Source organism: Dipodomys merriami, unplaced genomic scaffold (genome assembly GCF_024711535.1).
Source record: "Dipodomys merriami isolate MVZ:Mamm:240054 unplaced genomic scaffold, mDipMer1.0.p SCAF_15, whole genome shotgun sequence".
NCBI classification, from domain to species: Eukaryota; Metazoa; Chordata; class Mammalia; order Rodentia; family Heteromyidae; genus Dipodomys; species Dipodomys merriami.
In genome coordinates, this window is record NW_027202826.1 from 10,870,148 (window position 1) to 11,158,505 (window position 288,358).

Genomic DNA, 288,358 nt, shown 5'->3' on the forward strand with positions numbered 1-288,358 from the left:
TTTGGGCATAAATATCTGAGAACCAATGCAGACCATAAGTTGATTATGAGTATGTAAAATAACAATTAAAACAAAGAGCCATGTTAGAAGGTGCTAATGACATGACTGATGATCTGGTGAAGTTGAATACCATGAAGATGGTCTTTTGTCAGAGCTTTAGGCAGTGTTGGGAGAGTAGTGGTTTCATACAACCAAATAGTTGGATCTTCCATTGAATAGAGAGACCTCCCTGGCTTGGAACTCTGCCTTTAAAATTAAAGGAGCTCAAAAAGGCAGGATTAGGGGGTTCTGTCATGCATTAAGGCAGCCTTTCAAACACAAATCCAACAGCAAAAGTTTGGTTAACCTCATCTCCCCTTAGTTTATATGTGGTTAGCAAAATAAATAAAAGTTCTCTCTCTCTCTCTCTCTCTCTCTCTCTCTCTCTCTCTCTCTCTCTCTCTCTCTCTCTCTCTCTCTCTCTCTCTCTCTCTCTCTCTCTCTCTCTCTCCCTCCCTCCCCCCCCCCTCTCTCTCTCTCTAGGTTCCTTTCCTGGAACACAATATCAAGCATCAGAGGAGAACCAGGGACTCTCAATTTACTAGATTGTTTTTAAAAGGTCAGAACTTGAAAACTGAGGCTTAAATGGAGTTCTGAACATAGGTGATTTGGGGGTGGGGTGGGGGGTTCACAGCCCTTCTGCATTGTGGGTCATTGCTTTCAATACAAGGATGGCAACAAAGTATCACACAGAATGTCATCTGAGATGGACTGAGGGGACCCTGGTGTGCCAGGCTGAGGACAGGAGACTTGTTCCAGAGTGGCAGGAAAGAATGCAGAGCACACGAGTGACACCTGCCACAGATTATGGCCCATTCTAATCCTGTGTCTTTCAAACGACCTTCAAGATCTCTGAGAGGCAGCAAGGGTGACAAATGCCCCAACTGCACATCACAGGCCAGGGAGGTATAATGAGCTGCAGGGCATGGGACAAGTGACAGGATGTAGCCAAGAAGGAAAATGCTGGTTCTTTCTTTAAAGATTCCTAGCTCCTTCAGGAAGAACCCAAAGGGAGACTGGGGTGGGACCAAGTTCAGGTCTCTAAATCATCCAGCCATATCTTCTCCGGACTGAGTACTCTCCCCCGCTTTTGTCTTCTTGGTAGAAGAAGGGACTTAGGACGCCACTAGGATGGTAATAGACATTGCAATGTTTGCTTTGTTCAGTGTCTTTTCCGTAACTTTCCCAGTCTACAGGAAAGTTCCCGCTGAAGGAACTGAGCCATCAGAGGGCTTGTATGATGAGAGGAAATTACCCAAAGCGGGTTAGGTAATGAACTAACCCAGGCGACCATAGGGGAAACCGTGTCCTGATGTGAATCCCGAAAACAAAGCAGAAAGGGACTGGGGACTTCGGGTGGCCAGAGTGAGTGAGGTCAGATGTGAGTTGGTTGAGGTGGGAACCCCCACTGGTCAGCAGCCAGCGGCTCCCCTGATTCCTTTTCCACCTTTGGAGTCTAGGCTGGTTGCCAAGCCTTTCCAAGTACTTCTCAATCGCTCATTCTTCCAAATACAGGTGATGGCATCGGGGCAGGCGTGGGCGTTGGAAGAAACAGGGAAAGGTTCTGTGTCTCTGTTGATTTGAAATTAATTAAATTCATATCCCCTCCATTCTCTGTTGGCAAGCCCCGCGGCTCCCTCAGGGTTGCTTCTTTTGGAAAACATCAGCAACACACACAGTGTTAGGATTCAGGGTCACTGCAACATTAAAAAGAAAAGAAAAGAACAATAGTGAATTTCCAAGAAGCAATGCAGAGGTGGCCACTCCAGGCAGAGGTGACTCTGGGGAGCGCGAAAGGTCAGAACACGAACGCTGTCCAGCTTCCAATTTCTGAGACAAAGGTCAGTTTGAATTTCATATTCCATCCTTGAGGAGGAAAATCCACAGATGCCAAGCAGTAATCCCCAGCTCTCGTTCGAATGCCTCTCCCCAGAGAACCAGATGGATCGGGGGTTCCCTCCTTTAATTAAATCTAATCCGATTCTTTATGAATAGATGCCAATATGTTTTTGATTATTACTCTGTGTGTTTTCCTTCCAGAGTTTGTGATTCGTGTGTGTGTGTGTGTGTGTGTGTGTGTGTGTGTGTGATGTGTGTGTTTCAAAAGCCCATGTTGTGCATATCCACAGAGGATCAAGGGGTACCTTTTCCATGTCATTTTGAATTCATAGAATTGAGATTCAGTCATGTGAGTTGACAAAAATTACAGACGCAGTATTTGACTATGGCTGTGCTGTTAGCTAAGTTGGGCTTTTGTTTGAGCTCAGCTAGCTTTGCCACATACCTTGTTTCACAGCTTTCTCCCCCCCCCCACCCCAGTGGACCTGCCCCTCCACCCCCTTTATCCAGTTGGCTACAGGCTGCAGGCCCATCCTTACTTGTTTTAATTTTATATTCCTTCACCCAAATTCTAGGACATCTCTACTTCAGTGAATTCTGTCTCTAAGAAGTACTTGAATGATTAGCTCATAGGTGTGCGTAGAGCACGTAGTCTTCTAACTCCTACTTCAATAAGACATCCTGGGGCTGGGACAGTGGCTCAGTGGTAGAGCGCTTGCCTTGCATGCCTGAGGCCCTGGGTTTGATTCCTCAGCACCACATAAGCAGAAAGAAAAAAGCTGGAAGTGGCGCTGTGGCTCAAGTGGTAGAGCGCTAGCTTTGAGCTGAAGAGCTGAGGGACAGCGCCCAGGCCCAGAGTTCAGGCCCCACGACTGGACCCAAAAATAAAAAAAAAATAAAAAAAAGACATCCTATCTTAGCCAGGAGTAGTGGTGCAGGCCTTAATCCCTGCTGCCCTAGAGATGGGAGTCAGGAAGATTGCTTGACTGGTTTTCCTGGAGGTCACCTTGGACAGCATAGAGAGACCCTGTCTCAAAAGAATAAAGAAACAAACAAAAAAAATCCTGGATGTTTCCACAAAGACCTGATTTAGGCCTATAGATAGATTTGTCTATGACAGGGGAGAAGTTGTGTGTATGTCTGTGTGTGGTACTGGTTGGGGTACAGTTGTGAAGACAGAGGAGGAACCACTGAATAGGAGGAGGAAGAGAGGGAGGAGGAGGAGGAGGAGGGTGAGAGGAGGAGGAGGGGAAAGAGAGGAGGAGTAGTGGGAGAGGGAGGGGGAGAGGGAGGAGGAGGGGGAGAGGAGGAGGAGGGGGGCAGAACTTCATGTGCAGCTGGGAAGTGAACAAAATAACTTCTATAGCAAACTGTACTTAGTGTGGGTATCTGATTGCAAATGAAGAAATTCGGAGGACTGGGATGTGGCTCAGTGGTAGACTGCTGACCTACCCAAAGGGTTCCACATTTCATACTTCACACCCTACTCCCAGCACAAAGAAATGTTTGATCTGAAGAGCAGGTGTTACCACACCCTTCCATTGTGGCACCCTGGGGAAAGAAGTTTCATTTCTTGGAAACTGGGTGGCAGAGAGAGAACCTTTCTAAGATCCATCTCTACAGAGCCGAAGGCTCCAGACTGCACACTTTCATTTGTGTGGCCTATTCTTCACATTACAGCCACTCATGGTTCGAAGCCAGCCCAGGCAGGAAAGTCTGTTGAGACTCATATCTCCAATTAAGCAGCAAAAAAAAAAAAAAAGCTGGAAGTGGAGGTGTGGCATTGGGTTCAAGCTCCAGTACCAACACCAAACAACAACAAAAAGGTTAGCGATTACTGACCTATATATTTTTTGTATTTTTCCTTTTACCATTTAAACTTGCCTGGAATTTCAGCATGAAATCTGATGGGGATTCCCCCCAGGATAACTTCTTTCAAGACCATTGAATTATTTACTTACTTCAAAATGTAACTTTAATGATATATAAAAGGTTTACCTACACTTGAAAACTGCTTGGGAATTTTCTATTCTGCTCCTTTAATTTAGGAGACTGGTTTGAATATCAACATGGTCATTTTCACATTGTTGTTTTCATTCAGGGACTCTCCATTTGTTCAGATCTTTTATGTCCTCAATGAAAATCCGAGGGTGAAGGGCATAGCTCAGTAGCAGAATACATGCTTAGCATGTGTGAGGTGCTATGTTCCATACCCATTAACAAGTAAAATATTTGAACCTTTAAATGGATCATCCCATGCATCTAGTTTTTGTTAGTATCTCTGGGTATTTCTAATTTGCTGTGGTGATAATCATAATGGTGGATATCTTCACAAGTGGTTTTTCTAGCACAGTATTAGAGCACAGATAGGGTTCGAATCAGAGCTCAGTCAGCTCTTTGCTGTGTGACCTTAGGCAAGATAACCTTTCTTAGCCTTAGTGTTCTCCCTCCCTCCCTCCCTCCCTCTGTCTCTGTCTTTCTGTCTGTCTTTGTCTCTGTCTCTGTCTGTCTGTCTCTGTCTCTGTCTCTGTCTGTCTGTCTGTCTGTTTCTCTCTCTCTCCCTCTCCCTCCCTCTCTCCCTCTCTCTCTCTTCCTCCCTCTCTTCCTCCCTCCCTCTCCCTCCCTCTCCCTCCCTCTCCCTCCCTCTCCCTCTCTCTCCCTCTCTCTCTCTCTCTCTCTCTCTCTCTCTCTCTCTCTCTCTCTCTCTCTCTCTCTCTCTCTCTCTCTCTCTCTCTCTCTCTCTCTCTCTCTCTCTCTCCTGGGGTCAGGGTCGGTCAGGGTCTGGGTTCTGTCCCTGATCTATTCTGCTCAAAGTTAGTGCTCCACCACTTGAACTACAGCTCCTCTTCCTGCTTTTGGGTAGTTAATTGGAAATAAGAGTCTCACAGACTTTCCTGCCAGGGCTGGCTTCCAACCCAGATCCTCAGATCTCAGCCTCTTGTGTAGCTAGGATTACAGGTGTGAGCCACCCGTGACCAGCAGCCTTAGTGCTCTTGTGTCACCTCATCTACAAAGCATACCTAGTAATACCATGTGCTTTTCAGGGTTGTTGTAAAAGAAAAACAAGGAGTGGGGTGTAGCTTAGCGGGAAAGGCCTTTCCTAGTATGAATCAACCCTAGGTTCCACCCTTAGTACCTACACACATATAGAATAAAGGAGAAAACATAGATAGAACCCAATGCTACAGACTGGACAGAGAGACACATGAGAGTTAGTGATTTTTACTTTGCAGACTTTAGCAAATATTTGTGAGCAAAACACTAGCTTGAACACTGTTTCAGATATTCAAAGGCTTTAAGAAATTATATTCCAGGGAGGGTTTTCTGGGTGGTAAAGCACTTGTGTATGTTAATACACAAGGCCAAGGAAGGAAGGAAGGGAGGGAGGGAGGGAGGGAGGGAGGGAGGGAGGGAGGGAGGGGAGGGAGGGAAGGAGGGAGGGAAGGGAAGGCAAGGCAAGGGAAAGGAAGGGAAGGGAAGGGAAGGGAAGGGAAAGGAAAGGGAAGGCAAGGGAAGGCAAGAGAAGGAGAGAGAGGGAGGGAGGGTGGGAGAGGAAGGAAGAAGTAGAAGGAGGGAAGGAAAGAAGCAGGGAGGGAAGGAGGGAGGCAGGCAGGCAGGCAGGCAAGCAGGACCATTTGAGGACAATGACACTGTCCTTCTTTGGATCCAAGTTCCCTCAGCATTGGTGGGACATTAGGTCACCCCCAAGGGTAGTTGTCCCCAGGGACTGCCAGGCTGGAGAGTCAGCAGCCTGGGATGTGGCCCACCACCTGAGCCTGGAGGCATTTTCTCTCATTCTTTTGTTTCATGAGATGTGTTCTCTGCTGTCTGCGGTTGTGTATCATCTCTGTGAAATGATCAAAAAAGCCCAGACAATTCTAACTCTAGCAAATCCTAGAGTTCCCATTTCAAAAAAAAAAAAACAACCTTGGCAAACTGCCACTGAATTGCAACAAATAAAATGAAGGGCTCTTCCCTTCAAACCTCTAAGGTTTGTCTCCATGTGAACGAGTGTAGTTTTAGCAACTTATCTATGACAGAGGCATTAATGAGTAATTTGTCTAGAAGTGTTGCAGGGATCCATTAAGACCGTGGAACACCTTTCCCTAAACCCTATACATTATCAACAGGCTGACTAATCATAAAAACAAATTGCACTGACTAAAAAGCATCACCATAGGAGCCTTAAGAAGACACTTAATTGGCTTGCTCCCCACTGAATCAGAACAGATTCCACTCCAAGCCCTTGTGTCATGACTGTGTCTTTGTTGCACAGGGATCAGATATGTCATCTGCTCTCCTGGCCAGTCTATCTTGCAACAATCCCTCTTTATGTGACCGTAGCTAATGCAGCCTGCCTCCAAAGAAGACAATAAGCCTGCGCTAAACCTTTCTCATGTCATGATGTTCTCAAACTCAGTGTTGGGGCACGAAGTCACGAAACAATTAAGTCATCATTATACTGTCCCTTCTCCTACCTACCCACAAGAGGACTGGCCTGGGTGGAGTTCTAGAGATCACGTATCTGGCAAACAACAGAGCCAGGCTTACTAGTTAGTCCAAAGCACATACATCATGCCCATAGTGAAGACATGATCTGGACCACTTTTCAAGCAATGCTGTGTCTTTTTTTACAGTAAAGCACACCTTCCCTCACTCCTGGCATGGGCATATACCCACAGAGGCACAAATACAAGTGCCCACATACCTACATTTAACAATGTTATTCGAGGTTATCATTCTGTGGGATTATAAAGTGTTACTTTGTATCTCTCATGAAACAAGTCTAGATTTTTTTTGGGGGGGGGCGGTAAGGGGAAGGAAAGATTGTCACTTAATATTTGTTGATTTCAAGTATACTTGACTTTTGAGGGACCAGGAAGGGAACAAGGGAAAAAGAAACTAAAAACAAACAAACAAACAAACAAAGGGGGGTGGATGTGGCCACAGAGATTTGCCTGAACAGAAAGTCCAAACAACGACAGCCAATTTAGACAAAATTGCTGTTTTCTTGTCAGTGATGGCACTGGGTAGGAGACACTTCAGTCATTCACCAAATTCTGTCATGTGTCTACCACCTGGTGGTTCACTTCCTTGATACTACGTGTTAGGGTTTTTAATCTAGAATTTTTCCTTAGTGTATGCAATATCTCTTTTGCTTTAACTAAGTAAGGAAAAGAAAATTTAATTTTATAAGACACTCTAGATTGGAGCTATTACAAATCTGCCATGCCGACTCAAACCAGTCACTTAATGTCTCTTTTCAGGTGGATTATTTCTCTTATAATGGTTGTTTTGACAGGGTCAGGCACCTAGTAGGTGTTCAATAATACCTTTTGAAAAACTATATCAGATATAACTTTTGACACACACACATCTACACACATAAAAGAAGACAAAAATAGGGAAGAAATTGCTTCTAAATGCTCTATTAAACTAGCTTGGAGTTTTCTGGAGAAATATTAAAGAAACCCATTTATAAAATGCTGTTGAGCTAAGAAACATAAATGACAGGACAAATAATATAATTACTGTCCTTTAAAAATAAGTATGGTCTTTCATACCTTCTCTGACTTAATTTCTTAGGTACATGGGCATCTAGACTATAGAGAACATTATGTGAATGACTTATTGTTGTTGTTAGTATTATTATTACTAATATCGTACTGTACAGAATCATAAAACCACCAGAATATCATATAATATAATCAAACTCCTTCTTTCCCAACATTATTCCTCACTGTAAACCATCAATGTGGCCAAGAAATAGAAAGGGGAAGAAGATGAAAGCTTGCTAGTCATCACGACTGTTTGTCTGTGCTTATTTATCTAGAATGTAGAGAGAAATACCAAGTGTCCCAGAAAGTTTCTAACTAGAAATGCTTCAAGAGAAAAGGAAGAGGCCGCCTGGCCTGCGGAGAGCCTGGATAAAAGGCAGCTCTCTCTCTCTTCCTTGTTTGTGCCATATCGAGTGACATTTAGGAGGGTGTTGGAGGGCGGAGTGAGACAATAAAGTTTCTATGGAGAACTTAAACAATCAATCATAAACCAAACTAAATGGATTTTCTTTTTTGGTTCTCATCATCTGTTGGCAATGTCAGTGATGAAATTCTCTTCAACGCTAGGACAGATTTCTCCCACTGTTCTCCTCCCACCCCTGAGAATACTATTCCTTTGTCCCATGCCGGCCGCCTAACAGGGATGTGGGAAAAAAACATGCTAAGGTGAAAAATAAGAATAGAGAATTGTCTCCTCCCCCACAATCCTTTGCTATCTTGTCCTATTGTTTTCATCTGGTCCTTATTGAAGTGTTGTGCTAGTGGAGGGTGTGTTCAATGATAGGCCCTGACTTCTAGCCCCAGGACCAATGAAGAAATCTTGTGTTGGATTTTAGAGTCTATAACTTAAGAAAAATGTCCATTCAAGAGGAAGGGGGCATAAGAGAGTAATAGGAGAGGTAGTATGATCAAAGAAAATTATTCTATGTGCATGTATGGAAATGTCACAATGGAACCTATTATATTGTACAATTAATATATGATAGTAAAACATAATTTTAAAATGTCAAAAAACCATGGATGGTGGTAGATACCTGTAATCCCAGTATACTGGAGGCTGAGGTAGGAGAATCTCAAATACAAGACCAGCCAGGGTTACATAGTAAGATCCTGATTCAAAACAGCCACCAAACCAAAAGAATAGCAACAACCTTCTGTTCAATGAGACAGGGAGAACTGATAGAATATACACAAGAAGTTCTGAAAGACTGGACATCTGTAACAAAGGAATGGTGTGGAGATCAAGTCTGCACACACTGCGTCTTATGTATGGCATGATCATCAGACCCTCTCTCTTTCCCATGGTGAAGGGGACTTACTGTCAGCCAGAGGTTTCCTGATAGATACCCAAAAGAGATGAACCCTGTAAATGGATTCTGGAAGTCTGTGTTTATCAGGAGGATGGCTAAGTATGTTGTCACTAAATTCAATCTTCAGTGACCGTTACCTACTTTCTGAAGCATTAAATTCACCTGCACACTGCTGAAGCGATAGAGGACAGATGAGTCTCCGAGGTGAATACCAGTGGGAGTCTGGGTACTAATGACACATCAATGCAGGTTTATTGATTGTAAAAAGGTGACACTGTGGTAGGGGATGCCGATAACAGGGGAGACTATGCATGTGCGGGGCTGGAGGATATAGAGAACTCTTTGTACTCACTTAAATGGGATCAAATCTTTTCTGCACTAGTGTTAGATCTTAACATTAAAAAAAAAAACCAGAGATGCTGGGTGCTGGTGGCTCATGCCTGTAATCCTAGCTACTCAGGAGGCTGAGATCTGAGAATTTTGGTTCAAAGCCAGCCAGGGCAGGAAAGCCTGTGAAACTCTTATCTCCAACTAACCACCAGCCCGAAAAAACAGAAGTAGAGCTGTGGCTTAAAGTGGTAGAGCTAGTACTAACCTGAATGAAGAAGCTCAGGGACAGCACTCAGGCCCTGAGTTCAAGCCCCTCTGCCGACAAACCAAAAACGAAACAAAATGAAACAAAAAACCAGAGGACCAACACTGATTTAAGTCTTCAATGAGATAGAGGCTTCTCATCAAAATTAGGCTTGCCTGAGTTGCTGTGTATGATGTTGTTATACAGAGAGAAGGGTAGGGTGGGGTGTCAGCTCTTCCGTGAGGCTCAGGAACGAGGCAGACAAAGGGTCCAAGGGTGAGCATCTGACTGCTCCATTCCGCTGTCTCATAACCAGTCTTTGAGGCAGCAATGGGTCTCAGGGGCTGCCTGATGACCGTACTGCATTCTGGGAACCTTTAAGATGACTGACACATAACTCTCATGATCACAGAAGAGGAGGTGGAGGATGTTTTTCCTGCTTGCAAACCCTCCTCTATCTGTACTCACAGCAGTGTAGGATTCCCATCACAGGTTCAGGCTCTCTGCTCCTCAATGTCACATCCCTGCCAGTACCTTGGTGCACCTCTCTCCTCTCTCACCGTGCTGCTTGGCAAAGCAGATCCTCAACTTGTTAAATCATCTTTCCTGTTTCCTTCAGGCTTGCGACCAAACAATTCTGACCAAACAAAACCCCCTAAACATGGCCATTCCTATCCTCACAAAAGATAATAGAAGTGAAACAAGATTATGGAGTGCTAATAAATTACAGCCAAGCCCCAATGCACTGAAATTTTCTATCAAGCAGAGCCACCTAGTGGTAGAATGGAAAATGTAGTTTGGATTTCATTTAATTTTTTTCCCCTATAATAATTCCATCCAGGTGGGTTACAGTTTTGATGATTATTTTTGTTCTTTTAACATTTACTTTTTATTCTTATTTACAATTGAAACCATCATTTCCATCTGTTTCCTTACCAAACATCCATCTATCCAAGGCAAACAAATCGTTTGTTATCATTGAAAAGTCTATGACTAAAACAAGCCAACTTGTCTCTTTGAAAGAGACAAGGAAATACCAATATTAATTTACTTCTAAATACAAAGAGCAGCTAGGATGCTTATTTTGCACTTACAATGCACACTTACTCTTCTCCAGCCGATACAAACATACCTCCATGTAAATTGCTGTATTAAATTGACGTGGAAAAATGGGCAGAGTGATTTCCATAATGATTTCCAGCCCCTTCCCACCATCCTCAGAGAATCTGTGGCAGAAATTAAAAGTACCTGGGGTTGTGGTTTGATTCCTTTTCTTCCTTCAGAGTAGGTAAATATTCACAGTCAGCTAGGACAGAATAAAAGCAAACTTACTATTAGTCACTGAAATTCTCTTTTCTATCCACAAAACAGACATTATTGAGCATTGACTTTCTCTGGCCTCTGGTGACCTGCACAGAAAGAGCCTCACTGGAGATTTCTAGAGGTTAAAAGATTCATAACGGCAAGGTTCTGGAAATGGAGCGAGCACTAGCAATGCAGGTACAAGACTTCAGCTTGCCTATGTTTACCCCCCACGCCCCCTGGGAAGGGCACAATTTATCACTGCATGCTGGTCCAGTCCCCCTGGAAGCCCAGCATCGCTTTGAAAACAGAATCAGGCCAGATGCTGGGAGAAATATGTCTGCCTCTGAGGTCCTGGAGTGTCAGGCCACACAAAGAGAAATGGGAAGCTGGGAGCAACCATCTTACAGGAAGCTGTGTTCTCCTCTCTCACACCACCTGTTGTTTTTAAGGAATGAAAAGTTCTATTTGGTCTATCCTCTAGATGTCAAAGCAGCTCTCTGCATTCCTTGTCAAATAGAAATGGCTTCTGTGATTTTTCTGGCTTTGGTGAGCATGACAAGATCGTGGATTTGTGTTACACAAAATCTCAGGCTCTAAAGGAAATATATCAAAAGATTGTCTTTGGATGAATTTGTCTCTTCTTACTACTTTTTATCATTCTCTGATTTCTACTATGCATGAATATGACAACTAGAAATAATAACATGCAACTCTAAGCCCTAACTCAGTGACCTACCTTATCTTTAAATGCATTTTCCCTCACTATGAAAAATAAATAGGAGATTGCACAAATTCATTGTGAGGTTCTAATCTTTAGGAAAGTGCATCTTGACAAGTGCATAGTACCATTCTTCTAATACAAAAATGTGAATCTGAGAAAGTTGCACTTGAGAGTTTTGAGCCTAAATGTTTCTTAGACTATCTAAGATAAATGTGAAAAATACAAATATATTCACATGAAAAACAATTTATTAATTTTTAAAGAAAACACAGATGTCATTATTTTAAAGACCAACCATTGATTTAATGGAAAGTAGTGAGATATATACTACTATTACTGCCAGCTATCAATTGGAAATCATTATGTGAGAATACTTATATTTCTATCTACATCAGTCCTGCCCAACAGAACTTCCTACAGTGATGAAAATGTCTAATATAGTAACCATTGAATAGAAGCCCTAAACACACAGCTAAATCTAAATTCTATTTTCATTTGATTAATTTAAATAGCCATACAGGGTTAGTATCTATCTATTATATTATATCTATATACATATATTATATTGGATAGCATAAATCCTTATGCAGACAATAGATCCCTAAATTCTATAATATATATGGTAATGCCAGATGTTTTATCCAGAAAATTTGGCCTCAGATTTCCTTGCAAAGAAAAAACTAAAAGATCCAGGCTAGGAATGAAGTTCAGAAGTAGAGCTCTTGGCTAGCATGCGAAAAGTGCTGAGCCTGAGCCCTAGAACAATGTAGAAAAGGAAGAAAGGGAAGGAAGGGAGGGGAAAGGGAAGCAGAAGGGAAGGAAAGGAAAAAGGAAGGAAGAGTAAAAGAAACCACTTTTTGCTTTTTTTAAAAAAAATAAAATGGTCATTTCAACAACTGTACAAAAAAAGAAATGGCAACGCCTAACGTGGATATATAAGGACCAGGCAGGCCTAAGGTTATTGTCAGTACGCACTAAGTGGAATGTGAACTGGGCTCCGTCCAGTAAATTCCTTTATTGAGGAATTTACTTACAGCATTGTTGCAGCCTTGGATTACTATGGAGGAAAGCAAAATGCTTTCAGTTTCCACTCACCACTTCTATTCATGGTGTGCATCCACTTATCGAGCTCTTCCATCTCGATTTCCATGACCGAGGGTGTATCCTCCTCAAAAATAGGTCTACACAAAGGACAAAAAGGCTTGTTTTTTGCTTTGTTTTTGTTTCCTTTTTTTTTTAAGTGCAGTGTGCTGAACTTCACTTGGGGACTCTAGAATGTTGACTAGGAGGAAATTGAGCTTGACTTAGTATCTGACAAAACAGGCTAGCCTGTAAGGGAAGGGGGGAGTTGCCCTACTCAGAAGAGTATCAGCCTCTAATAGGAGGCAAAATAGACACTACCACAAACCCACCTCTATTGTTAATTCCAAACTAGTCCCCGAGCCAGCCATATGGGTGAAAAGGGACCCCAAGACATGCAGCCCTAGAAGTATGAAGTGAAGACTGCTAGGCCACTCAGGGGAGTTGCCACACTTAGCATTTTAGCCTTGCTTAATTTCACTTCTCTTTCCTTGGGGTTTTTGATCAGTGCCCCAGATCAAGAGGCCACGGTCAAAAGGCAACCTTGGTCACATCTTCTTTCCATTCACAGGTTTTTCTAAGTAGAGGGCACAGAGCTGTTGCTTTCAGAAAACCCCTCCCTCAACCTCCCTCAGCCTCAGTCCTCCAGGGCTCTGGGTTTCCAGGCAGCAGACAGAGGGAGTTAGTGACAATGGGGTAGGAGAGGAATGACCATCCACTGTGAACACAGCCCAGGAGGTTCACTGGGGAAAGGATGTGGGCAGTTTCTAAACCTGAGGCTATTGGGAGGGCAAGGGTGGCATTACCCCAGAACATATCGGGTGGAGTCTTCCATGAATCTCAACTCCTCCCCACTTCCTCCTCCCCCTCCTCTCTTCTGTCCCTCCCTTTCTGTCTCTCCCTTATTCTCTTTTCTCTTGCTGGTTCACACAGTGCAATCTTTCTACAACAGCTCAAGTATCTTTCCTGTTTATCAAAGTTCTAACCATTATATAGAAACCAACTTTACACACACACACACACACACACACACACACACACACACACAGGGACAGAATATTTAACTACTTTTAACTACTATGCACTAGGCATTGGTAACAGACAGAAAAAGACTGGAGGACCCTAACTATGCTTTTGGAGGACCCTAACTATGCTTTTCCATCACTCAGCTAGCCAGTGACCCCAGCGACTCAGAGTCCCAGGAACCCAGGAAACAGGGAGCAGGGTGGGAGGTGGGAGGTAGGACTTACACTTTCAGGGTTTCACTTCCCAGTTCATCTAAAAAGGAATCAATGCAAAGGTCATGTTAGCTGTGTTCCTCTGCAACTTGAAGCCTCCTTTGCAAAGAGAATGCAATAGCTTAAGTGAATCACATTTTGAGTAAGAATTAAGGCCAGGTACACACTGCCATATTGAAACGTCTGTGTAGACTTGGGTGGAGTGGTCTCCTGAGAGCACCGCACATCCGCAGGAGGAGGTAAGGCATGAAAAGATTACACCAGAGAACTTTGGCTTTGGCTCCAACACATAGTTCTAAAATGGTTGGACAGCAGTGACTCGCGCTATAATCCTAGCTACTCAGGAGGCTGAGATCCAAGGACTGCGGTTCAAAGCCAGCTTGGGCAGGCAAGTCTGTGAGATTTTTATCTCCAACTAACTACCAAAATGCTGGAAGTGGAGCTATGGCTCAGGTGATAGAACTAGTCTTGAGCACAAAAGCTAAGAGACAGTATCCAGGCTTTGAGTTCAAGCTCCAGGACCAGCAGAAACAATCCCTGGGTCTCGACTTCAATTCTCCACCCTCCATTCAAGGAAGATTTCTTTTCCATTGTTCCCCAGCTTGCTTGCTTCCTTCAGAGTATTGGCCACGATTTCTCACTGATCAGCCCAGGTGTGATGGTGTTCATTTGGTGGCTCCCACTGGTCCATATTTCCCAGAGGTCAGGGACCATGTCTGTGCTGGCTGCTGTGCCCTACCCAACCCCCTTCCTTACTAACACCATCCCTGGCAAATGCCTTGTAAATATTTATTAAATAAATGAGCTGGTATTCATCTCAATGGTCCAGCCCTGGGGTTAAATGCAGTCTTTTGGGGATCAGTGTTATTGTTATTTTAATAATGAAATCTTCCAACAGCCTGCTGTTGTTGGCTGGAGAATGAGTCAGGTAGCCGTTGACAAAATAACTCGCCTGTAAATCAGACTCATGTGGAAAGAATGAGAGCCTGGTGCCCTGGCTCCAGCTGTTCCATTTGCTGGGAGGGCACACATACCTGGGGAAGTGGCACAGTGGACATCTAGTGAGCGAATACCACAGGACTCCTGAACCCTTTATGACGTGACAGCTATTGACATCTGAGCATCGCTGCTAGTCCAGGAGAGCTGGGCACAACTTCCTGCCATCACTGCTCTCCTTGGGGGGATGGGGGGAGGGCTATAAACAGCACCTTCTTCCCCTACCTGAGGGGAATCCAGCAATTTCTGAAGCTGCTTGAATCCTCACCAACTTAGACTGAAGGTAGAAGCCCGAGGGAGGTCTATTTTATTTATATTTATATATATATATATTACATACATATATAATATATACACATGTATATATAATATATATTATATACATATATATACACACACATATGTGTATATGTATTATAGCTTTAATCTAAAACTTATAGGCTATGTCCTTAAGGAATTTTACTATAAGCAAAGCCCCTACACAATTAGACCTCCCTACAGGTGACTCATAAAGTTCCTCCTGTTGTCGTTCTCTCCTCCTTGCCCTCCCCACCCCTGATTTCCCAGAGAGCAAGCGGCTGTACAACCCCACTGCAGTGAGCATGGATTTATCTCTATAATCTGAGTCTCCGCAGGCTTGGAGGTGAGCGGGAGCTAGCTCGCATGCAGATGATGGAAGTTTAAAAGCCCATTACCAAAGTGCTCCAGATGTACCAAATGGGAGCTCCTGTAATCAGTATTAAAAAAGAGCAAAAAGCCTTCTGTGGCCTCGTCTTCCCTGCTCCAAGGCCATTACCCCCTGGCCCAGCCACCATGGCAACAGAAAAACATCTGGGAGAGCGCACAGAGCAGAGCATTAAGCCAGGAGGGAGACCAATTACTTGTCCTCAGCAATCAGGCCCCACCACTCCGCTCCACCTGGCCCACATGGTTTTAACTGCCACCTACTCCCTTGGCAACTTGGGGCAAACGCAGCTCTATGCAGCCCCCTCCCGACCTGATTCCATTTGCCTCTTCCAGTTCTTCTGTTTCATAGCCTCTCATCCTTCTCCTTTGCCTGATGACACTGTCACCCAGCTCCTGGCCAGGATTGTTGGGCTGGGCTGGGGTTGGAGCTGGGGCAGGAGGCTCTGGCTCTCTGCTGGCAAGTGCACATACGCTGTCTCCCCAGACATGTACTAAGCATAGCGTCGTGCAGCCAGCCTGTTCTGAGCAATGATTTCCTGCCAACTGTTTTCTCTGCAGTTCTTTCAGACACCCAGCACATGAAAACACTTAGGAAATGTTAAATAGCACCAACTGCAAGTTTCATGTCTGCAGTTCCAGTAAGGAGGAGAGCAGAATGTTCAACTACACAAGGTTTTGGGTTTTTTCCCCCTTTTCCTGAACATGGAAAGACTAAAGATAATTTAGAGGATACAGGTGGTTAGCTCAGTGGCCAATACACAAGATTAATTTGAGGACCCATGTTCCAGCCCAAGCACCAAAATAATAATAATAATAATAATTTCCAATCCATTTTCTATGTTGTATTTTCTTAAAATGTAGCAAGGATAATGTATAAATGTGTTTGTACCTCTGAGAGTAAAAGGTGTTCTTTAAATAAATAAATAAATAAACAAGCTGGGCGTTGGTGGCTCACCCCTATAATCTTACCTATTCAGGAAGCTGAGATGTGAGGATTGTGGTTCAAAGCCAACCCAAGCAGGAAAGTCCATGAAACTCTCATCTCCAATAAACTACTCAGAAAGGGCCGGAAGTGGTGCTGTGGCTCAAGTGGAAGGGCACTAGCCTTAAGCAGAAGCAGCTCAGAGACAGCGCCCAGGCCTTGAGTTCAAACCCCAGGACCAGCATCAATCAATCAATCAACCAATCATTCTGTTATTACCTCGTTGAGTTCAAGGTTGCCCTAGGCAACACACTGAGACTCTCAACAGGAAAATAGAAAGGACAAAAGGAGTCTAGGCAATTCAGTTGACTCTTGTTTTTATCTTTAGCTTACAAGGGAGCTCCCATGTGACTTCTGTTCCTAGGTCACCCTGAAATTTTGAGCAGTACAGAAACAAGTATTTCCTACTTGTTCCGTGTCAATTCTGCTAGCCATGGTGAAAAGGAGGCCCACGGCTGCCCCCGCTGCTGGCTGTGTAAGCAGCCTTTACCACTCCTGCTGAGGACTGGAAGGCTGGCCTGGTGTGGGGACAAGGGACAAGGCTTGCTGGGCAAGGCCACCTCAAAGCCACAGGTACCTGTGAGCAGGTGTAAAGGACACTGAGCCAAGTCTCTTGTGAGAGACTTGATAGTGAGTCTCTTATTAACTTCTGGGAAATGTTCCTTGACATATATTACAAGTTGCTATCTACGTTAAGCCAACCATGTTGCTTAATTTTAAAACATTTCAGCCCTTCAATCTCATCCCCAGCTACTCCACAAACAGATGTCAAGATAACACTCACATGTCTGCAAAGCACTTTGAGATCCTTGGCTGGAAGGTTCTGTGAAAAATAAAAAGTATTTGTGATTGTTTCTGAACGTGTGTGGACATTTACCCAAAAAACAAGAATAGGAGGAACACTTACCTTGCTTTGTTCTCTTTCTTTTAAAATACATTGCAAGGAGGACCACGGATACAAGGAGAAGGACCAACAAAATCAAGGGAATCAACACCATCAATAGAAACTCTAACTGATTTTCACCATCAGGCGGGTATGTGGAGTTTGTCTCTTCAGTTAACAGGTCTGTGGTCACTGTGGTGAAGGTAGTTAATACGGTCTCTTGGCTGGTTGTTTTTTCTTCTGGAAGTGTGTCTCCCAACTGCTCTGACTCCTCTTTAGTACCTGTGGAATCACCCACGAAGTTGTCATCGCCATGGAGACAAAGCTTGTGTGTTATGGTTCCAGTGATTTTTAAATTTATCCTAGATGCATTCAGTGATAAACTTGATCCAGGGCACTTGGCCTTTTAGCTCAGTGTGACACCTAGTATTGATTTAACATAAATGGAGCTCAAGCTGACAGTATATTATTGAACACAGAGTCAGAGCCCAGAAATAAAATTCCCAAAAAGGCAGGTGGTCTGGCCTTGACCAGACATTTTGGACCTGCTTAAGCAGAGAACACTGGAAACACTGTCACATGAAAAGTGATTTCCCAAGTTGTGGAATATTCCATGTTATCGCTTGTAGGGTACTGGAGTTTTTCTTTTTTTTAAATAAAGTTTCTGAATAAGTTTAAATCTATACATACTGAAAGCATAGTTCTTGCCACGTGATACATTTAAATATAAAAGCAACAGGGTGGAAAGAAAGCTCACTGAGTTCAATGCCAGCATAAACAAGGAAATAAAAATAAATGTACAGGAATGAACTGTGTGTCCTACTTTTTTTTGTAGGTTTGGTGTTTGAACTCAGCCTCTCTCTTGCTAGGTAGGTACTATCACTTGATTCAGGTCTCCTAGTCTTTTTTACTGGAGTTATTTTTCAGATATGATCTTGTATGTTTGCCTGGGCTGGGGTGAACCTCTGTCCTCCTGATCTTTGCCTTTGAAATGGCTGGGATTGCAGATATGAGCCAAAATGCCTGGCCTGTATGTCCTATTTTAATTTTAATTGTTCATCATTATTATAAAGGTGATGCACAGAGGAGTTCAATTACATAACTCAGGTGATGAGTACATTTCTTTTTGGACAATGTCACCCCTTCCCTCACCTTCTCCCAGTTTTTCCCTTCCCATCCCCACATCCAAGTGTATGGTTCATTTTCAACATAGGGTCTATGAGTACCACTGCTGCATTTGGTCGTCCTTTGTCCCTCCATTTCTGTGCCCCCTCCTTACCTTCCTGTGTCCTCATGAATGGAAAAGAATGCTTTGATGTTGGTGTGATGGCATGAGTTTGATGTTTGGTTTCTCTCCACTGTGCACAGCACTGTCTGCCCCTGGAGTTACCTGACAACCCCTCCTGGTTCTAAATAAAAATACCACTGGAGAATGAAAAAAATTCCACCAGTATTTACAGTGACTTAATGAAATGCATCTGTGGAACGGTCCCTATTTCAACTGTCTTGCATAAACAAGATTATTCCATTTTAACTTCAGATGGCATTTTTTAAAAAGAAAAACACCACAGGATAGAGGGGGTAAATCTGATCAAAGTACATGTATGGAAACATCACCACGAAACCCCTTTGTACAATTAAAACATATGCCAAAAGTTGGTGCTGGTGGCTCATGCCTTTAATCCTAGCTACTCAAGAGGCTGAGGTATGAGGATCACGGTTCAAAGCAAGCCCAGGCAGGAAAATCCCATGAGACTCTTACCTTCAATTAACCACCAAAAAACAAAAAGTGGAACTGTGACTCAAAGTGGTAGAGCACTAGCTTTGAGCAAAAAGAGCTCAGGGACAGCGCCCAGGCCCATATGTATGTGTATGTGTGTGTATGGGGTATATTTACATATATACGCACATATATACATATATGTGTGTATATGTATATAGCCCATATATGCATATATGTATTCATAGATGTATACATCTATGTATACATGTTACATATATATATTTATACATATAGAGAGAAAAAATAAATAGGGAAGGACCACTGTTTAGCTGACTATTGGAAAACACCTGTGATCACCTGGCCAGATAGTGGCTATGGTAATGTGGTTGAGGGTCCCTCCTTACTGAGGAAAAGATCACATCTATTCAGGCAACAGAAGTCATACCAAATAAGGTAAGGAACATAGAAGTTCCTCCTAAGGTGAACAGTGTGAAGCAAATGGAGGAGTCAGCTGTTTTAAACCATACTCCCCTCTGTCAGTACTGATTAAGCCATATCTCCCTAGAATGACTAGACTGGGCACTGCAGACCTACCTCTGCATTTTATCTGTCTTTGTGATTATGTAATAACAAATCCCCTAGATTCAGGTTAAAGCAATAAAAAAAAAATGGTCATTGTTTTTTCCGGCTCTGTTCCTGTGTTGAGCCCTATTCTCTGATGTGACAGAACTGAAAGATAAGGTCCCTTGATGAGGTTGGCGGCCTTCTAAGGGGTCAAAACCAAGTTCCCCTCTCTATTCTAATTAAGGATGCAGAACGATGGCCAGAAAGAGAGCCCTCACTGTATTCAAGTCTGAAGAGCACCTAGATTTTTTAACTTCTAGAAGTGTCTGTTGCTTAAACCTCCCAGACTGTGGTATCTTGTGGCCACTGAACTGACTGAGACAGTCACAGCCTCGTGATTTTGGTTATATAGATGAACATTTCAGTCTCCCACAGGACCAGGGAATCTATTTGATAATCATTTTGGTGAATGGAATTGATTCTCTATCAGAATCTGTTGCCAATTACAAAACCATGATTAAAAGCCAAACTTGTGATCAAAGCAAACATATCTACCATTTATTGATCAATCCTTTTCAATTGACAGACTTTGTCCCATACCTCCTTATTTTTAAGGCCTTGAAATAAGTCAATAATGTAGTCACATGAGTATAAAACCTTCACTAGATCACCAATCATCCTGGACAGGGAAAGACATTTGCCCACTAGGACAACCTTGTTAAAGTCATCCTGCTTGCAGAACTACTGAGAGCAGACCAAAACTCCCCTCCTGTGAATGAGGAGGTGGCTGGGTAGAAGCGCACAATGTCTTTGGTGGTGGTGACCTTTGTTTCTGGAGGTCAGTGCACAAGAGTTCCTGGAACACTCAGATTCCTCTTTTATTATTTATCCTGGTTTTTTGGATGCTAGGGATTAACGCAGGGCCTCATACATTCTCAGCTTACCCTCTATTAGAGAGCTCTGCCTTTGCCCCTGCTTTTCTGCCTCGTTCTGCTGTGGAGGATGCTGTTAGTAAATTCTCAAAAAGATGAACCTGCAGTACTAAGATCTCAACCTCATGCAGTGTTTGTCTGTATTTTCCCACTTTGTTCCCTGTGTGTTTTTGGATAGACGAAGAGAAGTTTCTCGAGATCACAGAACTAAAATCCGGACCTTGAGAGCTGTTATGGGATCCCAAGCTATTACCCTCACCTTCTACTTTCCTGCCAAACTGAAAGGTATATTATACTTTATAAAGCATAGCCAGAATGTGGTTAGCAAGAGAGAGGAGCCCATGGTCTTGAACCCTCAGCCACGTTGGTACAAGAGGTAGCTTCTGGATTGAAGCCAAGGGTGGGAATGGTTCCCAGAAAACCTGGCATTGCTCAGGCTTTTGCTCAGGCTCTTCACCCCAGATGCACTGCAAGCAAAGCTGCCATAAACCCAGGAGCCTTCACAGCATCTCTCCAAGGGAGGCGGGTGAAATTCCTGGTAGAACATTTATTACTGAGTCCTTGCTCCACCGACAGCCCCAGAGAAGAGAAAATAGAGGACACAAGCTAGCAAGAATAATGAAGACTTCAACAATCAGGAATGAAAGAGAAAGGGAAAGAAGGGTCCTTTCGGGGGAGGGGAGGGTATTCATTTTCATTATGAGACAAGGCTGGTCACAGGTTGTGGCGTGAAGATAGAGGGGCTGGGAGTTCTTTCTACCAACTCCCATTTCCACACATGTTCTGTATTAAGCATCATTTGCACTGGTTTTCTAGGAACTATTTAAATTCTTTCATTTTCTTTTTCTTTATCCCTTAATGAGACTCCCATGGCACCCATGGAGGTTGAAATCACTGGGGGTCAGCCCCAAGAGTCTGTGCAGGAAGAAATTAAACGTTCTAGAAAGGAGGGCTGGCAAACGAGGATGGGCTGAGAATTCAAGTTAGAAGCAGGAGTGGGTCACCTAGGCAACACAAGTGAGACTGAGGAAGGAAGTCACAGGTAGACAAAAACCCAGGTGGAACCAGAGAGGATGCGAAGGTCACAAAAGGAGAGCTGTGGGTGGAGTCAGCAGAAGGCAGCTTGGAGAGCCTATCCCCAGATACAGCAGCAGCCCTTCCCACAGCTTAGCTAACAGCACTTTTTAACCCTACGTACACGGCCTTAAAACCACTGTGTTCGCCTCATGTAACCCTCCTGGGCTCTAGCCTTTCCTAAGAAATGCTTGCTAAGGGCCGTCATAGTCCACGATGGTATCTGTGGTAAACCTGGAATGCATTCTGAGTAAAGACAACATCTCAAATCTCGAGATCAACGCCAGTGATGATGTCTAAGGTTCAGGTTCATTTTCTCCACCAATTAAAGAATTAAAGGACCATAAAGTCGCTGAAGCAGACAGACTTGAAAGCAAAAAAGCAGCAAAACTGACCCGGCGCTGAAGACCACAGTCCCCAGCAGGGCCTGTTCTCTATATAGCCCTCCCCCCCACCTCAACCCCCTTGACCGGGTCCTTTTCCCCAAGGTTATGCTTCTGATTGGTCAAGGGATAGCTATGTGCCACAAGGAGTCTCATGATTGGTTCTCCTGCTTGGGGGGGGCCACAAGCACAGAAGCAGCCCTATGATTGGATCCCCCATCTGCACAGGCATGGAAAAGACTCCTGATTGGTTGGAGGCTGGAGGCGGGGCGAGGTCACCAAGGTGGGATCTAGAGCCACAAAGAGCGTATGCGCTCTTGATGGGAGCGGGACTGGTTGTTTGTTTGTTGTCTTTTTTGTTTTGTGTTTTTTAAGCTGAGTCACTTTTCCTCCATGTTGGAGCTGGTCCTGGTCTAACTGTGTAGCCAGAGGAACCTAATTTCTCCTCACTGCCATGTGGGAGCACCCGACTCGTTCAGAAGTGAACACGGATAGGAGTCGGTAAGAACACGCAGGGGTATCGCCTGTGCTGGCCTCTGGGACTCTGGACAGAAAGAACCCTGGTAGGACAGACGGAATAAAGGGGTTCGGAAGACCTGCTGCTGCTGCTGCCTTCCCTCACGCCGGGGCCTGGAAGAGCACTTTCCCTTCCAGAACCTTCTGTTTCCTAAAAGACTGAAAGGTAGGCCTTAAAAGGTAGGCCTTCTGATCTGCCGCTCCTATAGTGTTAGTGTGCAAACAAGTGCCTTGTGAAGGTGCTTTCTGAGCCCTGGAGGGCCTGCACTTGCCAGGTGTGTGGTGTTTTCTGTACTCCACCCTCTGTCTCTAGACCATCTGTTTCTTTGCTGTCCCCCAGGAAGGTCATCTGCGAGGCACAACTTACCCATTTGTGGCTGTTATCTTCGAATCAAAATTTGGACATGCTCAAGGCATGAAGGGTGGGGCTGGGGACCAAACTAGCATAGGTGGGGTGGGGGGCGGGGACCAGGGAGGGGGAGAGGAAAGGAGAGGCATTAGCAAGCAAAGAGCAGGCTAGAAGAAATCCTGAAGACAATGACTAGGAGTCGAAAAAGGCCCTGCAGAGTCAGCCTCACACCTGCCTGTGACATGCACCTGGTGAATGTCACAGGCTGCAGGTGTAACAGAAGCTGACTTTCCTAGCCCAGCCAAGGTTATCTCAAGTGACCCCACCATAGATTCCCTCCAGGAATTCTCCATTTTATCATCTCCCCTGTCTGCTCAGCTTTTCAGCATTAGTGAGAGAGGTCGTGATGACACTAACTCTAATACCTCACCTGACAAGCCCCAAATCACCAGATACTGGGTACTACAGATAACACAATGACATGCTTATCAAAAAGCTACAAAGGATTTTGAACGCTATCTTCATAAGGAAAGGATAACATTTGAGGAGAAAGTTATGGTTAGCCTGATTGAAACACTGCACAATATATACATATATTGAAACATCACATTGGTTTCCATACATAGGTATTGTTTTTATGTTTTCATGGCAAAAGCAAATTAAAAATTATAAAGAAAAAATTAAAATTGCCGGCTAGGAAGCTGCCACGGTGTGCAGTCCCTTATAAATGTTTGTTGACAATATTTGTGCAAACACGTGTGGCTTTCTAGTTTTCACACCTGGTGTGGGGGAAGGGTACCCTCCTAAATGGGGAAGATGTGGTGAGGCTGGGTAGTTCCACAGCGGAGCCACTTGTAGCCACTTTATCACTGCGCTGCACATCATCACAGACTGGAAATGACTTTGCTTTTCAGTGAAGCAAGCAAGCGAACTTCTCTTTTCTGAAGGTGGAGCAAATGTATGCCTGAACTAGAAGCTTGGCTTGGCTTGGTTTTTGTGCCAAGGCCTAGGAAGGAATAATGTGTTTGTTCATTTGTTTGTTTTTCTGATGCTGGGGAGGGAACAAAGGGCTTTATGTGTGCTAGATCCATGCTCTACCACTGGGCTATAAAATTGGGTGGGAAAATAATTTATGCTGATGGACAGACTGTTTCGCTACTAATACTATGTGAGATCAGACGGTAAGAGAATGTGAACAGACTCAGAATATCATGATGTGTGTTACTTCTCCATCAGACCTCCTGCTTTTGTATCTGCAGGCTCCATGCCCATGTTATATCAGACGGTAAGAGAATGTGAACAGACTCAGAATATCATGATGTGTGTTACTTCTCCATCAGACCTCCTGCTTTTGTATCTGCAGGCTCCATGCCCATGTTATGTAAAGTCTTGAAATTCAGAGAGTAACACAAAATACATCTCTCCTGTTCTGTGGATTTCAGGGTGGTCAAGAAGCCAAACCCTAGCAGGAGGCCTACTTTTCTTTCTCCCACATGAGTGTGTGGCAAAGAGCATGGCTAATGTTTGCTGGAGAAGAGAAGCAAGCCAGAGAGCAGAGGTCCTGTGCCTTACTGCACCTCTATATTATCTGGGCACCCTCTCACACTCCTGATGCTCAGACCACGCCTCAAAAGAGTCACATCACTAAGTGGCGCAGGGCCCAGGCTTCAACACCTTTCTCACTCAGCTCTTCAGATGACTGCAGGGCACAGCCAAGGTTGAATCCCTCATACCCTTCCACTTCTGGCCCTCTCCTGGGATGCCCCAATTCATCTTCTGTTCTTGTTCTCTGTATGTCTTCTCAGAGAACTTGAGAAGAATCAGAGATCAGCCAAAGGCTTGCCTAGAGGCCGAATCCAATGGCCAGAGCCCCTGGAAGATTCTATCTAGGATGTATTAAGAAAGGACAGTGGCAGTTGCACCTTTCTTCATAAGTCTGTGTGAGAGACATGCACACTGAGGCTTACAGCCTGCATCTGCAAATGATGTTCCACTGATAGAGCAGCTTGAAGGTTTAAGCCTGTTGTCTTCAAACATAGGAACCACCTTCAGAAGCACAGGCCCCAAAAGACTCACAGAGCTTCTTACATAGCATGTCTAAGGAGGGCCCAAGAGCTGGCATTTCTAAAGTTCTCACATTGTGCTGATGCTGCTGGTCCTGGTGTAAATTGTACCAACTTAGCTATGGTTGATGGTTAGTCACATCTGTTGTCTGCATGTTTTCCACATACTGTGCATTAGTGATTTGAAGATAATCTGGGGGTGTGGCCTCTAACAATTTTGTTGTTATTTTGATGGGGGGGGGAGTAGGGGGGTGGAACCCAGGGCCCTGCTCATACTAAACACACAATCTGTCTCTGAGCTACAGGCCCCAGGCTCAGAAGAATGTTTTTAAAGCTTCTCAAATGAAACTCTAGTAAATATATATGTTGGTTGAGAAATAAATGATAGCCAAGTGGACATTATTTTAATTTCCATTCATTATAACACTCCTTACTGATTTTATTTATTTAGCAGTACTGGGGTTTGAATTTGGGGCTTTTAGCACTTGTTGGGCAAGCACTTGAGCTACAACTGTAGGCTTTTTTGCTTTTTTAGGTTATTTTTTTCAGATAAACATTCACATTTTTGCCTATGCTGGCTTTGGACTGTGGTTCTTTTTATCTTCCACTCCTGAACTGGGATTACAGACACAACTCATCATACCTTTTTTGTTTGTTGAGATGATTTTTTTGTCTGGACCAGCTTTAGGCCTTGATCCTTCTACCTTTACTTCCTAAGTAGCTTACTCTTATCTGTGTTTTTGGCTATCTGACAACCTTCTGTGTACTGGTATCCCATTTTAGCCTAGCATTAGCAAAGAGAAATATAGTTGAATCCCCCATCAAACCCCTTTGTCTTTCTCCTTTACTCTTTTTTGTTTGTTTATTTGGGGGGGGGGGTCCAGTCATGGGGCCTGAACTCTGGGACTGGGCGCTGTCCCTCAGCTCTTCAGCTCAAGGCTAGAGCTCTACCACTTGAGCCACAGCACCACTCTGGCTTTTTTCTTTTTGCTTATGTGGTGTTGAGGAATTGAACCCAGGGCCTTGTGCATGCAAGGCAAGCGCTCTACCACTGAGCCACCTTCCCAACCCCTCTCCTTTACTCTTTGTTTTTTTTTTTTTTTTTTGGTCCGGTTGTGGGGCCTTAACTCTGGGCCTGAGCACTGTCCCTCAGCTCTTCAGCTCAAGACTAGTGCCCACTTGAGCCACAGCGCCACTTCCGGCTTTTTTCTTTTTTTTTTGCTTATGTGGTACTGAGGAATCGAACCCAGGGCCTCAGGCATGCAAGGCAAGTGCTCTACCACTGAGCCAACTTCCCAGCCCCTCCTTTACTCTTAATATGTATCCTGTCCTACTTTTCACAAGTCTGTGTCCCATAGCATAGTTTAGATGTTTTTAAAACTTTAAATGCAGTTATTCTTCACATAGTCTTGCTTTGGGTATTTTGTCGGGGGGGGGGGGGTGAATAGTTTGAAATGAAGATCTTGATATGTGGCTCAGACTGGCCCCAAATTCCTGGGCTCAAGTGAACCTCTTGCCTCAGCCCCCTGAGTAGCTTGGAACACCCAACTTGTGCATCATTAATCTTTAGCTGGCTCTTTGGTCCGACATTACTTTTGAGAGGCACACCTTTGGATACATGTAGCTCTAGTTAATTCATTTGAACTGCCATGTATAATCTTATTGCTGCATGAGTTTTCTTCTTCTGTTAATGAATATTTAACTTGCTTCGTTTGTTTCTCCATTTTTTCCAAACATTTCTGCAATTAACATTATTTGCTGTGTCTCTTTGCTGCACATTTGTGAGTGTACTTGGAGTAAGGTGTTAGAATTATACACTTAGAACATTATCTGTGTACTAAATATTTCCAAATTACTCTCCAGAATGGTAGGGAGAAAAAAAATCAACATTTCCAGTAATCTGATATACTTGGGAACTTGAAAATTCTCCTAATGCAGAACCATTAGAAACACTGGGTGAAATACAAGAAATCAACCTGTTAAGTAATGAAGAAATCTCAAGAATTCAAGGAAATCCCGAGGGCCCAGAAAATTTGTTTTTAAATTGTAGAAGAATGGAAGTCCAAAGCCATGTCTGCCAATGGGATTTCCTAATGCAGGCTTTTCCTATTAGGCAGGGATTTCCTATCAGGCTTTTGGGGGGCTCCTGTCCAGCCATTGGGTTGGAAGTTGAAGCTAAAACAGAACACAAAAAGTTTCAATAAGGTGAGCTAGTCCTGCCATCCCTGGAACCTGGCGGTTCTCTGACTTTTAATAATGCCCCATCCACTCGCCTGTTCTTTCTCACTAACGATCACTTCTGCCCTTCGGTTGTCTTTTCCTAGTTACTGGCGTGGCCTGGCTGGTTTGCTGGCTTACACCCTTCCTGAGGTTTTGGTGCCTCCTCATGCAATTCTTGGAAGCTGATCCCTGATGCCAGGCTTTCCCCATCCCCAGCTGGTGGTCACCCTGAGGTTGTCATGAGCTCTCCTCCCTGCTCCCTCTGCTCCCAAAGCCTAGTTTGTGATGTTAAGACAGGTTGTACTGGCAAAGTACTGGACACTGGAGCACGCGATTGTAACTCGGCAGTGGGATTGGCCATGCCACGTTCTTCCCTTAGTGCCCACGAGACTTCCTTCAGGAATGGGAGTCAACAGACACAGGGAGCAGCCAGATTAGGGCCTTACAAACCTTACGCAAAAGCACATAGGTAATAATAGGCTTAAAGTAGACATAACAAAGAAATAACCAAGCCAAAGTAAAAAGGCCCAAGACATTGCAGATATTAAAACATGATATAGGTTCTAGAAACGCCAGCTGTAATCACTCAAATCCAAAGCCCAGTGGGCAGCCTAGGCGTTGGGATTGTGCAGATCCACCCAAACAACAGCCCCACACCTTTCCTGTTTCTCCACATCTCTGCCAACCGCTGAGGGAGGTGCAAGCTGCAAGCCACATTGTTTCTTTATGGGACTGAGCTCATCCCAGCCAATGCCTTCCCTCTTCTGCCTTCTTGGGGTTTGGAATGGTAGAAAGAAAGCATGTTCCATTTACCCACTCTCTGCCTGTTTGGATTTTTGTTCCTGTATTTTTTGGAGAATGTATGTGGGTTTTTTTTTTTTTGGTATGTGTTTGAATGTGTGCATGCATGAATACACTCGAAGGTGTGTGTATGTATGTGTCTCTGTGTCTGGTCGGTCTGTGGTCTGTCTGTGTGTCTGAGTCCCCCTGAGGTCATTTGGTCCTTGGGATTCATGCTTAGCCGGGCTTGCCCTCAAGCGGCTCCACCTGACCCAAGCCATTCTGTCTCCCTCCCTGGTTCCCACACCTGAAGCCACTCACCACATCCCTTGGCCTCACACTCTGCTTTTCCTGCTTCTTGTCTTAACTGCGCTAATCCCCAGAGCCCCACAAAGCTCCCTGCTCCCTTTCAGCTCCTCCTTCCCCCAAGGCAGCGGCTCAGCAGCTCTCAGGTTTTAACCCTACCCTCACCATGCCTTCTCTCTGGGCATGTTTCAGCACAACACAAACAAATACAGCTCTGTGTTTAACATGCAGCAACCTTAAAGAGTTAGATGATAGGCCTGGAGCAACGCAGCAACCAGAGCCATAGCTTTCCAAATCAGGACCCTGGCAGAGCCTGACCCTAGGCACTATGGTGTCTTGGAATTCTAAGGAGAAATCCCATTAACATCTACTATTTAGCTATGCAACCCCTAGCAACTCCCTTAGCTTCTCCAGGCCTCAGATTTCCTCATATGCAAAACAGGGGTAATAGTCTTTACCTAATAGGTTGTTCTGAGGAATGAATGAGGTGGGATCTGTGTTTAGAACAGTGCCTGACATACACTGAGCAGTGTATCTGGTGGCTAGCATCATTCTCAGTACTGAAAGGTTGCACTGTCACAGGAACTAGCAGATGGAAGTCATCACTGAGACAAGCGGTGCCAGAAAATTTAATTTCACTTATGCAAGTAGCAGCTTCTTCTTTCCATCTCAAGGTTTGTCCAATAATTACATGGGTCTTATTCTTCTAAGGCATCCCAGAAAATTTCCTAATCCTCTCTATTAAACCCAGAGTTTGATTACCAAAGCAGGGGCTAGCTCCTCGTTTCTCTCTGCTGTCTTTTCTGCACTCACCCCCTGCCCCCATGTCCTGCTCTTTGGACAGCACAAAGCTGACCCTGACAGTTCTCTGGGTAAAGAGAAAAGCTAGAGTGCCTCCCTTCCTGCCATCTCAGAATGTTGCCTTGAATGTGAACTTTCTGAAGATCCTATATTGGGCTGATATTTGACAGTCCAAAACTTTTTAAAAACATGATCCTCTATTTGGTCAAAATCCTGCTGTATTTGCATTTGTCTCCTGGAGACTTCCAAGCAGATTGTTTCACTTGGTATTCTGCTCCTTCTTGTTTTAGGCTCAGGGTATGATGAGGTGCTGACTCAGAGGGAAAGATGCCAACCTCCTGCAACTCTAGGTATCATAAAATATTGACTTTTGCTGTTTGTAAATGCTCAGTTTGAGACAGACTTCAGCATATGCTTTCAAGGAAGAGATTGGATGTTTCCACCAAACATCCTCAGCTTCATTGTGGGGGAAGTCCAGGGGATAAAGTGTGACACCAGTAATCTAACTCATATCCTGAAGTCATAAGCCCCACTAGCTCCAAAGGATAGACATTAATTTAAAAGTGAAGACTTGATTTGGAATAGCCTTTTCCATGAGAAATATCAAAGTAATCATATTTTATTGAGTGGCGTTTTAAAAGTGGACAATTTTGTATCTTTCACACATGGAAAATCCAGGCTGGGCTCAGCACAGATGCAGGGACCGTCCATGCCCACTGCAGGACTTCTGGCATTCCAACACGACCTGTTTGCAAGAGCACCTCAGTCTTTAGAGTTCAGTCTCATCTCCATGCTAGGAATGATTCTGATATTTGCTAGCAATTACTAAGCTCCACTTTATGCTCAGCTCCTACAGGACCTGAGGAAGTTAGAGGATTTCCCCTGGGGCTCGTAGCCCCTCCAGATTTGCAGCTCAGAACCATTGTGCCAAAACATTACCTTGATGCTCAGACTCATTTTCAACACTCATCTCAGTTCCAGCCAATCATCTTTCACTTTCTCCTTTCTGATACACACACACACACACACACTCACACTCCAGATGCCAGGGGATACCACCTGGAGGGCACCTGGAGGCGGGGAGGGGGGGGGAACGGACAGTGGTGGCTGGGGAGGATGGGGCAGATGACTTCCAGGAAGCGGCCACCTCTGATATTTAAAGAACTGTTTCAAATTCTGCCCTACAGTGGAAGCAGGCGACAGTACTCACTGACAGAAACCATGCTGGCAAGTCTGTTTACCCAGGGTAAGTCAACAAACCTTAAGAGGCAATGGAGGGTGATTTTGCTTGTTGTAGCAACTGTCAAGAGAAGAACTCAATAGCTGTTGTTAGTCTAAAAGACTAATTTGTTTTTATGCCAGTCCTGCCTGGGGTTTGAACAGAAGGCCTGAGCACTATCCTTTAGCTTTTTTGAGTGTAAGAATAGTACCCTACACTTGAGCCATAGCTCCACTTCCAGATTTTTGGTAGTTACTTGGAGATCATAGTCTCATGGACTTTCCTGCCTGAGCTGGCTTCAAACTGTGATCTTCAGATCTCGGCCTCCTGAGTAGCATAAGCTACTGGTACCCGGAGCTTTTCCATTGTTTTAAATGAACTACATTCAAATTCATTTTTCAAACAAACTTACATCAGTAAAATGCAAAGAAAGTATCCCCCAAAGTTAAAACCAAAGGAAAGCAGATGAAAGTACTTTATGGATGTTAAAGAGCAAATGTCTGGTAACTCCTCCAATAATTTCCTGTTTACATTTTTTCAAACTTAGCCCTTTAGTTATGCTTTCCAGTAGTAGATTTCCATGCCCCCCCCCGTTTTTCCAAGAATTTTTTGGAACCAGCAGACCAGCAGACGTCTCAGCCCACGCAATTTGAAAGGGAATTCAGGATTTCTGTTTCCACTGATTGAAACAGATCTCTTCCACAACCTACCAAAAAGTTAAGTTTATGGTTTTCTTAATGTGCCCATTAAAGCGGGTAAATTACAGGGATCCTCACGTCTTAGAAAGCAGATTGAAGGAGGCTCGGGAGAGTTGGAGTGAAAGCAAAGTCCACCCTCCACCCCAGCCTGCAAAAAGACAGTTAATTTTTTCCAGTTCTTTCTCCCAGGAAGGATTAGACTTTCTGGGTGTGACATATTCTCTCCCTCTCGCTCCCTCCTCCCTTCACCCTCTCCCCCTCTCTCCCCTCTCTCCCCCCCTCTCCCTTTACCTCCTTCTCTTTTTGCCTCCCTCTCTCCCTCTTTCCCTCTCCTTCCCTCTCCCTCCCTCCCTCCCTCTCTCCCTTTCCCTCTGCCTCCCTCCCTTCCTCTCTTCCTCCCCCTCCCTCCCTCTCTCTCTTTCTCCCTCTCCTCTGGCAGAGTCCTGTAGCCCTGAGCACCCACAAGCCTTTGAGAGCCTCCTTCCCAGCCGGAGGTTGCTTACCCTGGCCAGAGTGAAGGAGCGCAAGTCCTAGGGCCCAGACCAGGGCAGCACGCAGAGAGGTCATGTCAGCCCGGGCGCTCGCTCAGGATGCTGCCTGTGCTGAGCTACACTCTAGCCTGCCTCAAACACTCACATTTCCTGTTTCCTGCTTGTTTGGGTCGGTGCTCACTTGAAGGAGAGGTGTTTGCGTTTTTTAGGAAGTGATGTAACTGCAGGAGCCTGTCAGACCAGCAAGGATTGCAACAGAGAAGTTGTTCTCCTAATACTGATTCAGTTAGCATGCCTTCCCAGCCCTTGCAAGGCCCAGCCTCTACCTTTGAAATACTCTCCGTTGCTCACATGGCAATTGGGATCTGGGGTTAGAGGTGCCTAGACCACAAGCATTTGGGCTCTGTGATTATGTGCATTCCCCAGGTGGGTGTCTGGGGCTACTGGGGCTGTCCAGGAGAACTCAGAGCTGATGGTAATGTGCTTCACCTGTGCTGTCCAATCAAGTAGCTCGTAGCCACATTGGCTAATGCACCCTTGAAATGAGCCTAGTGCCAAAACAACCTTTTGTCTTATTCTTTATTAACTCTAAACAGTTCTGTGAGATTAGTGGCTGTGGTGTTGGATAGATGGAGCTCAGGAAATAGAGGAAAACTACTAGTAGAAACCCAGACTCTCCATAATGACAAGCCCAAAGATCCATCCCCAAAGCAGGCTATTGCCAAGTTGGGTCTGGCCTTTCTTTCTTGTGTGACAATAAGTTAGCCTGGAGCATGATAGCCCTAGACAGAATTCTGAGTGTGGGTGAAAAGAATGGGGAGAATGCAAGTAGGAGCTCAGTGCGGATGGTTCATGCCTGTACTCATAGTTACCCAAGAGGCTGAGATCTGAGGATCACAATTTGAAGCCAACCCGGGCAGGAAAATCCATGAGACCCTTATCTCCAGTTAACCACTAAAAAGTAAAGTGGAACTGTGGCTCAAATGGTAGGGCACCAACCTTGATCAAGAATGCTGAGGGCTGGGCCAGGCCCTGAATTCAAGCCCCCAGGACACACACACACGCACGCGCTCGCTCTCTCTTTCTCTTCATGGAAGAGGAAAGTCTAGACAGTTGAGCACACTGGAGTGTTCTTAAGGTTGGGTTCTGAATGCTATTTGAAGCCCTTTCTTTGGGTCAAGTTCAGGTTTAAGCACTCCTGCTGGCATTTCTTAGACATGGTTGCTGTGGTGTCAAGAGGCAGGGAGAGGACAGGGTCAACACATCAGACACGTCTTGCTCTAAGCCCTTGACTAGAGCTTAAAGAATACCTCCTTCCGACCCTCATCTTCTGTGACTTGCTTGGTGTAAGTGCACAAGGTATGTGAACTCCTCAGACACAGCCTTCAGCTTTTTCTCCAGTGCCTCATTTTTTTCAGTGTCCCTAGTCATGTGTATCTTGGCTCCTATCTACAACAAATAGGTGGATGAGTCATGTAAGGATTGGTTGGTTCATGCATTTACAGTATGCACTTAAATGTTTTTCAACTGGCAATTCAGTCAACTCCTTAAGCACTGCATTTTTCTACCTTACGGGACAATACAGAACAGCAGAAGAGTGCTAAAAATGGGGTGTCCCATTTGAAAACAACAGAGAACGAACTTGCCTTCAGACTTGCTGAGCATATGAGTTAGGCTGCTGGCTCCACGGCCCTGTGCAGCTGAGATAGGACAATTGTTCCTGTGTGTGTGAGTGTTTCTCCAGCGGTGACATGTGCAAGAGAGAAGATCCAGGGCTTGGGGATTTCTTTTCTTTTTTGTCTTTTCCACTTTTTCAAAAGCACCATTGCCCTCCCCCACCCACCGGATCCCCAGAAGCTTGAGGCATAAATTTGTCAAGGGCGAGGTGGTTGAACCTAGGTCCTTCCATGTAAACTCCAGTTTGTAGGATGGGGGGGAGGGGAGGGCTCCTGTAGTCTGGTGTCTGGGACTGGACCACACTAGGTCTGTCTTGTGCAGTCCCCTGCTGAGCCTCACAGACCAAGCCAAACAGCTCGCACAGCTTCAACAAGAGTGTGATCATTGATCTGTTAGAATGGTGCACACTACAAACGGAGACTGTGAAGAAAACTGCACAGTATGGAGTGTTCTCTTGACCCTTGTGCTCACTAAACCCCTCAGGGTGATGAAGCTGATCTTTTTTGTTATTGTTGGTCATGGGGCTCAAACTCAGGGTCTGGGCGCTGTCCCTGAGCTTTTGTGCTCAAAGCTAGAGCTCTACCACTTTGCACCACTTGCAGTTTTCTGATGGTTCATTGGAGATAAGAGTCTCATGGACTTTCCTACCTGGGCTGGCTTTGAACCTCAGATCTCAGCCTCCTGAGTAGCTAGGATTACAGGTATGAGCCATCCTCACCCAGCCATGAAACTGATCTTAAGGGGAGAAAAATTACCATCATTGATCAGAGAATGGTAATGTTCCAATGATCCAACCTCTGCAGTTAAAATTGCAGAGACTATGGTGCAGGGAATGGCTAATTTTGGTTGTTTTTTGTTCTAATTTCACCAGCCACTAATTTTGGCAAGTGACTGCTGGACCTCAGGTCAAATCCTGACACTTCCTGACGGGGAGTCTCAGCCTTAGTCCCCACCTGGATGCAGGAGGTGCCTGGGAGCGCAGGGCAGGCTCACAGGCAGTGTCAGGTCACCTTGGTGCATGCTGGGACAGGCAGCAGGAAAGAAATGGAGTGCCTAAGAGATGTCCTGAGGCCCCACCATGCTCAGGAGGACAGGAGAGATGTCATCTGTTACAGATCCTAGGGACATTTGTCACCTTACATGAAGGAACCTGCTGTCTTTTACAATCAACTGTTTGAACTATAGAAATGACTTTCACCCATTCCTTCTCTCTTCTTCCAACTCTACATTCAACTCTCTATGGGCCATAAAGGAGGAGGGACACCACAGATATAGTCCACTGTGTTGCTTTGAGTAGTGTGAGCATAAATCTTCTCAAATGGTGCACAAAATAAGACAGGCATCAAAGGCTCATGACTATAGGAGGCTGAGATCTGAAAAATTGTGGTTCTGGACCAGCCTGGGCAAAAAGTTCTTGAGACTTTATCTCAGCAGAAGAAGCTGGGTGTGATGGTATGCACCTGTCATTCCAGCTACAATGTAAAGACAGCCTATCGCTAAATAACAGGTGTTTAAAAAAAAAAAAAGCTTAGAGAGTCTGGGAAGGTGGCTCAGTGGTACTTGCCTTGCATGCATGAGGCCCTGGGTTCGATTCCTTAGTACCACATAAGCAGAAAAAGCTAGAAGCGGCACTATGGCTCAAGTGGTAGAGCTCTAGCCTTGAGCTGAAGAGCTGGGGGACAGCACCCAGGCCCACAGTTCAGGCCCCACGACCAACCAAAAAAAAAAAAAAAGCTTAGAGGTGTGGCTAAGTGGTAGAGCTTGTGCCTACAAGTGTGAGGTACTGAGTTCAAAACCACAGTATTGCCAAATGATAGGAAATAAAGCTATGGAGCAGAATGCCTGCTCTCTTCTCTGTGGTCCTCTTGTGTCCTAACCTTGTTCTTGCCAACACATACATACTCATATCATCACACATATAGTCCTCCATACACACACACACACACACACACACACACACACACACACACACACACACACACACACACACACACACACACACACACACACACACACACACACACACACACACACACACACACACACACACACACACACACACACACACACACACACACACACACACATTCATGTACCGTGTGGGAATAAGTGAGAGTAAGCATTTGGAGCTTCCTGTACGAGGGATGTGGCCTCCATCATTTGAGCTTGGCAGAGGGGGGCCCCAACAGGCTTCTGGGTGGGGAGAGAAGGAAAGCTATTTAGTAGGTCCTGATGCAGGCTGTTGCTACAGGGAATAGCAGCATGTGCTGCTTGAGGAGTCTAGTGATTCCATTGATCTGATGCTTGGCTTCTGTGAGATTAGAAGTGGGGTGGGAACGAGGCCCTCTCAGCGCATCATCTGACTTCTTGCAGCTCTGATTTCCACAGGCTGCTTCTTTGGCTGGTTGTTGAAGATCCTGGGTTGGTTTCCTGCGTTGGCTGTGGCAGAGTGTGGGTTTGATGTTTATTTGTGTATTGGTCTTTGGATGTCCACCATTCATGAAATGTGCACATTGCCCTCACACACCAGCATGGCACACACACACACTGACAGGAGCCTTCCGCTGCCGCTTTCCTAGGGGACTGACGGCTCCCTCAGATAAGATGTGGTCACGCCATGAGGGGCTGTAAGTCCCTCTCAGTGCAGTGAGGAAGGAATGGGGGAGGCAGAGAGGCCTCGGGTGCTGAAGTGGGCCCAAAGAGACCAGTGGGCTGGGGCTGGGCAGGAAGACAAGAGTGAACCCTGGAGTACGCAGGATGCACAGCAGGACAACGAGGAGGCTGCAGCCAGTTGGCTGCTCTTGAAGCTGTGGCAGCTGAATTTGCACAGCTGGGTTCCTTCTGACCAGCCTGGCTGCAACCTTAGGGTCTCACTCCCTGCATCCTGGTTGCCAGCCTGGTCATATGCTGGTTGGCTGGTCATTTAGAGAAGCTGCTGCAGGCTTTAGGCATTGTCCAGGAGAGACACCCAGGGTCAGGTACCACAAAGGAAAGTGAAAGGCTTGTGACTAGCCAAGTGTGAGTGGACCATGAGTGTGTGGGAAACAGTGCAGAGGTCTGGAGGGCACTTTGGGCAGCACTTTGGGCATGGTGTCAGCTGATCTGAGATTGTCAGCTGCTCAGAGACTCACTGTGCCCTGATCCACCAGCCCCTCCTTTGGGAGGGGCTTCTCTGTCTTGTTCTCCAGTTTAGCTAGCATTTAGTACCCATTTTTTCATTTGTTTATTTTTGTCAGTCATGGGGCCTGAACTCTGGTCTGGGCACTGTCCCTCAGCTCTTCAGCTCAAGGCTAGTGCTCTACCACTTGAGGCATAATGCCACTTCCGGCTTTTTCTGCTTATGTGGTGCTGAGGAATCGAACCCAGGGCCTCATGCTTACAAGGTAAGCACTCTACCACTGAGCCACCTTCCCAGCCCCTCTCCCCCATATGTTTTTGAATGAACAAACAAATGAAATTCCTCTTATGGAAATAGTTTTTGAAATGTACTCTAGTAGGGACTTCTACATCAGCTTGAAATGTAAAGTTCTAGGCCATTTCCCAGAAATATTACTTTGAATGATGTTTGAGGGCCTTTTTTAAAATATACAGTAATATTAAAAATCATTCTAGACATTTTTATTTTTAGCTCATGGAACATATGCCCCTTTTCTCAAAAAGTAAGAAATAAATAGCACATCAGCGTTCCCCTTTTTGCCTTAACTTCCAGGAACTTGGACAGTAATAGTAGAGTTTGATGTGTAGTTTCATTCACCCAGGTTTCTTTATCACTTCTAGGAATGTTTCTTCACGTGGCTAACTAAACCTTTCAAGACTTAGTTCAGGAGACCTAAGAAGTACCTACTTCTCAGCTACTCAGGAGGCTGAGATCTGAGGATCGAGGTTCAAAGCCAGCCCAGGCAGGAAAGTTCGTGAGATTCTTATCTCCAATAAACCGCTAGAAAACCGGAAGTGGTGCTGTGGCTCAAGCCGTAGAGTGCTCGCCTTGAGCTGAAGAGCTGAGAGACAGCGCCCAGGCCCAGAGTTCAAGCTCTATGACCGACAAAAAAAAAAAAAGTACCTCCTTCTCCTCTTTCATATGAAGCCAGGTTGAGCCGAGTTGCGCCCACAGGAGTGTATCAAGGAGAGCTGGTTGTCTCTCTAGCTGTGCTCATTCATCTTACCCACTTGGCCTTCCACACCTGCTAAGAGGAACTGAACTTCCTTCTACTGCTGTTTCAGTTCTGGTCATATCTTACTGTGTTTTCCCCCTATGTCTCTTAAAATATCTTTGCAAGCAAGATATGCCTAGAATCTAAACCGAGTCCACTCTAGAATGATGAACGCAGCTTTGTGGTCTCAGTGGGGTTTCATTTGTTTTCCTGGTTTCTTTCTGTCCTGTAGTGCTGAGGATGGAACCTTCAACCTTGTACCTGCTTGGCAAGCTTTCTGCCCTAGCCCCTAGGTTTCTGTTTAATTCTACTTTCCAGATTCACAGTTGTTGATGTCCTAGCCAACTCAGTCCTCAACACTAATGAAACTAGAACATGCAAAAATGCAGAGGTTTAGGGATATGGCAAATAGTAAGAATGTGGGGCAAAAACTGGCCTAGTGCCATGGTACTTACCTAGGTAATGCCACAAATAAGCAAAACAAAAGAAGAATGAAGTGAATGAGCAGTAGAAGTAAGAGGTAATGTTTGGGGGCGGGGTAAGTACTAGGGTCTCGAGCTCAGAGCCTCTTACTAGGAAGGTGCTCTATCACTTGAGCCATACTTCTGATGCTTCTGACTTATTTTTCAGGTAGAGATTCAAGGTTTGTTTGTTTGTTTTTCTTTCCTTTCCTGGTGATATTGGAGTGTTGAACTCAGGCTCTCATGCTTGTTACACAGATACTACCACTGAGCCATGCCTCCAGATCTCTTCTGTGCTGGTTATTTTTCAGACAAGTTCTGATTCCTAGCCATGATCCGCCTATTTGAGGCATGCTGTCCTAGCAAGGATAACAGGTGTGCACTGCCATATGCAATTCTCAGTTGAGAAGGGTTCTCCTAAACTTGTTTCAGCTTAGGCCATACACCTAGTCTTAGCCTCCCAAGTAGCTAGGATCCATTGGTGCCTGGTCCATTGGTGCCTGGCTTGGCAAAAAATTAATTAAAATTGGGCTGGGGTGTAGCTCAGTGGTAGAGTACTTGCCTACCATGCTTAAGAGCCCATATTCAATTTCCAGCACCACAGAAGAAATAATTTCTAATAACAATGCAACAGACTCCTACCAGTAAGGGATGGATGTGGTAAGCCATGGTTGGTCCACTGAATTAAGAATCAGAGGTTGGGGCTGGGAAGGTGGCTCGGTGGTAGAGCGCTTGCCTTGCATGCCTGAAGCCCTGGGTTCGACTCCTCAGCACCACATAAGCAAAAAGAAAGCCAGAAGTGGTGCTGTGGCTCAAGTGTTAGAGTGCTAGCCTTGAGCTGAAGAGCTGAGGGACAGCGCCCAGTCCCAGAGTTCAGGCCCCATGACCGGACCCAAAAAAAAAAAAAGAATCAGAGGTACATGTTTCCAGTCTCGATAACTAGATTCTCTTGTCCTCATTTCCTTTGGCTGTAAAACAGTGGGGCTGACTAGAAGACCTTTTGAGATCTGTCACTCATATTCCAGATGTCCATCAGAATCCTGAGGGGATATGGTTTTCAGAGGAGAGGTAGACCCTAGCTACTGGAGACAGACTACTGCAGGCAGTCCAGCCAGGTTCTTAAACCTTCCCATCATTGCTGAGATCCACAAAGGAAGCTGAAGTGCTTGCTTTGCCTTCCCACTGCATTCCTAGGCCATGTAGTAAATCTCTTCATTGTGACTTGTCTCTATTTAAGAGTGCATGGCCAGACTTGAATTCCAAGAGTTGGGCCTGCAGCCTGGAACTGCTAGTTATAGGTTCAGTTCTCAGCCTCCTCCTTCTCTCCTAATGGGGAAAAAGAAAGAAATGGAACAGCCATAAACATGGTAGTAGGTTATAGTGCCTTGGTAATTGTGAAATTAGGGCAGGAGGAAGGAAATAAATGGGTAAAATATTCAGTGGTTCCCTTCCTGTCTGTGAAGCAGCAGGTAAGAGCTGCTCTGAAGCCAAGAGCAAAAGCCTGCACTCGGTAGTCAGAGCTTCTCAGCTGCAACCCCTCCCATACCACGCACTGGGGCTGTAACTGTACTTGGGCACCCAAAGTGGGCAGCCATGTGCTGGCTTCAGCAGCAATATACTACAAAAAAAAAAAAAATGGAACCAAGCCAAGCACACTGGTGGCTCATACTTGTAATCCTTGCTACTTGGGAGGCTGAGATCTGAAGATGTGGGTTCAAAGCCAGCCTGGGCAGGAAAGTTTGTGAGACTCTTATCTCCAGTTAACAACCAAAAGCCAGAAGTGGAGCCATGGCCCAATGGGTAGAGCATTAGCTTTGGACAAAAATTGTTCGGGGACAGTTTAAGCCCCAAGACATACACAACATTGGAACCAAAGGGCAGCAGCAACTCTATTTAACGTGGTAAGAAGTCTCTCACTTACATATCTCACTGTTATGCTGTCTCTTGATGAGAAAGGGCTCTGCTCGTGGATCGTCTTTCCCTGTCCTTCACACCTCTAAGCTACAGTTGCTCATCCATGTTCTTATGACTCAGTAGTTTCTTTCACTGGAGTAGGCAAAGTTTTCTTCTGACTTACTGAAATACAGATGCAAAAGCATTGCAATTATGGGCAAAAGCCCTTAAGAATCACCCCACACCAGCCTGTTATACTATGTCCTGTGATCTTGCAGCTCTGTGATCTGCTAAGAAGCCCAGGTGTGATGAAGACTCTCAAGTGGAGAAACCAGAATCCAGCCTAGTGCAACCTCCAAGTGTCAGCTGATAGACAAGATCATGAGCATGAAAACAGATGCTTAGGATGACAAGTTCAAGGTAGTATGTAAGCATATATGTTATATAACATTGGTGCAGCAAGCATGTCCTCCTTAGGACTCTTCATCAGGCATTGTAAAAGCTGGATGGAGAAAATCAGAGAAGGAAATTAGAACTGTTTTTGGTAAGCAGTAAACTTGAAGAAATCAGGCTGCCTTGTTATCTAATGATGCCCTGGGGAAGCTGGACTGATCCCATGCAACAATGCCACCTATGTCCCTCTTCCTGCAGGGATACCTGCTGAAGGAAGAGCTAGCAGTTGCCTACAGTCATACTAAGTCTTGCTTAGCCCTGCTGTGGTAACACAGCAGTCCTGGGTTCCTGAGATGCTGGGCCATCCTGTTAGAACTGAGTTCACAGACCTACGTAGGCATGGGAGAGGATGGATGCTGGACCCTGTGAGCTGTTCTTCATGACCTTTATCACACTATATTCCAATTATGTAATTTAGCACTAAATCTTTCTGCACTAATTGACCACATGCTTTTTGAAAACAGGATCCTTATCTGATTAACTTTATGACTTCCTTCTATTCAAACTCCACAAGAAAGCCCAAAGCCAATTAATACATGTTGAACGAACAAGAGTTAGGGAAGCCTGGGGATGTAGCTTAATGGTAGGATACTTGTCTACTATGTGTGAGGCCCTGAGTTCTAGCCTCAGCACTACAGAAATAAAAACCTAAAACTGGCCTTTATTCATATGAATTTTTAAAAATCTCTTCTTTGTGTTTGGGCACCTGAATTTATAAATGGTCACAAGTTGTTGAATCAGAAAAAAGAAAAAGTTGATATATATCTCCTTATCTCCCTGGCTGTCATTTTAATTGCTGAACCTTCATTAGGAATTCTTTTCAGTAAAATGTTGATACCCATCCTACCTGCATTTTCCCTCTGCTGGGATAGAATTGTTTCTTTTCAATGTATAAGCTCATTGTTCTTCTAAGATCCTTTGCAAAACACATTGCCTCTTAAAAAAAATCATACCCAATAGGTTGAAGGTTTGGAGTTTTAGAGTTTGCATGGTGATGTGTGACAGTTATCCTCTCCTCTGTATAAGAAAGGACACTGGTGGGCTATGGCAGGAGGGATTGTCTTAGATACTTGCAGAACACTGAATACCATCTTTCGAGATGCAGAGTAACTAGAGTTACTGTAGTTGGAGACAAGAGTAAAGAAAAGCAGACATTATCATGCTGAAAAGGCAAGGAGTAAAAATACTCTGGAAGGCTAGGGCTCACCAAGAATGAAGGAGACTGAAAGCTTACCATTAGGGGTCAGAGAGAAGGGAACACTTTTGTCTCTTTTCTTTTATCTTGTTTGTTCTAGTGAGTGAATCCAGGGCCTTGGGATGCTGGGCAAGTACTCTACCACTGCACTACATACCCAGCCCCTGCCTTTTTAATACTAAAAATTAAGATGTGCAAAGATAAAAAAAATTTGCAATTATGGAATTGCTTTTAGGCCTAAAGGTATGTTGGTAGGAGACACGACTCAATAAAGTCTTGGACTTTTAAAAGAAATTGTATGTCAAAATCAGAAAGTCAAAAGTAGGATTGTCTAGTAAACAAAGATGGAAGCAGGTCTTAGAAAAGAGGAAATATTCTTTAGTTCAATGTCAGGAGACCAACTTTTGTTCCAGTAGACTGGAAAACCTGCAGAGCAGCTACTACGTATATATGTGGATAACCACAAACACATCTTTGTGAAGTCCTGGCGGGAGTGCAGTGAGGCATGCCAGCTTCAGATCAAAATAAGCCTTGTTCTTTTGATGATCAGGAAAGACTGTGTCTGCAAAAGAAGGAACAACTGGAGGGAGGTGGTGGATAGGTGATCAGAGAATGATAACTCTAACAGGAAACCAGGAAACCAGCAGTTCCTACCCAGGGCCTCCAGGAGACATTTGGCAAATTCTGGTTGCCAGAATTCAATAGTGCCTTTGACATCTGGTGGAAGACATCTTGCAACACCCAGGTTAGACCCACACAACAAGGCATTGTCTAGCCAGAAATGTCAAGTGCTGAGGTCTAGAACCCTGAAGGCGATATACTTGTAAATATGTTACAGAATACAAGGCATTTTCACATCCATTTGCTCCTCATTGAAAGTCTTACAGTGGGCAAGTAGGTATCTCAGTTTCCTCAGACAGTTTAGAGGGAAGAGTCTAGGGACTGACTCAAAGGCACACAGCATGTGGATCCAGGGCTTAGGCACTGACTCGGTGTTGTGGTCATTCTCCTGTGGATCACAACCACCACCATCCATGAACTCCATATAGGGTCAATGTGTGCTAGACTCTAGAGGGTGACAGGGAAAGGGGTTGTCTCAAAGCAAAAGCAGAAAGCCACAATTCCTAGCAGTAGTAATCAGAGGAAGCTTATGGAAAACTATTCAAGAAGCATCAGTAAAATAGTCTTTTCTCTGATGGTGGCTCGTGGCCATATTTTGTCATGTAGCCACGGAAGTTTTTGATCTAGAGAGATCTGAAAGTGCTTGGTTTGTTTACAGGAGGATAACCCCAGAGGTTAGATGGGGCTGCGGAAAAAGACATGGTGAACAAGAAGGTTAAGAAGACAAAAGGAGCCAGGTGCCCAAAGCTCACGCCTGTAACCCTAGCTACTCAGGAGGCTGAGATCTTAGGAAAACAGTTGAAAGCCAGTCTAGGCAGAAAAGTCTGTGAGACTCTTACCTCCAATAAGTTTCTCAGAAAAAGCCAGAAGTGAAGCTGTGGTTCAGATGGTAGAGAACTAGCCTTGAGCACAAAGAGGCTCAGGGACAGCGCCCAGGCCCTGCGTTCAAGCCCCAGGACCAACAAAAAGAAAAAAGAAAAAACAGAGAGGACAAAGTGCTGGAGGGAGATGACATGGATGGGATTCTACTGGCAATAGCAAGTCTGATAAACAGGCTTTCTACTACTAAGCCATGACTCCAACCATGCCTGGATATTTAAGGGCAGTAGCATTAAGACTTGACTGTATTTTAGGAAGTCCACTCCATGCAGAACATTTTCTTTTAATAACATTCTTCCTGCCTGGGTTACAAAATAGATTGCTTTTAAAGGCATTCAGTTTGGTAGATTTTCAGTAAGGACTGTCAGCTTTGCTAATTTGGATGACACAGCCTACTGAGAACTAGAAGCAGATGAAAATAGCATCCCGCACAGGCTGTCCCTGCAGCTGTCTATTTAAGTATATACTAAGTGAAGTCATAGCACAAATACTCATATGAGTAGTCATCACCTGACACTAACCCAAATAGGCTGATTACTACAAGTCCTCATTCATATTACCAAAATAGCCCACAATGTGTGCCCAACAGTCAAGTCTGGGTGTACCAACATCACCCCAAAAGGCATGGGAAGGAAAGCATCTGATTGCTTATGGTAATATGTGGGGTCCCATAGCAAGTATATGAATCTTTTCCTTGTTAATTTTTATTCATTTGGTGTGTGTGTGGAGAGAGTGAGAAAGAGAGATTAATTTTAAGTGGGTCTAAGCATCCAACCTGGGGCTACTCCCATGCTAGCCACGTATTTTGCTACCTAGGTATACCACCTGTCCAATTTTCATTCTAATATTTTCAGGTACTGTATTTTCCCAGGGGAAAAAATAGAAAAAATGTATATAAAGTAAATGACAGAAAGTAAAAGGGTCATCCACTGTCTCACTGTGAGGCATTCCTTATCAGAGTGACTTCCTAACACAGGCATGCTGGCCATGGTGCCTTTCATCCCTAGCTTCCTCTTCCAGTCTCAGGGAGATGCATCAGGATACAATGTCCTGAGGTGACTACTGGTTGGACCGAAGGGCTTTGGGTAGTAAACAGATCTAACTCATCATTTGAAATCTGGACTGAAGGATTTTCAGCCTTTTGGCCAGCTGGTGGTGAAAGGAAGGAGAATTAACAAGTATGAAGACAGAACCTCTGAGGGGAATGAAAGGGAATCCTTACAATAAATCTTCTTTCTCCTAAGATAATCAGATGTTATTTTGTTTTGAATAATCACAAATGTTTCATGTTCAAAATTTATTTTAATGTCTCCAGTCATTAGCAGAAATCTGACTCGAAGCAAAACTTAATGTTTATGAAAATGAAATCATACATTTGGCCTCTCAAACCAAAGTAGTCCATATCTTCAGACAATTCTAGATAAAATATCAAGGGATCTCAAATGATTATTCTGAGAAATACCCACAAATCATTACAGAAAAATAAAAATATGTTTAAGGTTAAAATGATATGCATCATCAGGATGCTTTTGGCTTCAAATAGTAGAAGACCCAACTTGAATGTGTAAAGAGACTCACATCATGAAAGCCTACAGGTAAGGCAATTGCAGGGTTGGTTGGTTCAGGGGCTGACTAGCATCACCAAAGATATGAGTTCCCTTTTAGCTTTCCATTCTGCCTCCTCATGATTTCTTGGGTCCTGAGGCATCTTTCCCCATAGATTCCAGATGACTTTTGCTTTTTGAAAGATCAAGCACTCAGACAAGAAGACCAGAAATCTGGGGGGAAAAGGTGTTCCTGAGTCTTGTTACACGCAATACTTGCCAGACAGTTCTGTATGGCTTCCCTTTACATTTCATTGTCATTGTAAAGTCACTGGTTTAATCTTACCTAAAATCACTTCTGAACCAAACTGAAGGCTGAAGCAAGGATTGCTTTAGTCTGAGAGTCTGGGGCCAGCTCAGACTATACAGAGAGACCCCATTTCTAAAGGAAAAAAAGAGAAAAGAGTAAGCTGGCCTTTGGGGGGTGGTCATGAAACATGTAATTTCCCAGTATCTCAATAAATCCCTCAATAGGGATTAATAGTAGAGGAAAATGACTTTTTGAGTGGGCAACAGAAAGTCTGTTATATAAAAACAATACAACCAACTACTAATGGTGGTATGTGGGAGATTTGACCAAAAGTTATGAAATTTCAGTTAGATAGGAGGACTAAGTGGAGTAAATCTATTGTGCAACAGAGTGATTATAGTTAATACCAATGTACTGTGTTCTTAAAACCTGCTAGAAGAAAGGCAGAAGAGAAAGATCATGGTCAAATAAAATGCAGTAAAAAAAAATCAGGAGTTTAAGGTGGTTACAAAAAATCTAGATAATGTATGTATTAAGAAAAAAATTTTAAATATAGGATAAGTTAATGAGAAGTGGAAAACAAAAGCTGAGGAAAATAAAGATTTAGGTGAAAACTAAAATACTGAGAGAAAAAAATAAAATACTCAGAAGAGGGGTAGGGATCATTGCAAGGGGACAAAAGGCAAGTAAACCCAAGGATCTTAAACTCATTACCAAGAAAAAAGCATGCTTTCAACAGCTTTGTCCTAAAACACCAGATCAGGCCAGGATGCCAGAATGATCACAGGTACCCTCATAACTAAAGCAAGCTAAACCTAGTGGGGTTTGAAGTGGCTACAAAATGACAAAGATTCAAATACGCCTTGTAACTTCCCTTGTTCTGAGTTAACTCAAAACTTCCTGGGAAGTTTTGAGTCACATTATTAGTCCTCCACTAGTTTCCACTGCAAGTAACACCTCTGACATGTAGGTTGTGCTAACCGTTGCCTAGGTTACTTGCAAGACTTGGAGGCTTTTTGAGACTCTGTGGCTTTTGCTGAAAAGCCTAAAGGTATCTGATGGGTGACTAAAATTGGATGAGCGGCCAGGTATCTCTATCTTCACTTTGTGTCTGTCCCCTTTGCTGCCGCAACTTTTGTGTCAGATCTACTCAGATCTGCATGTTGACATGCTGATCGTCTGAGAAATGTGAGACTGTCACACTGTGTTCATTTGATCTCTTGCCCATTGCCGCAAATCCATATTTTATCTACACTGCCTTTCTCAGCAGCTCAAGCATCTACAGTCTTCTCAGCCCTATCATAAGCCCAGACCAAACCATGAAGCCAGGACAGGATGATGCTGCTACTTGTAACTTGACAGCTCTTGAGTGAAGTTGGCTACCTGTTAGCCCACCAGGGATGTTTGCACAAGGAAAGAACCTCTGTGCTCCTGAGTAATGGACAATTACCAAACTGTAGCCCACCTACAAAATCAATAAAAAGCTCTTTCTGCTGCCTTTGTTCAATAAGCAGCCTGATCACCTATGGTCAGTATAAACTCCCTTGGGCGTTACGTCTGCTGGCTCCGTTGAATGTCCCAATAAGGAGCCTTGCCTGTGCTGTTTGTGTATGTGGCTTGAGTTCATTTCTGTTGTATCCATGCCTCTAGATCCCACTGTCATTAAGAGGATGAGATGATAAAATAAGCAAATACCAGCACTTCTCAAAGAATAGCTCTTGATCCAGCTAACACCAACTTAACTTGGGACTTACTAGAAGTGCAGACATTAGACACCATGCCAGGACTGCCAAATCAGAAACCTTAGGAGGAGGGCTAGCCATCTGATTTGTCAGATTCAGAAGTTCCCCCAGGTGATTCAGTTTATGTTTCCCAAACTGAAAATGGACATTTAAAAGCATCAAAAGTTGCACAACTGAAAAGTCATAGGCAATAAGCTGAGGGAATGTCAGTGCCTGAACCAGTTCATGGGTGAGGGAGTACCCTTATGCTAGTCAGACAGGTCTTCTGAGCCATCTTTTCCCATTATATTGCTAAGAAATCTTTAGGTGATTGCTGCATACAACCATAGTTTTGAACCATTGCTTGGAGTCTCGACCCATAGCCGAGAGTCAGACAAGTATCTTCATAGCTCCACTGCTCTGGCGTTTGCTGTTCATAGCCAGGGACCTGCTATGAATTCTGAGGAAAGACAAGGAAAACACTTGTCTTTTCTCCAGCAAGTCTTATGCCTTAAGTGAGCCAACACACAGAGCATGCCTCTGAGCATCTTCTTATCTTCAAGGCCAAATGAGCTGTACTTCCTGAGAAATGACAAAGCAAGACATTGGAGGGAAGTGCTGAACAGAGAACAGTGGACAATCCTGGCTGTTCATCTGGGACAGAGAACAGAGTGAGCTGGGAAGGCAGGTGACTCACTGTTCTGGTTTGCCCAGTTTCTGTCAAACTGAGACAATCCTGGACAAACCCTCACCCAACCACAGCTCTCTATAGTTTCAGAATAGAATGTCGGTGTGGCATGACACCTTACTTCACACCAGGATTTCGTATGTTATGCGTTGTCCTGTGAGCACATAGAAAGTCAATTTTCCAATTTAATTTTTTTCTTCTACATGAATGAAACAATGGTATGTCAATCCCAACAAATACTTAGAGGAGCACAAAAAAATAAACTGAAATCATTTATAGTTTTACTTCCCAGAGAAAATTACTTATGATCCTGCACATACATTCTAAATTTCTGTTGCATATATAAATGTGTTAAATATGCTTTCTATTAGGGAAATGTGGGATGTTGGATGAATAGAAAAGACCATTAGGCACAAAGGATCTCAAGAGCTAAACATGAATGACTAGGGAAGGTGGTATAAGATTGACAAGCACCTGAGCATTGCCAGGAATCACAGCCTTGACCTAAGGAAACAGAGCAGAGTTTTGTAGAGTATTTTGAGAGATGAGTTAGGTTGTGAGGCCTTCCTCCAGCATCCTCTCTAAAGTCTGACAGAGACTAGGGCTCTGTGTCTATGCAGGGCTCTAGAACCAACGGCCCTGGACGACACTAAGGCTGTGGATGAATAACCTGGAAAAGGTTCACAGAAGAGAAGCAAAGATGACTAAAAGGGAGGACAATGAGACCTTTGAGAGGAGATTAAGGAAAGCAGAATTATTCATCCTGAAAGACAACTTAATGACTCCCTTGTAGATGAGGGATGTGTGTACTTAGGGTGGTGACCTGCTGTTCTCCATTTTTGCTAAGACTTGAAAAAAGAGAACAAATAGTTCTGTCTTCTCACATGTGTCCTTTTTATTCTGTTTGGAAATGTTCAATTCTCATCCTCACATGTTTGAAACACAGATGGTTTTTGAGTAGAGATTTTTATTTACCCGGGAGAAGATGCCATAATGGTGGTTTGGGCACTTCATGAGAGATTCTTCTTTCAATGATCAATATGAACAGAACCAATTCGCTTCTATCATTTTATTTCTATATTGCTTTACCTATCTACCTTCAGCTTCAGAATCATCATTTCTCAGGCTGGGGATCAGTATTAGAACACTTACCTAGAACACACCAGGCCCTTGGCATCACACACACACACACACACACACACTTAGCATTTTCTTCCATAACATATGTTCAGCTATTATAGATCTGCTTGCAGAATTTCTGTCATATTGACCCTAATTTTTGTAATGCCTTTAGCACATTGTTATTCCCTGGAATAGGGATTGAAAAGTATAGTTTTTGTTTGCATAATTTGCTATTTGAATATCTTTCACCTCCTGAAAACAATCATTTGAGATCATGGAAAGATACCATCTTCCCATTTCCAAGATGAGAAAATAGAGGTTCCAAGAAGGAAAGTGACTTTGTCAGGGAACCACAGTGAATGAAGGAGCAAGGCTATGTTTCAGGCTCGGCAGTTCTTGCTTTCAGACTCTTGCCTCACTAGTCGTCATCAGCCTTTCGCACACAATGAATCCCCTAGAGGCCTTGTTGCAACAGGATTGCTGGATCCACTCCCATGGTTTCTGATTCCACAGGTAAGGGTGGGGCTTGATAATTTGCACTTCTGACACATTCTGGGTGCTGCTGCTGCTGCTGTACAGGCCGCACTCTGAGGACCATTCAGCTATGCCGTTCCTGCAGGCCCCCTAGAGCAGCACTGCTGGAAATTTCATAATGGCTTTGCATCCATAGAAGATTCATTTAACTTGAAAGCCATCTCCATAGAATTGATGAACCTCTGACCACATTACCCACCCACCCCCTCTTAACAGCCCACAGATCTGCACACAGGTAGGGTCCAGCTCTGCTTTCAAAAAACCCCTATTCCTGAACAATACAACCCAACTGGGAAGAAGTGGGAGCAAGCAAACTAAGAACTATTGAGCAATTAGTCCGTGATAGACACGAGTCAGACTTCGTTACAGCTGCCGTCATTCTGATAGAGACACAAGTAGAGACACAAGGATTCCCATTTTACAGATTAACAAAGGCTTACAAGGTTTTTACAACTTGCCAAGGAAAGAAATTAGAATACATAGCTTGCAATATATCACTTGTTAACATTGATCCAAGTATTAAATTACCTGTTTTCCATTTATATTCACCATCATTTGTGTTAAACCCTGCGCCCATTAGACAGTATCTCTTCCCTCATTATTTGTGGTTACCTGTCCCCTTACTCTCTCAGACTAAGGTATTATATTTAATTTCAGACTCATAATGTGCCCTAATCCTGACTTGTTACTTCTATGATTAGCTCAATAAAGAACTGAACTACAAGGACCTATGTAAATATGTGAATATATGTATTGACATGAAACATTGTTACATTGTATTTAAATACTCAAAAGGCAAATATAATCTGTTTTGATTCTACAGTTATTCATAAACACATATACATATAAAAATGTACACACCCGGGCTGGGAAGATGGCTCAGTGGTAGAGAGCTTGACTTGCATGCATGAGGCCCTGGGTTCGATTCCTCAGCACCACATAAGCACAAAAAGCCGGAAGTGGTGCTGTGGCTCTAGTGATAGAGTACTAACCTTGAGCTGAAGAGGTGAGGGACAGTGCCCAGACCCAGAGTTCAAGCCCCATGACGACAAAAAAAAAAAAAATGTACACATCCTACAAACATACACACTCTAGAAGAGCATCCATCAAATCTTAGCAATGATGAATTCTGAATAGTGGAATGGTTATTATAATAAGTTGACTTTTCAATTTTTTTCCATTTTGCTTTTCTAAATTTTATGATTTTTTTTCTTCATGAATACATCTTATTTTGGTTGACTTTCCTCCCTTTAAATTTCTTTTGTTTCTCAATTCACACCAATGTATTTGTGCATTCCTGGTCTTTATCCTCCTAATTAAATATTTAGCTCTGTGTCCTGTTCTGTGCTGGAAAGACTAGGGGCTTTTTGGGAACAGCAAGAAAAAGCAGCTTCCTCTGCATGTCCAGTTCAAGGAGAAAACAAGTTGGCTAGCAGAGCTCCCCAGGGGCTCACATTTTGTATGCCTGGCGAGAGCTCTATTCAAGGACATGTGAGAACTGAGCTCATATAATAATGATTTCTTTCAGGATTCTTGAGCTCTGCAGGGTATGCATAAGAATGGAATATACTGACTCATAAATCTCAATGATTTATAACAACAGCATACAGAGCATAATAAATGCTTAAAGAAATCAATGAACAAAACTTATATGTTGCAGCAGCGCCTGAACAACACTCAGAAATTAATCGCCGGACTTTGGAGCCCTCCGTAGAGTAGTAAATTGTGTAGCAATTCTCTTCCCAGGTAAGTCTGCTTGAGGCCTCGGGACGGTGGAAGCTCCATATGGTACAGGTTTGTAGGGGGGAAGGGTCTCTAGGAGGAAGCCTCGGGTCTGCACCTTTCCACCAGAAATCTTCCTTCTGTGATCTCCTTGGTCACACCTCAGTCATACCTGGTGTCCTTTGCCAAACCATACATCTGTGTAAGGGAGTGATAGCCTTTTCTGTGTCACTAAGAATAGAGCCACCCATGATCTGTAATACCTTCGGAGCCAGAAAGGGAAGGGCTGCCTTTTCCCCTGAGAACTATGGAAACGGGCATAAGCCTTTAGGTAAAATTCCATACATCTTCAGAACAGGAGCACCGGAGTTCAAACAATCTCGGTCTAGTCCTGTAAGTGCTTCACCCAGAAAACCATCCTAAGAAGCACAAAGGAGTTGTTCTTTGTGGAGAACCCATTGCTTAAACTGATGGTGGTTATCTAAAGAGCTCTTATGGGCAGCCTGAGAGCTCTATCTGGGAGAGCTAGCTCCCAGCATTCTGGCCTTTTCTGAGCCTAACCCGTTACCATTAGGTCCTGTGTGAGGCAGGTATTTAAGGAACCGTGGTTCCTCAGCTCTCTCCCTGCAGGGTTTAGAGCACAGCATCTACTGCTGGCCAAGAGCAAGGCATCATTGTTCTGGTTCCCACTGGGGCCTCATTGCAGGCTGGTCTCCCACTGTGGGTCTTGGCCCCATTGCTGAGCGCACTGTCCCTCACTCGTTTCCTCTTTGAGGCAATCTTTGGGAAATATAGTAGTGTGTGTGAGGTTTTCTCTGCTCTCTGCCTCAGCTTGCCTTCCTACTGGGAGTTAAAGTCATGTTTAGGTTGAAGCCTTTGGCAACAGAGTGATTTTCCATGGTGGAGCATAAATATCTTTAAGTTTTTCTGTAGGTTGTGATGTTTTGATGACTTAATCTTTCTGGCTGGGGAGACACTGCCCCTCTGGGGAGAGCTAATGCTAAGAAGTAGCAAGGACGCAGCTGGGTACATTCCTTTCAAAGGCAAACCAATAGATCCAGAGCCAGTCTTCTTCATCTGGACTGTGTGCCTCAGGAGACAATATTCCACTGCTTCACTCGGCCAAAGGCCAGAGGCGGGCAACGAGGGAACACCACTATAGATCAGAGCCCATTGACGCCATTCAAACTAGGCAAATCCAGACTGTCCACCTGCTGACCTAATGCTCCCTCTGGCTCCTGGAGCTTTCTTGTGTGGCCAGCACAGTGAGCTAGGCCTCCTGTGAGGATAGTAAACGTCTGTCCTGTGCCTCCCCTCTGTCTCCTCTTGTGGCTATATCTTACTAATCACCACAGGAAAGAATGTAAAACACGTGTTTGCGCCTTCTGTCCTTCTTCAGAGGGTCTCTGTGGGTGGAAGCCAGAGGAAGGTGAGCAGGCAGGCGGTCTCTGGTCAGCACTTCCAGTATTATTCTTGGCACTGCCCTGATGTCTTTCAACAGCACTGCCAGTGCTTCAGGACCAGCTCAAGAGCAGAGAAGCAGAACCATCAGGAATCAGGTAGGGAATTTGGAAAGGTAGAAGGCACTAGACACAAAGCTAAATATGGCAGGAACACCACCATTTTTCTGGCCACAGTCTCAAATTTTCCACAGTTCACGTTTCATGTTGGTAACTCCTAACCATGCTGTTTTGACACTTTGCTTCCTTCCTTTCCTCCAGAAGCCTCAGGACTGGCACCAAGAAAAAATCCCCCAAACAATAAGCAGCCTCATGTTCTTGTGAATGGATAAACAAACTGTGGTACATTTAAACAATGAGACAATAACTGCTACGAAAAGGTATGAGTGACTGATATCTGCTACAACATAGATGTACCTTGAAAACATTATGCTAAATGAGAGAAGCCTGGCTGAATGACCTATGTACTATTAATTTGCATTCATAGGATATTCTCCATATGAAAACTTTAGGGACAGAAAACAGATCAATGGATGTCAGAGCTTGGGGGTGGGGAGAGAGACTAGCTACAGAGGGTCATGGAGTGATGGAGTTAGCACGACTCATCTAACTATATATTCTGGGTGAATTTTATCCTGTGTAAATTATTCTTAATCATGAAGTACGGAGTTAGTGTTGGAGTCTGTCTTTGATCAGGCTGTACAAATTCCAGCGATGCCACTGCTCTATTCACCTTTCCCTAATAGGACAATCACAGCTACTCTCTTCCTCTTTGTTGTTACAGGCATCTGCAAGTCCCTCCCTTCTATTGCTCAGTGGTAAACATCATGTGACTAACCACAATCATTTATCCATTCCTCTGCTGGTGGACCTTAGAAGCATTCCAGTATGGGGGCAGCCTTCCTTTTAGACTATCTAGTGTTCCTTGCTGCCAGGAATCCCTACCATTATGGCTTCTGCCTTAAGCACTGGACAGAACTGGCTTTGTATCTCCATAGGTCCCTTCCGTACCTCTCTCCTTTCCTCCCAGACACTTCCTCTCAGCCTCCATTCCAGTGGCCCCTGAACAGGAGCTAGGAAGACGGGGCCAGGTGTGGGCTGGAAGGAATGGGATTGTTCAGCAGTGGCACTTGCTGCTCGCTTGATATTTTGTGTTGTTTACCCTTTGAGAGGAAGGTAACCCTCTTCCATGGCAGATCACTGACAGCTTCGTAACATAGCTCTTAGAATATGTGTTCAAGAACCAAATAGAGAACGCCTGGACTGGAAAGGTGGCTCAGTGGTAGAGCGCTTGCCTTGCATGCATGAGGCCCTGGGTTCAATTCCTCAGCACTATATAAGCAGAAAAAAAGCCAGAAGTGGTGCTGTGGCTCAAATGGTGCTAGCCTTGAGCTGAAGAGCTGAGGGACAGTGCCCAGGCCCAGAGTTCAGGTCCAAGGACTGGCCAAAAACAAATTGAGAACACTTAGAGCAGAGCTTTTTAAACTTCAGTGTGAGTCCAAGTCCCTATATTAAAAAAAAAAAAACAACTCATATAGAAGACAGATTCTGAGTAGGCCTGTAGCAGGGCCTGGGACTCTGCATTCCTAGCAAGGTGCCCAAATGATTTGATTGTCAGAGATCTTGCAAGGTCCCAGCCACAGGTATTTAATTATTGAATAATTGCTTTTGAACAAGTGCTTAATCACTACCTATAACACTACTAAGTATGGTGTGCTGCATATCTTCCTTCTCATGGAGCTTCCCTCTGGCTATTCTGAACTGCCCTGGCCTCCTACAGCAAACGCTAGGTGCTCTCCTGAAGCTAGGCTGCATGGGGGCACACACACCTTTCGTTTTCTGCCTTGTACTTGCCCACCTGGGAAACATGGAGTTCTAGAACTAAAACTGCAGAAATAAGTTTGGGCTTGGAGAGCATAGAGAAGAAAGAAAGATAAGGACATTAATGAGAGAGGAAGAATTCCTAGTTGTGATATCAAAGTTGATCCTGTAGGAGGAACACGAGGAGCAAAAGTTGAATCTGAGATGCCCCAGATATTTAAAATCTGGATTCCAAGGAAAACTTTCCCAAAATGTCTCACTTGCCTCATGATGCCATTAAATACTCCTATCCTTCCCTTTATTGGCTCCCAGTAACACACCTGTGTGGGAGGGATGCCTGCATTTGCTTGGTTTATCCTCTAGGCTGTATACACTGCTCACCTGCAGCTTAATGGGAAGAGAATCTCTTTTCCATAGGGACCAACTATCCTTGATAATGATATTTGTAGAATCTAGATGTCTGGGTGCAAGGTTTCACAAAGTCATTCATAGTCATCCATTCATTTATGCATGAATGCAAATGCAAATTTGTTTATCTCCTGCAATATTTGCAAGCACAAAATAGTGTTTTAAGAATGCCTTGGTTGGGCTGGGAAGTTGGCTCAGTGGTAGAGCGCTTGCCTTGCATGCATGAGGCCCTGGGTTCGATTCCTCAGCACCACATAAGCAAAAAGAAAAAAGCTGGAAGTGGCACTGTGGCTCAAGTGGTAGAGCGCTAGCCTTATGCTGAAGAGCTGAGGGACAGTGCCTAGGCCCAGAGTTCAGGCCCCACGACCGGACCAAAAAAAAAAAAAATGCCTTGGTTGCAATGTTCATTTTCTTTCTTTTTTGGTGCCAGTCCTAGGCTCAAACTGAAGGCCTGGATGCTGTCCTTGAACTTCTTTTGGTACAGCTCCACCTCCAGATTTTGGGGAAGTTTAGTGGAGATAAGAGTCTCATGCACTTTCCTGCTGGTCTCTGAACTGCGATCCTTAGATTTCAGCTTCCAGAGTAGCTAGCATTATAGGTATGAGCCACCAACACCTGGCTACAGCATTCTTTTTCTTTAGGTGGTACTGGGATTTGAGTCAGAATCTCACACTTGCTAGGCCGATGCTCTCCCACTTGATCCACATCCCCAGACCTCTTTTACTTGAATAATTTTTTCACATAGGACATTGCATTGTTGTTTGGTATAGGCCTTAGATCACAATCTTCCTGCCTGTGTCTCTCCATGGCTGAGATTACAGCCACATGTCACCATGCCCAACTTGTTTGTTGACATATATTCTAACCTTCTGCTCAGTCTTGCCTCAAACCTTGTTCTTCCTTTGATCTCCATCTCCCAAGTAACGGGAATTACAGGCCTGAGCTACTGCCATCAGCCCTGCAGTGTTCTCTGATGGAGTAGAACGGATGAGTCAGGATGCAAAACCCAGGATTAGGTGGTGATGGGGGGAGTAGTGATTGTGCTACAATTTTGAGGCTTCCTGAGAGAATAACAGCTCCCAATCATGACTAACACTGGGACGTTTTTGTGAGAATGAGCAGCAGGCAGCTTTAGAAGCAGGAGCCTCGTGGAGACATGCAGGAAAGTCCATCCCATGGTGTTTTGTCATCCATCCTGCAAACAAGCAGAGATGTGGGGCTCCAGTGCTCGGCACTGTACCGCTCGCGGGGGCTCTGCAGGTGGGAGAGACAGCGTCTCGTTTTCCTGAAGGACTGACACTTCAGTCCAAAAAGTCCAGAGCTGCAGCTGTTAGAGGCAAAGCTGCTGTTAAATGGGAAATGACTCAGACCCACCATGCCAAGTAGAGTTTCACTGAGCAAAGAAGAAACCCATTTGTGAATTAGGCAGCTTCTAGAACTACACTGTTCTGAGAACTCTTAACCAACAAGGCAATCACTTATGAGAAAGTGTACATGAGGCCCGAAAAAATGACTGCTGTAATGACAGCTTACTCAAGCCAACCAGTGACTTGTCTACACTGCTTCCTGCAACCAACCGGAGCTCAATAACTCTGACAAAACTAGATTGCATTGGTCCCAGGGTAGGTGCCCTGTCCAAACCACTTGTAGCCTTCTTTGAATTTTATTTAATAGTGAGGAAACTCTTGTGTGGACAAGAGGCTTGGGGTGGAGGGAGGAGGACCCAGAGGGACCCATAAACACATGCAATTTTTACTGCTTAGGATGAGTCAATGCGCAAGGCAAAGTAGAGATGTGTGACCCATGTGCTGTGCTGTCCCGCTTTTCTTCTGTAAGCAGAGGAGAGAAAGTAGAGACAGGCAGTGGAGAATAGAAGTTCCTAGGTTTACCTTCCTGTTGTGAGGCTAGGAAGGAATGAGGGTTATATGGAAAGGTACAAACCTGGAGTTTGGTTCTTTGGTTTGAGAATTTTGATAGTGAAAGGAAATCTGAAGCAGTTCAAGGTGAGAATATTTTAAGCTGTTCTTAAAGATAAGACAGCCTGAAAAGTGAGTACATATTTTTGAAATACGTTGCAAGTCTGTATGAAAATAGCATAAAGAATCTCAACAAAAGCTATTTGAATCACTAAGGAGGGAGGAGGGGCAAGGGAAACAGGTTCTGTTGGGTGGCATTAGTAGGAGGGGAATGGGCTAACAAGGAAGATGAATTTGGTCAAAGTTGATTGTTTACAACTATGAAAATAGAACAATGAAACCTGTTGAAATTGGTGGGGGAAGGAGTCGTGCAGGGAAGGGAGAGTAGTAGAGGCGGTGGGATTGATTGGACTGTGTTATAAACAGATGTGGAAGTGTGACAATGAACACCACTTCCCTACATAATTAATGTAAACTAATTTCCTAAAGAGGGAGTGGGGGAGGAGAGAGTGTCTGAATCATGTGGGTGTCCAGAGGAAAAAGGAAACATTGGAGTCGAGATGGTCAAAGGGCTGGGGCTGGGGCTCAGTGGTTAAGAATGGTAGAAGCAGAAGTGGCGCCGTGGCTCAAGTGGTAGAGTACTTGTCTTGAGCTGAAGAGCTTAGGGACAGCGCCCAGGCCCAGAGTTCAAGTCCCATGACTGATTAAAAAAAAAGGGGGGAAGAATGGTAGAAGCCCTGGGTTCAGTTTCCTAGCCACCCCCCCCACACACACACATAACAATTAGTGGAATAGATCCAGTGAAAGAGCATAAGGTCTGCTTGCCTGCACCTGCTCTCTAGGCAGTAGTCACTACATAATCACTAGTAGCTAAAGCCCTAGAGATGGGCAGCCATAGAGCCCCTGGTTGGTACCTCTGGTCCACTCAGCTCTGGTCAGCACTGATCAGCTCTTGGGCTCCATTTCCAGGAGTGAACCAGTGGCCTAATGCCGTTGCCTAGGAGTGATTTCTGTGTTCTGACTTGTAAATAAACTCCCAGGCAAATGCAAAGATCTCAGGAAACTAGTTTTCCTAGTCCTTGAACACCAGACTCCTCCAAGGGCTAGTCATGGTTTACATGGACTACACTGACACTCAGGATTGAGGACTGGGTTGGAGATGTTTGTTGCTTGACCTTTCAGGATTTTTGCATGTGAAAGACCTTTTTAAGTTACCACTATGAAGACTTGGCTTTTTTGCATCAAATAATAGCCTCAGCTATGTCCGTGTTGAGAGAAGGTGGGATTCTGATGAAGGATGCATGGGGGTACCCACTCCTCTCTTTCCACCTAGCAAGTTGAAAGGTGGGAAAGATGAGGGGATTCAAGCAGGCCAGCCTGGAGCCCCCACTCTCCAGCTAATCATCCTCCATCTACCCACATATCCAGTCATCTCTTAATCATTCATTACCTGTTCATCCAGTCAGCCACACTTGGGGCTTACCCCCAATATGCCAGCATCCAGAAACACCAAGAGATGTACAGGGAAACGGAAATCAGCCCAGTGGTGACTCAGGAGCCTACACATGACTATGTTCTCTCCTGTTTTCTGCCAAAGAGAAAGAAACAATAGTTTCACATACCTCACTGCCAGATCTCCCTTTAAGCACTGACTCTCAGCCCTCTCTCTCCTTCTCCAGCCCTCTCACTAGGAGATGGGAGTAAAGCCACCATTTCACAATGCTGGGCAATAGGGCAAGCACAGGTTCCCAGGTCACTTAAAGACTTGACCTGGATTGCTATACCTAGAAGTGGACATGAATGCCACTTACAGCTTGTTATCCAGCATGACAACAGAAAAATGAGGGTTTTATAGCATTTGAAAGATGTATCTTATCATCCAGACTCTACTGGGGCAATAGTCCATTGCCAGAGGCTTCCTTGCTCTGCAGTTAGAAAGCCAGTGAAATCAAATCTTTGAATGAAAATCAGAGATAAGGACGAAAGCCCCACCCCAGCCAAGTGTAAAGCACACTTGTAATTCTAGTACTAGGGATGCAGAGGTAGGAGGATGAGGTGTTCCAGTGAGTTTCAAGATTCTGTCTAAAAAAACTAATAGGAGTTAGTAGAAAAACAGGTGGGAAGGGATTTCAGCTTGTGGATTTCAGCTGATGAACCAAAATCTGCCCAGCAACAACTGAGGGGAGAAGGCTACAGAAGAATGAGGAAATAAGGACAAAAGAATGAAATAAGGATGCAGTGGTCAACAGGACCTTACAGGAAATAGAAAGGAGACCCACCAATCAGAAAGCCATCTGCAAGGACTCCAATTCTCTGTAGTTAACCCAAGGCCAAGTTCTGTGAGAAGGAACACCGTACAAGATGGCTGAGATGGACAAAAGTACTGGCTTGCTGTGTTTCATGCCACGTTCTTTGCCTGCCATATTTCTCTACTAATAGACTTTCCTATCACCTTTCCTGTGTTTGTGTTTTATGTGAATTTTTCTCTTGCCAGCCACAAGGACTGAGGTCAACTTAGCAGCCCTACAGTTCTGGCAGCATATTTGGTGCTTTGGTGGAGAACTTTAGGATTAAGTATGTCCTTTTCTGACTTGGATTAATTAGAAGGTAACTCTACCTAATTCTGTCACTGTCAGGTAAGGGAACCTACAGTAGAATCACAACTAAGTCATGCTCATTGACAGTTTTATTTATTTATTTATTTTTCATTGATCATGGGGCCTTAACTCTGGGCTTGGGCACAATCCTTCAGCTCAAGGCTAGTGCTCTACCACTTAGTACCACAGCGCCACTTCCTTTTTTCTGCTTTATGTGGTGCTGAGGAATCGAACCCAGGACCTAATGCATGCAAGGCAAGCACTCTACCACTGAGCCACCTTCCCAGCCCCATATTCACAGTTTAAAATCACTTATTAAAAGCAACAGTATTATTAAAGTAGAAATTTTAAAACATACTGGAAACATTTGAGAAAAAATAAATCATTCCAATCTCTATTGCTCAGATAAAAACTGGGCATTTGCTCTATGGCCAGTACTTTTAATTTTTCTATATGTTTATAAAATTACCAGTAATCATCTCCTTTTTTAAACTTTTTTAACTTCCGCCCTCTTTTAAAATATTTATTTATTGGTAGTACTTGGGGATTGAGCTCAGGGTCCTGCACTTGCTGGACAAGAGTATGCCACTTAAGGCACATCATTGTCCTTTTATTTTAGGGTTTTGTTTTTTGTTTTTAGGTAGGGTCTCACTTTTTTGCCCTGGGGAGGGTCAGCCTCAAACTTTCATCCTCCTACCTATGGCCCCTGGTAGATCAGAGGCACCATGTCTTGTTTATTTAGGGTGTTGCTAAATTTTTCCCTAGGCTGACCTCACACTAAAATCATCCTGGGGGCTGGGAAGGTGGCTCAGTGGTAGAGCGCTTGCCTTGCATGCCTGAGGCCCTGGGTTCGATTCCTCAGCACCACATAAGCAAAAAGAAAAAAGCCAGAAGTGGTGCTGTGGCTCAAGTGGTAGAGAGCTAGCCTTGAGCTGAAAAGCTGAGGGAAAGCACCCAGGCCCAGAGTTCAGGCCCTACGACCGGACCCAAAAAAATAAAATAAAATAAAATCATCCTGATCTCTACCTCCTCACTAGCTGGGATTACAGGCATCTGTCACCCATATTTAGATGTTTCACTATGTTTTCAGATGTTCTTTTACAACATATCAATGGCCATGGTATATCTATGGGAAGAAGAAGAATAAAATAACAGAGTACACCAGACAATTAACATACAGTAACTCATTTCTCACAATGAGGAAATTAAAGCCCAGAGAGGCCACACATGTAAATGGAGAGTGAGACTTTGAACCCACTCTAAGCTGCTGGCCTATTCTGCAGTACAGTTCTCCTGACCAATTCCCTAGCACTGGATCCTGTCTTCCCTGGTTAACAATATGGAGCTGACCATCCCTGAATACATGCTCTGGTCAATGTGATTAATGACTTTCTTACCCTACTGCCTGGACCAAAGGGAAATTAATTTTAAGGCTTTTGACACATATTGCCAAATATGAGAAACATAACAAATTATGTTCTAAATATATGAAAGTTCTACTTTTTAAACAAACACCAAGACTCACTATTTTTTCCTTTGTGCTTTATTTAGTGAAAATGGTTCCTTTTTTCAGAAAATTACAGGCTATTTTCATTTTTCTTGTTTTTTCCTTGTCATACTGGGGTTTGAACTCAGAGACATACTCCTTGTAGGCAGGGACACTACCATTTGAACCACACCTCCAGCCTTCTATTAAGATTTTCAATCCTTGTCTGTTATGTATGATGAAGACATTATTCAAGATTATTACTTGCCCATACTATTGTTTGTAATGGTCTTTGAAAAACCTACCTGCATTTTTTTCACCTTGTCAAATTCGTAGATCTTTCTCCTTATGTTCAGTGTCTCACTGTCATGCTTTCTCTAATTCAAGAGAAGGTAAATATTCATTCCTATTTTCTTTGACTTCTTCTCAAGCAATGTCACTTAATGACTTTGTGATCAAGTGAGAAAAAGTAGCAGAAAATCTGGCCCACTTACCTGATGACTTGATTGATTGCCCAGCTCAATATCTATTTTGCTGCTATTTTAAAAATGTCCTCCTGGATTGAGGACAGGCCACAGTCTCATTTTTGTGGGTCTCCTGGGAGCAACCCATCATTTTGGCTCAGGGACTTTCAGTCCCCACATCCCCCAAGGCTTTAGTTTTCCCATCTCAAAGGCAAAATGACTTCTTTGCTGCTGTTGACGGGAGCTGGGGCTCACAGCCTGTAAGCTCTTGGACAGCACTGCCTTTCTCCCCACGCGACTTCAAAGAATATACTTAGAAAAATCAAACACCCAGAGCTTCTACCACACATGGAAAAACTGGCTCAAAGACTCCCACTTTTCCTTTCCTTAAAAAAAAAAAGCGAATGGCTTTTTGCAAGCTTTGGGTCCTTGCAGGAGCACCCCACCCCAGGGACCACTCTCTGGCTGACTGTGGCCCTCAGGTATTTCTCCCAGCCCCAACTGGGGCTTGCTGAGTGTCAGGGAGCCTCTAGATTCTCCCACCACTCACCCAGGAACAAAAAAGATAAACACAGTGTGTGCAAGTCACACACTAGTAGCATAGAGCTTCTATCTGCTTTCTAAGGAAACCTTCCCTGATGGGGAATGAAGGGGCGACAGCATGAATTACCTGAACAAGAGTCAGGCCTTCAAGCACAGAGGGTCCCTTATGATGCAAGAGACTTAGGAATTCACTCTCTGGCAATGTTTCTCGCTACCTAATTTTGAGAAAAAGCTTTTTTTAAAGTCTTCTTTGCATAATTTTTTTCTCTCCCTAGTGAAAACAAGGTGTTTTAAGAGAGTCCCTCAAGAGAAGAATTTCTCCTTACAAAGTTGTAAGAAGTGTCTAATGATGTGGAAGGAACAGAGACCATGGTGACTGGCTCGAATTCAAGTTAGTAATGTTACTGTGGCAGTTACTAGTCACTCCTCCCTCCTCCCCATCCACACCCAGAGCTACCCAGTGTCAGGAGGAAGAGGATGGATGGCCAACTTGTCTACTCCTCAGGTGGAAACTATGGGGAATCTCAAGTTTCTTCCTAAGACCCAAGATCCTCCTTTTTTTCCCTTCCTGAATCCTAGAATCATAGGAAAAACTCTGCCCTATCAACTCTTGGTCCCTTTCTATATCTTCCTCTTTTCAGTCTTTTTCACTGTTTTCTTAAAACAGTCTTTAACTAAAGAGTGAGAAGTTGCTGGGGACTAGGGAAGGAAAAGCATTAAAACCTTATTATACTACTTGGAAGGCCGAGGTAGGAGGATCACTTCCACACTGACTGACCAACCCTCCCACTGGAGCTTCTCAGGAGAAAGAGACACTTCAAAGAAGGCTGAGGAAGAGGATGGTGCTGTCACCCATCTGTGGGAGACATGATACAGTGGGCAAAGGAGGAGGATAAAAGACAGGAAATGTTCTGCCTGTCAAACCCTTCTGCATAGAGTTCGATCTCAATCTGCACGGAGGGTCCACCTAAGGATATGTGTATAGAGACGGTATACTGCTACAGGCAGGATTTGCTCCTTGTTAGAAACAGGAATTAAAATGTACAGAGGTCAAAATACCACTAAGGCCCCTCATGACGTTTCCAGTGGCCTTTCTACCCTGTTGGAGTCAATTCCCTAATGTTCAGGTGCAACCCACCTACCAGTTTCATTATTATTTATTCCTCTGGAACCAGAGAGAGAGCAGAAGGTCTAACTTAAAGGGAGATTTACATCGCCTTGCTTACAATGTTGATCTGGCAGGATACAGTGGAATACAGGGCCATATTTTTCCCATCATTTTTTTTAGCAAACAACCTATTCTGCTGCCAAAGGGGAAAAAGCTGTGGAAGATCAAATCAAATGATAATCCTGGATCTTAAAAATCAGAGTTGAATAGGTTCCAGAGAGCTCAGTGCTCTCCTGGAACAAGTTTCAAGAACAGCAGGCTTCCTAAGCTGCTCACCACGCGTGATGCTGACAAACTTGTGAGGTGGGTTTCCCGCCTGCTGGGAATGTGTGCATTTATTCATCTGAAAATACCTTGAGCGTCAGATATTAAAAAGTAGAAACATGACTTGTCATGCTGTAGGAGTGGGATTTGTGAACCAAATTTAGCTTGAATACCAGGGAGCAAACACTAGGAGAGTATTAAGGGCTGGAAGCCTAAGAATTTTAAGTTTTCTTTTTAAATATTATTCCCCAAAGCCAAGAAAACAAAATGAAAACTTGCCAAATCATTCCAATGTGTCTCTCTACCAGTGAGTTCAAAATTTTCCAAGGGACTTTCTACCTGTAACTACAAAGCACCCCCAGTCCCTTGGCCTTAACAAGTAAGGATGGGGGTAGGGAACTGGGAGAGAGCAAGGGAAGGGATGACATTGTCCAAAAATGCGCTCTTCACCTGCCTTACGTAACTGTAGCCCCTCTGTACATCACTTTTATAATAACAATAAAAATTTTAAAATATTAGCTCACTTTAGTATAAGCAGCCTTCAATGTAATAATTCAGAAACTGGAGAAAATTCTTTTTTTTGGGGGGGGGGGTCCAGTCGTGGGGCCTGAACTCTGGACATGGGCGCTGTCCCTCAGCTCAAGGCTAGCGCTCTACCACTTGAGCCACAGCGCCACTTCCGGCTTTTTTCTTTTTGCTTATGTGGTGGTGAGGAATTGAACCCAGGACCTCATGCATGCAAGGCAAGCGCTCTACCACTGAACCACCTTCCCAGCCCCTGGAGAAAATTCTTGAAGAGATATACAGGCAAATGAGCTAAGGGCTGTGGTACATGGAGACATGGCTCAGGTAAACCATTTTGAGTGGACGTCTAAGATAAGGTACACACACACGATTAAGAATTGGGAGTTGGAGTTCATCATAATTGATAACCAAGTGGTTACAAGTGAAAAGCCCTGAGTTCTAATTGTAATAGTGCTATGATGTATCCCGATCCCTTAAAAAACAAAAACCACTTAAGGCTAAAATCAGCATATGGAAAGAAATAATACAGATCAAGGTAGATATCAGTAAAAGCAAACTAAAAAGAGTAATACAAAGAATTAATGAAAGAACTGATTATTTGGAAATATAAAGTAAGACAAAGCCAGCCAAAAAGGGAAGAGATTCAAATTAATAAGAGATAAAAAGAGGGATATTACAGGGGTTGGGAAGGTGGCTCAGTGGTAGAGTGCTTGCCTTGCATGCATGAGGCCCTGGGTTCGATTCCTCAGCACCACATAAGCAAAAAAAGAAAAAAGCTGGCAGTGGTGCTGTGGCTGAAGTGGTAGAGCGCTAGCCTTGAGCTGAAGAGCTGAGGGACAGCGCCCAGGCCCAGAGTTCAGGCCCCATGACCAGACCCCTCCCCCCAAAAAAGAGGGATATTACAATAAAACCAATGAGATCATTGGGGGCTACTTTGATAGCTTATATTCTAATAAAGTAGAAAAATCTAGAAGAAATGGACACATTTCTAGATGCACATGACTTGCCAAATATTGAACCAGGAAGATATAAACCACCTAACCAGATCTGAAACAAGCAATAAAATTGATAATGTTTTATAGTAAATATTCAACCTGAGTGTAGGAATGGGAGAAGGAAAAGAAAAGGAGATGAAAGAAAAAAAATTCTACCAACAGAGAAAAACTGAGGCTTAGGTGGCATCATTGTTGAATTCTACCAGATGTTTAAAGAAAAACTAACACCAATGCTCCTCAAATTATTCCATAAAACAGGAAGGAAAGGAACACTACTACAAGCCAGTATTAGCCTGGTTGGTACCAAAACATAATAAAGATACAACAAAAGAAAATTATTTTAAAAATTTCCTGATGATAGATGCAAAAGTTCTCAACGGAATACTTGCAAACTGAATGCAACTACACATTAAAAACATCATGTAGCATGATTACAGAGATGCAAGGTTCATTCAAAATACATAAGTATATAGTACATAAACAGAATAAAGGAGGATAAGTCACATGATTATCTCGATATAAAAAAGCTTTAATAAAATATTTCTTCATGATACAAGCTCTGAAGAAACTACAAGTAGAAGATATGTATCTCAATAAGGAAAGATATATGTAGTATATAGATAGAGATAGATAACCCACAGCCTGCTTCATACTTTGCTCATTTTCTAAAATGGGGAAAAAACAAGAAAGATAGAGAAAGGAGAAAAAAAGATGTTTTATAAATGGGTAAATGTGGAGGAATATTAGACTTTAACCTAAAGTCTCTCTCTGCTAGTAAAAAAAAAAAAATACAAACTAAATTCAGGAATACTGAGCATATTCTAAATCTCAAGAAAGAGCAAGCATATTACAAGTTCTCTGTTGCTGTATTCTTCAAGTGTTTATCTTGAGAATCTTGTCAGGGTCTCTGAGTAATTGTTGATTATAACTAATCAAACCAGATTTTTTTCCCTTGGGCATTTACCAAGATACCACAGCTAGTTAAGAGAAAAGACTTGTACTTTAAAAGAAGTGCTGGGGTATTTTACATAACTTTGCAGTTAAAACGGCAAGTATGTGAAGGGGCAATGGTAGTTTAAGCCTGTAATCCTAGCTACTTGGGAAGCAGGTATTGGGGAATCTTGGTTCACGGCCAGTTCAGGCAGAAATTCATGAGACTCCACCTCAACCAGTGGCTGAGTGTGACAGCTTGTACCTGTTATCCCTGCTAGGAAGCACAGTGGCTAGGCACTGTGAGGTACACCTGCCATCCCCCACAAAAGGATAGGGAGGCACAAGAAGGAAGATCACAGACCAAACAGGACATTGAGATGCCACTTTGAAAAGAACAAATGTTAAAAAGGGCTGGAGGCATTGCTCAAGTGGTAGAGTACCTGCCTACTAAGTGTGAGGCCCTGAGTTCAATCCCTAGTATTACCAAAAAACAAAAAGATGAAGATATTTTCTTCCACTTTAAAGAATATCTTAAATTCAAATAGGAAAATGAAAATAATATTGGGGTAATTTAAGTGTGTGTGATGCCCCTACCCCTGTCCATTCCAACTGGCCCCACCATGGAAACATTGGGTAGTTAAGACACAAAAGCAAAAAAGGATTTCCTTTCCCTGTTATTCAGCTTTCCATCATAAAACATACCTGGAAAAAAATCTTGAAGGAGAAGTTTACTGGGGCCCATGGTTTTAGCGATTTTATCCTGCAGTCCTTTGTCCTTCACCTTGGTGCCTGGGAGAAGTAGGGCATCATGGAGGAAGCTGCTCCCCACAGGACAGTTGGGAAGGGGAAGGAGACAGGAGGGTTCTGATATCTCTTTCAATGCTATGTCTTCAGTGGTCTCAATACTAGGTGACATTTCCCCTAGGTGACATTTGACAATGTCTAGAAACATTTTGGGGGGGGGTCCAGTCGTGGGGCCTGAACTCTGGGCCTGGGCGCTGTCCCTCAGCTCTTCAGCTCAAGGCTAGCGCTCTACCACTTGAGCCACAGCACCACTTCCAGTTTTTTTTCTTTTTTGCTTATATGGTGTTGAGGAATCGAACCCAGGGCCTCATGCATGCAAGGCAAGCGCTCTACCACTGAGCCACCTTCCCAGACCCTCGAGGAACATTTTTGATTCTCATAATCAAGTGGGAATGGGGATTTGGTAATAAATTAAGAGTGATGCCAATAGAAGCCAGAGCCTAGGCTAGGAATGCTTCTAAACACTAGCACACACAGAACAGCCCCAATTATCCAACCTAAACTGTCAGTAATATAGACAATGAAAAACAATTTGCCTTAAATGATTTTTTAAAATTAAACTATCAGATGCCTCTTGAGAGCCAGCTTGGATGAGAACATCAGGCCCCCTCTGTATACTAAAACCTCTCTTGGTCCCAACATCCCATCTGGTTACGGCTATGTCCTCCTCATTCTCACTAGAGCAAAAAGGAAAAGAATCCTTTGGGTACACCAAGATGTGTCCTTCCCTCCAGTATTAAGAAGGGAGCAATAGCAACATGTCTGTAGGTTGATGAGGACTTGTGGAGAGAAAGAAAAGGAGGAGAATTTCTTTGTGGTGGAAAATGGCCTCTGAGGCATGATGGTGATTGGACCCTCAGCTAGGAGTTACCTTTGTCTCTAGAAATGGAGAGCAAAGAGAATACAAGCACAGTCAGTGCCTACATTGCTTTACATTAAAACTAGTTACACTTTAGAGAGGATTGTAAACTCAATCTTCACTCCCATTGGCCCAATTGGAGTGTCCAGTAACCTCATGTGATTCTGAACAGATATGAAACATTTCCATCACCACAGAACATTCCTTTGCACCGTGTGGTCCAATGTATGAACCTCGGCAGGAGTAAGAGGCTAAAGTTAGGTATGAGGCAGGATCACAAGAGGTTGGGGTATTGGAAAGATCGTCTAGGTACAATACAAAAGTGCTAAGACTCCAGGTAGGCTTGATACTAGAGTAAAAGTGAGGTGGATATTACAATAATCAAAGAATGATTTTAAAAGAAGACTACAGACTAAGGGATACTTTGAGGAGGAAAAGAACCAAGTTGAGTGTTTAAGAAGGAGGCTCAGAGGGGTTCTTAATCTGTTTTTGTTTTAGTTTGTTGTTTGTTTTGTGTGTAGTTACTGTTTTTTATTTGTCGCTGGTAGGGCCTGAGCGCTGTCCCTCAGCTCTTCAGCTCAAGGCGAGCACTGTACCACTTGAGCCACAGTGCCACTTCCAGTTTTCTGGTGGTTAATTGGAGATAAGTCTCACGGAGTTTCCTACCCAGGCTGGCTTTGAAATGCGATCCTCAGATCTCAGCCTCCTGAGTAACTAGGATTACAGGCGTGAGCCACCGACACCCAGCTCTTAGTCTAATTCCCACTCTACAAAGTGAGTACTATTGTTCCAATTTTACAAAAGATAAAGCTTCAGAAAACTGTGTGAGTAATAAAATCCACAGGACTTGGTCAATGAAGACTTTAAATTGCACATCCAATACTAACCACCAGTCCTGAAGGTTGAGAAAGGAAAGTCTACTTGGGTATAAAGGTGGAGGGGAAGAAAGAGACTGGGCAGTTTTTTGTTTTGAATGGAAGGTGCAGGCAGGGGGTGGGGTGGGGCTACCAAGTGAAGATGATTGATTGATGGCAGATGATTGAAATACAGTAAGTAGCAGGCTTGGCTTGGGGGTCAGAGCTGGAGCAGATGAACCAAAGTCACAAGTCAGAAAAGCTTCAGATCTGCCTATATTGAGGTCTTACTCCCCTCAAGAAAAGCAGAATTGTTTTCTAGAGGTGAGAAACAAGGAGAGATTATGAGAGAATTCCAACTCAGGAATTTGATAAAATTCCAGCTGTTGCCTTCAAACTACCCGTGTAATAACTTCTCACCACAGTCTGAAGGACACTGTCTCAATTTTCTTCCTGGCTAGGCACCTGCTGTTGAAATGTTGCTGTAACAGTGCCCTCTAGTGTTATGAAGAGGTCTCTGCGAATGGACGAGGCAGTCTACAGAAGGAAATTCCCTTCACCTGAGTCATTGCACAGATTCTTATTGCCAGAAGCTTCCTTATTCAGTACATTTCTGTGCCTTTAGGGAGGATCACACCTGAACAAGCCCAGGTCACTTGCCTTCAAGGAAAAGGTAATGGAGCTGGAGAACTGCCAGCATAAACAAAAAGAGAAGTGTACTTTTATGAGAGAATGGATTGGAGGGGGAGGAATGAATAGGAAGGACAAGAGAAACTACAGACTAGAATATTAGCACCTATAAAACGCTGAAATAATTACTTGACTCATGTATATTTAAGCCCTGTATATCACCTCTATAATAATGAAATGAATCTAAAAGTAAACCCACTGAAACAATATAACGAGCTAATCTTGAAAGTTGGAGATCTAAGAGGTTCGGTTTTGACTCGGTGAAAAGAGGTTCTTTTGGCGTATCACTAGCCGTTACTATTGAATGCTTATGTCATGCTACCCATGCTGATAATCAACATAAGGTAAGAACGATTTATATTCTGCATTTTTTTAAAATAAGAAAACCAAGGTACAGCAATTAATTACCCAAGTTGACAACAGCTGAGAGGGAGCAAAACAGAGCCCAGGCCTTTGACTTCTAACCTCAGTGCAAGTCTTTTCATAAATATAGCTAGGCATAGCGGTTTATGCCTGTAATCCCAACTGCTCCGGAAGTAGAAGTTAAAGGGTCTGATCCAAGGCAATTAGCCAAAATTCTCTGGGGGAAGAAAACAAACCAAAAGCAAAAGGACTGGGGGAAATAGCACAAATATGTTTATAGCAAGCAGAAAGCCTTGAGTCAATCTTCAACACTAGTGAATGAATGAATGGCTAAATGAGAATAGTAATTTAGATAAAGAATGCACATCATTAAATTGACAAAGGCCAAACAAAAAAAAACAATATAGTCAAGAAAAGTGGCCCTCCCCATGTCTGAAATGCCTTCAGGCTGGCTTCAGTCCTTATCACAGAGAGAAAATACTAATGTTTTCTGAAGTCCTTGCTAGGTGTGAGGGTATAGGCCAGTGGTAGGCCATCAGCTCAGCCATGCAACACAGCCTGGGTTCCATTCCCAGGGCTGCAAAATAATAAAAGTAGGGCTGGGAAGGTGGCTCAGTGGTAGAGTGCATGCCTTGCAAAATAATAAAAGTAAAATATCTCACCAGAAAAATGTCCTGTCTAGCTAAAGGCAATAGAATCAAAGAAGATTATCAAGAAAATAGATCCCAGGGGATCTGATGACTCAGATCAGTAAGCATTTTGTAGAGTGTATGTAGGATTGAAAAAATCCATTTTGAGGGGGTCTTGGGGTAGCAATCCACTTCTAGATGCAAGGATCTAGCAAACCAAAGTGCAACCTCCCTCTCCAGTCACCCTCAGAGCTTCCATGGTCGTTAACTATACTCCAGATCTTCTACCCCAATTTAGGAAACACAGGCCCCTGAGGCCTGATTTGCATCATGATACCAGACTGCGTTCTGCACAGCTGGTGTGAACTTCGAAGCTTCTGCATTGTTACCTTAAGGGCAATTTAGTTGGGGAATGGTAGAAAACTTACCTTCCCCTTTGTTTTCATAGGAGAGAAACTCCAGGATCTGCACAAAGAAACAACTCTGTTTGTGGTTCAGTGGATGGGCCTTGGTAGGAAGAGGAGCAGAATTTGGGGAGAGCCAGAGAGCAGGAAATGAAGACCAAGGGCTTTGTCTCCTATTTGGTGTTTACATGAGTATATGAACACAGGAAAACCACTGGTGCCGGGGCCAGGCCCTGGCCTGGTGCTTAGCAATCCTTCTGTGCCTTCTTGACGGATTAAGGAATCAAGTGAGCTGCTTAAAAAAAGAGTAGAGAGAGCCTGTTTTCATCCTGGATGTAGTAAGGGCTTACAATAGTACCAGAGCAGACAGGCAGGGGCCAGGGTTCCAAATAAGAGAACACCGTTTTGGCTTGGGGGGGGGGCGGGGGGAGAGGTGGGGAGGACAGAGTGTGTCTCAGAAAATGGACCAATAGTAAGAAATATCAATGGTAAATGCCTGGCAGCTCTGGTGAGAAGATGAATCACAAAATGTGGCCATTTTTAAAAAGACCTAGCATAAGTGACTCTCCCACATGTAAAACCATGGAATTAATCCTGAGTCTAATCAAGCAGTACACAGAAAAGTGGGCTGAGGACAAGCACCCATTCATCTGCATAAACACCCTTCTACCAACACTTCTGGGAATGCTAGGAAGTGAACAGACAGAGCAAAAAGCAGGGTAAATGGTTCAGGGTTAGATGTCAAGATGATGGACGATGGGCAACCAGACAGAGCCTACAAAGGATCAAGCAACTGTGAAGGGAGATGTGCTACTGAGTCAACAGATTCCACAGAGACATCTACTGATTAGCTTATAAGCTCATTCTTACAAAGTACATAGCAAGAAGACAGCTGAATCGAATAGCAAAAGATGTCTGTATTCATCTCTTCAGACAGCTATAACTTGGTGTCTTCAACAAGTGATCAGTCCCAGCTGAGATCTGGAGGTTTGGTGTTCAAAGCAAGCCTGGGCAGAAAAATCTCCAAGACTTCATCTTCAAAAAACTAGCAAAAAGCTGTGCTTCAGCATGACTGAAGTGCAGAGCTCCAGGTAAGCAAGCCAAGTAAACATGAGCCCCTAAGTTCAAATCCCAGTACCACAAAAAAAAATTTTTTTTTGAAGCTGAAAATATAGCTCAGTAGTACAGTACTTCTGCATCTCTCATGCCCACAAAAGCAAACTTGGCCTTTATTCCCTGTAGTACAGTGGTTTCCAAATATGGGATCATCAAAGAGGAGAACTTTTTCCAAGCTAAGAAGTCTCTGTCATAAACTCCACGTGTTCCGAGTGGAAGCCCCAGCCCTGGAGCTGCCCACCTTCAGCCAGGAATCCTTGAGAGCCCCACCCCCAGACTCAGCAGAGCCTGCTGAGCAGGAAGAATGTACCAGAGCCAGCCGTCAGCAAGACTTGCTTACCTTTCCACAGAGAATATGGCCAATCAAGAGAAAAGTTTGGATGCTTTCTTTTTATTCCTCGTGTGAGGGCTCAATCTCAGTATCCCATGGATTAAGCACATGTTCTACCACTAAACTATGTCTCTAGTCCCTGCTCCCGGTTTGCTTTACCAATCTCTGAGAAGCTAAGTTTAATAATGAAAGTATAACATGAGAATAAATATGATTTATTTTATTTAACTATAAACCAATAAATGTGTATCTAGCAGTGATATACAATGTAATATTTAAAAAATTATATAGTAACTCTCCTAAACTATATATATATATATTTATTTATAAATTATATTTCACCTGTATTTGTTGTAAGACTATCAGCTATCATTCTTTTTCTTTCGTTGGGGCAGAGGAGTGAGGGGGTCTTGATAAGGTGCTTAGGCTGGCCTTGAACTCATAATTCATCCTAGGGGTAAAGGCATGTATCATCATGCCAGCCCAGCGGTTCTTTATGTCATGTTCTTATACCTTGTGGATGGTAATTTTTTTTCTTACGTGAAAGAACAGTAAAAAATAAATTCTTTCCTGGCCAAATATAAGGAGAGTAACTTTTGGTTGGCTCTATGCTTTCTAAAAACTTCTATTGAATGTATTTTATATTTCAGCGGTTTATTTTTCTATTGCTAGGGAGTACAGGATGATTACAAGAATAAATCTCAGAATATTGGATGTAGCTCACCGTAGGAAAAGCTACACTTCAAAGTCAAGCTTGGAGGGCATATTGGTGAAAATCCAATTGTTTTGTTTTCCTTGGAAATAACAAGGTTTGCATTTAAGAGAAGGTATACAACAGATTTCCCTTATACAATAAGCTCCTGCAGTGCATGTATGATAGTATTCCATTTTACATCTAAATCCAAAATTTCAAGAGTGCAGACACTTTTCAGATCAAGTTACACCTCTTCTATTTTTGCCTGCGGCAGCGGTAACACTCACTTCTCCTGCCCACTGCCTCTGCACCAGGCACTTAGGGCAGGCAGGTAGGGAGCTGCAACTGGCACCAAATAGCTGCACAGGTGGAGGCTGTACCCAGATTGCACATGGTTGCTCGGCCTAGAACATTGGGTTTTTTCCCTCTTCTTTTGGCTTCTTTTCAGTTGACCACCATTCTCTACATCTAGAAGCAAAAGCAGACTGACTAGGAGATTATTGAAATCACGTTCAAGTGTCTAGAGACCTCAGGCTTCCTTCAGGTAGCAGCTTCTCCTCCTCCTGTTTAACTCAGCTGAGGATCTACTCTGTGCCACAGGCTTGCAGTTGAACTGTCTTCCTAGCCTCCTTGGTGTTTTTGGGGTTTTTTTGTACATTTGCTTCTGGGTTTCCTTCCCCAGATGCTTCTGATGCCTCAATACAAATTGTGTGTCAGCTGCTGATACTGGAAAAGCACTTAAAGCAAAATGTATCTTTCATCTTTCAGAATATGTCATGTTTCAGACACCAAGGTCATACTGGCAATGTAGCTCAGTGGTAGAGTATTACTTAGTATATGTGAGTTCGCAATATGGAAAGAAAGAGGGGGATCTTTTGGTTGCATCTCTACATTTCAAATTGAGTAACAACCTGACTTACTTATTCTAAGACAAGTGCATAATATGGCTGACTTGCTTTGTAGTTGGCTCTCAAGGGCTAGTTAACCATAATTAACATGTGAGTGCAGGCATATGCATTACTCTCCCTGATTCCAGATAAAATCTAACACCAGGGAGACACCTCATTCAGTTCAATGCATGGATCCTGCCTTTCAGAGGAACAAAGGTGGAGGGAGAAAATGAGAAAACACCTGTTGGGTTTTTCTTGGTCCTTCTTGTGCTTAAGCAATTCATACATAAAATGCATTGCGTCCTTGAAAATGGCTTTCACCTTCTGCCCTCCTCCCATCATGTCGGGGTCTAATATATCATAGCGAGAGCCTGACACCCACATCCATTTGGACTGAGCTGCCTAGTAAATTAACTTATGCTAAGTGGCTGTCTGCCTGTGACTGTCAGCGCTACTATCCTTGTCCGTCTCCTTTTCCTGTTGCCAGACATTTCATTTCACCGTGGATGACATTTCATTTCATTCTCAATGCCATTTCATCTCCTTGCAATGTATGAAATTTTTCAGTGAGCAGGATTCTTACTGACCCTTCTGAAACTGACAGGGATATTTGTGTGTTCCAAGCAAGTTCAATAACACAGTTCTGCTTGGCTTCCCTTCCAGTCTCTTCCCAGCGAGTTACACTTCAAAGGCTGAATTCTTAAAAAGGGAATATCTACTTGTTCTACCTATATGCATCTCCAAACTAAGCCTAAACTGATTATAGACACCCACTATCGGAGATAGTCACAGAGAGGTCTTTAAGGTAATCAGAAATCAGCGGCATTTTCTTAAGCTCTACTTGAGCCATGCCTCAAACCTTTTTTGGTTGTTACTTCTCAGGTAGATCCTCAGGCCTCAATACTTCTACCTAAGCCTCCTGAGTAGCTGGGATTACAAAAAGGGATAAAGGCCCTGAGTAGAGCACCTATATGGAAGGCTTCTCTAAATAAAGTTTCAAATTCTGTTTCTTCAGGCCAGATACAAAATCATTTTTGCTTTCCAACTATTTGAAGTCCTAATAGCCAGTATATCTGTTCAATGCTGAGGAAACAAAGCTGAAAAGGTTTGGTGTGGCCTAGTTTCTTCCAGAGCTGGTTAAGGAGCTGGACAAGAATGCTGTTAATAATAAGGGGTGGGAAGAATAATGCTGTGGGCATGTGAAGCCATCCCTTACTTGGGCTTGGGGATTGGAAGAGCTCTGCAGAGGAATCCATAGTTGAGACTACAAAGGTGAATAGAACTTAGAGAGAAATGGTGAGAGAGGACTGCGTCAACCTTATACTATTGAGTAACCATCTTTACTCATCATTCTCAGTGAACCGTACCGATGCATTCATGTTTCATGCTTTTCTGAACTTGGGATACAGTTTTTGGCCCTCCAGCCCAGTCCCTACAGCTCAGGTTTGTGCATGTCAACTCCCGTCATAGATCAGCAGTGCTCAGGAGTTAAAAATGCCCAACTCTGTGGAGAAAAATAATAACCAAAATGACAATAACATCTGTTATCAATTCCCAAAGCACTGGTAAACAGTTTATTTGATTCTTGCCATTTGTGAGATCTTTCTATTCTCATAAAAGATAGCAGGCAAGGAAATGGAGGCTCAGATGAGCAGCTCTGACCATCATCTCCCAACTTTTAAGTAGCAAATTAAGACTCAAACTGAGATCTAAGAGGGGTATTTATAAAATGCTTTAAACTGCTTAGCACAGAGTAACTGATAAGGAGATTGGTTGATTAATCAAAATATTATTAAAATAATCATTCTTCTTCTATAAACAGACCTTTCCCCTCAGCCTCAGTGGTTTCCTTGTGTTCTGTGGGGCAGCAGAGTTGTGTGGGGACTTCCTGGGAGCCACCACGCATCCACTCTGGCTCCACCTCTTACACCCCCCCCACCTCCCCCCCCCCCCCGCACTGTTCTGCTTTCCCCTGAGCTCGTTGGCTGTACAGTGTAGGACAGGGTAGTGTGGGCAGCTTTGCCAGCAACACAGTGCACATTTGTAGTCTATAAATACTTTCAGGGATGAAGGTGGTGATGTTGGCAGAGTGTAACAGCTTTCTGATTTCTAAATCTGTAGTGTTCCCCTAGTGTGAATAGGTTATACCAGGTGGGTAGCCAGTAAGGGTGGCATTACTTCTTCTGAAGGAAGGGAAAGTCTGGAACTTGTGCTTCTGAAAGATTTATATTTAAACCCCAATGTTTCTACACTGGCTGCTGCATGTTCCTCAGTTAATTTGTAGTCATAGAGCTGGTAAACTCCCTGTGCACAGTTGTTGGAAAGAACAGTATTGTGAACCCCCCTAAAAAAAAAATAAAATAAAATATATATACTCCCAATGCCTAGAACATCATCAGGCCCATGGTAAGAACATAATAAATATTTGTGGAATAGAAGAATGAACTAACTACAGAACTGTCATGACCAACATGGCTCACTGAAGATACTTCATTTTCTTAGTAGTCGACAGATCAACTGGGTGAAGTAAAATAGCAATGACAACATGTAAATATTCCACATGTCAAAACTGTTCCACTTTACATATATTTCTTTCTTTATACTCAAATCCTAGTCTCTGACAACTTCAAAGTTTCCTTACCTTTCCTCTAGGAAAGTTATTTTTGCCCCAGTCTCTGACTTCATAGCTTCAAGAGAATGGAATTGGTTAATCTATATAATTCTTAGAAAAGTCTTTTTTCAGAGTACTAGATATGCTTTTACTCTGATTAGATTGTAAAATCAAAATCCCCACCAACCCATGTTTTTTTTTTTTATTTCCCTTCCCTCCCTACCTTCCCCGAGGTTCTTTTTTTTTAAATTGTGATTGATTACATAATTTCCCAAATTTCACAGTATTGTGGAATAATGATGCTCATTTAAAGTCACAAGTTCATTCTAACTTTCCTGGAGCAAATTGTCTATCAGTCTATAACATATAACGGTGTACACATATACACCATACATGTGATCAGCAGCATGGGGATATTTAGTAGTGCCAACCCATGTTTTACTAATATTCTTCTGAGCTCAAAAAGTCGATGTTTTCAGTGGATGTTTTCTGAGATGAGAAATGTCAACACAGGCCGTAGAAGCACTTTCCAAAGAACATGGGATCTAAGCAGAGGAGTGGGAAGGGCATTTGCCCAGGAGGATGGAGAGTTCCTAGGAGTGACCATACAGACAAATAGCCTTTAAAGACCTGGGACCATTTACTAGCTTCCATACCTGTAAAATGAATTCCTATGTATTGAAACATCACACTATACACATAAAACGTATAATTATTACATATCAGTTATAAAATTTTTAAGGAACACTAGCAGCTTCACAAGGTTATTGCTTTTAGGATATGCGACAATAAAAACAAAATGCTTAACCCAGTGCCAGCCACACTGTAAGCATGTAATAAAGGCTAGTGTTGCTATTACTATGTTTTCGAGACAATGAGAAAGCTAGTGTATTCCAGTCAAGAACAAGCCAGTCCTGACTCCCCCACAATGTCTCAGAAACCTAGTGTTTATTTTTCACCTACATCAACCCTTATGTATATTTAAAGTGAAGGCTTAAGGTATTTTTTTTGTTTGGTTTTGGTTTGTTTGTTTTTTGAGGTACTAAGGATTGAAAGCAGGGTCTGGAGCATGCAGGGCAAGCACACTGCCTACCACTAAGCTACATCACTAGCCCCCACTTTTTTAACGTTCTTTTTTTCTTTCTTTTGAAATAATGGGGGTAAGCCCTAGTAAAAAGCCTTAGGTTTTAAGGGAGTGAGAATGGGTTTGGGGACTATTATTAGAATAAATTTTATGCTATGTTAAGAGGGTTAATATTTAAGTTATTGTGCAAATGAATTACTGGCAAGTAAACTGAAGAGCTGAGTGGGGAGGTGATTTGTTCTTTCTTCAGGATCTTTCCTGACAAAGGCTCACTCCTTCTAGGTGGACCTGCAGCAGAGAACAGGAAGTCACATGACCCACATTGCTTTTCAGCTACCCCTTAGGATGCTTAATATAAACTTCTAGCTCCCAAAATAATTTTTTTGACCTCAGTGCTCTTTTCGACTCTGGTATTTTCCATTTAATCCTTTCATCTAACCCCACCCCAGATATATTTTAAAAGCCTGAGCTCAGGCCTAAGTTTTCCTATCTCTGGCAGTAATTGTTTTATATATATATTTCCTTTGTGAAGATTCTATGCACAGTTGGAATGGAAAAGGATTTTCTCACCAGATTTTCCCATTGGAGCTCATGTGATCAAGGGTAGAGTACTGCTGACTTATCTACAACATACATAAGCCCTGGGTGAAACCATGGACTCATCTTTTACAGTCTACATTTAGAAATATTAAAAACGCACACTTACCACTTTATGCTTCAACTGGCCAGACCTGAAGTCTTTTGCATGAAACTTTCTAATTAGGGTAGCTCACATTAAGCTTTTTGATGCACTGATTTGAAACTTAGTGTATAATAAATGGCGTTGATCATCCAAAGCATTATTCTGTCTTCCTGACTAGATGGAAAAATCTGAGGCAGACATTAAGTATCTTTCTCCTCTGCAAATCCCACACTGCTTGGCACAATGCATTGACAGAGAAAACTCCCAAAAATGTCTTACGCTTTTGTGATAGTCCTGTTTTCGGTCCTGAAATAGATTCTTGTATGGCCTGTATGACTGAATTGCTCTGAAAATGAACACAAAGCTTTCCTAGGTTAGCCTGGGAATCTGTAATCTGCACGTCTTAAATGATGTATTTCTGATGCCACACTAAAAGATAATATCTGAAAGTGTACTGGTAAATAAGTCATTATTATGGAAATCCAGCCTGATGCTAATTCCAGACTCTGTTCAGCTTCTAGAACATAAACAGCCTCAATAGTTCTAGTAATTGGATTTGGCAAAGGAACTTAATTCCTTGTAAAAATACATGAACAAGCTATTAAAAAACGTTATAAAAAATGGCAGTCAAAAGACAAAGTTAAAAATAATGTAGAAAACAAGCCCAAATTGCTAACTTTAGAAAATAATTTTATTAAAATTGAAATATGTACTGGTAACATTGACGTGTTTAGAAAGGGAGATGAGATATGAAATATTGGCTCAATCTCCTCCGCAGATGCTTGCCTTTTATTTTTCTTAATATTTTATCCAGTTTTTAATAATGAACACTTTATAAGTGGTAGAAAGATGAAGTAGTTCTTTAATAGCAAATGCCCTGTAGCTCAGTGGTAGAGCACTTGCCTAACATGTGTGAGAAGTGAGATTGAACCCAGCACCAGACATAGTCAAATCTCCTACAATTTTAATACATATCTTTTTATGGGAGAAAAACTGAAGCTTTATTATTAACAGTCCCAAATGGGACTGTTAATCAAAAGAGTGCTTTTAAAAACATTCCATTCTTCCTACCTGCTTACTTTCAAGTTTAAGAGGCAAGATCAGGACACTTCCAGATCATTTCTATTCCAAACATGTCTCAAGTTTCAAAGCAATTTTTGACTTATTTTAAAGTAAACAAAACGAAAAGCCCTCTACCTCTTAGAGCCTCAAAGATTAAAAAAAAACACAAAAACTAACAACAACAAAATTACTGGTAGTATTCAAAGGCAAAATTTACTAATAATCCCATGGGCCTACAGAACTTGACAAGAATTTCCAGAATTGCTCTTGAGAGCTTTGAACATCTGGAGTCCTCATAGGAGAGGGGCTGCCAAATCATTAAAAAGTGTTAGCTTTTCAGTTTGTCTGATTAAGAAGAAGTATCAGCTCCCTTAGGTCCTACAAAATCCACTAGAAGCACACATTGAAACCATTCTCTAGGCAGCTAATTAAGAACTATGTCTTTCCCAGACTCAAAAAAGTTTTCAAACTGCTCAGCAGAGTAGATGTCTGTCACCCAAGCTTGTAGTCAAAGTTCTCATAAAAAAAAATAAAATTCAAAAGAACTATTTTCTAACCAGAGGCAATATGCAGAATAAAGTCAGTGTTTAAGAAGTCTCCTTCTTAGCCAATGCACACCTGTAATCCTAGCTACTCAGGAGGCTCAGATCTGAGAATTACAGTTCAAAGCCAGCCCGGGCAGGAAAGTCTGTGAGACTATCTCCATAATCACCAGCAAACCAGAAGTAGAGCAGTGGATCAAAAGTGGTAGAACACTAGCCTTGAGCAAAAGAGCTTGGAGACAGCACCCAGGCCCTGAGTTCAAGACCCATGACTGAAAAAAAAATGAAAACAAATTTTTGTGGACTAGACCACAAAACATATTGTTTTTCAGATGGATTATGTTACAAACGCTTCTCCAGTAGCAATGGAGACTTGGTTGTTATTTTGTTTTTCAGGCCCTACGTTCTATACTCCTAACTATACACATTTTATTTCCCAAGCAGAATAATTCCTAATCTATTTGGGAACCCTAGCCAAATATAGAGCTATACCATGAAAACAATACCCTAAAGCCTTTAGGAGCACATCTGATTATTATTCACTTCATGCTTATATTCACATCTATTCATAGATAAGTGGCAACAGGGACAAGAATTTTAATGAGACTATTAGCATATGTTTTATTGTTTTCAATAAAGATACATGGCTTTTATAGTACAATTATGTATCTGTTCTATGTATAGTCATTTTCACCAGGCTATAATTTATACTATTAGCATAAAGGAAGTGGCTTCACCATTATAGGGCGGGGTGCAGATCAGTTGAAGGGATTATGGGCTCTGAGTTCTGATCTGAGAATTCTCCTGCCTTATCCCCACCATTTCACCAGATATCCAGGGTCCAACAGCCCCTCTTTAAAGGCAGTTATAGTTTGCCCACATAGGGAAGTAGACAAAACCTGCTAAAATCTGAAGGTTAAGACTAATCATTTCTGCATGGTTGTCACTAAGCAGAGTCCTCCTGAGGGACCCAGACAGGAGTGCAGATACATGCCCCAGGCCCAGTTGATGCTGCTCATTACAGGGAAGTTGGGCTCAGATAGCACCCCAATCTTCACATAATGTCCCTCTATGTAACCTTGACTGTACATCATTAATGTATGAAGTGTTTATAAATACACCTTTAAGTAAGTGTCTTAAATTGTGTGTTAATGGCCTGATGGGAATGAGTATTAAGTCGCTGGAGTCTAAAGTGTATAATGAGTCTCATTGATTTCTCTGTTCTCAGCGCCATCTCCTTGCCATCTAGCCTCTCCCACAACTAGAGGAAATCTTTTTAAATCTTGAGAAGCAATTCCACTTTGCTCAAACTGTCCTTTTTCTCTAACATTTTGTTTCTGCTCCAAGTCCCATTGTTCTGCTGGAAGTGTAGCTCAAGTGGTAGAGCCCTTGCTTAGTACAGGCAAGGCCCTGAGCTCAGACCCCAGTACAGGGCTGAAGAGATGTCCCTCTATGCTGTTTCTTCAAGCTTTCAAAACTAACAATGGGGAAACTATGCAAAAAAGAGTTCATGGGGCTGGGAAGGTGGCTCAGTGGTAGAGCGCTTGCCTTGCATGCCTGAGGCCCTGGGTTCGATTCCTCAGCACCACATAAGCAAAAAAGAAAAAAAGCCGGAAGTGGCACTGTGGCTCAAGTGGTAGAGAGTTAGCCTTGAGCTGAAGAGCTGAGGGACAGTGCCCAGGCCCAGAGTTCAGGCCCCACAACCGGACCCCCCCCCCCAAAAAAAAAAAAAGCTCATGCTTATTAAACTACAAGCTAGTCCTCGTGGCCAGGCCAGTATTACCTTATCACACTTTTTCTCCCTCTCTATGCTTTCCTTCAGTCCCTCCTTCTCCTCACAATGCTCTTCTCCTACCCTTTGTTTCCTTTAACCCTCATTCAAACCTCAGGTCTCAGCTTCAGACATATCTCTAACCTTGAGACTAGATCATATTCTACATTAAATAGTTTTGTAGAAATAGGTATTGCTCCTTCAGGATATTTATTGCCATTGCAATTATATTTGTGTCATTATTAAATATTGTGTTTTCCCCACCAGCCTGCCAATGCCACAGGGAGGGATTTTTTCCCCCTACTCTTCACATTAAACCCTCACTGCTGGGCTGGGAAGGTGGCTCAGTGGTAGAGCGCTTGCCTTGCATGCCTGAGGCCCTGGGTTCCATTCCTCAGCACCACATAAGCAAAAAGAAAAAAAGCCAGAAGTGGTGCTATGGCTCAAGTGGCAGAGCGCTAGCCTTGAGCTGAAGAGCTGAGGGACAGCGCCCAGGCCCAGAGTTCAGGCCCCATGACCAGACCCCCCCCCAAAAAACAAAAAAATCAAAACAAAACAAAATAAATCCCCACTGCTTAGCATAATGAGCATGTGAACCCTCCTGAATAATCTGACATTATTTCTCTTACTACAACTTTTAGAATTACTAGGCACTAACCAATTTTGTGAAAATGCCCTAAGAAAGTAAATAAATTAGCTAAGATCAATATGGAGCTGGGCATTGGTGGCTCATCTATAATCCTAGCTACTCAGGAAGCTGAGATCTGAGGTTCAGCGTTTGAAGCCATCCCAGACAGGAAAGTGTAGGAGACTCTAATCTCTAAGTAACAAACAAAAAGTGGAGCTCTGGCTCAAGTGCCTTGAACAGAAGAGGTGCAGTGCCCAGGCCCTGGGCAGAGGGGGAGTTGGGAGTGGGCGGATATCAGTCTGAACTTCTTCTTAAGGTTATAGAGCTACCATTTCTCTTACAAAATCTATAGGATATTCATCAGCTTTGGAAATATAGAAAAAAAAGCTCAAAGCTTATATCTCACAGCCTAAGTACAAGCAGATGTTGTAAAAGATTATCCTATAGTGTATCTAAATTGCATGTACCAAATATGTTCAGGAATGCAGTGTACTTTAAACAAATTAAATCCTGCTTGCTCCCATGCTTCCATTTCCATTCCGTAGAAGCAAAATAATCAACAATTTTAATCTTTCCACTTAAATATAACATCCTTTGACTTAAGCCTTAATATCTTCTTGTCATTATTTAGATATAGTAGGATTCACTACCCCTCCCAGAATTCTTCTGGGCACGGGAGCAGGAGTTGCCCTAAATAGAAAGGGTGTAACAACTCAGTAAACTCGTCTATACAGGTCAAATAACTCTACAAAGCACTCAAAGCTGAAAGATGAAATTCTGGGCCTTCTTTGGGGAACCATCCTAGTTTGCTCGGGTAATAACATGAAATTTGTTTTTATCTCTAGGCTGAGTTATCTGTCTTGCAATCTTGAAAAATAAGGCGTGGTACCAGCCCAAAACAGTGACTTTGCATTAACCAAGCGGAGTGTAATGGCTCATAAAGAGGAAGTACAGGAAAAACAAAACAAAAGCCTGATCTTTATTTCTAATAGAGCAAACAAAATCATCTGTAACATTTTGCTTAGTTGTTCTATGGAGCACATATTTCAATATACCTACAACTTGCTATATATTCATTTAATAGGTACTCTTGAGGATATATTTTTTTAAGTATATACAATAGTACCAACTTAACCATAATCATGTTGAGAGTTGAAACAAACAACTAGGAGAATATAAATAATGTGGAATAAAGTGGTATATTTTACCTTCAATTTTTTTCTTCTATACATAGTGGCTATGAGTGTCTGATCAATGAAGTAATTCCTTTGGACTTAACATAATACATGAAGATAAACATGTCACCTATACTACATTAAACAAGTAGGTCTCATTTTTCACCAGTTCAGTCCATGCTTTATTGAGCAAGGAATTTACTAGCTTTATGATGAGCATAAGATATTCATCAGCCGGGCACTGGTGGCTCACACCTGTTACCCTAGCTACTCAGGAGCCTGAGATTTAAGGATCTCAGTTCAAAGCCAGCCCAGGGAAAGGAAGTCCGTGAAATTCTTATCTCCAATAAATCACCAGAAAACAGGAAGTGGCTCTGTAGCTCAAGTGGTAGCATGCTTGCCTTGAGCTGAACTGCTGAGGAACAAAACCCAGGCCCAGAGTTCACGCCCCATGACAGACAAAGAAAAAAAACAGATATTCATCAAGGAGGAGATTTTACTCCCAGTGGTTCGTTCTGGTACTGTCTTTCCTAAGATACAATCCTCTCTGCTGAGCCCCTATTGGGCCTGTATAGAAGGGGATTCTTCACAACCTCTGTAGCATGTGTTTAGAAAGCTCTCATTCAGGGCTGGGAAGGTGGCTCAGTGGTAGAGCCCTTGCCTTGCAAGCCTGAGGCCCTGGGTTCGATTCCTCAGCACCACATAAGCAAAAAGAAAAAAAGCCAGAAGTGGTGCTGTGGCTCAAGTGGTAGAGCGCTAGCCTTGAGCTGAAGAGCTGAGGAACAGCGCCCAGGCCCAGAGTTCAGGCCCCACAACCGGACCCCCCCCCAAAAAAAAAAGAAAAAGAAAGCTCTCATTCACTGACATCTTCCCTCTTTCCCTCTCCTTTCCAATCAGTCTTGTATAGAGTGAAATCAGAGTTTGAGATTTGAACTCAAATGTGGAGCTAGACAGGCAAAATAAAACCTAGGGCTTTGATTTACTCATTGTCCTATTTTATCCTGAACTAAAACTTTTACTAGGAGTTCAGTTGTCACAAGTTGAAGAACAATGACCTAAATTCAACATAAGATTTGTCCTTGATGAAGGAGAAAGAATCAAACACATTCTTGTAGCAGTAGGAATTTATAAGTAGAGAAATGAATATCATATTTAATTTTTTAAAAAGCCAATTGTAACTCAAGTTTTTTGGGATTTTTTGTGCCTGCCCTATGGCTTGAACTCAGGACCTAGGCACTGTCCCTGAGCATTTTTGCTCAAGGATAGCATTCTACCACTTGAGTCACAGCTCTACTTCCAGATTTTGATGGTTAATTGAAGATAAGTTTCCCACTGACTTTCCTGACAGGGCTGGCTTCAAACTACAATCCTCAGATCTCAACCTCCTCTGTAGCTAGGATTACAGGCATGAGCCACTGTCACCTGGCCAAGTTAAGATGAAGGAAGGAAGGAAGGAAGGAAGGAAGGAAGGAAGGAAGGAAGGAAGGAAGAAAGGAAGGGAGGGAGAGAGGGAGGGAGGGAGGGAAAGAAAGAGAAAGAAAGAAGAAAGAAAGAAAGAAAGAAAGAAAGAAAGAAAGAAAGAAAGAAAGAAAGAAAGAAAGAAAGAAAGAAAGAAGAAAGAAAGAAAGAAAGAAAGAAAGAAAGAAGAAAGAAAGAAAGAAAGAAAGAAAGAAAGAAAGAAAGAAAGAAAGAAAGAAAGAGAAAGAAAGAAGGGAGAGAGAGAAGGGAGGGAAGGAGGGAAGGAGGGAAGGAGGGAAGGAAGACATAAGAAAAGAAAGAAGGAAATGAAGGAAGGAAGGAGAGAGAAGGAGAGAGGGAGCGAGGAAGAAAAGAGGGAGGGAGGGAAGGAGGGAAGGAAGGGAAAGGAAGGGGTGGTGAGGAGGGGAGAGAGAAGGGAAGAAAGAAAAGAAAGGAGGAAAGACAGAAAGAAGGAGGTAAGATGCTTTTAATTTTAATAACCCATGTTTCATTCTAAAAGAAACTTCCAAATTGTTAATATATTTTAAAGCTCTTACTAAATCTCAAAAGTAGAGCAAATCAACAGTGACAAATAAAAATAGCTTCTATGAATATTTACTTCCAAATGTGTTATCTGCTGGCAGATTAATAATTCATAATAAAAATAATCTGAATGCTTTGCATTTTTACGAAGTATTTTTCAAAGGGTACCTAAAAAAGTGTAAATTAAACTAGCATACTACCTTATACTGAATGATAGAAAAGTCTGACATTGTTATAATTTTTAAAACTTTTTTGGATAGAAATGAATTTCACACAGTCTCTTAAAGGATACAGTATATAAAACATTCTCAAACAATTTTAATCCAAATATTAAACTTAGGAGAAAAAATTTAACTATCAAAATATGCTAAAAGGACATTTTGTTTTTCCTGCAAAAAATCAAGATTAGAATTAAATATCATAAATTTAAAGGTTGAGCCGTTACAATTAAATATTTAAGCACCATATAGTTTCTTTTATAGTAACTACATTTGATTCTTCACATTTACATTTTAAGATTAATCCTATGAAAATAGATATGAGTTTAATAAATATTCTACTAAAGTATTTTTCTATTAGACACATGCAAATACATATATTTATTTAGAAGGACCCATTTCTTCTGGTAATCAATGACACAAAACTTGATAAGGTCATAGTTTTACATTTGATCTTATATGCATGAAACTTGAAATTAATAACACATATACTTTCAATCATCTTGGTACATAGGTAGGTCAAATTCATTTTTAATGTTTTATATCATTTTTATAAAGAAGATTAACTATAAGAAAAATAACTTAAAATGACTTTGGTACTTAAAAGTTTAGTTAGAATAATATGGTATATGTATAACCTTATAAAAATAAGTATTTAAACTATTGATTTTGTTTCTTAGCCTAGGAAGATAAAATATTCTAGAACACGATCTAAACAAACAAAAAAAAAAAACACTAAGAAAATATCACCAGTTCCATGTGTATAACTCAGACAGCTGAAGAGTTGTTAAATATACATACCGTTTTTAAGTACAAAACTTCTGAAATATATTTTCTACTCCCTGAAATCTTGCTTAGTAGAATTTTACATTTTTACTGACTTTATCATTATTTATCATTTATTTACTTAGCTAGTCAGATCAAAGGCTTTGGTGATCAAGCCAAAGACTAGTAGGTTTTTAAAAAAAAATTTCTATTTAAGTGGTAATTCTCTTTGCATACCATATATAATAAAATACATCAAGAAGTTATTCTTCAGATGTATGATACATAATTATTTCAATGATAAAGAGTTAATAAAATTTTCAAGGTCTGCTAAAGAGTCATGAAGCCCATCATTCATATCTTGACTCCTAAGAAATTTTTTAAGAGTGTCTAAAGCAGTAACTGCTTCAGTTTTTGATGGTATAGGGGATTCCGTTTCTAGAGACCCCCCATCTTCCTCTTCATCAGAAGTATAAAATCCAGTCTCATCAGATTTACTGTCTTTGGTCCATTCCAAGTCCTCGCTCGGTGCTGCTTCACAAGTCTCCAGATCGTCATCCAGGGCAGCATACTCCTCTATAGACAAACCCTCGGGAAATTCCACCCCTGCTCCTAGAGCATGGGCCACCAAGTCAATACCAGTATCGCTCTCTGCACTTGTTGAGTCGTTTTCTCCCTTCGAAGACTTGAATCCTGCTTCTTCATAGCTTTTAACAATTGTCTCTGGGGTTACAGCCCTCCAACAGAGATGCAGTGTGTCAACTGCATCGAGTAGTGAAAATGTAAATTCTTTGCTACCTTCAACAGAGCTTAAAAATTTCTTGATGAGACAGTGTCGATATTTGATTTTAAGACTTTTAATAACACCTTGTTTCATAGCTACAAACTTGGAAGATAAACAGGATGGAAAGAATGCTAGCTCAATGGACTTTAGGTTCTTTACCTCTGGATGTGCAGGAAAAGAGTCAACAAAAATCACCACTCTTCGTTGCTGAGCTTGAAACTTCTCATCAAGCTTCTGCATCCACTGTTCAAAGATGTCTGGGGTCATCCATGCCATTCTGTTAGCTTCATAATACACAGGCAATGACTTTAGACCTTTGAAGCAATGTGGACTTCTGTTTTTCCCAATGATAAGCAAAGGAAGTTTCTCTGAGCCATCCATGTTTGTACCAACCACCAGAGTTATTCTGTCTTTGTACAGTTTTCCAACTGAGCAAGTTTCTCCTTTAAATGCAAATGTATTTGTAGGTAACATACGATAAAGGAGTCCAGTCTCTTTGATATTAAAAACATTTTTAGGATGATAATCATTTAAATAGTAAGGTAGAATATTTTGGTACCAGACAGATGATGGGTCTACTGCTATGCCTGTGGCTTCTACAGGTTGTGCTCTGAATACTAAACCATACCTGGATTTAAAACGGTCCAGCCAACCATTACTGCATTTAAAATCATTATGTCCCAGTTTCTGGGCAAAATCATTAGCTTTCAGACGCAACATTGGACCATTAACTGGTACATTTAGACACTGAGCAATTCGATACCATCTCATTAATGCCTCTTCTAGGTCCGTATAAAAAGCAGTTCTCAGTCTTTTCCTCTTTGGATCAAATCTCAGCGATTCAAAGGCTTCTAGAACTTTATCTTTGTTTTTCATAATAGAAGACAGTGAATTTTTCTTTATTCCATATTCAGCTGCAATCTCGGCTTTTTTCTTGCCACTTTCCACTGCGTTTATGATGTCAATCTTTTCCTCAATGGACAGACTTTTCTTTTTCTTCACCGTTACAGGGAGAGTTGAGGCATCCACAGGCGCTTCTGCCATCTCAGCCAGAGGGGATACAGATTTCTCCTCTTACTTCACAGTATCAGTTTCTTTGATTTGTTTTACAGCATGACACAGAGTGCTGCTTTCTATCTATTTCATATATTAGACACAGGCAGATGTCTAGTTAAGTCTTATTTCTCAGGAAATGTGTGACTAAATATCCTTTTTCAAAGGACCCGAAGAAGGAAAATGTTAGATCCAACTAGAATGGTTGAAAAGAGAAACTTATGTCCTAGGATCTTGGGTAGCCCAGTTTATAGTTTACTCAGAGTTCCAAAAGTCAAGCTAAAATAGAAATCTCATTATGTCAAACCTGTCCAGTCCTGCCGATATATTTTTGGAGCTGAAATCCTTTAAGATGATCATTTTATCCATGTGCGCTTTTATTAATTCTCCACCAAAGGCTTCAAAGAACAAAACATCTGAAAATTGTCATGTGAATGTTACTCATTAATTTCTAAGTCTCTTCAAGGATAGAGAAGAAAATGGTAGCTCGCTTCTACAATTTGCTAGTGTATCTTCTCTGTCTTTTGGGAGGGGGAAGCAGAAATTTAAGCAGTAGGTCAATTGAATATAAAAAGATTATATAAGTCAATTATTATGCTCTAAACAAGAAAAAGAATGGGAAGATGTTTCTGGGAAATATAACTGAAGTTTTCAGGAGAAACTTACCTTTCAGAAGCACCTCTCTGTAGAATGCTCTGTAGATCTACACTGTGCATTTGAATTTTTGTTTGTCTTTGAATCCTTGGGAATATATACTTCTGAAATAAATCAGACAAATTTAATCTGCATTGAAAATGTGCACTTACCGAAATTAAAGAACTAAAAATGATGCTGGATATATTCTTAGGGGCTATTTCTTTTACATGAGATCATAGACTGTACCCTCTGACTTCTCTAAAAGAAATAACATAGTCAGACGATAGTCACGAGGCTCAACTTTTAATAGCATGTGGGGACAGTGTCCCTTTATAGGAGTCTGGAAGAAATGCCGAACTAAAAAGAGATTCAAATCAAGCAATTGATAATTCTGTTTTTTAAAAATATAAGCCTCTTTCTACATAAAAGCTTAAAAATCCAGTAACTTTTTTTTGGGGGGTGGGGGTCTGGTCATGGGGCCTAAACTCTGGGCCTGGGCGCTGTCCCTCAGCTCTTCAGCTCAAGGCTAGTGCTCTACCACTTGACCACAGCGCCACTTCCGGCTTTTTTCTTTTTGCTTATGTGGTGCTGAGGAATCCAACCCAGGGCCTCAGGTATGCAAGGCAAGCGCTCTACCACTGAGCCACCTTGCCAGCTCCAAAAATCCAGTAACTTTTACATCATTGTAACACATTAGTTGAATGTACATGGGCCAGAAATACCTGAGATAATGCATGGCAATAAACTTTTTTATTAAGAGGATTAGTGAAATAAAAAAAGACTAAGCAGGAAGAAGAGGGATGATGGTTGTGATCTTACCTTCTCAGAACCTCTACTACCTTACAGAATGACATGGATTTGGAGAATAACAGATCTGAATTGGGAGGAGACTCTGCCATTTAGCACTCAACGTAATCCTACTTTATTTTCTTACCATTGAGGTAAGAGAGGGTTACTCTCACATCACTTCACAGGGTGATTTCACATTCAATGAGATCCAGAGACTGAGGATAAAGCACTTAGCATAGTATTTAACAAATATATGGTGCTGGCCCCCTCCTTCTTATTGTCATCTCAAGTCTTTTCAGTCTTTCCAGAATCTACAATCCAGGGTTTTCATGAAATTCCATACATATATGGAAGCAAGAATCCCATGTTAAACATATGCTAGAAGCAGGGCACAGAAGCCCAGGAATACTTTGAGAATACTCACAAGGAGGGCCCCAGATGGGCTTCCTTCCACCTTCCTAGTATCTACCATCTCTGGCCTACTGCAGCCAAGATAGCAGATGTGTGCCAGGAAAAAAAAATTGTGTAACTTTTTATCTAGCAAGTCTAGATCCTCGGATTTTATTCTCAAAGGAATACTTATAGATGTAAAAATAATTTCTCAAAGTATGTGAATTTTCTGTTGCTATGTAACAAATTATCATATGTTTAGTACCTTAAAACAATAACCATTTATTACCGCATACCCTTCTATAGGTCAGAAGTAAGGTACACTCAACTGGGATTGCTGTTTAGGGTCTCATAAAGCAGAAACTGTGACATCACTCAGAGGCTAAGATCTTATCTGAGGGCTGCGGGAAGAATTTGTTTCCAATCCCATTGAGGTTGTTCACATAATTCACTTCCTTGCTGTGAGACTGAGGTCCCTGTGGTTTTCTTGGCTGTTGCCAGGGACCACTCTCAGAGTTCCTTGGGCCCACTATCAGGTCCTTTCTGTAGCCCTCTTCATTTTACCACAGAAAACATTCCTCCTGTTGAATCTCTTCTGTACTTTGAATCTCTCTGATTTCCTCTACTGTCATTGGCAGAAGAAAGCTGCTTTTAAAGGGCTCCTGTGATTAGGTCACGCCCATCCAGATTATCTCCCCTTTGAGAAACTCAGTCACCTGATTAGTAACTTCAGTTTTACCTGAAAAATCCCATTGCATGTATAACGAAGTAATCATAGGAATGTTTTCTCATTGTGTCCCCAAGGGAGGGAAAATATAAGAAATCATTGTAGAATTCTGCATGCCACACAAGAATATGATTATAGGCTGGGAAGGTGGCTCAGTGAGAGTGCCTGACTTGCATGCATGAGGCCCTGGGTTCGATTCCTCAGCACCACATAAGCAAAAAAGAAAAAAAAGCCAGAAGTGGGGCTGTGGCTCAAGTGGTAGAATGCTAGCCTTGAGCTGAAGAGCTGAGGGACAGGGCCCAGGCCCAGAGTTCAGGCCCCATGACCAGACCTAAAAAAAGAAAAAAACTTAAAAAAGAATATGATTATAGACAAAACTAGAAACAACCTATATGTTCAATAAAAGGATTAGTTAAGAAAATTAGGGAATATTTCTGTGTTGAAATGCTACTGAGCCACTGAAGAACAATTTTAATGGTATGAAAAAGATCTGATAAATATAAAATATGAAAGTAGAGAACAGCAGATAATGAAAATCATATGAGAGAGGACACACTGAAAATAGTCCTTCAGTGCTCAGTGTAGGCAAACAATAGGTTCCCAATAATTATTTGCTAAATGAAGGAAAACATACACATAAAGAAAAATAGATACTGGCCAAAATTCCCTCTAAGTAATTGAACTATAAAGAAGTTCAGTACTTTTCTCTTTATATCTTAAAAAAAAACCACTCATTTTATTTTTCCAATTCTAATGCCCTTTTTGTGCCAGGTTATTTTCTAAAAATCTCAGTATTAGGGTCATAAAGTTGGCATTGTTCCCCCTCAGAGTATCCAGGGGTAATAAGTTACTCATTTTTAATCAGTAGTTCACAGTTCTCTGTAAGAGAATCAACCACTTTCCAAAGTGAAGGAAGCATTTATTCTCTGTCTTCCACAAATAGATAACTACCATGCCCACTTAATCCTGTCTACAACATTACTGTAAATAGCACCAGTTGCTGGAATTTGCCTATGTGCAGCATATAAACTTATTTCACTAACAAGCAGTTTCTAGGTGCTATAAGACAATAAAATGAGTCCCTAGTTCAGCACCTCAAAAAGGATCATGGGAAACAAACATGTAAAGCATAGTAAGTAGTTCCATGTAACTAAAGTTTTCTGTGTTGATGTCCATATTACTTGGCTAAATGAGCACTTTTTTTTTTTTTTTGGTTGTTCATGGGACTTGAACTCTGGGCTTAGGCACTGTCCCTGAGTTCTTCAGCTCAAGGCAAGCACTTTACTGCTTGAGCCACAGCGCCACTTCCAGTTTTCTAGTGGTTTATCAGAGATAAGAGTCTCACGGACTTTTCCTGCCTGGGCTGGCTTTGAACCGAGATCCTCAGATCTCAGGCTCCTGAGTAGCTAGGATTACAGGAGTAAGCCACTGGCACCCAGCTAAATGAGCACTTGTTTTTCCTGAGTATTGATTTAGTTTTCTATAAACTGCATTATATACACCAGAAAAACAAGACTGAGGTCAGACCTTGTTAAACCCTGAATGCCAGAATAAAAAATTAGAATTCATCAGTATGTCACAAATGCCATTTAAAGGTTTTGATGGGAAGGATGACAAGATCACATGAGTTTTCCAGTTACCATACCACATGCTTAAAAGAGAACTCACCTGCTTTTAGAAAGAAATGCTACTTAAGAGCCATAATGTCACTTAATTCATCACATATACAGGTATAATTTACTCATAACTGAATAAAGTTGTACATGTACTTGTTATAAAACTGCCTTAAAATGTTAAGAAGTTTGCTGGGCGTTGGTGGCCCATGACTGTAATCCTAGCTGCTCATGAGGCTGAGATCTGAGGATCATGATTCAAAGCTAGCTCAGGAAAGTCCTGAAAACTTTTATCTCCATTAACAAGCCAAAAGCCAGAAGTGGAGCTGTGGCTCAAGTGGAAAAGCACTAGCCTCAAGAAAAATAGCTTAAAGACAGCACCCAGGCCCTTAGTTCAAGCCCTAGAACCTCTTCTGCCCCACACATCATGAGTTAAGAAATCCTTGCCATGGGCTGGGAAGGTGGCTCAGTGGTAGAGTGCTTGCCTTGCATGCATGAGGCCCTGGGTTCGATTCCTCAGCACCACATAAGCAGAAAAAGCCGGAAGGGGCGCTGTGGCTCAAGTGTTAGAGGGCTAACCTTGAGCTGACGAGCTGAGGGACAGTGCCCAGGCCCAGAGTTCAGGCCCACAACCGACCAAAAAAAAAAAAAAAAAAGAAAAAAAAAAGAAAGAAAAGAAAAGAAATCCTTGCCAGAAATGAGTGGATCATACCTATTATCCTAGCAACTCAGGAGGCTGAGACATGGAGGATCACAAGTCAAAGCCAACTGGCAGAAAAAAGTACCAGCCCTGAGCAAGATAGTACCAGAATCTGACCGGACTAGAAAGTACTTGATAATGAGTAATATGTTCACCAAGGCACAATAAGCAGCAGCAATTCCAAGCAATTCTGAAAGAGTCAGAATCTCTATCAAAACCATCGGCAGGTGCAAAGGCATTATCTAGCTAAGGATAACAACTAAAGCAAGTGTTCACTTTCTAAACATAAGAAACAACCTCTAATTTTAACAATGTAACAGATTAACTTTGGTGAAGCTATACTCCAGATAGAAAACAAAAATCCTTAGAGACTGCCCAATTTAAGTACACGTTGTCCACATCAGTTTGTTTGTTTTTTTAACCAGGCCCTTCTTTTAAGTCACCCTTCCAAAACTTGCATTCATCTGCAAGCTCTGTAGCTACCCCGTTCCTACACAATAAGAGCCGCGATAAGTCCAGATTGGGATCCTAATAACTGAGAAGACTGGGGGGGCTCCAACCTAAGATGATTTGGAACAGAAAATCTACTATAAGCTTCAGAACTGAGATGCTATGGTTTAGTGAGTTTTCCTGTAAAGATGAGGAAGGGCCCGTTAGACTAGGTTGATGTTTGGGAATTTCAGTACTGCTTCTGCACGGGATGATAGGCGAGAGATCTCAGACTGTGTTGTCAGTTCCGCGGGAAACACATGTAGTGTCACCACTCAGGGATCTGTGCAAGGTATCTTTGCAGGGATATTTCACTTTGTACTGAAACTTCGGGTTCTGCCTGTGGTCCTTGTTGTTGTTAAAAACGAGTTGCCAGCTGCTGTGACAAGGGAAGGAGTGAGTGTGGTCTAAAAGTGGCTAAGTCCCACCCTGGGCACAGCCACCCCTCGCACTCCTACAAGGGAAAAGCGAATGGAAGCGATCCAGCCGGCTGTCGGGGGAGGCGCGGTTTGCAGGCGGATGGGCGTGGCTGGGCGAGCAGCGGGAGCACCGGGGAAGGAGCTTCGGTGCGTCCCGCTCGCCACCCCGGTGGCGCGCACCGGCGCTCGGGTCCGGGCTGGGGGACCGGGCGGGGAAGAAGCGCACGTCGGGGGCCTCCATTTAGGAAACTCCGAAAGGCTCCGGGAGAAGGAACTGCGGAGCGTTTCTGCAGACCGGACAGGGACCTACTTGGAAGCAGAGCTCCGTCAAGTGGAGCGAGACAGAGGGACAGCAAAGAGCGTGGGGTCCGCGGCGACGAGCGAGCGGCCGGCGCCGGGGGCGGTGTGCACGGACGGCGCGGCCGAGGCGGGCTCCAGTAACCTTTTCCGTGCTCTCCGCTGCCAGCAGCTTTGGCTCTTCCGTCGTGGCGTGGCGGTGCACTACGTCCACCTCCACCCCCTGAGCCCGGGCGCCAACTCCCAGCGCAGGCCGGTACCTCCGGGGCCGCCTTCACGCTTCCCCACACCGCAGCTGCTAGAAAATTACCCGGGCAACGCCGGTGGCGGGGCCCCGGATGTGGTTGCTAGGGCCACCGCGGGGGGCGGAGCCATTCTCCGGAGGGGGCGGGGCCATCCCTTCGAGGAGGCGTGGTCAACCTCTGGAGAGGGGCGGGGGAACCTCGCAGGAGTTGTGCTGGCACCAACGAGACGTGGCGGCGCCGGGCTCGATTCAGTGAGCCTGAGAGAGAGGCCGTCCAGGGCTAAGGACACCGCCACTTCCGGCCTGCTCACTTCCGGTTTCGCGGCTGGGGCTGCGGGTGCAGGCGGCCGGGCGGAGCGGCGCGGGTCCGGGTGTCCTCCGCGGTTGGCCAGTGTGCGCCCCTGACAGCTGCACCGCTCCCGCCCCGGAGCAGCGAGGCGCGCGGGGGAGGGCACGGAGGAAAAGGTCCGGGTGGCGCTTCCGCTCTCCTGTCGCCTGGGTTGAGGCAATTCCGGGGAGCAGCGGCCGGGATAATCCTCGACTCGGGTGCCGCCGGGATCCCCGCAGACAGGTGAGGGCGGAGCAGGCCCGCCGGGGAAGGGGCGGGGAAAGACGGGCCCAGCGGGTTGGGGGGGCCGGGGGCCCGACACGTTGCCTCTGTGTTCGCAGCTCCGGACTTTCCCCGGGCACTGGTGTCCTGCGTGGGCACCGGATCCGCCCGAGGAGTCCTGCCGGGGGTTTCTGCGCCTGCATTCCTGCGGTCCTTCTGCGTGTCCCCCGGGAGACTGCCGAGGGGTGGGGGAGCGCCGGGCCTGCAGGGCGGCACCCTCGGGGCTCGGCGTGCACCGGGTGGGAAGGGGGCTGCAGGGTCCGGGGTTGGGCCGCCTTTAAGGTTTGGCATTTCTCCGCTCCCTGCCCGCAGCTCCCCTTCCCCTCTTCCGCAGTGAGGGGAGGGGAGATAGCTGTCGTCCCCCCCCCCCACCCCCGTGGGGCTGGGAGGAGACTTGCCCGTGAACTGCCGCCAGCCTGACACGGCTGGTGAGGACGTCCAAGGAGTGCTGCAGCTGGGGCTGGCGGACTCCGGCCCTGCCTTCTAGTCCCATCCACGGGGTTAAGTAACTCCTGTTGACGTGTCTACAACAGGGTTTAGAAAACAACAACAAAAAAGTTTTTTAGACACTAGTCTTGGCTCGCTTTAGTTTATTATTATTGCTTTCTTTGCTTTGTTCTTACCTTCCTCTCAGCCCTTTGATTTAAGGGGGGACAAAGGTTGTTCTTTACACTGCCTGCAGATTCTTTAGCCAGACACCCTTTGAGAAATTCTGTCCCTTCCCTTCTCTTCCCTTTCCCTTGTTTTCTCTTTCCCTTCTCTTTCCTTTTCCCTTCCCCCTTTCCTTTCCTTTCCTTTCCTTTCCTTTCCTTTCCTTTCCTTTCCTTTCCTTTCCTTTCCTTTCCTTTCCTTTCCTTTTCTTTCCTTTCCTTTCCTTCTTCTCCTAAAGTACACTTACTCAGTTCTTATTTGATAAGAAGAAAGAGGAAGAGTTTTCTGCTTTCACCTGTGAGGGTGTGTTCACCTTTGCCATTTAATTAACTTCCTCGACCCAGTGAGTGCACCCAGTTGGTGACGTTCACCCAGCCCTTGGCGTTAGCGGCAGGAGCGGGCCATTTCATTGCTGCTATTTCAGAAGAAGTACGGTGACTGTATTCTTTTTTTACCATGGTTTCAGTTATACTTTTCTTCCTGCGTTTTGTTTGTTGCTCGGTTGGTTTTTCTTGCTCTGCATGCTGAAGGCCCTGACCCAACCCCAAAGTCTATTACTCATTATCTGGGAAAATAGAGAATGGTTCCACTCTTTCTTTATTTTCTGAACTAAAGTCCCTGCCTCAGTCCTTTGTTGCTTTTCGATTTGACACATTAGGTTTCCTTGGATTATGATTTGCATTAATCCTGGATTATTAGTTGGAGCCTGTAGTCTGGGCATCAGTGACTTTCAGAAGCCTTCTTTCTCCCTACCTCTGAAATTAATGTCCAGATCAATTTAAAAACCCACCACTTAGTTTCTTCTTGAAAGTTAGTAGAAAACAGATACTAATTTATTTTGGAGCTGTCCTCCACCCCTAAAAAAAAAAATTGTATGGAGCCAAGAAGAGTAGACTGCAAGGATTCTAGCTTGACACTGAAATCTCAGACTACTTCAACACTTTGGTGTTTCTACATAACTTCTTATACTTACAGAAGGAAGCAGCACTGTCTACTCACTTAGTTCCTGATTTGTGGTTTTACTATTTCTTTTTAGGGATTGCTGTTGGTGGCACTTTTTTTTTTGTCAATTGCATGGATTTATAAATGTACACTTATCACTATTCACTATATATTAAGTGTCACATTTAAATTCTGGTTTTACATTGCTTTCATTTTCTTGTTTTTCATTAGAGGCAGCTGCCTTGGGCTTTGACTTGGATTTAGCTTTGCTTGGCAGGACAGATAAGATGATTTCAGTGGTATGGTCCATAAGCCTTTGGTATGTGGCTGCTTTATCTTGACATCCCCTTTCCCTCCATTCTGTATTAGGTATTTGAATAACTTTTTCCCTTGAAATTTAGAATTCTTTTTTTTTTTTTTTTGGTCAGTCATGGGACTTGAACTCTGGGCCTGGGCGCTGTCCCTGTGCTCTTCAGCTCAAGGAGAGCGCTCTACCACTTGAGCCACAGCGCCACTTCCAATTTTCTAGTGATTTATTGGTGATAAGAGTCTCACAGACTTTCCTGCCCAGGCTGGCTTTGAACCGAGATCCTCATATCTCAGGCTCCTGAGTAGCTAGGATTACAGGCGTGAGCCACTGGTGCCCTGCTGAAATTTATAATTCTTTCATGCTTAATGAGTTGATTGTGAATTGTTTGTTGATAGATAAAGTTCTAAAGGTCTGAAACCTATTTCATAGAATATTAGAACTTGAGGGAACCTGTACAGCTCATTACACATAATCTGTCTATATTAATCAGTTTCTTCTGCTCACACAACAAAATAGATTTCTTCAGTGTTGCCATCAACTTTAGGAGTGAAGGTAACATAACTTGGTAAAGAATAAGTTAGGTTAAATTAGTTTCACTGTCCACAAGATAAATTACATCTCACACTGTAATGGCATTTGTTTGCTTACTAGGTACCAGACATTATGTGCTGAGTGCTTTACATGATTATCTCCTGTGATCCTCCTAGCAACTTTATAGGGAAGCTAACTCCTGCCTCCGCGCCCCCCCCCCCCTCAAGTCGGTTGTGGGACTTGAACTCTGGGCCTGGGCACTGTCCCTGAGCTCTTCAGCTCAACACTATTAGCACTCTTACCACTTGAGCCACAGTGCCACTTCTGGTTTTCTGGTTGTTACTTGGAGATGAGTCTCACAGGCATTCCTGCCCCGGCTGGCTTTGAACTATGATCTTCAGATCTCAGCCTCCTTAATAGCTAGGATTACAGGTGTGAGCCACCACTTGCCATTTTTATAGATGAAGAGACTAAAACCAAATGGCTGAGTCTAAAATAATCTGAATAGAGTAGCACTTGTGGAACTAGGACTTGAATTCATCTGTGTAGAAAACTAACAGTATTTGTACATTGAAGAATGAGTTGTTCCACATAATGTGGAAGATGACAACTTAAGTACCATGACAGTCTTTAAAAATGGGGTATGTACCAGTGTCTTTTCTAGCATGTATGAAGCTATAAAACAAAAGGATCTGAAAATAATTTTGTTCTTGTTTTCTACTATCTATAGGCAGCCACAGAAGCCTATCACTGTTTCAGATTCTCAGCTATTCTCTTTAGGACAAAAGTGTACTCTTTATTTTTCTTTCTCACACACACATCCTCTATTTCCATTACTCCATTTTTATTCCTCTGTTCTCATCCATTTCTTTTAGACAATTTGTCTTAAGATGGACATAGGCAGATATTGCTTATTTCCCTCTGCAATTACTTTCTAGCAAAATGAATATGTGGTTTTTTTATTAACTACTTTTTTCCCCTTTAACAAGCATACTTATTTAAATAAATACAGTATTCTGAGTAGCTTATACATATATCAAGATGTATATGATCTTGAAATGTAATCAGTTATAGCAAATCTTGACCCCAGTGGGTCTTTTTGTTTCTGAGTTGGTTTCTCTGCTAATGTTCTGGAACTGAGCTAGCCATCTATCACGTCATATGGAGAGTTCATACTGTCAGTATGGCCTAGCACTGTCAGTGTAAACCTTGATTAAGGTAAACCTGCCATTAGGTTCTATCAGGTTTGTTAACTGCAAAGTAGCTCTTTTCCCCATTCCTTTGAATATTGACTTTATATAGAAAAAGAAATTTGCTCTACTTCCTTAATGGTAAAATATTTATACAAAGTTTTTGGAAATATTTTGTAAGGGAGATTTGTCTCTTCGTTTATTGATTTATTTAGTCATTTAAATCAATATTGACTTGTGAATACCTATTTTATATTTGGGGTTATAATCCAATAGTCCATCTGCCCTTCCTTTCTCTTTCTCTGTTCTCTTTCTCTTTTTCTCTCCCTTGCTTTCTTTCTTTCTCTCTTTCCCCCCTTTCTCTCTTTCTCTCTCTTTTTCTTTCTAGTTAGGATCTTACTCTGTACCCCAGGCTGGTCTTGAACTGGGCTGGGATTGCAGGCATGCACCAGCACAGCCAGCTTGAATACTTTTTTCCATTTCTTTTCACTTCCTGGCACTATAAAATGCTCTAGTCTCATTTATGTATTACTAGCTCCATTCCTAAGATTAGCCATTTCTCCAAGGAATCCAGGATCCTTTTATTGGAAAAGCCCAGTATCTGGGCTCTGTGTGTCCTCAGTACTATTGGGGTAAAATTGCTTGTAGACACCCTCCACTAAGAGAGCAAGGAAATGTATTTGTAAGCTTAACATCTAAAACATCAACAGATGTTTATTTGGTAAGATGTACTCTTAGATTATGAGCTTTTTCTACTGAAAGAAATTACCTCTGAGTTTTGAGGGAAATTATTTGATATGGTTTGAGGAATTTAGTAACAAAGTAAATCTCTAATTGTCTATCACTAAGGGAGAAAAACAGCTTATACATATATCAAGATGTATATGATCTTGGAATGTAATCAGTTATAGCAAATCTTGACCCAGTGGGTCTTTTTGTTTCTGAGTTGGTTTCTCTGCTAATGTTCTGGAACTGAGCTAGCCATCTATGAAGAATGGGGCCTCAGTACCTGATTAATTTGGAGTTTATTTACTGATAGTTTTCTAGCCCTAAAATAATTTTGTTTTTGTTTTGTTGGCCATGGGCTCAATGCAGGGCCTTGGGAACTGTCCCTGAGCTCTTTTGCTCAAGGCTAGCGCTCAACCACTTTGAGCCACAGCTCCACTTCCAGTTTTCTGGTGGTTAATTGCAAATAAGCTTCTCACAGTTTTTTTTCTGCCCAGGCTGGTTTTGAACTATGATCCTCAGATCTCAGCCTAGCTAGGATTAAGGTGTGAGCCACCAGTGCCAGCTAGTAATTTCTTTTGGAGAATCTTATCATTTTAATTCTCATTGGTTTCTCTGTAATAAAATCTGAAAGGGAAAATGGAAAGACTACTTTTTGTCAGTATTGCAGATTGAACTCTGGGCTTGTGCTTGCTAGGAAAGCAGCAATATACTACATGAGCCATACCTCCAACCTCTTTTTACTTTTTTTTTTAATGTTCTAACTGGCCTGGGTTTAAAATTTTAAATTCTTCCATATTAGTGGGGATAGGAGGGGAAAACTGGGAGAGAGTGAGGGAAGATGACATTGTCGAAAAAGAATTCTCCCATATTAAAAATTCTTACATGTGATATCCTTTTGGATAGCTGCATTCAGTTTGAGAGATCAAAAAGTAATTTAAATCAAAATAACTCTAGATAGTTAAGAAATTTATAAATATAAGATTATATTATGTTTTTACAAATGCTAATTAGTAACTCACTTTGTAGGCTTTTTTGACCTTTATACTCATTAGTTAATGAATACTTCTGACTAATCATAAAAATAAACCATAGAAATTACTTATGGCATTTTTGGCCTCCAGTATAATTGGTCTAAACATTAATGGTACTTTAGTAATTTATCATTCTGTTTTTTTGTTTTTGTTTTTGTGCTGGTACTAGGGCTTGAACTTGGAACCTGGGTATCATTCCTTAGCTTTTCTGCTCAAGGCTGATGCTTTCCCACTTGAGTCATACCTCCACTTCTAGCTTTTTGGGTAGTTAATTGAAGATAAGAGTCTCAAGAAATTTCCTGCCTGGACTGGCTTTCAACTTGATCCTCAGATCTCAGCCTCCTAAGAAACTAGGATTACAAGTGTGAACCACTGGCTCCCAGCTTTATCATTCTGTTTTGAAGGTAATCTTTTAAAATAACTATATTTGTATAAAAATCAGAAAATGTGTATCTTTTGAGAAGGGGTACTGAGGATTGAATCTAGGACCTCACTAATATTAAGTACATGTTCTATCACTGAGCAATAGTACTTCCAGCAGAAAATCTGTATCTTAAACAGCACAAATTGCAAGTCATTAGCTCTTTTTTTCCTCTCCCAGTCCTGGGGCTTGAATTTAGGACCTGAGCTCTGGGCTGGCTTCAGACTACAACCCTTAGATCTCAGCCTCCCGAGTAGCCAGGATTACAGGCATGAGCCATTGGTGCCTGGTAACAAGTCATTGATTTTTAATATTATCACCCCTATATGTTAGTCATCAAAGTTGTGAATAAGTATAACTTTATAAAATAAATATGAAGTAGACTAAAGCACTGAAAAGTACAAATAACAGATTTAGTACTTATCTCTCACTCCGATTCTCAGAAAATGTTTCTGTGTTTCTTTATCTGTCTCAGATTATTGGTCTTTTCTAGAACTGACAGTAATGATATATTTTCCTAACTGGTACTACTGTTTAACAAACACAGTGGTATAGATGCTAATTCCTATTTCACAAGAAAGTAAAAGACAGCAAAAGTGAATGGCCTTAACCTTTTCATTTTCCAGTACATTCTTCACTGTCTGATGATTGCTTCTTCCATTCCTGTTATACTGAAAGCAATCTCTTCCTTCTAAAGATAATTCCTCTACTTACTTACTATTATTAAAAACATTCAATCTAACTTTAGATTTAGAGAGCAGTGGAAAAAATAGTACAGAGAATTTCCTTTTATTCTTCACCTGGGATCCCCTGATGCTAACATCTTATATAGCCATAATTATCAAGAGTAGGAAATTAATATTGGAAGAATATAATTTTAATTAAACTACAGACCTCACTTGAATTAACCCGGATTTGCAACTGTCCTTTCTCTGTTCCCAGATCCTATCTTGGAACTTAGATTGAATTTAGTTATATTCTATAATCTCTGCTAATCTGTACATTTCTCATACTTTCCACCTTTCATAACGATGAACCTTCTTACTTGATAAAGTTGGAACTCAGAGTCTCTCACTTGGTAAACATATGCTCTGCCTCTTGGCATACTCTATTCTCTTTTTCTTTAAGTTCTTTTCAGGTAGGGTCTTGTGCATTTGATCAGGCCAGCCTTGGACCATGATGCTCCTACCAGTACCTACTAAGTAGCTGGGATTATTGTCATAAGCTGTTATGTCTGGCCCCCACCATGATCCCTTTGAAGAATACTGACCATTTAGTTTTTAGAAGGTCTCTTATTTTGTATTTTTGTACTTCAATGAATTCTTACATATATCATTAACTCCTTGGGGGTTTTCAGGCACACTGTTATATTATCTGCAAATAGAGATAGTTTTCTTTATTTTTCCTTTAATTGATTTATATTATCTAATTGGATTGTTGCTCATATATAGTTGACATTCTCAGAGTATTGTTGAATAAGTTAAAAGAAAATTAGCTCATTAAAGTTTTATGATAAAATTCAAGTGTTGTATATCACTTAAACAGGGAGCAATTATAAAGTCATGTTTTATAGCCTAGGTTAGCATTGGATTTACAATCGTCCTGCCTCCAACCCCAAGCACCCAAGTGCTGGGATTAAAAGCCTGTGCCTCCATGGCTGGTTATGAAATTATTTTCAGTTATTTCCCATGAGTGCTTTTTCTGAACTTTTTTGTTTTTAGAATGCTTGCCTGATGTAGCCAACAGATACTCATACAATTATAGATTTTTGGGGAGTGGGGGAGCAGGACTAGGACTTGAACTCAGGACCTCACACTTCTTGTCATTTTACTACATTAGCCACACTTCTAGCCCTACTTTTTCCTGGAACCTAGCAAACTTTTCTGTCTGGGCTGCCCTTGAACTATATAGTACTCAAAATATCAGACATGAGCCTTAGGTTTAGGCATGAGCCACTGGAGCCCAATATAATTTTTTTTTCTTTCTTTTTTTTTGGGGGGGGGTCCAGTTGTGGGGCCTGAGCTCTGGGTCTGGGCACTGTCCCTCAGCTCTTCAGCTCAAGGCTAGTGCTCTACCACTTGAGCCACAGCGCCACTTCCGGCTTTTTTCTTTGTGCTTATGTGGTGCTGAGGAATCGAACCCAGGGCCTCAGGCATGCAAGGCAAGTGCTCTACCACTGAGCCACCTTCCCAGCCCCCCAATATAATTATTTATATATAGTTTTTTTTAAACTTTTTTTTACTATTATGATCTGTAAGTAGTTGTACAAAGAAGTTCCCATTCTACAAAATAGTGTATGAATACAGCGTGTCTGACAACATTGCCACCCATCACTCCTAACTTCTCTCAGTTTTTTTTTTTTTAAATTGAGATTAGGTGATTACATAAATTTCACATATTTCACAGTATTGTGGGATAGTGATACTTAACATCACAAACACATTTTAATCTTCTCAAGGCAAATTGTCATGATCATGGTCTATAAAGTTTGTGAAATCTATGAGCTTTGACAATACAAAGTATTTCCTCTACATCGGGTGATGTTTACATTTCTTTCCTTTTGCTTAGTGTAGACTGTGGGCTCTTTCCCTCTCATTCCTCCCTTCCTATTGCTGTCTTTGGGTTGCTTAGTTCTTTTTCTTCTATGTCCAGTGTACCTGATGGGCCCCTTTGTTACATGTTGTTCCATTTCCCACTTATTCTGTGTCCTCAACCTGGCTTCCCTCTGTTGTGTCCATACATCTTCCATCTATATGGTCAAGAACATGGAGTCATTTAGTAATGATACGACAGAATAAGTGGCTGTCCTTTGTTTCTTGAGTCCTGTTTTCTTTGTCATATCTTCTTGGAGTTTGGCTTTAGCATCCACATATCTGGGAGACCATATGCCGTTTATCTCTTTGTTCTTGGCTTACGTCGCTCAAAATAATTTGCTCTACTTCCATCCTCATATATAGTTGTGAAGAACAAATTGTGACTACAAATAAGTTGTGCTATGGAATATTTTAAAGAGTACCTATGGGATGACACAGCTCTTTTAACTAAGTTATTTAATATGTGTCCAACACATTTTACTTTTAGGTATGTCTGACTGCAGCAATGATACTACAGCTCTGGGTGCATCTAAGCCAGCCACTGAAGATGTCAAGTCTAATTCTGAGGTGATTGGGTGGTCTTTCTATTGTTTTGTAAAGTCAGCCCATCTCAATCAAGGTTCAGACTATCCATATTAACTAAGTATTGAACTCAGGACCTGGACACTGTCCCTGAACTTGTTTTTGCTGAAGGCTAGTGTTCTACCACTTGAGCCACAGCTCCACTTCCAGTTTTTTAGTGGTTAATTGGAGTTCAGAGTCTCACAGACTTTCCTGCCATGGCTGTCTCCAAACCACATTGCTCAGGTCTTCTGAATAGCTAGGATTATAGGTGTAAGCCACTAACATCAGTTTGGATATTTTTTTCTTTCTTCTTTTTTTGGTCCTGGTACTAGGGCTTGGATTCAAGGCCTAGGCACTTTCCCATAGCTTTTTTGCTGAAGTCTGGTGTTTGAGGTACAGCTTCACTTTCAGCTTTTTGGTGGTTAATTGGAGATTAGAGTCTCACAGACTTTGCTGCCCAGGCTGGCTTCAAACTGTGATCCTCAGATCTCAACTTCCTGAGTAGCTAGGATTATAGGAATGTACCACTGGTGCCTGGCTATGAAATTTTTGAGAATTGTTTTGCTTGTTACCTAAAAATGCACATAAAAGCTTTATTTATTTATTTAAATATGAAATATGACAATAGCTACAAGTTTCTGGGGAACTAATAGTACCATTAGGCTCATATTTCACTGTCATCATTCTCTCTGGTTTGGTGTGCCTCAGAATTCGGGGAAGATAATTACAAAACTACTGAATTTATATTTCACATTTCATGTATCACCTGTAATGATAGACACTGGACTTTGTATATTTTTGTTTCTTTTTGAAAGCTTTAAGGGTGATTCTGATGTATACTATCTATACTACTACATATCAAGTAAATATGTAGGTTCCAGATATATGTTACCTGTTTTAGTTCATGAGACTAAGAAGAAAGATCAAATAGCCAATTTTATATTGAATTTATGTCAGTAAAGATGTGTTTCAAATGTATGACTCTAGTAATGCCTTTTTATTATATTTTTTCTTGTGCTGCTCCTGGGGCTTGAACTCAGGGCATGGGCACTGTCCTTGAGCTTTTTTGCTTAGGATTGTTCCTTGAAGTTCCACTTCAACATTTTGATGGTTAGTTGAAGGTAAGAGTCTCATGGACTTTTACTCAGGCTGGTTTCAAACCAGGATCCATAGATCTCCACCTCCTATGTAACTAGGATTATAACTGTGAGCCACCAACACCCATGGACTTTTAAGTTCATGTTGTCTAATAGTTTGACTAGCCCTACAATGCATGCACTAGGATTTGTCACTAAATACTTTTGTACCGTGCTAAATTAACACATTGCAGTAAATCCATTAACCATTTTTAAAAGGTCAGGTTTTGACAAGGAAATCTCAAAGAGTATTTGAAATATGAATTTAATAGAATTGCTTTCTCTCTTGGTAGGCAAACAAAAATCTGAATAATTTCATCTGACACAGAAAGCATTTGTGTTTTTGGGTATTAGAACAAACTATAGTCTCTGTTGAAATGTATAATTTAGTCCACTGAGCACTACAGCCTTCATTGTATGAAGCCGTAACTGGAACACTTAGGGCTGAATATTTGCAGTTTCTCTTCTTTTTTCCTTCTCTCTGTTTTCTTTTGATCTTTGTCTAGAATTGACTGAAATTAAGAATCTAGTCCTTCATATGCAGGAGTGAAATTCCATGGAGTAAATCTTTTGAGCAACTAACAGTTTAATAAAATGAATATCAGGAAGTTGAAATAAAATTGTAAAAGAAGGATAGTGGTGGCAGGGAGTGAATAGAAAAGGGAACAAGGAAAAAAATACATCAAGAATACTCGTGGACATATGTACATATGTGATAAAGGTAGTGGGAAATGTGAGATGAGTCTGGAAGGAGAGGGACTAGATGGGATGAAGAATGATGGAAAGGGTAAAAAAAGAAGCACTGGATCCTTTGTACTGTCTTTCAGAGTTCAGAAAACAATTTTTGAAAAGAATTTAGTCCTTGAAATTGGAAGAAAATAACTATTTGATAGCAGAATAAAATGCCTATGGAACATAAGCAGTGACCTGAGCATTGGAACTGTTTAACAATACTTTTATTGTACTCTCAAACAGTTTTTAAAACATGCCATACTAGAAACAAACAAAAAAATTAAGATTATTACTATATTTTATTTTTACTTGCTCTGGTAAAGTGGACTAAACAACAAGGTTAAATATGTGTTTTAAAGACATCATACATGGTCTGAGAAGGTGGCTCAGTGGTAGAGTGCTTGCCATGCATGCATGAGGCCCTGGGTTCGATTCCTCAGCACCATATAAGCAGAAAAAGCCGAAAGTGGGACTGAGGTTCAAGTGGTAGAGCTCTAGTCGACAGCTGAAGAGCTGAGAGAGCGCCCAGGCCCAGAGTTCAGGCCCCACGACCAGGAAAAATAAATAAATAAAAATAAAGACATCATACTTCACAGAACTGATAAAGGCTAAGGTAGCTCTTTTGGGTCTTTTCTGTAAAGTTTCTAGGTTGTTTCTAAAGCAGTTCAGAAATTAAGCTTTTCCATACATAATGTAATTTGCTGATAATAGCAAGAAACATTACTAGTATGCCTTTCATTTCCTTATTAAGATAGCTTTTAGTCATCAGATGCACCTTTGTTAGTGGTTCCTCTTCCCACTTAACCAACGTTGAATTGTCACAAAATGCCTTTTGTTGTGTTAATGTCAAGGTATACTTTTCAATTTTTGGAAAATGTAGTGTTAGGAAAAAAAATTACATGAACTTCTTAGCTATAGACAGGGCAATACAATAGGAATTGAATTGATAAGGAGGAGACTTACTCTGTATCCCAGGGGTAAAGAAGTCAGTGGTCATTTAGTTACCAAATTGTCCAGTATGAAGAGAATGGAGGGAGATTATCCAAGAAGCAGCTGGAGACGTGAGGAAGGATGAGGCTTTAAGCACTTTTCTAAGTCAGGCTAGTGTTGAGAAAGTGGGCTGGAATGCTAAATATTAGGTCCACCAAAGAAAGGCCTAGAGAATCTGTTGTTTTCTAATGCAAATGAAATATACTTGCAGCATTAAAGTGAGTAAATATCACAGTCTTTGGAACCTGCCTATGTAAAAGCATTTGTAACATCAGTCTCTTTGACAGAGTTTCTCAGTCTTGACACTGATGACATATTTAGCTAGATAATGTTCTAATGTGGTGGGTTGTCCTGTGCAGCACTATAGAACGTTGAGTGGCATCCCTGGCTTTTACCTTTTAAAGTACTAACACCACACCGTCCCCAGCTGGGTCAGTCAGACATGAAAATTCTATGCCCTCCCCTTTTGAGAATCACTGAGCCATCAGGAGAAGTGAGAGCATATGCATATTTTCTGGCAGGTGATGTCATTTTCAGCCACACTGAGTGTCTGGAATGTCTGATTCCCAAGAGTCCTAGTTTAATTCTCCAATTGTCAACATCTAGATTAGAAGTTTTCAGGATGCAGCCATCTTAAAAGCTCTAGTATTGGTGGAAGACAGGACTAGTAATATATTGACTGGTGCCTCAGTTCTAAGCTGCTAAATACCAGAATAATTAAACAGGAGGTGCTCCTTAATTGTGCATGGTACTATGAAAACAAAAGGAACAACAGTACAAGCTCCCAACAAGAACGCAGTGCATTTGGAGGCCTGGTTCTTAGATCTGTAATCACAGCTACTTGGAAGGCAGAAATAGGATTGTGGTTGAGGCTAGCCCCAGCGAAAAAAAAAAAAGATAGCAAGACCCTATCTCAAAGAACAAACCAGGTGGAGTGTACACAGAAGCCCTGTAATCTCAACTACACAGGAACAGGAAAAAGAAGTAGGAGGATCCCAGGCTGAGGCTAGCCTGGGCATAACTGATACCTATCTAAAAAGTAATGAATGCTGACTAGGGGCATGGCTTAAGTCATACACCGCTGCCTAGTAAGCACTAAGCCCCAAATTCAAAGAGAAAAAATAAAAGAGAAAAAGAAAGAAATAGAAGATTCAACTCATACATCTAAAAATTAAGGGGCTGGTTATGAGGTTATATGAGCTAATACACATTGAAGCCAATCAAATTAAATCTGTTAATAGGTTAGAAACGCATAGAATGGTGGTTGGCACATGTTAAGTACTCATGAAGTTTTAGGTCTTATTCTTGTAGGGTTTTATCTGCAGGAGGATGCATTATTAAATTCCCTAGCCTTTGTAGGCCTTAGTTTTTTTTCTGAGTAAAATTGAGAAAGGCATGCTTATCTCACAATGTAGGAGCTAAATTAATTGATTTGATGTACTTAGTGTAGTGCCTAGTCTAGTGTGGACACTCAGTAAAGATGAGTTGTTTAGAGATTAATGTTAGTATTACAGTAGGGAATAGTGAAACTGTCAAACAGTTTCATAGCACTTGATATTCTGGAAAAAGTGGCTAGACCATTTCAGTTGTCATTTAATACTCAAAAACATTCATAAAGTTATTAGAAGGTCTCTTCACTTTTCCAAGTCTTGATTATACGTCTGATGCCTGCATCTTTAAGTTGAAGCTCATTTTCTCAGAAAAAGTATTTAGCACAAGGATACGAAGTCAAATGAGCTGGAAGAATAGAATCCAGGCCACTCCAGTTTATGTTTCTGCAGTGGTCCATTGAGGACAACCTGCCATTGCTTAGCACCAGGTAGAGCAACTTGCTCCACCAGGAGCTATGATGGTAGGCCCACAGCCATTGCTGTCCTTAAGTAAGTTCCTCTGGACCCTGCTGTGGTTTTTCTGTGTATAATGTGTATGTGTTTTGTTGGTAATGGTGCTGGTATTGTTTTGTGATACTGCGGATTGAATTTAGGGTCACCAGTTGAGTCACACCCTGGATCCTTTTGCCTTTAGTTTGTTTTTCAGGTAGGTCTTTTTCTTGCTTCCTTCCTATACATTTGGTCTGTATATTTAAAATAGGTACATTTTTATTGTATTTAATTTTTACCTTAATAAACTGTTGGCTTATTTTGAAAAGCAGTAGAATTCTATTTTAGCATCTCCAACAGCAAGGCTTATTTTTCCCTGCCCAAAATCCATGTACAGATCACCTGTACCAGTCTGGTGGGGGAGTATGTGACTAGTTTTTCCATTACCCAGCAGCAAATGAAGTTTATCATTCTCAAATATATATATTTACATATATGTATACATACATACATGTACACATATACAAATACACACACTAGTATTTTGTCATTGTAGAAATAATGTATCAGTGTCACTGACAAACATACTCTTTAATCTAGTCTGAAAACTGCATACTGAATACTGAGTACTGCATCTGAGGAGAATATCTAAACAGTGGCAAATAGCTGAAGAATGGCGGAGCATGAAATGGAGTCAGCCAGGAAGAAAAAAGAAACTCCTCTGTTACTCTTTTAGATCTTTTATTATTATTATTATTATTATTATTATTATTATTATTATTATTATTATTATTATTATTATTATTATTATTTTGTCAGCCGTGGGGCTTGAACTCAGGGCTTGGGTGCTATCCCTCAGCTCTTCAGTTCAAGGCGAGCGCTCTACTGCTTGAGCCACAGCGCCGCTTCCGGTTTTCTAGTGGTTTATTGGAGATAAGAATCTTACAGACTTTCCTGCCTGGGCTGGCTTTGAACCGTGATCCTCAGATCTCAGCCTCCTGAGTAGCTAGGATTACAGGCAGGAGCCACCAGTGATGGCTCTTCTAGATCTTTTAATAACAGCAACAGAGGAACAGCTGGTTTGCCAACTCAGACGTAAGCCGAGTATTATGCAATTGGTAGTTTTCTTCTGTAAAATGTGTTAAAATCTTTACCATTGTACATTTGAATTTCATGAGTTAGTTATATGTTTTGAGTATCAATCATTTGTCATCTATACTTTTACTGTTTGTGGCAGTCTGTGGCAGTTATATTATTAAGAAGTGTTAGTTTTAATGAAGTCCAGTTATCAGTGTCTTTTACTTTTTCTAGCTAGGCACTGGTGGCTCACACGTGTGAGCCTAGCTACTCAGGAGGCTGAGATCTGAGGATCGTGGTTCAAAGCCAGCCCGGGTAGGAAAGTCAATTAACCACCAGAAACCTAGAAGTAGCACTGTGGCTCAAGTGGTAGAGCAAAAGCCTTGAGCTGAAGAGCTGAGGGACAGCACCAGGCCCAGAGTTCAAACCCCACAACTGACCCAAAAAAAAAAAAAAAGTGTCTCTTGTTTTTACTTTCTGTGTCTAAGACATGTTTGCCTACTCCAGGGACATGATATACTCTTCCACCTGAAAAAAAAGTGTTCTTCTGCCTGTGAAAAGATCACTTACTGGTTTTTCTTTGGATTGAATCATACAGTATTTATTCTTTGGTTCTGGCTTCAATTCTGAGCATTGTCAGCTCTTCCTACTTTATTTTTTTAATAGCAGTACTTCTATTTTATTCCCATATGGTATTACATTGTATGACTATACTACTTATCTTTTAATACTAATGATTCAACCAGTGTCTCATGCATGCCAGACAAGTACTCTATCACTTGAACCATGACCTAGCTGTTTTGTTTGTATTGTTTGAGATAGAACCTGGGCTGGCCTTAAACTCATGATCATCCTGCTCCCTTCTCCTGAGTATCTGGTATTACAAGTGTGCTTGGCAACCACAATTTATTTGATCAACATTTGGGTTGTTTCCAATTATTAGCAATGTTAAATAAAACTTCTCTGATATATAATTGTATTGGGGTTAGAACTAAGAGGCAGAGGCTTTGCTTGCTGCTAGATAGGTGCTCTACCACTTGAATGATGGCCTGAGCCTTTTTTTTAAATTTGTATGTTCAAATGCGTTCTTGCATTTTTGCTCAGGACAGGCCTTGAGCTACAATCCTCCTACCTATGCCTTCTCATAGATGGGGTTACAAGTGTGCTCTCTCGTGCCTTGCTTATTTTGTTAAAGTAATAAAATCTTTCAATTCTCCCAATCTTTGCTCCCTAAGTAGCTGGAATAAGATGCATGAGCTCTTACTCCCAGATTGCTTGGAAGATTTGTTTTTTTTTTTTTTTTTTTTGGTTGGTCATGAGGCTTGAACTCTGGGCCTGGGCACTGTCCCTTGAACTGCTACAGCTAGAGCTACAATGCCTCTTCTAGTTTTCTGGCTGTTAATTGGAGATAAGAGTCTCATGGACTTTCCTGCCCGGGCTGGCTTTGAACCGTGATCCTCAGATCTTAGCCTCCTGAGTAGCTAAGAAGATTACAAGCATGAGCCACCAGCACCTGGCAGAAAATTCTTATACTTGTCTCTTGATGGACATTCTTTTTCTCTGATAGATTTCCAGGAGTAGAATCACTGTGTTACCGAGTAGGAATGTATTTAACTTTAATACTGCTAAGTAGTTTTCTATAGAGATTTTATTAGCTTTTGTTGGCACAAGCAATATAGAGTCTAGTTATTTCCCATTCTTATTAACACTTAGTTTTGTCCTAATTTTGGCCCTTCTAATAGGTATATGATGGTATCTCGAGGTTTTGATCTCCACTAGAAGTTGAGCCAATTGACTTTGTAGGTCCTTCTCGATACTAGGATTTTCTGTGTTTTTTAGAGTGGCAAGGGTTATTGTGAAAGTGCAGCAAAGGCCCTTAAGTAATCATGGGTATTTTTTAAAAATAAATACAATAGATATTTAATTGTACAGCTAATTTTGCTGTATTCGGTTTCCTGTCTTGTCTAGGTCATACCGATAGCAATGATTCTTAACTTGGCTACACATTGAGTGACCTTTGTAAAATAGTATAAAAGCTTTCTGGCTATTTATATGGGAGCTCCCTGGGGCCCATCATTAAATCACAGTCTCTGTAGACTAGCTAAAAAGCTCCTGTGGTGATTGTAAGTGCAGAATCTTAAGAATCATTGATGTAAATAAATGAAGCAGTCCGTTGCCTACTGAGGCCTTGCTGTTCACTTCAGGACAACGTATCATTATAAAATCTTGACTCATCATGGGCCCTGTTAATTCATCCCTAAGCGTGACCCGCTGAAGCTCCTGTCTTCCACTTCTTAGGTTATGCAATAGGTTAATTTACTAGATCAGTTCCATGCTTAAGTTTTGATTTTATAAAAATGTTGTATTCTCTTCTGACTTTTATAAATTATGTTGAGAAGTTAGCTATTAATTACATTGTGTTCCTTGATAGTAGTGTTTACTTTTCTCTTGCTGAACTCAAAATTAGCTCTTTATAATGTTTTGCTCACTGGTTCAGGTAATGTGATGTTCCTAAGACAGAACTGCCAAAATCATTTCTCACAATGTTGAGCATTTCATAATTATAGTTTGACCATGATATGCTTAAGGTGGACTTCTTTAGTTCCTTTTGCCTTGCTTTTTGAGCCTTTTTAATCTTAGTAAATCTGAGGAAATGTTGGCTTTCAATTCCTTATACTTTTTTCCCCCTTAGGGTATCACTATATAGCTCAGGCTAGGCCATCAACTTGAATCCTAACCACCCTCTAGAATGCTGGGATTTTAGGTGTACCCACTGTGCCTGGCTCCATCAATTCGTGTGTGTGTGTGTGTGTGTGTGTGTGTGTGTGTGTGTGTGTGTGTGTGTGTGTGTGTGTGTGTGTGTGTGTGTGTGTGTGCGTGCGTGTGCGTGTGTGTGTGTGCGTGCGTGCGTGTGCGTGTGTGTGTGCGCGCACGCGCGTGTGTGCGTGTGTGCGCATGTGTAAATACATGCATATGCCTGTGCCTGTGTACCTTCCTGTAACTGGAACTTGAACTCAGGGCTGCATGCTCTTGCTTGGCTTTTTCACTCAAGGCTGACTACCACTTGAGCCACAGCTCCACTTCTGGCCTTTGTTGGTTAATTGAAGATATGAATCTCATGGGCTTTTCTATCCAGCCTAGCTCCAAACCATAATCCTCAGATCTCAACCTCCTGAGTAGCTAAGATTACAGGGAAGAACCATCATTGATTCTTCCAATATTTTTTCTGTGTCCCTTTCTCCCTCCTCTCCTTTTTCAATTACACATGTATTGGACCATGAAGATCTGACAGATAGATCTTCATGAAGTTTTTTTTTTTCTTCAATCTATTGTACTCTCTGTCCCTCACCTTGAATAATAGTTTTTATTTGGTTTATGTCATTTACTTTTTCCTTAAGTACCAACTCCATTTGGCTGTTAGGTTTAACCTCTCTATTGTTATTGTTGTTTGTTTTGAAAAATTGGATTTTTAGTTCTAGAGATGCAGTGCAGTGATTAAAACTCAAGGCTTAAAGCTTGTTAGATAGGTGCTCTGCCACTTGAACTACATCCTTAGCCCAAGGAATTTCTTGTACATCAAGGAATTTAGATTGAGTGAAGTGAAAGCAGCCAGGTTCATTTTTAATTATTTTTCTATAATGTTTGTTTCATAAGTAGTAAGTGGGTTATAAAATAAAAATATTAGACTAGTAACTAAGTGCTTTGCACAGGAATATAGTCCTTGGAATATTTGCCTATTATGACTTGGTTTTAGTTGGCTTTTTCTCTCTCCCTTTTTTCAAGGAGTCTACCATGGCTCACGAGTCTCCCAAAAATTCAGCAGCAGAAATTCCAGTGACGAGTAATGGAGAAGTGGATGACTCCCATGAACATGGCTTTAATAGGGTAAGAGTACTTTTCTTTTTGTTAATACCGAGAGTCATGATAAGGCTTTTAATGTTGAGATGAAAATAATAGACAAAATCTAATATAGGAATATTTTTTTGGATTGCTTTTTGTTTTGATAAGATTAATTAAGCTCCAAGGTCATTAAGCTTTAGTGTTCATCTTAGCAGGAGACCAGAATGAAAATGTTGTCTGACTGTTTTGCTATATAACTTTATAAAAGTACTTAATTTCATGTCACAGAAAACGATAAATAAAGATGAGCCTTTTCAACACTGGCATGGCCTGATTTCTTTTTTGCATATTGTATGTTTATAATTCCTAAGTATAACTCCTGATTTTGTTGTTACCTTCCTAACATGGCATACTTGACTCAGAGAAATTGAAATTCAAGGTGTTTTTGTTCTGTTTTGGGGGAGTATTTTGGTGATCGTTGCTATTGTTGTTCTGGGATTGAGTTTAGAGCTTTGTACTTGCCAACTACATAGTCTGCCACGGAGCTGTCTCCATACTAGTGTTCTTTTTTTTTTGGGGGGGGGGGTCCAGTCGTGGGGCCTGAACTCTGGACCTGGGCACTGTCGCTCAGCTCTTCAGCTCAAGGCTAGCGCTCTACCACTTGAGCCACAGCGCCACTTCCAGCTTTTTTCTTATGTGGTGCTGAGGAATCGAACCCAGGGCCTCATCCATGCAAGGCAAGCACTCTACCACTGAGTCATCTTCCCAGCCCCCATACCAGTGTTCTTGTTCTTCCTCCAAGTTAAAGTTTAAATTCCATGCACTTTAATGAGAACACCATAGGTTTGAAGATAATCTCAATTCAAATTTCATTCCTATCAGTATATAATCTAGTATGTAATCTCTCTACAGAGTGTGTAATCTTTCTAGTTATTATTTCTGTTATGAAAATCATACTTCCTTTCTTGAGGATATTAATATTAAATATATAATACTAATATAATCTTAGAAGTGGTAATAATGATTTATTTCTGGGATTGAGCATCTTTCCAATGGTATTTGATATAAATGTACAGCTTTAAAAACATAGGTGTCATATTCTTGGAAAAAGTAATAACTGAAAAGGTAACTGAATTATTTTAGAGATAGAATTCTGCCATGTATTTAAAATAAAATCCTGTAGTTTAACAGAAGATGATATTTTAGCTCAAGACTTCTCAGTCTTGGCACTATTGATAGTTTGGGCCAGATAATTCTTGGTGAGGACCTGCATTATAGACTGGCTAGCACATCTCAGTCCTCTGCCTTCTAGTCACCATTTGTACCCTCCTTAGTAATGGGCAAAGCTGTACCCAGATATTGCTAAATGTCTCCAAGGGTGGGGAGAAATGCATGTCCAGTTGAGAACTATTTTAGACATTGGTTTAGTTGATATTAGAAAATTCCATTGAATTTATTTTTGTCAACAATTTTTTAAAAAGAACTACTATATAATCTTCAAGCTTCAAGTTTTTGTTACTATAACAGAATACTTGAGAGTTATCCAACTTTATTTTAATTTATTTTAAAATAGTTTTATTTAACTCAGTTGTATAGACAGGAAGTTCAAGATCAGGTAGCGGTATCTCTTGAAGACCTCCCACTGCATTATAATAAGACAGATGACATCACATGATGGAATGGTAAATGAGTACGTGTCTATGAAATTAGGGGACAGTGCAACCAAATGCTTTGGGTTTTTTTGTTTCCTTTTTTTTTTTCTTTTTTTTGTCAGTCGTGGGGTTTGAACTTCGGGCCTAAGCACTGCCCCTGATCTTTTTCACTCAAGGCTAGTGCTCTACCTCATTTTTTTGTGAGTGAAACATTTCATAAGCATATTTTCAATATTTTAAACTCAAGATCTATTAGATATATATTGCCTAATGTTCACTTTGCCTACTCTGTCCTCCTGAAAAATAAACAGGAAATTGTTTTTAACCTCAGGTCCATTTTTGTTTTAATAAAGTTCCACAAAGTATCAAACGTATTGCTTAGCATTAGATTATGGATACTTAGAGATTAGTCAAGAGATCTGTGTATAGCACTAAATCATAACCACAGCTTTTTCACATACTTTACATATAAAAGCCTCTTCCTTTTATATGTATTTGCTGTGTAAACTTAAAATGACTAGTATTTAATGCAAAGTCTTAGAATAGTCTGTGGTGGCTTATTGAGTTGTCATAACTTGGTTGGCCACATGGTGTCATTGTGGTACAGAAAATGCAATTGTCCATTTTTCATTCTGATTCTCATTGCCCAGCTGTATGATTGAAACTTCTTTATTTCTTTTCTTAGTTCTTTTAAGTAGTTGTACAAAGGCGTTTTCAGTTCCACATGTCAGATTAGGAGTACAATGCATCTTGATCAATATCACCCCTTCCATTATTCTCACTTTTTTTTTTTGGTTGTGGGTCTTGAACTCTGGGCCTGGGTGCTGTCCGAGCGTTCTAGCATTCTATCACTTGAGCCACAGTGCCACTTCTGGTTTTCTGGTGGTTACTTGGAGATGAGTCTCATGGACTTTCCTGACCGGGCTGACTTTGAACCATGATCCTCAGATATCAGCCTCCCAAGTAGCTAGGATTACAGGCATGAGCCAGCGGCACCTGGTTTCATTCTCACCATTTTTTTACCCATCCCATCCATACTCAATATGCATAATTCAATCCTTGTCATTATTATTAATATGTTGTACAAAAAGTTTTCAATTTCATAAGTCAGGTAATAAGTACAGTACATCTTGATCAATGTCACTTGTGAATCAAGTTATGGTTGTCAGATTTATAGAAATTTCTTTTTTAGACATAGCTGAGGTGAAGCTTTTCCCGATTCTCACATAGCCCACGTCATTTTGTGTTCTGTTTAGTATCATTCTCTTTAGGTTGAGAATTGGAGCAGCCCGTTGGCACCACTTTGATCAGGCTTCTCTGCTACTATTAGTTAGGCCCAGGAAGGCATTAGCACTGCTCCAACTGCTTTACATCAAGGAAAGAACATTTGTCTCTAGTCTTGAGTTTGTTACGTAATGGAACTCTGGAAACCATGGAGAAGGTTTTGAGTGAGGTGAAACACCCTCTCAGCACTAAAGTTACCTTGCCTAGAGACCTTGAGATATAGGGTAAAAGGTGATCCCATAACCTTGAAAACTTTGCATCAGTTCATGTATATGTTTTTATAATATGTATTCTATTGTTTAACTTCTGATTAGCTCCCTCCTCCCTAATACAGCTGCTGTCATATTGCTTTCCTAAGAATTTCCACAGTATTCTCAGAATGGAAAATGGCTCAGTGCCTAGTATTCTTTCAGATGGATTGCAAGAAAAAGTAAACATACCCATCCCAGACCTGTATACTGTGTGTGTTGCTCTCCTCAGAGACCTTCCCCGAGAACTCATGCACAGTTGCAACAAGACCTGCCACTCTCTGTCCCTCTTGCCTTATCTTGAAATATAAAGCCAAAATCTCTGTGACCTTTTCATTATTTATTACTTATTGATTACATTGTTTATTTTCATTTATTACTACCTGACATAGGTTTGTTCACTGTTCATCTCCTGCCTTCCTGCCCCTAGAACTCAAGTCTACATGGACAAGGACTGTTTCCTTCCTGTTCTCTGTAGTGGCAGAGCAGCAAGTGTCATGAAGTTGGTTCTCACTAGGTGTTGATTCAGTAAATAATACACATGCTCAAGCATGTATTTTATGTGGTAAGTGAGAGTATTAGGAAAGGTATGGAGTATACCTCAGTGGTAGATTGTTTGTCTAGTGTGTTTGAGGATCTGGATTCTATCCCCAGCACTCTAAAAGAGGAGGCTGTGCATCACTAACTTGTTATTATTGTGGAAAACCCATAGGATCTATTGATCTGCTCATGAAAATGAAGTCATCCCTCATATGTACAACAGAGGACAAAAGGAAATTTTAAATGAAAATATAATGTATCAGGAAACCCATTTGAGATCCAAGACCAGTATTTTCTTTTCCTGTCCAAGAAACTTTGTTACCTCTCTAAAGAAGGAGCTTGAGTTGTATTTGATATACAGTTGGTGAGTGATCATAAGGTTCAGGGCCTTGAATTCCTTAGATGCATGACTTACTGGATGTAGAGTAGCCTTCCTTCATTCTTAGGAACACACAGACTTCTTGCCTTTTGGATTTTAAGAAGTGCTCCATTGACTGAAAGCCCAATCCATTCTGTTGAGTTGCCTTTGTTTCCTTATGATAATGTTTCTTTATTACTTTATTTTTGAAGTTCATGATTTCCCAGATGTCTCTTTTGGCCCTATTTCTTTGTTTCCTAGAGAGTGCTTATTTTTGTATCAAACTCATCCTGTCTCTTTAAAGTATATCTTTCCTATATTTTTCTCCATCTCCACCTGTTCTCAAGATAGTTTCTATAAAAGCTATTATTGTTGTATACATTAAGTTGTATATTTCATTATCTGTCCATCTATCTGGTTATTTATTTTGAAATGAAGACTCACTCTGATGCCCAGGCTGGCTTTGAACTCCTGGGCTTATGTGATCCTCCCAAGCAGATGAGACTAGACAAGTGCCACTGCTGCAACTAGCTGGTGGACATTTTAAATCCATGTCTCTCAGTACCCTCTGTGTAGTTGCTCTATTGAGTTAATTATATGGCTGTTTTCATATATAGGCATGCCCTAATATAATTAAGATGACATTGTAAGTATAATAATAAGGCTGAAGATACTTTTAATCCTATGTTTCTGGGATGATAAGGAGGTACATTAAGGACCTTGGTAGATTCTACTGTCTTCATTATTCAAAAAATAAAATTACTCATTCTAAATTATATGAAAACCCGTTTAATGCCCAGGGTTGAGTTTTTTGTTGTTGTTATTTGGGTTTGGGGGGGGGGAGGTGTGATCTGTTTGTTTGGGGGTTTTTTGGTATCAGGGATTGAACCTTGGGCCTTGAGGATGCTAGGCATGCACCCCACCACTTGAACCGCCTCCTGCCCTTTTGTTTTTATTTTGTTTTTAAAATAAGGTCTTGGCTAACTTGGCCTGGACTGGCCTCAAGCTCGAAATCTTCAAGTAGTTGGAATTACAGTCATGTACCACCATGTACAGCTGCCCAGTTTTAGTGATAAGAAAACAATCTTACTTGTTCCAACTTCAAATCTCCCAAAGATTTCTGTTGGAGATGGGCAAAGGAGACAGATACTAATATTTGAAGTGCCAGGTGTTATCCTGTGTGTTTGTTACATATTGTTAATGAGGTAAGAATTAAAGAAACTCAGATATTCAGAGAACCTGCCTGGTATCACATAGCTACTAAATGACTGAGCCAGCCAATTCAGGTTCATCTGACCTGTCTTCAGAGCAAACATTGCAACCATTACATTAAACTGCCTCATCAAATGATTACTTGCTATTTTTTGTTGCTGTTGTTGGAGACTGGGACTCGAACTCGGTATCTGAGGCTTGCTATTGCTCATTGACTGGTGCTCTAGGACCAGAGTCACTCCTTTTATAAAATAACCATACACTTAGAATAAGAGCCATTTCTCAAATGTTCACTGATATCCAGTCAGTGCTGTCCAATCTTGTTTGCCTTCTGAAAGTTTGCCCTGAATCTCTCAATCCAGAAAGCATATTGGAACTGCAATTGAAAATAAGTAATAGTGCTCACTGTGACCTACCATATGAAAAGCATTTTACACACTAATGATGATAACTGCTTTATTTCCAACTATGTTAGTAGCAAATCACTTGATACACACTTTGCTACAAGTGAAGATAAGATGAAATTCCAGTCCTAATTAAACAGTAGGATAAAGGGGCCATTCCCAGACACAATTGCAAGTTCATTTAGTTTATTCCCAATAATCACTCAGTAACTGGATTATTTGGGAAATCAAGCTACAGATTTGGAGATTTAAGATTAAATAAATGAAACAAATTTCCAAAACTAAACCAAAGTGCTTTAAAAGATGATGTTGCATGATCATTTATTAATACAGTAATTTTACTGATTTGATATACAGCCTAAAAATACAAGAAAGACTGCAGGAGATCAATATACAGGAGTTAGGAACTGGAGAAAGTTATTATTAAAGTGCTTTAATAAGAGTACTTAAGGATAATTTTAAGCAATATTAAAACTAACTGATGTCCTAAAGTGTAGATTATTTTAATTTCTATGTATTTAAGTCATGTGTCTTTTTAAATGTTTGTGGTTTTAACTAAAGAATTTAGTGGTAGAGAATCAACATGTCTGGACCTAGATACCCAGTCTGATTATCAGGCGTCCTCCAAAGGTAACCTCAAGGTAGAGAAAAGCATCAGCCCATGCCTGCTCACCTAAGGGTTTTGCTTCAGTTCTCAGATTAGATACCTACTTCCATTTGCAGCACATACCTTTTCCCAGAACCATATATAAAATAAACCTAGCTGTTTTTTTATTACATTTCTTCCTTTGCAGAGTAGAAACGATTGTTTAAATTGAATTATATCTTGATGAGTGGTTTAAATAATATCCTGGTTTGTCTATGGAAATTAACTTGTATAAGGGCAACTTATGTCAGGTGTGTGTGTGTGTGTGTGTGTGTGTGTGTGTGTGTGTGTGTGTGTGTGTGTGTGTGTGTGTGTGTGTGTGTGTGTGTGTGTGTGTGTGTGTGTGTGTAAAATCTTAGCTATTTCATTTTATTAATATGTGGCTATACCATAAACTATCATTAGAAGTTTGTATTTAAAGTATTCTTAATTCCTAATTTCATCTTTTCTCCACATTTCCTTGGCTCCTCCTCTGGTCTTGGGCTAGATGTAGGTGCATCTTGTGACTGTTATTCGTACATGTCTCCCAAATTTTTCTGCCATTCTGTGCCTCCATATCTCAACATAGACTTTCACTAGACCTACCATGGCACCTAATTGCTAGCCTGTGCCAATAATATGCTTTTGACTAGCCTTCCTGCCTTCTCCCCGACAAATGTTTTTATTATGTTGAGAATGCATCCTGGTTTATCCTCATTCCATCTCTCCAGCCTTCTGTATCCTCCACCTTGGTAGCTTATACACACAGATGCCATCTTTTAAGACTTTACTTCCATTTAACTCACAGTAGTTATTCTTCTGAATATTTTAACTACATCACAGATTGTTGCATACTTTCCTGCTTGATTATAACTTGTCTTCAACTGATTAAGATATATTAAATGAGTATAATTCTCCCTGTGGAAAAAAATACCCTGGATCCCTACTGTAGGCTATATACTTTAGCATTAAATTACACAAGGTATGATGGATTAGTAAAATATATAACACTACTTTATAGCATAGTATCTTTGTGTGTGTGTGTGTGTGTTGTTGAGGTTTGAACTCAGAACCTCGAGCTTGATAGATTGACATTCTACCACTTGAGCCACATCTTCAGCCCTGCTTTTGCCTTTCACACTTTTGCTCTGAGCTGCCTCTCCTTTTCTGAAGTTGGAGAAACCCAATTTACCCAGCTCACCTTGAAGCTGAAGATAAATTAATATTGCAAGTCAATAATTCGTTTACGTTGGCCACTGGTACAGGCTCATCATTGTATTAGACATCAGTCAACTTCTAAATATTAGACACAGCATTTTAGTGATCTTAATTATGATTTTTCTGATTTATTAGTAGATTAAAAATTTTAATTCAGTCAGGCACCAGTGGCTCATGCCTATAATCCTAGCTACTCAAGAGGCTGACATCTGAGGATTGCAGTTCAAAGCCAGCCCAGGCAGGAATGTCTGTGAGACTGTTATCTTCAGTTAACCACCAAAAAGCTAAAAGTGGAGCTATGGCTCAAGTCGTAGAATGCTAAACTTGAGCAATGAAGCTCAGAGACAGCACAGCCCTGAGTTCAAGCTCAACATCAGCATACACAAAATTAAATTAAATTTTGATTTCTGTCTGCTGCTTAGTTCTAAAATAATGAAAACCTGTTATATTTGACATATGCTGTGACACTTAATAGTACATCTTGCCATATTTGCTGCTGATTATATATCATTATAGAAAACCATAACAATATAAAGGAAAAGAGAAAAATAGTATGAGATTAAAATAACACAATTATTCTGAACTGTTATGTGCTGTGGAATTTATAACTTTTTTCTTTTATCCATACATTACTAAGGATTTGAAGCGTTCATTACCATCTGGACTGGGTCTCTCAGAATCTCAAATTACATCTCATGGCTTTGATAGTACCAAAGAAAGGGTTATTGAAGCAGGAGCATATCAAGGTAAGAGCCATGTGCTTGTAAATATGACTGGGTGGAGGAGGGGGGAAGTTCACCCTATGCCACCTTTATGAAGACAGCACAAGAGCTGAGCCTCTAACTTTATTGATAAAATAAGTCACAGATTTAACTGTAACTTAAGGGTAGGGATGGAGGGGGGATGCTGGAATATACATACGGCTTTGATCAAGATGCATTGTACTTACAACCTGACTTGTGTGGAATTGTAACCTCTTTGTATACATACTTATTAATAAAATTACAAAAAAATTGGTCACAAATGTAATTATTAACCTCTTGAACTTACACAACTTAGAAATTGTTGTAATAATTTTCTTTTTAGATTAGTGAGTGTAATTTTACTCATTATCATCTGGGGTTGGGACCAGGGCATCTGTAATGCTGGGTACAACTCTACCACAGCGTATATCCCCAGCCTGTGAAGTACTGAAATGGAAACTCATAACTTGTATCATAATATAAATTTAGGTTATGTTGGTTGGTTTGTAACAAAAAATTTATGGCTATACTTACTTGTATAAATACATATTTCTTATTTCAAAAGAGAAAAGAAAATGAATTACTGTTTTTCCTACTTTCATGCTACAGAGAAGGTCTTCAAGGCCATCTGCAAGTTCAGTAATTTGCTAAGAGAACTTGCAGGAATCAGTGTAAAGCCCACTCATGGCTATACTTTATTATAGTGGAAGACTACCAGGCATATTCAGTAAAGTCAGAAACTGTATGAGACAAAAAGTAAAATTAGGCGTGAGCTTCCAAGAGTCTTCTAACAAAGTTGCACAGAGGTGTCTTCGTTCCCCAGGGTTTTTAATTAAGATTACTCACAAATCATCCTCTGTCTAGCAGTATCAAGCGTCTAGATTTTGAGAAGGAATACAGACTCAGCATAAACCACATTGTTTATATAAACACTGTAGGCCTAGTGAGCCCATCCCTGTGGGAAGGAGACAATCCCTCCTAAGTTCAGGTTCCCAGTCACTAGTCAAGAGCCAGATATATAAGCTGAGTTAGACCTACTGTTAAAAGTAAAATAGCTTTTCTGCACACATCCTGTATGATATGTGTGTGTTTGTGTGTTCAATAGAAATGAAAAATTGCCTCCTGTTTTAATGTTCTTACCTAGAATAACTTTTCTAGTGCTCATTTTTAGGAGTGAAAGAAAAACCTGTAAACATATCTATGTAGAAACATTGATCGTTTTTTTTGGTAGACCTATAGTTAAGTAGTTACAGTTGATGACCAGTGAATTATATTAATTTTAGTGCTGTCTTGTAATTCCACAAGTGGAAAGATCCATTATTATTATTATCTGCAAAAGGTTGCAGATAATAGTAATGTATATTTTTATTGTAGAATTGTCCAACTGTTTAGGACAACTTAGATTTTGGTACATATTTTTTGCTGGAATAGGCATTAAGAATAATCCAGTATCATATTCTCCTCTGTAGGCTGTGAAGAGAATGGACCTTGTAGTAACATCATTTTTTTATGTTTAGAAAAGCAAAGCTATAAAAAAGAAGAAAGCATGTCATGTCTTAGCAGTACACAGTATAAGCCCTATGGGCACTCTATTTATTTATTCTGAATCATTGTAGCAATTCTGTCTAGGGGATGAATTTTTTTCTTTTTTTTTTTAATTATTATTATCCTTAAGTAGTTATACAAAGAAGTTCCCATTCTATAAAACAGTGTATGAATACAAGGTGTCTGACAACATTGTCACTAGGGGATGACTTTTAATTTGACAGGATTGACTGAATAAGACTTACTTTACTGGGCTGGGAAGGTGGCTCAGTGGTTGAGCGCTTGCCTTGCATACATGAGGCCCTGGGTTCCATTCCTCAGCACCACATAAGCAAAAAGAAAAAAGCCAGAAGTGGTGTTGTGGCTCAAGTGCTAGCCTTGAGCTGAAGAACTGAGGGACAGCGCCCAGGCCCAGAGTTCAGGCCCCACCAAAAACTTACATCATTTTTGTTGACCTCCATTTTCACATTTTATTTTTACTTATTTACGTACTGGGAATCAGGCCCAGATCCTCATACATACTAGGCAAACCCCAGCCCCATTTTCAAAATTTAAATGTCAACATAGAACAAAAATGAATTTAATATTCAGATATTTTTAAGTATTTCAATGAAATGATTTAGCTCACATTTAATTAAATCTCTTTTTCCCCATAACTGAAACAATATTGCAGAATTAGGGCCTCCTGGCAATTGTAATTTTAGTACATGAACATTAAAATGCTAGTCACACTTGTTCAAAGATTAAACCCTAATCCAAAAGATGCTTAGTTTCACTTTGATAGCTTCATTTTGATGCAGTTTGTATAAGAGCACAACCTGGTCGTGCATTTAATCCTACAGGAAAGTGAACATATCCAGTCTTTAATCTTCAGTGTTTGAATATTTAAAGGAAATGTCATTAAACCTGTATTCAAAATGTGCAGCTTGTGGAAGAGGAAAAGGATTTTCACAGTCAAATGTCTGCCCTTTCCAGGTTCCCCAGCACCACCTTTGCCATCTGTTCTGTCTCCTAGCAGGGTTGCAGCTAGCCGACTGGCTCAACAAGGAAGTGATTTAATAGTTCCCGCAGGTATTCACTGCACTGATTGGATAAAGTCCTCTTGCTACTGCTGAAGCTAAACTAACTCAGTTTCATACTCACTTGCTTTGTATTCTTAGGTGTGTGTTTTTCTGGCCTTTTCAGTGACTGCTTCTTTATTTCTTAACAATAAGGAAAATAATTTTTCTAGACACAGCCTATCTTTCTTTTCAGAGTAATTACATCTCAAAGCTGAAATTCAATCTTTTTTAAGTTAAAAACATATTGAAATGTAGGTTTGTTTCAAACCATTCTTTCTTTGCTCTGGGCATTGCAGGTTCATTTATTTCATTCTAACAATCTCAGCTTGTCACCTCTGTCCTGTTTTCAGTTTAAAAAAAGGGGTGGGGGGAGCGGAAGCTTCAACAACTAAGTTGTTTATTATTGGATAAGTTTGCTTTCTTATTTTAGTCTCAACTTACAAGTAGTTTGTAGAGTAAAACAAAATACCACCTAATTTACCAGTTATACCCACTGAAAAACACTTGGAAAATACCAGTGTGGCTGCACTTTAATGTTGTTGGACTATAAAAACAGAAAAAGAAGCTCATTGCGATGGCACACATCTAAAGCCCCAGTACTTGGAAGACTGAGACATGAAGATCATGAGACAGCCTGGGCTGTATAGCGAGACTCCACCTCTAAGAAACAAAATAGGAAAAAGGAACTCCACACTTCTTTTTATTTTATTACTGTGAGGATTTTGTAAATTCTCAGATGTGTTTGATTTTATAAACCATGCTCAATCTTTGTAGTGAAGTTATGTTTAAGGTTGGACTGGCTACAAGAATAAGTTGAAAAAGACATTTTTAAACATTTTTTCTCCTTATTTTACTGTTTTTAAATTAATTTTTAGACAATTTCCATCCCAGGTCATTGATATCATAAACTTTCTACCACCACAGTCCCCCCGCCTCAGTGTGTTGGTACTCTGTATTGCCTGGCTCCAGAACTCACATGGCACAGTAGTCATACCATGTGCAGGGCAGGGATCTCCTACACCTCCCCCCAGCCTGCCTTCCACCCCGCTGCCCCCCACCCCACCTCCATTTCCTTCCCCAGATGCCCCAGCCCCACTTCACCTGCTATAATCCTCACTGGCCCAGGCAAGCAGTGTCCCCAGGGGCCTGATGATGTTAGGAAGGTACTGCAGGCTCACCTGGCGCTGCAGTGGGGTCCCAGGGCACCCTGTCCTACTATTTCTCCTACACCTGTTTTTCCAACTACCACAGGAATCACTCTCCCATAATTCTCATAAACATTTATGAAAATCTTTCTGCTGTGGAAAATACTTTACTAGAAATATTTTATTACAAACTATGGAATGTATTTCCCTGCCCCTCCCCCACCTCTTTCTAATACTAGAAATTGAACTCAGGGCCTCCTTGCTTTCAGACAAGTACTCTACCACTTGAGCTATGCCCTTAGCCCTTTTGTTTCTGTTATTTTTAAGCTAAAATCTTGTATTTTTACCTGACCATCCTTGGACTATGATCCTCTCATTTATACCTCCCTCATAGCTGAGGTTGTAAACATATGCTACTGTATCCTGCTTTTTCATTGAGATGAACTCTCACTAACTTCTTTGTCCAGGCTGACCTGGAATCTTGATCTTACAAGGTAGGGAGGGTTAAAGGAGTATACAGCCATGTTCAAATTAGTTTCAATAGTAACCCTGTAGTTTCTATAGAAACTCATATGGTTGGACTATAAAAACAGGAAAAATGCGGGGCTGGGAAGGTGGCTCAGTGGTAGAGCGCTTGCCTTGCATGCTTGAGGCCCTGAGTTCGATTCCTCAGCACCACATAAGCAAAAAGAAAAAAGCTGGAAGTGGCGCTGTGGCTCAAGTGGTAGAGAGCTAGCCTTGAGCTGAAAAGCTGAGGGAAAGCACCCAGGCCCAGAGTTCAGGCCCCACGACTGGACCCCCCCAAAAAAAAAAAAAAACAGGAAAAATGAGCTGGGATGGTAGAGCACTCTGTACAGTTTCTAGTAACTACAGAAAAGTTGGTTTTATGTCTTAGTTGTTGGAGCAGTCTATTGATTGGTAGGACTTTACATTGCCTTGCTTTTTAAATTTGGGGGTGAGGGGCTACTTAGAAAAATGTACACTGTAGGTCTGTTTTAACACATTTTGCTGTAATGATAGTAGCGCTTTTTTTTTTTAATGTTCTAACTGATATATAAAAACAAAAAGTAGCCAGGCCCTGGTGGCTCACGCCTTTAATCCTAGCTACTCAGGAGGCTGAGATCTGAGGATTGTGGTTCAAAGCCAGCCCAGGCAGGAAAGTCCGTGAGACTCTTATCTTCAGTAAACCACTCAGAAAACCAGAAGTGGCACTGTGACTCAGCCTTGAGCTGAAGAGCTAAGGGACAGTACCCAAGCCCAGAGTTCAAGCCCCACAACGGACAAAACAAAAACTGAACATTAACAGTGAAGATATTTTGATACATACATATATATTATATTTAAATCAAGTTAAAGTTATCATTTATCATTTCTTTATATCAAAAACATTCATTTTTTAAGTGAATAGGAAATTTAGTACCTTCCATGCTTCCAGGAAGTTTGTAATTCTTCACTTTGTGGGAGCCTTTTTAGTTTTTTAAGTGCAAAAGTAATTTAGTGTGAACAGCATCAGTATTTCCTTTTCTTTCTCCCCTTTGTCTTTATGTGGATTATTTTTGTCTTTTGTTATGATCATGCAGGTGGCCAAAGAACTCAGACAAAAAGTGGACCAGTTGTTCTAGCAGATGAAATTAAAAGTCCTGCAATGGAAAAGTTAGAACTTGTTAGAAAATGGAGTCTAAACACATATAAGGTTTGTATTTCTTAAACTATTTTCTAAGAATTTTCATTTGTATGTTATTTAGATTCTTTTTTTTTTCATTTATAAGAATAGGAATTACATTTTCATGGAAACATGGTAATACAATTAGAAAAATGAAATGTTTATTTCATTTTTTTTCATTGTTGATCTTTACATATACTTTAAAAGTCAGTACAAGCTTGGAGCCAGTGGCTCACACCTGTAATCTTAGCTACTCCATAAGCTGAGATCTGAGCATCATGGTTCAAAGCCAGCCCCAGCAGAAAAGTTTATGAGACTCTTATCTCCAGTTAACTCCCAGAAAACCAGAAGTGGTGCTGTGGCTCAAGTAGTAGAGTGCTCGCCTTGAGCTGAAGAGCTCAAGGACAGCTCCTAGGCTCATAGTTCAAGCCCCATGACTGACGTAAAAAAAGAGTCAGTACAGAGTGTAAAAAGGTACTAAAATGCTCAACAGCCTTGAAATACATTTAGCTTAAGAGTTGCTATAGGTATATTTTCCCCTTTTCTTTGATACTTCACTTTTTTTTTTTTTTTTTTTTTTGTCGTTTGTACGGCTTGAACTCAGGGCCTGGGTGCTGTCATTGAGCTTCTTTTGTTCAAGGCTAGCCCTCTACCACATTGAGTCACAGTTCCACTTCTGGTTTTCTAGCTGTTAATTGGAGATAAGACTCCACAGACTTTCCTGTCCTGGCTGGTTTTGAACCTCAATCCTCAGATCTCAGCCACTTGAGTAGCTAGAATTACAAGAATGAGCCACCAGCTTCGGCACTTCACTTGTTTTTAATTTTAAGAGATGATGTCTCACTGTGTTGCACAGGCTGGTCTTGAACTCCTGGTGTCAGGTAATCCTCCTGTCATAGCCTCCTGTAGAGCTAAGATTATAGACATACAACACTAGTATATTCATACATAAAAGTATATTCATACTTGAAATTCTCTGATCTTTTGTAATAACTAAGTAATAACTACAGGCAGCATCTAACTGCAAAATAATTAGATTCTGAGTTTTAAATATTGTTATTTTCATTGTTCCAGAGAAATTTATTATTTTTCTTTATTCTCTGTAAAATTCATTTAACTAACCTACAAGGTATTGGATGTATTACAAACAGCTCAGGCCACAAATCCACTTGGAATCTGTTGGAATCTTAGCAAGGATAAGGCAGTAGAATTCCTGGAGTAGTTAAATAGCTAAAGTGCCAGCAGTACACAACTTTGTGAAGGGAGTTGATTGGTTGAGGATCTAGTGTATTAAGAATTGTCAAAGCTGGCCCGGTGGCTAATGCTTGTAATCTTGGCTACTCAGAAAGCTGAGATCTGAGGATCACAATTCCAAGCTACCGTGGGTAGGAAAGACCGTGAGACTCTTACCTCCAATTCACCACCAGGAAACTGGAAGTGTGCTGTGGCTCAGCTGGCAGAGCAATAGCCTTGAGCTGAAGAGCTGAGGGACAGCACCCAGGCCCAGAGTTCAAGCCCCATGACTGAAAAAACAAATTGTCTACATTTTTGTACAAAGTGGATTTCTCTTATCTTCTGAAGTGTTAGAGTAAATTGCTCTTTTAGTTAGTATTTTTAAATTAAAATCATCTACAAAAGTACAAGTTTTCTCAGATTGAAAAGTGTTTTTAAATGTGCTATGTGAATTTTTTCAAAATAGCCGATGTTAGAACAGACCCGAGAAATGCCAATGGTAAGATGCTGTTTGTGATAGAAGTGGTGAAATTGAGTGGAATGCAGTGTAAACACGTGGAGATGCAGCAGTGTCCCCCTCCACATAAATGAGATGATAAGCTAATTAAAATGGAAAAAAGAAAAGACACTGCTTAAGCTGTTTTCCTGTAGGCCATTCTTGTAAATCAATGTCCCTTCTGTTGTCAAAGGTGGGGATTCTATGAATCTTCTTACGTTTGTATGCCTCATATCACAGCTGCTAGCCGGAGAATTCATCAATGGCTACTGTCTTCTTTCTGAGCTCACATAGGCACTCAGTGTACCTTATGGGTTCTGCCGTCTTCATGTCCTCCAGCAGCCTTAAAGCCAGAGTTAATGTCTATTTCTCTCTGTCCCTGTTTCTGTCTCTCTGTCCTTGTGTCTCTGTCTTTTCAGTCTTTCTCTTTCTCAGTGTTGTTAATAGTTTCTCAGCAGATTCTCTTAGATCATGTTCAGCTAATGTGGTCATTGTTGCTTTAAAATCCCTCAGGAGATCCACCTTGTCTCTAGGTGGCCTGAATCTGACCTCTGCCCACCTTGCCAGCTCTGTCTTCTGCTACTCTCGCCTGTGGATCTGTGTGTGCCAGATTCCACAGTGATCCCCTTAAGCAGCCTGCGCTTTCTCACACTTCTGCACTTTGTTCATGAGCTGGATCCACCAACTGTTTGGAATTCCCCTTAGCTTTGCTTGTTTATCTTTCATACCACACAGAGTTTAATTCATTCATTCTTCAAACTTAGCCATTTTTTCTTCATTTGTTCAGGAAATCTGCCTCTATAAATATTGTGTATCCACACATTTTGAACTTTAAGAGAACAGGTATTATTTCTGAAGCTAATAAATACCAATTCTATGTTTTGTTTTGTTTTCAAGTTGAGGCTTTTGTTTATTTGTCTTCCTCTGCTGTCTTTTACTTGTTTTTCTTGTTCCTTATCTAGTTGTTCCTGTCTGTATCTGTGTTATCATTTCCTTTCACCTGTTTCTTACCTCTGCAGTAATCTGTCTTACAGTACTAGCACACCATCTGAAGCTTGTTTTAAAATGAATGTTAATGAAAATGGCTTACATAAGATATTGCATGCGTGGTATAATGCCATTTGAAGGAAGGATCGTTTCCCTTACTGTGATCACTTTATTTTTACATGAAAAATCAGAACTTAATTTGGATATTCCAGTCTAGGTCACAAAAGAAGAAAAAAAATTGGACTTAAATAATTTAATGCAGCATTGTATCCTGTGTGTTTAGGCTGAGATAAATCTCTGAACCAAAAGAAGCTCACTGTAAGAATTCTATTGAGTCTACATGACTTTCTTTCTTCAACTATTTGGGTCCAAATTAAAGCCAATGTTGGGTATTTGTTGTCCTTGGATAATGCTTTAAGTTCTTATTCTGAGTTGCTTGATTTAAGACTGCTTGTATTCATATTACTCTTGACTAACTTGATTCTGGCTCTGACTTTGATCCTCCCTCCTTTGTGATTTATGCCTTTAATTCCTCTTGTTTCTATTCTAGCAAATACTTTGAGGATTTTATTCAGAGAAAATACTTAATTCCATTTATATAATATATAATTTAAAACAAATATAAGGATTTGTGGGGGGGGTGCGTTTGTGGGACTTGAACTCAGGACCTATATGCTCTCCCTGAGCCTCTTTGTGCTCAAGGCAAGTACTCTACCACTAAGCCACATTCCCAGCCTCCTAAGTAGATTACAGGCATGAGCCACCAATGCCCAGCTAGATTAAAATCTTTTTTAAAAGGTAAGGTTGTGCTGTAATGCCCAGTTTGAAGTCTTTTTAAATATTCATCTCAGCTTTTTTTAAATAAGTCATCTCAGTTCAACTTTCCTAAATGCAAAGTACTTTTTTTTTTATTTTCCATTAGGAATCACTTTTTTTTTTCTTTTTCTTTGTCATGGGGCTTGAACTCTGGGCCTGGGCACTGCCCCTCAGCTCTTCAGCTCAAGGCTAGCACTCTGCCACTTGAGCCACAGTGCCACAGTGCCACATCTGGCTTTTTCTGTTTATGTGGTGCTAAGGAATCAAACCCAGGGCCTCATGCATGTGAGGCAAGCACTCTATCACTGAGCTACTTTCCCAGCCCAGCAATCACACTCTTACTAAAGTGATACCTTTTAAATTCATAACTGAGTTTCTTGTCATCTTGCTTATTTATTTATTGGTTGACCTACTCTATCCATTCATTTCTCTATCTATCACCTTAATCACTCTTTGTGTGTGTGTGTGTGTGTGTGTGTGCGTGTGCGCGCGTGCATGTATGTATGTATGTGTGCACGCTCACATGCCATGTGTACACACTAATCCTAGGTCTTGAACTCAAGGTCTGAGTGCTATCCCTGAGCTTTTTTGCTCAAGGCTAGTGCTTTACCACTTGAGCCACAGCTTTACTTCTGGCTTCTTAGTAGTTTATGGAGAGAAGAGTCTCACATTCTTTCCTGCTAGGGCTGGCTTTAACCTGTGATCCTCAGGTCTCAGCATTCGAATAACTAAGATTACAGGCATGATGAGCCACCAGTGCCTGGCTCTTAATCATCCTTTTAAAAATTGTTCAGTTGTTGTTATGAATGTAAGTGTTTTATACTTAAATGTCTTTATTATTTGACATTACAGAGAAATCTCTTGCTTCTATTTAAGTACACAGTGACTGTTCTATAAATTCATGAGCCAATACAGTGGTGACTCATAGTTTTCTGCACACTATGTGTTAATTTTGTTTCATCCGCCCTTCTCCAAATAGAAAAACCTCTATGTAAGTCAATAATTTACTGTAGCTTCCTTCTATCCTTTTAATTTAGTTTCATGTAGCAGCTATTGTTCTCAAAATTAATTCTTAATTTATATGAGAAACTTTCCCAGCTCATTATAAGTGGTTTCCATTTTCACAGACTTTGAGGAAAGGTAGACATTTAATCTTCATTCCCTTTTATCTTAAACTTGCTCTGTAATACATCTTGGTCTTCGATTTTGCATTTTAAGTTTAGTATACACTAGAAATAAATTTAAATAAAAAATCCAGTCTTCAAGGATTATGTAAAAAACTTCCTCTGAGACCCTGATGAGTGGCAAAACTTATTTCTTTGCAAAACTAGGTGGACACCTTCTAATGATCTCATTTCCAGATTTAACTTTTTTCTTTTTTTTAACTGTATTTTTTTTTTTTTTTTTGGTCTTTTCTTTTTTGGTACTGGGGATCGAATCCAGGATGTTGCACTTGCTAGGGAAGCACTTTGCCACTGAGCTACATCCCAGCCCTTAGCTTTTTTCTTAAGGGTGTATAAATAGCCTGTGTTAAGAGTATAGGCTGTGTAAATTCAGCTTCAAAACTTGTTTCAGATGTCCAGTTTTATCTTAATTTGCATCACAGTGACCTTATTCTGGTCACTGTCTTCCTTCTGGGAAATATACAGCATTTCTTATTAAATCTTTGCCTGCTTGTAGCTGCTATTTTTGTGAAAATATGGCCACTCAGACAACAGTAGACAGCTCTTTCATTTTGCCAGTCTACAAACCTCCAATAAGTCTGACTTCTTGCCTATCAACAGATTATTCTATGGAAGATACTACATGTCTTAGCTTACAAATAAATAAATGTCTCTGGCAGGAGAAATCTTAGTCTTTATAATACAATAAAGTAAATTTTTAAAAAAAGGTGAACGGATGAGTGACTCATCTCCTTTATCTTGTTACTATTTCAGATACTTCTTGCTAAAGTTTATCTGCTTAAAAATCACAGTGTTTCCAGTTAAACTTTTCACCTGGTGTGATTTTATCTTCCAGAAATGTTTCTATGCTTTCCATGGTAATTGCTAAGATGTTTTTGTTTCTCTGTGTATGCCAGTCCTGGGGCTCTGAACTGGTTGCTGTCCCTGAGCTTTTTTGCTCAAGGCTAGTTAGTGCTCTGTTCTTGAGCTTCACCTTCTGCTTTTTGATGGTTAGTTGGAGATTAGAGATAAGAGTCTCACTAATGTTCCTGCCTGGGCTGGCTTTGAACTGCTATCCTCATATCTTAGACTCCTGAGTAGCTAGGATTACAGGCTCACCCTCTGGTGCCCAGCAAGACTCTCTTAAAAGAAAGAAAAAAGCCAGGCACTTTATCTATATTGATGAAAAGGTTCAAGATATGGCGCTTTATCTATATTGGCGAAAAGGTTCAAGATATTTTGTTCATAGAAAAGAAATGTTTAGGGGCTTGGAATGTGGCTCAGTGGTAGAGTGCTTGCCTTGCATGCATGAGGCCCTGGGTTCGATTCCTCAGCACCAGATAAGAAAAAAGAAAAAAGCCGAAGTGGCGCTATGGCTCAAGTGATAGAGCGTTAGCCTTGAGCTGAAGAGCTGAGGGACAGCACCAAGGCCCAGAGTTTAGGCCCCACGATCGGACCCAAAAAAAAAAAAAAAAAAGAAATGTTTAGGATATACTATGTATAACACAATCTCATACTTACTCTGAAAATAGCATATACTTGATTGTGTGTTTAAGAGAGAGTTTAGAACATCCATGAGACTGTTAATAGTTTCGGTTTTCTATTGTTTGCTAAGATTAAAGAAAGAAAGAGGGAATTCACTATTTTTTCCCTGTATTACTTGATGGCAAAATTAATCCTTCAACCAAAATTGTGAAACCTAATAAAGAGCAAATTATGAAGAATATATGGATTCCATATGCAGTTAACTTTGAAATATATTAGTGAATGGTGAAATAAATGCATTTTTAAATTTTTATCACAAATTATTACTAAGAAACTTATTTCCAAGGGCTTTGAAATTCGATACATTAAACATGTATAAGTTTCTACTACATTATGTAATGTACAAGAATGTAATTTAACACTATGCCATCTGGGCAAAAGTAAAAGGAGAATTCAAGACTATCAAATCTCTACCTGTCTACTTTCTCCCTCTTTCTCTTTTCCTTCCTTTTTTTCCTGCCATTCCTCCTTTACACATATACATACACATAAACTATTTTAGGGAAAGATAGAAGAGAAAAAAATTTAAACCAATAAGAAGTTAGAATTTTGATAGTTATTCTTATATTAACAGTCTCAATATGTACTTTTCAAACAATGTCAGATATTGAAGTCATTTATCCAAATACAGTAAACTTGAAATTGGATTATATGAGAGAATTTATTTGGCAGTATATAAATGAGCTAGATACATTTTAAAACTTCCTTTGGTTAGTAATAGTTATTAGACATGCCTGATCCCTGATACATTGATTTCTTTCTGAATCCTGATAAGCTTGTAAAGCAGCATCAATTTTTGGTTTGTTAGACTAGCTCATGGAAGAAAAACAACTGGTATATGTGATATGCCTTAGGGTTTATGTTTGTGGTTTCTCTGTTACTTTGTTCTTTATTTTTCTTCCCTAATTAAGTACATCTTTCTTCTTTTAGTGTACTCGACAGATTATCTCTGAGAAACTAGGCCGTGGCTCAAGAACTGTGGACCTTGAACTTGAAGCTCAGATTGATATATTAAGAGATAATAAGAAAAAATATGAAAATATTCTAAGACTGGCTCAGACGTTGTCGACCCAGCTTTTCCAGATGGTGCATACACAAAGACAACTTGGAGATGCATTTGCTGACTTGAGTTTGAAGTCCCTAGAGCTCCATGTAAGATTATGTTTAAAACTATTAGGAGGGTGAGAGGTGGGAATAAGGGTTCTAAGAGGTAATTTTTATGATTTGTTGAACTCTTTAATACACTTTGAAATACTGTGTTTGGATGCAGCCCAGCACATGGCTTTAAACCCACGTAATGAAAATTTTGAGGTGTTTTCTTTTAATATACTTAAGAAGGACCAATTGACTTCTGTCAATGTAGTGATCTTTTTATACCTTAGAATAGATGTTAATGGAAACTTTGGGAGAAAACAATTGGGTTAGAAAGTAGGAAAATGGTTAGCCAGTGACTAAGCCTACAAAGAATCTTAGCTCTGTATAATTCTTTGGTGTAGGTTAAAAAACAATTAGTCACTTATTGGAAATCTCTTACCAATCAAGTGTGCAAACAAATGGTAACTTTCTCAAATAGATTTGTGATACACTTATTGAAATCACTAAATTATGAAGTTTAGGGATAGGGATAGAATTCAGGTGTAATGTACATACTTAGCACATACAAGACACTGCAACAATAAAATAAAATGAATTATGAAGTTTAGCATGAAATTATTTCTCAAGATTTATCTCTAAGTCTTCAACAAAATTCTTAGGATTTTTTTTTTTAACTATCTTGTGACCCTCTTTTTCTTGTTCGTTGCCTAGAACCAAAAGTTACAGATAGATATTCTTGGCCTATAGACTTCTAACTTGAAGAATTAGATAAAGTAGAAGATTAAATCACTTTATCCTAAAACTTTGGACAAAGAATTGTTTGCTATGAAGAATTTTAATATCATAAGAATGAAAAATACAGAAATTCAATTTTAATTGAGTCATTTGATAGACAAAAAAGATATAGTTGGCTTTTGTGTCTGACTTTCTGGTTTTATTTCCTTTGAAAATATAGCCAGTAGTGCAATTCCTGGGTTTTTTAAATTTTTCCAGGAACCAGGTCCATATAATATTTTATGATGGCATAAAAGCTCCCCTTTCTCCACATTCTCACCTGTGTTTTTGTTATTGTTATTCTTTGCTTATTGCTAGTTTAACTGAGTTGCAATGCTAACTCATGTGAGTTTTTTGTTTTGTTTAGGGGAGCAGAACTGGGGTTGAACTGAGAGCATTGAGCTTCCATTGTGATTTTGATTTTCATTTCCTTGATTAGTGAGTGATGTTGACCATTTGTTTATTCTCTTCTGAGAAATGCTTATTCAGATTATTGGCCTATTTCTAATTGGTTCATTTGTTGTTCAGTCCCTTATACATGCTGAATATTAATCTATTATCAGAGGAGTTGTTTGCAAATACAGTATAATCTCCCATTCTATTTGTTTAGTTGTGCTTTTGTTGGCAGTGCTTTTGGTATATTAGCCAAAGATCCTTTCCTATACCAGTATCTTGAAGTGTATTCCTTCAGTTTGTTGCTAGTAGTTTCAATTTCAGGCCCTGTGTTTAGATCTTTGGTACATTTGGAATGGGTTTTTTTTTAGCTTGTGAGGAGTAAGGGTAGCTTCTGTACAGTTTTGGCATCATTTATTCAAGAGTCTGTCTTTTTTCCAGTGTAGGTTTTTGATGTCTTCATTAAAGATTAATTGGCTATATAGGTGCATGGATTTATTTCTCCTTCTTTATTATATTCCTTTGGTCTGTGTATTGGTTTTTATGCCAATAATATGATGTTTTAGCAACTAGGGTTTTTTTTGTTTTTTTTTTTGTCGGTTGTGGGCCTGGATGCTGTCCCTCAGCTCTTCAGCTCAAGGCTAGAGCTCTACCATTTGAGCCATAGCACCACTTCCAGCTTTTTCTGCTTATGTGGTGCTGAGGAATTGAACCCAGGGCCTCATGCATGCAAGGCAAGCACTCTATCACTGAGCCACCTTCCCAGCAACTAGATTTTTAACTCTGGAAATTGTACTAGTCTTCCATTTTTCTAGTGGCAAATTAGAATTTAAACCTTATTCATGATGTGAATATTCTTTGATGTTTTAGTTTCATTTGTAACTGACAAGAAAATTTAATTTATTAATAAACAAAGCATATACATATGTGTATTTACTTACTAACATTCTAATTATTTTATATCAGTGACTGCAATATATCACGTCTTACTTTTTTTTTTTTTTTTGGTGCCAGCCCTTAGGCTTGAACTCAAGGCCTATGTGCTGTCCCTGAACTGTTTTGCTCAAGCTCCCCTTCTAGCTTTGTGGTAGTTAATTGGAGATAAAAAATCTTATGGAGGCTCCTGCCCAAGTTGACTTTGAACTGCTAACCTCAGATCTCTTTTTATGTAATCCTTTGTGTACCAGTAGTTGTCATTTAATTCTACACAATGCCGAAGACTAAATCTTTAGGAAAGATTTACATGGATCTCTTTTACCTTCCTGCTCTTTATTGAATTATTAGATAATTTACCACCTAGAAATTTGATTATAATAAAGTAGCATTAAATTTTCATCTGAGAATCTAGTTGATTTAATATTACATTTTTCATCAGGCACAGGTGGCACACACCTGTAATCCTAGCTGCTGTGGAGGCTGAGATCTGAGAATCCCGATTCCTGCCAGCCTGGGCAGGAAAGTCTGTTAGACTCTTATCTCCAATTAACCATCAGAAAACCAGAAGTGGAACTGTGTGTCAAAGTGGGAGAATGCTAGTCTTGAGCAAAAAGAACTCTAGGGACAGCGCCCATGCCCTGAGTTCAAGCCCCACAACTGACCAAAACTAATTACTTTTTCAACTGAAATTGAAGTGCTTCTAACAAGTTCAGTGATATATCTTGCAATAAAATATTAACATTTATTATTATTTGATCACATATGCTCCTAATTAATCTATAATTAACCAAACAGACTGGCAAGTTTTCACTGCTCAACATTTGGTGTTTATACTGGCTATCTCTAAAGGAGTCATTTGTAATGTTTGCTGAGCTAAAACATAGTTCATTCAAAGAAAATGAATTAAATCTGGCATCAAATGATCCTTCCTTAGCTGTGCGTATAGATAGACCTGAGCTTGGAAGTCAGCTAGTCACTAAGTCTACAAAGAAATGTGTCTTGTTAATATTTATACTTTGAGGAGATTCAGTCAAAACACAAAAAAATTACAATCTATTTTATGTCTCATAGTTTTAGCCAATTATTACCTAATTTGGTTGTGAAAGTTATAGTTTCTCTGATTAATAATCTGCTATAGTTTTCCCTAACAGCTGTGCTTATAATATAATACAAACAATGTAGAAACTAAAATATTCTTTCTCTAGTACAAAGTAGTTTTACTTTTAAAAACTAGGTTTAGCTATGCATCTGAGCTGATGACTATTTTGGTTTACTAAACTTTTTGATAATTATATAGCTATCTGTGATATAGAGTTTTAAATATTTAAAGATCTAAAGAAAAAGTAAAATTTCCATTGCTAGATTTCTAAATCAGATGTTTTCCCATTAGAGATATGGTTGAAATTTCGAAGTCATTTCTACTAATTGTTTTACTGGTTAAATAACGGTGGTACTTTGTTTTAGGAAGAGTTTGGCTACAATGCAGATACTCAGAAGCTGCTGGCTAAAAATGGAGAAACCCTTCTTGGGGCCATTAATTTTTTCATTGCCAGCGTGAACACTTTGGTGAACAAAACAATTGAAGATACACTAATGACGGTGAAACAGTACGAGAGTGCCAGGTAGGTACCAATTCCCGCTAGATTGCCCATTTTTCAGGTGGCACATACTCACCTGTAAATTTAATTGCAGAAAGAACTTTGTCCAATATTGACAGAGGAAAAAATATACAAAAATATAGAAAATTCACAGAACTAAGAGAGGAGAACATAATTCTAGAAATACACAAGAGCCAAAGCCAAATAAAAACTCAGAAATACTTAATTAGGACTCTGATCTAAGTGCCTCTAGTGCTTGATGCTGCCATAGCTCCCACAGAAGTTTCTAAAGGCCTTGAGTATTTGCTTCAGCCTTGGGAAGGTGCATTTGAGCATTGTTAGGTGTCCAAACCTTGCCTGCTAAGAAGCAAAGAAATGGAGAACCTCCCTGCTTGAGCTTCCCTGGAAAAGCACAGGGCCCTCTGTCCTACCAGAAAGACGACCAGAAAGTAGATGGTCCTCGATAATGTGGCCCAATGTACTTGTCACCCCTGTTACTTGGTATTTCCTGACAAAAGCAGCTCACTGCCCTCACAGCGCACTGATCGCACTGTCTGCTTCTGATACAGGAGCTCATTTCTGTCTCCACAGCCAAGTTTGAACCGTGGACACCAACTTCCAGTTTTCTTCTTTTTTTTTTTTTTTTTTTTTGTCGGTTGTGGGGCTTGAATTCTAGGCCTGGGTGCTGTCCCTCAGCTCTTCAGCTCAAGGCTAGCACTCTACTACTTGAGCCACAGCGCCACTTCTGGCTTTTTCTGCTTATGTGGTGCTGAGGAATCAAACCCAGGGCCTCATGCATGCAAGGCAAGCACTCTACCACTGAGCCACCTTCCCAGCCCCAACTTCCAGTTTTCTTTTGTCCAGGTATAACTAGCCTTCAAACATGTGCCAGTTTACCTTTTGTAGAAGTATTTGTAGTTTGTTGTTGGTCTTTTTAGACAGGGTCTTATTATATAGCCCAAGCTGGCTTTGAATTCATGATTCTACTTCTGCCTCCTGAGTGCTGAGATTACAAGTATCCACCACCATGCCTTTTCAGTATTTGCCTTATATGTTGAAGTTGTTATAATGCAAGTATTCTATATGCTGTATTTCATACATATACCCTATCACAACCATTTTGATATGTGAATAAAATATATATTATAAATACTTACAAATGTCTAAAAAGAGATAAACCCATGATAAAATTTTTTCTGCTTTGGGGCTGGAAAGGTGGCTCAGTGGTAGAGTGCTTGCCTTGCATGCATGAGGCCCTGGGTTCGATTCCCCAGCACAACATAAGCAGAAAAAGCTGGAAGTGGTGCTTGACTCCAGTGGTAGAGCGCTAGCCTTGAGCTGAAGAGCTGAGGGACAGCGCCCAGGCCCAGAGTTCAGGCCCATGACTGGCAAAAAAAAAAATTTCTGCTTTGATTCTAGGCCTAGTTTTTCCACCATATACCCTGCCTTTTCAGTCCCCTTACTTTTCAGTCCAGTTCTCTTAGAGGTTCCGATTATATTTTTCTGTGAAATTTGATACCGTAGCTAAAGATGGATGCAAACTTCACCTTTTAGAAGCATGACTTTTTTTACCTTTTGTTCTAGAGGTGACACACCTAGTCTTCTTACTGTTACATGTTTATACTCTTGTTCTTGTTGTTTGAGATAAGGTCTTGCTATGTAGTCCAGGCTGACCTCAAAGTTAAAATTCTCCTACATTATCTTTACGAGTGCTGGAGTTAAATGCATGCACCACCATACCCAGTTTAAGTGCTTTTGTATGTGTGTGCAGGTCTAGGTCTTAGGTTTTTTTTTTTCTATTCTTTATCGTTTGAATCATTAACATGATATTAAAACTAGAAAATGGGGGAGAAAAGAATCAAGAGGAATTTTTCAATAGTATCTCCTTCACTTACATTGAAGGAATCTGTCTGTAAAAAAAATCTTCTAATGATTTTGCCTTTAATAATACTCCTAGTGAATTGTTTTCCAGTCTGTTTAACTCCTTTCATGGACAGTATGTTTTTCAAAGGATTCATTATATACATATTCAGTATGAATGAAGCATTTTATTTGTATAAGTTCTACATGATTCTTTTCTAAATGTCAAATATTCTTTATAATCTCCTAATTTGTACATACTTGATATTCTTCCTTTTTTGTCTTTAAACATCTGAAGCCTTTTTTTTGGGGGGGGGGGGTCCGGTCGTGGGGCCTGAACTCTGGGCCTAGGCACTGTCCCTCAGCTCTTCAGCTCAAGGCTAGCGCTCTACCACTTGAGCCACAGCGCCACTTCCGGCTTTTTTTTTTTGCTTAAACCCAGGGCCTCAGGCATGCAAGGCAAGCGCTCTACCCCTGAGCCATCTTCCCAGCCCCATCTGAAGCCTCTTTATTTTCCAATCTTTTCAATTCTAATATTTGGGAGTTTTGAAGATGAGAATTCTTTTTTTCTTTTTTTTTTTCTTTTTTTTTTGCCGGTTGTGGGGCCTGAACTCTGGGCCTGGGCACTGTCCCCCAGCTCTTCAGCTCAAGGCTAGCTCTCTACCACTTGAGCCACAGCACCACTTCTGGCTTTTGTTGCTTATGTGATGCTGAGGAATCAAGCCCAGGTCCTTATGCATGCAAGGGAAGCACTCTACCACTAAGCCACCTTCTCAGCCCCATGAAGATAAGAATTCTTTTGTTTCAAAAATTCACCCCCAGGCTGGGAAGGTGGTAGAGCGCTTGCCTTGCATGCATGATGCCCTGGGTTCAATTCCTCAGCACCACATAAGCAAAAAGAAAAAAAAATTGGAAGTGGCGCTGTGGCTCAAGTGGTAGAGCGCTAGCCTTGAGCTGAAGAGCTGAGGGACAGCGCCCAGGCCCAGAGTTCAGGCCCCACGACCGGACCCCCCCCCCCCAAAAAATACACCCCCAACTCCCAATTAAGAAACATGTGAATCTGTTTTGTTTCTCCAGTGCATAGGTAGATAAAAAAATAATTTATTTACCTATATTAGAAATATAGTTTAATTGTTTAGCATATACTGTCTTTCCCTTCAGTCTTTATTTCTACAATAGCTTTTTAAATTGACACATATTGAAGGACAATGACTTTAATAAAGTCGCAAACGTAAAACATTTTATATTTTGTTTACAGGGGACAAATATTAAGGCTCTTCCCCTCACATATAGTCGGTTTCAAAGCCAAGACTAGAGCCCATGTGCTCCTACTTTTATACTTGATATGGATTAATTTAAAACTGGGAGGAGGGCTAGATGCTGGTGGCTCATGCCTATCCTAGCTGCTCAGGAAGCTGAGATCTGAGAGTAGTGATTCAAAACCAGCCCAGGCAGGAAAGTTTGAGACTTTTTTTTCTTCCTTTTTGTCAGCTGTAGGGCTTGAACTCAGGGTATGGACACTGTTCCTGAGCTCTTTTGCTCAAGGCTAGTATTCTACCACTTTGAGCCACAGCGCCACTTCCAGCTTTCTAGTGGTTCATTGGAGATAAGACTCTGAGACTTTCCTGCCTGGGCTGGCTTTGAACTGTGTGTGTGATTCAGATCTCATCTTCCTGAGTAGTTAGAATTACAGACATGAGACAGTGCCTGGTGGTGGAGAGACTCATTTTCAGTTAACCACCAAGAAAAGCCGGAAGTGGAGCTATGGTAGTGATGAGATAAACCTCAAAGGCAGCACTAAGTTCAAGCCCCAGGACTGGCACAAATAAAATATAAAATAAATAAAAATTGGGAGAATGGAGTTTCATCTCAGTAATAGAATATTTGGCCAACATGCGCAGGGACCTAGGAGTCAATCACCAGCATGAAAAAACAATGATCATGTCATGTTTTTTAATATATATTTTAACATATATTTTTGGCTCAAGGCTAACATTCTACCATTTGAGCACTACTTCCAGCTTTTTGTGTGTAATACTGAGGAATCCAACCTAGGGCTTCATGCATACGAGGCAGGGACTCTACCACTGAAGCACATTCCCAGCCCATGTCATATTTTTTTTTTAAAAAGTGTTCACATCTTGTAATGAGAAACCTAACTGAAAAGATGATATCTCAGTTTATATAACATATAAATTAATTTGGAGCATTTATAAAGCTATAAATCAAGTTGTATGTACTTGGTAGCTGGTTACTTAAAGGAAACCTTTAGACAATTTCTGTATATGCTTGACAAACTAACAACAATCCCAGCCCATCATTTATCCTTTTATTCAAATTACAATATATGATCTTATTCTTTAAGCTTGGTACAAGGTTAGATTCCTGTTAATATAGTAGCTACAGATTAGGTAAGCTGTAACACTGAAATACTACCTACTGAGAAATAATATTCTAAAAGAATCTAGAAGTGTTTCAGGAACTGACTTTCTTCTCCATCAAAACCAGAACTTACTGACTTTTAGGGCAAAGGTCATGTATTTGATCAGTACAAAAAGTGGCAATTTAGGCAAATGCCTGGGTGGCCTTTTAAAGCTCCCTATTATGCATTGTATACAAGGATTTCCTAGTCCTGTGGTGCTTTGTGTGCTTTGTGTGTCGCAGATCTTCTGACAGCCACACTCAGCAGCAGCAACAAGGGAGTCAATTGTGTAGAAGACGTTTCAGATGTGGACACCTGTTTTCTAGAAGTTTTACATAAATCTTAAAGTAACCCTCACTAACTTCATTAATGTATGCTCAGTTCAGATTGGCAGTCTTGAAGGAGAGGGTTGCATTTGGAAAACTTAGTACACACTGCCCTTGGTAATACTGAGCACTTTGGGAAGTTTTATTTGGACACATCTACAAACTTAATGAAAAAAAGTTAAAGAGCATAAACTCAGAATTACAACTTCAACTCTGCTGAAATCATTAGCTACTGTTTAAATGTTCTCCAGAGCATTGAAGGATATTTAAAATAGTAGCATGTGGTGACTTATTGTAAGGGCAATTTTAAATTTAGTTTAGTTTTTTTTTCCTAATGTAGTACTGGGGTTTTTTACGCATAGCATTGCATTTATGAGCCACACTCTGCCATCTGAACCATTCTTCTAGCCCCTTTTGCTAGTAGTCATATTTCAGAAAGGGTCTTGTATTTTGCCCAAGCTGGCCTCAGATGGTGATTCTTCTACCTCTGTCTCTCAAGTAGCTGGAATTACAGGCATGAGATGTGGGATCCTGCCTTTGTTCTACCTTTTTTCTTTTTCTTAGTTTTAGTATATTTGCTTCTAGCAACTCTTCTAACTGAATTGTAATAATAAGCATTCTAAAGGTTTTCTTCACTGTCTAGTTTCTAAAATGTGTGCATGCACACAACACATAAGTTTTCTGGAGATTCTTCCCATTTACATATGACAAAGAGGATAATACTAGCTAAAGACATTGGAGCCACTGGTCGGTGGAGTTTGACTACTGAACTCATGAATTAACTAGCTCATTCCTGGTACCAATTTAGTCTTGCCCTAGAAGTCTTTTGTGTCTGTCTTCCTGGCACCACTGTCTTTTTGTCCTTCTTCAGTGACTGATTCCTCATGTCTATGGTGTTCTAAGTAGTTTGATTTCTTGTGCTTTCTTAGACTTCTCCAGTCTCTGTTCCTTGCACTGCTATGAGGGTCACCTTTCTCTCCAGAACAGAGCTATCTATGCTGGCTTCTTGATATATCACAGTTCTTCAGTGGCTTCCCATACAACTCAGTTAAGTCTGCACTGCTAAACAGGGCATAGTATTGCTCAATCTCAGTCCGCCTGTCTGTTAAGTCACTGTGTAATTCTGCCAATTATTGTGTTATCACTTCAGATTACAACATATTGAATTAATTCCCTCATGGGTCATGCTATCTTATACATCTCTGATTGGCCCATTGCTGTTTACATTCTGCAGTGTTCTACCAATCTTACTCTAGTCGATGCAGTAAGTTTTTACAATTCTAAAATTTAATTACAGTTTTTTAATTCCACTCTGTGATGCTTTTTCAGATATCTAATTAGTTAATTATTCCCCTGATTGCCATTATTCTTTACCACCCACACACCTCTACTTTTTGTGGTAAAGTATTCCCAGACTAGGAGATATCACCCTATAGATATCTGAATACCTTTAGTTTTAGGATATAAACTTTATGATTCTGATTTTGCCACCAGCACCTGGCCTCATTCTTATACTGTACTTTCTTTTTGTGTATGTATGTGTGTATTTTGTGGTGGTGGGTATCATATCCTGGGCCTCACACTTGCTAACAAGCACTCTACCACTGAATTACATCTTCAATCTCCACCCTATTCTTACATTAGTAGCTCTTTGTTTTTAAAGAAATAATGATTTCACAAACATATGGGGTAGATTAACTTAACTCTTGTTTCCAGCCATTTGAATGCATTTCTTTGTAGTACATATTGCTTAATCTCTTCTTCCTAGGATTGAATATGATGCATATAGAACTGACTTGGAAGAACTGAATCTTGGACCACGTGATGCAAACACTTTGCCAAAAATTGAGCAGTCACAGCATCTGTTCCAAGCACATAAAGAAAAATATGATAAAATGCGCAGTGATGTGTCTATCAAATTGAAATTTTTAGAAGAAAATAAGGTAAATTTATTCTTAACTTTTTGACACCTTTCTGGGGACTTTAAAGTCACACAAGAGAAAAATTAATAGAAAGGGTTTTTTTCCCCCTACTAACTCTCTTTCATGACAGTTACAAGAAGGAATTCCACTGTTAATCAGTTTGAGTTTTTAGAGGTACATGAAGAGCATTTATTTGCCTTTCTGTCATGTAAATTACTAACTGCTTTCCCAGTTTTTACTGTATAACAGCTATCAAACAATGTTGCTCAGCATGCTAGGCAAGCACTCGTCCACTGATAAGTTCTTATAGTTATGTTTTTGTTGTTGTTGTTTGGGGCTTTTGAGCTGGTACTAGGGCTTGAACTCAGGGCCTCACACTCTCGTTTGGGTTTTTCTTTTCAATCACAGGTGGCACTCTGTCACTTGAACCACACATCTAGCCCTCTTAATGTTAGAGATGAAATCTTAAAGACTTCTGCCTGGGCTAGCTTGAAATGTCTTAGGAGCTAAGATTACAGGTGTGAGCCACTGATGCCTGGCTTATTTTTTTTAATGTAATCCTTCAAAACTGAGGAGATATTGTCAATCTGTTATATCACATAGTAACTATAATTTGGACAAAGACATACCTGTGAGAGAACTTTCTTTTGTTTTTGTTATTATTGAGTAACTTTCACTCTTATTCTAATAGCTAAAAAAAAAAAAAAGTAAAACAAGCATGTAGGTCTAGAAACTGTCAATAATACTTGTTTGCTTCCTTGGCAATTTGAATTGCCTCAGATGTGGGGATTTTTGCTGATCTGTTGTTAAACCACAGCTAAATTTGTACCTTAACTTCTCTCTTATGTACAGATGTCACATAATCCACTTAATACTTGAGTTTTAATGAAATATAATAGACTTTCCTATTTCTTAAATATTGCAGATTGATTTTTTAAATATGCAAACTAACTTGTCATGAAATATACACTTTTGTACTTTGATAATGCCTGAAAGACCTTGTTTTGTACTTGTTGGTAGCCTGTTGCTGAGGGAGGGTCTGTCACGGTTCTCTCGTGGCTCCTCGTAATGTTCTTAGCATGGTTACACTCTACCACTGAGCTACATTGCTAGGCCAACTTCTTTTCTAAAATGCAAGACCAGATAACAAAGAACTAAAATAGTTTATAAGGGACTAAAATAGTTTAATAAAAGCCAATCTTGTGACTGTCATAGTAAGTTTCAGTGTTCAGTGCTTAACTCCTTTTTACATTTTGAGACATGTCAAGAGTTAGGTTCTGCAAATGTATTCGTGGTGTTTAATATACACTATGTAAAAAATGAACTATGCAGGGGCTGGGAAGGTGGCTCAGTGGTAGAATGCTTGCCTTGCATGCATGAGGCCCTGGGTTCAATTCCTCAGCACCACATAAGCAGAAAAATGCCAGAAATGGCACTGTAGCTCAAGTGGTAGAGCTCTAGCCTTCAGCTGAAGAGCTGAGGGACAGTGCCAAGGCTCAGTTCAGGCCTCACAACGAACCAAAAAAAAAAAAAAAATGCAACTTGGGGGCAGGGATAGAGGGATGGGGGAAAGCAAAGGAAGGGGTGTTATTGTCCAAGAAGCATTGTACTCACCTAATTTATGGAATTGTAATCCCTTTGTATAACTCCTTAGTAATAACAACAAAAGAAGTGTCTGGTTCTGAACTCTAGTTTAAAAATTAAGAGGTTTATACTATGTACTTAGTCCAGCCTTCTCTTTGGCCAAACAAAGAGAGGTGAGTGTATAAAATACGCACTTTTATATATGTAATATATATCTTTATATATGTGTGTGTATGCTATATATGTATGCACTGAATGTTAAATCATGTATATGGATGTATTATTTGTCCTTAATGAGAAACCTTCCTACCTCTCTATCTCTTGATATAATTGTATTTGCCTTTTACCTAAAAAGTCCTTACCAGTTTCTGTTTCTGATACTCTTCTTGTTTACTAAACAATATTAAGTTGCATAGCAGTAAGGGCTCTTCTCATCTTTCTCCTTTCATGTGTATTTCTCTTTTTGAAGACCTTTAAATGATGCAACTTGAGCTGTTTTGTGACTTAAAGCAGTTTGTTGACCTGTTATTGTTCCTTTCAAGGCTCAAAAAAATCACAGCTACTTTAGTGAAGAGGGAAAAAAACAACATTTGTGATGTTATTATAGACTGTGAGAGGTTCCCTGCATTCTTTTTCAACACTCATGACGCATACATAGTGCTAAGTATATAGAAGTCATTCAGCAAATGCATGCGTATTTTCTTTCCAGAATTAGAAGTACAGAAATAGGTACAGAAGAATTTGCAGATCAGAATAAGCAACTCTTTTTTTTGTTGTTGGCCGTGGGGCTTGAACTCTGGGCTTGGGCACTGTCCCTGCGCTCTTCAGCTCAAGGTGAGCACTCTACCACTTGAGCCACAGTGCCACTTCCAGTTTTCTAGTGGTTTTTCTTGGAGATCAGAGTCTCACAGAGTTTCCTGCCCAGGCTGGCTTTGAACCATGATCTTCAGATCTCAGCCTCCTGAGTAGCTAGGATTATAGGCGTGAGCCACCGGTGCCCAGCTGAAACTCTTTTAACAACTCTATATGACTTAGAACTATATCAGATGTGGGAAAATTTTGCTCAGAATTAATTTTTCAGGCTAGTAATAATAGTTGAATGTACTCTCTCTAGCATAGACTGAGGCCCTGCATTCTAAAACCCAGCACCTCCAAAATAAGAAAAGAAAAGATTAGTTTTTTCCTTAATATGACTATAATTTAACTTGAGGATTATGTCTTTTTTTAGGTCTGTGAATCTACCAAGGAAGAGATAGATTTATCAAAAGATCTAATAAAACTTTATTAGATCTAATAAATGCTTTATTAGATATAAATATTATATTAGATATAAATATTAAAAAGTGAAGATTTTGTGTTTTTTTGTTGTTGTTTTTTATTTTTGGGTCCGGTTGTGGGGCCTGAACTCTGGGCCTGGGTGCTGTCCCTCAGCTCTTCAGCTCAAGGCTAGCACTCTACCGCTTGAGCCACAGTGCCACTTCCAGCTTTTTTCTTTTTGCTTATGTGGTGCTGAGGAATCAAACCCAGGGCCTCAGGCATGCAAGGCAAGCACTCTACCACTGAGCCACCTTCCCAGCCCAGATTTTGTGTTCTTAAGCAGGCTAACATAAGCCAGGCGCCGGTGGCTCATACCTATAATCCTAGCTATTCAGAAGGCTGAGATCTGAGGATCACGGCTCAAAGCCAGCCCAGGCAGGAAAAATCCATGAGATTCTTATCTCCAATAAACCATCAGAAAACCAGAAGTGGTATTGTGTCTCAAGTGGTAGCGTGCTTGCCTTGAGCTGAAATGCTGAGGGACAGCGCCCAGGCTTAGAGTTCAAGTCTCATGACCAACAAAAAAAAAAGAAGGGTAAAATATCAAGTCTTTCACTAAGGCAGTGTTAATTTCTATAACCATTAAAACAGAGTTCAGGAGATACTTAAACAGTAAAAGAAAAATATATGTGAAGAGCAGAAAAATATATGTAAGAGCAGAGTTCAAGAGATACTTGAACAGTAAAAGAAAAAGATATGTAAATTAGTAAATATGCGTGGATTAATTGAATTGGTGTGTAAAATTGGAATTTTTTTGCATTCTATTCCTTTATTCAGCAAATATTCATGAATTTCTTTTTGTGTGCCACTGTTGGACTAGGTCATACTTGCATTATTTTTATTTTAGTGACTTAAAGGACAGGAGAAAGAAGAGAATACATAAAGGGGAAACAAAGGAGGAGGCTACAGTGCTTGATAAGAAATGTACTCATTATCTTGCCCATGTAATTGTAACCCCTCTGTTCAGTATTTTCACAATAAAAAATTTAAAAATAAAAAAAGAAGAGAATACATAAGACAATAGAAAATGTAGAATGAGCCAAGCACCTATAGCTCAGGTCTATAGGTCTATCTATTCAGAAGACTTGAAATCTAAGCCAGCCTGGGCAGAAAATGTCTGAGAAAATTATCTCCAATTACCCAGCAAAAAGCTGGACTGGAGACCTGGAGGCATGGCTATAGTGGCAGAGTGCCAGCCTTGAGCAATAACTAAGGGACAGTGCTCAGGCCCTATGTTCAAGTCCCAAGATTAATACCAAAATAAAATAAAATAAAAAAGACTTAAACCCTGAAAAGAAGGAAAACACAGGGTACCTATTGTCTTTATTAGAAATTTTGATGGTTAACATACCTGTGTATGGGCATGAGGCTGATGAAATCCCAGAAGGTGCCTTTCTTCCTCATAACTTTCAGGCACTGCTGGAGTGCCAGATCAGGTTTGGTGAAGAGGTCCTGAGAAAACGGTTGGCAGCCACATTGCTTAACATGTTGTGCTGTGCAGAAACAAATGCTAGAGATCTGCACTCAGGAAAATGAGAGCCTTCTGCTTCTTTTTGCTATCACAGATGATGTGGTGGACATGGCTGGGGAAGAGCATCTATCTACCAGGTCCATGAGGCTTATTGTCCAATCACAAAGTGGAGAGAAAAACCTGTGCCCTTAGGAAGCTAATGCTGGGAAACTTCACTCTACAATAATAAGTAGAGGCTACATATATGGAGTATTGTCCTAGCCAGGCTTAACATTGTGTCCAGTGGCTTTTATTCCAAAAATGAAGTATTGCCCCTAGACTTTCAGAGAAATACCTCCAAGCTGTCTGCATTCTCAGTTTGTCCTGTGCTTAAGCATGCAGTTGGCAAAATCAGTCCCTGTGTTGGGCATATTGATTGCATTAAGAACAATGCATCACTAATGCTTATTAACTGCCAGAGTACCGTGTGTTCTTTTTAGGTGTTAGTTATAGCCTTTGCAGTTTAAAAGTAGAACCTTTTGAGTAAAATGTCAGAGCAGTGGTTAATAATTTGACCTTGCACTGTGCCTTTAAACCTGACCTGGAAACCCTCAGCCATGACTCAGTACTGTGTGTTGACCCCGGCTCCTTGCATGACTCAGCTGTACGTTGCTTTGTTTGATTTTAAAAAGTCATTGATAAAGAGGAATTTTCCCTCTTCATTGTAATACTGTTTTGATTCTTTTATCTTTTTATGCCATCCTTTAGCTTTTCAAAAGATACTCTTTAAAAAATTCCTTATTATGAAATGATAAACCCTCTGTGAAACACCTTAATAATAACAATAAAATTACATTTATAAAAAAAATTCCTAATTTTTTAAGGTGCTTGGGCTATAGTGGCACTTTAGTGGCTATTTAGTAGTACTAAATAGCCAATACAGGCATTATGACCAGCCCTCTGTGATGAGGGTCAGTCACAAAATCTGTTACATACAGCATGCTAAGTGAAGCCTGAAAAAGAAGAGATAGAGTTAGATGAAGAGAAATGTCCGTGATAGCCTGAAGTGCCTACACTAGATGGCATTTTGATGAGCAAGACTGTGAAAATAAGTACTATATAGGTGTAAAAGGTCAGGAAAAAGTCTCCAGATCAAATGTGTTAATGATTTATAAACGTATTAAATTTTCAGTTGTCTTCTTTCTTTCCTAGAGTCTTACACACGCTAAGCGAGCGAGCTACTGAGATCCAGCCCCAGTCCTTCTGCTCCTTGCTTAAAGTTTAAAGCCTAGCATAATATTACTGCTCATAGATTTTTAAGTACTAATAGTGGTGCCTTAAATTTTGATAGAGCTTTTTCTATTAAGCTTATGGTTACTAAGTGAATAGAATTATATTTTTATATGTTATATAAGATTGGGCTTTTCTCAAAAATATAGTTTTTCTACTGCCATACTTATAAATTATACATATATTTTGCATGTATATTATGTGTATGTATATTTTTGTGGATAAAAGTGAGTGTAGCCTAACCATTGGTTTCACTGAGTTCTTACTGACTAGTAAGTGTCCAGAGGCCAGCGAGCACAGAATCTACTGCTTCCTTAGTGAATCTGTCTACTCATGGCCTCATTTTGCCTCTCGCACATAGCTCCATTTGATCTTTTATCTCATAAGGAATTTAGCATGCACATAATCCCTGCTTACATACTTCTCTCTTTCTTCTGGATTTCATGAGTATCTGAAGGAACAGGGACTAATCTAAACTTGAAACCAAAAATGGGATAAGAGAACTTGTAGGATACGTCAAGAAAAGAATGAAGTGGGGAAACCTCTTCCTTTTCTTTTCCTTTTCTTCTTTCTTTTCCCTATGTATTACTGTGGTGCCCAGGCCTTTCTTCAGATAAAGCTGTACTTTCTTACTAGTCTGGTTTCCCCCTAGAGAAGCCATTAAACTGACCTTTAACTAATCTGTAAATAGAGAGTGCTTGCTGTAAAGATTTTGTATATTGTAATATCTCTATCTTTATAATCTGTGATCTAGATGGTCATATACCCAGAATACTGATGCTGCTACTGAGGTTAAATACCTTGCCCAAAGTCTCACAGTCAGACAAGGTTTTTAAACATAGGTTTCTTTGACTCCAGAACTCAGCTTTTAATAAGTAGAATGCTAATGTTGCTCAAGGTAAGGCTCTTAAAATAGCAGAGAGAAAAGATGGGAATACATATAACCTTGGCAAACAGAAGCCATATTGATCATACCTAAACCACCAGCAATCAGAAGAGAAGGAATAAGTGAGCAAAGAGAACTAACAGTGAAAAATCATAGAATAGAAATGACAACACACCAGACAATTTTGACTAAGGATGAGAAAATTTCTGTGTTTTGTTTTGTTGTTTCTCCTTGAGACAATGTTGTGCTATGTTCCCAGCCTGCCACAAACTCCTGGGCCTAAAGGATGCTCGTGTCTCAGCCTCCTGAGTAGCAGGCACACAGCCTCATACCTGGCTAGCATTCCCCTAAGGGCTAGAAATCAAAAATTCAGAATTTTAAGGTGCTACTGTATATTTTAAAAACTAGGACATTATTGAAATCCCATGAGCTGTTGACATGACCTTATAAGCTGTTTTAGTTTTCTTTACAAAACACAGAAAGTAGTTCTTGCTTAGAACTACTTTTTTTTAACCTTCTGCTTGTCAGTGATTTGTTGAAACCTATCCCAGTGAGTCAGAAAAATAAAATCTATTCTTCCACCCCCACTTGGAGCTCATATTTGTCTTTCCTTCCCTCCTCCCTTTCCAGTGCCCACACCCATATTTTTGATAATGCTTCTCTTTCTCAACCGGTAGTTGCTTTAACATGACAGGCATTTCCAAGGCTGTTATGAACTAATAAAATTATATTCTACGCTCCTGCTGTTGTCCTGGTGCCTTGCTAACTGGGAAAAATCGAGGATGGGCAAGAGAAAGAGTATTTGACCATTTTGAAGTAGTCTTGCACAAAGAAAGGATATGGGACTTTTCCCTACAGAATAGTTTTGGGGCTGGGGCCCTGTGGCTCACGTCTGTCATCCTAGCTACTCAAGAGGCTGAGATCTGATGATCACGGTTCAAAGCCAGCCCGGGCAGGAAAGTCCATGAGACTTATCTCCATTTAACCACCAGAAAACCAGAAGTGGCACAGTGGCTCAAGTGGTAGAGCGCTCGTGAGCTGAAGAGCTGAGGGACAGCGCCCAGGCCGAGTTCAAGCCCCACAACCGACCAAAAAAAAAAAAAAAAGAATAGTTTTGTTCCACTTTTTCTCATACTTTAACCCAAGCTACTGGTCCATAATTTGCTGCACTTATTAAAAGCCCTGTTTCCTAGACTTATTGGGAGAGCCAGTAATTACTTTGAAGAACTTAATAATTATGATTATATTTAGGCTAACTTTAACTTACCTTAACTGGAAAATGCTTGTTTTGAAATAAACTCTCTGAATAAGAAGGTATACATCATCTAACTTCGCTTTAAAACAAGAGTTCCTGCTTTATGGGTTCACCTTCAAGTTTTCCAGTCACTATAAGCTACATCTGGGAGTGCCACATGCTGGGCAGACAGGGAAGAAAGGTGATATCATCCACTTTGCCTCTCAGTCCTACTCTGAAGGTTCTTTACTCATTTCTGTTTAAAGCTTCTGCTTCTGTGAGAGGCATTGGTGCCTCACATCAATAATCTAGATACTTTAGAGTATCTCAGAGACTGAGATATGAGGATCTCCATTCAAAGCCAGCCTGGGCAAGAAAATCCATGATACTCTCATCTCCAGTAAACTACTGTGAAAAAGCCAAAGGTAATACTGTGGCTCAAGTGGTGTAGTGCTAGCTTTGAGCAAAAGAAGCTCAAGGACAGCATCTAAGTCCTGAGTTCAAGCCCCAGGACTGGCACGAAGCAAACAAAAACATAGCAAAGGGCAAGGGGGTGTGGGGGAGAGACTTCTGCTTCTCTCCACCTTGAGAATGAGTATAAAGTTTGCTTTCTCCTGTAATAGCTACATTATTGTATGGTATGTTTGGGTCACTTGGTTGATGTTGCTACAGTGGTTTTGCTTCTGTTTGATCTGGGTTTCCCACTATTAGGCAGAAATTTATGAAAATTATTTGTAATTGAGCTCACATGATTTCATGTAATTCTGATTTACCGTAATCATTTCTGGTATTAGGTGTTGAAAATGTGTCACTTGTCATCCCATTTTTGCCAGTAATTGTTAAAGTCTTTGTCTGTTACATATAATATACATTCTTAATTTGTAGGTTGGCTTTTCACTCTCTTGTAGTGAACAGAAAAGTTCAACATAATTTATTGACCTTTTCCTTTATAATTTGAGGGATTTTTCTTTTTGTTTGTTTTGTTTTTTTCTGGTGCTGCAGCTTAAATGCAGGACCTGGTCACTGTTCTGAGCTTTTTTGTTTAAAGGTAGCGCTCTACCACTTATGCCACAACTCCATTTCTGGCTTGTTTGGTGGTTAATTAGAGGTAAAAATCTCACAGACTTTCCTGCCCAGGCTGCTTCAAACTACTGTTCTTAGATCTCAGCTTCTTGAATAGCTAGGATTACAGGCATGAGCCACCGGCACCCAGCTATAATTTGTGATTTTAAAAAAGAAATTCTTTCATGTGTAAGGTCATGCACCCGTGTTAAAGTGGGTGAATGACCTCCTTTGACCAGTCCCCTGACAGCTCATTCCTCCAAAGAGAAACTCAGGCCCAACAGCAGAGCTAGCTGAGGCAGTTCAGATAGAAAACGTCTTTGGAAATGGTGAGAGAGACACAGGGTAAATACACATATTAGATGACTACTTTTGTACTTAGCATCATATTTCAGGTATTTCTTCATCAATCAAACAAAAGTCAGTTTCAATTAATATATTTCATATATATTCATCAAATAGTTGCAGTTATAAACAAGACCTTAGGACACAGCTTATTTGTAAATATTTGTGATGGCTTGCTTTATTTTGTCAAGAAAAATTCATAGAGGTAGTGTCGCTTGGCTTAAAATGTATTCAGCATCAAAAAAAGAAATTGAAAATAACCACGAGTTATATGAACTTTAAACACATTGACTTCTGGACAGCACTCTCTGCTGTTACTTAATTCTTTCCAAGGAAATGCAGTATTTAAAAGTATTCAGGCGTTACAGTTCTACAAAAGGCTTAGCCTTACTGATAGCTATGTGATATGTATAGCATAGTAATAACAGGTAATTTTTCCTATCTCATTGTCTCCCATAATTTTGAATATATTTATCTTGAGGAGAATTTCATAATATTTTAAATGCTCTCAATAATATTTGTGATCAACTGGGCTGGGAATTAGTTGAGTAATAGAATACATGTGGCTCCAGATTCTATTCCCAGCACTGGAGGGGAAAACGGTTACAGAGCATATGTGTAACATTTTTAACTGACCTCTTCCTGTTAGGGTAATTAAGAAGTCATCAAAGGCCCAGTGACCCCACAAAGCGGTATATACTTGCTGGGTGTGAATACTGTGTCATTATTTAAATGCTTTTCTTAAGGAGAGACAAACTTTAATTAGGGGATGTAATTCGTCACCTTCCATTTCATTGTCTCTTGCTGCTAATGCTGGGTCTTGTCTTGTCACTCTGCTCATCCACAGGTTAAAGTGTTGCACAATCAGCTGGTCCTTTTCCACAATGCCATCGCTGCCTACTTTGCTGGGAATCAGAAGCAGCTTGAACAGACACTTAAACAGTTCCATATCAAATTGAAAACTCCTGGAGTGGATGCCCCATCTTGGCTTGAAGAACAGTAAAATGTCACCTGGCAGAAAAGCACGTCTTAACTGTTATACTCGTAAACAAGCCTAGTAAGAGTTAGTGGTGAAGGGACAGCCAGGGTGGTGATTCTTGCACGTAACTTAGTATGTTCCCTTTTTCATACCTTAACAATTGCACCCTTCATTCGATGAGCAGGTGAGTGGTGTTCATGTAAATGTAATTTCTATAATCTGAACACAGTAATCTTCCTTTTTGAGAAATCCTTTTGTATTGTGAGGGTTGATGGCTATTTCTGTAGTTTAAAAACATCTAATATAGATTTGCACTGATGAGATAAAATTTCAAGGTTTTTGGTCCTGGAGATGAGGACCAGTTGTAACTTTTCCAAAGGGAGGTTTACATGATTTGTATCAACATCAGATATTTTATATATGAATATATATCAAACATCTTTAAGAGATTCGTTTTTGTGTATTGTCTTAAAAGGAAACTATTTTGCAGAGTAAATTATATGGTATTCATGCAGCATACACCCAGGTAGCAGCTGTGATGAATGAATAATTGGCTTGTGGAGTTGTGAACAATAAATCTACCATTGTAATTTTGTTTAGACATTTTTTGAAAGATGCAGGAATCACACGGTCCATTTTGTGAGGTGTGTAAGCTTATGAATTTGTATCATCCAAAGTCACTAGTGGTTATATTAGCAGTTTATTTTGATTTATAATGAAACCTGCTATGAGATACTTTTTTTTTTTAACCTGAAGACTTGGGAATGGAAATTCTTGATAGTTTCTAAGGTAAAAATCTGTACTTAGAAAGCTTGTTTCTGGGTAAATTTCATTTTGATAGAAGTGAATTCCTAGACAGCTTTCACTGACTTCCTTATATAGCTATACCAATTAAGCCTTAAATCACAGATATGTGCCTTCTCAGATACAGTAATTCTTGTTCAACCAATGTACATAATCCATAAAGAAACCTCTTTAGATAATGTTGATGTGTCTGATCCTTAGAAAGGAGCACCATATGTAAATGTTGGATTTCTTTGTTCTTATTAAACCATATTGAGGTTTATGGTAAAAATCAGCCTTCGAGTTTACTGTTTTGGTTTCTCTTGATTCCTTTGGAGGAATGAGAACATGGAAGGACATTTTTCTTTTGGGTAATGAAAAGGTCATGTGGAACTGTGGTGGTATGGGGTGGAAAAGGTGACAGAAAGACAGTGCTATTCTGGTGTGTGGCACTGCAGGTTTTGTGTTCAGTGTTTGACCTGTCTGCTGTTCTTCAGCAATCTAATCCTCTTTAAATGTAAAGTTCCTTTAATTTTTTTGTCATAGATATAAATTAGTATTTTAAAAGATATCTCTTCTCCTGTTCATTTCTATTGTATTGAAATGAAGTACTTAAAATTACTGTTATACATGAACTTTGTGGATTGTAAGATTTGTTATATATGTCCAAATGCCTTTTAGCTGGCTTTTTAATTAATATGCCTGTTTTGAGTGCTTACTACAGTGTAATGTGATTGTAAATCATAAACGTATTTGAAATCATTCCCCCGTGTATATTTGTACTCTGAGAGCCTTATTGGATTCTTCCAACAGAATAACTACTCGTGATTATTCTCTTACATTCCCCAGAATGTGCCTCTGGTGTGAACTTTGTATTCTTATTAAAAGTGTTTGCTACGGTACCTTGTGTCTCTGGCCCTCATAGTTTTAAATCAGAAGTCACTGTTTAGAAATTCTGAGGATACAGGGTATTTCATTTTTCTGAACTCTAATAGCAACAACTACAAAATGTGCTTATGTTACTTACAACTGTCATGCTGAAACTGGTTCTTCTCCCCAGGTCTGCATCTCTTGGGAGCTAAACATGTCCACTCTCAGCACATCTCAAGAACAGTTGTAGTAGCAACCAAGCTAGGTAGTTCCATGGATGAATGAAAAAAGGAAATGAAAAGATAAATTTTGTTCATCATGTCACTGCTTATTTGAAAATAATTAAAAATGAATGAGAGAAATAAGTAAATTCAAATACTGTCGAATGACACATTTGCTTTCCTAGGAAAGTAACTCATATCCTTTGTAGAAAAAGAAGAAAATATCATAAAACTTCCCAAGAGAACAAATACTGTGTGGAAACACTTAACTCTCCTGAAGTTAGATATTTCAGTTACCATTCCCCACTTCCCTACCCCCAGTCCTGGGGCTTGAACTCAGGGCCTGTCCCTGAGCCTTCTTGTGCTGAAGGCTAACACACTACCACTTGCACCACAGATCCACTTCTGGCTTTTTCTGAGTAGTTTATTGGAGATAAGAGTCTCACAGACTTTCCTACCCAGACTGCCTTTGAACAGAGGGCCTCAGATCTCAGCCTCCTGAGAAGGTAGGATTATAAGTGTAAGCCACTGGCACACAGCTCCCTTACCAATTTTTATAGTATCCCCTCGCGTTTATATTCTGTAACAGGCTTGCATTCATCTTGTACTTGTGTGTGGTTACTTCCCTCAGCTGTATTCCTAGAGAACTTTGTACTTGATTTTCAGATAACAGCCCCAAAAGCACACATAGGCAACTTATTTTGCGGATTTGTAAACCAATTCACGAAAAATGAAATGATGCATAGAATCAGCAGGAGACTACTTTGTAAATGTTTTACATGAACAGAAAAACTCATGAAGGCTGAACTATGAGATTTAGGGAGTTTGGGATATGGAGTGAAAGGGCAGGAGATGAATTGAATAGAAACAACTGGCATTTCTCTCATTCAAATACCAATTACTCCAGAAAAAAAAAATTACACCAAAGAAACTAAACTCTTCATCCCATACTATCAAATCTTAAGGTCTGAGAAATTCCTGGGCTTATAGAAGTAATTTAGCTGAACATAGACCGTAACCATTTTTTTCCATATTCAAGACACATCCTGAACACGAGATCTGAAGGTTCCCTAGAGATTATTTAAACACTTTTACCAGTTGAAGAAACCAAGCACACAAAATATATTAAGCTAATTAGCTGTCACACCATCTTCAAATATAAACCAAATGAGTGTTTGAAACTAAATACATAATTCCTCTTTAAATCCTGCTATTTCAACTGTGTAATAATGGGTTATATCAATTTCCTTCTGTAGGTGAGTACAAATATATATATACATACACACACATGTATCTGTATAAAAACTATCTTCCCGGGTTAAAAAATTAAAAAACATTTACCAATGAGTTCATATGATATACAGTGCAAAGTATGGAAGATACTTGTTCTTTCCATTGACTTGTAATTTTTAACTGCAAATAAGAAATGATGTAAGGCAGAAAAGTGTCATGGAAAGTAAAAATAAGTACATTGGGGAAAAAAGTAAAAGAGAAGTTTCATTTCATCATGTGACTTGATTTGAAGAATAATATACCTACCTCAAAATGTACTGTCTCCTTTAATTTTCCTTGCAGATGACTGTAGGTATGAAAAATAAAAGCAAATTCAGTTTCTAGTGCAACACTTGTATGTAATTTTTGCTACAACTGTTAAACTACGTAGAATATCTACATTTTGTAATAATCCCTAACTACATTTTGGCACATTACCACCTTGAGTCACAGCTCCATTGCTAGCTTTTTGGAGGCTATTTGGAGATAAAAGTCGCATGGATTTTCTGTTGCAGCTGGCTTCAAACTGCAGTCCTCAGATCTCAGCCTCCTGAGTAGTTGGGATTATAAGCATGAGTCACCAGTGCCTGTTCAGTAGCTCCTTTTGTGATCCACTTAGTTGCCAGGAGAGTTGAGACTACCTTTTTCACTCAGTTCTAACCAAATTTAGGCATTAAAAATACCTGATTCTCCTATAAGGAGAAAATGTTATATCAGTAAAGACTATCCATCTATAAGTAGACTGTTTTCCTTCTCAAAAAGCTAGGAAAATTTTGTACTTATTCAAAGCTTCTCCAAGGCCAAGGGTCTTTGTATATTTTTACAATTTAACAAGACCTATTAAAATGGAACAACGCAAACAACTTTCCTCTTTTGAGAACTTTGATGAAATTCTGTTCTGTGTTCCCACTTGAAGGTTTCCTGCTCAACAGGTTTCCTGGCATAAATGGCTCTTTATGATAAGTTGCCAAGAGATCCTTCTAAATGTACAGGAAACTGAAGTTCAGCTTTATTTGTGTGAGCCACAAGGGTGGTTCTGAAAGTTTATCCATATTAAATGAGAGCTACTTGTTATTCTGTTAATCCAAGGGAGACTATCAAAAAGGAAAGGGGAATTAGTCCCAGTCTGTGAGCTTTAATGTGTGTGCAGTTAATTCACTCGTGATGTCACAGCTGGGAATGCCAATGACAGTCTGACAAAACTACCTCAAAAACCAAGAGCACAATTTGGGAGCTGGGGTGAGCCAAGTGAGGCTGTCCATGAGCATGGTCTGTCAAAAACTTTGTGCAGCTGTGGTTTATCTATGATTTCCTGACGTACAGAAAGGTAGAAGCAAAATCAGATACCATTTTGTTTTTCTTAAGAGTTAACTTTTCTCAGATGAGACTTTTCTCTCGTTTTTTTGCTTTTGGTATAGCGGGGGAGTGTACACCTAACTGGCATAGGGCCCAATGGAAGAAAACTGTCATCATGTAAACTTCCTGTCTTCAAGCTTTGATTACTGGCGTTCCACTAAAAGAAAAACAAACTCTCCCTGTAAAAAAAGGTGGAGGGGAGATGGAAGGTAAGTTTAATCCTGTTGCTCTTCTAAAACATTTTGGAATAATGTACCCTAGATAAATTATTTGTATATGCTAATTTACATTTGTTTCCCTCTAAATGATTTCTGATGTAGTCTACATTAAGGAAGTTCTTATGAAAACATATGTGGATAATTATAATTCATTCTCTAAGGAGTATATACTTACTCTGACTAGACATTTGGCTGAAAAAGACAGTGTATGATGCTTTTTACTCTGTATCTTTAGATCATAGTTTTAAAAAAATAGGAAGCTGGGCGCTGGTGGCTCACGCCTGTAATCCTAGCTACTCAGGAGGCTGAGATCTGAGGATCTCGGTTCAAAGCCAGCCCAGGCAGGAAAAACCGTGAGACTCCTATCTCCAATAAACCACCAGAAAACCGGAAGTGGCGCTGTAGCTCAAGTGGTAGAGCGCTCACCTTGAGCTGAAGAGCTGAGGGACAGCGCCCAGGCCCAGAGTTCAAGCCCCACAACCGACAAAAAATAAAATAAAAAATAAAAATAAAAAATAAAAAAATAGGAACAACTGAAAAAGTACGTGTTGATACTCAAGGGACTTTGCATTAGCTTTTTATTTATTATATTTATTATATGTCAGTCCTAGGCCTTGAACCCTTAGCTTTTGTGCTGAAGACTAGCACTCTACCTACCATTGGAGCCAAAACTCCACTTGTGGCTTTTTGGTTGTTAATTGGAGATAAGAGTCTCACAAACTTTCCTGCCTAGGCTGGCTTCAAACTGCATTCCATATCTCAGCTTTAGGATTACAGACTTGAGCCACTGCCCCACTTGCATCAGCTTTTTAGCAGCCATGATGACTATATTGTGATATAAGGGACTGGCATCACTAGGAAATGTGTGTTAATGCATTCAAGGTGAAAGGGAGACCATAGGTTCTGTAACTTCTCATCAGGTTAGCACCAGAACATTCATGCTTACTCATATGTATGGTAGAAAGCTGTTTGGTTTTTTTTGTTGTTTTTTGTTTTTCGGTCGTGGGGCTTGAACTCTGGGCCTGGGTGCTGTCCCTCAGCTCTTCAGTTCAAGACTAGCACTCTACCACATGAGCCACAGAGCCACTTCCTGTTTTCTGGTGGTTTATTGGAGATAAGAGTTTCACGGACTTTCCTGCCCGGGCTGTCTTTGAACCGTGATCCTCAGCTCTCAGCCTCCTGAGTAGCTAGGATTACAGGCATGAGCCACGGGTGCCTGGCTAGGAAAGCTGTTTTAAATAATGCAAAATATTATTACTGAAGCAGGAGGGAAGATCTATAGAGGCTCATGGGTTCAGAGAGTAGGTAGGAATCTGCCGTATCTCATTTTCCACAAAAGTGGCAATTAACTTTCCTCCTCCTCCCCCTCCCCCTCCCCCTCCTCCTCCTCCCAGAAGCCCCCCTCAAGTGCATGAAATAAACTAGGTTTATGTTTGGAAGTACAGACTTGGACAGTCTTCTGTTTGCTAGGAAAGATTACTGAAACTCAGCAGAGAAGAAGAAATAGTTCAAGATTCAGGACAAAAGGATAAATTCCATGTTGGAAATCATGTATTCACTAAACTAGAATTACACCCCACCTCACTTGTCCTCCTCAGTTTGTTTCTTGGTTGCTATATGAATGAGAAGTTAAGGCCGAAACAAAATACCAATTTTATTTTAGTTTTATTAGGATGGTTTCTTCTGTCTCAATCCTTTGCCCTATTCTCATAAATAAGCATATACTATCAATGTATCCTATTAGGATCTAGATGTCATAAGGACTTACCTGCTTTTACTATGGCATCATTTACTCTTAACAATGTAAGTCTTCTTAAACTATATTTGTTGGTAATTTTTATAACTAATTTTTAATCTAAAAGAATATTTAATGACAGCCAAGTTTTTTTTCCTAATTCAGACTTCTTAAGAGCTTAACTCTTTAAACCCAAAGAAGTAATAACTGTTTACAATATTCTTTTTCCTCACTCTATCCCACTGTCTCAGAGAAGAATAAGGGACATATGATTTCAAATGTCCCAACTAGTTAATATCCATAATAGAAATAACAAAGCTGGGCAATGTTTTGAGAATGAGTTTGAACCATGGCAATAGTTACTGTATAATCACCAGTTATCAAGGGAGGCTTTTCTGTTGTTTTTTAAGTGTGTAAGTTTGAGCCTTTAAGTATTTGCTGTATGACTAGTCAGCTACCGTGTTGACTTTCATCACCTGATTCTAAAACGTTAAAGAGGCCCAGCTGATCTTGAAGGTGAGTACCAGCAAATTCTCCTTGGAATGGAGTTGACCACCAGAGCAGACCTTGAATCCATTATCAGTATTTGCTTTGGTATGTGTCTTTTAAAAAATAATAAGGGTTTGTGGGGAGGGTGGCTTAATGTAGTGCTTGCCTGTATTTGTAAGGCCCTGAGTTAAATCCCCAATACCACAACAATAGAATCATCCTCTAAATATTTTTATTTTTCAATTTTCTTCTCTAAAAAAACTATTTTCTTCATGATACTTAGGTAAATTTCCCTCCAATTATGCCAGCCATAAAGCAAGAGAAATTAGTTAGAAAATGCAAACAGACAGCTTACTAGTCTGGCAAAAGAAAACTTTTTGTTTTTTAAAATTAGAGATCTTATTTGAACTCACAAAGGAAGAGTAAGTAAAGCATTAAAGCTTCATAACAAGCTTTGGTTCTACCTTACCTCTTTTTTCAAAAAAAACCCTCAATGACATAATAAGAAGGTGTTGTGCTGTCTTCAGGTTTTCAGGCTTTGGGAGCCACTATTTGTGCCCATGACCAGAGGGATTAAAACAAGCCTTTTCCCCCACAATACAAGTTGCCTCAGTCCAAGCTCCTCCAAACTTCCTTGCCAGTGGCCTCTACACTGACCTTGATTTATCCCTTCTAGGTAGAACTCTGCCCATTGGGTCTTTTTAGCCCATTCAGCTCATTTTTATGTGAATTCTTGTTCACTAGTAGTAAACTGGATTTGCCCGATTAATTAAGGAAAAACTTAAGTTGTGATTAACCTTTAATTTGTTGACTTTTCATTATTAATCTGGTGTTTTCCCCCATGTTGGCTTCTTCGGACTCATATATACTTCACTTGTAGAAGTAGTGTAACCAGCAGTGAGACACTGTCTTACCAAAGGGCGTGCTTGGTGTCTCCTTGATTGAAATCAAGAGTCCAGTCCCATCTCTCACATAGTCCTAAAAAAGTGGATGATCCAAACTACATGTTTTGTGTTGTTTAAGTTTTCGCAAGGAGGGCTGGGAAGGTGGCTCAGTGGTAGAGCACTTGCCTTGCATGCTCAAGGCCCTGGGTTCGATTCCTCAGCACCACATAAGAAAAAAGCCGGAAGTGGCACTGTGGCTCAAGTGGTAGAGTGCTAGCCTTGAGCTGAAGAGCTGAGGGACAGCGCCCAGGCCCAGAGTTCAGGCCCCACGACTGGACCCAAAAAAAAAAAAAAAGAAAAGTTTTCGCAAGGATTTGTCTTAGTATAACAGGGTAAAGTAGGGAGAAACAGAAAAAGAGAAAGGTAAACATTTCTTGCTTTTAGAATCTCAAATTCTTATAGCCTATCATTTTCTCAGGTTTCAGATTAGAGTTCAAAACAACAACAACAAAATCATTCCTCATTCCTCTTCTTCCCAAACCATGTGAGATCTGTTTTTCAGTCCCACACCAGTCTGCATTGCTTGGAGTCAAGCAGCAGCATGTCTTCTGAAATATTAACTGGCCTGTGCAAGCCCATAGTTCTTCAGTTCACCATAACATGTTAGGACACCTGGCTGTTGTCTTCGTGGTCTTATACCCTGCTTCAAGAACTTTATCTGGTGTGTTTCCTTCTGAACCACAGAAGTCTGTGAAAGAACAATACCATTTAGAGCATTTTCTAGCTTTCCTCATGTCTTAAGCATCAAAAGCACTCAGTGTTTTTGTTTTCTGTTTTGTTTTGTTTTGCCTTGTTCAGTCGTGAGGCCTGAACTCTGGGCCTAGGTGCTGTCCCTCAGCTCTTCAGCTCAAGGTTAGTGCCCTACCACTTAAGTCACAGCGCCACTTCTGTTTTTTTTTCTGCTTATATGGTGCTAAGGAATCCAACCCAGGGCCTCATGCATGCCAGGCAAACACTCTACCACTGAGCCACATTCCCAGCCTGCACTCAATGTTCTCGATGATAATTCACCTTGGCCTTTACTGACTTGAGACCCAAAGTTGTCATTTGCTGGTAAGGAGGATCACAAGTCTTCATGGTAGACCCATGGACTCTAACCACTGGCAGAATCTGGGAGTAGATACTGCTTGGATGAAGATGAGGAAGACAGCCCTGCCTTCACATGTTTAGGTCGAATAAGGAGAAAGTCTACCCAAATCATAGAATGGTTCTGGTGACACAGGAACCAGTGTGGAGAATATACTGTTGGTGGTTGGTGTGCGTGTGTGCGTGTGTGCGTGCGTGCGTGCGTGCGTGCATGCGTGTATGTGTGTGTGTGTGTGTGTGTGTGTGTGTGTGTGTGTGTTTCATGTTACTATCCTACTATAATTGCTTGGTCAGTAAAAATGGTCCTCCATCTGTGCTGCTCAGCTAGGTGGTACATTAATCAAATCTTAAACAGACTGAAGTTTCATTTCTTTGTAGAGTTTCAGTCTTAACACTTAATCCTCCACAAGCCAATCCAACATGGAATGTTTACATGTTTGGTTCCTATTTACCTGGTGGTACCAAGATGTAGTTGGGCAGGCCAAGTGACAGAATTCACCTAAACTTCCTAAAGGAGTCAGGAGAACTCTAGGTTAGATTTAGCCATCTACTGTATGACTCTTTCTTATAGGGCTTTAGTTCTATCCTTTAGGTCAGCCTAAATGTTAGCATATTCTAAAAAGAAAAGAAGTTAATAGCTACCCATTATTTTTAAGTCTTTGGATGCTAGCTATAGGTACATGAGGACAACAGTGCCTGACTCTCTCAGGACCACCTGGGGGAATCTTAGAATCTATAGGGATGTCTTCGTGAAACTTGAAAACAATTCTGGCTGGTAAGTCCTTTTGCACTATCAATTTTGGAGCTTAATGCAGAAGAAATTGGCATGACAAGAGAACACATTTTTAAAAATCCTTGTTTTCTCAAGAGCTTTGGCTAAAAGCATGTGATTTTTGTTAAAAATTCTGTATGCTATTGGAGAGGAGATGGAGGTTGAGTCATAATCTCCATGACCCCCTGTCTCCCTCAAGACTTCTCCAGCCTTCTCTGATTCCTTTAGGATACCTGTCCCCAGCCTCCATACAGAACAAAGGCCTTGACCCATCAAGTGACTTCTGTAGACCCTGTACCATAGCATGGAGATCACAAGCCCTCCCATTTCTTATGAGCTCTATCCAGAGATTAAGTTGAACCTGATTACGCCAGCAAACAAATGGCTGCCCTAGGAGGCTTAGTTTCTTATTGAGCAAAACTATATAGAAGGCATGCTTATAAAAGAATATAAAGCCAGACAAATCCTCGTAAAAGGAAGCATGTAGACAGGGATGACAATGTGTACACACATTGATACATAGCAAATGTGAGGTATCTTTGTGATCCCAAATTTAGGGTAAATAAGAATCTGTGGTGAGATTTTCAATGTTCCTAGAAAGTGATACTTCATTGTGTGTGTGTGTGTCCATCTGCAGCATAAAATTTGCACAGTATTGACATGTCTTATGTTTATGTGCATGCTATGCACTCCCCCTGAGTTCCCCTACATTTAAAACACACCTCAAGTGACATATCAGCCATCCACAGAAAGCCTGACATAAGGTCCCCGATTCAGAAATTCATTCAATTTTACCTATAAGAGCCGGGTGCCAGTGGCTCACACCTGTAATCCTAGCTACTCAGGAGGCTGAGATCTGAGGATCATGGTTCAAAGCCAGATCAGACAGGAAAGTCCATGAAATTCTTATGTCGAATAAACCACTAGAAAACTGGAAATGGAGCTGTGGTTCAAGTGGTAGAGCACTAGCCTTGAGCTGAAGAGCTCAAAAACAGCACCCAGGCCCAGAGTTCAAGCCTCACAACCAAAAGAAAAAAATGGAAAGAAAGAAAGGAAGGAAGGAAGGAAGGAAGGAAGGAAGGAAGGAAGGAAGGAAGGGAAGGAGGAAGGAAGGGAGAAAGAAAGAAAAAGAAGTGGGGAAATGGGGGAATGGATCAGTAGCTTGAAGTTGCTTGGAAATCAGCATCACTTCCAGAACAATTAAGTGAGAAATTATTTGCTCTTTTTTCTAACCTAGTCATGAGCAATTGCTACATTGTACAGATAAACTTTATTACCTAGCACACTCTTTAGTGTCTAACATACAAAAGTCCATCTTATGTGCAGAAATACACTAGATTAAATGGATTTATGAGTGTGAGAGAAACTTTCCCAGTTTCTAGGATTTAATACCACCTTTCTCTGATTAAATGCAGAGCGCTCTTTTTTTTTTTTTTTCTGGTAAGTTAGCAAGCTAGGAGAGAAGATGAAAGAGAAGTTTTTGCTTTAGTCCCAACACATCCTCTTCAATTTCGTAGTCTAGTCAGGTCCACAGAAGGTATAAACAGGGACTAACTGCAAATGCTGAGCATCTGATAGGAATTCTCTTTGTATACAAGGTTAATCAAAATTTGTCCAGTAGTAGAGCTGGGCATAGTGGCTCATATCTGTGATTCCAAATATTTAAGAGGAAGAGCTTGAGAAGGTCATGGTTCAAAGCCATTCTGGATGTGGTGGTGAGCACCGGTCATATCAGGAGGCCCAAGTAAGAGAGGTTAGTCTAGGCCAACCCAGATTTAAAAAAAAAAAAAAAAAGCTCTCCAAGTTGCTAAGTCACCAGCAGCTCCCTTTCTGCCACCTTTGTATACCCTACAAAGTTTAGCAGGATGTGCACAAAGTATTTATTCCCCGGGTGCACGGAGGGGCGGGGCGGGGGGGGGGGGTGGCAGAGAGAGACATGTGTATTGATTCAACGGGTTTGTTTGGGGACTGCTTATACTGTGTGCTTTAGGGTTTCGAATTACTGTTTGCCCTTCTAACTTCTCAGATGGGTAAACAGTTAGAAAACAGTTAAAACTGGTAGTAAAAGCAACTGGCAATCTGATCTGTTCTTTTAGCTCCCTTCTTTTCAGACTTGCAGTTGGTGATGGTTAAAGGAAAGTTATACTAAGCTGTCGTGTAATATTTTAACATCATTTCTGCTTAAGTTTGTGATGTTATACCAGTCAGACTGTACATTAATGATTCACATAAACCAGTTTCCTAAGCACTAAATTGATGTAAACTGAAAGGAGGCCTAGCTAAAGGTTTTCTGGGTGAAAATCTTCATCCAGAAAGTATTTCTTTCTCTTTTGTTCTTTCTTCAATCCTGATTCACACACATGAACACATGCATGTACACATGCATGCATGCATGCATGCATGCACACACCACAAAAGGAGAAAATGGGCACATTACTCTAAATATATACAGATGGTGGGGAACAAGGTCCTCCTCACTCCTAGGTGCTCTAAAAGAGTTGTTTTTCAGCTCTGCTCCATTTGGCCAATTATGTATTTATTGCAGATTTGCATCCGTAGTGTTAACAGCAATTCTATGGGTTTTATTTGTTGTGCAATTTCTTCCTTTTAGAGGAAACAATCTAGCAGTTTCTGTGAGCAATGGTTACAGCTAGAAGGTGGGTTTTTGAGTCTGCATTTGTCTGAGTCTGACTAGAGTTAGCTGTTTGTTTCTACAGATTCCAGCTTTAAGAGGCAAAGAATCTAAATCTCAACACTGAAAAACTGATCTGATCAGCTATATGTTTTTTAAAAGATAAACATTAAAAGATAAAGGAAAGCAAGCCTTAGTCTTTAAGGTAAAAGAGGGACAAGGAACAAGGAAGGAAGGGAGGGAAAGAGAAAGACAAAATCAGTTTGTTGCTTCATCCTGTGCCCCAAGGGGACTGATCTCAGCAAATGAGGACTTGCTAAAAAAAAAAAAAAAGAAAAAAAAGAAAAGAAAAAAAGGAAAAGAAAAAGAAAAAAAAATTATAAAGTTCTTTAGAATAGAGTTTGAAGTTTCATTCTTCTTGAGCTGAAGGCTTTGCTTAGTGGTTCCTAATAATACATTTAAATTTGATATAGAAGCAACTGCCAGCTTCTCATAGCAAGAAGAAAGAAAATGAATTGGGTAAAGGAAGCAGTTCATTCTAGAAAAAAACAAAAACAAAAACAGGCAGAGAGAGGAAGAGCAAGCCACAGGAGCAGGAAAGCAGAAGGACTGCACTCTGCAAGGCCCGGCACTGGCCCTCCACACTGCCCACTCTGTAACACACTCTGAGAGGTGGGCGTGCTTAGAAAGTGAGGCTGTACACACTGTGCTCAAGTCCACTGGCTGGGCTGACTTCCCCACGTTTGGTGTCAGGAGCCTCCCTGGCCTTCCCTGCTGGCTAGTAGTACATTTTGGGGATGCAGATATGCTGAACGCCTTTCTGAATAGTGTACACTTAGGTAAGATGAGGATGTGGTTACCAGTCCATTAGTAGATGAGGAAGATATTGTTTCCTAGATTTGCAATCTTAAGATCCAAACCATCAAGGTATGAACTCTTACTTGAGAATTGTGCTCTGTTTTGTCAACATTTGTGTGTGTGTGTGTGTGTGTGTGTGTGTGTGTGTGTGTGTGTGTGTGTGTGTGTCTTGAATTCAGGGCCTGGTGATATCCCTGAGATTTTTCACTCAAGGTCTAGCATTCTACCACTTGAGTCAAAGCTCTAGTTCTGACTTTTTTTCTTTCTTTCTTTCTTTTTTTTTTTTTTTTTTTTGTAGTGGTGGTTAGAGATAGGAGTGTCATGGACTTTCCTGTCCAGGCTTGTTTCAAATTTCAAGCCTGGGGGCTGGGAAGGTGGATCAGTGGTAGAGTGCCTGTCTTGCATGCATGAGGTGCTGGGTTTGATTCCTCAGCACCACATAAGCAGAAAAAGCCAAAGTAGCGCTGTGGCTCAAGTGATAGAGTGCTAGCCTTGAGCTGAAATGCTCAGGAACAGCACCCAGGCCCAGAGTTCAGGCCCCATGACCAACAAAAAAACAAAAACAAAACAAAACACTTTAATTCTCATCTCAGTCTCCTGGATGGCTAGGGTTACAGGCACAAGCCACCCATGCCTGGCTACATCATCAAGTACTTTTTGACCATCTCATTGTACAACACAAAAACTAAGTCAGAATAAGCATGACACATTTGGGGTCAATATGTCATACTGCTTAAGGGAAGCAGGGCACATCTGATGATGGGAGATGACAGCAAGATGCTCCCATTTTGTCAGGCTGAAGACGCACAGGTGAACCTTCAGGGTTTGAAATGATACGTAATGCAATGAAATTGACATAAAAACAGTCACCTGTGAAGAGAATTTCAGGATGGGTATAGGAAGAGCACTGCACTAGAAGGATTCAGTGTCTATCCTAAGTTCTCTAAACTAGAAAAACATAGGATTCCATGGGTTATTGTAAGATTCAAGATGTCTGATGCATAGCCAACAAAAAAATTAACATAGGTTCCCTTCCTCTAACTAGGATTAATGTGATGGCATGGAGTATAAAGTGTAGAAGTAAGGGCTATTAACTTGGGAAAGAGCAGCATATTTAGCAAACATCTGGGTATAAGAAGAGAGTGAACATAAAAACATTAAAAAAAATAAAGAGAAAGGGAGAGATGGAGACAGAGCAAGACTATCAAAGAAAAGCTGAGATTTCTAACTTGCACAATCAGCTCTTTGGTAAAGGAATGGGGGAAGTGTAGTCGTTTTAAGGGAAAGATGATGTGACTTGTGAATCTGGATTTGGTATATTACATGTGGATTCTAATACAGAGATGAAACCAGGAGGGGGGAGGGGTCTGTCATCTTCCTAGGAATAATTACCTGATTGTATTTTTCATCTTTTAGTTTAAAAAACAACAATAAACAACCACACACACACACATCAGGTTGAAGTCAGAAGGAATGCCCCAGGGTAAAAGTGGACAGTGGGCGACAATGCCTTGTAAGAGTCTTGTGACTGTCTCAGAGGAAAAGAAGGGTCAGCAGGGAAAGCCAGAGAAATGTAAGGAAAGCCTGTGACCCACCACTGCTGTCTCCAGATCAAAGGGACCAGGGGTGAGGCTGGGTCACCAGACTTGACCCCTCAAAAAGTTTTTTAAAAAATTAAGATGGGGGCTCAGTAAGCTGCCCAGGCTGGTCTCGAGTCCTTCCTGCCACCCCAGTGGAAGTAGCTCAACTAGGGGCACACCTGAAGGCCCCGATCAAAAGTAACAGATTTTAGGGCACATGCTCAGTACTGGACGGACAAGTGTGTGTTCTCAGGGCTGGCGGAGTGGGAAGAAAGCCGCTGCTGGATGCCACATCTGACAAGGCTGGGGACAGGAGTGCCTCACTTGTCACACACCCTGGTGCCTGCGCAGCTTGTGTTTTTGGATTAACCTTAGTTTCCTGAGCCTGGGACTGGCCTGGTGTTTTATGACATTTCCCTCTCCTTAGGGCTTTTTATGGTCTTTGGATACCCTGGGTCCCTTCCTCTTCCCCTCCCTCTCTCCCTCTCTTCCTCTCTCTAAATGTCAGAAATGGCCAAGAGATTGGCAGGCCCGGTTCTGGGTTTGGCTGGTTGGCCGGCCGGCTGGTTTGCACTCATCTGTTTGTCTTTTCCCATCCAAGGCTGGGATACCGCGGCGGCCAGGAGTGCTGTCCCGGGCCTGGAGGGGCTGAGGACCAGGCTGGGGGCGGCGCAAGTCTTCGGGGACCGAAGTCCGGAAGGTGTCGCCGGCTGCTCGGGGATCAGCCCGGCACAGGTAGGGTGCCTTCATCCCCGCAGAGGGCGCCGCCCCGCCCCGCCAGCCCAGCTCCCGGCAGCCGGTTTGTCGGGCGCTGACTTCACCGCGCCTGGCATCGCACGTCCCCTTCGGAAAAGCAGCGACGACACCCATTTCCCCTCCCCGCCTTCGCCGGGCTGCGTGGGCCTTGGCTTCTTTCTTTCTTCCTCTCCGGCTTTGCGTTACTAAAGCTCGTGGGTTGCGGTTACCCGCATCGAGATTGGGAAGAACAACGAGGGGGCGAGGGGGGGGGGACACATGTTCAGGGAGGTGCGGGACGGGGGTGGGGCCAGGCTTCGCCTGCGGGGCTGGGGCTGGGACAGCCTCTCCCCAGAGCCGCCCAGCGCTCCAGCGCCAGGCGAGTGCGGGCAGGGCGCGTGCGTGTGTGCGGGGTGCGCGCGTGTGCGCGGCGGGGGTGTCCGGGAGGCCGCCGCAGGGCTCCTTTGTGGGAGCCGGGCCCCGGGTCGGCCAGCCCCGCAGCTAGCGCCGGCGCCTCCCCTCGGTCGACCCCCTCGGGCGGTCGGCAAGCCCGGTCTCCCTCCGCCCTTCCGTGCCCGGACCCGCGCTAGCCTGGCTCTGGCGCGCCCCCCAAACCCCACGAGCAGGTGAAGGCGCGCGGCGGCGTGGCCGGGGGCGGCGGGCCGGGGATGCCGGCGGGGAGGAGGCCGGCCGGCGGGCGGCGGAGCAGGAAAGGGCGTGCTGCCCTTGGCGGCCGGCGGGAGCAGCCAGGTCCGCCGCATTGTTACCTGAGGCCGCGCCCCGCCCCGCCCTCCGCCCACCCGCGCCGCCCTGCCCCCTGCGCCCGGGAGACCGGGCCTGCAGTGACCGCGGGGAGACGGCGGCTGCGCGGCAGCGGGGAGCGCGGCGCGGCGGTGAGCGGGGACCGCGCGGCCCGGCCCCAAGCGGGGAGGGGGGGGGTCCGCGTCTAGCTCCTCCTCACCTGCGCTCTCCGCTCCCCACCCGGAGACTTTACCCCGGAGGCCCGGGCGGGCCGGACCCTGCGTGCGGGGCGGGCGGACGGTTGCACCCGGGTGGGCTGAGCTCCCTTTCCTCGGGTGGCTGCGTCCTGGCGGGCGGGGACTGCGGGAGTCCGCACGGACGCGCCGCCCGAGCCCTCGGTCGCCTTCCTGCCGCGGCCCGCGACCTCCCCCTGCGGCGGTGGGTGCGGGGCTGGCGGGGACCCGGCCGGGCGCTGCGCCCCGAGGCCCCGGTGCTCTGGACCGGGCACCCTCGCTCTGGAAGTTCGCGCCCTCAGTGGCACCGGCGAAGGAAGGAGCCGGTGGGCGGGCGGGCGGGCTGCCTTCAGCCTCGACGGCGGCCGGGTTACCGACAGCCCCCGCCGCCTAATCCCCGGACCCCGCGGGGAAGGCCCGCGGCTTCTCCCGCGGCTTCGCGGAGCACGGTGGGGTCTGAGCGGAGGTCCCGGAGCGGCCGCAGACCCGCTCCCGCCTCAAACACCCCGACGCCTCCCCTTCGTCCTCCCGACCCCAGCCGTGCATCTCGGCAGGAGGAGCGGGTGCGGGGTGTCAGCGCGGCGCGGAGGCGAGGCCCGGGGACCCCCCGGCGGGGGGAGCGCCGGGGAGGGCGGCGCGGCTGAGCCGGGACCGGCGGGTCCCATCCGCTCCCCGCGCCCGGGTCGGGCCTCTCTCCGCGCGCGCCCGTGCCTGGCGTCGGCGCCGGCCGGCTAGATAAGGTCGTCCGGGACCAGTCCCGGGCCGCGTGATCCGCGGCTCCGGGCCGGGCGCGGCGGGAGGCGGTAGAGCCGGTGAGTGGCTGGGCCCCCGCGGCGGGGTGCGGGGTTGGAGATGGTGAACGAGTGGCCGCTGCCAAAGGGGAAGACTTTGGCGGCGGAAACTACGTCCTCCGTGATTCGCAAGAAATCGGGTGTCGCCCTCCTCCCTCCCTGTCCGGCCGATCGGGGCTGGTCCGTGTGCATAGACCCCCCCCCCCGACTTCAGCCCTCCGTGACCCCCGCCCGCCGCTGGCCCAAGGGTGTCTGGACCCCAAAGCTTCCTTCCCTCCTCTGCGAGAGCGCTCATGGACACTTGGTGCTTTTTGACTTGTCTCCCTTTTGCTTGCTTTTGGGACGGAGAGAGGAGAAACTCGCAAAGGCGCGTGCAGAAGCCGCAGGCGTCTCCCTGGGCTCTGGGGGCCTCGCTCTCAAGCAGCTGCGAATGTTTACGAGGCGACAGATTAAACATGCTGTCTTGGAGTGCCAAGTTGTCAGCGCGGGTTCCACTGTGTGCTTGCACAGACAGCCTGTGTGTAACAGTCCAGGAAGGCTGGGAGTTAGGTGGTGGCAGTAGAAAGAGGGGGCTTTTCTTCAGTAGTTTGTGGAATGAGAGCAAAAAGGAAAGATCTCCCCTTCCTCCTTCTTCCCTCCTGCCTGCTGTGTTGCTCTCCTCTGCGCTCCACACCTGGCTTGCTCAGCCTCCAAAGCCCTGGACCAGCCCTTCCTGCCCTCCCCCCTCCCCCTGCCCCCATCAGTAGCACAAGTCAGGAACCTGAGGGAAAGCGTTATCTGGTATGGTTATTACTTTTGATTATTGTTCAACATCAGGCCTTCCCACGCCTTTGCGATGATCTCTTCTTCACCGGGGGAAGCCTCCTGCTCTCTCTTCTCTCCTCCTTCCATCTCCCTTCAAGAGGATGGAATTTAGGGATGTTTCTAACACCAAAGGCATGGCTGTCCCAGCTTTTCAGCAAGAGTAGTTCACAAGTAGTTCACAGAGCTGTTGGTTGCTATTGCTTCTTGGCCTTTTGGGCAATTAAGATCATGTGTACACTTTTTTGCTTACCAGTTAAATACCTAAGGCTTACTTCATGATGCCAGCATGTCTTCTTGAAATTTCCCAAAGGTAGAAAAGGCTCCCCCAGAACTTCAGCCTCCACCTGAGGCTCGGGCACTTAAGCCCACTTCTGGTGGGCTGTGGGGAGCCCTCTGGGGACTTGAAGACAAGTTCTGTCCCCAGAGCCTCCCCTGGCTGAGCATTTGTCAGCCTCCGCAGCCCTGCTCCCTCCTCCCTGCTGCCGAGGGCCCCAGCCTCCAGCAGAGATGCTAAATACAAGCCTGTCTCTGTGTGTTCTGGGGAGATTGATGGGACCCTTGATGGCTTCTCAGACTGCACCATTGTCCCTGCTGGCAATTGTCAGCTGTGAGAACTGGCAGCAAGTGTCATCTGTCAGGGTTGTGGCATGACCTATGTTTTCCTAGTGTACCTGGGGGTTCAGTTGCATCTCCACTGTGGCAATATAATGGTGAACTGAGTGTTCTTTGGTTATCCTCTATTTTAATATCTCACAGAGAATCCTATTTGCTTGCTCTTTTTCCTACTACCTCTTTGACATTGGCAACCTTGACCAGGGGGGTGGGCTATGCTATTGAAGAAACTGTAGTAAAAGCATTAGCATCATAGCTAATCATTGCCTGTGAGCTGATTCATTGGGAGCTTTGGGGGGGCTAAAATGCTTGTGTGTCACCTGGGGAAAAAATTAACCAGACAGCTTACCAGAGACAGTATGATGTATTTCCCTTTGCTTCATAAACTTTTAAGAATAACATTCTTTTCAAAGATGAGGCAGTGTTTAGAGTCATGCCAACACGCAGCTAACACAGGTCACACTTTACTTTGGCATGTCTGGTACTTTCCCTGTGAAGCACGGTACTCAAAAGGAGAAACCTTCCCAATCTCTTTCCTTCTCTCCTCCCTCTATCTCCCTTCGAGAGAGGAATTTAGGGATGTTTTGATGTTAGAAGATAGTGATATTGTACAGCTTCTTAAAACTTAGTAAGTTAAATTTGGTATTACTGACGTTTGAACCCAGGTCCTTGAGCTTGCTGGTTCTACTAGGGTCCAACAGCTTGAGCCATGCCTCGAACCCAGCCAGCCTTTTGTTGGTTGTTTTTGAAATAGAATCTCTTGGATTTTATTTTTGCCTACACTGGCTTTCTGAACCACAGTTCTCTGGATGGGGAGTTAGTGGTACATAGTACATCTCTCTCTACATGTACTTAGACAGCACTGGATTATTGCTTCCTAGAATGAAGCCTTTTTTTAAAAAAAAACACTTTTTATACACTTTTTGGCTTATTGCTTGCTTGCTTGAAGTGTTGGGGTTGGAATCCAGGGCCTTGCACAATCTAGGCCATAAACCTAGCTATTCTAGCAATCACCATTCTTAGATGAATAGTAGATGGCTGGGATGTAGGTCAGTGGTAGAGTTCTTGTCCAGTGTAAATGAGGCCTTGGGTTTGAAAAAAAAAATGGGATTCGAGGTGAATTGGAGAATTAGCAGCTCTTATATACATCAGCTATTTTATCTACAGAAATATTTAAAAATATGTAATAATGAATTGCCAAAATTACCTGTACAGTCTTGAAAAAGAAGAGTTCAAATATAACTATAAACTGTAATTGACAGTGAGTCATTTGCTTTAGGGGTGCCAACTATGAAAACAGCCTAGTTATACCCCTAATGATAATCATGAAAACTCCTTCTAAAAGCCAGTTGCAGTCCAAATGAGCTGTAAACCAGCTTAGATACATACTTTTAATTTTACCTATTTAGAAAATATGCAGAAGTGATCATTGCTGTACACTGTGAATGTACTTCATGCCTCTAAACTGAACCCTTCAAATGGTTAAAAACTGTACAGATTGTAAGAGTTGGAAATATCTTATTTTCTACTTTAAGCAGTTTTCAAGGCCTAGCTTTTCAGAGCCTGAGGGTATAACTTAGTGGTAGAATACATGCTTGGCATGTATATAAAGCCCTGGGTTTAATCCCCAGCACCAAAATAAATAAATACTTTAAATGTTTCACAAACACATTCTTATAGAGATAATTTAATATATATTTTTAAAAGGACAGACCCAGCAAACTACAAACCTTGATAGCAGAAAGCAGAAATAGTAAATATGTATTTCTAGCAGCCAGGGGTAATTTATTACTTTATCTATAAACCCCTATAACTTTTATCTATAAAAAGCAAATGCGTGAGGGGAGGGGAAAGTGACAGTCGGGGAGAATGATAGAAGGGTTACTGAACAAGATACCCTGGACACAAATAGACATATTAAGTTGTTACCCCCTTGTACAACTATTTGAAAATAATAAAGTAAAATTTTAAAAATAGAAAAAGAGCAAATACAGTGCCTATGAAAATATAAGGCTACAGTGTACTCACAAGCAATGATTAGTAACGGCTAACTACTTACCAAATCTTGGTAAGGATGATGCATCAGTTCTTAAGCAAAGCAATGGAATAGATGTATGCTAATTTTGAACATGATGAAGTGAATTTATATAGCCTACAAGTTGTGCAGGTAGGCGAATTCTGAGGAAAAGTGATCTGTTTCTAGACTTTTCCATTCTCTAAGGTAATCCTGCCTTTGATATGTGGCTGTAGGGGAAATGTCATCATATTTGAGTGATGTCAGATATCAGACAATTTACTTTTGCATAATCCAGTATTATTTCACATAACTGTGTCTATAGGTATGGTCTCTGCCAGTAAAAACTGTAAAATAATAATTACACCTGGCAGTCTGTGTAAAATACAGTCCCCTTTTCACACTCTCACCTTCTCATTCCCAAGTCAAGTCCATTTGTTCATCCCTCATTGCCAACTGTCCTTGTATTGAAAGAACTGTAACTGTTTTGACCCAGTTTTGCATCATGTCAGTAATAACCCAAAGCCAAAAACAAACATTTGAAGGTCCATAAAGATACAAGCCTCCAAGAGAAGCGTGTGCGTTGTGTGGATAAGGGACAGAAATGTGGCAGACCTGATAGAAGAAGCCTGTCCTAGTATGTCACAGAAGTGGAAGGGGGAGGTGACAAGTTCTGATTGGCTCTAAAGAGTGTGGTTTATCTAGACTCCCAAGTTGGCAGCTTGTGAAGGGAGGCAGAGGCCGTGCCATGCATCTTCCGAATTGTCCAGATGGCAGACCTAAGGTCATGTGGCCAGGTGACTGGTGTAGAATGCTGAACAGGAAAGTTGTTTAGACCTGGCACCTGTCACCTCCATGCCAGGCCTTCTTTTCTCTATTTTGGAGGAAGCCATATCACCCTACGGAACAGGAGCATGATGATGACCCTGACTTCAGGGAAATGAGCCGGGCTGCTTGTCAATCATCTCCAAATGCCCCGCCTGTTGCACACTAAGTGGAAGATGCCTTTTGACCCAGTGATTGCTAGGAGACATGTCCAGACTGGAAGAAGGCAGGGTCACTAAACACCTAATGCTTCAGTAATTTGGGCTGTTTCCATAGGGCTAGGTATCCAGTGCCTAAAAGAGAATCAACCAGTTGGTGAACAAATAGTTTATTCATAAAGTGAGCAATACTTGCTGAACCTATGGTGATCTTTCAATAAGCACATGCCTTATTGATTAATGGAGGGTTTCCAAATTGGATTTCTTAGTTCTCTTTTGGCAGAAATTCCTGGTTAATAAATGTACTGGTTGCTTTTCATACCATTTGGTATATCCCCCTCCAGCTGTGGGGAGGGCTGGCCTCCAATAGGGCAAAGCCCCTATGGAAACCTCTGTCTGTCCTGACCCTGAATTCATTCTGTCTTTGCAGGTTTGGAAGATGACAAGCAGGACGGCTGTCTACTTTTCTGGCAGCCGACTCATGGGCAAAGAAGTGTAACAGGAGTTTGATGTTTGTGTCTGCTTCCCCAAGGTCAAGGAATTACCTCCTTAGAAGGCAACAGTACTATGCATGTTATGAATTGTGTCTCCCTGGCCAGCGATAAAGAAAATGGGACTGTTGCCACTGCAGCTGGGTTCATGATCGGGCAGACAGCACCCCCAGCGTCTCCTCCACCTCCTCCTCCACCCCCTCCACCATGCCTACCATCAGGGGAAGGCTTTTCACCCTCCCCACCTCCTCCCCTTCCACCTCCACTCCCAGGGGGGCCTCCTATTCCCCCTCCACCTCCGCCACCACCTCCAGGATTACCCCCAACTTCTCACATGAACGGCTACAGTACCCTGGGTAAGAAGAAGCGCATGCGAAGTTTTTTCTGGAAAACCATCCCAGAGGAACAAGTGCGGGGCAAGACCAACATCTGGACCTTGGCGGCCAGGCAGCAGCATCACTACCAGATCGACACAAAGACCATCGAAGAGCTCTTCGGGCAGCAGGAGGACACCGCCAGGTCTTCTCTCCCCAGGAGAGGAGGATCATTTTATTCCTCCTTCAGAGATTCCCGGGAAGAGGTGAGAACAAATCCTGACGCCATGCCATTTTGTGTTGAGAGCTGTTGGTACAGATGGTCTAAATAATTCCTAAGCATCACTAAGAAATAATTCAGTGCAAGTGAATATGCTCTGAAAATGATCGAAAGGGCCCCTGTGATGAGTTGGAGCTGAGTCGTGAAAAAGCATAGGGTGTGTGCTTATGGATCCTCTCCATGTCCCAGTGGGTTATGACCTCATGCAGAGAATACGCTAGTGGGGGCCATTGGTCTGTGGCCACTGAGCACTGCCCAATCTCTAGCACATCTGCTCTGGTTCCCCCATCTCCCCCCCCCACCCCCTCCCCGAGAAATCTGCTACAGTTCAGGGTTGTTAGTCTCCTTTGCACAAAAGATTGAGCTTCTGAACTCAGCTATCTGGGATGCACCAGAGCTGTACCAGATCAAATGCCTTTTAAGTTACATCAATACTAGATATCCTTAGGGTTTTACCCTTATTTTCCTCTCCAGTCTTTAAGTTTTGCCCACTGATTTCGAGTCAGCCTTCATTCTTCCGATATCTAGATGAAATTGTGGCCTCTGGAAAGGAAGAGCTCCACAGAGCCAAAGCATAAAGCTCTTTGTGAGAAGCATATTTGCAGTTAATACTAAATGTGTTACTTTGAGGAGGAAAAAAGCTAACCTTTACCTACTAAGAGAAAGAATTACAAGTCTGGAATGATAAGAAGTGAATGTTGGGAAAAGAGAAAGGAAGGGAGGGCAAAGAGAAGGAGATGGGGGAGGAGAGAGAGCACAACTTAAAATCTGGATTTTTTTTTTAATCTTGTAAAGGAACTGAGAAAATAGGTCAGTGATGGAGCTGCCTAGATAAGAGAGGGCAGGGCCCTAGGATGAAGTATTCTTTCTGTGCGTTACTCAGTTCTTAAGCCAACAATTTTGACCTCTTTTCTGTTTCTGGCTTAGGAACATGTAACTCCTTCTACTAGTTCATTTTGGGGCCCTTTTAAAGCTGGAGTAGAATGCCCTGTTGAAATCATTGAGAGTCTATTATTATGAAATGTTGGAAACACTGGAGTTAGGATTGTTTGAGTGTCAAGAAAGAAATCAGGAGAGACCATGATGCCTTCAATGCAGAACACAGGCTTTTCCTGTCTCTTCCTTTTATGCAAAGCCTTTTTATATGGTTAAGTATCCTTTCAATATTGGGTGAAGCAAGAGGTCATTTCCTTAGTACCCCTGGCCTTTGCCCCAGTTTCCAACAGAAGTGCTTTATTGTACATTAGGTCACGTCTCACCATTGTCTCCAAGCTCTCCTTGTTGAGCTTCAAGATCCTAAAGTCATAATTGGACGGGCGTGTGGAGAAAAGGGGCTTGTGTCCCAGGAAAGTATTTGGAACAGAAAGGGGGTCCCTCAGTTGTGCCTGGGAAGCCACAGCTGAGAGCAGGTGGTATCCTCTGGGAGAAAGGCAAGGTGTGCCAAGAACTTGCTGCTTTACACTTGGGAGTTAGAGAAAAGCTAAGAACCACCATGAGAGGGAGAGAGTGGCCTCTATCCACCCTGTGCCATCAGTAGATTTTTTTTAATTACTTTTTTTGTTCATTTGTTTTCTCCCTTTCCACCTTTCTTTCTCATTGCTTAGAACCCTTGACAATGCTAAGAAAACCACACTAACACTGAGCTACATTCCTTGTGCTAAGATAATTTAAATTGTAAAATACACGTAACATAAAATTTACCACTTTTAGCACCATGCACTAAGTAAAGTATATGCACATTTTTGGGCAACTATCACTACTATCCATCTCCAGAACTCTTCATCTTCCATAAGTGAAACACCGTTCCTCCTAAACAATACTCTCCCATCCCCCCCGCTCCCTTCAGGCCATCGTTTCTATTAATCTAACTACTCTAGTGGAATCTTACAGGTTTTGTCTCTTGTGACTGGTTCATTTCTCATAATTTGATATCTTTGAGGTTCAACTAGATTGTAGCACAGGTCCAAACTGAAAGTCAAACAATGTTTTGTTGTATGTCTCCACCCTGTTATTTATCCATTCATTCATTCATCCATCTATCCAAAAGGCTCCACTGTGTTGCTTCCTACTGTTTGTGAATAATGCTGCTGTGAATACAGGTGTGTAGAGACTTTACTTTTGACACTTATAGATCTTACCCTAAGAGGTAGCATATGAGGAAGAAAATTGAAATTCGTGTGACTATCTCGAGATGATCTAACCCTTCTGCTCTTCCATATGTAGAAATAAGTAGTTAGACTGATCCATATTGGTTCATGTGAAGTGTCATCATCACATAAGAATTATTTTCAAGTTTTTATAGTATATCCAATATTGCTGCATATATTAAATACACCGTTTTTTCAATAGAAGAATCTGCTAATATCCTATTTCCTTTCCTCATTAATTTTTTTTCTGCTAAAGAAATTATAACTCAGCAGAATTATGGTCTGATAAAGATCAGCAATAAATCTTCCAACTCAGCCTGCAGTAAGTGGAGTTCAGGGTCGAAAGCAATAGTTGTCACACTCTGCCCAGGTGGACTGGATAATACACTGAACAGCATTTTCCACACAGAGCCTGTTCATGAATCTGGACACAGGGCCCCAGCCTGTCACAACACAGGCCATAACTCTGGAGGTTCAGAGGTGCAGGAAATCAGGTCACGTCCCCAGTCCTGTATAACCTCCCACAGAAATGACCTGACCTTTTCTGATTGGCTTACAATTTAAAGGAGTCATAAAGCATTATAAATAAGTTCCATTATACTCCAGAGGGAGAATCTGCTGGATGATGGGGAAGACTTGAATTTGAGAGTAGTTGAATTTAGAACAAGACTCAAAGTAGTAAGTTAAAGCCGTTCATAGGGGAGAGAAGGCTATGAAATCGTGCAATCCTTGTATCTTCGTTAACCTAAAAATTAACTTGAGGAGATTACAGATGTGATGGTACAACAGTAATTAAGCACTTGGAGATAACACAGATACTACTGGAGATCAAAGAAAAGGTCTCTGCTCAGCCTCAGAATTCACTGGTCTCTTCCTCCCAAAAAATTTTGAAGTTCCTGAGGTTACAGATGTCCCTTGTTCCCCCGTGGTAGCACTGGGTCTGTGTCTGTCTCTACATTCCATAGCTCTTAAAGATAGGGATACATGGCAGCCATTTTGTGTTCCTCTAAAGAAATTAAAGGTAAATGAGCTGGTCAGGATAGAGCAAAGGAAGCAAAGCGACTATCTTCTGTAGGTCTCGCAGATTAAACACAGGGGGTCATTTGTTGTGGTTCACTGTGTTGACCAGGTAGGAAACAACCGAATTTCTACCTGGAAGAAAGAGGACAGGAGAGAGGTAGGAAGAGAGAAGGGAAGGATGCAAGGGTGCCTTCTTGTACCAAATTTGAGATAATAATGTTTTATTCTCCCACACTGTACATTCAGAGATCATTCTTTTTAAACTATTGTTAGGATCCCTGTGTGTACTGAAATTCTGAGACATGTTCACAATCTAGAACTTAAACTAAAAAGTGTACTTGAATTTTTTTAAATATGCTTCAACTGGAGATTCTTGTGGTTTTTTTTCTTCCTAAAATGGAGGAACAATCTCCAACTGATAGCCAACCAAAAATGTTAAAAATAAAAAATCAAAGACAGAAAGCTAAGTCTTTACTAGATGAAAGAGGCAGATTCTTAAAACTTTGCTTTTCAAAACTAGAATGAGCTGAGTACCAGTAGCTCACGGCTATAATCTTAGCTACTCAGGAGTCTGAGATCTAAGGATTGTGCTTTAAAACCAGCCTAGCAGGAAAAAGTCTGTGAGATTCTTATCTCCAATAAACTACTCAGAAAAAGCCGGAAGTGGTGCTCTGACTCAAGTGGTAGAGCACTAGCCTTGAGCACAGAGGGCCCTACTCAGGGACAGAGCCCAGGCCCTGAGTTCAAGCCCCAGGACCAGCAAAAACAACAACAAAATAAATAAATAAATAAACCTAGAATGGGATTGGAGCAGCCACCATTTAGCATTATCTGAGTAGGTAAGGAGACCCTTTTTTGTTTTTTTTTTTTTGGTCCAGTTGTGGGGCCTGAACTCTGGGCCTGGTTGCTGTACCTCAGCTCTTCAGCTCAAGGATAGCGCTCTATCACTTGAGCCACAGCCCCACTTTCGGCTTTTTTCTTTTTGCTTATGTGGTGCTGAGGAATCGAACCGAGGGCCTCATGCATGCAAGGCAAGTGCTCTAACACTGAGCCACCTTCCCAGCCCAAGGAGACCCTTTTGAGAATATATTAAGTGGTTTAAAAAGGCCCTTCTGTCTCCAGGACATTATGCTAAGTAAAATACAAGATCCACAAAGGACAAAGTATGAGTCTGCTTATAGGAGATGCCTCGTGTAGTCCAAAGTCAGAGAGGTTGAAAGTACCGTGTAGCCCCCAGTGCCTGGAGCTTGAATTCAGGGACTGGCACTCTTGGCTTTAATTCTGCTCAAGGTTGGCACTCTACTACTTGAGCCATATTTCCACTTCTGGCTTTTTGGTGGTGAACTGGAGATAAGAATCTCATGGACTTTCCTGCTCAGGCTAGCTTCAAACCACAATCCTTAGATTTCAGCCTCCTGATTAACTAAGATTACAGAGATGAGCCACCAGCATCCGGCTTAGGAGTTCATGTTTAATGTGTACAGAGCTTCAGTTTTGTAAGATGGAAAAGCCTGGAGATGGAGGATGGTGATGGTTGCACAACAGCGTGGATACACTTAATGCCACTGAGTTGGACACTTAAGAAATACGAATGTTGGGGCTGGGAAGGTGGCTCAGTGGTAGAGCGCTTGCCTTGCATGCCTGAGGCCCTGGGTTCGATTCCTCAGCACCACATAAGCAAAAAAAAAAAAGAAATACGAATGTTACTGATAGTTTACCACAATTAAAAGAAGTTTCTTCCTCTGGTAGAGGATGTGGGAGGCGGATTTTGTAATAGATTGATGCTGGAGAAAACAGCAAGAATTGTATAGCTAGGGAAGTGGCTCAGTGATAGATTGTCCCCAGCTGAGAGAGAGAGAAACACAGAGATAATAGAGAGAAATAGGGAAAGAGAGAGAGACAAGCTCATTTGGAGGTTTTAGCAAGAGGTAGGGTAGACATTCACACCTATCCCGAATGCTCACTCAGTGTCTCTGAAGACATTAGAACAACCTTGTCCCCACATCAGTCTGTGGTGACACTTACCTAGCTGAGGACCTTTCATATCCAGTAGGAAATCCTTGAAATGAGGAGAGTGCATGGCCTTACTTCCCCTTGTATTTCTGTCTTCCAGTGCGAGCTGGAGAAGTCTTATAGTGTGTTTCCTGTGTGCTGGTTAGCACTGCTTCCAGTGGCCATGGTCCTGCCTGGTGGCCTGATGAGTCTAGCAGAGTAGATTCCAGGTGGACTGGAGCTGGCCGGGGTTGGGCAGCGCTGCACACTCATTGGGGACAGGTCAGCTTCTCTGACTTAGCTTGTACAGCTCACGGGCCCCAAGGGAATCCCCCCTCCCCCCCCACACACACATGGTCTCACTGTTGAGACAGCCAGCACTGAGTGAGATAAGCTCATTTACACGTGCAGTGATAACCCTCTTTGAAAGCTTAACAAACACTTTTATAACAGGGCTTGGAAGGATTCAATTTGATAAGGGAGGAGAGAGAGACTTGTAAGGCTCTTGGCAAATCTGAGGGTGCTCAGGCCCTGGGAGCTTATCATCTGTCTCATGTTCCCCGTTCATTCATGCAGAGCTGGGCTTTGTTGTCTGTAAGGTGCTCTGCCACTGCTAGTCCAGGTTTTTCCTTAGGAACTGATGACAGGTAACTGCCCAGGTTCACACAGCTTGAGCCATGGGGACATCGTCTGCAGGCCAGCAGCTGCTCTGGGGACCCAAACTTGGGCTCCTTGGAGGCCCACTTACCTGGTGAGAACGTGATTGCCACCAGCATCCCCTCACACAGGGCTCTCAGACACCAGGGAGCTTGGCTGTGCACTGTGGATGGCTCCTTTCTGCAGATCTGCCCGGTTCCTGGGAAACTTCTCAGTGGGAAGCCAGGCTGATTGCAGGGCCTCAGAGCCCGGGAGGAAGGGCTCTTGTGCCTCCCTAGGAGGCCTGTAGAGGCTAAAGCTCACAGGAACCAGAATGAAGAGGAATCTGAGAGAGCCAGGCTTGAACTTCTGTTCTAATACTGCTTTGGGAAAATTACAAGATGTCATCTCCAGGGAATAACCAGAGATATTTTCTTCCACACGTTTCTAGGTGTACAGAGCCCCAGGGCTGGAGGGTAAATAGGATGAGGACTGGGCTTGGAGCATGGTGGTGGTGGGGTCTGGGGCGGAAAGGATGGTAGAAGGTAGCAATTTAATGCGAGAAACATAATACAGGTTCTGTCCCCAGACTAGGCAGAAATGCAGAGTTAATTTCTTGGATGTATATGTAACTATATCAGTATACGTGTTCACATTTCCAGCTTTTTAGTTTATGCATTATAATGAATGCATAGTTTTGTGGTGTGAGCTTTCCTGCTTACAGGGTGTTAAGGTTGACAGGTTTTGTTCTCAGCTTGTCTTTCCCTCTCTCCCCTCCCACCACACTGAACTTGAACTGCTATGTCTGGGTAGGATTCCAATAAGGGAGGCTGCCCTTTTAGCTTGGGAGGTTGTTTTATGGCTGGCAGGTGATTGTGTTAACATGAAATAAACCCCTAGGTTAGTAAATAATGTGATTGTTTAAGATTAGTCTTCAAAAGAAGGCAACCATACCCTTGTAAAAATTTAACCTTATGGCCAGGAAGTGACATTAAAGTTGGCTAACAGGCTTGCTGTTGCTTATAAACTTAGAAGCAGCCCCAGAGATCAGGAATTTAGTCTGAAACCCGATTCTCTTTTGTTCACAATGAACCTCATACATTTGGAAAGGAAGAGGTTGTAACAACATCCCTGTTTTAGCTAGTCTCTCTTTACCAAAACAACAAATGGAAAAAAATTACAGTAGATTTAGGTTATTCTTTCTCCATGAATTCTGCCTATTTGTTTCCTGAGACAGAAATGGTTTTTGTATTTCACAGCCCCAAGCAATAATTTCTAGTTTGATAAAAATCTTCCTCAAGTTATTAATTTTGAGCAGTAAAAACCTGTTGCAAACTGAGTGTGGGATCACATATCTGTAATCCAACCTTCTTGGGAGGTGGAGGCAGGAGGATGGAGAGATTGAGACCAGTCCCAGCAAAGTTAGCAAGACTGTGTCAGAAACAATAGGGGTATAGCTCAAGGCCCTGGGTTCTGTGCCCCAACACTAGTAAACCATGCAGCCTAAATCTGGGTTTTGACCGTGCATTAGAAGAGCAATGTCTAATTGCATTGTCAAAAATGTGTAAAGACACAACCTGATTCCAGAAATGTTAAAATGTGAAAAGAAGTTACTTGTCATATATGTGTGTCTACATATACATATATACACATACATGTGTATGTGTATATATGTATATGTAGACACACATAAATATATATGGTATGAGAATTTTTCTTTTTCTTTTCTTTTTTTTTTCTTTTTTTGTCGGTCATGGGACCTGAACTCTGGGCCTGGGCGCTGTCCCTCAGCTCTTCAGCTCAAGGCTAGCACTCTACCACTTGAGCCACAGTGCCACTTCCAGCTTTTTCTTCTTATGTGGTGCTGAGGAATTGAACCCAGGGCCTCATGCATGCAAGGCAAGCACTCTACCTCTGAGCCACCTTCCTAGCCTGAGAATTTTTCTTTTTACATTGATATATAGAGAACATTTTTTTTTTCCTGGTTGTGGGGCTTGAACTCAGGGCCTGGGAGCTGTCTTTGAGTTCTTTTGCTCAGGGCTAGCACTTTACTACTTTGAGCCATAGTGTCCCTTCCAGTTTAGTGGTAGTTAATTGGAGATAATGGTTTCATGGACTTTTCCTATCTGGGCTGGCTCTGAACAGTGATCCTTAGATCTCAGACTCCTGAGTAGCTAGAATTTACAAGGGTGAGCTACCAGCATTGGCTCCTTTTCTTTTGTCTTTTCCTTCTTTCTTTCTTTTTTCTTTCTTTTTGTTGTTGTTGTTAACACAAAGGTCTTTGTAGACTCGTCTAGAACTGCTGGTCTTCCTCAGTCTCCTGAGTTCTGGATTACAAGTATATACTACCATACCCAGCTAGGAGAATATTTCTTTCTCTTTAAAAAAGTATTGGACATATAAAACTTTTTTCTCAATAAAATGAATTTTTCCTATGAAGATGTTATTTTCACAGAATTTAAAAAATAAATTTCAGTTTCAAAAATAAAGTATTTAAAATTTTATTGTAAAAATAAATTCTCTGGGCTGGGAAGGTGGCTCAGTGGTAGAGCGCTTGCCTTGCATGCATGAGGCCCTGGGTTCGATTCCTCAGCACCACATAAGCAAAAAGAAAAAAGCCGGAAGTGGCGCTGTGGCTCAAGTGGTAGAACGCTAGCCTTGAGCTGAAGAGCTGAGGGACAGTGCCCAGGCCCAGAGTTCAGGCCCCATGACCGGACCCAAAAATAAATAAATAAACAAAAACAAAATAAATTCTCTGAAATAGATACTGAAAGTAATATTAGTCCATTTACATTTGTTAATCAGAGTTGAAATCCTGTCTGCAAGTTATGTTTTATTTTGTCAGTTCAAATCTCATATGATTCTTGCTGTACTAACATGTTTCCAGATTAAAGCTTTTAAGCATGGGCTATTTCTAAAAAGAAAATTTTAAAGCAGATAATTACATTTTGAAATTTATGTAATAAAATAAATGTGTGTCATTTTTACTGTTAAAATATATCATGGTAGAAAGTTTGGAGAGAGAATGTCTTGATATTCATACTTTTTGTTTGCATTTATTATACATGTATTATATATGTTGTTACATTTCCATAGATGTTTACAGTATGTTTCAATCAACCTATTAATTTCTAGCTTTATGTCATGGGGATTAGTTGCTTATTAGTATTGTACTTTGATACATTTTTTTGGTGGCACTTGGATTTGAACCCAAGGCCTCACACTTGTGAGGCAAGATGCTCTGCCACTTGAGCCACACTTCTAGCTCTTTGATAAATTTTAATTTTCTTCTTTCCTCTATTGTTTCTTACTTTTACTTTAATGATCTTATGTGTCTCTCTTTCTAGATTACCATCTTGGATGCAAAACGGAGCATGAACATTGGGATATTTCTTAAGCAGTTTAAGAAGTAAGATTTTTGCACACATCTGAAATTTCTATCATAAATGCTTACTGTCAGCCTTGAAAGTCTGTGGGTGTGGCCAAGCTGAAATTCAAGTTCTAATATAAATGGTGTTCCTCACACCTTCAAATCCTTCCTACATGTGTGGCTTGATGAGTCCACAAATGTCTTTGCTATGAAAGCAGAATGTACAGGAGAATTACCATTCTCCTTGTCAGGGAAGTTCTAGATCCATCTTTCACCATGGAGGCTGGACTGGTGCTGTTGAATTCACTAGGACTGGGCTCCATAGGAATCCAGGGAGGCCAAAGTGGGTTGCTCTTCTTCCTGGGAGAATCCAGGATGGCTTTCTGGATGTAGGGCCTCAGAGTGGTTCCCTATCATTGGGGCTGTTGTGGGCCTTCCTGCCTGGGAGGAAAGGAGAGGGCAGATTTGTTTCCATTTCCACTGGCTGTTTCCCTTTTGGCGCTCCAGTAACCATGAAGCAGAACTTGATTTGCTATCTTTTCCAGATCTCCTCAATCCATTGTAGAAGATATTCATCAAGGAAAGAGTGAGCATTACGGATCAGAGACACTTCGAGAATTTCTTAAGCTTTTGCCAGAGTCAGAGGAGGTAAGCTTGGATGTTAGGAGTGGTGAATGTTCTCAGGAGAGTCAGTATCACAGCCATCAGAGCAAAGGGCACTGTCCTTGTATAGAAGATACATAGAAATAGCTAGACTTACGGAATTAGAGAATCTTGGTTTAGGTCAAGCTGTACTTCACTTGAATAACATGGGCAAGGTTCTCAACTCTGAACTTTAGTTTCCTCACCATAAAGGAAGGATAATGACCCTTACTTCATTGGGTTGTCAGGATGACAGGTGCTGCTTGGGCACCCAGCATGGTACCTGACACATAGGAATGCAATAAACTTGAGTGTTCTTTTCCATCCTCAAAGGTTGACCTTTGCCTAGGCTAAACCTGGGTTATTTTATATATTGACTTTCCTTAAAAAAAGAAAACCATTTTTGGATAAAGATGCTCTAAAATTAGGAGTGGTGCATAAAATATGAATACATGGTATGCATGCACGTAATTGACTGAAAGGAGGAAATTGCTATGAGAGTAAAAAAGTACTGTAAGATAAAAGTATTTGCTTCTCTTAGACCAAATTCACTAAATTATTGAATGGTTTGTTGCTTGATAGAAGTAAGAGCAGTAGTTTTATTTTTTTAAAAAAACCTTCCAAATTCATATCATTGTGCTTTGTTTCTGGAGAAAAATTCTGTAAGACAGTGCAGTAACTTTCATGCTTATGAATGCAAATGAAATAAAACAGTGTAGAATCTTCTGAAGATTTTACTCTGTGAGTAAAAATAAAAGAGACTTGTGTATGTGTGCTGGTACTGGAGCTTGAACCTGGGGTCTTGTGCTTTCACTTGGCTTTTTCTGCTCAAGGCTGATGCTCTACCATTTGATTCACTGCTTCACTTCTAAAAGAGACTTTTTAGGAGTAAAAAGGGAAGAATGGAAGAGATGTGGCTCTGTGGTAGAGCACTTGCTGAGTATATGTGGGGCCCTGGATTGATCCCCAAAACTGAAAAAAGAGAGAGAGCAAGAGAGAAAAGTAAGGATGGCTGTTTTTAGTATTGATTTGCATAAATCATCACTTTCATAAATACTGCTGGCTCTTCTTTTTTTTTGTCGGCCATGGGGCTTGAACTCTGGGCCTGGGCGCTGTCCCTCAGCTCTTCAGCTCAAGGCGAGTGCTCTACCACTTGAGCTACAGCGCCACTTCCGGTTTTCTGGTGGTTTTATTGGAGATAGGAGTCTCACGGTCTCTCCTGCCCGGGCTGGCTTTGAACCGCGATCCTCAGATCTCAGCCTCCTGAGTAGCTAGGATTACAGGCGTGAGCCACCAGCGCCCGGCACTGCTGGCTTTTCTGTCTCACTTTCCCAGATACCGTTTATGGAACTTGTTGATGATGATCAGTGTTAAATTCACAATGTGGGATATTAGTGGTTAGCTCCAGTCTGTAGATCTATGATTACTGGAAGCATTCTCTCTTCCTCAGGATTTCTGCTTGTAAATTAAGTATAAGTTATCTAGGCCTAGCTTAATTAATAGCATTTGTTAGTGAAGGGTTATAAAGGAAAAGTATTTGATCATAGTTTACCCTGGATTTTACAAACACAGAAGTCCCTAACCTTTCTGTTTTGTATAGATTTGAAGTTCCACAATTGTTGTGAGGAAGGGTAAGATTTAGTTTGAGTTTTAAAATGATACATTTGCTTCAGCTGGAGATGTGGCGCAGTGGCAGAGCACTTGCCTAGCCTGTGTGAGGCACTGGAAATGATCCCTCCTCTCCCCACTGAGAGGAGAAGAAAAGATTTGTTGCTTTGGAAATTGTATTCCTACTTGGACCCTTTTCCTGAATCTTCCTGCAGCCTGCTCTGTGGATCCCCTCCTGACTGACCTCATTGTGTTTTTGATGAACATCAAGATGACATGACAGTGCAACAGTGCACGTGAAAGTGCTCTGAGAGCCTGGATGTCTAAGTAGATGGGAGTCAGGTGGGAAGGAGGCTGCCAGCTGCACGTTACAAGGATGTAGGAGATTGAATATGATTTTCTTTTGTGTGTGTGTGTGCACTGGTCCTAGGGCTTGAACTCAAGGCCTTGGTGCTGTCCCGTAGATTTTTTTTGCTCAAGGCTAGTGCTTTGTCACTTGAGCCATAGCTCCACTTCTGGCTTTTTTTCCCCCTTTGGTAGTTAATTAGGGATTAGAGTCTCACAGTTTTTCTGCCCAGGCTGGATTTGAACCCGATCCTCAGATCATAGCCTCTTGAGTAGTTAGGATCACAAGCATGAGCCACCAGTCCCTGGCCAGAGTATGATTTTCTTAATATTGTCATTCCTCATTTAATATTTAAAAATGATTAGAAAATGCAAAAGAATTTTTCAAATCCTCACATTTAAAGAATTTTATTTTTGGATGTGTGTGGGAAATGGTTAGAAATGAACAATGTTCAAAGTCAGGTGAGAAAAACCCACCTGAGTCCCTAAAGCTCCCTCCCAACTGACAGCTAACTGAGATGAGGCCTCGGGGTGGGCTCCACATGTGTAAGCAGGCCAGAGGTGTAGGTGTCCCTCACCCTCCTGCTGCTGCAGATCCATCTCAGCCTAAATGTCTAGCCGGCTCAGCCACCTTCTCCTTGTTTACATTACTGACTAGCTTCAGCTCACCACGCCCTCCATACTCAACTGGGCTGGGAGCTTCCCCGTACAGAAACACCCAAAAAGGCCCAGGTCACCCCTCCCTGACCATGTACTCCATCCAGGCATGTGTGTGGCCACAGAGGTCTCAGGGAAAGCCAGAGCCCCTACCCTACTGTTCCCCCTTCAAGGATCAGTAGGTTTGTGGCCTCTGGTACCACCCAGATTCAGGCTTGACTCTGGAGTCTCTGGGCCTATGGATGGCCTATGGATGGAGGCTGAGGCCAGGGAAGAAGCCGAGCTAAGTGCCAGAGGCTTAGGAATTTGTCAGAAACATGTTAATAAATGCACAAGACACGAGGGTGTGTGTAGCCACATGGCCCTAAGTCTGTGATGGAATGTCTTATGCTAAATTTTAGCCCAAGAAGGGACCAGATATTTACCACAGCCCTCTTGATCCAAGCACCGGACAGAGAATGAAATGAAATGATTATGTCCATCCATCCTAGTTATGATTATTTTGCGCGTGTGTGTGTGTGTGTGTGTGTGTGTGTATACATATATATTTAAATTTAATCCTTATAGGAACATCATGAGCTATTCCTCATTTCACCAATGATAAAGTGTGCCCCTCACAGGTTGGATGGTGTCTCATGATCGCTGGGCCATAGAGTAGGGGCGGACTTGAACCCTGATCCTTCTGACCCTGGAGTTGTCTTTCTGCTGTCCTTGGTTACCTTCTTTGGAGGCAGGAAGGGCAAAGGTTGTCAAAACTGTACCTCCCACAGAGTAGCTTCCCACCTTTTCATCACCTCAGCTGCCACAAAGGCTGGGTGTGGGTAAGTGTCACTTGAATAATACCCTAACCTTATCAGCATGTTGAAAAAGATAAGCGGAAACAAGTGCCTTTCTCTCCTGCCTCCTCAGCTGACCAGCAGCCAAAGCCAATTGCTATCAGGGATTTCTGAGCCCTTCACCACACACCTTTGATTTGGCATGTTTGTTCATCTTTCCTTCACCTCCTTCTCTGTGGAGGAAGAAGGTGGGCCCTCAACAAGATACACTGAGTGTTCCCTTGCCAGGGAGGGAAGTTGGACCTGGTCAGCCCTTCCTTAGCTCTGTGCTGCTGGGATCAGCCATCTCAGTGTCCTAGAGAGAGAACTAGAAGGGACCTAGGGCTCTCTGTTCTCTCTGGAAGCAGCTGAGTTGCTTCTTCTCTAATCTTCTTGGTTTGGCATGGCTTTGGGGTTGGGAATTTGGTGCCCCTGTTCTACCACCAATCCACATGTCCAGTCCTTAGGCTTTTTCTTACTCTGCTGCTGCAAGGAGAGAAGAGCAGGGCTGAGGATCCTCTGCTGCCTGGGTGTGTTTGTAGGAAACCCTGCCTGCCCCCCTCCAAGGCCATTGGGGTGGAATTGGGCAGGATGAAGGAGACCCACCCTGTGGGAGATGAGCGAGGTTCAAGAGAGCATATTCCTGCCAAGAACTCAGAAACCGGACACAGCAGGGATTCTAATGAGAGTCTCTTGGCTCAGCCAGCAGGATTATGTCTAACAGTGATTAATAAATGCTTTTTGATAATGATGATGAGAATGCGTAATAATTGCAGGGTTCATTTACCTCTCTCTTGTACTTCCCTATCTGTGGAAAGGCAGGGAACCTCTTAATGAGCATAAATCCCATTTTAAATGGAATGGAGAACTGTCTCCATAGCACTTAAATGAAATGTGCTGTTTCCATCAGCATTCTCTTGAGATCTAGAAACATTTTTGGCCTTTTACCCCAGTAAAGGAGATTACTCATAGCTGTGTTACAGTTTAGCACATGTTTAATGTTTCTATTAAAGTGTTTCTACTTACCAAGTTTACTTAGCAGGACCTGATCTTCATGTGTTAGACTGAATCTGCACTGTTATTTCCAGAGGCTTTGCATACACTACACTCAGGGCTTTCAGAAGGCCCAACCTCATTCTGCCCCTGCCCATATATAGTGAATTGTTCCCAGCTCTGCTGCAGAGAGATCAGAATACATCCCAGGCTAAATCAAGCACATACCGCTTCTTAGCTATAGCCATAAGTGTCCAAAACTTCACAATTACTAAAACTAAAAATGGGAAATTCACTTTAGTTCTGCAGGATGGGTCAATAGTTTACAAATGGAGATTTTATGCCCTTAAAAATTAAAAAAAGGGCCAGGTGCCAGTGGCTCATGCCTGGAATCCTAGCTACCCAGGAGGCTGAGATCTGAGGATCACGGTTCATAGCCAACCCGGGCAAGAAAGTCTGTGAAACTCTTTATCTCCAATAAACCACCAGAAAACCGGAAGTGGCACTATAGCTCAAGTGGTAGAATGTAGTAGAGTTCAAGCCCCACGACTGACAATAAAAAGGGGAGTGGGAGTTAGCTCTGTGGAAGAGCATGTATGAGGCCCCTAGTTTATCCCAGAACTGCACCAAATTAAGAAAAGAACAAAAGCTGGGCATCAGTGGCTCACACAAATCCTTAACTACTCAGGAGGCTACAGTCTGAAGATTGCAGTTCAAAGCCAGCCTGGGCAGAAAAGTCCATAGGACTCATCAACAGTTAATCATCAAAAAGCCTGAAGTGGAACTGTGGCTCAAGTGGTAGAGTGCTAGCCTTGAGCAGAAAAGCTAATGAGTTGGTAGATCTTTGAAAATACTCCTTTTATGTTTTGAATTCCAATTTCCTGTGTTTCCAGGGGCTTAAAATCACATTATTAATCACATTGTTAATGCAGGGGAGAGGAATGTGAGTCTGGGATGTGACTTGGTAATAGAGTTCATGTTTAGCATGTACAAGAAAGGGTCTGGGTCCATCCCCAGCCCTACACACAATCATTTGTCCTTGTTCTACACTGTTATGTATGAAATGAAACTGGGACACAAAAAGAAGTTCTGTGTTAGACCTTATCCCATCTATGTATGTAGATAGTCAAAATACTTAAAATAATAACTTTTCCACTTACAGGGTTCTGTTTCTGTACATTCTTCTCACTTTTCCTCCCAAATAGCAAACGGCAATCTCACTTCAAGATAATTACTTGACAGAAAGCTTTCATCCTTAGAACAAACTGATCCATTTTCATGCCTGCCTTAGGTAACCAGACTAGAGGACCCCAAGGCAAAAAGGCCGGGCTAGAATGTATAGTGAGACCCTGTCTCCAAAGAGCAAAGCAAAACAAACACAAAAGGGCTGGGGATGAGTTCCGGGGTAGAATATTTGTGTGGCATGTTCAAGGCTTTGGCTTCATCCCAGCCCTTCAAAAAAAAAAAATGAAAACAGTAAAAAAGCAAAGTGAAAGCTGGATGCCAGAGGCTCACACCTGTAATCCAAGCTACTCAGGAGGTTGAGATCTGATGATTGAGGTTTGAAGCCAGCCAGAGCAGAAAAGTTCAGTGAGACTCTTATCTCCAATTAACCATGCTAAAAGGGGCTTATCTCCAATTAACCACACTAAAAGGGGAAGTGGCCCTGTGGCTCAAATGGTAGAGTGCCAGCCTTGAGCACAAAGAGGCTCAGGGCAGTACTCAAGCCCTACAACAACAACAACAACAAAAAGGCAAAGTGAGCTGGGTGCCAGTGGCTCACACCTGTAACCCTAGCTACTCAGGAGGCTGAGATCTTGAGGATCTCAGTTTAAAGCCAGCCCAGACAGGAGAGTCCATTAAGACTCTTATCTCCAAGTAACCACCAAAAAAACAGAAGTGGAGCTGTGGCTGAAGTAGTAGAACACTAGCTTCAAAATGAAAAACCTAGAGACAGTGCTCAGACCCTGAGTTCAAGCCCAGGACCAAAGTACTAGACATGACAATTTCCTAGCAAACTTTTATTAAGTTCAGTTTAATGAAATTCTATTTTCTTCAGAATTCTAAGATGAAATTTAAAATAATCTTAAATAATTCTTAGATGCCTTTTTTTTCTCTGTCCCTGCTTCCCATCTGTCTTTTAGGTAAAGAAGTTAAAAACGTTTAATGGTGATGTGTCCAAGCTGTCCCTGGCCGACTCTTTTCTTCACTACCTAATTCAGGTGCCAAAGTAAGGCCACACTCACAGACTGTTGCTCTTTGTGAAGTAAGATTTAAGCTGACATTGAATTTACAGTTTTACTTTTTATTTCTAGCTATTCACTTCGAATCGAAGCCATGGTGCTAAAGAAGGAATTTTTACCTTCTTGTTCTTCTCTATACACAGATATAGCCATTTTAAGAACTGCTACAAAAGGTAAGCAAATACATGGATCTCCGTATAGTTTGTTTTTATTTTAAAAAATACACATCTACACACTCCATATGTGTTTGTTTGTTTACTTATTTTTGGTGGTACTGGGATTTGAACTTAAGGCCCCATGCTCTCTAGGCTGTCACTCTACAACATGAGCCACACTCCCAGCCAGCCCAGCTTTTAGCTTGTTATTTTAGAGATGAATTCTAGAGAACTTTTCTGCCAGGGCTGATTTTGAATCACAATTCACTCTCAACCTCCCAAGTAGCTGGGATTATAGGTGTGGGCTACTGGTGCCTGGCTATACCTGGTTATTTATTGTTTCTTAAATTTCAGTTGGAATTAGAAATGGAAGGTCTCATTTCTAAGATACTCTAAAAAAGGAATTGAGATTTAGTAGGGATTCATTTAAAGGTATTTCCATTTGCTTTTTTTCCTCTATTGAATATTAGCTTGTAGATTATCTTCCATGGAAGAAAGTTTTTTAACCTCAGCTTTCAGAGGAAATCTTCTAGTTGAATCTTGCTTTTGTTCTTCAACTTGGTTAGCTTTCCGTAGGGTGTTAATGGGATGCATAGTATGTGGTCTGTATGTGGTGTGTATGTTATGTGCTGTGTGTCTGGTATATATCTGCGTAGCCTGTAATGTGTTTACATCATTGTGTGTGCATATAGTATGTGCTTTCTGTTGTGTGTGGTATGTACTATGAATGTTGTATGTGTTGTGTGTGTTATTTGTAGTGTGAATCTGTGTGTGTGTTATATACTGTGGTTGTGGGGTATTTTATATGTTTGTGAGATAGAACATGAACACGGGAGGAGGTATGTATAGTGTGGTTGTGTGTGTGGATGGGATGTATTGTGTGTGTGATGTGTAGTGTTATATCTATATGTGTCTGTAATGTGGACATTGTAGTGTGGATAATCATGTGTATGGGTGATATGTATGACTATAGATCATCTCATGTATGATCAATAGCATATGTATATATGCATGGTGTTTGTGTGTGTGTGTTTACTATGCATGTTTACTATGCAATGGGCATAAAGCTGTGTGAAGGTGGTTCTCTGGGCTCACAACCTTGGCCCTGGGCCCATTGCGCCTCCTTCCTGCTCTGGTCTCCAGACTGGGCCCTGATTGTCCAGCAGCAGATCTCCCTTGCAGGCCTTAGCAGTGTGACTCCCTAATATGGGTCCTGAGGTTTGTCATCTGGGGTGTCTTCTCCTACTCATTCCTCCAGGCCCACTTGAGTTTTAGGGGAACAAGTCAGTCATTTTCGCTTCCCATCACTGCTGCCCAGCCTCTTCCCCAATCTATGTCAGAATCCTCTCCCTCTGTAGGGCTGGAGCCTTCATTTCTGGCCTTTTTAAGGCCTTGAGAATTTAACTGCCTCCCTCTCCCCCACATTCCCAGTTTCCTCTTGCTGGTTGTCTGGGCTTGAATTATTGTTGAGGAACTGTCTATTCCTATTTGGTTTTCCTGTTGCTCTGGACTGTGCTGAGATAAAAGTTTTCCTTCAGCACACCATGGTTTCTTAATTTTAGAAAGACGCTATACTTCTTGTTTAGTAGCCTTTTCTGATTTGTTCCCATACCAAGGCCATGGCAGCAACTTTACAAGGTGGTTCTTCCCGTCCCTATAGTGATGGAAGAACATGTTTTCATATTGAGCAATGCAAATTTGTAGGCATGGAGAAAAATTTTCTTATCTGAGTAACCTTCCCAAACTGGCCCTCTTAGATAACAAAGAATAGACACGGTTCCAAATATAATGATCAAGCATACTGGGGAATACTAAATATCACAGATGATACTCTGTTATCTCTGTATACTGTAATTTTCATAATCAAGTTTTCTCTTTAGCCTCTCAAATTATTACATTTTTTCAATTGTTTCTTTACATAAATGTACAAGAGATTTGCTATTAATAAAGAGGTAGCTTGCCCATTGCTGTAATAAATTAATCCCTTTTTTCATTGCCCTCAGTCAATCCAGAGTAAATACTCCACTTTGAATAAAACGGAAAGCTGATCTGAGAGAGCTGAGGGCGGGAAGCCCTGAGGTGGATGCTTTGCGTCTATTTACATGTCATCCCAGCCTGATTCTTTTTTTATCTTTTCATAGGCCTTTGGCTAAACAAACTGTTGCTTGCTCTTAGTTTTCATATGGCATAAATACATTCAAAGAGGCTAGTGGATATAAAGGGAAAAAGTTAGAAAAATAATTGCTGGAGGAAAGACGGTTAATTCCTACAACACACTGTTCTGCTTTTCCTCAGACTCTGTGTGTGTGTGTGTGTGTGTGTGTGTGTGTGTGTGTGTGTGTGTGTGTGTGTGTGTGTGTGTGTGTGTGTGTGTGTGTGTGTGTGTGTGTGTGTGTGTGTGTGTGTGCATGCACACATGTGCATGCCAGTACTGGGGCTTGAATTCAGAACCTTGCACTCTTACTTGGTCTGGCTTATGGCTGGCATTTCTGCCATTTGAGCCACACCTCCACTTCTGGTTTTTTGCTGTCAATTAGAGATTAGAGATTTCTCTGCCCAGGCTGGCTTCAAATGGCAGTTCTCAAATCTGAGTCCCCTGAGTAAGCTAGGATTACAGGTGTGAGCCACCAGCACCACCTGGCTTTCCTTAGGCTTTTTATAGTTTCCACTAGTTGAAAACTTTTCTTATTAAACTGTTTTGTGGTATTTGACAATCCTTGACATCCCCAGCTCAACACTGTGACTAAATATCATTAGTGGAGTGTGTGTGTGTGTGTGTGTGTGTGTGTGTGTGTGTGTGTGTGTGTGTTGGAAGACTCCTCTGAGGCACTGTTGTGTGTTCTTTCTAACAGAGCTCATGTCATGTGAGGAGCTCCATTCAATATTACACTTGGTGCTCCAGGCTGGGAATATCATGAATGCTGTGAGTAAAATCCACAACAATTCAGCAGTTGTGTTTGAAGCTTTATTGTCTGCTTAAAGTCATAACATGTTCCTTTTCTTGCTTTATCTTCTTTAGGGAGGGTATGCCGGCAACGCAGTAGGATTTAAACTATCTTCTTTGCTCAAATTGGCAGACACAAAAGCAAACAAACCTGGGATGAATCTTCTGCATTTTGTCGCACAGGTAGGAGGAAACAATTAATACAGAGAGAACGTATATGAATCCGTATTGGAGAATGTGAAGCTTGTTCCATGCATGAGACATGATGTCTGAGTTAAGAGAGGACGTGGCAGGTTCCAAGAAGATTCTCTTTTCAGATCCCCTGTTTGCAGATGCCCAGGTTGAGCTGTGGGTCTATAGAGCTGCTGGGGAGTGGATGAGTGAGGCAGAGGCTGAAAAGCCCTCTGGAAGGAGGCAGATGTCAGAGGTGCAGAATTGGAATTCCATACTTGCAATGGGAAGCTAGCAGGAGTTTACGCACAGCAGAATGGCATGAACAGTTTTGACTGGAGGTAGAAAAATAAGGCAGGTAGACGCTGGATTAGAGCGGAGTGAGAATGAGAAATAGAATTCATCTTGGTGGCAGTTGTCTCTATCTGGTGAGAGTTGGAGAGGGTCATGGCCCTGGGGATGGAGAGAAGACTGGATGGTGGGTGAACCATTTCTGTGAAATGGATAGAAATTATGTCCACTTGGGTGTACAGAGTGTGTTTATGTCCTTTGAGAACGACGTTGGAGTACTTTGCTGCTATTAAAGGATTTGGAGCCTACCCATGCCTTCTTTTTGTTGGATCCCATGGTCTTACCACATGCAAAGCACTTGCTCTGCCACTGAGCTACATCTCAAGTCAATTGCCTCTTATTTTGACAGAACACCAGAATAGCTTGGCCTAAAGGGTGATTGTCTCTTTATAATTAAACGACCTCAACTAATTGCTTATTAATTGCTTATTATTGCTAATTATTTGCTTTCCCTTCTTGGAATTCGTTTTCACACCAGTGACAGGCATCTTTGACCTGAGAAGGAAACTACCTGCATGCATAGCTCTACTTCCTCACACAAGTTAAAGATCTTGAGACCCTCTATGTCATTTTTGTGCAGTACTGGGGCTTGAACTTGGGGCCTTGCACTCTTGCTTGACTTTTTCATTCAAGGCTGGTGCTAGCTACTTGAACCACAACTCCACTTCCAGCTTTTTGGTCGTTAATTGGAGATAGGAGTCTAATGACATTTGGGGGGGGGGGGGCGCCTGGGCTGTCTTTGAACTGCGATCCTCAGATGTCAGCTTCCTGAGTAGCTAGGATAACAGGTGTGAGCCACCGGCGACAGCTTCTCTATTTCTTTGTCTAATGATAAAGCAGGGATAACTTACTCCAAGCTGGGTAATGGAAAGGACTGGAAGGGACACTTCCATAAAGGGCCTCGCTCAATGTTTGGCCTGTAGAACATTCCCTATACATAGCATACACTATATGACTGTATGACTGTATTCTTCAGAAGATAGAGGGCCATGCTTAACTCAGTATTTGATAGATTTTTGTTTTGCTGTATGAGAATGGAACTTGAGGCCTTGTGTGTGCTGGAGTACTGAGCCAGACTTAAGGACTTGTTTGAAAAGTTCATTTTTCAAGGCTTTCAGGGAAAAAAAAAAATCTGTGTTTTCTATCCAGCCTACCCACTTTTTGGCAGACTGTATTCCATTCTGTTTGTCCGCTGACTCTGGGTAATTTGGTCCATGCTATTGAATGGGGGAAGGAAGCTTTCAGAGTTAGTAACAGCTCCTTTCCCACATGTCTTCCTCTCACCTCCCAGCAGGTACCTACTGATTAAACTCAGTATGCAAACTGGTTTTACAGCAGAGAGTATCTTACGCCTTTTAAAAACACACTCACAGGTATGGGTGATATTTAAGCAGGATATATTGGATTCTCTTAGAAACAATAAGCCTGCTAAATTGCCACCTCTTCCATTGAGTTGCAATGCACATGAGTTGTATTCCATGGCAGATTAATTGCTGTGTCTGAGAATTGAGGTTTTTCTGGTAAATATGAAGATAGCAGAGTTCCTGTCTCTGGGAATTGCTGAGAATATATCAAGATGTCAAAAGACACAAGAAGTTGAAGGCTCCTTTAATCTGGAAGAAAATGATTTCCTTTAATCTATCCAGTGAGGGAATATTCTGGTTTTGTTCCAGGAAGCTCAAAAGCAAGATGCTGTTCTTCTAAACTTTTCTGAAAAGCTGCATCATGTTCAAGAGGCTGCAAGGTAAGCAAAGAGGGCAGAGGATATGCATTGTGATGGCTGGGCTGTAGCTCAGTGGCAAAGCAGTTGCCTAGCAAATGCAGTGTCCTGGCTTTGATTCCTGAGTACAAAAAAAAAAGACAAAAAAAAGTGCACTGTGAGGATCCAGTTTTCTTAATGGTCCTCTTAGGAAAACAGCTGAGAACTCTTAGATTTGAATATGAACTTTGAAAAGCTTTCTTAGTGTGTGTGCACACATATGCCAATACTGGAGCTTGAAATCAGGAGTGGGTGCTGTCCATTAGCTTTTGCCACTCAAGGCTGGTGCTCTAATATTTAAGCTACACCTCTGCTTCTGGCTTTTTGGTAGTTATTTGGGTATTAGTATCTCATAGACTTTTCTGCCTAGGCTGGCTTCGAACCATGATCCTCAGATCTCAAACTACTGAAAATCTAGGAGTATAGGGATGCGTTACTAGTGCGCAACTTAAAAAGCTTTCTGTCAGACTTTCAGAACTTCTTTTAATTTGTTTAAAAGAAATTTGTTTGGAGAAAATTGATGGGTTTTTTTAATTTAAGCTTTATTTTTAAACTAAAAGAAACAATGTTAGTCTATCCTATGAGTATCACCAGTTTAAAAAAAATATAGCTTAAGAACTTCAAATCCTTCCACACCCAAAAAATTCAAACAACACAGCTTATTAACCTGGGAGTTGGTTCCTATCAGTCAAATGGAGAGCCATACATCACTGTTTCCTTGTGGAATCTAGCATGGTCCATTTATTTTCTATTACATTAAAAGGGTTTGGAACCATACCAAGAGCTGTGACAGGATTTGATTTTTAAATTAGTCACTCAGTGTGACAGAGAAAGTACCTACCAAGCATAAAGCTCTAATTACATAACTCTAATTTGCTTTTAATCCTAATATAGGTGTATATTTTAAGGTGGCTATAATCTGTGAGAATGTCCTATTTTGAGTTCTTATAATACATATCTGTGCATCCCATGGTATTATTTCAAATAAGTAGTTCTTCAAAGAAAATCCCTCTGATTTGTTACCGTTGCCAGCCTGGCTGACTTCAGGCTGTCCCGTGGAGTTACTCAGTGTAGAGCAGGAAGAGTTTGCTCAGCTCACCACTGCATGTGTGGACCCAGTTCATATCTCTGTACTTTTTCTTTTTTCTTTTTAGTACTGGGCTGTGAACACACAGGTCTTTACACTTGCTAAGCTGGTGCCCTGCCACTTAAGGTATACCTCCAGCCCTGTTTTATGCTAGTGATTTTCAAGATGGAGTCTAGCAAACTTTGCTGCTGAGGCTGGCCATGAATCTAGATCCTCCAGATCTCATCCTCCTAAGTAACTGAGATTATAGATGTGAGCCACGAGCACATGGCTTCCCACAGTCCCTGGGCTCAAGCACTCCTCTTGCCCCACTTTCTGAGTAGCTAGCACTATGGGTGTGTACCACCACACCCGACTATGTCATGTATTTTGTGTATGTGTGTGTACGTGTGTGTTTGTGCATGGTATTGGAGTCTTAACTCAAGGCTTCCTGCTTGCTAGGTTAAGTGCTCTACCACTTGAACCATGCCCTGGTCCTTTTGTTCTTAGTTTGCTTTTCAGATGGAATCTTGTGCTAACTTTGCCTAGATTAGTCTTAAACCTCAGTTCTCCTACCTCCACCTCCCTGTATCTGGGACCACAGGCATGTGCCACCACACCCAGCCTATCATGTACTTATTATATGTGTGACTCTAGCCAGCTATGATAGCTATGAAGCATCTGCATATAAACAAATGAACCACAGCTCATAGCCTGTCATTGGCCAGTATCTCACTGATACTAACTTTATGAACACGTAACCACAGATTATATGTCTTTCCAAAAGGAGAATTATCAGTGCAGAGGTATAAACATTTCATAATTCGTGTTTACAGATTACTAGATTATGATGTAAAAACGAATATGTTCATCTTATGACACAGACTCATTCACTTTTTAATGTGTGAGATTATTTTTATTCTGACTAGTATAGAACTATTATCAAGAGATGTGTAAGGAGAAATTACCATTACTTTCTTTCCTTCCTTTCTTCCTTTCTTTGTTGTTATTATTTTTGGTGGGACTTGGGTTTGAACTCAGGGTCTTTAGTTTGCTAGACTGGTGTTCTACCACTAAGCCACATGGCCAGCCCTATTCTTCACTGGTTATTTTTAGTATAAGAGTCTCACTTCCTGCCCACTGGGAGTCTCCATGAACCTACTTAAGGCTCTTTATAGTAGTTAGGATCATAGGTGTGAGCCATCATGTCTAGATTCCCTCCATAGAGATGGAGTCTTTCTGCCTGGGCTGCTCTAGAACTTCAGTCCTCCTGTTCTCAAGCCATGTAGCTTGGGATGACTGCATATAATTGCACCCAGCTATGAGTTGAGAAGGGTTCTCATGAACTTTCCTGCCCTTACTAGCTTTGAACTACATTCCTCCTGATTTCAGACTTCCAAGTAGCTGGGATTACAGAAATGAGCCACCGGCCTCTGGCTACCATTACATTTTGAACAGGCATTTCTGGCTAGCAAAGAATCAGCTTAGCTAGATAATACCTTAGAAAACATCCTTTTGGTAAGACTTGCTTATTTGAAATGGAGGGTTGAATACATGGGTGTATCCGATCTCAGATAGGCACCAATAACCAATGAAGATAAAAATTTTCATTGCACTAAGAAAGACAAGAGAGTTGGGCACCAGTGGCTCATACTTGTGATCCTAGCTACTCAAGAGGCTGAGATCTAAGTATCACAATTCGAAGCCAGCCAGGTGGGAAAGTCCATGAGACACTAATACCTAATTAACCACCAAAAAGCCAAAACTGGAGTTGTGGTTCAAGTGGTATAAAGCCAGCCTTGAATGGAAAAAGCTAATGGACAGCACCTAGGATCTGAGTTCAAGCCCCAGTACCACCACACACACACACACACACAAAACAAACAAAAAATCTATACAACTGGCACTGGTGATTCATGCCTACTCAGGAGGCTGAGATCTGAGAATCGTGGCTGAAAGCCAGCCTGGGCATGAAACTCTGTGAGACTCTTATCTCCAATTAACCACCAAAAATCAGAAGAGGAGCTATAGCTCCAAGTGGTAGAGAGCTGGCCTTGAGTACAAAATCTAAAGAATAGTACCCAGGCCCTGCGTTCAAGCCCCACAACTAGCACAGAAAACAAAGCCATCCATCATGTTCTACTAATCTTGACTTGATGCATGTAACAGAATCATTACAATCAATCTGACCATTCACTCTCAGAGCTGGTGGCTGTGTTTTAGTGCTCTATACAATATGGAGAGTGTGTGTGGCTACCTGTGAGACGTAGCGTCTGCTTAGTTTCTCCACGGGGCCCTTAGTACTGGGACTGTGGGCCTCTATTGCCTTGCCTTTTGTGGGCTAGAGCTTCCTAATCCAGGGAAAGCATTGTGCGGTGATGCTGTTGCATAAAGGTGTTCAGACCTGCTTTATGAAAAGCTTTGCAAATCATGGGGCTTGAGTTGCCACATCTCCAAGAACAGTGACGGCCTGTGCCCTGAACCAGCGTGTGTGTGTGTGTGTGTGTGTGTGTGTGTGTGTGTGTGTGTGTGTGTGTGTGTGTGTGTGTGTGTGTGTGTGTGTGTGTGTGTGTGTGTGTGTGTGTGTGTGTCCATCAAACAGATGGAACTGGTTTAATATACCCACACCTTGTGCCAACTGCCCACTCTCCCCTTCTTCTCTAGATTATCTCTGGATAACACGGAGGCGGAACTGCGCTCCCTCTTTGTCAGGACGAGATCCCTTCAGGAAAATGTCCAGCGGGATGGGGAGCTCTGCCAGCAGATGGAAGATTTCCTTCAGGTCAGTCCCTCGAATCTCAGCCTTTGGCAGCCCTGGAAAGGCTGCCTCAGTTTCCCCTGGCTAAATTGCAGCGTAGCAGGCTCTCATTCATAGTTTCCCAAAGCTAGTACAAGGAACCTATACTGCTCCATAAACATGCCAGATCCACCTTCCTGTGGTGAACCTATAGCAGCCTAGGGCATTGACGCTCCAACTCTGTCCAGCAACTCAACATCTGGTTGTACACCTGTCAGGGTTTTGGAACACAAAGTTCTATTGAAATCACCGTACATTGCAGGACCCAGGCCGAACTTCCTTTTGTTTTGTTTTTGTTTTGCTAATAAACCAGTACCAGGGCTTGAACCTAAGAGTCTTATACTCTTGTGTGGCTTTTTAGCTCAAGATTGTCACTCTACCACTTGGGCCACATCTTCACTTCGGGCTTTTTGCTGACTAATTAGTGATAAGAGTCTCACAGATTGTCTTCCCTGGGCTAGCTATAAACAAGGAACCTCCGATCTCAGCCTTCTGAGTAGATAGGGTTACAGGTATAAGCCACTGGTGCCCATCCCTGATCATCGTCCTTCCTTCTTGGGACCACTGCACATGGATGGGCATGGGTTTGGGGCAGCAAAAAACACACAGTTACTCTGCTTGTCAACATTGGAATATCAACCCACAGGGTGTGTCAGGAGCTGCTCTGAATAACATCAACAAAAACTAGCAGAGTGGACATGTTTGTGGCGGCTCACCATGACTCACTAATCACATAGTCTGACATCTTTTTAATCTGCTTTATTAAAAGAGAAAAAAAAGTGGCACCATTTCCTGCTGTTAGTCTTCTACGAGATAGGATGCAGCCATCAGCTCAGTAGCTAAGACCCATGACGGGAGTTGTGGAGCAGAGTTACCTGCGTGCTAGGTTGGAACAATGAGGGCCGGGGCTTTGCGCATTCACTGGGCTCCTTTGAATAGTAGATGCTCTTCAGCTTCACCTGCAAATGCTGCATTGTGTGTGGCTCTGCTGTGAGTTTATTTTTATTATTAAACATGTTCTCCGTTTACTTTCAAGCATAACCAGACTCATATCTTTTGGGTTTTGTTGTTTGTTTTTTGGTGCTGGGGATGAGACCCAAAGCCTCTTGCGTGCTAGCCAGGTGCTCTGCCATGAGCTGTGCTCACAGTTCTTCACATAGGCACATTTTTCTCCTAGTGCAACAACAAAGCAAATGCTACTACCATCATTGCTTCAATACCACCAAACAGTGTTGAGCACAGTTGGATGAACAAAAGAAATTATGAAATTCAAGAGTAAGAACTGCCACATGTCACAGTGAAGAATTTGGATATTTCTTTCCTTCTCCCAAGTTTTTACCTTAAGTGTTAATATTTTATGCTAAATCAGTCTCTCTCTCTGTGTGTGTCTCTCTGTCTTTTTTTTTCTCTCCCACCTTCCTCTCATGGAGCTAGGGATTAAACTCATGACTTGTGTATGCTAAGCACTCTACTGCTAAGCTGTATCTTCCACAATTAAACTAAACCTTAATATAGAACCCCCCTTTTTTTGGCAAAGGTATGGAATTTGAACTCAAGGCCTCTTGCCTTCTAGGTAGGCTTTTTATAGTTAAGTTCTACCTCTAGTCACTAATTTTTGTGATGAGGTCCCCCTTCGTACCCTGGTGCATGCTCAGGCGTCAGTCCACCTATTTTAGCCTTCCTGTCATAGCTGGGATGACACACTCATACTACCAAGGACTTCAGGAACTTTTCTGCTCAGGCTGGCCTGGAAATGCAATCCTCTTGATGTTAGCCTCCCGTGAAGCTACAGTGCCAGGCCATGAGCCCCTGGCACCTAGCTATACAATGGGATTTGGGATGAAAAATGTCTCTACCCTCTCCTCACCTATAGACCATTGTTTTAGTACTTTAAACTTTTCTTTCTGGAAGTTTTTGTTTCTTTGGGATATAATTTTATTTTGTTGGTGGTGGTAATTGCTATGTAAGTGCTATACCACTGAGCTATACCCCCTGCCCATCTCTGAAAATAAAATGTGATACATAGCTAGGTATTTTTCTTTCTTAAATAGTGAGACAAAGTTTCTTAAAATGGGTTAGGATCGGAGCATGAAGGGCTGTGAAGTCTCAGGACCTGCTGTGGTAAGCAGAATGGGTCAGCTTGTGGGGAGTTGTTTGTTGGGCCTTTTTCTTGCATACTTAGATAGACCTAGGGCAAGCCCTAACCTCTGTTCAAGATTTTTGAGAAAGATCACTTTTGGAACACTTTTTTTTGCAGATCAGTTTCAACATTTTGAAATCGATTTTGGGCAAGCCATACTGGTTTGGAACTTTGATCCCTAGCAGTCAAGTTCAATCTCTATGAAAGAGAATAAACCCTTTCACCAGTGCAACTTTGGACTTTTGTGTCCCTGGTCCTGTGGGACTCAAGACACATGACTCAACCATGTTTTTTTTCTCAGATCAGTGGCCAGAGCTGTTCATTTCCCCTGGTGCGGGGCTGGCTTTGGTGTGGGCCTGTCGCCCAGGGTCTGCAGAGCAGGGACCTGGCAGAGCCAGTTCCCAGCATAGGCTTTTGTCAGGAAGACTGTGCTTCTCCAGTTGAGCTATTCTTGGCTGGAATCCATATTTCCCCTTCAGAAGAATGACAGGCAAAGATTTATCCCTTCATGAATGTTCGTCTCTCCATAAAGAAAGATAGAGTATAAACACGCATACTGCCGTGGGCTACTGACTCAGATGGTTACTGTCTCTGGTATTCACTTTCCTACATAGTTTAGATTTTCTACTACCTCTAGAATGTGTTTAATTTAAGAAAAGGCCATTTAGGGGGAAAGTTGTAGGAATGAGTGGGAGGTGGTGGGTCTGAGCTGGCAGGACGTGCTCAGACAGTAAGTCCTCCTCAAAAGTGGGCAGCTTGCAGCTTCTGCCGCACCATAGTTCCAACCCCTCATTCCAAGAGTAGTTGTTCACATTTAAGCCCTTGGGCTACGTGTAGCCGCTCACACCTGTAATCCCAGCTACTTGGGAGGTAGAGATCAGGAAGATCTTAGTTCAAGGCCTACCTAGACAAAAGTTACGTAGACTCCATCTTAATAATCAAGCTGAATGTGTTGGGACTTGTTTGTAATCCCAGCTATGCTGGGGCCATTGGTAGAAGGATTGCAGTACAAGGCTGCTCCTGGGGCAAAAAGCCAAGATCCTGGGCTAGGAAGTTGGCTCAATGGTAGAGCGCTTGCCTTGCATGCATGAGGCCCTGAGTTCAATTCCTCAGCACCACATAAGCAGAAAAAAGCCAGAAGTAGCATTGTGGCTCAAGTTGTAGGGCGCTAGCTTTGATCTGAAGAGCTGAGGGACAGCGCCCAGGTCCAGAGGTCAGCCCTCACAACAACAATAACAACAACAAAAGCTAAGATCCTATCTGGAAAAAATGACTGAAGGCCAGAGGTACTAGAGCACCTGTTAAACAAGCTCCAGACCCTAAGTTCAAAGCTCAGGTTGCCACACACAGACAAAAAAGAAGAAAAATAGCCCATTTTTTGAAAGACAGGACATGTGATTTCACCGAGTAGCAAATTTCCTGCAAATTTCCTTCCTGTAAGCTGCATTTCCCCATCAGCAGGCAAGGAAAGATTTCCACATCATTCCAGATGTTCCATCTCCCAGGTGATGGGGAAGAAATGCTCCCTCCCTCACCACACCGCCTCACCATTAGCTCTTGAGGCGCTTGCTGACCTGCCCCAGGACACTGCAGGTGGCAGATGGTTGGGGCTCCTTGGGTGACCCTGTTATCCTACTGGAGTTGGGAGAAGTAATGCAGTGGAAATGGCACAGGGTTAGACTCTGCTGGGGTTTTTAGTGAAATGTCGATGTGGGTCTATCTCAAATCTACTCTCTGTATGTGGGGTTCAAGCACGGACTGTGGCTAACCCTTGCCAGCTGACTTGGACAGTAGTCCGCTCAAAAGCACCCCTCTTAGTGATCTGATAGGCTCAAGCGTAGACTCCCTCTGGACAGGGCAGCGTGGGCAGTTTGTCAGGACAAACCCTAAAGACAACCCTTGCCAGTAGAAGAGTCAAGTTTGAGAGAAAGAAGAATAGGAACAGGAGATTTTCCTAATAAAACCAACCTTTCTAGTGACCTTCAAGGTGAAAATTTTATCAGCACCCTTCCACATTAGCTTTAAATCTGTTTTTTTTCTTCTGGTTATTGTGGGGGAAGGGGGTTTAGATGGAGATCTCATTGTGTAGCCCTGGCTAACCTCAGTCTGACTCAGCCTCTCAAATTCTGGGGTTATAGGATTATAGGCATGCACTACCATGCCTGATTCTTCCATTCTGTGGTTTTTAGGAGCGAGAGATGAGCTCCTAGCTTTCCCCAAGTTCAGTTGGAGTTGACTTATACAGCAGTCATGCAGTAACCCTTCCCTTCCCAGAGACTTGAGATGGGACTCTGGCAGTGTGTCTTCCAGAGTACTTCAGATCACGCTGCTTCAGCTGATCTGTGTATTGCACTGAGTCTGTCTGTGTCTCTGCAGTTTGCCATGGAGAAGCTGTCGGAACTGGAGCACTGGAGACGGGAGCTGCAGGGAGAGGCTCATACCCTCATAGATTTTTTCTGCGAAGACAAAGAAACCATGAAGCTGGACGAATGCTTCCAGATATTCAGAGACTTCTGCACCAGATTCAACAAAGCAGTTAAGGTATGGCCAGTGGCATCGTTGCATTTCCAGACTCTGACTTTTTGCTTTGATCCAATTCTCTGTCCATGGGACAACAGTTCGGTCTAGGGGTTCTGTGGTTTCCGGAAGTGTCAGGCTGGGTTGTGACACAGGTCCTCTCCTGTGATGTCAGTGGTGGCTCTGATGTGGCATGGTGTCTTCGTGTTCACATCAGCATACGTAACGCCCTAAAAGTGTTTCATTCATAGACCTTCTCAAGGATGGAAGTCACAGTGTCTAAGAATCTCCCTAACAGCCTGTCTCTCTTGCTCAACCCAGGTGGATTAAAGAGTGCTTGTTTTCAGAGTTTCTGTGGTCCACCTAGAGGAAAGGCCTCTCTTTTACTCATCTACAGCCCCGCACCATTGCCATGGCATTGGCTCTATAAGGACCCTGTTGTTCTTTGTAGCATGGCCTCAGATAGTCTCCCCTATCTAGGGACCACACCCCTGTATGGATCACAGCAGCCATGCTTCCTCCCCTCAGCTGCCAATTCCATTGGTCTCTGAGTTGAATTTGGAAGTCATAAATCAAACTTCTGTTAAGTAACACCAAATAATAAGCCATGGTGGCTCATGCCTATAATCCTAGCTATTCAGGAGGCTGACATCTGAGAATTGCAGTTAGAAGCCAGCCTGAGTAAAAATGTCTGTGAGACCTCTCTCTACAATTAACCAATCTCTCTCTCTCTGTTCCTCTCACTCACTCCTTCCCCTCCTCCCCCTCTCTTTCTCTCTCCCACTCTCCCCCCATACACACACACACACACACACACACACACACACACACACACTATCCTTGGGCAAAACAGGTCAGGGACAGTGCCCAGGCCCTGGGTTCAAGTTCCTGGACCCACAAAAGAAAAGAAAAAAGAAAAAGTAGCTCTCATCTTTCATTTCAGGTAGCCACAAAGAGCCACATACCCCCGAATCATCTCTTGTCCCATATTTTATTTTGTTTATTGATTTATTTAGTTGGTGCTAGGGATCAAACCCAAGGCCTTACACTGTTACCCTAAATGCAGATCTGTCCATGGCTGGATCTCTGGGAAAGACTGGGCACATTCCTCACAAGCTCAGAATTACTTGGATTTTCCAGCCTCTCCTTTCTCTGTCCAGCTGAGAGGAGGAGACTGAGACTGTGGCCACGTTGATGTGCTTCTATCCAAGCAGTGAGCTCAGCTGTGGGAGACTGTGGAGGATGGGGGAAGCCAAATTGGCTCTTTCTGAGGAGCTCAGTCCATGTCCAAATCCTACAAGCCTATAAGGCCACCTGCATAGCGCACTCCACCTTAGAGCCAAGACCCAGCCCCTCCCACCAGAGCAGCCTGGATGGGAGAAGGCTGAGAGAGATGGGAATGATGGGAGGCCAGAAGGCCGAGGCCAGAGCTGCAGCAGGAGTGGGAGTCCCCAGCCAGTGCTGGGGCAGAAGCTTGGCCAGGAAAAGTTCATTGGAGGAGGAAGTGGATTTTCAAACAAAAAAATTGCTAACAAGAACAGATTTGGGTGGTGATGTCTGTGTAATTATGTAATTACACACACAGATGTCACAATCCAAAAGAGTTGTGATTTGTGACACAGCCAGCCCTCCATGGCCACCATTCCACATCTGCAGTTTCAGCCAACCCCAAGTTGTAAATATCTTAAGAAACTACATCAGTGCTTGGTATAGTGGCTCATGCCTATCATCTTGGGAAACTGAGATCAGGAGGATCACAGTTTGAGGCTAGCCTTAGGCAAAAAGTTAGTGAGACACCATCTCAATCAACAGCTGGGTGTGGTAGCATATACCTGTCATTCCAGCTATTTGAGAAGTTGAGATATGAAGGACTGGCCCCAACCTACCAGGGCATGAGCAGCATTAGACCCTATCCTCAAAATACTAAAGTCAAAACCTAACAAACAAATGCTAAGGATGTGGCTCCAGTAGTAGAGCCACCTGCCTAGGAGGAACAAAGCCCTGAGTTCCACTCCCAGTAACATCCCCCATCCCCTAAAAAAATAACATAAAATTTAAAGCAGCAAAAGTACATTGTCATTCCATGAATGATACATTAAAGTGGGCTTTCAAATTTTTGTTTTAATATTCGCAGGTTCAGATTCCATTGCATGGGAGAGGGTGGAGTGTTTTGCGTCAGGGTGGATTTGCAAGGCACCCCTGTTCTTGTCCTTTTCTCTGGTTGTGGGGGGCCAGGGCGGGCATCTCTTAGTATTTGGGACACACCTTTCTGTATCCAGGTCATTGTTAAGTAGCAGGGTGTGTTGCGTGCATGCAAGTGTGTGGCGTGTGCACACATCAGCACAGTTGTATCATACCTATGCTACAGTTTGCATGCAGAACATTCACAGTGGTTTTTCTCTGTGCATTGCTTACATAGTCGTTTCTCCATCCTCCTCCTGGTCTTTCCCTACTTAGAAACCAAGCTGACTTTCCTGGAATTGAAGTCCTGTGCATATTTGGAATTGTAGCCCTGGCTGAAAACTAAAAGTTGGGCCAAGGGATTAGATGAGAACAGTCGAGGTTGTTGGAGCCAGGCCCAGCAGTGAGCCTGGGTCAGATCCCCTAAGACACTTTAGGGAATCTCCACACACTGCCACAAGTGCGCATCTGCAAACCAGCCAGAGCCCAGGGCCAACCTCCCCGCACGCACCTCTGCGAGGTGGGCAGCCCTGGAGTGGCAGGTGAGCCACGCGTGTCTCATGCTGGCTTCTCTCCACCCTTGCTCAGGACAACCACGACCGAGAGCTGCATGAACAGAGGCAGCTGCAGCGGCTAAGGGAGCTGGAACAGAAGCGGCGCTCCTGGACGGCAGGGGAGCTGGGGGGCTTTGGCAGGAGCAGCAGCGAGAACGATGTCGAGCTACTGGCCAAGAAGGGCACGGAGGACCTACCCGCTTTCCTGCAGCCCAGACCCATCAGCCCTTCCTACCGGCCCCCCAACGTGCGCCGCTCCCGCCTGTCCCTGGGTGCGTCTGCTGACCGGGAGCTGCTGACCTTCTTGGAGAGCACCACCGACAGCTCAGAGGGGCCCAACAAGTTCAACAGCTTGCCCCGGAACAGCGCCCGGCAGCCCCGGCCCACCATGGCCTGGATGGGACCCAGAGAGCCAAAGGACCCCGACCCCGACTTCGCCCCCAACCCTCCCGCCTCTGAAGGCCTGGAGAAAGCCCCCAGCCCACCCTCAGCCTGGCAGAGTGCCCCCCAGGCTGCAGAGCCTGTCCCCAGCGTCCCCCGAGCTCGACACGAGGGGGTCGGGGTCCTGCGCAAGAGGAACAGTGAGCCGGCGGGCTTGCGGCCCGCACCCGTCCCTGCGCTGTCGCCACTCGCTCTGGGCGTCAAGGAGCATGAGCTGGTGACCGGGCTGACCCCGTTCGACCTCCAGGGTGCCGAGGCGCCCCTGCCCACATCCCCGTTGACGCCGAGTGACCTCAGCCCTGGGGAGCAGGAGCCCCCGGGGCGCGGCAGCGACAGCCCGACCCCCGTGGACCAGGCCCCCCAGGAGAGCCTCCACGCCGCCCCGGAGGGCGCCGGGGCCGCAGCCGAGGAGTCCGTGGGCAGCAGTGACCCGGAGAGCCAGGACCCCGGGCGCCTGTTCTACATCTCGGACACCACCGACTGCTCGCTGACCTTGGACTGCTCGGAGGGCGCCGAGCCCAGGCCCGGAGATGGGGAGAGGGAAGGGAGCGACTCCGTGTCCTCGGGGGCTGGGGATCTGGGGCCCTGCCAGGCTCCTGCGCCCGCCTCCCCGAAAGCCGGGCTCGGCTGCAAGGCCGGCCCGCCCCGGGACAGAGCCCTGCGAGGGAAGGACGCCGCGGCCACCCCGAAGAGGGGCTCCCTCAAAGAGGCGTCTCCGGGGATCCCCAAGCCCGCGGCCGCCCGGCGGAGCCAGGGGGCGGCGGCGCCCCGGGCCGTGCGGACCTTGACCTCCTGGGAGAGCGAGAGCATGCGCAAGGTGGTCCCCATCTCCAAGTCCAGCCGCGGGCCGGGGCCCGCCCGGGGCGCCCCCCGGGAGCCCCCCCACGGCGCAGACCCGCCCCTGGCACGCCAGAGCTCCGTGCGGGGCACGGCGGACACCTCGCCCCGGCGGCCGCCGTCGGGGAGGCCGGGGCCGGCGGGGGGCGAGGAGCCGGCGCGGGGCGGCCGGCTGCCGGGGAAGGAGGCGGCCCCGCTGCAGCGCAGGGGCTCCCTCAAGCCCAGCGCCAAGCCCCTCAGGAACATCCCCCGGCCCAAGCCCGAGGACAGCAAGGTCTCCAGCTCCGAGAGCCCTGCGGACGAGCCCGGCGCCCCCCGGGGCCCGGCCCCCATCCCCAGCTTCGCCCGAAATACTGTGGCCTCCTCGTCCCGGTGCCTGAAAACCGACGTCCCGCCCGCCGCCAAAGCCCGCGCCATCACCAGGACCGTCTCCCAGCGGCAGCTGAAGGTCAAGGGCGGCCCCGAGGACGCCGGCCCCCGGGACGGCACCCTGAGGCGCGCCAGCAGCGCCCGGGCCCCCAGAAAGTGCCCCGAATCCCCCGAGGGGCCCGACGCCGACAGCCCGCTGAAGGCCAGGGGGGCCAGGGACAGGGCCTCCCTCCGGCTGAAGGACGCCGGGCGGGCCACGCTGGGGAGGATCCTCCATCCTCTGCAGAAGTGATGCGGCCCCGGCCGCCCCAGCCCTGAAGATCTGGGGGCCTCTGGGCCGCAGCTTGCCGTGCGCACTCCTGCTGTCAAATCCAGGGTGTGGAAAGCCACCTGCCTCACCTCCGGGGGCGGGGGGGGGGGGGGGGGGGGGGAGGGGTCCTCTAACCCTCATCCTGCACCCAAGACAAAGGTTCCACCATCCATGATAGACTGGATAGGATGACATTATGTAATAACTGAACAAAAAAAAAAGAAAAGAAAAAAATACTTCTGGCCAGTTTTTATATATCAAAGACTTATTTTTTAATATAACAATAAAATAATGTTGTAGTTGGTTCCTTTTGCAGAGTGAAATGCCTCCCAGGGGAGAAACCTTATCCTTAAAGTGAAGAGGCTCCTATCTTCCTGGATTTCCAGGCCCTAGACTCCCTGACCCACCCCAAATTGGCCCTGCATGGGCAGCTGCCCCCCCACCCCCCTCCTCAAGGCCTTGGGTGTTCTGGCCTTGCCTGTGTGTCCTTGTGTTACTCTGCAGGTCTGTGTGTGAATGAAAGGAGATGTTAGACTCAGGTAGACAGAAATCATATATATGTTCCTGCTGTGATGGCTGCTCTGACGTGTCTGCCTTGGCTCCAGAACCCTGCGTGTCCCCAGCCTTCCTCCTCTCCCTCTGCCTGCTCCAAGCCCTCCTCTTTCAAATGTCACTGGTGCCTGCCGTTCCCCCTGGCCTTCACACTCTCAGGTTCCTGTTCTCAGTGGTATTTTTTTTTTTTTAATGTTGACGTTTCTTCCTTGGTATAGTGGTGTTTAAGTCCCAATTCAAGCTATTTTATCAGAAATTCTTAGGGGTTTTTTTTACTTTCATTCAAAAGAAAGTATAAAATCTCCCCCAGTACTCTTTCATGACCTCTCTAGAAATGGGAGAATGAATAATTGAAAGTTTTTTGTTTTTTTAAAGATTGTCTCCCCTTTTCACTCTGGATCACGTATGAGTGAAACCTCATCTTAGCTCTGACATTGGTAGGTAGATGGATCTAGGTAGGAGCTGCATTTGTGGAGATCCTGTGATGAATGAAGTAAGAGTCTCACTACTATAGAATATTACTTTTCATCAAAATTAGCTTTTCATCGTAATTAATGGAAACCATTGCCAAAAGCCATGGCATTAACCATTGAAAAGGCCAACATTCAGGTGGAAGAAATAAGAGCTATAGGCCTCTTGTAGAAATAGCCCTGAGCAGTTGAACATGATGGCACATGCCTAGAATCACAATTACTCAATGGGTAGAGATCAGGAGGATGGAAGCTTGGAGCCAGCTGGAGCAAAATGTTAATTAGACTTCATCTTGAACTAATAAGCCAGACATGGTGGAGCACATTTGGCACCCCAGCTATGTGGGGCACATAGATTAGAGGTGAGGGTCCAGGGCAGGCCTCAGGCAACAACAAAAAAGTCCCTATCTGAAAAGTGAACTAAAACTAAAAGATCTGGGGCTGGGAAGGTGGCTCAGTGGTAGAGTGCTTGCCTTGCATGCATGAGGCCCTGGATTTGATTCCTCAGCACCACATAAGCAGAAAAAGCCAGAAGTGGTGCTATGGCTCAAGTGGTAGAGTGCTAGCCTTGAGCTGAAGAGCTCAGGGACAGAGTCCAGGCCCAGAGTTCAAGCTCCACAACTGACCAAAAAAAAAAAAAAAAGCTGAGGGTATGGCTTAAGCCATGAATTCTAACCTCACTATCCCCCCACCCCACAGACACACAAATAGCCCTGAGTACTTCGATCTCTCTCTCTCTCTCTCTCTCTCTCTCTCTCTCTCTCTCTCTCTCTCTCTCTCTCTCTCTCTCTCTCTCTCTCTCTCTCTCTCTCACACACACACACACACACACCACACACACACACACCTGAACAGGTATATCACAGGCACATACACACAAAATAATAGCCCAGAGCAAGTATATCTGGCGCCCTGAGATGCCTAGTGAGGATCTTGTGCAGCTTCTCACTGATGTCTTGTTCAAATGGTGAGGCAAAATTAGCCTAGACATAGGGGCCATATGAAAGGAATGAAAGCCATCAGAAGCTTGTAGACTATGGGTAGCAAAGAAGGTTGTAGATAGCTGCGTCCTGTGCTGTGTGCCTTTGACAAGTCATTTTTCTCCACCTAAGCATCTGTCCCCAATTCTACAGACGTGAATGTGGCTTCCATGTTGGTTTCTCAGGGTCCAAGTCAGAAACAAGCAGGGAGCCATCTTTCCTGGGATCAGCTTCTCAAAGCCCCTTCCAGCCTTCCTGGAGCTGAGAACTGGTGTACTCAGGTGGCTCAGAGAAAGCTCCACAGAATGTTTGGTGCTGTCAGGCCCAAAAGGCTGAATCCTGAGAAGGAGTGTCTCAGCTCCAAGGACTACACATGTGCATCTGTGTGTGCAGGTGAGCGATCAATTACCTTTTATCCATAGTAAGCTTGGGCAAATAATTTAAGTGTGCAGTGGAAGTAGGTTTCTACATAAATTTGTTAAAGATGAACTGAATGTATTTTAAAGTCCCATTTATATTGCTTTTATGGAACAGGTAGTTTAATAAAGTTCCTGTGTGTGAGAGTTGCGTTTTATCTTGGCTTCCTCCCTCTGTAGATTACATCCACAGGATCCTGCAGAGAAGGTGTTTGGTTTCCTGCCCAGACAGAAGTGGAGATTCAGGAAGTGAGGGAGGACTGGGTTATGGCAGTCTTCTCTTCCAAAGGGTCCAGAGCCAAAAATGAGGATGCTGGCCCTGGGTTTTCTTGATATGTTCTTGGTATGTATTGATGGCATGACACATGCATCTAATCGAGGGCCTGGGGATGGGCTTGGGGATATAGGCCCACACTTGACCCACAGGCCAACAATAGAATGTTCATGGGTTTTGTTGTTGTTGTTTGGTTTTGTTTGGTTTTGTCGGTCGTGGGGCTTGAACTCTGGGCCTGAGCACTGTCCTTTAACCCTTTAGCTCAAGGCTAGAGCTCTACCACTTGAACCACTGCACCACTTTGGGTTTTCTGAGTGGTTTACTGGAGATAAGAGCCTCATGGACTTTCCTGCCCAGCTGGCTTTGAAACTCGATCCTCAGATCTCAGCCTCCTGAGAAGCTTGAGCAACCGGCCCCTGGCTGTTCATGGGTTTTTGTTCTGTGTTAAGCCAGCCTCTGTATGATCTCTGTAGGGCTGGCAAGTCTGGATCTACTCCTTCCTGTCCCAATTGCGTTTTGGCTTAGGATACTTATTGTGAAATCACAGCTCACCTTTGGCTGGCTCAGGAATGGGAAGGGAGAGAAGAGGAGAGGGAGAGAGGTGTCACTACATAGGAAATGCAGTGTTAGCCCGCATTTGAAAAGAAAAGTTTGTGTAGAATGCTTCTTTTTTTGTATCTCAGGTTTTATGCCTGAGATCCTAGCTGCTGTATCTGAAAGCAGGTTAGAGGAGTATCCCAGACTCAGACATCAATAGAGGAGACAGCTGGTGACATTCTTGTTTTGAGTTGCTGTACAATCCTTGGACATTTAGAATCTGGTTGTCTGGATTATAAGTACTTTAGGACACTAAATTCCTCATAGCACCTTATTCTTGCTATATCAGGAGTTGCCAACACAGTCCCACCAGTACCACCAAAGTTTATGGCTTTTCCAGAGGTTCTCAATTACTGTTTTCTACTTTGGTTGTCTTTTGCAAGAGATGTGAGTTCTAGCCCTTCCACCAAAGATATGCATCGGATTAAAGGGACCTCTGTGTCCTAATACTTGAATTTCCCCCCCATGTTCTAGCCCTGCTCAAAAAAGAAAAAAATAGATTGGTTTTTAGTGTATGTCCCTAAACACCTCTAAGCAATCAAATATATGAGCCAGATTTGGATAAGAGACATGGCATCTAGTCATTCAGTAAGTGCTTCTTGAAATTACTAGGGCGATAGGGTGAGAGTGCTCAGGCAGCCCAGACAGGATCTGTGGAAGGGCTGAATCACACAACCCAGAGCAACCTCTCTCCCCGAGGGCGTCATCTTCTGCAAACATCTTTCAGTTAAAACATGGCTATGCCTCACTAGACCACCAAAGGAAGGACAGGAGTTGTATTCTTACAGTTGAAGCAAATAGCTTTTCTGTCTTCTGGGCCAGAGCTATGCAATGGAACCATTGGCTTCCTGGTTGGTGAAGACAATGGCACTTCACTGCAGGAAGGGTCATGGCCCCGAACAGTCAGCATTGAGTCTGTTCTTGCAGGACCTTTGGTGAAGGACCTCCAGGAGCTTGGCACCACCCCTCTGCCCACCATTCTGTGGAATGGAGGAGTCTGAGTTTCTCAGTAAGGATGCCTGTAAAATGATTCTTTGAATAGATTTGTATGGGCCACTGGAATCATCTGGGCCTTGCCCCTCCCCTCCTCAGGAGCATCTAAGGTCTGAGTGACATCATTGCAAGGAGATGATATTCCCTAGCTTGTTTGCAGTTGCAGTGGAGGAGCTCAGGATAAACTTTCCCTGAGGAACTGTGGCATGGCTTGTAAGTAGTTTCTCAGGACGACACCTCATTAGGAAGCCAGGTAACTCCTCTGCTCTGGTCTGAGTGTGTATCACCCTCACCAAAAGGAGCACACACCCTCCTCCCAGGAAGGAGGCTGGGTTTGACCCCTAGCCTCCTGAACCATCGAAGAGGAGGCAAGGAGGCCACCTTTGTGACCACATGAGTCCAGGCCAGATGGTAGCTGGCAAGTGGACTGCCTCGGGGAGCGCAGGATGGCTGCTGTAGGTAACGAGCTATCCTGGGAAGCTCCAGGACTTGGAGCATCAGCACCTCAAGGTGCGCCTGTCAAATGGAGTATCCTGTATGTAACAGAATCACCAGGTCTGGGCTCCTGGGCCCAACCCAGACCCACCAACTAATATCTTTGCTGATGAACCCCTAATTCACCTTATTAACAGATTTCTGGTGACTTGATTTACATCATGCTTTGAGAACCTGTGGGCTGGAGAGAGCCACATGGTTGACCGGTATTGGACTCCACTGGGCACAGAAGATCGTGATTATAATCTTAACTACTCAAGAGGCAAAAGTTAGGATCATGGTTTTGAAGTAAGCTTGAGCAAAAAAGCTAGTGAGACCCTCATCTCAACTAATAAGAATTTAGGTGTGGTGGTACATGCTTGTAATCCTAGCAATGCCGGAGGCCCAGGTAGAAGGATTGAGGGTGGATCTGGGCAAAAAGCAAGACCCTAACTGAACAAGCAAGAAAGAGCTGGGGAAGGGCCTCAGAGTGTTTACCTAGCAAGTGTGAAACCCTAAGTTCTAAGTTTAAAAAAGAAAAGAAAAGAAGGAAGGGGGAGGGAGGGAAGAAGGGAGGAAGGAAGGAAGGATGGAGGGAGAGAAGGATTCCTAGGCTCCGAAATGGAGCTGAGTTCTTCCCCAGCCTGGCTCCTCTTGGGACCTGTGTCAAGCCAATGATGCAGAAGCCATGTGCTCTGGGGCAGCACCTGGCTGTGGGGACAGTGGTCCTGTGGGAGCCGAAAGAACTGGTCTACTTTGGATCTTAAAAGAGATACAACTCCAGCCTCATGCTTGGCCACTCTTTGGTGTCTAGAACTTTCCGTGATACTGGGATGCAGCTTCCATAAGGATGGCTCCAGGGGAACAGAGGAAGTGACACATCACTCCAGCTCTGTAACCGCAGCCCTGCGGAAATGTCATAATTTAGCATATTGAAGGAATTGCTGACAAGTGCTGAACAATGCTGCGGTGGTCTCAGTATCACAGTAAGGTTTTTGTCAGCACAGTGACTTTGGAGCCCCGTTCCCTGGTGTCCTGAGTGCTGGAGCAAGCTGGCCTCCTTGCTGTCCCTCACCACATAGAAAGGGGGGTGGGTGCCGCTCTCCACAGTGCTCACACAGCAAGGAGCCTGTGCGCACGCATACATCCACCGCTGGCATTCAAAACGAGAGCAGGGTGCCAGTGTCTCATGCCTGTAATCCTAGCTATTCCGGAGCATGAGATCTGAGAATTGCTAGTTCACAACTAGCCTGGGCAGGAAAGCCTTTGAGCCTTTTATCTCCAATGAACCACCAAAAAGCTGGAAGTGCAGCTTATGGCTCAAATGGTAGAGCACTAGTCTTGAGCAAAACAAGCTCAGGGAACAGTGCCCAGACCCTGAATTTAAGCCCCAGGACTGGCAAAACAAAAAATTTTCATCCTCCACCCCAGTGTGGATGTGGAACCCATTCTTAGAAGGAAGGGCCCACTTCTTTACTACTTCTGTACTATAAATAGCCCCCCTCCCCATCCCCGTCCCCGGGACTCTGCCCACAGAATCTGGACAGTTTTGCTACTTTCAAGAAACTGTTGTGCTGTGTTGGAGCTCAGGAGTGAAGTTTGAGCTGTGATGGCTGAAAATGATGATTCAGTTTAGGAAGCTGCCGGGGCAGTAGGAACAGAGCATCCATTCAGCGGTGGCGCTTGCTCAGCAGCAGTTCTGCTTTCCCAAGGCACCAGTGGTTCCAGCAGCTGATTCATCCCCAGGGGCAAGAGGTGGGCTGCCTGCAGGGCATGCTTCTTCACCCAGGCTTGAGAGAGAGAGAATAGATCTGCCTCCTCATCCCACAGGGCTCCTGCTCCCAAATTCAAGATCTGCTCAACACAATAGAAGGCAGAGTTGCAAGCTAGGCAGTTGGAGAACATGCCCAATTGCTCATAGCCCTTTCCCAAGCCCCAGCTCTTCTCAACCAGTTCATAATGGGTTGAACTCTGGCTAGTGCTCGTCTCCCAAGAAACTCATGGCTTCACAGACAATTACTCACCACCCTCCCACCATCCCAGCCACCGAGCGGGACTCAAAACATCATCTCTACTTGTCAATGGAAGAATTCATTGTGTGAGAGAGAAAGCTTCCAAAAGCAGTACCATTGGCCACCTTTGTGGAGTGTAGTACCAGAGACCCAGATGGTCAGTCCACTTCTAGATACTATCCTCAGCCCTCACATGCACCTGCCAGGAAGGACCTTGATAAGCTGGATCATGACCGAGAGCGATGACCTGGAGAGCTGAGGGTCTGGCCACTATGTTTAAGAATGAGCAGCAAGGCCCATCTTGGTGGCTGAATCTGTCTTATTCTGTGTCCTTCCAAAGCACAAGGGAGACAAATCCACTGGCACGTCCCTCTTCCTGGGTGGAAGGCCTCCATGTCCCTTCTGCTGGAATAGTCTGGCCTCACAAAAGGATTACCCTAGACTCAGTGGCTGACTTTATCAAGTATCACCCACAGGCTACTTTTCCTATGCATAGGTCGCATCCACCTGTGCCTCAATTGTCCTGAGAAGTCTCACGGCTGTCTTTGTCATGATTACCTCTCGGAAAATTTCTTAAGTAGCTACCAGTGCAGGGCCATGGTTACTATGGGTAGAGACTGTTAATTTCACTTGGATCAGTCCATGTGGCAGGATTCTGGGGCATAAAGACAGTTACCTTATGACAGACTCCCTCTCAGTAGTAGTGAAGAAGAGGTTGTGATTCTGGGAAGCTCTGGGTTTTGCAGGGATTCTAAACTGGGAACATAGTGCTCCCCAGAATCCCATCTACCCTGTAGGCCCAGATCAGATACTTCTTCCCCCTCTACCTACTCCCTTCTGGCCCTGAGTTCTGAACATATCTTCCCTCCCTTGATCTGTGGAACTTGTCGAGGCATTGCACAAGTCCCAGTTGAACTGGACTGTGGCCCCTTTGGGGTATGTTAGGTGGGGGGTTCTTTGTGTACAGAGCCCTCTGAGACCCAGCGAGGCTGACACTGAGTACATACTCAGCCTATGTGTGAGTGGAGAGAAAAAGGGAAGATTCTGGATTGTTTTGTACATCAGGTATGATCAACAGCCTACTGTTTAACCCCTGCCCTGTCACTATGGCATCTCTGTTTCTGTCGACTTGTAAAGAAGAAGCATTCAGGGATCTCCTAAAGACTTCATGGAAGGAGGAAAAGGGCTCCCCTAAGAGGAAGTATCTCAAGGACAAAAAAATGACAAAAGCTTAAACAAAGCTTTCCCTGGAGAGGAATGAGAGCCTCACCCGTGTCCTGCAAACTCTCAGCTCCAGCCTTGGCACAGCCCACGGAAGCCTGCCTTTGTCTGTCTTGGACATTCCTAGGCTGCAGCTGGACACTGATTGCTGAAGATGCAGTCTCTAACCTGCACCCGTGATCTGCAAGAGCCGGGGACATTCCAGAGGACGCTGCCCTCCTCCAACCCTATGTTCCTGCCACTTGGCCATGTAGTAGCTATGTGACTTTGATGAATGGCTGACTATCTCTGTTTGGGAACAAGAGCTGTGTGTATCTTCAGAACCCTGGAGAGGATTGCACATGTGTTGAAACAGTATTAAGTGTTTGCCATTAACACTGGGTCAAAGCCTAGACATGGCAACTGCTCTATTGAGCAAGACCCCTCCACCCCCACTCCACGGGGCTCAGCAAGGTGAGCCAGCTCCACCTGCAAGGGAAGGAGAAGGCTTGAGAGGTCCAGGTGTATTAGACCAAGAGGCCAGCAGGTTCCACAGCTGTCTGATGACTCAGTATAGTCAGTCCTCACCTCACGGCCATCTCTATCTGATTGGTAACCTTGGGCAGGTCACTAACCAGAGCTATACCCTATTTCTGCTTCTTCCTCTAACAGAATATTCACATGACACTTGGCAGTACATAATAGCTGGGCAGTGTCTAATTTATTGGATCTATAAAATGTATTTGCATCTAAAGCCCATGATCTCATTCTCCAGGCCAAAGTCTTCAGGGGATCCCTTCCCACCCCGGACTCCTGTCCTTCCCTCCTGGAGAGCTTGCCCCACACGTACTTACACACTTACACGAGGAAAGAAGGTGTGGTTAGCATAGCAGCAGCAGGCTTTGTGTTGGTTCAGGAAAGGCCAAGGGAATGAACTGTGCCAGAAGCTCACTCTCACGGTCAACAAAGTGAGTTAGGAGGCCTGTCTCTGGGTCCCAACATACCTCTCCACCTGCTTCCCTGTGCCACCTGCTCTGGTATGCTGTCCACCCACACTCCTGCCACCCCACAGCAAGAGAGGCAAGAAGGAACACAGGATGGTGGGGCACAGGATGGCGGGGGGGTGGTGGTGGAAGGGGAGGCCATCCAGGACCATGGGCAAGGGGAAGCCACAGGAAGCTGGAAGAAAGAGCAGAGATCTAGCATCCAGGAGACTTCCCTGTTTTGTTCTAGATGGGCCTAGGCCAGTTCAACATGTTTCTAAACATCTAGGTTCTCATTCCTAGGAAGGTGGGGCTCTATGACCTCCAAGTCCACGAGGGTGAGTTCTTTGATGTGAATGATGTAATCCTTAATAAGCATGCAAGATACAGTGGGCCCTCCCCCTCTGCTGGGCATACTCAGTCTTACCCCGCTAGCCTCCATCTGCGACCTGGATGGAAGAGGCTTAAACAGAGCTCCCAGCACTGGGCTTTGCAAAGGCCCCCTTGGGCCCTGATGGGAGAGAACATGCACTTTGGAACCAGACAGATCTGGTTCAAATCTCAGCTCTGCTATTTATTAACTACATCACCATGGGAATCTCTTTCTCAGGTGTAACATCAGAAAAGCCACGCCTGCCTTTCAAGTTAGTTATCCAAACAGAAAACATGTCCTGGTGCACAGGACAAATGATCATGCTCAGTAAATGTTCTGTGACTAATTCCCATATATTTTGATGGACCATTGGCTGGGCGCTGTTCTCCAATGGAAACCCATGTGATAGAAGTGGGAAGTCAAAACAGGGTTTTTAAAATCTGGCTGGTGGGCTGGGAAGGTGGCTCAGTGGTAGAGTGCTTGCCTTGCATGCATGAGGCCCTGGGTTCAATTCTTCAGCACCACATAAGCAGAAAAAGCCGGGAGTGGTGCTGTGGCTCAAGTGGTAGAGGGCTAACCTTGAGCTGAAGAGCTGAGGGACAGTGCCCAGGCCCAGAGTTCAGGCCTGCAACCGACAAAAATAAATAAATAAAATAAAATCTGGCTGGTCATTGCCTATCTCACTAAGAGCACAATGGGCCAGGGAGACCCTTTCAGAAAGGCTTTAATCCTAAGAGATAGCATATTGATGGGGTTTGGTCTTCCTTCCTTTCTTCCTGACCTCATATTAACTTAGCTCAAGACAGTGTTACACCTTGATCTTCCTGCCTCACTTTTTGAGTAGCAAGGTCTATAGGCATGCACAACCATGCTCAGCCTTAGAAACTTATTTTTAGAGCTGTTTTATTGGATGTTTCTCTGACACCGTTTTCCTACTTCTTTTGCAGAAAATTGGTTCTCATAAGCCCTGACCCACTGCCCACATTAATGCCCTGTGCAGTTTTGCTGTCAGCAGTTTTACAGATCTGCTGACATCAGCATGTTATGTCCACATAGGGTGCAGAGGTTCTGGGCCTGTCATGATCAGAACAAATACTGAATAGGCACTATTCATCATTGCCCACCATGGTGACATCATTTCCTCCAGCTAGGATTCACTCCCCTTAAAGTCCTGGCCAGCTGAGTTCTGCTCTCACCTGCCCAAAGTCGGTGAGCTCATCTGAGCTCTGAGGTGGGGTCCTGAGAAGACAAAGGCACTCCACAACACCGGGAAAGCAGGCCCTGAGGCCTTCACCTAAAACCACCCAGGCAAGGCCAGCTTAACGGCAATGTTGGTCTGAGTGGTCTCGAAAGGGAACCGGATGGACAGAGACCCCCTGTGTAGCCCAAGAAAAGAATAGACCCATCCTAGAGCAGCCACCCTGATCCTCCTGCTTGTTCTGCTCACTCTGCTGAAGAGAAATTTCTTTCCTCTCCACCCATTCACTAAACTGGCCTTTCAGGCTCAGCCGTGCTAGGGGTTGGGTTGACTCTGTTCTGCTCCTCCCGCTCCCCTCCCCCTCAGCCTGGTTTGTTTGTTTCTTTTGAATCTCTCTTTTGTCACCAGCTCTCACGTCTCTTCCCAGGTGGTCGAGTTGCTTTCAAACCCCTGCAGCTTCCTCCTCCCCTGCCCACCCCCACCCCCTGCAGTAGCTAGAGCCAGTGTTGGGGGTTCCACTGAAATCTGTGGCTCACACAGCTCCATCCAACCTGGAACCCCAGGCTACAGCAGGTTTCTATTCAGAAATGGTGCCAACAATGATTGGCCTCTAGTGTCACTTGGATGCTGGTCACGCTTACTTCCCTCTTGCAGGCCTTATCTTCCTGAAGGAAGCCCAAGTGTGCCAATGCCCTTGGGGGAACGGGTTCAGCCCAGCTTGCTTTGAGTAACCTGTCCCTGTGGGTCTCTGCTTAGGCAGACAGTAACGACTCTGGAAAGCTTATGGCTTTAAAAAAAGCTAGACTCCAGTTGGTTTCTTCAAGGAGCTCAACCTGTGACGTGGCTGACTTCATATCCTCTTCCTCCCTTTGGATGCCTCTCACTCCCAGGTTACCCCTGAGGAGTCTCAGAGGGGTGCAAACTCCCAGCCAAACTCCCCAGGGCAGCTCAAAATTTGCCAAGCAACTTTCGCCTCTCCTGGTAGAGCACTGTCAGCTGTCAGGAGAGGCCCTCAGCATTTAGATACTAGCAGGGCTGGGCTCTCCAAAGAGTGCAGGCCTGGGAATGCAGGTTGTGAGAAGGAAGTGGCTGGCTGCGGCTGGAGGGGCAATCTGTGTCCATGGAACCCGGGGAGCTATGTGGCTCCTTGGTCAATGAAACCTTTGACCTCACTCCTCAGGGGCCCAACTAAATATTTAAAGCATAGAGCTTTAACTAGAGTCTCCTGGAATTTAACCATTATTCTATGGCTTCAGCCAGACCTTTGAGTTCCTAGGTCTACCTACAGCCCTGGTAGAACAGGAAGAAAGAATAAAATCTCAAGGGGAATTTAATTTTCAAAAATTATAGTAATTTTTATTTTAGTGTGTTGATTGGAGACAAAATTCTCATGGACTTGACTAGCTTTGAACCGTGATCCTCAGCTCTCAGCCTCCTGAATAGCTGGGTGCACAGTCATGAGCCATCAGCACCTAGCTTGGCCCATAGTTTTTAATTGCAAACATGTAGGCTATTAAAAAGTTTGTGCTATACAAGAGTTGAGTCACCTTCCTTGCATATCACACCCCGATCCAATCTACTCTATTGGGTGCCCATATCGATGCTGCTCAATGGGCTGGGTGTCTCTGTACCTCAGTATAAGTCACATGTGAACCATTTTTCCACAGTGGGATCGTCTCCCCATGTCACCCCATCTCTGCCTATGGTGTCTCCAGGTGGCCTTAACGCTATTCCAGAGTGCTTGTAGCGAAACCCAACTCTCCACCAGGTAAGTAACCCAACAGTCTTCCTGCTAGAGGTGGGTGAGGTAAACCTGTGTGTGTGCTGAAGGCAGGATGGCAGAGAGTGAGTCACAGCACTGCTCTCCTTATTTGTCTATTTTGAGAGGAGCCTGGTTCATTTAAATAAGATCCAGCAGGAGTGGTGAGCCTGGGGCTTGGCAGAGCCGTCATGGAACTGTCATTGGACAGGCCCCATCAGTCGCCCAACAACAGATCTCCATTGAGGTCCCACTGTGTGGGCCACACCGTTCAGTCACAGGGCTGTAGCGAGGATGAGAAACACCATCCCAAGTCGCTCACGTGCTGGTGGCTGTGTGGGTGGAAGAAATAGAAAATACTCACGTAAGTATGTAAGCACTTTCGTGCACTTTGATGTCTCTGCTCTATAGAAAACAATCAGGAGAGTTGACAATGCCTTGTTAGGGCATCTGAGAAGGAGCAGACTTGGGGGCCAGCGCTGGTCCTGTCAAGAACTAACTGGGTGACATAGAGCAACACATCCCACTACCTAGATTTCTTTCCTCCCTTTGCACAATGGGGATATTGAGCCAGAGCTCCTTCTGTAGTCCCAGCCTCTGGGAAGGAAAGAAAATCACTATTAAAGTCGTTCATCCACTAATGGCGGGAGGTGCAGGGAACCCAGCATGACACAACACTACCCAGGGCTTTGGGCCCTCCTCCTTTGCCAGGGAAGAGGGTAGGTGACTCCAGAACTGAGCGCATGGGGCCATGAACCACAGGAACGGGGCAGCGCTTAGAGGCCAAGAAGGAAGGTGTTGAGGCTTTGCAGGCCCTTGGGAACCAGAGTCCCCAGTCGCTCCTGCCAGCTGAAGAAGAGCCCAGGCCACTCACATCCCAGCTCCGCCACGTTAATCCCCTGGCAGGGTGCCACCACAAGCAGGGCCAGCCGATCTGGTTTGCTGAATGCTCTCAGGACCTGCCCAAAAGGAGACCTGAGTTCAGCCACTACCAAGAAAATCCTGCTTTGCAGAGAGGCCAGGTTCACCCTGGAGGAGGGAGGAGGGAGTGGAGAGTCCCCACCTTTCCCTCCTGCACCAGGCCGTGACTCACACGATTCTTTTTCTGGTTATAATTCATCGGTCACCTGTCACTTGGGAAATGGCACAGCGCCCAGAGGTCTGTGACTGTAGGTTTTTGGGGTGTGAAGTTCAATCGGTGCTGTATTTCTCCACCTCAGCCTGACAGGAGTGACACCCAGCTGGGGAGATGGTGCCTGCCCAGCTTTCACTTTAGAGGGGAAAGGAGGCCACCCTGCAAACCGTGGTTCCTGTCTGATTCATGCTCATTCATAATGCAGCAGGTGCGGAGGAAGGGCGAGTAATCTATTAGTGCAAGCAAGCCAATCAAACGCTCTCACAGCTCAGGCTCCTGTGACACGAGCACTTGCGCTATGTGACCTGTGCCTTCTCATGGAGCTCCGGTAGCAAAGCAACAGAGGCCTCTGCCCATTTCAGGGTTTTGATAAAGGTTCACTGAAGTAATACGAGGTTCAGTAATAAGTCACACTATGATTGAGTACTAGTCACATGCCAGGCACTGTGCCTAGCCCAAGGAATCACATAGCAAAGAAGCCACTAGTATGGACAGCTCTGGAGAACACACTGGCCTGGGAAGGCCCCTCGGGCACTTGCTTCCTGGCACAGAGTTCAGTCAATGCGAGTGAAAGTCCTGAGGGCAAAGGTGACCAAGGAGTCTAATGGGAAAAAAGAGCTGTCCAACAGTAGCCAACAGTGAGAATGGCGACTGCAGGCCAGCAAGAGGCCGCCACCTTTTTCTCCTGCCGGCATAAGGAAATACTTTTTTGCAGTAATAGAAAGGAGCACTTATGCTGAGTGTGGGTGGCTCACCCCTGTAATCCTAGCTACTCAGGAGGCTGAGATCTGAGGATCACGGTTTGAAGCCAGCATGGGTAGGAAAGTCTGTGAGACTCTTATCTGCAATTAACCACCAGAAAACCAGAAGTGGAGCTGTGGCTCAAAGTAGTAGACATTAGCCCTGAGTTAAAAAAAAGCTCAGAGACAGCATCCAGGCCCTAAGGTTAAGCCCCACAATTGACAAAAGAAAAAAAGAAAGAAAGAAACACAGAAAGAAGTGATTACACTAAAAGAATTTAAGCAATATGAAGGAAACACTTCCTCAGACTTACAGATGGATATGTTCATTTTGTAGCTAAAAGAGGTTCATAGACATTCTTGGGAATTTTTTGCCTAAGGTCCTGAACCATCTGGCAATGCCCAAGCTTTTGCTGGTGACAAATGTGTTCTGAGTGTCCTTAAAAAATAGATGTCAGTCAAGCTTAGCTAGATAGATGAAATGTCTCTAGATGAAGGGGACTGAGCCTTCACTCAGACTTTTGTTCCTTCATTTGTTTTAGTGCAAGTGACTTGGATCTCTGAGGCAAGGGCTTCTCCACTGAGCCTTAGCTTGACTCACTGGAATTTCTTCCTTTTGGGGGGAAGGAAACTGGGGGGGGGGGAGGTCAGTTGTAGGGCTTGAAATCTGGTCCTGAGCACTGTCCCTGAGCTCTTCAGTGCAAGGCAAGCACTTTACCATTTGAGTCACTGCGCAACTTCCAGTTTTCTTGTGGTTAATTGGAGAAAGAGTCTCACAGACTTTCCTGCCTGGGCTGGCTTTGAACCATGATCCTCAGATCTCAGCCTGCTGGGTAGCTAGGATTACAGGCCTGAGCCACCAGTGCCCCATCTTTGTGTGTGTGTGTGTGTGTGTGCTGGGTCTAGGTGCTGTCCCTGAGCTTCAAGGCTAGCACCCTACCACATGAGCCACAGCTCTATTTCTGCTCTTTTTGTAGCTAATTGGAGGTAAGAGTCTCAAGTACTTTCCTTCCCAGAGTGGTTTCAAATCCCAATCCTCAGATCTCTGCCTCCTGAGTAGCTAGGATTACAGGCCCCAGCCACCAGCATCTGGCTTCACTGGAGTTTCTTATGGGCCTTGGGGCTTGGTTTTGTTTTCAAGAGAGATGGACCATTTCAAGCTGCGTCTGAGAAAAGCTCAGGTTTCGTAGCATCGTGTTTCTGAGAGTATTACCAGCAGAGGTCTTGGACATCTGCCTCCCCATCACAGCAGCCCCTGGGAGCAGTATAGAAAACAAAGAGGAATTTTGGCCCCAAGAGCATGTCCTTGAGAGATTTTGAAATCTAGACGTTTAAGTGTGCTGTTGATGCTGTCCATGAGACACTTATCTCCAATTAACCAGCAAAAGCCAGAAGTGGACAGGTAGCTCAAGTGGTAGGGTGCTAACCTTGAGCAAAAAAGCTAAGTGAGAGCCTGAAGCCCTGAGTTCAAGTCCTAGTACTGGCACACACCCAAAAAAAGACAGGAGACTGGGCTGGGGTTGTAGCTCAGTGGTAGAGCACTTGCCTAGCCTAGGTGAAGCCCTAGATTTGACCCCCTCAAGACAGAAATAAATACATAATTGAACAGCAAACCTGATTTTCTGGCCTTTGGAGCCAGCAAGGCTCAGATGTGCAGAGATCTGAGGAGACTTCAGAGCTGGGGGTGAAAGCTGGGCTTCTCTTCTTTGCATACTGATTCTCCCTGCTTTCATTCAAATCTGCTCCTTGGAGGTAAAAGTCTTTGGTTGGTTGTCTCTGAAGGAAAAAGTAGAATTTCTTGAGTCCCCCCTCCACCCCCCACCAAGAAGCAGATTTAGGGGACCCCTCATAGCTTCCTGCAAACTACATTTTTTAGGTCTGTGGGAGCCAGGAGTGCCACAGTTTGGGCTGAATCACACAGGCTCTGAGTGCCCTGCTTTTCTAATCTGGACCCCATATTGTGTGCAGGCTGTGGGGCAGAGTTTACCTGGGGAGCCTCTGGCCACTTGCCTCTGTTCCATGCTGATTCCCTTTCTCTCTCTCTCTCTCTCTCTCTCTCTCTCTCTCTCTCTCTCTCTCTCTCTCTCTCTCTCTCTCTCTCTCTCTCTCTCTCTCTCTCTCTCTCTCTCTCCCCCTCTCTCTCTCTCTCCCTCTCTTCTTCCCCCGCCCATGCTTCTAGTTCTTTCTCTTTCCCCTTCCCATGTGCCCACACCACATGTGCCTTGATCCATCAAGGCCTTGGCAGGAAATACTGGTTAGTTGAAGTATTCCAGAATGTTCTCCTCCAAGATGTGCATGTCTGTATGTCTCTTGAATTGCAAATGTAATCATCTCTCTTTGACATTTGTCTTCCAGATCAAGGCCCCCTTCCCTGACTGGTCTGTTCTATCTCTGGGCTTATCCAAATGCCACCCGTCTGGTCCCCTTCAATGTGATTCTTTGTGCCAATAATATCACAAATCAGCCTCTCCACTGTGACGCTAGAGCAAGCCTCTGGTTAAGACCATGGACAAGTCAGAGTCGGTGATTTGTTGAGGCCCAGCTGGCCATACTGTTTTAATAAAAAGCCCTCTATTCCCCTGTTCCTTGGAGTCATCAGAAGAGAGAGCTCCAACAGGCCATTCTTCCCCGAGGAAATCTGACTCATTTCCCTAGCAGGCATGGGGCAGAAGAGGGAAGGCTACACGGAGATATTTAGGCTCAGACTTGCCTAGGCCTGCTCAGAGACTTCCGTGTACCCCAAAAGTTCATACCTCAGACACATGACAAACTCCCCCTGTCACAGAGCTCCCCTTGTAGGGAGGGGACCACTATGTTGCCTGGACTGGTCCCAAACTCCTAGTTCTTTTTGGTTGTTGTTTCTGTGAGTTGTAAGGCTTGAACTCAGGGCCTGGGCACTATTCCTGAGTTCTTTCACTCAGGGCTAGTGCAGTATCACGTTGAGCCTCAACTTCATTTCCAGTTTTCTGATGGTTAATCAAAGATAAGAGACTCATAGATTTTTCTGTCCTAACTGGCTTTGAACTATAATCCTCAGATCTCAACCTTCTGAGTAGAGAGATTACAAGCGTGAGCTACCAGTGCCCGGCTCCAAACTCATAGTTTTAAGTGATCCCTTATCTCAGCAACCTGAGTATTTAGGACTCTAGGTGAACACCAATGTACATGACTATTTATGTATTACTTAATTTAGGTATGGAATCCAGGGCCTCACAAATGTTTGGCAAGTGCTTTGTCACTGAGTTACATCCTCTACCCTGTGTTTTGGCTGTTTTAACTATGTGATTCATGGTTCTTCATTATGCAGCACTAGGAACTTCTCAGAGCTTTTGAAATTTGTGTGGGATGATCGCTGAAGCTGATCCTGGGAGCCTTTTCCCCACTGAGCACCGGCAGATTTAGAATGTAGAGGAATGTTCCAGGCCAACTTTGTCCTAGGTGTGTCAGACCTGTCTGTTAAAAAGGGAAGATGCAGTTTCAAAGCTACAGCCTGGGCTGGGGATGCAGCTCAGTGGTAGAGTGCTTATCCCACGTGGGTAAAGTCCTCCATTCCAAGCACCCTGCTCCCCTAAAACTGAATTATAGCTTGACATGTCTATTATGGGTCCCCAGAGTCAAATCACTTCACTGCTGTGTGCCTCAGTTTCCACATCTGCACTGGCAGAGAAAAGAGCAAGTAGCTTCTACAGAGCCTGCCTGCTACCTCACAGGAATCCTGCCACCTCTATTGGTGCCTGAGAAATGGCACCAGAGTGAGAGTATGTTGGGGGGCGGGGGCAGGGGTGTCTCTCCTTACTTCTAACCTGGAGCCCAGGATGCCTATCTGGTCTGAATGCAGCCACAATAGCGTGAGCCAGGCCCCTTTTTCTTTGAGACAGCCTGAGACAAGAGCTCCCAGAAAATAGACCCCCGCAGCTCTGAACTCACGGGGCAGGCCCTGTCCTGTCCCTCAGAGCGCTCCCACCCAGTGCTCTCCAGGATTATACTGTCCAGGGTTTCCAGGCGGTAGCCTCCACCAGCCAGACCTCATGGAAGGGGCTAGGCTGTCAGCTCGGAAAATGGTAGCTGTGAGCTGAAAATAAAACCCACTGATTAGGGAGTGTCCTTCCTGAGTCCCACCTCAGGATGGACCTGACAGATTAGAGGGAGGAGGAGGACATGAGGGTCAGGGGTGAAGAATACTGATTGTCCTGCTGCAGAGACCCCGCCTCCAAAAGCACCGGGCTGTCCCTGTTCCAGAGTTGGCTTCACAGTACTGCTAGTGACTCACACCCAGTGGGGGGAGAGAAAGTGGGGGGAGGTGGTCTGGCAGGTCCTGGGCACTGGGTGAGATCAGATGACCATGTCCCCCTCCCCTGCACCCCTTGATCTTTGGAAGTTCCCTGGCAGCACAGGAAGAAGCAGCTGCTCTGCGTGGCCAGCAGGCGGGTGCGAGTGAGGAGCCTGGGCAGCGAAGGTTTCCTCTCTTTTGCTGAGGGCTGTGGGAAAGAGAAGGTTCTTCACAAGAGGCCTGCATATCAGAGCAGAGATTCCAGTGATGAAAGAGCTGAGACTGGACGTGGGGGCCCAGAGACGGTCTAGGTTCCTCACTGGGAAATGGGAGGAGGCCGCACGTGGTCCCTTTGAAGCCTAAGAGCCTGGTGGGTGTTGACCACCATGCTTGCTCTTTGTACTTGTAGGATGGTGAGAAACAGCCATGCTGATCTGGCATTGGAGAGGGGAGACCTTCAGGGGCGGTGACCCCTCGCCTGCCTGCTTCTAAAAGGTCGAGTTCTGAGTGGTTATAAAGCCACTGTGGTTTCTTTGTAAAATGTTTGCCTGGCTTTGTAGAGAACTTAACATTGCTGTAGATTGCCAGCTTGTGGTGCTGTTGCAGGGGGAAGGGGAGGGAACTTTTGAGGCAGGGCCTAGCAGAAGGAGGTTAGGTCTTTGGTGAGTATAGGCTCTGAGGGGAAATTGGGATACCAGCGTCTTCCTCTCTCTGCTTCTCTTTATTCCCAGGTGTTATGAGGTTCGCAGCTTTGCTCCCACTATAATGTGCTACCTCCCCAGAGGCCCACAAGTGACAGGCCAACAAATAGTTGACTGAAACCTTCCCAATATAAGTGGCCCAATATAAACCTGTCATCTTTCTAGACTGTGTAGCTCAGGTGTTTTGTTATAGCACGAGGGGGGAAAACTAATGCATATACTCACCCTAGCATACCTACTTCCAGGTAGGATTTCATTGTCTTTGGAAAAAAAGGGAAGCATATTGGATGGTTAATCATACTTGTCAACTTGATTGGATTGCAAAACAGATTAGTAATGCATGCTTATGGGTGTGTCTTGAGAGGTATTCAAGAATGATTACATCAAGAGAGCTCTGACCTAATCGATGGTTTAATCCATTCTTGGGCTCGAGATTTGAATAGACTACTGGGTGGTGGTAGAAACCATGGGAAGATGATGGGAAGAGGGGCATGGTAGCCAGAAACAGTCAGGGGAGGGCCGTGTCTTTGAAGAGCAGTTCTGGCTCCGACCCCTTCTTGATACTGCTCTGCTCTGATCTATTAGTCACAGCCTCTTCTTCAACACAGTGCTGCCACTATGACGCTCAGTCTTGCCTTAGGTCCCGAAGAAAAGAAGCTGAGAGACTCCAGACTGAGCCCTCTGAAACTCGGAGCCAGAATGAAATCTTGCCCCCTTTACGTTGGTTTTGTCAGGCATTTTCTCACAAAGGCACAAAACTCACTAAGTGCTTATGTCCTCAAAAGGACTTCCCTGGAAATCTTCATAGTAGTTCTATCTATAAGAGCCAAAAGAACTGGACACAACTCAAAATCTCTGTTGGCTGGAAACTGGATAAACAAACTGGGGGAAAATGCACAACATGGATGAATGTCCCCAACCTTGAGCAAAGGTGGACATAAGCGAGAACTTACCCTAAGATCCTGTTTGTGTGAAGTTCAAGAACAGGTGAAACCATTCAGCACGATAGAAATCAGGGTGGCAATTCCCTCTGTGGGTGGGGCTTGGTTGTTAATGGGATGATGGATTCCTCCATATTTTGTTTGGGCAAATATTGTAACAGACTACTTTCCCCTCCAATATGGCATCAGTTAAGAATGGCATTTTTCGAGGCTTATGTATTGGGAAGCGATTCAGATTCTACTTACCCCCCAGAGAAGAGGATGCCGAGCCTTGTGTCATGGACGTTAGTGCATCTCTCTGCCTCAGTTTCTGTATCTGTTCAGCCCATTGAGTCACTGTGAAATTTTTCCTTGATAAAGAAAAGATGGTTGAAAAGTTAGACAAGGTTAGCTGTGGTTCCTTCCATGTGCTGATTTCAGCCTTATCTTCCAATGGACCTTAGTCATGGCCACTGTTTGCATTTTTGGGAGAGGAGATAGCTCTGCCTTTCTCTTTCTTCTCTTCCAGGAAAGGTCCCAGCATTCTCTCATTTGCTTCAAAAGAGTCAAATGAGTCACAGAGGGCTCAGGAGGGTTTCCTCCGTGTGAGGCTCCTTCAAAACAAACAAACAAACAAAGGCAAACTGACAGAGATGAGAAATAGGCAATAATTACAGAAACATTTACCTGCTTCAGATTATTCAGTTCTCAGAAGAACCCTGTGTAGCTGCAGAATACATTTTAACCTATTTGTGGATGAGTGAATTGTCCAGCCCAAGTGTCAGAAGTTGGATTTGAACTCAGCTTGTCTGGCTCTTCAGCACCCCTACCCACCCAGGAAGGCAACAACAGCTTTGGAAGTGGTTCATAAAAAGGGGCCCATATGCATGAAAACAAAAGGTCATCGAGTCCCTGCTCTGCTTTGCTAGATTCCAGGTGGCCTTCCCTGGGCAGGCTTGCCTTGAAGAAGGAGAAGCTGCCAGCCGATCCAATTCACCTTGGCCTGGTGTGCTGACCCAGCTTCTCACTGGGGATGTACCCAGCTCTGGCAGTCAGCAGAACGCTTTGCTCTTTTAGCCATGTTCCACAGCAGATCCTTCTGGTAACAGCCAACATGTTCTAGAAGATGCATTATTTCCCATGGCACTGTCTGGAGGAAGGAGCTGAGAGGGTAATGGAAGAAGCTTGATCTGTGTCAGCCCTGTGGCCAACCAGGTTCATTTGCTCTTTCCAACTTGTTCCTAGGCACAAAATGCAAGGAGTCTTGCTGGGAGAGTGGCTCAGCAGTAGAGCACTTACTAATAAACACAAGGCCCTGAGAAAGGAAAAAAAGAAAAACATCTAATGGGCCAGTAACTCCCATTGCTACTGGAAATTTAGGGCCTTTGAATTGGGAAGAATTCAGGCAAGACACAGTAAAGATGATAGGAAAGTTTAGGCCAAGATCATGCATGCCACACTTCAGCCATCTTGGGTCATCTTGGGGGTTACAGAGGGAGAATTGAGGACAGGGTATAAGAAGATATACATAGTTAAAACAGACAAGGGTCCTAGGCTGGTTCAGGGGTGGTGGTTAGAAGTCTGATAGTCCATTGTCTAGGAATTGATCAGGGGGCCTTTGTTAAAAGAAGTAACACCTGGCAGGTGCTCAGTGGTCTTTCTAGATTCTATGATAGTTACAGGCACCTGGCTCTGGAGCATGGAGTCCCTTCCCACCGATGAGATGTCACAGAACCAAGGATGGGAAAACTTTATTGAATTAACATTTGGCCTCTAGGCCATGGTTTTACTGGCTTAGGTCTGTAAGTTAAACATCTTTTGTTTTAAAGCTATTTGTTGACCCACCTAAGGCTGGAATGAAGCTTATCATTAATCCATAGGTCACTTTCTGTCACTTAATGGCATTTTATGACCTCTGTGGCCACACAGGCTGGTATTCCATTCGGCCTCAATTTAGGAGGTTTGTGGTAGTTTTAATTGCCAACTTGAGGACTGATGTCTGATAAAAGATCAGAAGCTTGAGATGATGATTTGTTCAGAAAACAGATACACCCTGAGGGGAAAATGTGACACCCTATCTGAAAAACAAAGAAGGTAAAAAGGGCTGGAGGACCCGATCTGCACAGCATCTTTACAATAAAACTTTAAATTAAAAAAGGAGGGACAAGCTGGAGGTATAGCTCAGAGCTAGAGAACCTGTCTAACAAGCGTAAGTCCCTAACTCAAAAAACTAGCACCAACCACCAAAAGCAAAAAAAAAAAAAAAAAAAGCAAAACCAATTTGTGAAACCCTTGCTAGTAGCTCTCAGGAGGCTGAGATCTGAGAGGCACAGTTCAAAGCACCCCAGGGAGCAAAGTGGATTGTGACTCTTGTCTCCAATTAACCAACAAAAAGCCAGAAGTGGACCTGTGGCTCAAGTGGTAGAGGGCCAGCCTTGAATTAAAAAGCTAAGAGATGGCACTCAGGCCCTGAGTTCAAGTCCCGGTTCTCTCCTTTCCCCCAAAGCACAAAATTGTGAGAAGCATTCACGGCCTCTAGGTCATGAAAAAAATAGGTAGAAGGAAGACAGGATTTGACCCTGGGGCTATAGTCGGACAGCCTATGGGCTAGATGTTCAGGTCTGTCAAGATTCCCCATTTCTTGGCACAGTGTTTATATGACATGGAAGCCACCCGGCAATAAAGATTAGCTCACTTCTTCTAGTTCCCATCTACAGGGTGACACTGGGAAACCCTGAATCCCAGAAACGTGGAAGCGGAAGGTACGCAGTGGAGCTCAGCCAGCTGTTGCTACTGTGTGTGTGTGGAGAAGAGACAGGTGTAGAATCCTATGCCACAGGCCCTCGCCCGGCCATTGCCTGCCCTGGTTCTCTCTGTACTGAGCAAGGGGCCTGAGGAGGGCCAGCATTTAGACCCACCATCATGTCATTTAGCATAACAAAATATTGCCTGTAATGAGCTCCCATTGCCTAGGTTTGAATTGAACTCTTAAGTTGCCCATGACCTTGAGGGAGTTAGCCATCTTCCTCAAGTCACATTCTTCAACTGTACATGGTGAGCGCTACCAGTGTCGGTCTATAGACGAGAATCCATGTTCTCTACACAATTGAGCTCCTGTCTCCGGCCTGAACCCATCACCCCAAAGTTTATAAAGTTCCAGGCTCTGTGTGGTAGACAAGAAGATGGAAAATCAGAAGAAACTGTCCTGCAGTCCATTAGCGGTTAGACTTGTCTCAGTGAGCTATAGCTGCAAAACAAAACACCTTCAAACCTGCTTGAGGCAGCAACCAGCACGTACTAGGAAGCCTGTCATGCAGCCGGGGGTAGGGTGCTGCAAGGATGGCTTATCTCTGACCCACAAAGTTTTGGCCAGGGTGGGGCCACTGGAGCCGGAGAATCACACATCTGACACCTGGGCTAGCCCCTCCCTCCCTCTCCCTCTAGCAGGACAGTCTGATTGGTTTACAAGGCACTTGGCTTCCATGAAGGCAAGAAATGGAAGTAGAGAGGGTTACACAGTCCAGGCCTGGAGCCCACAGAGTCTCCTCCATCACAGGCCCAGGTTTAAGGGGTCAAAGGGTGTCTACTGCCAGATGGGAGGGGGCACATGGGAATGGGAGGGATTGTGGGTGACCATGTCTGCAGGGACTCACAGAACAATCCAAGAGCACCCTGTGTAGCTCCTTCCCAGGATGATGCTACAATAAAACTTCTGAAGACTCTCCAGAAATCACAGGGCTGGGAACACACCGCTCGCAGCAGATAGGAGGCCTCAAGCTCTCGTTTGAGGCTCTGAATTCAAATCTCAGTCCAGAGAGAGAGAGAGAGAGAGAGAGAGAGAGATTGAATTCTCTGCTGATTTTGAAGTGTTGCCTTAAATTTGAAACATGTCATCTTTACAAAGTTGTTCCGTCATTAAAGAACAAATACTAAAATAATGCTAATGAAAATTTAAGTTCCAGCCCAGTGCCGTAGCTCACGCCTATAATCCTAGCTACTCAGGAGGTTGAGATCCAAGGATCTAGGTTCAAAGCCAGCCTGGACAGGAAAGTCTGTGAGACTCTTATCACCAATAAACCACTCAGAAAACTGGAAGTGGCATTGTGGCTCAAGTGGTAGAGTGCTAGCCTTGAGCTGAAGAGCTGAGGGACAGTGCTCAGGCCCAGAGTTCAAGCCCTATGACCGACAAAAAAAAAAAAAAAGAAAATTTAAGTTCCAATCACTTATCCCACCAAAACATTTTATTAAAACATTGTAGAGTATTATTTATAAACAATTCCATTTTTCTTTTCTTTTTTTCTTTCTTTATACCCCCTACCTCCCCCCCTTCCCCAGCAACTGGGGCTTGAACTCTGGGCCTGGGCGCTATCCCTTAGCTTCTTTTGCTCAAGGCTGGCACTCTACCCCTTGAGCCACAGCGCCACATCCAGCTTGTTCTGAGTCATTTATTGGAAATAAGAGTCTCACAACTTTCCTGCCTGGGCTGACTTTGAACTGTGATCCGTAGAGCTCTGCCTCCTGAGTAGCTAGGATTACAGGTGTGAGCCACTGGTGCGCGGCCTCCATTTTTCTAATGACAAAATTTTATATCATAAAATTATGTAAGGAAGGTAAGGCTTCACTATAGAAGATTTGAGCAGTAGTAGGACCTTTCATACCCTGCTCATAGATGATTCTGTGTTCATCTATTTTTACTTATTACGATACTCAATGTCCCCCTCCTCCATCCCCAGGATGGAGGCCTGTATGGCTTCCATACTGGCCCTTGTTGTTGTGTTTTTTTTAATTTATTTTTTATTAGTAACTGTAACGTTCCATCGTGTTGATCTAGCACAGCCCATTACATCTTTCTCCTCGTGGTCATCTGGGCGTTTCTGCTTGGAACATTCTTTCCATGTTTCAACATCGCCTTCCTGATTATCTCTTTTAATGGTCAAATGAGATTTCATCATGTCGATCTGCCATCACCTACTACACACATCCTCTCCTGTACGTTTTGCTGTGTATGTAGACTTGGCCAGAGATGAAGTCAGCCACGGTGACACCTGCTGGGACAAAGACTGGCTAAGGCCGTGATGCAGGGGCAGCTGCAAGGGGCAGGTCCACAGGGACGGGTGCACAAAACAGCTGGATGTGCACGCTGCACAGTCTCCAGCCTTCATATCCATGGCCACACATGCCGTTCCTTTCTCTCAGAGCATCTTTTTGTCTCTTACCAACACTCAATTACCTACTATCATTGTGTGTGTGTGTGTGTGTGTGTGTGTGTGTGTGTGTGTGTGTGCGTGCGCGCACGCATGCATGTACACTGCTCCTAGGGCTTGAACTCAGGGGTTGGGTGCTCTCTCTAAGCTTTTTTTTGCTCAAAGCTAGTACTTTACCAATTGAGCACAGATCCACATCCTCAGGCATTTCAGACAGCATTTTAAAAGAATCTAACATAGAGCTTGGTGCAATATGTGTGTGTGTGTGTAAGGGAGGTAAGTCTTCACTATAAAAGATTTGAGCAGTAGTAGGACCTTTCATACCCTGCTCATAAATGATTCTGTGTTCATCTATTTTTACTTATTACGATACTCAATGTGTGTGTGTGTGTGTGTGTGTGTGTGTGTTTAAACCTTTTTATTCTGATGTCACTTGCTTAGTAAAAGTTTTAGTCCTCAGTCCTCTCTCTGGTCATAAAAAAAAAAAAAACCTGCTCATATACTTCCTTTGAGCTGTTTTTTTTTTTCTCTCATAAATTTAAGTGAGTTCTTTGTATATTTTAGTCTTATAGTCTTTTACAAAATATCAACATTTTATTTTATCCGTTCACTTGCTTACTCTGGCAGTACTGGGACTTGAACTCAGTACCTCATCCTTACTGGGCAGGTGCTCTACCACTCGAGCCGTGCCTCTTGCCCTTTTTGTGTTGAATTTTGAAGTAGGGTCTCATTTTTATAACCGGGCTGGCCTGGGCTGTGAGCCTCCTACTTGTGCTTCTTGTGTTGCTGGGGATGACAGCACATGCCCTAGCCATTATTGATGAAGATGGAATTTCTCAAGCTTCTTTTTGTCCAGGCTAGCCTCCAACCATGATCCCTGATCAATCTCTGCCTCCCAAGTAGCTAAAGTTTTATAGGCTTGTGCTGTTGCTCCCAGCTAGGGTCATTGTGTGTGTGAGTGCATGCACATGTGAGTCCTAGGGCTTGAACTTAGGGTCTAAGCTCTGTCCCTGAGCTTTTTCTCTCAAGGCTAACCCTCTTTGAGCCACAGCACCACTTCCAGGTTTCTGGTGGTTAATTAGAGTCTCACTGACTTTCCTGCCTGGGCTGCCTTTGAACTGTGATCCTCAGATCTCAGCCTCCTGAGTAGCTAAGATTACAGGTATGAGCCATTGGTACCCGGCTATGTTTACTGTTTTTATTAGAGAAGTTTTGCAATTTTAAATTTTGTTCCTTTGAATTTTTTAAAAATTTCAATTAAGACATCATTATATGCTCATGAATCTGCTGTATTTTTCAGTTTATACTGGTTTTTTAAGATTAAAAAATATTTGGAGGCTATAGATGTGACTCAATGATAGAGCATTTGTATAGGCATTGGGTTCTATCTCTAGCACCACCACATACATAAAAAAATAACATTTTTTTAACCCATCACTATATTTTCCTGTAACTCGGTATTTTTCTCTAGGATGGTCTACTTTAAAATTAATTCTCTATGGGTGTGTCACAGAGCACCATGAACTAGGTGGCTTAGAATAGTGAGTTTCCCCCCTCATGTTTGTGGAATGAGTCAGAAGTGACAATGTTGGCAGGGGTTTCATTCTTGGGCTCTTCCAGCTTGGTGGCTCCAGGTGTTCTTGGCTTTTGGCCACATCACTCCAATCTCTGCCTCCAGACATTATGTTATACCCTGATCTTCTCTGCATGTCCCTCAAAAGTCCTTTGCTTCTGTCTTTTAAGAACACTTGAGATGATATTTAGGGCCTGAAATCCTTAATTGTATTGGCAGACTTTCTTTTTTTCCAAATAAGATAATACAAATTGTAGAGATGAGGTCTTGATACCTTTGAGTGGCTACTATCAACATACTATTAGTACTTAAAACAAACAATAAGCAACGTTTATTTGCTCTCATTCTTCAGGGAAGAGAAGAGTATGTGTACAAATGACATTAATACAAGGAAAAAAGAAGAAGATCAAAGTGGGCTTCATGGCCCTCTCCTCTGAAATTCTGTCCCAACTGTTTTCAACAGAAGGTAAGCTATTGGGATCTGGAGTGGAAGTATCTTTAGTTCTCTGGGACAGAGATGACTGTGACATATCCAGTTCCTTAGTCTCAGAGTCCCTAGAGAGAAGATCCTATCTCTAAGCTCTCTTGCTGCTTGTTGCAGCTACAAGACTTAGTTGTGGCTAAAAATACACAATCAAGAATTCACTATTGTGCTCGCTGGCAGCACCTATACTATTGGGATAATACAGAGAAGATTAGCAGGGCCCCTGCGCAAGGATGACACGCAAATTCGTGAAGCGTTCCATATTTTTATTGTAATTAGTGATAAAAATAAAAAGATTCTTTTTTGATAAAAAAGAATTCACTATGTGTAATTCCCAGAAAAACTTTCTTCAAAGAGACACAGATAATTTAGGCAATACCTGCATTGCACTTACTGTTTTCTTTTCTGTTTTGTTTCCTTTTTTCCCATTTTCTTTATTCTTTAATTCTGCCTGGAATATAAAATGTGCTGGCTGGTGGCACAGTAGCCATTTTGAACCCCTGATATGTGACTGTTAATCTAGAAATCAGGCACTAGATAGAAATGGAGAAGGACAGAGCTAGGCCCCTGATGAACTATTGATGTGCAGGAACTGTCTACCTCTTCACTTATTTTATGTGAGGGAAACAAACCTTTAACTTCATTAGATACTTTAATTAGTTGTTAATAACCATCTGTTTATTAATAATAATCAGTTTATAATTGATACAATTTCAAAATTTTATTGTTGGCTTTTGGATGAATTTGCCTACCTCCCACTCAAATGTCATTCCTTCAGAGCCGCCTCTTTGGCCAACCATCATGCGTGAGGTTGTCACCCCATCACATTGCCCTGCTCCAGCAATGGACCAGGGCCTGGGCACTGTCCCTGAGCTTCTTGTGCTCAAGGCTAGCACTCTACCACTGGAGCCACATTTCCCCCAGCAATGGTTCTTATTGTGCCTTGCTTGCTTTCCTCCCTTGTTTGTTCTCAATCATTGCTGAAGAATCCAGGCCCTAGGAGAACGGGGATAAGAGTCTTTCCATCATCAGCTGTTGCTGGAGGCGTTCTTGGCATGCGGCAGGTGCTCAGTGAGTATGTGCGGCATGAATCAAGGTGGGCCCTGGGTGGAAGTTGTGCTGTTAAAAGGTTTCAAGAGCCAGGAGCTGGTGGCTCACACCTGTCATCCTAGCTATGCAGGAGGCTAAGATCTGAGGAGAGTGGTTCAAAGCCAACCTGGGTAGAAAAAGTCTATGAGACTCTCTCCAACGAACCAACAAAAAGTCTCAACAGAAGCTTTCTGTGGCTCAAATGGTCGAACACCAGCCTTGAACAACAACAAAAAAATCAAGTGAGAGGGCAAGCCCCTGAGTTCAGGCCCCTGTATCAATGTGTGAGTGCGCGCACGTGCATGCACACACACATACACACACACACACAAAGTTCCAAGTGACTTGAGTGGAAAACCTGCCAGTGACCATTGGCTGGGAGCTGAGTGGGAGGGAGATATGACTCTCCATCTTCCTTCCCCTTTAGAGCAAAGAACCCACTCACCCAGGGTTACCTGCCCGAGCAGAGGGTGAGCTCACGTAGCTGCCTTACACAATCAAGTTGCCTGACCTCTCCCTGCTGGCCTGTGCTGTAGGATCTCAGGTTCCCAAAACTCTTCTGTCAGGACCTGGCTTGGTTCCCCAAGGACCGAAGATGGTGTCATGAACTGGGCTCCATCCACAGTTCAGCATCTTGTCCTCCCCAGATGGTGAGGGGCCTGGCATGGCCTCCTCCCGCTCATTGCTTGGTTAAAACACACGTGGTCTCAGTTACCAGTCTGAATCTTCCTCCTCCATGGAGCCTGCCCTGATTGCGTTGCTCACCTATGTGCTTTCTGTTTCCGTGGCCCTGGCTCTCTTTCTCATAATCTTTTATTTCTTATTTTTTTTTATATGTCTACTTGTTCCTGCAGCTAGAAACTACCAGTGGGCCCATGTCTGTTCTAGGCACGATGCTCTGGGTACCAGCCAGAGCAGAAATAACTCTGGTCCCTGTGGTTTACCTACTAATTATTAGTTGGACAGAAGTTTCCAGTTTACAGAGCACTGGCAATCATTGCATGGCATAAAGGGAAGTCCCAAAGTGATACCCACAGCACAACACACACACACACACACACACACACACACACACACACACACACACACACACACACACACACACACACAGAGCAGCATTCCATCACATCCCGCAGAGACTCATCTCAAACAGCTGTGGATGAGAGGCTTCCCAGGAGCAACTCTTCCAAGGCAGCAGACATTTGCAGTAGAACTCAAGGGCCAGGAAATGTGGTCACGGATAGCTCATGCCACTGAGTCAAGGAGTCACCGAAGGTTCTACACAGCCCCATAGAGGAGCACGGGGTGCTTTGTCCGGCTTGTGGGTGTGGGCAGTGAGCACAGAGCCTCCCTTGCTCTGCCAGTCCACACATACGCTTGACACATCTGGTCAAGCAGCCAGCGGTGCTCAAACATACATACCATCCAATCTCCACCTGACCTGGCTTAGGAATCCAGAATCCAAATCGCCACAAAGCTCCCTCCTATGACCGGAATCTGTTCCCGGCCCTCACCGGGTGACTAGGCGGTAGCTCTTAGGCTGTGGCCCAGGCCCAGCCACTGTCACCCCCAGCTCACCCCCATGGCTCACCAGCACAACACTAACACCACAGGTACTCACTACCGTAAGCAATGCTGGATTCCTGGGGGCTCTATGGAGTCATGCAAGAGGGACACTGACAGTGACAATGCTGCTAGGGATAGACTGCCAGGGCAGGATTTTATGGACCTGACCAAGGCCTCCAACCGTCGATTAGAACGTTGAAATTCCATAGGCTAGTGCACTGTTTATCTTTCAGGACAGGTATGGCTTTTCTGAATTCATATTCCCTGTTTTGTGATGATCCATCTTTGCCTTCTCAGTTGGTGCTCTACCACTTGAGTCATGCCTCCAGCCTAGCTTTTTGTTAGTTTTGGAGATGTACTCTCATGAAGTTTTCTGTTGGGGCTGGCTTTGAATATCCATCCTCTGCGTCTCAGCCTCTTCAGAGGCTAGGATGATAGGTGGGAGCGCCTGTTTCTGTTGGATCTACCTGGTTTTGATTCTAGCCAGGCTGTTCCTTGCTGCCCAGAACTCTTTGGGCAGCTCTTACCCGTTGGATTGCCATGGGTAGGGGAAGCACAATCCATTCCCAGTGGTGGTCCACGTACCCACTGTTTCCCATGCTGCCCCTACTTCTTCCCGAGGCCCTCGGAGCTGACCTTGAGCTTCTGGGCTGCATCCAATCTGCATTCATCATGTTTTGTGGGGCAGGGAGGCCCCAGCATCAGGGAGCCTCCCACCCCGTGCTCTGTGGAGCTGGGTGTAGCTCCCATGTTCACGAGCCCACATTCACAGGCAGCATGACGGGTCTGGGTGGGATCACCAGGGTCACTGACCCCAGAGTTGGAGGCTCAGAATCTGTAGATGCAAAGATTCCAATGGTAAAGGTGAAGTGGGAGTCCCTGGGGCCGGTGTTGGTAGAGATGAGGTTTGGTTTGCTCCAGGGGCCTGGAGTCAGAGAAAGAATATGTTCCCGCCTGACAGAGAGCCGGAGCAGCCACCTGGAGTCTCCGGTCTCCTGGCTGGTCTGCACCAAAGTGTGGACTTCTGGCCTCCTGGCCTTGACACAATGCATTTCTATTGTGGCCCCAGAAAACTCACACTACCCTTCCTGCCTCCGGTTAGGCTGAAGCAAAGGTTCATTTTCTTGGTGGCAGGCAGGAGCCATTCGGAGTATGGGTTACTTCTGAGATCCTGTGCTTCCTTTTGTGCTTCTAATTTTCTATTGTTTTTCTTAAAGAAGGTCTTACTGCATCAAATAAGATTTAGATGCTAGCAGGGCATGGTAGTGTATGCTCATAACCCCAATACTCTGGAGGCTGAGTCAGGAGGATCTCGAGTTCGAGGCCAGCTCAGGCTATGTAGTAAGACTTTATCTGGGAACAACAAACAATAACAACAAAATACTTGAGCTCCACAAGCATAGGGATGGGAACTAGCCCAGAGCCGTCCCTGCTTATGCCCTGACAGGTCCGCTTCTGCCTGGGCAGAGCCTTAGAACAAGGTGGAAAGTTGAGTTCAAGGCCGTGGTGAGCTGAGGGTCTCTCCTGGTGCTTCACAGAATCCCTCTCCTTCACAGACCCAGGGAGCAGCAGCTCAAATGTCCATCAGACAGCCTGAGTGTGAGGAAGCTGAAGAGTGTGGCATGCTGGGACCCGAGCCGGGGGAGAGGCCCGGGGTTCTGGTCCGGCTGCTTTGGCTTCAGGCTGTCCCACTTCATGTCTTCCTCGCCTCCACCCAGACTGGCTTCATTCTGTACATTCAGATCAGCAGAGATGGCAGGAGAACCCGCGGACCTCCACCCCACGCACACAGACACGCCCCTGGTCCCGCAGGACTCACGTCAATCCTGTCTCCCTGCCTAAACTGGTCACTAAACTGACCTCCTCTCAGTGCGAGATGCTGGAGACCTTTTGATGGTAAATAGTACATGCCGGAGCCAAGCACCGGTGGCTCACACCTGTAATCCTGGTTACTCAGGAGGCTGAGATCTGAGGATCAAGGTTTGAAGCCAGCCTGGGCAGAAAAGTCAGTGAGACTCTTACCTCCAATTAACCAATAGAAAAATGGATGTGAAGTTGTGACTCAAAGTGGTAGAATGCTAGTCTTCAGCAAAAGAGCTCAGGGACAGTGCTCAGGTCCCTAGTTTGTTCAAGCCCTCCTCTTCCCACAAAAAGTATATTTTGGGAAGAGGGTCACTTTAAAAGGAGGAGATTGAGTTTCATACCAAGCTGGGCGCTGGTGGCTCACTCCTATAATCCTAGCAACTCAGGAGGCTGAGATCTGAGGATCACGTTTCAAAGCCAGCCCAGGCAGGAAAGTCTGTGAGACTCCTATCTCCAATAAACCCCTAGAAAACCCCAAGTGGCGCTGTGGCTCAAGTGGTAGAGCGCTCACCTTGAGCTGAAGAGCGCATGGCAGTACCCAAGCCCAGAGTTCAAGCCCCATGACTGACCAAAACTAACTAACCAACTAAATAAATAAATAACCACATACCATGGAAATAACACCAGAATTCTGGTGATTGCGTAAGGTGAGAGAGCCAATTCATTCCATGTGGATGGTGGCTCACACCTGTAATCCTAGCTACTCAGCAGTTGAGATCTGAGGATCCAGATCAAGGTTCAAAGCCACTCAGGGCAGACAAACCAAAGAGATTCTTATCTCCAACTAACCAGCAAAAAGCTGGAGTTGTGCCTCAAGCGATAGAACACCAGCCTTGAGAGAGGGGGAAAAAAAAGCCAAGCAAGAGCTAGAGGCCCTAAATTCAATTTCTAATACTGCTGTGCCCACACACATGCACACACACTTGAGTCTTCAAAATTGGCTGCCACAGCCATGGGGAAGAGCAAGTTCTGAAGCACCAGAGCAGGGCTGTGGGAAGATGGGGACCTCACACGGGAGGCGCAGGTGGCCGGCCACGTGGGCGGCCGGGGACAGCTGGCACTGGGCTGCTGAGGATTGTGTTGTTTTATCAGCCATCCCACAAGGCAGGAGCGCGCCCGCTGGCCCGCAGCCCTGTGGTGGTGTGAAGACTGGACACACCCCAGCCGCCCAGCCCACCTTCCCTCTGGAAACGCATTTCCTTCTTTTCCAGAAGAGTTTCTCCAGCTTGGCCTGCCTCATCTCCCTCTGTCGCAACGCAGCAGCTGCCTTCCTGAAAGAGGGTATTGTGTGCTACCTGAGCCTCCCACACCTGGCGGTGGAGTGGGGGTCCCCGTGCCAGGGAGCTCTCCTGCCTGGGCCTTCGTACACTGTGTTTACCAGTATGGGAAGAGGCTGGGGGAGCCCCCTGGACTCCCATAATGGTGGGGTGACTGGATATAGATGCAGGGACTGTGACCTTTACAAAATAAACAAGCCCCTGGGCATGGTGCTCCGGTTTTATAACCAGGTCATTATCTCCCAGCAAATGGCTCTCCTTAGCTGTCCACCCTGGAGGACAAGCTATTTACAATGGGAAAAAATGCCAGAGATTTCATGTGCTGTTGTTTGCCTTCAGACACCTGAGCCACCCACCATGCTGGGTAGAGAAAACTACATTCTCCTCAGTGGGGCCCCAGGAAAAGACGGGGGTGGGGGTGGGGGGCGGGAATCCTGGACAGGGAGGGAGAGGTCCAGGCCTGGCCTTGAGACCCAGCCTGCCAGCGGCTGCATCGCCTAACCATCAGGGCTGGGCCGCTGGGGTGGGGCCTGGATTTAGAAGCAGTGAAGTGCAGGTTAGCAGGCAGAGTGTTGAGTTTAGCTGTGTGGGACCTGCACCAGGATACCTGCTGGGAGTTGGGCCCCTCTCCCTGTCCCAGCCCTGACAAGGATTACCCATAGATCTTCAACCACCTTCAACTTTTACACTCTGACAATCACAAAGGCACAGCAAGTTCTAGGCCCCAGGTTGTTTCCTTGCCTACAAGTTCTAGGAAAGCAAACAGGTCAGTGCCCAGCTCACGACGCACCTGCTGAGCCACCATGTCCTTGCAGCGGCCTGTCCCGCGCCTGCACTGACACGCCGGGGCCAGGCTGGCAGGGCCTCTGCTGGCAGGAGGCTGGGCTTCTCTTCTGACTTCCTGTTCTCTAGTCTCCTCTTCCTCCTTTCTCCTTCCTGATCATCCCTCGTCCTCTCTACTTTCTCACAGCGTCTTTCTCAAAAGAGGAACAAACTACAGGCCAGAAAAAGCATTTCTGGCTGTTAACTTTCCCAAGCACTGAGGTAGTTTCTTCTCCCTCTGAGTCCTTTAAAAACAGCCTCTAGCTGGGCACTGGTGGCTCACATCTATAATCCTAGCTACTCAGGAGGCTGAGAGCCAAGGATGATGGTTCAAAGCCAGCCCAGGCAGGGAAGTCCATGAGATTCTTTTTTTTAATTGTCAAGGTGATGTACAGAAGAGTTACAGTTACATAAGTAAGGTACTAAGTACATTTCTTGTTGAACTTGTTACCTACCCCTTCCCTCATTTTTCTCCTACTTTCCCTCCCCTCATCCCCACCCCCAAGTTGTACAGATCATTTCCAACATATTGTCTTGTGAGTATCGCTGTTGCATTGGTTCCTCCTTGTCCTTTGTCTCACCATTCTGTTGTTTCCCTTCCCTTCCCTAATTCAAATAAACACATATGCAATCCCAGGGTACCAAAATCAAATACAGTGACAACAGGGGATATACCATAGGAAGAAGAACGTACAAAAGAAACCAAAAAAATCACATAGTACATTAAAAACAACAACAACAAAGAAAAACTTCTTGTGTCCATGAGATTCTTATCTCCAATTAATCACCAGAAAACTGGAAGTGGTGCTGTGGCTCAAAGTGGTAGAGTCCTAGCCTTGAGCAAAAGCACTCAGGAATAGCATCCAGGTCCTGAGTTTAAGCCCCACCACTCACAAAATTTAGAGTTGATAGAACTTCTGATCACTTGCTTTACTACTACCTAAGCCCCTCATTTGGGACTAACATAACCATTTAGCTAGTCTTGTTAGGAAGTGGTGAATGGAGTGAAGGCCGTGTTTGGAGATTTAGCTTTTGCAGAAGTATGTTTTGTTTTGTTTACCAGTACAACCATACCCAGGTGTGCCAACTGAATGCTTGCCCTGGTTATTATAATACCAGTTCTGCCAACTGTGTGCAGCCCTTGTGAAGATAAAATTCATAATGTATAGGAAGCACCCATGACAATGAGCTATGAAAATACAAATTGTCTCTGTCCTCATTACATGTGCTGTGGTGTCCTCTGTAGTCTATTGGGGGAGAAAGTGGAGATAGAAAATCAGCCTTTAGTATAATTATACAAGGTCAAAGAGATTTTTTTGGACCACTTATAAGTGAAGACAGATTATTTTATTAAAATATACAGCCTAGCTGGTTGCTGGTGGCTCACGCCTGTAATCCTAACTACTCAGAAAGCTGAGATTGGAGGATTGTGGTTCAAAGCCAGCCTGGGCAGGAAAGTCCATGAGACTCATCTCCAATTAACCACCAGAAAACCGAAGTGGTGCTGTGGCTCAAGTGGTAGAGCACTCGCCTTGAGCTAAAGAGGTAAAGGACAGCACCCAGGCCCAGAGTTCAAGCCCCACAACCAACAAGGCTAAAAAAAAAAGAAGTATACACACACACACACACACACACACACACACACACACAACACTCCTCCCCCTTAAGAAGTATTGAAGGAAACAGAAAGCTTGCTTGTATTGTTTGTATCTATTTATATTTAGTATATTGTAAACTAAAACAGAAAATAATTCCTTTTGAAATATTGAAAATATTTCAGTTCCCATTGAAAATAATTCCTTAATTCATTTGGAAATGACACATATAATATATAGGAATACAAATCATATATTTCAATGAAAATTAACTGTGTTCGCCAAAACAAAGGGAAATGCATCAGAACCGTGACATCGTTTGCATTTTTCAGATCTCTGGAGTATCTGACCAGTGGAACCAGGATTCTCATACCTGCAGGTATGCTGTCTCTTGTTGGTTGTGTAGAACAGGAACATAACCCAACCCTACTTGGATGTGCATTTTGGAAAATATAAGTGTTTTATTAGCCTTTCAAATACTTGTAGATATTTGAAGTCATTTGAAGATTAGCTATAATGCAGAAGTGATCATTCTTTTTCAAGATTATTTGCAAGCGGCAATCTGAAACCGTATCAGTGAACTTTCCATATTTTGCTGCATTAAAATCCATCTTTCGATTGATATTTGGTCTTGTGGAGTCCCAGAGAGAATCTGGGACTGCCCAGGACTACTCCCTTTGAGGACAATTTTCCTAGAGTTCCCTAAAACCTGATATAGGAGCCCAATAAATGCCCTATGTCAAAATCCTTCATTCAAGCACACAATCCACCGGCACCGGTGACTCATGTCTGTAATCCTAGCTACTCAGAAGGCAGAGACCTGGTTTAAAGCCACCCTGGGCATAAAAGTCTGTGAGACTTTGTCTCCAAAATAACAAGCAGAAAAATAAATCTGTGATAGAGTACCAATTGAGTAAGCATGAGGCCATAAGTTCAAATCCCAGTATAACTGAAAAACCACAACACAACTAATAAAAAATAAACAAACCACTAACCAGAGAATAAGCAAATGAAATGATTGGAGGTGGCAGAAAGGCTTCCTTCAGATAATAATTCAGATGCTAAATATTTAGGGTGGATTACATGTCTCTTGCCGCTCTGATGCAGCGGACCAGATGGGCCATACCAACCTGTGTGCTGTGTTGCTGAAGGATATCTGTGAGGAGAAAGGACTATCCTGCCAGCACACTGGCCTCATAGGTAACTGCTGAAGCACTGTGAAAAGAAGCTTTATTCTCTTTTCATAGATAAAGCTGTTGAATGGTGAAATGGCTTGCACAGGGAACAGAGTGGGGCTCAGGTGCCAGTTCCCAGCCCTCTTCACATCCATATCCCCAGCAGAGCCATGAATAGCCCATTTAAAGTGCTATTAGCCCATTTATACTTAGTTTTCCTCTCAACAATGACACAATGGTTCCCCATGGGTCTAAACCACTGAAACAAAAGTGTTCTTTCCCTTTCGCCGTGAATAGTATCCCAGGAGAGCTCACTGCCACAAGTTATTATCATAGCCCATAACCAAACCTGGAACAAACAAGACCAGACACTTGTCTAAGTAGGGAAAACCGTGGCAAGCTTTGAAGCAGCAACCATTTTGGTAACTAACTCAAGTCTTGTACAGCATCACAGTAAGAAGCGATTGTGGGTTTGTTTGGTTGTTTCTCTTTTCTCCTTCATTCTGGATTTAGTTATTTATATATTTATTTATTTGGCACTGAAGATTGAACGCATGTCTTTGGACATGATAGAAGAATATTCTACCACTGACTGGAGATGTATCTCCAATCCTTGTGTATTCATTTGTGCATTTAGTTTTCTTTCTTTCTTCCTTTCTTTCTCTCTCTTTCTTTCTTTCTTTCCTTCTTTCTCTCTTTCTCTTTCTTTCTCCCTTTCTCTTTCTTTCTCTCTTTCTCTTTCTTTCTTTTCTTTCTGTCTGTTTGTCTGTCTTTCTTTTTTGGAGATAGTCACTATGGTCTCAAATTTATTATGCTTCTGCCTCTGCCTCCTGATTGTGGTTACAGGTGTGTGCCACCTTGTACACCTGTACTTAGAGTGTTCTGATTTATTTCCATTTTTAATATAATTTTATTGTTATTATTAAGGTGTTGTGAGGTTACAGTTTCATAAATCAGGTAATGAGTGCAGTTCTTCTTGGCCAGTGTCACCCCTTCCTTTGTTTTCCCCAAGTGTCTCTCACCCATCTCTGCACACAAGTTGCATAGTTCATTTTTTACTTAATGTATCTTTAATACCATGACTGCACTTAGTCCCCCTTCCTCCTTCCATTTCAGTGCCCCCCTTTTATCCCCCCTAAAAAGAGAAAAACTCCCCCAAACAAACAACAACACCAATACAAAAAAAAAGTTTCCATTTCCTGGACTTTGTTTTAATGCATAGCATTTTAAATATTCAGAGGAGTTCCCTCCTTTAGTCCAATTGTTTGTGTGCCAATTCAACATCCAGTTGAATTTTAGATCTAGCTTCCACATATAAGAAAAAAATGTGCCATTTGTCTATCTGAGCTTGGCTTACCTCACTTAGCATGATTTGTTCTTGGTCCATCAATTTCTCTACAAATGACATAATATTTTTTCTAAAGGATGAGTAAAAGGAATATTCTGCTTTAAAAAATTATTGTTCTGTTTTTAGGGAAAGGTTTACATCTCCTTCCAAGCTGCTCTGGTGACCCTGAAAAGGGGTTCAGCAAAACTCCTACAGACAATAGATAGGGCCTTTTCTCTTGCCTGTGCTAGCATGGTAGGTGGGCTACTTTATGGGTGGGCTCCTCCCTCTGAAGTACCCCGGTAAGGAGGGACTATGCCTCCCTATTCCCAGCAGAGCAAGTCATGCAGAATTGCTGCTTAGTCATTTGTTGAGTTAATGAATCACATTTAGCTAGCTAGATGTTCAGGCATTGTTAGGAAATTAGATAAGAGCTTGTCAAAGCAGACTTCTTGAGTTCTGTGGGAAATGTCTTGGACACAGATACAGCAGTGCTAAAAGGAAAGTTTATAGCTATGAGTACCTACCTTGGCAAAATCAGAGAAATCTCAAATAAAGAACTTAATAATGAACCTCAAGCTTTTAGAAAAACAAGAACAATCCAAACTAAGATTTAGTATACACAAGTAGATAATAAAGATGGAAGCAGAAGCTAATAAAATGGAGACAAAAAAAGAATCAATAAGACAAAAAGTCAGTTCTTTTAAAAAGAATAGCCTGGGCAGGAAAGTCTATGAGACTCTTCTCTCTCCAATTAATAACCAAAAAGCCTTAAGTGAACCTGTGATTCAAGTGGTAGAGCTCCAGCCTTGAGTAAAAAAGCTAAAGGACAGCACCCAGACAGAGTTCAAATTCTAGTATCAGCAAATACACACACACACACACACACACACACACACACACACACACACACACACACACACACACAGAGTAAGCTCTGCAAACAATCTTGAATATTTTGTAACAGAGGACCCAATGTATACCACTATATTAAGTCTGTTTCTAAATACAAAGTAACATGCTGAGCTTTAGAATATATCTGTTTTCTTCTAAGATTGTGGACTAAATTTTCCTTCTGCTATTTTAAGCAGTCTGTTGGTTAAGTGTGTGTGGAAAGTCATGAACTTGATTCTTGGGGAAATAAGGACGTACAAAAATGTGTTAAATTATTCAAAAACACTGTAGAATACTTTGACCACAACTTGCAACGTGGCAGCTTACAGTCTGAATTCAGAGTCTAGGTATTGTTTGTAGACTGTGAAACACTTGAGACTCTGTTGAAAAATGGAGAAATGTCACATAAAAACTGGTGGCATTCAGCCGGAAGCTGGTGGCTTCCTAGCTATTCAGGAGGCTGAGATTTGAACACAGCCGTGAAAAGCCACGTGTGGGCAAGCAGTTCCATGAGCTTCATCTCCAATTAACCACCGCACCAGCCTTGAGTGGAAAAAGCTAAGGGACAGTGTCCAGGCCCTGAGTTCAAGCCCCAGCACAGGCATGTATGTACACACACACACACACACACCAAACACAAGTGGTAGAATTCTCAGTATGATAGATAATTCTGATATCTCTTGGGAAAAAAATAGGCTATCTGGGAATGATAGCTAGTATTTTGGCTAGGTCGACAATCTGCTGGCCCAGGCCAGTTGCCTTCCTGGGATGCGCTGAGTTGATCTTGGAAGGGCTACTAGCTAGAATGCTAGGAAGCATGTTGGAGCCAATGTGGATGTTGTAAGACAAGAAAGCTCTGTGTGTGTGTATATGTGTGTGTGTGTGTGTGTGTGTTGAACTACATGTGGGTCCACATGTAAAATTTGAGTTGAGACAAGTAAAAAGTGGGCCCGACTTAGGCATGCTTTGCATAGGAGGGTAAGGAGTTCAACTTGATGACATCAGTGGTGAGCAGCCATCCAGGTGAGGGCAAGTGAGTCACATAACCGTCTTTCAATTCCACAATCTGATTCTAGTACAAGGCAATGGGACAAACTGTAGACACCTGGCCTCTAGGCTCAGTCTAGCTAAGAAACTGTTCTGATGTTTTTCAGTGTGTGTGTGTGTGTGTGTGTGTGTGTGTGTGTGTGTGTGTGTGTGTGTGTGTGTGTGTGTGTGTGTGTGTGTGTTGATCTTAGGGCTTGAATTCAGGGCTTGGGTGCTGTCTGAGAGAGAGAGAGAGAGAGAGAGAGACAGAGAGAGACAGAGAGAGAGACAGAGAGACAGAGAGAGACAGAGAGAGAGTGAGGGTGAGGGAGAGGGATAGACAAACAGAGACAGAAAACTGGTGGCCTCTGGAAAAATCCCCCCTTTGGGCTCCCAGTTGAACTAGTGTAGAGTCTGGTGTTTTATGTGTGTGTGTGTTTTTCCTTTTCTCTCTTTAACATGTGTCATCTGTATGATTAGCCTTTGGGGAAGAGCGGATATGGGCTCTGCTGACCTCCCTGCCTGTTTCCTGAGTATAAAGGTAAATAGCCCTGGGCCCACTCGGCATTTCCTGAGGTCATTAGTGGATGCCACAGGACAGTCTTTAAATAGAAACCTGGAGCAGGCGTGTGGAGGTGATGGAGCCAGCAGCTTGCTAGCTGCCCGGGCCTTCACAGAGACAGCAGACCAGAGCTCCCAAGTTCTGGGCTACAGAGCTGCGCTGATTTGTTTCCAGACAAGCCTGGATTCCCTTTGAAGCCAGAAATGCTCTAGTTGGCTTCCAGTCACCTGGCATTTGGGCTTCTTGCTTTGGGGCTGCATGTCACGTTTCCTGGTGGCCTCTGTGACTAGAATCTCTGGGGGTGAATGTTGGGGGGAGGGATGTTACCCTCTGATTATCTGTCCTCTCTCAAACAGAAGAAAGCACCCTGGGTGGTTAATGGCTCAGCTTCATTTGTAGTGCGTTTTTCTTGGCTCTCAAGTTGGCACTGCCTGGACAGCATTACAAATCACTGATTCCGATTCCTGGGAGGCCACCAGCCCCAGACTCTGATGTCATGGAACGGAGGTAAAGCCTGAGCATCTGAGTTTTCAAGGCTTTCTGGGTGATTCTAAAGGGTGTCCAAGTCTTTCAAGGTAATTTTAATGGATTTCCAATTTTGCTGGATGATTCTAAGTGAAGTCAAAGCCATGAGCTTGCCTAAATTCACAGCTGACCTGTGGCGAGCACCAACAGCCTCCCCTTGCTTTCTGCGTTGTTGTGGGAGTGAGCCCTCACCAAAGCCCACCAGGGACCAGTCAAGATGCTAAGGCCTGAGTGCACATTGGCTCACAGTGATCAGCCCTGGGGTAATGGTAAAGAAACAAAGCCTCAGAGAAGTTAGGGGACCTACTCCGGTTTGCACAGCAACGTTCAGATTTAAATTCTAATGTGTCTGGTTCCCTTATCACTCCTGTATCCACTTTACCACTCCCACCCAAGCAGGGTAGGAGGTTGGGAGAGCCCTTTCACTCAGTGTAGGAGATTAGCTTGACAGGAACGGTGCACGAAGGAGAGACTGAGCACAGAAGAGGGAGCTGCCCACTTTGACTTTGGGATCAGATCCTGGCCACAATGAAGTCTTTCTTTACAGAGCTCAGGGAACCACAGTCATCAGCTGCAGCCTGGGCCCGACTTGCTGTGGGGAGAAACAGGCCTGTGCAGGACTCTGACTAAGACTTGATGACAGAGATGAACAGCGCCCACAACGGCCACTAGACTTCTCCTTCGCAGTCCTGAGATTAGCCAGCCCACGGTGCCAAGAGCTGGACACACTGGAGTCATTCTGCAGGGTGGGGTGGGGCGGTCAGGGAGGAGGTAGAAGCCAGAAAACTAAGAGTACGGTAGTGAGAGATTCAACCTTGTTTCTGGTCCATTTTCTCATCAATTAGTCATTCCTCCTCTCTCCTCCCTTCCCTTCCCCTTTCCTTCCCTCTCCTGTCCTCTCTCCTTTCTCTCCCTTCCTTCCTTCCTTCCTTCTTCCTTCTCTTTTCTTTCTTTCCTCTCTTCCTCCCTTCTTTTTTCCCTTTCATTCTAGTGCTGGGGATTGAATCCAGAGCCCTGTTCCTGCCAAGCACATATTGTACCACTTAGCTGTACCCCAGCACTCCAAGTCTTTATAACTATTACATAGAGGATCAAAGACGTTGACTTAATAGCAACCAAAACACCATTTATTTCACTGTAATGATTCTCTCAGTTACCTCAGTCATCTAGGGCACTGAACAAAGATTTGAAAGAATGTTTGGATCTTCTTCTTAGGATCTTCTTCTTAGAATCTTAGGATCTTTGGATCTTCTCACAGAAGGTGACCATGGTTGTATTGACATTGATGGAAATTGTGTCCATGGCTTCAGGAAAGATCTTTCTTCTTTTCTTTCTCCTCCTTCTGCCAGGACTAGCGCTTGAATTCAGGGCACAGATCCTTAGCTTCTTTGCTCAAGGTTCTACCACTTGAGCCACACAGCTCTATATCCAGGGGTTTTTTTTAGTGACTATTTGGATTATAAGGGTGTCACAGACTTTCTTGCCTAGGTTGGCTTTGATGGATCCCTCAGAACCCAGCTTCCTGAGTATCTAGGATTACAGACATGAGCCATCAGTGCCGGGCCTGAGTCTTCTTGAAATTGGCAAGGATGTGGTTGATACACTAACGGTAATTTCAATCATACGTAAGCCAAGCAAGTATAACAGTAAAATAAGATTCATAGAGAAGAGGAGTAGGAACAGGGAGAGAGAAGGAAGAGAAAGAAAAATGAGAAGAGGAGAGGTAGAAATGGAGAGAGAGGAAGAGGACATAGCTGAAGTTGGAATTGTAGGGTCCACTGCATCTGAACCTCCAAGAAGCTGTAGATCCTGATTGCCCACCCCAGCAGGTTTGCCCAGTCTGAAGACACTCTCTGCCTACTGCAAACTAGTACTGATTATTCTTTTTAACTGTGGTTATATATAGTATTTTCAAGCTAAGTGCTTCAAACTAAATGTATCTGATGTGATTTGGGGCAGCTCAATGATTTCAGAGTCTAGGGATGACCCTTACTTTTCCTCAGATAGAGAGCCCTGAGTTCATATCTCTTCTTTCACATTGATTCTTCTTTTTTTTTTTTTTTTTGGCAGTACTGGGGTTTGAACTCACTGCCTCACCTTTGCAAGGCAGGAACACTTAACCATTTGAGCCAGGCCTCTGGCCCCCTTGCTGTTGATTCTTCAGTTAGATTGCATTTCCATTAGATTGCAAGGCCATGCAAGGAACATTGGGTTGGGTGAACTGAACGAATGTTGGTAAGGTGGTCTTGGAAGCAGCTTGGATGCAAAGGCCTCTTTGAACTAACAACAGCCTTTGTGACCCAATCCCAGAGCAGAAGTTGTGTTGAAAGCCCAGCTGGTGGTCAAAATCCTTAGTGACAGCTCATCTGCAAAAGTAGGAATCCAACAAACAGCAGAGCAGCCCTCCTAAACTGCAGGGGAGAGCCAGCCCCTTCGGTGATGAACGGAACCATACGCGTGAACGCCTGGACAACAACCTCAGGGAAGCTTTTCATTAATTGGAGTTTGGATGGAAGTGCTAGAATTACCCAGAGACCCGCTCTCTCGAAAGTAATTAACTGCTTGGCTGAAATGAATAAATAGAAAGTTTAAGACAGGGAATTCCGCCGGGCGCTGGTGGCTCACGCCTGTAATCCTAGCTACTCAGGAGGCTGAGATCTGAGGATCGCGGTTCAAAGCCAGCCCGGGCAGGAAAAGACCGTGAGACTCCTATCTCCAATAAACCACCAGAAAACCGGAAGTGGCGCTGTAGCTCAAGTGGTAGAGCGCTCGCCTTGAGCTGAAGAGCTGAGGGACAGCGCCCAGGCCCAGAGTTCAAGCCCCACGACCAACAAAAAAAAAAAAAGACAGGAAATTCCACCTCTGTGTCTCCTGGTAGATTCTTTAAAGGATACTATGTAGAATCTGAGGCGCCAGAATAGTGGGGTACATACAATTGAGCCAGAAACCCCTGCTGCAAGTATTAGCCTTCATTTGATTGGGTTTATACTGTAGAGCCCTCTCTGACAAAAAAGGGATGCATTTGTTTAATTGCCACTTACAGCCAGGCATCAGTGGCTCACGCCTGTAATCCTAGCTACTCAGGAGGATGAGATCTGAGAGTCATGTTTCCATGTCAGTCCAGGCAGGAAAGTCTATGAGTCTTATCTCGATTTAACCACACACACCCCAAGAGAGCTAGAAGTAGAGCTGTGGCTTAAGTGACAGAAGGCCAGTCTTGAGAGAAAAAGCTAATGGACAGCCCTGAGTTCAGGTCCCAGTCCTTGCACACACACACACACACACACACACACACACAAATTGCAACTTATTTGCTCTTCCAGACCTTGCTAGGAACCACCTGCTTCAGGAAGCCTCTTGGTCTCCACTCCCATCCCCAGTCCCACAGTGGGTGATCTGGCTTACAACCATGCTCTGTGGCTGAGTGCTAGTGGCTCACGCCTGGAATCCTAACAACTCAGGAGGCTGAGACCTGAGGATTGTGGTTTGAAGCCAGTTGAGGCAGGAAAGTCCATGAGACTCTTATCTCTAGTTAAACACCAGGAAACCAACAGTGAAGCTGTGGCTCAAGTGATAGAGTGCTAGCTTTGAACAAAGTGCTCAGGGACAGCACCTAGGCCCTGAATACAAGCCTCAGGACCAGCAACCTCCCCCTTCCCCCCCAAAAAATACTAAAAACCACAACCATCTCTGTGTTCTCCTGCATATTTCGCACCTCCTTCATGATATAACCCACTCTGGCGTGTGATTAGCGGTCCTATCTCTGCCAGCTGACATAAGCAAGCATCTCTATGCAGGGGAGGGTCTTAGGTGTCCTTATACTTCAGCTTCCAGCTTCCACCCCTTGGTTCGGTTGGTGAAAGTGAACCTTCAGCGTTTTGGATTGAATTGACCTTGGGAATTCATTGGGATGTTTAGATAGCCTATTTGGTATTACTTTCATTGATTGTCAGGCAGGTGCCTACATGTAGGAATTGGTTGTATGTCTGTGTACCATGTTACCGCTGTATGTAATTTAACGGTACTGGGTACATTGTCCATCTTTCATGGGTAGCAGATAGAGATTATTCCCAATATAAGCAGGGCTTGTTGGTGCAGCAACCAGGAAAAATGTGTCCTAGCTCTAAATGTTCTGCACAAAGTTATACAGGAGCCCTTTTGTTCCTGGACATTTCTCATTTTTTAACTTAATACCAGTTTTACAAGGTAGTTTCATTTGAACAAGTCAATGGATGTGTCCAGTGCTTCTTGGTCATAATCACTCCTCTGCCTTTCTCCTCCCCCTCCCCTTCCCAGCCAGTCCGTCAAGTGGCCTTGTTCATGTTCACACACGCATACAAGGTGTTTTATCATGTTCCTCCTCCTTCCTCTTCTCATTATCTGCCCTTCTTTCACTAATGCCTCCTCCCCAGACAATTTCCTGCTATTCTTTGTTATTAATTGTTCAAAAAAATTTCAGCATGGTGTCTCACACAAGCATATACGATGCTTTAGTCAGATTATCCCATATATAGACAGACAGACAGACAGATAGACACATGGACACATATATGCATATATATTCACGTGATTTTATGTGCACTTATGTGTGTATATATATATATATATGTTTATTTATATTTTAGGTCTAACATCCACATATGAGACAAAACATGACTTAGGAATTCTCAAGAAGATTTGGTGACTATCTTCTTTATCTCAAAGACTAGCAAGGTAAGCGGTCTTGGTAGAAGCCAGCGGTCTCTGGCATGGCAAAGCCCTCGGCCCCAGGTACGGGAGCAGACACACCCACCCACACGGGACAGCTGCCACTTGACAGGTCGCCACCTCGTTCTTACCACTTTAGTCCATTAGGGGATTAAGGGAACGGCTAAGAAGGCTCGCTTGTTGAGTTTAACAGTAGCTAATGTCTTATACTCAGGGTTAGTGCTCTGTGGGGATGAACTAGCCACCAGGAAGGTGTTGTCCAGGGAGGGACAAGGGGACAAGTAGACACCCCAAGGAGATGGGTGTGACAAGGGCACACTGTCTCTGCTTTAGGGTTGTTTGGGTTTTTTGTTTTGTTTTGTTTTTTGTCAGTTGTGGGACTTAAACTCTGGGCTCGGGTGCTGTCCCTGAGCTCTTCAGCTCAAAGTGAGTGCTCTACCACTTAAGCCACAGCACCACTTCCGGTTTTCTGGTGGTTTATTGGAGATAAGAGTCTCATGGACTTTTCTGCCAGGGCTGGCTTTGACCCATGATTCTCAGATCTCAGCCTCCTGAGTAGTTAGGATTACAGGCATGAGCCACCAGTGCCTGGCTGCTTTAGGGTTTTGTTCAGGGTCTTGCCTGCTCAATCTCCTCTTCTGAGTTTCGTGTCTGTGTCTCAGGTCTCAGACCTCCCTCCCAGGAGATCAAGGAGCCAGAAAGTCTCAGTTCCACAAGGGTTCTTTCTCCTTGATAGAAACACGGAACTGGTGATACAAAAAGATAAAGAAATGAAATTAAGCCAGGAAAAATGGCATTATTTGCCAGATAAAACACAGAGCATCCAATTAAATTTAAATTTTAGGTAAACAAAGAATTGATTTTTAGTAAAACTGCATCTCAAATGTTGTCCAGAATATGTTTATGGAAAGCCCTGTTCTTATACAAGTAAATGTAACTCTAGGAAACTGTGCACTTGAAATAGTTAAATGGTTTTCCAAAAAACACCACATTGTCATCTGTGAGACTCATTTAACTGGGTGCTCTGTATTTTTATTTGCTAAATCTAGTGGTTTTTTAATGGAAGCAAAAGATTTCTTTTGTATTTCCTCCTCCTTCCAAGTCTGGAGCCTAAATAGATTCGGAGGAGTTTACCTGGGCTGGGAAATTCAACTCCGGCTTCTTTCTCTTGAGGAGGTTGAGGCACAGATGGTGTGGGCTGGAGGGTGGGATTACATCTCAGAGTCTTGGGCCTCACAGCTCTGGAGGGGACAGAGTAGGATGCCCACCTTGGTTTCATGGCCCCCTGTGGCTTCCCGGCAGGGAAGGAAGAGCTCAATCTCCAGGTAAGGAAAGAGCTTGCAGGACCAGGCTTGACAGAAGTCAGAAGTCAATGGCCTGGATATGCCTGTCATCACCTCCTCTCCTTCTGGGGTTCACACCCATGGTTTTAGGCTACAAAGCCCCATGTAGGTGCACTCGCACTTTAAGCAAACCCCCTGACACATAGACAACTCTCTACTGAACAAAGATTCCACAGTGAGTGATTACTTTATCCTGTTGACATAAGGGTAGATAACTTTGCTTGAATTAGTAAACTCCTCTCATGCATTTAAAATAGGATTTCATTTGGAACAGAAAAATAACAGAAAGATTGGCACACGACCTTGAGGGAGAACAGGGATGGCAAAAGCAAGGTCATCTTGTATGAGGGCCAGGCCAGCAACAGACAAGATGTCTGTAGGAAGCTGGGATGGCTGGTGTGCGTGAAAATGGCAGCTGAGCAGTGAGTGAAGAATGTCTGGGTAGCCCCCTCACACTTCCCAGACATTCTCGTTGTTTCATAAGCACACTGCTAGCATGAGGTCTGCCATGTCTAGACATGGCTTGCTCATGTGCTGGAAATGTCCTCTCCAGTGTAGAGGTTTTTGAGATGGTGAAATCTCTTAAGAGTTAGAACCTAAGAGATGGGAATCTGGGTCTAGGTGTCTATCCTCATCAATGGATTCATGCTAGTCTCAGTCGCTGCTCGCTGGAATGGATTAGTTCTCATGGAAGTAGGTTGTTATGAAGCAAGGTCCCTTTCTGCATGAGGCCGATTCTTCTTAGGCTTTTCACCCATGTTGTGACACATCCAGGAGGCCTCTACCTAGATGCTGGTGCCATGTTGTTTGGACCTTCTAAGTACCAGAATTGTGAGCCAAGTAAAAGTTCTTTTCTGGGCTGGGAAGTTGGCTCAGTGGTAGAGTGCTTGCCTCACATGCATGAGGCTCTGGGTTCGATTCCACAGTACCACATAAGCAGAAAAAAGCCAGAAGTGGCACTGTAACTAAAGTGGTAGGGCACTAGCCTTGAGCTGAAGAGCTGAGGGACAGCGCCCAGGCCCAGAGTTCAGCCCCCACAACCAAAAGAAAAGAAAAGAAAAGAAAAAGTTCTTTTCTTTATAAAGTGTCCAACTTCAGATATTTTTATTATATGCAACACAAAATAAATTAATATGGCTTCTTCTTCTTCTTCTTCTTCTTCTTCTTCTTCTTCTTCTTCTTCTTCTTCTTCTTCTTCTTCTTCTTCTTCTTCTTCTTCTTCTAATTTCTTCTTCTTTTTTGGGGGGTCAGTCATGGGCCTTGAACTCTGGGCCTGAGTGCTATCCCTCAGCTCTTCAGCTCAATGCTAGCATTCTACCACTTGAGCTACAGTGTCACTTCCGGTTTTCTGGTTGTTTATTGGGCATAAGAGTCTCCCAGACTTCCTGCCCGGGCTGGCTTTGAACCGTAATCCTCAGATCTCAGCCTCCTGAGAAGCTAGGATTACCGGCGTGCTGGCACCCGGCTAATATGGCTTCTATTTGTGCCATTTCTCCTCACTCCAGTTGTGGATGGGCAGAAGTTAGAGAGATGGAGAAATGGTGAAGATGTGGTGGAGGCCGGGGGGGGGGGGAGGGGAGGTGCTATCAGCAATGGGTGCAGTGGCAGAAGAAAGTAATTTACTTGGTGAGGGGCATCGGACTCATCCAGGAGGGGCAGCTAACAGAAGACAGTGAGATGAACTTATGACACTGACATTCGGCCCAGCAGTTGGCAGTGGTGTGTCTGGTGCATTGAACAAGGTTAGTAGTAGAAAAGCAACAACAACACAAACAAGCATAATAACAACAAGCTCCTATCATCTATATTATGAGTTGAATTGTCTCCCTCTCGCACCGCCTCACCTCAAAAAATAATGTGCTCAGGGCTGGGAAGGCGGCTCAGTGGTAGAGCGCTTGCCTTGCATGCCAGAGGCCCTGGGTTCGATTCCTCAGCACCACATAAGCAAAAAGAAAAAAAAAGCCGGAAGTGGCGCTGTGGCTCAAGTGGTAGAGCGCTAGCCTTGAGCTGAAGAGCTGAGGGACAGCGCCCAGGCCCAGAGTTCAGGCCCTACAACTGGACCAAAATAATAATAATAATAATAATAATGTGCTCAAGTCTTAAATCCAGTCCCTCAGAAGATCCTTACTTAGAAATAGGAGGTGGATGGCATTAGTTACAGTGATGGCATGGGGTCGGAGAGGGAGAAGCCTTATTTAATGTGACTGTTGTCCTTGTGAAAAGATGACGTGGGCAGTGAGGATGGCCACACCAGAAGAACTCCGTTGGTGACAGAGGCAGTTGCAACCCAAGGAGCAGCAAATGCTAGCCAACTCCGAGGAACTGGAAAAGCCCAGAACAGACTCTCCCTGCTAGGCCTCAGAAGAAATCAGCTTTCACAACACCTTGAATACAGACTTACAGCCTCTGGAATGGTAAGGAAATAACTTCTGATTGGTTAAGCCACCTAGTCAATGGCACTTGGTTACAGCAACTCCAGCAAACACATACACACTGTAATAACAATATGTCTGTCATAGTTTGGATCTTAAATGTCTCATAGGCTCATAATCTAAGGGCTTGGTTCTAAGCTTGGGTGCTGCTGACAGATGGTAGGGCTGGTTATTGGGGTGCCTTGAGGAAGATCTTGAGACATACACCCCTCCAAAAAAACCCTCTTCCTCTCTTTCTATCTGTCTTTACTTCCTAACTGTCATGAGGTGATCTGCTTCCTCCTCCATCCACTCCAGTGTGACAATATATTGTCATCATTTTTCTAGGTTGTTATTATTAGTTAATCTATTACTGTGACTAATTCATAATGTTACTGCAGATAGGAATGTATAGAGAAACGTCTACATAGGGTTCATTGCTCTCAGTAGTTTCAGGCATCCACTGAGTGTCTTAGACCAAACCCCTGTATTTAGAGTTTTAGAAAAACCCTACTACATTATCCTTATTTCCTTATTCTGCTAAAGTAAAATGCACTCCTCGTTGCTGAGCTAGGCCGTTGGCCGCATTGTCCAGAAGCTGATAAACAACCCCAGGGGCCACCCAGCCAGGGGCAGCTGTACACATGGGACTTTGAGGAGCTGCCGCCCCGATTGCTTTTGGTGTGTGCCTGTGCTATGTTCCGAGCACTGCAATCCCTGTGGTTCCTGGCTGTCTCCCGACCCACCCGTGACCCACTCCCCCTGAGTGGGCAATGGCATTAACTTCCCCAGAGGGCAGCCAGGCTCTGGCTGCTGGACTCCTGCCCTTCTCTCTCTCTCTGGAAGTTTCTCACAGGGATTAGTGCAAGGCTCCCTCTCTTCTGTATTTCTTGAGCTGGAGAGCCGCCCCTGGCTGCGAGCACTCTTGGCTCCCTGGCCCTGACAGCAGGGCATGCAGCTTTCTCTAGCACGGGCTGTGAGGGACAGGCACAGGGCTCTGTTGCCGGGGCCTCCATCCTGCCGTCTGTCCAGCCTGGGCAAGGTAGCACTTCCTGCAGTAGGGCCTCTGAACCTTTCCAGCACACAGGAGTTCCCTTTCCCCATGTGTCCTGTGGAAAACACACAAAGGTGAGCAGCAGGCATCCCATGGGAATATTCACATGATTCACATGAGCAGGCCCTGGCTACCTCGGTTGATGACTTGCTGATGACAAGGCCGTTTGGACAGCCAGGAGACAGGGAGATGTACTAATTCACACATCTTATAGCTTTAGGGGGCAATAAAATAGGGAAAGGGGATCTTGTGTTGTGGTTGTAAGTCTTTTAAATTGGGCTTGTGTGTGTGTGCGCGTGCACGCGCGTGCAAGCGCACGTGCATGTGTATGCTTGCTTCTCAAAGTTTAAACTTTCAGCATTATATAACCCTTCCCCTTGGCTTAGAACCAAACTTCCAGATTAGCTGGAGGGTGCCCTGTGCAAATGGGGAGTTGCATGGGGGGTGGGCATATGACTGGAGCTTCTGGGGATGCTGGGCTGGGGGTCAGGGAGGGAGTGCGGGGAGACAGCACATCAGACTTTCTTACTCATTAAAGAAAATGTCCAGTGCCGGAAGATGTCTACACTGGCACGAACCATTTGACTGGAAGTCAAACTTTCCAGTTATTCAGGTTCTCCTCTAAGGGGTGCGTTCACCCTTTCTGGACTGGAACTGTGTGATTCTTGGAGGCAGCATCTAGTGGGGCCCAGATTCTAGAATGCTTTCTGTTTCCTCTCGCTTGTCTCCTTCTGTGTCACCAGTGCCTAGCTGCTAATTACAATGAAAACATCAGCTTTTTTTCCTGAGGGATTTGAAATGTGGTAGGAGAGAGGCAATGACCAGGACCCGGCATTTCAAACTTCTGGTAGAACACTGGATCTGTGTGATAGTTTATTTCCCGTGTCAATCAGAAATTTGTTCAGATAGCAATGGGAATCTGCAAAGATTTTTTGGATGTTATTAACCATTTAAATGGGCAGACTAGGAGTAGAACAGATTACTGTCCAACATAAAGGTATACTGAATCCAATCTGTTGAAGGCCTGAAGGCAGCAAAGACTGAAAACTCCATGCATAAGAAGGGATTGTGCCAACAGACTGCTTTGGACTCTAACAACTGTTCCCTGGGTCTCTAGTCCACTATCCACCCTGCAGGGGTGAATCATGACCAGGTGAATCATGACTGACATCTTACGGATGTATTAGATTTACCTGTAATATAAAGTCACATTCTGAAGTAGTGCAGGATTAGGACTTCAAGCTCTGGAAGACCCAGCCAATAGTTGTGTGTATGTGTATAGTATGTGTGGCGGTGGTGGTGGTGGTGGTGGTGGTGGTGGTGGTGGTGGTGGTGGTGGTGGTGGTGGTGGTGGTGGTGTGTGTGTGTGTGTGTGTGTGTGTGTGTGTGTGTGTGTGTGTGTGTGTGTGTGTGTGTGTGTGACTATAAATAGACCTACATTGAGAGAACACTCTTGCTTTGTCTTTTTGGTAACTTCTTCATTCATTAGTCCATCTTTCACAGAAAAAAAATATAACCATGATTCCTTTACTATCATAATTTATTAACTAATTCCAATTTGATGTGAATTTGTTTCTCCCTAATAGTCTTTCCCTAATGATGAAAATTTTGTTTCTATTCACTATTACAGACTGTCCAGTGTTAGATGTCTTTCAGGTATTTGATCATTCACTTAAGGTACATTTCTAGAAATTAGACAATCTGAGGAAAAGTTTTTGTTTAGTTGTTTAGTTTGTGTGTGTGTGTGTGTGTGTGTGTGTGTGTGTGTGTGTGTGTGTGTGCATGCACGCACACTGATCCTAGAACTTGAACTAAGGGCCTAGACGTTCATTGTCCCTGAGCTTTTTTGCTTGAGGGTAGCACTCTACTACTTGAGCCACAGCTCCACTTCTAGCTTTTTGGTGGTTAATTGGAGATAAGAGTTTCATGGACTGTTCCTGCTGGGGCTGGCTTTGAACTGCAGTCTGCAGATCTCAGCATACTGTGTAGCTAGGATTAGAGGCATGAGCCACTGACACCCAGTGACAGTTGACTTTAAATTTTGATACAGATGATTGTTTTACTAATCTCAGCACCAGACTATGAGCATACCATTTCCCCAAATGCTTGTCAACACCAGGCTCTGAGACTTGTAAAAGCTAATCTGATGAACTCCGATGCAAAAGGGTTTTTAATTTGCATTTTTAAATGATATCACATATTGAACACATTTCGGTATTTATTTATTTATTTATTTTTGGTCGTGGGGCTTGAACTCTGGGCTTGGGCGCTATCCCTGCGCTCTTCAGCTCAAGGCAAACGCTCTACCACTTGAGCCACAGTGCCACTTCCGGTTTTCTAGTGGTTTATTGGAGATAAGAGTCTCACGGATTTTTCTACCCGGGCTGGCTTTGAACTGTAATCCTCAGATCTCAGCCTCCTCAGTAGCTAGGATTACAGGCGTGAGCCATCAGCGCCTGGCTACATTTCGGTATTTATTAGCCACTTGTTTCCCTTTTTAGGAACTAGCTTTTTGTGTCATTTGTCAATTTTTCTGGAAGTGTGCTACTACCTTATTTTTTGCCTTTAAGGGTATTTTTATTTGGTTTGGTTTGGTTTAGTTTTTTTGTGCTGGTATTGGGGCTTGAACTCAAGTCCTCAGGCTCTTACTTGACTTTTTTGGCTTGAGCTCCAACTTTTTGCTGGTTATTTAGAGATAAGAGTCTCATGAGCTGGGCGCCGGTGGCTCTTGTCTGTAATCCTAGCTACTCAGGAGGCTGAGATCTGAGGAACATGGTTCACAGCCAGCCCGGGCAGGAAAGTCCCTGAGACTCTTATCTCCAATTAACCACCACAAAACTGGAAGTGGCACTATGGCTCAAGTGGTAAAGCACTTACCTTGAGCTGAAGAACTCAGGGACAGTACCTAGGCCCAGAGTTCAAGCCCCACAATTGGCAAAAAAAAAAAAAAAAAAAAAAAAAAAAAGAAGTCTCACGGACTCTCCTGCCTGGGCTGGTTTCAAACTGTAATCCTTAGATCTCAGCCTCCTGAGTATCTAGGATTATAGGCCACTGATGACCAGCTTATTTTGTTAATTATTATTTTTAATTGGGCTAGATCATAGAGCTAAAATATAAAAAGGAAAACAATTATGTTTTTAAATGACAACACAAGAAAATGTCTGTGATAGTAAAGTAGTATGCAAAGATTTCTTAAGCAAGACTAACCATAGAGGAAACATTTGTAAGTTAGAATATATTAAAATGAAGCGTGTCTAGTTCATCAGAAGTTGCCATTTGACGATAGTACAAGGGCCAGCCATGGGCTAGGGGAAGAGATGTGCAATATAAAAAGTTCTAACAAAGGGCTCAGGATGAAAAAGCAGTTCTTTAAGTTACTGAGAAAGAGAAGTGCGGGGGGGGGGGGGGGAGCTATAAAAAATAAGCAGAAGATTTAGTGTGCATCAGCAGCACAGACTATCAAAATGTCCAAAACACATCTGAAAAAAAAAAGGCCATCTCTGTTTCACTCATCTGTATTTCCTGTTTTGTTTTGTGGAACTGGATTCAAGCTCATTGCATTATAAGCAAATGCTCTAGCTCTTAGCCATACCTTTTCTACTGCTATGTGTGCCCTCAAACATCTAACTCCACTTCAGCCTCCCCTGTGGCCAGCTGATGACCTAGATCTCTGTGTTTATTAGGGTCTGAATGTGTTGAGACCTCTATCTCAAGATAGGTTTTCTTATCTATCTTCTCCTTTACCCCCACTCAGAAGAAGATGTATCTCTCCTCTCTTGCCAGACAATCTTTGTTTCTGATCTCTTCTCACTTGACTCCTCCTAAGTCTTGCCCTATTGAATTGCTCCTTGTTCTCCAATCTCCTAGTAGTCTCAATTTCCTTATTATTTTATTTTTATTATTATTATTTTTTGCCACTTGTGGGGCCTGAACTCTGGGCCTGGGTGCTGTCCCTCAGCTCTTCAGCTCAAGGCTAGCACTCTACCACTTGAGCCACAGCACCCCTTCCGGCTCTTTCTGCTTATGTGGTGCTGAGGAATAGAATTCAGGCCCTCATGCATGCAAGGCAAACACTCTACCACTGAGCCACCTTCCCAGCTCTTCCTTATTTTTTAATAAATAAACATGCTCAAATCTGCCCACCCTGAAGCAAATAAACAAACAATGCTTGTCTCATTCCAATTGCCTTCTGCTAATGACTTTTAAACAATGATGACCAACTTTTAAAAACTATCAGTATTCATTGTCTTCTTTACCATCTCTTCACCTCTTCCAATTGAGTTTCTATTCCCCTTCCACTAAAGCAATGCTTCAGAAGCTTCCAGTGGCCTCATCTCAGTATCCATCTTCCTTGTTTTCTTGGCAACATTGGCAATGATTTCTGGGTCTCTCTCTGTCTCTCTGTCTCTGTCTGTCTGTCTGTCTCTCCCTCTCTCTCTCTGATAGTTTCACTCTGTAGCATAGGCTGTCCTTGTCCCTGTAATCCTCCTGCCTCAGTGCTAGGATTGTAGGAATGTGTCCTCGTATCTGCCTACTACTTGTCCCTTGAAATTTGGCTTCTCTGCCATTATTCCTCCTTGGATCTTTTTCTTCTCTAAGAAGTTCTTCTTAGGCTTCCACCTTTCTTCATTTGCTCTCTTACTATGGGTGCACTCTAGGTCTCTGTCCTCCTTTTCTTTTCTTCCTCTCACCCCCTTTTGGCTGCCACATTCACAACTGATATCACAAGGGAAGATAACACCTTGTGATGGCGAAACTTAACTCTCAGCTTGATTGGCTTCAGTCCAGTAGTGAAGCACACCTGTGGAAATGGGTACTTCCAGAAAAGATGCAGTGAGAATGGACAAGTCACCCTGACTCTGGGAAGCACCCTTCCAGAGACTGAGGGCCCAGGTGGTTAAAAATAAATCCATAAAAGGAAGACAAAGAGGAAAGCTAACAGATATTCTCTTCTCTCTCTCTCTCTCTCTCTCTCTCTCTCTCTCTCTCTCTCTCTCTCTCTCTCTCTCTCTCTCTCTCTCTCTCTCTCTCTCTCTCCTTCCTGTCAGCCATGTGGTGAGCTATTCCGCCACATCCTCCCCACCATACCCTCTGCGCCATGCTGAACTGAAAGCCCTGAAAGTATGAACAAAAATAAATCTTTCCTCCTTTAAGTTGCTTTGCAGATATTTTGCCACATTGGTTTACATATATTCCATCTACCCCTTGGATATTCTACCAACATCTCCAACATAACCTGTCTGAAATGAGTTTACTTTCCCCTCAGGTCTGTTGCTTCTCCTATCTCCTGCTAAAGGTACCAAAAGCTCCCAATAACTTTAGTCTAAAGACTTACAGTCATCTCTGACTCCCTTCCTGTTCTACTCTCCAATAAGTCAGACACATTCTATTATTTCCAAAAGACTTTTTACTGTGGCCTTTCTTCCCATCATTACCACCAGGAAGTTATTTTTGCAATACCACAAAGTGTTTGGGTTCCTGTTTCTTCATCTTAGAATCTATCTGTATCACTGCTATTAGGTTAATGTTGCTTAATATATGTTGAGTGAATAACCGAAGCACCATCAGAATTATGTTACCTGCTGGTTCCCTCCCTATGGCCAAGTTTAGATTCAGGCTTCTTAACTTAATCCAAAGCCCTATAAACCTCTTTCTAAAATCTCTCTCTACTTTTTCCACTTTAAATCATTTGCATATCCTATATTTCCGTCACACACACAGTCATTTTCTGAGCTGTGTCCTGTCACACAATAGTGCCCTTCAGGAAGAGAATACTGTTTCTTGATTTAAAAAAAAAAAAGTCTTCTGTGGTAATTAAATTTAACCAAAGCCCAACAGATTTTTTTTTGGTACAATCTGTCAAAGCCTTTACTATTCTAATATACATTGTGAGTGGCATATTATGTGGTCTTTCTCAATGCTGGTTTTGACCATGAAGTCTGTGAAGGGGCTGTCACTCATCTCACAAGATGCCACTGTTCCAAGGAACGCATTTCCACACAGCCTACACAGATGTCTCTTTATTCCCCTGAACAGTGCTTCTCAACCAGGGTTGCCCTCCAGGGAGAATTTAGCAATTTCTGGAACCATTTTTTTTTGGGGGGGGGAGTGATATCTAGTGGGTAGGAGCCAGAGATGAGGCTGGACATTCTAGAATACACAGGGCAGGTCCTCACAGCCAGGAACTACCAAGCCCAAATGTCAGTCAGTAGTGCCAAGGTCCAGAGACTCTGATCTAAATCACCTTCTTTCTTCTTCCCTGGCATTCAAAGTTGTATCCAGGTTTTTTTTCTTTCTTTTTGTCAGTCATGGGGCTTGAACACTATCCCAGAGTTCTTCAGCTCAAGGCAAGTGCTCTACCACTTGAGCCACAGCGCCACTTCCAGTTTTCTAGTGGTTAATAGGAGATGAGTGTCACAAACTTTCCTGCCTGGGCTAGCTTTGAACTGCAATCCTCAGATCTCAGCCTCCTGAGTAGCTAGGATTATAGGCGTGAGCCACTGGTGCCAAGCTTGTATCCATTTCTGAAAGCTCAGCTCCAGTACTTTCTCTTCAGTAAATGCCTTTTCAACCATGTCGGTTGTCCCTTCTTCTCATCTTTCTCCTGTGGCATGATGTGTAGTGTCTGATGGCATTTTTATCTCATTCTTTCTGTAATTTTTTTTCCAGTCCTGGGGCTTGAACTCTGGGCCTGGGCTCTGTCCCTCAGCTCTTCAGCTCAAGGCTAGAGCTCTACCACTTGAGCCACAGTGCCACTTCCAGTTTTCTGGTGGTTAATTGGAGAGAAGAGTCTCATGGACTTTCCTGCCTGGGCTGACTTTGAACCATGATCCTCAGATCTCAACCTCCTAAGTAGGTAGGATTACCGGCGTGAGCCACTGGTGCCGTTTCTTTCTGTAATTTATCAAACCTTTGTCTTTCTGCAAAGAAGTAGCAGAAAAGTAACAGGAAGATCTCACTAGAAAACCATAATAAAACTCTACTTGATTCCTTTCCAGTCACTTCCTATCTTCATGTTCACTTGGATTTGTCAGTTTGTCCTTCAAGTTTTCTCCATAGCTTTCTTTTCCTTTTTCTGCCTGTGGCTACCACCTTGGTTCAGACAGACAACTCCATGTTCTACAACACCAGGGAAGGAGGCTCCATCCTGATTTCCTGCAGGCCTCAGTTTGACTTCTGGCTCCCTCTTCCTATCTTCCTGGATACATACAAAGGACCTTGTTTCCTGGGAACTGTAGTTCTTCCCACCAGTGTGAAGTGATTCCATCATGTGCCTCCCAGGGTTCAAAAGAAGTGGGGTAAACAAGCAAAGCGCCTGAACCATAGTAGCTGTTCAATCATAGTATGTGGAGGCTGGGGTAAAGCTCAAGGTAGAAAACACATGCTTCGCATGTTCAAGACCAGAGCATGCATACACACTTGTACACTTGTGCACACCTCTCTCTCTCTCTCTCTCTCTCTCTCTCTCTCTCTCTCTCTCTCTCTCTCTCTCTCTCTCTCTGCTCACTCGCTTGCTCTCGCTCTCTTGCTCTCTTCCATACACATATGCAGAGAGATCTCATGATAGCAAGACAGAGACAGAGAGAAGCTGTAATAATCAATAATGTTTGAAGAGTCAGTCTTTGTGGTAGAAGCTGCCATACCCTTTTCTCTGATCCGCCCTCACTCTCAAAGCTCAGACTACTAGAATACTAGAATTTGCTATCAACTTTCTGCAAGAAACGCACCTTTAACCCTCCTCTCTTAATTCTCCTCTCCTGACAAACTAGTCCATGTACTCTAAAAGGCCTGGGCATCCCCATCTTCTGGATCATGGGCTGTCCCTTCTTGGAAACCTCTCTTCTGCTATCTATAGATTCTACTGGGGCCACTCAGCTTCCTTCCTTCCTTCCTTCATTTCTTCCTTCCTTCCTTCCTTCCTTCCTTCCTTCCTTCCTTCCTTCTTTTCTTTCCTTCCTTTCCTTCCTTTCTTTCTTGAATTCAGGGCCTGAGCATTATCCCTGAGTTTTTGTGCTCAAGGGTAGTACTCTACCCCTTCAGCTCCACTTCTGGCTTTTTGGTGATTAATTGGAGATAAGAATCTCATGTACTTTCCTGCTCAGGCTGGCCTTGAACCATGATCCTTAGATTTCAGCCTCCTGAGTAACTAGGATTATAAGCAAGATCCACCAGTGCCTGGTACCAGTCAGCTTTCTTTCCTGGTGGTAAGTTACCTGTGATAATTAACTTAGAGGGAAGAAAGGGTTATTTTTGGCTCAAAGTTTCAGTCCCTACTGGTCACCTGGCTCTTTTGCTTTGGTGTGGTAACACAGTGCATCATGGTGGAAGTATGTGGTACAGAAATTCTGTTCACCTCATAATGACCAGGAAATGGAGGGGAAGAACAGGACAGCAGGGTCTCAGTATCTTCTTCAAGAGCACTCCTACAATGGTCTAACTTCCTTCCACCCCGCTCCATCTCCTAAAGATTATATCCCATTCCAATAGCTTAGGCCAGCTTTGAACTGAGATGCAAGGCATGTGCTAGAAATATTCAGTCCAAAGAGTTAACATCCTCTTCACCTGAAGATGTATTTTAAAATGCATTTTTCTCTTGAGTCACATGCCCCTCTTTGGAGGGCTCGTTGGGTTCAGGCAGGACATGGTGCCGAAGCCCTGGAACCAAAGCCCTGGGTTTCCCCTGAGTTGTGCAGGGCTGCAGCGGGAGGGAGGCGGTGCCCGGGGTCCTGGGAGAATTCTCACACAGAGAATAATGGCAACCGGACACTAACATTTTAATTAACAATTTTAACAGCTTATCCAAAATAATCCCCCTGATTTGGAAGGATTAAATTCCACTTGATATAACTACCAAACCATGTGGAAAGAAGTCTCAGGGCAGCTCCTGGAGTCGTGGCGGGGCCGGGGCGGGGAAGAGGGGTCAGCCAGCACAGCTGGTAGGAGCCAGAGCTCCTGTCCCCAGAAAAGTAAAGCAAAAGAAAACACCCCCGCCACTCTTGCAACTAGAGCCAGTCTCTTAAAAGAACTGCCAAAGGGAGAGAGCTGTGAGGAAAGTGAATATAAAACCTCTCTGTGTATGGAATACAGGGCACTTGATGGTGCTAGAATTTTGACTTTGAGATGCAAAAATTCCAGCATTTCATGAAGACAACCTTTCTCCCCTGCCTACAAGTCTCCTTCAAGAAAGTAAAACATAGTTGGTCTGTAGTGGCTCATGTCTGTAATCCTCGCTACTTAGGAGGCTAAGGATGAGAGGATCACAGGTTAAGGCCAGCCCAGGCATACACATAAGACCCCTTCTCAATTTACAGCTGGGTGTGGTGGAACTTACCTGCCATGCGACTTATATGGGAGGCTGCTAAGATGGAGAGAATCATAGTTCCAAGCCAGCCCAGGCAGAAAAGTCAGTGAGACTCCATCTCAATGGAAAAAGTTGGGCATGATAACATTTTCCTGTCATCCCAGCAATGATAGGAAGCCTGAAAATAGTCAGATCATGGTCCAGGCATGTTCCTGGATAGGAACTGAGACACCATTTCAAAAATAGCCAGCACATCGCCAACCTTGCACAAAATAAAAGGGCTGAAGGCATTGCTCAGAGGTAGAATACCTGCCTGGCAAGCACAAGGCCCTGAGTTCAAATCCCAATACTGAGAGAAAGAATTTGAAAGACAAAAGTAAAAGAAAGGAGCCAGGCGCTGGTGGCTCATGCCTGTAATCCTAGCTACTCAGGAGGCTGAGATCTGAGGATCACGGTTCAAAGCCAGCCTGAGCAGGAAGGTCCGTGATACTAGTATCTCCATTAACCACTGGAAAACCAGAAGTGGCACTGTGGCTCAAGTGGTAGAGTGCTAGCCTTGAGCTGAATAACACAGGGACAGTGCCCAGGCCCAGAGTTCAAGCTCCATGACTGACAAAAAAAAGAAAAGATAAAAGAAAATTGTGAGCCTCCCCTCAGAGCTGGAGACTTCTATCCGTCTGACTTTGCTGATGGCCTGGGAAGGGTTGGTAAATACTTGGTACCCACCAAGAGTGACATGGCGGGAGGGTTCACCCAGGAGCATGAACAAGGTGGCCAGGCCTGTGCTGCACAGAATGGCTCCTTCTCCCAGCTTTGCCTGTGTCTTGTTTCACCACTTCTGCAGCCTGCCAGGCCCAACAGGGACCTGTCAGTCACCGTGCAGTGTTACGTCATGTCAGATGGCAATCGAACGCTCCGTGAGCATAAGCTGACAGGAAAGCACCAGCAATCTGCTTATCTGGATGCCACCCTTGCTGAGTAAAGGGTCATTATCAGAATTATTCACACGGAATTACAGCAGTTGGAAGTCTGCAGATTTTTCATTACCTCACCCTTGGTTTTCATCACTCAGCACCGATGGGACCTCAGGGAAACCCGTTCATTCCCTTCCCCCACCAGGGGTGAAAAGGCGTGTGAGGTCAGCCTCAAGTATGGCTTTGTGGGGTCTTTCTCCTGAGTTTCTTGCATAGAGGTGAGCAGAGCCACGCACCGGGGGGCCCTGTCGGGTGCTTCCTAAGGAACCCATTCCTGCAATAGACTTGATATCATAAGTGTCCTTGTCACAAAACAAGCTGTTTTGAGCAAACGAAGCTCAGGGACAGCATGCTGCGTTCAAGCCCCAGAAGCAGCACACACACACACACACACACACACACACACACACACACACACACACACACACACACACACACACACACACACACACACACAGAGCATGCTGCGTTCAAGCCCCAGAACCAGCGCGCGCGCGCGCACACACACACACACGTTTCCTTAACCTGAAGTTACAACTTCAGCTCTGCTTTCCACAGCCCCTGTAGCCTTGCTTTCTGCACATCTTGCAAAGGAAAAGCTCTATGTGTAGGGCAGAGCACTTTTGAGACTCCCCAGACCCTCCAAGACGTTGGCTCTCAAGAAGCCGGCCTTGGTCTCCACCCTGGACACGCCCTCCTCTGCCTCCTCCTGAAGCAAGCCCACACCTGCCTTGCAAACACACTCGGAGTTCACCGACACACACACATTCCCATCCAAAACCCAACAAAACTGATGGCAGCTGTGGGAAAGAGGCCGGATAGAGAGTGTGGTTAATGAGGTGGGTTCAAAGGTGTGGACTCCTTCATCACTACCGTCCAATAATAACACGCAAGAATAACACGGCCTGAACTTGAAGGGGAGCTGAGCGAGTGGAAGATCAAGGCTGTGGGGGTGGCAGAAGAGGAAGAAGCGCTCTTTAATCTGTTTACTAACTTCTTTTTTTAAAATGTGTTTCAAATGCTAGCGATGTCCCATTTGAAACAAGGCTTCCACCCCATAGCAGAGCTACGGTCGGAAATGGTGTCTTTGGAAGGTGGTGGTGATCTGTGATGTGTTACTCACAGGCCCACCTGTGTTTTATGGTTCTCCATGGCCAGATGTTCCCCTTGTTCTAATAGGCCTGGAGGAAGAGGATCCCAGTGTTGAGTGGAAGGGATTCTGCAGTATGTTTGGTCAAACATGTAATCACCCACAGCAACAGAGAGGCACCTGTGCCAACCTGAGTGTTCGTTTACTAGGGCTGATGTAACAAAAATACCACACACCGGACGGTTCAAATGACAGGAATACATCGCCTTCCTGTCCAGAAGGCCACGAATCCGGCAGAGCTGGCTCCTTCTGAGGCCTCCCCCTTGGCACAGAGAAGGGCGTTTTCGTGATCGCATGCATTCCCCTCTGCGTCTCTGTGTCCAAATTCCCTCTTTTTTACGAGGACAACAGTCATATATGATTAGGACCCACCCTAATGAGCTCATTTTAACTTCATTACCTTTGTTGAGACCCTATGTCCAAATATAGTCACAGTTTTCTGCAGTACTGGGGAACTGTTATGCCAATGTGGGGGGGGGGTAATTCAACCCATAGTGCTCTGGTTCTTCCAGCCTCTCAGTTATGTCTCTTCTGTCAAGGCAGTGCTGGACTGTAATGCTAATGTTTCATAATTTTTCTCAGTGGCTGAGAACATCTTGCAGACTCTCCCATCTATGGCGTATGAGAGTTCTTGGGTTTGGAGACGTCATGAGATCAGAACGTGGGCTGTCTCCCGCCCACGATCTCAAGTGGGAAGCAGTTCTCAGCCACCTCAAGGCCACAGAGCGCTCCAGGCTGCATGGGGTCTTCACATCCTGGATCCCTGAGGCCAACTCTGAGTAGTCTGTGGCCTCTGTAGTCCCTGAAGGAGCTTGTGTTAGTTTTCTGTCACTGTGACCAGAAAAAGAGAGAGAGAGAGAGAAAGAGAGAAGAAAAGAAAACCCAAACCCTGAGATAGCCAATTTACAAGGCTGATTTTGGCTCATAGTTCCAGAGGTTTCAATCCATTATCCTTTGACCTTGTTGCCTTCAAGGTCACAGTGAAGCAGTATGTCATGGTAGGGAGCATGTGGAGGAAGAGGCTGCTCACCTTCTGGCACTCTGGAAGCAGAGACCAGAAAGGGCCAATCACCGCATCCCAGGACATGCCTCCAAAGACCTAACTTCCTCCCACCAGACCCCACCTCTTAAATGTTACACCACCTCACAGTTGTGCTCCAGGATGGAGGCAAGCCCTCAACATGGCCTTTGGGGGACATTCAAAGTCCAAGCTATAGATCAATGAGCTCTAAGGAAGGCGACTCTCCTTGGGTGCTTAGGTTTAATCTAGGTAAAAACGCACGAGATGGTATCTCAGCACCATATCGTTTATGCTTCTTTCTCCCCAGCCAACTGGAACCCAGGTGTCTCTGCCTCTTGAAATGGTGAACTAACTGGCTGTCCTTACCTGTGGCATTTTCAAATGAGGGCACCCTGCTAGGGCACCCTGCTAGGGCACCCTGCTAGGCTAGCTGTAGTGCCAGGCCAGTGAGTGTTAGGAGTGGGCCCTGCCTCTCCCTCCTTTTCTGGTCCCCAGCAAGAGAAAGTAGCTAGTAGACTTCTCCCTGCCCCCCTGTACCCCACACTGCACCCTGGCCTCTGCCCCTCCCCCAGACCAGGAGGTGAAAGGCTCCTGAGCTGGTTCTTGTTTCATCTTCTTCCCGCTAATTAACATGAAGTGCCCGTTTCTGAGAAGTTCCCAGCTATTTAGTTCAGAACAGGCAAGTCTCAACACAGGTCTACCAACCACAGTGGGAGAAAGAGGTAGAAAAGGGCCTTGGTTCATGGACACAGGGGCTCTGGTATCAGGGAGGAAGAAGAAGATTCATGTCTAGGGTACAAAACGTGAGGCCTTGGCCGCGTACTCTGCAGATCTAGCCTCACCAACGTGCAAACGCAGGGCTGTCCACAGGTAGAGAAGCTTCCAGCAGATTCTACCCCATCACCCCTGCCCCAGCTTCTCACTCTCACCCCAAATTACACTCTTGGGAATTGTAGCCTTAGGCTCCAACAGGATTCACAGAACCCTGGATGGGCCACCATGGAGGGAGGGAAGGAGGAAAGGAAGAAGGGAGGGAAGGAGGGAGGGAGGGAGAGGAGTGAGCTGTGCCAGCTGGGGTTGGGGTGAGGGTTTCACTTGCTTGGGAATTCTGCTAGGGGCAGCCTTGCTCTGTAGCCCCTGATCCAAAATGTCAAGTTGAGGTCAAAACTTAGTCATTGCCATCTGCCAACGAGGACAAAGGCCAGTTTGTGGCCAGGGAGCCCAAGGCGAGAGGCTGAACAAGGGACGGGTAGGTCTGTGGTGAACTGATGCTGTATAATGGCTTCAGTCGGGCAGTGAAGCAGGTTTTAAATAGGAAGCGGAACCTGAGAGACCAACTCCTTCTGTCTTTTCTGTTTCACTGGAGGATATTCGTGGAAAGAAAGGTCATGATTTCTTGGGAATATTTGCCTTTCGTGCGTCCTCTCAACCAGAGGGGAACAATCCAAACACACTTTTTTCCCTCCTCTCTTCTCTTGTGAGAGATTTCAGGGGAGAGCTACTTCTCTGGGCTTTGAGGTTAAGATGCAGATACAAATAAAATACCTAGCACTGGGGTCGGGGTGTGGGTCGGTGGCAGAGCAGAGCACAGAGTGCGTAAAGTCCTGGATGCCACTGAAAAACCCAAACAGACTTGGAAGTGAGTACGTTAGCTTGGACAAAAATGCACCTATGGCAGTGGGGGTGGAGGAGGGGGTCTTCATGGAGACTGCATCTCTGCAGACAGCAGATCCAAAGCCCTGGCCCCTATGTGCCAGGCATTTGAATCTTGGGCAGATTTATAGCGCGTGGCCACCAGATGGTGTCTCGGTCCTCCTCCAGCTCATCATCTGCCGGCTTTGTTCTCTGGCTGAGGCAAGCTGACATTTCATGGGAAGAACAATCAGTCCCAGGGGGAGATGGTGGCACCAAGGAGCCCAGGTATTATTTATTTGTTCGGCCTGACAAAAGTCCAAGCTCATAAACATGCCGGGGACCTACCGTCCTTGATCTTGAGTTAATAGAAGTGCAGATTTCTTCACACAGTGAGCGAGCGAGCGCCTTGATTAAAGTAGCTATCAGTTCCCAACATGCATGCGAACCTGACTCAGCGCTAATTGCTCCCAGCAAGCGTGTTGATGCTGGATTCAGAGCTGATCCCCAGCTCCCAGAGAGTCTGGGTGACCAGGCTGAGGTGAGAGGAGAAAAAAAAAATCTTTTACTGTCTTCAGAAACAAAGGAAAGCATTTCATTTTAATTTTTGAAAATTTCAGAGACTAATACCATTTCCTTCTCTTTCACCAGGAAACCGGAATTTAACTGGGAACACTCAGTTGTAAACACACGTTGTGACCTGTGTTGTTTTCTTTGTCTTTAGCAAACCATTGTACCGCTTTCCCCAAACACAGAAGTCAGCCAGAGTGAACTCTAACTTTTCACCCCAGAAGTGAGTGGGCTGATCTCCTCATAGATATTTCCAGAATTTGGAGAATGGATGTGAGCTGATAGAGTCTCTGAGAGAGAGGTAGCAACGGCTTTGGAAGCCGGGATGCTCGTGCCTCCAGGAAATCCATCTGCTTATCTCCTTGAACTTTACCTGCCCTCCTTGGAAATTGTTTGATATGTACTTGTCACTAGTAGTTTTGTCATTTAGTGTGCGCATGTGCGCGTGCACACACACACACACACACACACACACACACACACACACACACACACACACGTCCCCAGTGAAGTATTATGCTAGATGAATCCTAGATTCCACTTTTCCTTCACTTTCCAAGTCCCCAGCTATCAGCGCCCCGTGTCCACTCTCCAGGGTTTGTCTCAGCCTAGGGCTGAGGCAGGCCATCTCCCTGAGCACGATTCTGTCTTCCTATGGTCCCAGGTTTCCAGAGCAGGCACCTGGCCACAGCATCCATGCTCACTGACTTCTCTGCCCAGAGATGCCATCGAGGGAAGCCACATGCCCACCTCCACAAGACTATTTTATTTTCACATGCAGATGTGGGAGCTGCCCATCCGAGGTCTCATGGGCTTTCACAAGAAGGGGTTTGAGTTGCTAGTGATGGAATCCTCTCTTTCATTAACTAAGAGATCTCTCTTTTGTCTTCTGAATGTCAGTTCTAACCCTGCATTTGCAGGAAACGGGCAAGGAAAGATCCTAGGCTTTCCTAGGCTCAACTAAGTTTCCTAGGCTGTCAACTGAGTCTGGCAGCAAATCATAGAAACACTGTGTCCTTGGGAGTCAGATCAACTGGTTCAACTCTTGGCTCTACAACATGGAAGCCAAGTGGCTGCGCTCTAGTAACTACTGGGAACGAGTTTCCATTTCATTCCCACGCCACAGTCAGACAGGGTTGAAGGGAAACAGGTCTTGGGCCCTGGAGCCATGACAACCTGATTGCACAGCTGGCTGTACGCCACCTCGTGGCCGATGGAGGGAAAACAGCTTCCTGAGGCTCCGGGTGCAGATTGGACCAACAGGGACTTTGGAAATGATTTCATCTTGCATCTTGATTTCCAATGGAGGAAATTCAGGCTTACAGAGGCCATCCGTTCTGTCTTAGTTCTCACCACGGTAGAATCTGGCGGGTAACAGCAAGCATTCTGGCGTCTTTGTGTCTGAATGGTGCCTTGGCAGTTAGGAGTGAGTGGAACCTTGGGCAGATTTCGTAACTTCTCATTAATCAGTTTTCTTATCTTTCAAATGAGGGACATAATGCTCACAACCTCAGGGTTTTTAAGAAGATTAAATTAGGCAATTCATGTGGAAGTGTTTAACACTATGCCTGACCCCAGTGAGAGACTTGTCCTTAGAACATTTTCATCTTACAGCTGTTGATTTGTGTTATTTTCTGACATGATTCGAATTGATCATTTTGGTATGCAAGTAAGAAAACGAAGCATGTCAAACAGCATTGAAGAAGACAGAGGTGGGGATTTGGCTTTTGGCTGGAACTTGTAATATGGAGTAGAGGGAGAGTAGGATGGGCCTTTAGGAGCCATCATGGTTCAGATTCATTGCTGGGCAGTACTTGCTCTGCAAATACTTGTTAAGTGAAGGGGAAAGGGCCATGTGTCCTGGAAGGGAGGGATTGGAAGAGGCACCCAGAGAAAGAACCATTCTGCATCATCGACCCGTGGCTTCAAAGACCCACTGGGAATCCCTACCATCAGCATTTCTCTGGCTTCATCTGTTTTGTGACAGACAATGATATTGAGAAAGGCCAATATAATATAATATATATATGGATATGGATGGATGTGTGTATATATGTAAATATATAAATATATGAGTGTACACACACACACACACACACACACACACACACACACACACACACGTTTCAACTGAGGACCTCCAGCTTGCTAGACAGGTGCTCTCTCACTCAGTCAACTCTACCAGTCCCTTTTTGTATTGGTTATTTTCAAGGTAGAGTCTCACTATGTCCAAGCCTGCCTGGACTGTAATCCTGTTTGTGTTTTTGTGGCTCGGTTGTACATACCACTGAATCCATCCACTGTACCTCCCCTGTAGCTTACGATAACACCACTGCACCCAAACTCTGGTGGAGATGAAGTCTCATGAACTTTTGCTTTGCCTTGGCTGACCTTGAGTTGCGATCCATCGATATCTGCCTCCAAAGTAGCTAGAATATCAGGCTTGAGCTGCTACATCAGGCTGGGGTCTTGTTCTTGAAGTGTGAACACAATCCTATCTGTGACTAATCTGGCAATTCTGTGGACAGTAGGACCAGCAAACTTGACTTCATTAGAAGCCAGAAACACAAGGACAGGAAGAAAGAAATGGCTACCTCAGTGTTCTTCTCTGGTTAATTAACAGTGCCTTCTGTGGATCTGACCCAAGTAGAAGCAGGGGAAGGAACTCTGAGGGGCATCCATAGATGCCAGCCTCCCTGGGTGGAGAGATCCCATAGATGGTGCCTATGTATACAAAGTTTAAAAAGTCGTTTGATTATGTATATACAGCTGTCCTCTCGGTTTGGCGAGGTTCTTTATAACCTCAAGTAACCTTTATATTTCCACTGGCACAACTTTTCAAATGTTATATTCCCCTCTACTGTGACTTCTGTTCTCATGGTGGCTCTGACTCCACATTCATCATAAGGGGTATTATCAGCATCATAGGTAGAAATGGATAAGGAAACAAGTGGACCTTTCTAGAACATTCCTCATCTTACCTTATTCCCAGTAACAATATGTTCTCTGGTTGAACTTCTTTGATGTTGGTCCCTACAGATTGTTGAGGAGGGAGAGAAGGAAATGGAGAGCTAAAGGAGGGAAAATGGTTTCACGATGTCAGATCTGTCAGACCTGTGGGCATCACAGATAGGACCCTTGTCCTCTTTTTCTTCTCTTTTTTTGCCTTTTGGTGTTCTATAAAACACCTCCCCATGGATAGTTCTCTCTTCCTCAAGACTGAGGATGTTTTCAGATACCGTTTCATTACGTAGGTTCTCAATACTTTGAGTTAGTAGCTCTTCTCCTTCTATGCTCATGATTCATAGGTTTGATCTTTTTGTGGTGTCTGAAGGGGGGATTATAAATTCCATTTGTCTCTTCTGAGTGGGTTTTCAATGTTTCTTTGACTGATTCTTCTGCTTTATCTTCAACTCCTGATATCCTGTTTCCAGTTTATTTTGTTCTATTAGCTAGGCTGTCTGTTCAGTTTTTTATTTGGGAGATTGAACTTTTCATTTCCAGGATTTCAATTTGATTTATTTTCAAGAATTCTATGTCTTTATTGACTTCTTTCATAATGTGTACTGTCTTCATTATTTCATTCATCTATGTGTTTGAATTCTCTAGTTATTTGTATCATCCCTGATTTAGCTGTTTAAACATGAACATGGCCTCCTTTAGTTCATTGACCATTCTTATCATTGTGTTATTGAGTTCTTTGACCTTTTTTCCTCTTTGTTGTTACTTAAGTTCTTTATTTTACAGTTGTTGCTTTGTTTTTTTAATCAGTCATAGGGCTTTGAATTCAAGCGTGAGCACTGTCCCTGAGCTCTTTTGCTCAAGGCTAGCACTCTGCCACTTTAAGCCACATTGCCACTCTGGTGTTCTGGGTGTTGATTGGAGATGAGAGTCTCACAGACTTTCCTGCCTGGACTGGCTCAGAACTGGGATCTTCAGATCTCAGCCTCCTGGGTAGCTAGGATTACAGGCTCAAGCCACCAGCACCCAGCAAATTGTTGGCATTTGGAAGCGTTCTAGGAGTATTGGTGTTAGTTCTTTGAATGTCTGATTATATTTGGCCATAAATCCATCTGGCCTTGGGATTTCCTTTGTTGTGAAACTCATTATTACCGCTTCAATCTCATTGATTGCTGTAGCTCTGTTTAAGTGGTTTATATCCTCTTATTGCCGTTTGATTGGGCCAAACTGTGTTTAAAAATTTATCCTACCCCACCCCCAGGTTTTACAGCTTATTTGAGTACAGATTTTCTAATTATTCCCTCATGATCCTTTGGATTTCTTTGGCATTTGTTGTGCTATTTTCTTTTTCATTTCTAATTTTATTGATTTGAGTTTTTTTCCTCTTCTTTTGGTCAAATTAGCTTGAGACTTATTGATATTATTTTAAAAAGACAAAAACAGAAAACAAAAAAAAATCACCAACTTTTAGCTGGGCGTTAGTGGCTCCTAGTTACTTAGAAGGCTGAGATCTAAGGATTGTGGTTTGAGGCCAACCCAGGCAGGAAAGTCTGTGAGACTCTTATCTCTGATTAAACGGGAGTAGAGCTGTGGTTCAAGTGGTAGAATGACAACCTTGAGTGAAAAAACTCTGGCAAAGCTGGTGCAGGTCGCTCAAGCCTGTAATCCTAGCTACTTGGGAAGCTGAGATCTGAGGATCATGGTTGAAAGCCAGCCCAGGCAGAAAGGTCTTATCTCCAATAAACTACTCAGAAAAAGCCAGAAATGATGCTGTAGTACAAGTAGTAGAGCACTAGCCTTTAGTAGTACAAAGAAGTTCAAGGACAGTCTCAGGACTAGCAGAAGGAAGGAAGGAAAGAAGGAAGGAAGGGAGAGAGGGAAGGAGGGAGGGATCTGGTAGCTGGGTACCAGTGGCTCACACCTGTAATCCTAGCTATTCAGAGATTGAAATGTGAAGATCACAAAAATAAATAAATAAAAACCAGAAGTGGAGCTATGACTGAAGTGGTAGAACATTAGCCTTGCTCAAAAAAGTTCAGGGACAGTGCCCAGGCCCTAAGTTCAAGCCCCAGTACTGGCACACACACAATTTTTCTTGTTTCATTGGGATTCTTGGTATTGTTTTGGTAGTCTCCATTTATAATCTCTGCCCTAATCTATACTATTTCTCTCCATCTACTAGTCTTGTGCTTGGTTTGCTTCTGTTTTTCTAGAAGTTTGAGTTATGTCATAGACTGTGTACTTTTTGTGTTTTTGATGAATTCAGTCATGGCTATGAATTTTCCTCTCAGCACTGCCTTTTCTGTGTATCAGTGGTTCTGGTAGAATGTGTTTTCATTTTCACTAGTTGCCAGGAACTTTTTGATTTCCTCCTTTATTTCTTCAGTGACCCACATGTTGTTCAACAATGTGTTGGTCAGCGTCCATGTTTTTTAATTTTTCTGTAGTATTTTCTGCTGTTGAGCTAGTCTAGCTTACTTCCATTTTAGTCTAATCGCACACAAGGAGTTACTTGAAACTTTTTGTATTTGTTCAGATTTGCTATGTGTCTTAGGACATGATTTTTTTATCTCTAATTTTTATTTATTTTTTATTGTGAAAATACTGTACAGAGGGGTTATAATTACATGGGCAAGATAATGAGTACATTTCTTATCAAGCATTGTAGCCTCCTCCTTTGTTTCCCCTTCCCATCCCTTCCCATCCTCCCCCCAGGAATGATTTCTTTTGAAGAAAGTTCTATGGGCTGCTGAGAAGAATATGTGCTTGGTAAAATACTCATCAATATCCGTCATATCCGTTTGATCTATAGTGTTAACTAATTCTAAGGCTTCTTTTTTGATGTTTTGGTTTGGAGGACCTTCTCTGGTCCCCAAATTAGGCAAATCCTTCATCAATATAAAGTACATTACAGGCTGCAGAGATTAGGATAAGAACACTTTAGGAACTGTTCATTTTGGTTTACCACATAGCTGGGCACCATAGCTCCCGCCTATAATCCAGCTGCTCAGGAGGCATTGTACATCTACTTAAAGATGATTTAAAAAAAAAGCCAGGTGCTAGTGGCTCATGCCTGTAATCCTAGCTACTCAGGAGGCTGAGATCTGAGGATCATGGTTCCAAGCCACCTGGGGCAGGAAAGTCTGTGAAGACTCTTATCTCCAATGAACCACCAGAAAAAGCAGAAGTGGTGCTGTGGCTCAAGCCGTAGCAAGTTCCCCTTGAGCTGAAGAGCTGAGGGACAGCACCCAGGCCCAGAGTTCAAGCCCCATGACCGACAAAAGAAAAAAAAGATAATAAAAATATAATAAAGTAAAAAAAAAAAAGAATCTCAGTTCTAAGTCATCCCAAGCAAACAAATCTGAGACTCTTATCTCTAATTCAGTATCAAAAAGCTGGAAGTGAAGATATGATTCCAGTGGTAGAGCACAAGGCCGGGAGTTCAAGCCCCAGTACTGGAAGAAGAACAACAAAGGTACTTGAGATTATGTATCATATTAAAGATTTAGAACACTTCCACCCCATCCTCTATCTCTCAGCCATTCTTTGTTTTTTGTTTGTTTGTTTGTTTTTGCTTTTGCTTTTGCTTTTGTTTTGTTTTTGTCAATCGTGGGACTTGAACTCTGGGCCTGGGCGCTGTCCCTGAGCTCTTCAGGTCAAGGTGAGCGCTCTGCCACTTGAGCCACAGCGCCACTTCCAGTTTTCTGGTGGTTAATTGGAGATAAGAGCCTCACGGACTTTCCTGCCCAGGCTGGCTTTGAACCATGATCCTCGGATCTCAGCCTCCTGAGTAGCTAGGATTACAGGTGTGAGCCACCAGTGCCCGGCTCTCAGTCATTCATTTTGATCACTAAGCAGTATAGTATTATATAAATGCATAATAATTTGTTTTCCTTTACTTGGTAAACCTTTGTGTTCTCTCAGCCAGCTGCTGTGAGCCTGGGCTTCTCTCCCGTGCACACCAGGCCTGCCTGAGGGGCAGAAGCTGCCTGTCTCCCTGCTAACTAGACTGTGCCCAGCAGCTTACAGGGATGCCTCAGTTCTGTTTCCAAGACAGAGCGTGAGAGCTGCCATTCTCTACACGTCCAGCGCGAGTGGCTGGGCGCCTGTGCTTTCGCATTGTAACGTCAGCTGCACTTCCCTGTTTGCAAGCCAGCCTCCACATCTCTTCATGTTTCTATGAGCCCTTCCAATTTCCTCCCCTATGAGCCCTTCTGATTTCCTCTCCTATGAGCCCTTCCGATTTCCTCTCCTTTGAGCTCTTCCGATTTCTTCTCTGAGCTTTGCCAGCTTTCCTGTTGGGTTCTTTCGTTCCCTGATTTATGGGAGTTCTATATAGAATGTGGATCGGGTTGGCCTATCAGTGATCTATCCAAAGAAGGAAGAGGATCAGTGTCATGAGATAGAGGCCACTGAGGGGAGTATGCATTTCTCACCAACATTCTGAACCAGATCATTGGGTGGATGGTCTGTGGCAGTAGAATGAGGCAGCGGTGACGTTTGGAGGGGCCGAGATGACCAAAAACCAGTGGGTCAGGCTCTGGGGCCTGCCACACCAGGGCTCGGGTTGCCAGCCTCTGCCGTCTCTTGGATAACACTGTGAGTTAGGAGCCCATAGCGAGCGCTGGTCATCATCTGGACAGCCTGAGTCTGAACTGTCACCACCTCGGCTGGGGATAGGAATGTGGGCTGATCTGGAGACATGGAATAGCTCAGTCACCATGTCCCTGAGTCCTCCAGAAGTTTCTGGCAACTCAGATCTGGGCTTCATCCTGATCCATTTGGTAAGTCCATCATTATCATTAAAACCACAGAGGCTGGGCTGAGAAGGTGGCTCAGTGGTAGAGCGCTTGCCTTGCATGCATGAGGCCCTGGGTTTGATTCCTCAGCACCACATAAGCAGAAAAAGACAGAAGTGGTGTCATGGCTCAAGTGGTAGAGCGCTAGCCTTGAGCTGAAGAGCTGAGGGACAGCGCCCAGACTCAGAGTGCAGGCCCCGCAACCGGCAATAAAATAAAACATAAAAACACAGAGGCCACTCACAAATCATGCTTGTAAATGTCTTGGAACTGAAGTAAGCATGAACACATGTTCACAGGTGTGTGCCTTTGAATCCAATGTGCTCCTTAAGTGTACAGTAAAAGGGACTCAAATGACCCTCCCTTCTCCTCTCCCCATCCCAAAGATCCAGTGGGAAAGAGGTGAGAGGGACAGGCCTACGGTGGTACCTGGGGATAGATGGAGCAACAGGAAGTCAAGCCCAGGGAAATGGGAAGACTTAGGACTGGCTGAGTTCCCACAATCCCTTTAGGTACAGGACCAGAGGGGGCCTTGAGGCCAACAGCTGGAGAGCTGGAGAGAACCAGCCAGCCAGCCGGGAAGAAGGGAGGGGCAGGGCTTGCTTGTTACTGTCACACCCACTTAGAAAGAGCTCCAGGAAGGGGGGGGGGGCTCCCCCAGGGGTCCCAGCAAGGAAGGCTTAGAATTTAGACTGCAGGCATGGGCTGCAGGCAAACCACCCGCAGTGTCTTCTGCAATGCCCAGGGTGGGACAGGAGAAAACACCCCCCCACCCCCGCCCCACCCCCCAGCCCAGGCTGGTTGAATACGCCAACATCTCACTCCAGTTCTTCCATGTCCCAGCAGAGCCAGGCTTGAGTAAAGCCCAGGAGGGGAAGGGGACGGAGTCTCAGGTTTACTTGAGCCAAAGGGAGCCAGGGAAATTTCCTACACTATTCTCCTCAGAGGAGAAAAGTATTTGAGAAGCACATTAGGATAATTCTATTTTTTTTTCTTCAGATCACAAAATTGATAGACATTTCTCATTTTTGGAAAAATGAGATCAGTATTAAACAATTACCAAACCAGCAGCTGCTGGCTCACATCTTTAATCCTAGCTAAAATCTGAGGATCACAGTCCAAATCCAGCCCAGGTAGGAAAGCCCCGGAGACTCTTATCTCCAGTTAACCACCAAAAAGCCAGAAGTGAGCTGTGGCTCATCTGCTAGAGAACTAGGCCAGACCTGAGCTAGGCTTAAGTGAAAAAGCCAAGCAAGAGCATGAGGCCCTGAGTTCAAGACACGCCTGTGTGTGCACGCGCACACACACACCAAACTAACCTAGAGGTAAAGCTGTGGCTCAAGTGGTAGAGTGCTAGCCCTGAGGGAAAGAAAACGAAAATGCTCAGGGGCAGCACTCAGGCCCTGAGCTCAGCCCATAGGACTGAAAGTCAAACAAAAACTCACCCTAATGCTCAAGTGGTGACACAGATAGCGTCCCTTCGGGAGGTCAGTAGATTTTGAGGGTGGTACCCTGGCAGAAGAGACCAGAGTGCCCCTCTTCACCTGGGGGTGGGGGAGAGAATGGCTGTGACCCCGAAAGCAGCCCTCACCAGACACCAGCCCTTGCCAGCACCTCTGCGTGGACTCCGCAGTCTTCACACGTGTGAGAGGCAATGTCAGTTGTTCCTGAGCCACGGGGCGTGTTCGAGTTGATGACAGCAGCTCGGGTGGGCTCTGGCACCATGAGGAGCCCACTGATCTCTCCCACGTCATCCCGGGACTGAACAGCACCTGACCTCACAGACCCCCTCGCTGCTCCACCGCCTTGAACGTGAATCCTGAGATCCAATCTCCGCCTTCATCTAGACAGACAAGCTCCAGCACTGAGCTCTGCCCCGAGGACATGGCTGTCAGCAGCGGTGGAGCCTGCAGAGCGGGAGCCGTGCCCCAGGCGCTCCAGATGTGGCAGGTGCTCATCTTCCTGCCCACCACATCTGTCCTGGGGGGGGAGGGGAGGAGGGTGGAGTGTAATGTGGAGTGGAGTGAGTCCTCCATGGCTGGAGGTACCAATGCTGAGCAGCTCCACCCTCATCCCCACGCTGCCCTTCTCTGAACTGCAGGGATGCATGCGGCTCGTGCTCTGCCCTCTCTCGCCTGTCCTGGGGCCTTGTTCTCTCCCTGGGCTTTCTCGTGCATGGCTGGCAGCTCTACTACTTTCACCCACACCCATACCTCCAGCTCCATTTTTTTTTTTTTTTTTGTCGGTCGTGGGGCTTGAACTCTGGGCCTGGGCGCTGTCCCTCAGCTCTTCAGCTCAAGGCAAGCGCTCTACCACTTGAGCTACAGCGCCACTTCTGGTTTTCTGGTGGTTTATTGGAGATAGGAGTCTCACGGTCTCTCCTGCCCCGGCTGGCTTTGAACCGTGATCCTCAGATCTCAGCCTCCTGAGTAGCTAGGATTACAGGCGTGAGCCACCAGTGCCCAGCCGGCTCCATTTTTTTTGCTGGTTCATTAGAGATGGAGCCTCTTGGACTTTTCTTCCCCAGGCTGGCTTCAAACACGATGCTCAGGGTCTCAGCCTCCAGGGTAGTGAGGATTACAGGTGTGAGCCACGGCACCTGGCTCACATCTGGTGGAGGTACTCACACCCCTGTGTCATCCCCGGGCGCGTCCCACTCCTGCCCAAGGCCAGCCCTTCGCTGGAACGTGACGGGTTGCAGCTCAGGGGAGTGGTGACGTGTATCAGGGCCATAGAGTGCTCTGTGACACACACCCAGAACAAGGCCTGACACACTATGAGCAAAAATTGTGTGTCGAATAAAGAACTGCCTTCCTCCCGTTACCCCTCCCCCACCTCTCTTTTTGCTGGTCCTGGGATTTGAACTCAGAGCTTGTGCTCTGTCCCTGAGCTTCTTTGTACTCAAGTCACTTGAGTCACAGCTCCATTTCTGGACTTTTGTTGTTGTTGTTGTTGGAGATAAGAGGCTCACAGGCTTTCTTGCCCAGGCTGGCTTTGAACCATGATCCTCAGATCTCAGCCTCCTGAGTAGCTAGGATTATAGGCATGAGCCATTAGTGCCTGGCCAGTTATGTCACTTTCTACTGTAGCATCAGCGTCTTCTCTGCTGACGACTGCATATGTGCAGGAATCTTCTGTCTGTTTTCTGACATCTTTCTACCATTCCCCGGGCCCTTGGGCTCCTCCTTCCTTTCTCCATTCAGCCTCGCAACAAAACTTCTCCAGGACGTGTTTGCAATATGCCACCTCCATTTCCCACCTACTTTCTGTCTACTTCTTTGCTTGTTCTTCAATCCTCCCTTCTAGCTCTCTGAAACACCTCAGATCTCAGCCCCCTGAGCAGCTAGAATTACAGGCTTGGGCCACTGGTGCCCCACTAACAATGTACTTTCAAAGACATTGGTTAGCTCCCAGAGCACCTGTAAAGACTGGGAAACTGGGACTAAAGGGTGCATTGAGACCAGAACCTAGCCCAAACTGTGACCTAGAACTTGTCCATGAGGCCTCCATACACACTGGATTCTGAACAGGACCTTTCCTGCCTCAGTCACTGTCTGAAAGTCAGTCCTGTACCCTGACTCTTTCTCTTTTACTCAATCAAAGTAAAAAAAAAAAAAAAAAAAAAAAAAGGCTTTCTCCCACTGTAGAGAAATACTTGAAGAAGCCAGCTTAAAAGGAAGGAAGGTGGATTAGGTTTCAGCTCATTGTTTATTACATTTATCATGTCATGGTGGAAGTGTGGGGCAGAGGAAGCTGC

General features: G+C 43.4%; 4 protein-coding genes, 2 long non-coding RNA genes and 1 other non-coding gene across 19 annotated transcripts; 5 read left to right on the plus strand and 2 right to left on the minus strand.

The window, feature by feature from the left end:
• Window positions 1-509: 509 nt before the first annotated feature.
• Window positions 510-31,477, minus strand: Tmem154 (transmembrane protein 154). Of its 2 annotated transcripts, XM_070022215.1 has the most exons (7): window positions 31,344-31,477; window positions 17,237-17,494; window positions 17,114-17,152; window positions 13,677-13,704; window positions 12,442-12,527; window positions 10,569-10,626; window positions 510-1,736 (listed from the first exon to the last, which is right to left on the minus strand). In XM_070022215.1, the coding sequence occupies exons 1-7, from the start codon at window positions 31,405-31,407 to the stop codon at window positions 1,721-1,723; spliced, it is 549 nt and encodes a 182-aa protein (XP_069878316.1). In that variant the 5' UTR covers window positions 31,408-31,477; the 3' UTR covers window positions 510-1,720. The 2 variants fall into 2 exon arrangements, with proteins under 2 accessions (XP_069878316.1, XP_069878318.1); XM_070022217.1 differs by lacking the exon at window positions 17,237-17,494.
• Window positions 22,108-46,025, plus strand: LOC138826883 (uncharacterized). Of its 2 annotated transcripts, none has more exons than XR_011371886.1 (5): window positions 22,108-22,570; window positions 29,214-29,273; window positions 30,111-30,169; window positions 39,792-39,933; window positions 45,783-46,025. It is a non-coding gene; the product is annotated as an uncharacterized lncRNA (long non-coding RNA). The 2 variants fall into 2 exon arrangements; XR_011371887.1 differs by having other exon boundaries at window positions 45,786-46,025.
• Window positions 46,026-84,690: 38,665 nt separating this feature from the next.
• Window positions 84,691-93,347, minus strand: Tigd4 (tigger transposable element derived 4). 3 transcript variants are annotated; one of them, XM_070022006.1, is made up of 3 exons: window positions 93,263-93,347; window positions 87,559-87,650; window positions 84,691-87,413 (listed from the first exon to the last, which is right to left on the minus strand). In XM_070022006.1, the coding sequence occupies exon 3, from the start codon at window positions 86,881-86,883 to the stop codon at window positions 85,345-85,347; it is 1,539 nt and encodes a 512-aa protein (XP_069878107.1). In that variant the 5' UTR covers window positions 86,884-87,413; window positions 87,559-87,650; window positions 93,263-93,347; the 3' UTR covers window positions 84,691-85,344. The 3 variants fall into 3 exon arrangements, with proteins under 3 accessions (XP_069878107.1, XP_069878106.1, XP_069878109.1); XM_070022005.1 differs by lacking the exon at window positions 93,263-93,347 and adding an exon at window positions 92,966-93,188; XM_070022008.1 differs by lacking the exon at window positions 93,263-93,347 and adding an exon at window positions 91,103-91,171.
• Window positions 93,348-93,515: 168 nt separating this feature from the next.
• On the plus strand, window positions 93,516-155,460 carry Arfip1 (ARF interacting protein 1). Of its 5 annotated transcripts, XM_070022232.1 has the most exons (11): window positions 93,517-93,767; window positions 99,360-99,594; window positions 102,693-102,772; window positions 112,308-112,409; window positions 120,543-120,651; window positions 123,169-123,264; window positions 125,980-126,092; window positions 133,233-133,454; window positions 136,965-137,122; window positions 143,475-143,649; window positions 153,644-155,460. In XM_070022232.1, the coding sequence occupies exons 3-11, from the start codon at window positions 102,695-102,697 to the stop codon at window positions 153,797-153,799; spliced, it is 1,209 nt and encodes a 402-aa protein (XP_069878333.1). In that variant the 5' UTR covers window positions 93,517-93,767; window positions 99,360-99,594; window positions 102,693-102,694; the 3' UTR covers window positions 153,800-155,460. The 5 variants fall into 5 exon arrangements, with proteins under 5 accessions (XP_069878335.1, XP_069878337.1, XP_069878333.1 ...); XM_070022234.1 differs by lacking the exon at window positions 102,693-102,772 and having other exon boundaries at window positions 93,516-93,767; XM_070022237.1 differs by lacking the exon at window positions 123,169-123,264.
• Window positions 155,461-158,056: 2,596 nt separating this feature from the next.
• Window positions 158,057-211,758, plus strand: Fhdc1 (FH2 domain containing 1). 5 transcript variants are annotated; one of them, XM_070022219.1, is made up of 13 exons: window positions 158,057-158,486; window positions 169,193-169,326; window positions 175,935-176,575; window positions 185,732-185,793; window positions 186,300-186,402; window positions 192,959-193,044; window positions 193,130-193,230; window positions 196,065-196,135; window positions 196,232-196,339; window positions 198,352-198,422; window positions 202,168-202,285; window positions 206,817-206,981; window positions 209,727-211,758. In XM_070022219.1, exons 3-13 carry the CDS (start codon window positions 176,072-176,074, stop codon window positions 211,629-211,631), a joined length of 3,294 nt encoding a protein of 1,097 aa, XP_069878320.1. In that variant the 5' UTR covers window positions 158,057-158,486; window positions 169,193-169,326; window positions 175,935-176,071; the 3' UTR covers window positions 211,632-211,758. The 5 variants fall into 5 exon arrangements, with proteins under 5 accessions (XP_069878320.1, XP_069878323.1, XP_069878322.1 ...); XM_070022220.1 differs by lacking the exon at window positions 158,057-158,486 and adding an exon at window positions 160,766-160,824; XM_070022222.1 differs by lacking the exon at window positions 169,193-169,326.
• A 27,365-nt stretch (window positions 211,759-239,123) lies between these two features.
• On the plus strand, window positions 239,124-239,225 carry LOC138827057 (U6 spliceosomal RNA). The gene has a single exon (XR_011371933.1). It is a non-coding gene; the product is annotated as a U6 spliceosomal RNA (small nuclear RNA).
• Window positions 239,226-257,315: 18,090 nt separating this feature from the next.
• LOC138826771 (uncharacterized) lies at window positions 257,316-283,263 on the plus strand. Its single transcript, XR_011371843.1, has 3 exons — window positions 257,316-257,391; window positions 260,952-261,142; window positions 283,188-283,263. It is a non-coding gene; the product is annotated as an uncharacterized lncRNA (long non-coding RNA).
• Window positions 283,264-288,358: the final 5,095 nt, after the last annotated feature.

Bases quoted from the DNA above. Each gene is read 5' to 3' on its own strand.
- Tmem154 (XM_070022215.1), bottom strand. From the start codon at position 31,407: ATGACCTCTCTGCGTGCTGCCCTGGTCTGGGCCCTAGGACTTGCGCTC. The intron at 13,705-17,113 runs GTGAGTGTTATC...ATTCCTTTTTAG, and splicing joins TCAAAGTGCTTTGCAGACAT to ATGAACTGGGAAGTGAAACC. The intron at 12,528-13,676 runs GTAAGTCCTACC...TCCTTTGTGTAG, and splicing joins GGAAGTGAAACCCTGAAAGT to ACCTATTTTTGAGGAGGATA.
- Tigd4 (XM_070022006.1), bottom strand. From the start codon at position 86,883: ATGGCAGAAGCGCCTGTGGATGCCTCAACTCTCCCTGTAACGGTGAAG.
- Arfip1 (XM_070022232.1), top strand. From the start codon at position 102,695: ATGTCTGACTGCAGCAATGATACTACAGCTCTGGGTGCATCTAAGCCA. The intron at 112,410-120,542 runs GTAAGAGTACTT...TACATTACTAAG, and splicing joins ATGAACATGGCTTTAATAGG to GATTTGAAGCGTTCATTACC. The intron at 120,652-123,168 runs GTAAGAGCCATG...TGCCCTTTCCAG, and splicing joins TGAAGCAGGAGCATATCAAG to GTTCCCCAGCACCACCTTTG.
- Fhdc1 (XM_070022219.1), top strand. From the start codon at position 176,072: ATGCATGTTATGAATTGTGTCTCCCTGGCCAGCGATAAAGAAAATGGG. The intron at 186,403-192,958 runs GTAAGCTTGGAT...TCTGTCTTTTAG, and splicing joins TTTTGCCAGAGTCAGAGGAG to GTAAAGAAGTTAAAAACGTT. The intron at 196,136-196,231 runs GTGAGTAAAATC...TATCTTCTTTAG, and splicing joins CTGGGAATATCATGAATGCT to GGAGGGTATGCCGGCAACGC.